The sequence below is a fragment of the Pseudophryne corroboree genome, chromosome 1 (genome assembly GCF_028390025.1).
Source record: "Pseudophryne corroboree isolate aPseCor3 chromosome 1, aPseCor3.hap2, whole genome shotgun sequence".
Lineage (NCBI taxonomy): Eukaryota > Metazoa > Chordata > Amphibia > Anura > Myobatrachidae > Pseudophryne > Pseudophryne corroboree.
Genome location: NC_086444.1, coordinates 7,630,261 through 7,918,618, shown reverse-complemented (window position 1 = coordinate 7,918,618; position 288,358 = coordinate 7,630,261). Strand labels below are relative to the sequence as shown.

Here is a 288,358-nt window from a genome sequence, read left to right as displayed (position 1 = left end):
TCGGCTGACTCCCAAGGAGCGGCTGAAGCGCCGCCGTGAGAATTTGTGAATGTACTGTGGAGATTCTGGCCATCTAGTTGCTTCCTGCCATGGAGACTGGGAAACTTCCCCTCCTAACCGGTCCAGGGGAAGCCAGGTTAGGAATAATTAACCATTCTCCAAGAAATTAAGAGTCCAAGATCCTAGACACTCTGGAGTGTTCACAAGGAGTCAAATCTGTCTCTTCTCTGTTAGATTCTGGAGCCGCAGGAAATTTTAGCTCAGCTGAACTCGTCCAGAAACACCAAATTCCGACTCGATCCCTGGGTCAGGGTACTATTCTCACAGCGGTGGCTGGCAACCGAATCTCCAATGGAACTATTTATCTTCGAACCCTTCCCCTACGTCTTCAGACAGGAGTACTCCATGTTGAACAGACAGAACTCTTGGCAACTGCCAAGGCCTCTCATGCAGGGATGCAACTAGGTGGGGACCCGCCCCCTAAGGGGGCATGTGCCCCGGGTGCAAGATTTGAGATGGAGCGGAGGGGATACAGAGGAGCAGTGAGGCAGCAGACAGCCCCCCTGACCCACCTGTCAGCCCACAGATGCTGTGTGGGTGAGCTCCAGTGCCTGGGACCTCTCCTATGTTGGCTACTGTCTTAGACTCTATTCTTTGCCATGCAGTGCTACGACCAGCGTGTGGTCCACCATGCAAGCTATACAAGCGGGCTGTTGGTGCTGTCTACGATCCCAGCTGCCTGACCAGTATCGACCAATAACAAGCTGCCGGCTACACACCATTGAGAGGACACGCTGCTCCAGGCAGCCGCTTGTTAACAGGTGCAGTCACTGACGTTACTGAAATCAATAGGCTCACTTAGCCAACCATACAACTGGCAGTGGAAACTTAAATCCCGGACAACCTCCAACTCTCACCGATTATCACTATAGCAGTTTTGTGGTGAGTTTAAAGACAGACTTTATTATCGGCACTGTGCTCCCAGGTAGGGTTATCAAACTCCGCCTACAGGAGGATATAGTGTAGCATACAGAGTATGTAGTGTAGTGGTGTAATGTAGTATATAGCAGGGAAGTGCAGTGTGGTAAATGGCTCAGGAGGCACTGGCTAGTACCAAAGCCAGATTTACACACAATATATGACCCAAGGGTGTATGTGGGCATTATACACAGGCGCAGCAGTATATACATGAGGGCATTATATACAGGTGCAGCGGTATATACATGTGGGCATTATACACAGGTGCAGCGGTATATACATGTGGGCATTATACACAAGTGCAGCAGTATATACATTAGAGATGAGCGGATTCGGTTCCTCGGAAACCGAACCCGCCCGAACTTCATGTTTTTTTACACGGGTCCGAGCGACTCGGATCTTCCCGCCTTGCTCGGTTAACCCGAGCGCGCCCGAACGTCATCATCCCGCTGTCGGATTCTTGCGAGGCTCGGATTCTATCGCGAGACTCGGATTCTATATAAGGAGCCGCGCGTCGCCGCCATTTTCACACGTGCATTGAGATTCATAGGGAGAGGACGTGGCTGGCGTCCTCTCCGTTTATAGAGAAGAGAGTGAGACTAGAGTAGAGAGAGACACAGTAGTAATTTTGGGGAGCATTAGGAGGAGTACTACTACTTGCTGAAGTGATAGATAGATAGTGTGACTGTATAATGTATATCTGACTTGTGGGGGAGACACTGACAGTGGGGAGCAGTTAGAGTCTGAGAGCAGGACTCAGGAGTACATATAACGTACAGTGCACACTTTTGCTGCCAGAGTGCCACACTGCCATTGTGACCACACTGACCACCAGTATAATATATATTGTGATTGTCTGCTTAGGAGTACTACTTGCAAGTTGCTGATAGTGTGACCAGTGACCTGACCACCAGTTTAATAATCACCACCAGTTTAATATATATAATATATATATATAATTGTATATAATATATATATAATATTGTATACCACCTACCCGTTTTTTTTTTTCTTTCTTCTTCTTTATACATACTACTATAGTAGCTTACTGTAGCAGTCTGCGGTGCTGCTGAGCTGACAGTGTCCAGCAGGTCCGTCATCAGTCATTACATAATAAATATATATTATATACCTGTCCGGCTGCAGTACTAGTGATATTATATATATATATATATATATATATATATATATTGATTTCATCTCATTATCATCCAGTCTATATTAGCAGCAGACACAGTACGGTAGTCCACGGCTGTAGCTACCTCTGTGTCGGCAGTCGCTGGTCCATCCATAATTGTATACCACCTACCCGTGGTTTTTTTTTTCTTTCTTCTTTATACATGCTACTATAGTAGCTTACTGTAGCAGTCTGCGGTGCTGCTGAGCTGACAGTGTCCAGCAGGTCCGTCATCAGTCATTAGTACATAATAAATATATATTATATACCTGTCCGGCTGCAGTACTAGTGTGATATTATATATATATATATATTGATTTCATCTCATTATCATCCAGTCTATATTAGCAGCAGACACAGTACGGTAGTCCACGGTTGTAGCTACCTCTGTGTCGGCAGTCGCTGGTCCATCCATAATTGTATACCACCTACCCGTGGGTTTTTTTTTTCTTTCTTCTTGATACATACTACTATAGTAGCTTACTGTAGCAGTCTGCGGTGCTGCTGAGCTGACAGTGTCCAGCAGGTCCGTCATCAGTCATTACATAATAAATATATATTATATACCTGTCCGGCTGCAGTACTAGTGATATTATATATATATATATATATATATTGATTTCATCTCATTATCATCCAGTCTATATTAGCAGCAGACACAGTACGGTAGTCCACGGCTGTAGCTACCTCTGTGTCGGCAGTCGCTGGTCCATCCATAATTGTATACCACCTACCCGTGGTTTTTTTTCTTTTCTTTCTTCTTGATACATACTACTATAGTAGCTTACTGTAGCAGTCTGCGGTGCTGCTGAGCTGACAGTGTCCAGCAGGTCCGTCATCAGTCATTACATAATAAATATAGCTACCTGTCCGGCTGCAGTACTAGTGTGATATAATATATATTGATTTCATCTCATTATCATCCAGTCTATATTAGCAGCAGACACAGTACGGTAGTCCACGGCTGTAGCTACCTCTGTGTCGGCAGTCGCTGGTCCATCCATAATTGTATACCACCTACCCGTGGTTTTTTTTTTTTCTTTCTTCTTTATACATACTACTATAGTAGCTTACTGTAGCAGTCTGCGGTGCTGCTGAGCTGACAGTGTCCAGCAGGTCTGTCATCAGTCATTAGTACATAATAAATATATATTATATACCTGTCCGGCTGCAGTACTAGTGTGATATTATATATATATATATATTGATTCCATCTCATTATCATCCAGTCTATATTAGCAGCAGACACAGTACGGTAGTCCACGGCTGTAGCTACCTCTGTGTCGGCAGTCGCTGGTCCATCCATAATTGTATACCACCTACCCGTGGTTTTTTTTCTTTTCTTTCTTCTTGATACATACTACTATAGTAGCTTACTGTAGCAGTCTGCGGTGCTGCTGAGCTGACAGTGTCCAGCAGGTCCGTCATCAGTCATTACATAATAAATATAGCTACCTGTCCGGCTGCAGTACTAGTGTGATATAATATATATTGATTTCATCTCATTATCATCCAGTCTATATTAGCAGCAGACACAGTATGGTAGTCCACGGCTGTAGCTACCTCTGTGTCTTTTAGTTGTGCCTATTAAAATATGGAGAACAAAAATGTTGAGGTTCCAAAATTAGGGAAAGATCAAGATCCACTTCCACCTCGTGCTGAAGCTGCTGCCACTAGTCATGGCCGAGACGATGAAATGCCAGCAACGTCGTCTGCCAAGGCCGATGCCCAATGTCATAGTACAGAGCATGTAAAATCCAAAACACCAAATATCAGTAAAAAAAGGACTCCAAAATCTAAAATAAAATTGTCGGAGGAGAAGCGTAAACTTGCCAATATGCCATTTACCACACGGAGTGGCAAGGAACGGCTGAGGCCCTTGCCTATGTTCATGGCTAGTGGTTCAGCTTCACATGAGGATGGAAGCACTCAGCCTCTCGCTAGAAAACTGAAAAGACTCAAGCTGGCAAAAGCACCGCAAAGAACTGTGCGTTCTTCGAAATCCCAAATCCACAAGGAGAGTCCAATTGTGTCGGTTGCGATGCCTGACCTTCCCAACACTGGACGTGAAGAGCATGCGCCTTCCACCATTTGCACGCCCCCTGCAAGTGCTGGAAGGAGCACCCGCAGTCCAGTTCCTGATAGTCAGATTGAAGATGTCAGTGTTGAAGTACACCAGGATGAGGAGGATATGGGTGTTGCTGGCGCTGGGGAGGAAATTGACAAGGAGGATTCTGATGGTGAGGTGGTTTGTTTAAGTCAGGCACCCGGGGAGACACCTGTTGTCCGTGGGAGGAATAGGGCCGTTGACATGCCTGGTGAAAATACCAAAAAAATCAGCTCTTCAGTGTGGAAGTATTTCAACAGAAATGCGGACAACATTTGTCAAGCCGTGTGTTGCCTTTGTCAAGCTGTAATAAGTAGGGGTAAGGACGTTAACCACCTCGGAACATCCTCCCTTATACGTCACCTGCAGCGCATTCATAATAAGTCAGTGACAAGTTCAAAAACTTTGGGCGACAGCGGAAGCAGTCCACTGACCAGTAAATCCCTTCCTCTTGTAACCAAGCTCACGCAAACCACCCCACCAACTCCCTCAGTGTCAATTTCCTCCTTCCCCAGGAATGCCAATAGTCCTGCAGGCCATGTCACTGGCAATTCTGATGAGTCCTCTCCTGCCTGGGATTCCTCCGATGCATCCTTGCGTGTAACGCCTACTGCTGCTGGCGCTGCTGTTGTTGCTGCTGGGAGTCGATGGTCATCCCAGAGGGGAAGTCGTAAGACCACTTTTACTACTTCCACCAAGCAATTGACTGTCCAACAGTCCTTTGCGAGGAAGATGAAATATCACAGCAGTCATCCTGCTGCAAAGCGGATAACTGAGGCCTTGGCATCCTGGGTGGTGAGAAACGTGGTTCCGGTATCCATCATTACTGCAGAGCCAACTAGAGACTTGTTGGAGGTACTGTGTCCCCGGTACCAAATACCATCTAGGTTCCATTTCTCTAGGCAGGCGATACCGAAAATGTACACAGACCTCAGAAAAAGAGTCACCAGTGTCCTAAAAAATGCAGCTGTACCCAATGTCCACTTAACCACGGACATGTGGACAAGTGGAGCAGGGCAGGGTCAGGACTATATGACTGTGACAGCCCACTGGGTTGATGTATGGACTCCCGCCGCAAGAACAGCAGCGGCGGCACCAGTAGCAGCATCTCACAAACGCCAACTCTTTCCTAGGCAGGCTATGCTTTGTATCACCGGTTTCCAGAATACGCACACAGCTGAAAACCTCTTACGGCAACTGAGGAAGATCATCGCGGAATGGCTTACCCCAATTGGACTCTCCTGTGGATTTGTGGCATCGGACAACGCCAGCAATATTGTGTGTGCATTAAATATGGGCAAATTCCAGCACGTCCCATGTTTTGCACATACCTTGAATTTGGTGGTGCAGAATTTTTAAAAAAACGAGAGGGGCGTGCAAGAGATGCTGTCGGTGGCCAGAAGAATTGCGGGACACTTTCGGCGTACAGGCACCACGTACAGAAGACTGGAGCACCACCAAAAACGCCTGAACCTGCCCTGCCATCATCTGAAGCAAGAAGTGGTAACGAGGTGGAATTCAACCCTCTATATGCTTCAGAGGTTGGAGGAGCAGCAAAAGGCCATTCAAGCCTATACAATTGAGCACGATATAGGAGGTGGAATGTACCTGTCTCAAGCGCAGTGGAGAATGATTTCAACGTTGTGCAAGGTTCTGCAACCTTTTGAACTTGCCACACGTGAAGTCAGTTCAGACACTGCCAGCCTGAGTCAGGTCATTCCCCTCATCAGGCTTTTGCAGAAGAAGCTGGAGGCATTGAAGGAGGAGCTAAAAGGGAGCGATTCCGCTAGGCATGTGGGACTTGTGGATGGAGCCCTTAATTCGCTTAACAAGGATTCACGGGTGGTCAATCTGTTGAAATCAGAGCACTACATTTTGGCCACCGTGCTCGATCCTAGATTTAAAACCTACCTTGGATCTCTCTTTCCGGCAGACACAAGTCTGCTGGGGTTCAAAGACCTGCTGGTGACAAAATTGTCAAGTCAAGCGGAACGCGACCTGTCAACATCTCCTCCTTCACATTCTCCCGCAACTGGGGGTGCGAGGAAAAGGCTCAGAATTCCGAGCCCACCCGCTGGCGGTGATGCAGGGCAGTCTGGAGCGACTGCTGATGCTGACATCTGGTCCGGACTGAAGGACCTGACAACGATTACGGACATGTCGTCTACTGTCACTGCATATGATTCTGTCACCATTGAAAGAATGGTGGAGGATTATATGAGTGACCGCATCCAAGTAGGCACGTCAGACAGTCCGTACTTATACTGGCAGGAAAAAGAGGCAATTTGGAGCCCCTTGCACAAACTGGCTTTATTCTACCTAAGTTGCCCTCCCACAAGTGTGTACTCCGAAAGAGTGTTTAGTGCCGCCGCTCACCTTGTCAGCAATCGGCGTACGAGGTTACTTCCAGAAAATGTGGAGAAGATGATGTTCATTAAAATGAATTATAATCAATTCCTCCGTGGAGACATTGACCAGCAGCAATTGCCTCCACAAAGTACACAGGGAGCTGAGATGGTGAATTCCAGTGGGGACGAATTGATAATCTGTGAGGAGCGGGATGTACACGGTGATATATCGGAGGATGATGATGAGGTGGACATCTTGCCTCTGTAGAGCCAGTTTGTGCAAGGAGAGATTAATTGCTTCTTTTTCGGTGGGGGTCCAAACCAACCCGTCATTTCAGTCACAGTCGTGTGGCAGACCCTGTCACTGAAATGATGGGTTGGTTAAAGTGTGCATGTCCTGTTTATACAACATAAGGGTGGGTGGGAGGGCCCAAGGACAATTCCATCTTGCACCTCTTTTTTCTTTCATTTTTATTTGCGTCATGTGCTGTTTGGGGAGTGTTTTTTGGAAGGGCCATCCTGCGTGACACTGCAGTGCCACTCCTAGATGGGCCAGGTGTTTGTGTCGGCCACTAGGGTCGCTTATCTTACTCACACAGCTACCTCATTGCGCCTCTTTTTTTCTTCTTTGCGTCATGTGCTGTTTGGGGAGTGTTTTTTGGAAGGGCCATCCTGCGTGACACTGCAGTGCCACTCCTAGATGGGCCCGGTGTTTGTGTCGGCCACTAGGGTCGCTTATCTTACTCACACAGCTACCTCATTGCGCCTCTTTTTTTCTTCTTTGCGTCATGAGCTGTTTGGGGAGTGTTTTTTGGAAGAGCCATCCTGCGTGACACTGCAGTGCCACTCCTAGATGGGCCCGGTGTTTGTGTCGGCCACTTGGGTCGCTTATCTTACTCACACAGCTACCTCATTGCGCCTCTTTTTTTCTTCTTTGCGTCATGTGCTGTTTGGGGAGTGTTTTTTGGAAGGGCCATCCTGCGTGACACTGCAGTGCCACTCCTAGATGGGCCAGGTGTTTGTGTCGGCCACTAGGGTCGCTTGTCATACTCACACAGCTACCTCATTGCGCCTCTTTTTTTCTTCTTTGCGTCATGTGCTGTTTGGGGAGTGTTTTTTGGAAGGGCCATCCTGCGTGACACTGCAGTGCCACTCCTAGATGGGCCCGGTGTTTGTGTCGGCCACTAGGGTCGCTTATCTTACTCACACAGCTACCTCATTGCGCCTCTTTTTTTCTTCTTTGCGTCATGTGCTGTTTGGGGAGTGTTTTTTGGAAGGGCCATCCTGCGTGACACTGCAGTGCCACTCCTAGATGGGCCAGGTGTTTGTGTCGGCCACTAGGGTCGCCTATCTTACTCACACAGCTACCTCATTGCGCCTCTTTTTTTCTTCTTTGCGTCATGTGCTGTTTGGGGAGTGTTTTTTGGAAGGGCCATCCTGCGTGACACTGCAGTGCCACTCCAAGATGGGCCCGGTGTTTGTGTCGGCCACTAGGGTCGCTTATCTTACTCACACAGCTACCTCATTGCGCCTCTTTTTTTCTTTGCGTCATGTGCTGTTTGGGGAGTGTTTTTTGGAAGGGCCATCCTGCGTGACACTGCAGTGCCACTCCTAGATGGGCCCGGTGTTTGTGTCGGCCACTAGGGTCGCTTAGCTTAGTCATCCAGCGACCTCGGTGCAAATTTTAGGACTAAAAATAATATTGTGAGGTGTGAGGTATTCAGAATAGACTGAAAATGAGTGGAAATTATGGTTTTTGAGGTTAATAATACTTTGGGATCAAAATGACCCCCAAATTCTATGATTTAAGCTGTTTTTTAGTGTTTTTTGAAAAAAACACCCGAATCCAAAACACACCCGAATCCGACAAAAAAAATTCGGTGAGGTTTTGCCAAAACGCGGTCGAACCCAAAACACGGCCGCGGAACCGAACCCAAAACCAAAACACAAAACCCGAAAAATTTCAAGTGCACATCTCTAATATACATGAGGGCATTATACACAGGTGCAGCAGTATATACATGTGGGCATTATACATAGGTGCAGCGGAATATACATGTGGGCATTATACAAGGTGCAGCAGTATATACATGTGGGCATTATACACAGGTGCAGCGGTATATACATGTGGGCATTATACACAGGTGCAGCGGTATATACATGTAGGCATTATACACAGGTGCAGCGGTATATACATGTGGGTATTATACACAGGTGCAGCGGTATATACATGTGGGCATTATGCTCAGGTGCAGCGGAATATACATGTGGGTATTATACACAGGTGCAGTGGTATATACATGTGGACATTATACACAGGTGCATTGGTATATACATTAGGCATTATACACAGGTGCAGTGATATGTACATGTGGGCATTATACACAGGCGCCGCAATATATACATGTGGGCATTATACACAGGCGCGGCAGTATATACATGTGGGCACTATACACAGGTGCAGCAGTATATACATGTGGGTATTATACACAGGTGCAGCAATATATACATGTGGGTACTATACACAGGTGCAGCAGCATATACATGTGGGCATTATACACAGGTGCAGTGGTATATACATATAGGAATTATACACAGGTGCAGTGGTATATACATGTGGGCATTATACACAGGCACAGCAGTATATACATGTGAGCATTATACACAGGTGCAGCAGTATATACATGTGGGGATTATACACAGGTGCAGCGGTATATACATGTGGGCATTATACACAGGTGCAGCAGCATATACATGTTGGCATTATACACAGGTGCAGCAGCATATACATGTTGGCATTATACACAGGTGCAGCAGTATATACATGTGGGCATTACACATAGGTGCAGCGGCATATACATGTGGGCATTATACACAAGTGCTGCAGTATATACATGTGGGCATTATACACAGGTGCAGTGGTATATACATGTGGGTCTTATACACAGGTGCAGCGGTATATACATGTGGGCATTATACACAGGTGCAGCCAGGGGCGGATTTGGTACAAAAAGTGGCCCTGGAAAAATTTGTACTAGTGGCCCCACATGGGCAGCACCAGAGGTGTAAGGTCTAGCCATAGGCCATGGCAGCAGCACCCTCCCCCCAAGACTTTCCAGATAGTGGGCATGTCCAGCATCATGGGGGAAGTTAAAAAGAAATAAAATTACATATTATGAGCACACTGTGCTGCATATTGTTATAATAGCTCCAAATAAGAGGGTTATTATTATCCAAATTAATTTTACAGGCTTTGCCGTGTGTGTGTGTGTGTGTGTGTGTGTGTGTGTGTGGTTTAGGGGTATGCTCTCCTGTGCCACCAATATTGTGCGTGTAGTACATCTGGGCAAATTCCAGCGCATCACATGGGTACTGCCGTATAAGTCCAGGGGTACTGCCGTATAAGTCCAGTTGTCACAACTGAGGGCCTGAGCTGACGGGAGGCAGCCTCAGTTGTAGGGGCTGAGATGTAACGGAACCTGGGAGGTTGTATCAGACCCCTAGACATGTAAGTAACATGTAGAATAACTGCCCGAAGGCGTGACCACGACAACCAGGATAAAAGTCAATGATGTTTATTATGACAAACTCCGTAACACAGCAGCAGTAAAGGAAACATAAAAGTCAACAGAGGATAAATACAATTCCTGGGTACTACAGGGTGGCAAGGGCCACAGGCACTGGTAGGGTGAGACAGTTCTTATAATCTTCTAGTTGGAAAGTCCTTACCAGACCTGACTGTAGCAATGGAGAGAACCCAGGATCGTACCAGCTGGTGTTCCAGGAAAGGCTGGGTTGCTGAAGATAAAACGGCTGCTGTGGATACTGGCTGGAACCAGACTGTTGTTGGTACGGAGTGGATACTGGCTGGAACCAGTTAAATAATAAACGAACTTGAGAGCGATGAAATAATAATGAAGTTTGGAGTTTGAGAGCGGTGAAATAATAATACCGGTGGAGAGTGGTAAACTGCAGAAAGGACACCGGCCCTTTAAGAGAAGCTGTACACTGCTGGAAGCTGGGCTGGAAGCAGGTGATTGTTGTAACTGGAAACAGGTGAGTCCAGAATGGATCGGAGAGTCAGGCTACACCGCAGATGGAATGCTGGTGCGGGTCTCTATAGCAGAAGTCTGGAGACAGGAGCTGGAACCTGGAAGACAACCACAGGAGAGAGACAAACTGGAACTAGGTTAGACAACCAAAGCACTGACGCCTTCCTTGCTCAGGCACAGCTTACTTATACCTGCAGCAAGGAAGGGGTTGGCTAGGCAATTATGCAAATCAACAATACAGACAGCAGATTGGTGGAAATGCTCAGATGACAAAATCCAAGATGGCTGCGCCCATGCAGACACTTGGAGGGAAGTTTGGTTTGTAATCCATGTGAGAATTGAAACAGTAATGGCGACGCCGGCCACAGGAGACAGGAGACGCCAGACTGACAAGCGCACATTTAACCACGCGGGCACAGCGGAGGCCGCGGCTGATGAAATCACCACTCTGACATTCTGCATGTGGAAACTCAGGAACAGCGGGATCCGGTCCTGGAACGCTGAGCCAGCCTTAGGAGGCATCTGAAGGGTAAGTAATGGCGTCCAGATACCCGGATCGTGACAGCACCCCCCCCCTTTAGGAGTGGCCCCAGGACACTTCTTAGGCTTTAAAGGAAACTTTGCGTGGAAATTTCGGACCAAGGCAAGAGCATTGACGTCTGAGCAATTGGTCCAAGAGCGTTCTTCAGGACCATAGCCCTTCCAGTCAATGAGGTATTGTAACTGACCGTAACGGAAACGTGAGTCCAAAATCTTGGCCACCTCGTACTCGACTCCCCGTTGAGTCTGAACTTTGGGAGCTGGAGGAAGTGCGGAATGAAACCGATTCAGGATCAGCGGTTTCAACAAAGAAACATGAAATGTCCTGGGTATTTTCAAGAAGGATGGTAACTGTAACCTGTAGGCAACAGGATTGATGACTTGTTCAATCTTGAAGGGTCCGATGTAGCGAGGTGCAAATTTCATGCTGGGAACTCTCAACCTCAAATTCTTCGTGGACAGCCACACACGATCACCCACCTTGAGGGCAGGAACCGCTCTACGCTTTCTATCGGCAAACTTCTTATACCTGAATGAGGCTTTAAGCAGGGCTGCGCGGACGTTCCTCCAGTTATTTGAAAACTGACGCAAGGTGACATCCACTGCTGGAACAGAAGTTGCGGGAAGCGGTTGGAATTCTGGGACTTTAGGGTGGAATCCATAATTAATGAAGAATGGTGTAGAAGAAGATGAGGAATGGTATTGATTGTTGTGGCTGAACTCGGCCCAAGGAAGGAGTTGAACCCAGTCATCTTGAGAGGAAGACACATATATACGGAGGAAGGCCTCCAAGTCCTGATTCACCCTCTCGGTTTGACCATTGGTCTGAGGATGGTAAGCCGTGGAAAACTTTAACTTGACTTGGAGGGCTTGACACAAACTTCGCCAAAATTTGGCTACAAATTGTACTCCACGATCCGAGATGATCTCTTCAGGAAGACCGTGAAGTCGGAAGATCTCTTGTATAAACACTTGAGCCAACTTGGAAGCTGACGGAAGACCGGTGAGAGGGATGAAATGTGCCATCTTGGTGAACCGGTCAACTACCACCCAGATGGTATTAAACTTGTTGCTGATAGGTAGATCGGAAACAAAGTCCATCGACAAATGGGTCCAAGGTCGACGGGGAACAGATAATGGAACCAGTTGCCCCGCAGGCGACTGGCGGGAGACTTTGTGTTGGGCACACTTTGGGCAGGAGGCAATAAATTCCATAACGTCCTTCTTCAGAGTTGGCCACCAGTAGGACCTAGAAATAAATTCAAGGGTTTTCTGAATGCCTGTATGTCCAGCAAAACGGGAAGCATGGGCCCAATGCATGAGCTTCTTCCTTAGAACTGGCTTAACAAAACTTTTCCCTGGTGGAGGCGTAGAGTCCATCCCTACCGTGGAGAATGCCAACAGATTAATAATAGGATGCTTGTCTGCAGACTCGGACTCATTTTCTTGCTCCCATGAGCGGGAAAGGGCATCGGCCTTACGATTCTGAGAACCCGGACAGAACTGGAGTTTAAAGTCAAACCTAGAGAAGAAAAGTGCCCATCTGGCCTGACGAGGATTCAGACATTGTGCGCCTTTGAGATATAAAAGATTTTTGTGGTCGGTAAGAATGGTGATTGAGTGGGAAGCTCCCTCCAACAGGTATCTCCACTCCTCCAGAGCGAGCTTGATGGCTAGCAACTCCTGATCGCCAATGGCATAGTTGCGCTCAGCTGGGGAGAACTTCCGGGAGAAGAAACTGCAAGGATGTAGATGTCCATCTTTGGCCCTCTGGGATAACACTGCTCCTACTCCAACGGAGGAGGCATCTACCTCTAAGATAAAAGGAGAGTCGGTGTCGGGCTGTTTCAGAACTGGTGCAGAGATGAACCGTTGCTTCAGAAGGTGAAAGGCCTGTGTAGCTTCCTCGGACCACTTGGACGGATTAGCACCTTTCTTGGTTAATGCAGTGATAGGCGCCACAATGGTGGAAAAGTCTCGTATAAATTTTCTATAATAATTGGCGAACCCTAAGAACCTATGGACCCCTTTGAGGCTTAAGGGTATAGGCCAATTCTGGATTGCTTGGAGTTTCTCAGGATCCATCTCTAGTCCGGAACCGGACACAATGTAACCTAGAAACGGAATGGTTTTAACTTCAAACACACACTTCTCCAATTTACAATAGAGGTGATTGACACGGAGACGGGAAAGAACCTCTTTTACCCAGAAACGATGATCTTCGAGATTATTAGCAAAGATGAGGATGTCGTCTAGATAAACCACGACATGGCGGTACAAGATGTCCCTGAAAATCTCATTCACGAAGTGCTGGAAGACTGCTGGAGCATTGCTCAATCCGAAGGGCATGACGAGGTACTCATAATGTCCGTCACGGGTGTTAAAGGCGGTCTTCCACTCGTCACCCTCACGGATTCGGATGAGATTGTAGGCACCCCTCAAGTCCAGCTTTGTGAAAATAGTTGCACCACTAACTCTATCAAAGAGCTCGGTAATCAGGGGTAAAGGGTATCGGTTCTTGACGGTAATGTCGTTCAGACCTCTGTAGTCGATGCACGGACGCAGACCACCGTCTTTCTTCTTAACGAAGAAGAAGCCTGCGCCGGCTGGAGAAGAAGATGGTCGGATGAAACCCTTCGCCAGGTTCTCTTTGATGTACTCTTCCATGGAGTGTGTCTCAGGCAGAGACAACGGATAAGTTCGGCCTCGCGGTGGAACCTTCCCTGGAATGAGGTCGATTGGGCAGTCCCATTCTCTATGAGGAGGAAGGATATCAGCAGAGGCTTTACTGAACACGTCCGTGAAGTCTTGATATGGAGGAGGCGGAACATCAGATGACCTGGGGAAGGAAGAACAAACAGGAAGAACTTTGGCTAAACAAGTCTCAGCACAGGAGGGACCCCATGCCAGTATTTGCGTAGTCGTCCAGTCAATTGATGGGTTGTGGAGACGGAGCCATGGAAGGCCTAAAACCACTGGATGTGTGGCTCTTGGAATCACTAAAAAAGAAATATACTCAGAATGAAGAACTCCCACTCTCAGACGAACTGGAAGAGTCCTTAAGGAAATGACTGCGTCAAAAATCTTGCTGCCATCCACGGCAGTCAAAGAGATGGACGAGGACAGTCTCTCGGTGGGTAGGGACCACCGTTTAACATAAGCTTCGGTTATGAAATTCCCAGCTGCTCCGGAATCAAGGAGGGCAAGTCTCTGGTAGCTAACTCATCCTTGATGCGTTCTGATAAGCCATGCCAGAATGCAGCATACAGGGCCTCGTCGTTCCATGCCAGTTCGGAAGCCAGGATTTTAAACTGTATAAGATACTGTCCCACAGTACGTGTTCCCTGGCGTAAACGGAGAATCTCAGATGAAGCAGATGTTATCCGGCCTGGCTCGTCGAAGATGCGCCTGAATGTAGCTACAAAGTCAGTATAGGAGGATAGCAGGGGATCAGACTTCTCCCATAAAGGTGATGCCCAGTCAAGGGCTGAGCCACTGAGAAGGGAGATGATATAGGCAATTTTGGTACGGTCACTGAAGAAATTGCCAGGTAGCAGCTCAAAGTGGATTTCACATTGATTGAGAAATCCCCTGCAGAACCTTGGAGATCCATCAAATTTTGCTGGCGTTGGAAGATGAAGATGTGGACTGGAAATGGGTAAGGTGGGTGGGGTTACAGCTGGTGTCACTGTAGTGGACGCACCGGACGTGCCAGGTCCACGGAGGGTCGTTTGAATCCCATCCAGCCGTGTAGAGAGATCCTGGAGACAGCGGATGATGTGGCCCTGTGCAGCCTCCTGATGTTCAAGTCGGGCTGCCAGTTCTTGCATTGGCCTGGCCGCTTGATCCTGGTCTCCGGCTGGATTCATTAGGTCAGTGCTTACTGTCACAACTGAGGGCCTGAGCTGACGGGAGGCAGCCTCAGTTGTAGGGGCTGAGATGTAACGGAACCTGGGAGGTTGTATCAGACCCCTAGACATGTAAGTAACATGTAGAATAACTGCCCGAAGGCGTGACCACGACAACCAGGATAAAAGTCAATGATGTTTATTATGACAAACTCCGTAACACAGCAGCAGTAAAGGAAACATAAAAGTCAACAGAGGATAAATACAATTCCTGGGTACTACAGGGTGGCAAGGGCCACAGGCACTGGTAGGGTGAGACAGTTCTTATAATCTTCTAGTTGGAAAGTCCTTACCAGACCTGACTGTAGCAATGGAGAGAACCCAGGATCGTACCAGCTGGTGTTCCAGGAAAGGCTGGGTTGCTGAAGATAAAACGGCTGCTGTGGATACTGGCTGGAACCAGACTGTTGTTGGTACGGAGTGGATACTGGCTGGAACCAGTTAAATAATAAACGAACTTGAGAGCGATGAAATAATAATGAAGTTTGGAGTTTGAGAGCGGTGAAATAATAATACCGGTGGAGAGTGGTAAACTGCAGAAAGGACACCGGCCCTTTAAGAGAAGCTGTACACTGCTGGAAGCTGGGCTGGAAGCAGGTGATTGATGAAGTTTGGAGTTTGAGAGCGGTGAAATAATAATACCGGTGGAGAGTGGTAAACTGCAGAAAGGACACCGGCCCTTTAAGAGAAGCTGTACACTGCTGGAAGCTGGGCTGGAAGCAGGTGATTGTTGTAACTGGAAACAGGTGAGTCCAGAATGGATCGGAGAGTCAGGCTACACCGCAGATGGAATGCTGGTGCGGGTCTCTATAGCAGAAGTCTGGAGACAGGAGCTGGAACCTGGAAGACAACCACAGGAGAGAGACAAACTGGAACTAGGTTAGACAACCAAAGCACTGACGCCTTCCTTGCTCAGGCACAGCTTACTTATACCTGCAGCAAGGAAGGGGTTGGCTAGGCAATTATGCAAATCAACAATACAGACAGCAGATTGGTGGAAATGCTCAGATGACAAAATCCAAGATGGCTGCGCCCATGCAGACACTTGGAGGGAAGTTTGGTTTGTAATCCATGTGAGAATTGAAACAGTAATGGCGATGCCGGCCACAGGAGACAGGAGACGCCAGACTGACAAGCGCACATTTAACCACGCGGGCACAGCGGAGGCCGCGGCTGATGAAATCACCACTCTGACATTCTGCATGTGGAAACTCAGGAACAGCGGGATCCGGTCCTGGAACGCTGAGCCAGCCTTAGGAGGCATCTGAAGGGTAAGTAATGGCGTCCAGATACCCGGATCGTGACACCAGTCCAGTGGTGGTGTCTTGTGCTGTATATTATTTACTCCAAATAAAAGGCTTATATACATTACTTATATTATTGCCCAAATTATTTTTACAGGGTTTAATATTTCAGCGACAGGGTCTGCCACACGACTGTGGCTGAAATGATTGGTTTGTTTGTGCCCCCACAAAACAAGCTGGCAATTCATCTGTCCCTGCACAACTGGGCTCTACAGAGGCAAGATGTCATCCTCATCCTCATCGACCAATTCCTCACCCCCTTCAGTGTTGTGTACATCCTCAACCTCACAGAGTATTAATTCATCCCCACTGGAATCCACCATCACAGGTCCCTGTGTACTTTCTGGAGGCAATTGCTGGTCAAGGTCTTCCCGGAGGAATTTATAATTCATTTTGATGAACATCATCTTCTCCACATTTTCTGGAAGTAACCTCGTACATCGATCGCTGACAAGGTGAGCGGCGGCACTAAACACTCTTTGGGAGTACACACTGGACGGGGGCAACTTAGGTAGAATAAAGCCAGTTTGTGCAAGGGCCTCCAAATTGCCTCTTTTTCCTGCCAGTATACGTACGGACTGTCTGACGTGCCTACTTGCGGTCACTCATATAATCCTCCACCATTCTTTCCATGGTGACAGAATCATATGCAGTGACAGCAGACATGTCAGTAATCGTTAGCAGCTCCTTCAGTCCAGACCAGGTGTTAGCACTCACTGCTGACTGCCCTGCATCATCGCCAGCGGGTAGGCTAGGAAATCTTATCCTTTTCCTCGCAGTCCCAGTTGCGGTAGAAAATGAAGGAGGAGATGTTGACGGGTCACGTTCCGCTTGAGTTGACAATTTTCTCACCGGCAGGACTTTGCACCTCTGTAGACTTGTGTCTGCTGGAAAGAGAGATACAACCAAGGCTTTAAACTAGGATTGAGCACGGTGGCCAAAATGTAGTGCTCTGATTTCACCAGATTGACCACCCGTGAATCCTGGCTAAGCGAATGAAGGGCTCCATCCACAAGTCCCACATACTTTGTGGAATTGCTCTGACTTAGCTCCTCCTTCAATTTCTCCAGCTGCTTCTGCAAAATCCTGATGTGGGGAATGACCTGACTCAGGCTGGCAGTGTCTGAACTGACTTCACGTGTGGCAAGTTCAAAGGGTTGGAGAACCTTGCACAAGACGGAAATCATTCTCCACTGCGCTTGAGTCAGGTGCATTCCCCCTCCTTTGCCTATATCGTAGGTGGATGTATAGGCTTGAATGGCCTTTTGCTGCTCCTCCATCCTCTGAAGCATATAAGGGGTCATTCTGAGTTGATCGCAATCTGGAAAAGTTCACTGCGCTGCGATTAGGAAAAAAATGGCACTTCTGCGCATACGTATGCGGCGCAGTGCGCATGCGCAATGTACTTTTACAGCGGCTGATGTATTTTTACACAAGGTCTAGCGAAGCTTTTCAGTCGCACTGCTGGCCACAGAGTGAGTGACAGGAAAGGGGCGTTTCTGTGTGTCAACTGACCGTTTTATGGGAGTGCTCGAAAAAATGCAGGCGTGCCAGGAAAAGCTAAAATACACTTCCAGAGGGCGGCGGCTTAGCATTTGCACGACTGCTAAAAACTGCTGGCGAGTGATCAACTCGGAATGATCCCCATAGAGTGTTGAATTCCACCTCGTTACCACCTCTTGCTTCAGGGCAGGGAGGTTCAGGAGTGTTTGATGGCGCTCCAGTCTTTGGCACGCTGAATGCCAAAAGTGGCCCGCAATTTTTCGGGCCACCGACAGCATCTCCTGCACGCCCCTGTCATTTTTCAAAAGATTCTGCACCACCAAATTAATTATACGTGCAAAACATGGGACATGCTGGAATTTGCCCAGATGTAATGCACGCACAATACTGGTGGCGTTGTTCGATATCACAAATCCCCAGGAGAGTCCAATTGGGGTAAGCCATTCTGCGATGATGTCCCTCAGTTTCCGTAAGAGGTTGTCAGGGGTGTGTCTTTTACGGAAAGCTGTGTGTGATACATAGCGTAGCCTGCCTAGGAATGAGTTGGCGTTTGCAAGAAGCTGCTACTGGTGCCGCCGCTGTTGTTGCTGCGGGCCGCATGTCCGTGGTTAAGTGGACATTGGGTACAACTGCATTTTTTAGGACAGTGAGGACATTTTTTCTGACGTCTCTGTAAATTCTCGGTATCACCTGCCTAGTGAAGTGGAACCTAGATGGTATTTGGTACCAGGGACACACTACCTCAAACAATTATCTAAGTCCCATTGAACTAATGGTGGATACCGGACGCACGTCTAACACCAACATAGCTGTCAAGGCCTCAATTATCTGCTTTGCAAAAGGATGACTGCTGTGATATTTCATCTTCCTCGCAAAGGACTGTTGGACAGTCAATTGCTTACTGGAATTAGTACAAGTGGTCTTCCGACCATGGCATATTGGCAAGTTTACGTTTCTCCTCAGACCATTTCAATTAATTTTTTTGGATCTTTTTACTGAACTTTGGATTTTTGGATTTTACATGCCCTCTACTATCACATTGGGCATCGGCCTTGGCAGACAATGTTGATGGGATTTCATTGTCTATGTCATGACTAGTGGCAGCAGTTTCAGCACTAGGAGGGAGTGGATCTTGATCTTTCCCTATTTTTTCCTCCACATTTTTGTTCTCCATTATTTTCCTGGAGTTATATAACAATATGCGGGAAAGGAGAGCGTACCTCTACATCACACAGGTGTGAAAATTATTTGGATTAAATATTAATCACCCCTTTATTTGGAGTAAATACTATACAGCACAGGACAGCGCCACTGAACTTATATGGCAGCACCACTGGACTGGACTTATACAGCAGTACCACTGGACATATACGCCAGTATCACTGGACTAGACTTATACACCAGTACCACTGGAATTATTCAGTAGGATCACTGGAATTATATGGCAGTACCACAGGAATTTATACAGCAGGATCACTGGAATAATACGGCATGATCACTTGATTTATACGCCAGTACCACTGGAATTATACGGCAGGATCACTGGAATTATACGGCAGTACCACTGGACTTATACAACAGTACCAATGGACATATTCGGCAGTATCACTGGACTGGATTTATACGCCAGTACCACTGGAATTATACGTCAGGATCACTGGAATTATATGGCAGTACCACTGGATTTATATGGCAGTACCACTGGACATATAAGGCAGTATTACTGGACTGGATTTATATGCCAGTACAACCGCAATTATACGGCAGTACCACTGGAATTATACGGCAGTACCACTGGATTTATACGGCAGTACCACTGGACATTTATGGCAGTATCACTGGAATTATACGTCAGTACCACTGGATTTATACGGCAGTACCACTGGACATTTATGGCAGTATCACTCGACTGGACTTATACACCAGTACCACTGGAATTATACGGCAGGATCAATGGAATTATACGGCAGGATCACTGGGTTTATACGTCATTACCACTGGAATTATATGGCAGGATCACTGGAAGTATACGGCAGTACCGCTGGATTTATACGGCAGTACCAATGGACATATTTGGCAGTATCACTGGACTGGACTTATACGCCAGTACCACTGGAATTATACGGCAGTATCACTGGACTTATACGCCAGTACCACTGGAATTATACGGCAGTATCACTGGATTTATACGCCAGTTCCACTGGAATTATACGGCAGGATCACTGGTAATATATGACAGTACCACTGGCCTTATACGCCAGTACCACTGGAATTATACGGCAGTATCACTGGACTTTTACGCCTGTACTGCTGGAATTATACAGCAGTATCACTGGATTTATAAGCCAGTACCACTGGAATTATACGGCAGTATCACTGGGATTATACGGCAGTACCACTGGAGTTATACGGCAGTACCACTGGAAATACAAGGCAAGATCACTGGATTTACACGCCGGTACCACTGGACATATACGGCAGTATCACTGGACTGGACTTATACCCCAGTACCACTGGAATTATACGACAGGATCACTGGAATTATATGGCAGGATCACTGGACTGGATTTATACACCAGTAACACTGGAATTATATGGCAGGATCACTGGAATTATACGGCAGGATCACTGGATTTATATGGCAGTACCACTGGAATTATACGGCAGGATCACTAGACTTATACAGCAGTACCACTCGACATACAGTATACGGTAGTATCACTGTAGCGGATTTATACCACAGTACAACTAGAATTATATAGCAGGATCACTGGAATTATATGACAGGATCACTGGAGTTATACAGCAGTACCACTGAAATTATATGGCAGGATCACTGGATTTATACGCCAGTACCACTTGAATTATACGGCAGGATCACTGGACTTATACGGCTGTACCACTGGACATATATGGCAGTATCATTGGACTGGACTTTTATGCCAGTACCACTGGAATTATACGGCAGTACCACTGGATTTATACGGCAGTACCACTGGACATTTATGGCAATATCACTGGAATTATACGTCAGTACCACTGGATTTATACGGCAGTACCACTGGACATTTATGGTAGTATCACTCGACTGGACTTATACACCAGTACCACTGGAATTATACGGCAGGATCAATGGAATTATACGGCAGGATCACTGGATTTATACGTCATTACCACTGGAATTATATGGCAGGATCACTGGAAGTATACTGCAGTACCGCTGGATTTATACGGCAGTACCAATGGACATATTTGGCAGTATCACTGGACTGGACTTATACGCCAGTACCACTGGAATTATACGGCAGTATCACTGGACTTATACGCCAGTACCACTGGAATTATACGGCAGTATCACTGGATTTATACGCCAGTTCCACTGGAATTATACGGCAGGATCACTGGAAATATACGACAGTACCACTGGCCTTATACGCCAGTACCACTGGAATTATACGGCAGTATCACTGGACTTTTACGCCTGTACCACTGGAATTATACAGCAGTATCACTGGATTTATACGCCAGTACCACTGGAATTATACGGCAGTATCACTGGGATTATACGGCAGTACCACTGGAGTTATACGGCAGTACCACTGGAAATACAAGGCAAGATCACTGGATTTACACGCCGGTACCACTGGACATATACGGCAGTATCACTGGACTGGACTTATACCCCAGTACCACTGGAATTATACGACAGGATCACTGGAATTATATGGCAGGATCACTGGACTGGATTTATAAGACAGTAACACTGGAATTATATGGCAGGATCACTGGAATTATACGGCAGGATCACTGGATTTATATGGCAGTACCACTGGAATTATACGGCAGGATCACTAGATTTATACAGCAGTACCACTCGACATACAGTATACGGTAGTATCACTGTAGCGGATTTATACCACAGTACCACTGGATTTATATAGCAGGATCACTGGAATTATACGACAGGATCACTGGAGTTATACGGCAGTACCACTGAAATTATATGGCAGGATCACTGGATTTATACGCCAGTACCACTTGAATTATACGGCAGGATCACTGGATTTATACGGCTGTACCACTGGACATATATGGCAGTATCATTGGACTGGACTTTTATGCCAGTACCACTGGAATAATACGGCAGGATCACTGGAATTATACAGCAGGATCACTGGATTTATACGCCAGTACCACTAGAATTATACAGCAGGATCACTGGATTTATATGCCAGTATCACTTGAATTATATTGCAGGATTACTGGAATTATACAGCAGTACCACTGGACATATACGGCAGTTCCCTGGACTGGATTTATATGCCAGTACCACTGGAATTATAAAGCAGGATCACTGGACTTATACGGCAGTATCAATGGACATATACGGCAGGATCCCTGGACATATACAGTAGCAAAGGGACACCACCACTGGACTGATGCAGCACAATGCAGCACCACTGCAATGGACTGGACTTATACAGCAGCACTGGACATATGGCAGCAGATGACACCACCACTGTGACTGGACTGATGCAGCACAAGACACTAACAATGAGCTGATGCAGGACACTGAGGACGGAGACACGTCATCTCTCTCCACTCTCCAATGCCGAAGTGAAAATGGCGGCGACGCGCAACTCCTTATATGGAATCCAAACCCTGCGAGAATCCGACAGCGGGATGATGACGTTTTGCCTCGTTCTGGTATCCGAGGCAGGTGGGAAAACCAGAGCCTGACTCGGATCTGGGCTTGGGTGATGACATTCGGGCGGGTTCGGTTCTCAGGGAACCAAACCCGCTCTTCTCTAGTATATACATGTAGGCATTATACACAGGTGCAGTAGTATATACAGTACATGTGGGCATAATACACAGGTGCAGCAGTATATACATGTGGGCTTTATAAACAGGTGCAGCAGTATATACATGTGGGTATTATACACAGATGCAGTGATATATACATGTGGGCATTATACATAGGTGCAGCGGTATATACATGTGGGCATTATACACAGGTGCAGCGGTATATACATGTGGGCATAATACACAGGTGCAGCAGTATATACATGTGGGCTTTATACACAGGTGCAGCAGTATATACATGTGGGCATTATACACAGGTGCAGCGTTATATACATGTGGGCATTATACACAGGTGCAGCGGTATATTCATGTGGGCATTATACACAGGTGCAGCAGTATATACATGTGGGCATTATACACAGTGGCAGTAGTATATACATGTGGGCATTATACACAGGTGCAGCGGTATATACATGTGGGTATTATACACAGGTGCAGCAGTATATACATCTGGGCATTATACACAGGTGCAGCGGTATATACATGTGGACATTATACACAGGTGCAGCAGTATATACATGTGGGTATTATACACAGGTGCAGCAGTATATACATCTGGGCATTATACACAGATGCAGTGATATATACATGTGGATATTATACACAGGTGCAGCGGTATATATATGTGTGCATTATACACAGGTTCAGCGGTATATACAAGTGGGAATTATACACAGGTGCAGTGGTATATACATGTAGGCATTATACATAGGCCCAGCAGTATATACATGTGGACATTATACACAGGTGCAGCAGTATATACATCTGGGCCTTATACACAGGTGCAGCGGTATATACATCTGGGCATTAAACACAGGTGCAGTATATACATGTGGACATTATACACAGGTGCAGCAGTATAAACATCTGGCATTAAACACAGGTGCAGTATATGCATGTGGACATTATACACAGGTGCAGCAGTATATACATCTGGGCATTAAACACAGGTGCAGTATATGCATGTGGACATTATACACAGGTGCAGCGGTATATACATCTGGGCATTAAACACAGGTGCAGTATATACATGTGGACATTATACACAAGTGCAGCAGTATTTACATGTGGGCATTAAACACAGGTACAGTATATACATGTGGACATTATACACAGGTGCAGCAGTATATACATCTGGGCATTAAACACAGGTGCAGTGGTATATACATGTGGGCATTATACACAGGTGCAGTATATACATGTGGGCATTATACACAGGTGCAGCAGTATATACATGTGGGCATTATACACAGGTGCAGCAGTATATACCTGTGGGCATTATACACAGGTGCAGCAGTATATACATGTGGGCATTATACACCGGTGCAGTGGTATATTTTCAAAACATTTGATAATCTGATTATTTTAGTGTGATGTGGGGGATTTTTGCATTTTTTTTTTTTGAGGGCGGGTTGTTTGTCAAATTACTGCCTTGCCCCAGGTGACAAAAATCCTACTTTTGGCCTTGTCTCATGGAATAGATCTCGGCATTCCTTATCCTCAGAGACACAATCTCGGGATTGATTGGGTCACGATGCAAATTCTCTCATGGGGGAAGACTCGCTTCTCGCCTTGTTTGTCCAAGAATTGACCCATTCGGAATACCAGTTGTGACCTTCCAGATTCCATTCCCACTCAGTATTCAGAGTTTAGGGATGTTTTCATTAAACAAAGTTCCGACATTCTACCACCCAATAGACCCTGGGACTGCCTGATAGAGCTAATGCCGGGGAAGGTACCACCCTGCGGACAAATTTACCCTTTATCAGTTCTGGAGACTAAGTTGATGTCCGAATATATCCATGAAAACTTAAGTAAAGGGTTCATTCGTCCATCCAAATCTCCTGCTGGTGCTGGGATATTTTTGTGAGTAAGAAGGATGGGGGTCTTTGTCCCTGCATCGACTATAGGAGCTTGAATGAGATCACCATAAAGAACCGGTATCCATTACCGCTGATCATGGAACTTTTTGATAGAGTCAAGCAATCATCACTCTTTACTAGGGATGTGTGGCGGGCACTTTTCGTGTTTCGTGTTTTGGTTTCGGATCTGGATCCCAGCTCGTGTTTTGGATCTGGATTGGTTTTGCCAAAACCACACTTTCGGGTTTTGGTTTTGGATCTGGATGATTTAAAAACAACAACATAAAAACAGCTAAAATCACAGAATTTGGGGGTAATTTTGATCCTACAGTATTATTAACCTCAATAACAATAATTTCCACTCATTTCCAGTCTATTCTGAACACCTCACACCTCACAATATTATTTTTAGGCCAAAGGTTGCACCGAGGTTGCTGGATGACTAAGCTAAGCGACCCAAGTGGCCGACACAAACACCTGGCCCATCTAGGAGTGGTACTGCAGTGGCAGACAGGATGGCAGTTTGAAAAACTAGGCCCCAAAGAGGACATAATCACCTAATGCACAAAGAAAAAGAGGTGAAAGATTGAATTGTCCTTTGGCCCTCCCACCCACCCTTATGTTGTATAAACAGGATTTGCACACTTTAATAAACCAATCATTTTAGCGCCAGGGTATGCCACACGACTGTGGCTGAAATGATTGGTTTGTTTGGGCCCCCACAAAACAAGCTGGCAATTCATCTGTCCCTGCACAACTTGGCTCTACAGAGGCAAGATGTCATCCTCATCCTCATCGACCAATTCCTCACCCCCTTCAGTGTTGTGTACATCCTCATCCTCACAGAGTATTAATTCATCCCCACTGGAATCCACCATCTCAGGTCCCTGTGTACTTTCTGGAGGTAATTGCTGGTCAAGGTCTTCCCGGAGGAATTTATAATCATTTTGATGAACATCATCTTTTCCACACTTTGTGGAAGTAACCTCCTACGCCGATCGCTGACAAGGTTACCGGCTGCACTAAACACTCTTTTGGAGTACAAACTGGAGGGGGGGCAACTTAGGTAAAATAAATCCAGTTTGTGCAAGGGCCTCCAAATTGCCTCTTTTTCCTGCCAGTATACGTACGGACTGTCCGACATATCTACTTGGATGCTGTCACCGATGTAATCCCCCACCATTCTTTCAACTGTGATAGTATCATATGCAGTGACAATAGACATGTCAGAAATTGTTTGCAGGTCCTTCAGTCCAGACCAGATGTCCAAAGTTGGTCCTGCCTGCCCTGCATCACCGCCAGTGGATTGTTTAGGAATTAGATATCTAAGTTGTTTCCTGGCAGCCCCAGTTGCGGGAGAAAATGAAGAAGAAGCTGTTGCTGTGTGACGTTCCGCTTCAGCTGACAGTGTTTTTACCAGCATGTCTTTGCACCTCTGCAGGCTTGTGTCCGCTGGAAAGAGAGACACCACATAGGCTTTAAACTTAGGATCGAGCACGGTGGCCAAAATGTAGTGCTCTGATTTCAACAGTTTGACGACCCTCGGATCCTGGCAAAGTGAATGAAGGGCTTCATCCAGAAGTCCCACATACCAGGCGCATCGCTCTGTATTAGCTCCTTCTTCACTTTCTCCAGCTGTTTCTGCAAAAGCCTGATGGGGAATGACCTGACTCAAACTGGCAGAGTCTGAACTGTCTTCACGTGTGGCAAGTTCACAAGGTTGGATAACCTTGCACAACACAGAAATCAATCTCCATTGTGCTTGAGTCAGGTGCATACCCCCTACTTTGCCTATGTCATAGGTGGATGTATAGGCTTGAATGGCCTTTTACTGCTCCTCCATCCTCTGAAGCCTATAGAGGGTTGAGTTCCACTGCATTACAACCGCTTGCTTCAGGTGATGGCAGGGCAGGGTCAAGAGTGTTTGCTGGTGCTCCAGTCTTTGGCACGCATTTGCTGAATGGTGAAAGTGTCCAGAAATTTTTTGGCCACCGAAAGCGTCTCCTGCATGGCCCTGTTGTTTCTCAAAAAATGCTGTACCACCAAGTTTATTGTGTGAGCAAATAAATGCTGGAATTTGCCCTGATTTAATGCCCGCACAATATTGGTGGCATTGTCTGATATCACAAATCCCCAGGAGAGTCTTAGTGGGGTAAGCCACTGTGCAATGATTTCCCTCAGTTTCTCTAAGAGGCTGTCGGTGGTGTGCCTCTTACTGAAACCGGTGACACACAGCATAGCCTGCCTTGGAGCGAGCTGGCGTTTCTGAGATGCTGCTACTGGTGCCGCTGCTGTTGTTGCTGTGCAAGGTGATATATCTACCCAGTGGGCTTTCACGGTCATATAGTCCTTAGTCTGCCCTAGTCCACATGTCTGTGGTTAAGTGGACAGTGGGTACAACTGCATTTTTTAGGACACTGAGGACACTTTTTCTGACGTCTCTGTACATTCTCAGTATCGCCTGCCTAGTAAAGTGGAATCTAGATGGGATTTGGTACCGGGGACACACTACCTCCATCAATTGTCTAAATCCCACTGCACCAATGGCTGATACCGGATGCACGTCTAACACCAACATAGTTGTCAAGGCCTCAATTATCCGCTTTTCAACAGGATGACTGCTGTGATATTTCATCTTCCTCGCAAAGGACTGTTGGACAGTCAATTGCTTACTGGAAGTAGTACAAGTGGTCTTACGACTTCCCCTCTGGGATGACCATCGACTCCCAGCAGCAACAACAGCAGCAACAGCAGGCATACCACACAAGGATCCTCCGGAGGAATCCCGGTTAGGAGAGAATCCTCAGTCTTGACAGTGACGTGGCCTGCAGGACTATTGATGTTCCTGACTGAGGAGGAAGTTGATATTGAGGGAGTTGGTGGTGTGGCTTGCAGGAGCTTGGGTACAGGATGAATAAGGGATTTAGTGGTCAGTGGACTGCTTACGCTCTTACCCAAAGTTTCTGAACTTGACACTGACTTCTGAGGAATGTGCTGCAGGTGACGTATAAGGGAGGATGTTCCTAGGTGGTTAACGTCCTTACCCCTACTTATTATGGATTGACAAAGGCAACACATGGCTTGACACCTGTTGTCCGGATTTGTGGAGAAATAATTTCACACTGAAGAGGTGGCTTTTTTGGTATATTGCCCAGGCATGACAATAGGTTTATTCATCCCATGGCCAACAACTGTCTCCCCGGTGCCTGATTTTTTTTTAGAGTAAACTTTTTATTCATGAAAAAGTGTCAGGTACAGATGATAGATGATATAAACAATTAAACACATTACAAGTCATGTGGTACACATATAGTACAGTGCATCATCAGTTTCATAGAAAGTAAGTCAGAAACATATGTATAGTACTTGCAATAACAATAAATAATTGGTACATCAAATCTGTACACAAATATATCATCAAGTGCAATGTAATTTTAAAACACAACCTAACCAAATAAAGCAAAAAAAATATATATATATAAAAACATTAAACAAACAAACAAACAAACAAACAAACAAACAAACAAACAAACGCATGGTAGGTACAGAGGGAAAAGTGTACTGCAAGTAGAACAAGAGTAATCAGAAAGAACAAGCTCCAAAGAACCAAACCCAAAGGACATTGCTACAGGTCCAAAGAAGGCTAAAAAGGTTATAAAGAGGGGTCATGTGAGGAATATATAGATTCTAGCCAGGGAGAACATATCTTCCCAAATTTAGAACAGGCATTATGTTACATGTAAACAAAATGTTCCTTAGAGATAGAGTCATTCACCACTGCCCTGAAGGAGGACAAAGTGGGTCTTTTAGGATTCATCCAAAGTCGTGCAATACACACCGTGGCCAAGGCACAGACATTATGAATGTATAATTCCTCCCACCTGGACAGGGAATCAGAGCCCACTATCCCCAGAACACATAATTTACGGGTTAATACTCTCAGGGGTATCCCAGTATTCTCCAGAACTGACCTGACCCGAGACCAAAAGGACTGTATAATAGGGCATGTCCATACAAGATGCCAGAAGGTACCCTGGGCAATTGCACATTTAGGGCAGACGTCAGAGTGCCCACTTACAAACCCAGCAAGTCGAACCGGTGTCATATAATAAGTCCTATGAAATATGAAAAGCTGAATCTGCTGAAACCTAAGAGATTTGGTAATGGCACGTGGGTTTTCCATAGCAAGTCCCCACTGCTCCTCATCCACCGGGTCCAGGTCGACCCCCCACTTCGCACATAAGCGAGAGAGTGGGTAAGTGTGAAGCAAGGCAAGGAGATGTAGGTAGGAGAGGGAAATTGTCTTATTGTGGCTAATATTAAATACAAAAGTCTTACTTGGAAACGGGAGAATTGCAGAAGGAGAGTCCCTGAACTGGGTTGGCAGTGTGTGACAAAGCTGGAGGAAACGATAAAAATACGAGTTGAGCAAACCAAACTCATCCCGCAATTGCTGGAAGGATTTCAATGTACCACCACTATAGAGTTGGGACAAAGAAATCATAGATATGGGGGCCCATATACCATGCCCAGCAAGAGACTTCAGCTCAGGAAGCCAGCGAGAGTACCAGATGGGTGTATCCAGATAAAAAACATCAAACTTAGTGAGCACCCGCAACGCCTGCCAAATGTTTGCAGCCTGAAAAACAATGGGAGGAGAGAACGGGGATAAATTCCCGCTTAGCAAGACCTGCACAGGTGAAAAGTCAGGGAAGTAGCTGTGAAGAAATGCTACATGCAAGGACTGCACATCAGTATCCTGTAGCCAGAATCTGAGGTGTATAAATTGAGCAGCATAATAATATAGTCGGAAGTTGGGGAGCACTAGTCCACCTTCCGCCCTAGGTCTGGTGAGAACATCTAACTGCAGTCGGGGGTCGCCCGTTAGCCCAAATCAGAGAAGAGAGAATGCTATTCAATTTCCTAAAGAAAGAGGGAAATGTATAGACAGGAGATTGTATGAGTATATACAGAATCTTGGGCAGCAATATCATTTTAACAAGGTTGACCCTGCCGGTAACCGCCACTGGAAGTTTACACCATGATTTAGATTTACGTATAATTTGTTGCACCAATGGGTTGAGATTTAAGGGGATAAAATCGGAGGGATCATTAGTGATCTATATGCCGAGGTATTTAAATTGGCCAGTCCAGCACAAGGGCAAGGACATTTTAGGAGCAGCACGAGAGGAGCCAATGACTGGCATTATAAATGACTTGGACCAATTTATGAGAAGGCCAGAAAATCTACCAAACTCTTCTATCACCTGTAGAAGTTGTGACATGGACACAGTATAGTCTTGCAAAAACAGCAGCAGGTCGTCCGCATAGAGCGCAATCTTGTTCACACTAGCGCCAACACATATAACCAGTATGCTGGGCTGAGACTGAATAATGCACGCAAGGGGTTCGATGGCAATAGCAAAAAGTGTGGTAGAAAGAGAAGGAGTCGGAAATAAACCCATTAACCGAGATCCTGGCAACTGGTTGCTGATAACGGAGTCTGGTCCAACGTACATAGTTTGGACCAAAGCCCATACCACTCATAACCTCCCATAAATAAAGACACTCCACACTGTCAAAGGCTTTGGCCGCATCCAGGGAAACTATGACCGAGCCGGAGTGAAAATCATGAGGGGCTTGGAGAACAGTATACAGGCGGCGTAAATTGGTGGATGTGGACATACCTCTTCAAGTGTGACCCCACTTAACCTCGCGGTCTACCGCAGACAGCAAAGTTCCCATCATTGGATATAATGTAGCTTCGCTACACTACATTGTATCCACAGTACTCCACCTGACTGACGGTTCAGGAGCACACAGCCAATCAGGAGAGTGCCAGAACGTGGCGCTCCCTGATTGGCTGAAGGGACCCTCTTTGACAGGAGACACGGGGGGGTCCCGACATTCTGGAAAAGGGGATCCATGTGTAAACATGGATCTCCTTTCAGTTCGTGGGTCGGGTGAGCGGTTTGTTTTTTTGCCGTGGATTATAACTTTTAAGAAGAGGACCGATCTACCCAGGGTTTTTTGTAAGTAAAATTTTATTTACAGGTACCCCTGGATTCTACTGGACAAGAGGACCGACTGCTTCATGTCAACATAGGTAAGTATGTGTGTATGTAAGTGTGCATGTATGTACATTAAAGTTTTACTGTCACGGTGTCTGTGTTTTGTTTTTATTTGGGTATTTTTTTGTAGTAGAACTACAGGTACCAGCGGGCCCGTTTTCCCACCACATGCTGGTACTTGTTGTTTTCCAAGTACCAGCTTGTGGGGGAGGCTTGCTGGGACTTGTAGTTCTGCTACAAAAAACAATATTCTTTTTTTACACAAAAGGCTATCAGCCTCCCATCCGCCACCCTTGGATGGGGGGGGGGCAGCCTCGGGCTTCACCCCTGGTCCTTGGGTGGCTGGAGGGGGTGACCCCTTGATTTAAGGGGTCCCCACTCCTCCAGGGTATGCCGGTCCGGGATGACTAGTTGGGGATTTAATGCCAGGGCCGCAGGGACCAATCTAAAAGTGTCCCCTGGCTGTGGCATTATCTCTCTGACTAGTGGAGCCCGGTGCTGGTGGTAAAAATACGGGGGACCCCTACGTCTTTTGTCCCCCATATTTTTGGCACCAGGACCAGGCGCAGAGCCCGGTGCTGGTTGTTTAAATATGAGGGAACCCCAGTAATTTTTCTCCCCTGTATTTTTACAACAAGGACCGGCTCAAAGAGCCCGAGGCTGGTTACGCATAGGAGGGGGGACCCAACGTAATTTTTTTTTACATTTTTACACTAAACAGACCCTTTCCCATAGATAACCATGCACAGATCTCACTGATCCGTGCATGATTATCCAAACTCGCCAGGAAAAAACAGGTCTATTTTTTTGCTTTTTTTTTTTATAAAAAAATCGCAAAAAAATACACCCGCAATTGAGCATTCAGAGACTAACACCCAAGTACGAATGAATAGTAAATTCCCGTGCTGTATGAACAAACATCCGCGTTTGACCGATGGTCTATTCATTCGCAGGCCTGCCATCAAGGGGGGTCTGCGGGTACTTGAGTCCCGGGCCCTGCCAGAAAGGGGGCCCGGGTGTCAACAGCGTGGTATATGTAGTGCCGGACCGACCAGTGTTCCAGGTAGCACGGCAGGCGGCAGGCAGTAGCCGGCATATAGAGAGAGACATGAAGAGCTGTATTGTAACTATGGCATCAGCCGCGAGCCAATCGGAGCTCGAGGACCGGCAGCCAATCAGGAGCCACTGGCTCCTGATTGGCTGCCAGTCCGCGAGCTCTGATTGGCTCGCGGGCCGCAACCTATTCCACATTTAAAATGCCGCTGTTCCTGTCTCTATATGCCGGCTACTGCCTGCCGCTGCCGTGCTCCCTGGAACACTGGTGGGTCCGGCACTACATATACCACACTGCAGTACTGACAGGTCCTGAAGCAGCTGCTGTTGTGAACGTAGGCCAGAGGAGGAGGAGGAGCCGCTGAGCTGCATCTCTCCTCTATGGTTCCTCGCTTTCCCTGCTATGTGACTGCTGAGCTTGGGTGCTGTGGATGTGAGGTCACGTTCTAGTGACCATCCCCCCCGCCAAATGTACAGGTATAAAGGAAAGCTGCCAGCTGGTATCCAGGCCAGGGAGGAGAGGATGAGGTCTGCCTGGAGAAGAGGAGGAAGGCCACCCCCTCACCCTTCAAAACCCCCTACCCCACCCGCCCACTACATTTCCTCCCTCCTGTCATCTCTCCCCGAGTCCACCTTGTTAGGGTCTCCTGCTCTGTGCTGCCACGTCGTCATGGCAACCGGGAGACAAGTGCTAGCGGAGTAACCTGAGCGTAGCTGATACTCCGGTTCGGGTCTTTTGCTGTGCAGTGGTTACAGGCTCTGTGCACGGCAGGGGATCCGGTGCTGGTTTTTGTGCTCACAGTCTGTGAGGTCTGAGTGGGGCGTGGACAGCACCTGCTATATAAACCCTCTTCTCAGGTTAGGCAGATGCTGCTGAATCTTTGTTGGTTAGTCAGTTCCTGAAAGCTAGCTAGTACTGTGTAAACTTTGTATTTGTTTGTTGCTTACTGCAAATAGGCCTTGGGATTTGGTATTACACTCTGCCAATCCAGACCTAGCAGTAAGACTGGAGTCAGTCGTTTAACCTGCTGGGGTTCTTTTGCTACTCTGTGAACCTAGCAAGTTTGCGGCTGTATTCTCAGACTTGCCTGCCAAAATCCTTTCTCACTGTGCAAGGTGTTCAGGTGTCAGTTTAGTGACAGTAAGCTGAACCAGTGCACTGCAAGTGAGGACTAGGATTGTGGAGACTGTCCTTGTGTCTATTATTCCATCTCTGACCAAGGAGTTTACTGCCACACCCGTTGGTAACCCTTTAGGGTTTTGCTGTTGCCCTTAGCAACAGCATTTCGGGTTCTCTACGTATTAAATCACTACATCTCGCTTCTTTCCATCTGAGCATTCCTAATACTAGATAGACACCCAGTTTCTGAGCCTTTGGGCTTCTCTGTTCACTTTGTGTTTATTTTGTTACCCTATCACCTTCTGTGTATGTAATGTCATATTCCCCAGTCTGTCTGTGAGTTCATTTGTTTTGCATCCCTCACCGTTCAGACACCAGTACATTCCTGCTGGCACTGGTGTGCATAACATATTCAGCAGCCTAATACTCCTGTTGAAATTTTGTGGGAATATGTAGCATACCCCTCAAAATACTTTGCAACAGGTGGTCGATCAGGTGCAGGTCCTGACTCGACAATTTAATGATTTGTCCATTAAAATGCACACCTCGCAGGCCGCTGGCGGAGCTCCCGCAGCAGCAGTAGCTTCAGGGGTTAAGGAGCCGAAAGTAAATCTCCCGGATCGTTTTTCTGGAGATCGCTCGCAGTTCTTTTGTTTCAAGGAGAGCTGCAAGCTATATTTCCAGCTTAGGCCTCAGTCTTCTGGGTCGGAGATTCAGCGGGTGGGCATAGTGATTTCCTTGCTACAAGGAGACCCACAGGTTTGGGCATATGGGTTGCAGCCTGACTGTCCGTCGCTTAAAAGTGTTGATGCTTTTTTTACGGCACTGGGCATGTTGTATGATGACCCTGACAAGACGGCCTCAGCCGAGGCTCAGATTTCGATCCTTAAGCAAGGGCGAAGGCCAGTTGAGGTTTATTGTACGGAGTTTCGGAGGTTGGCCCATGAAACCCAGTGGAATGACCCAGCCCTGAGACACCAGTACCGAAGAGGTCTTTCTAACCAGTTAAAAGACCAACTGGTACAATATCCCTTGCCTGATAGCTTGGATCAGCTCATGCAGTTATCCATTCGGGTGGATAGACGGCTGAGAGAGCGCAGGCTTGAAAGGGAGACCGAGGTTTCCTTCTTTCCCAAGGGAACCTCAGACTCTGAGGAATTTTCCGAGGAGCCTATGCAGATTGGGGCTACCCGCCTCTCCTCGCGTGAGAAGACGCGGAGGAGACAGCAGGGGTTATGTTTGTACTGTGGGAATAAAGGTCATGTGATAGTATCATGCCCAGAAAAGCCGGAAAACTTCAGGGCCTGAGGGTGATGGGAAATATCCTGTCAGGTCAGAAGTCGGAATTTCCCAAGAAGACTTTTATCATTCCGGTGACCTTGAAGATCCTCGGTCAAACTGTCAAGACTGAGGCCTTTGTGGACAGTGGGGCCGACGGGGTTTTTATGGACCGCCAATTCGCCCTGAAACACTCTGTTCCCTTAGTACCCTTGGCATCGGAAATTGAGATTTGTGGGTTAAACGGGGAACCATTATCCCAGGGTAAAATTACCTCTTGCACTAGCCAGATTTCTTTGTTTATTGGAGCCACACACTCTGAAAAATTGTCCTTTTATGTGACTGTCTGTACTTTTGCCCCATTGGTGTTGGGGTTACCCTGGTTAAGGGCCCACAATCCTCAATTTGACTGGGTCTCTGGGGAGATTCTTAGTTGGGGTACTGATTGTTTCAGGAGTTGCTTGAGCCTTCCAGTCAGGCTTTCGCAGCTAATTTTGCCAGGATTGCCAGGATGTTATGCAGATTTTGCGGACGTGTTCTCCAATAGAGATGCAGAGGTACTACCTCCCCATCGCCCCTATGACTGTGCCATTGATTTGTTGCCGAATGCTAAGCTTCCCAAGAGCAGGTTGTACTCCCTGTCACATCCTGAGACTCAGGCTATGGCAGAGTACATTCAGGAGAACTTGGCTAAGGGATTTATCAGACCTTCACAGTCTCCAGTTGGGTCGGGGTTCTTCTTCGTGGGTAAAAAGGATGGTTCGTTTCGACCCTGCATCGACTTCTGGGAATTGAACCGTATCACGATTAAAAACTCATACCCACTGCCTCTCATTTCGGTCTTGTTTGACCAGCTTCGTACTGCCACCATTTTTTCTAAGATTGACCTACGCTGTGCGTACAATCTAATCCGAATAAGAGAGGGGGATGAATGGAAGACTGCCTTTAATACCCACTCAGGGCATTATGAATATTTGGTGATGCCTTTTGGGCTCTGTAATGCCCCGGCAGTCTTCCAGGACTTCATGAACGATGTGCTCAGGGAATATTTGGATAGATTCTTAGTTGTGTACTTAGATGACATCCTAATCTTCTCCCATTCCCTGGAGGAACATCGGAAGCATGTACGCTTAGTCCTCCAGAAACTGAGAGACCACCGGCTTGGGGCGAAGCTGGAGAAGTGCGAATTTGAAGTTCAGCAAATCGCATTTCTAGGATATTAACTCCCCAGAAGGTTTCCAAATGGAGGGTTCCAAGGTACAGGCAGTCCTGGATTGGGTGCAGCCCACTAGTTTGAAGGCGCTTCAGCGTTTTCTGGGCTTTGCGAATTTTTATAGACGATTTATCGCTGGATTTTCGTCTATAGTGGCGCCCTTGGTGGCACTCACTAAGAAAGGGGCGGATGTTGCTCACTGGTCTTGTGAGGCCAAAGCGGCTTTTGCCCGTCTCAAAAGGGCATTTGTCTCGGCCAAGGTGCTGCGACACCCAGATCCAGAGCGTCCTTTTGTGGTGGAGGTGGATGCCTCTGAGATGGGTATTGGGGCAGTGCTCTCTCAGATGGGGGTGTCTGATAATCGCCTTCATCCCTGTTCTTACTTTTCCCGTAAATTTTCGCCTGCTGAGATGAATTATGACGTGGGTAACCGGGAATTGTTGGCTATTAAGGATGCACTCGAGGAGTGGAGACACTGGCTTGAGGGGGCTAAGTTTGTGGTCTCAATTCTCACCGACCATAAGAATTTGGCATATTTAGAGTCAGCGAAGCGCCTCAATGCCAGGCAGGCACGATGGGCTTTGTTTTTTGCTCGCTTTAATTTTTTGATAACATATCGCCCTGGGTCAAAAAACATCAAGGCTGATGCCAGACCTTCTGGTAGGTCTTTTGTTTGTGCCTCCTAGGTTAAGACAGCGAGTGTTCCTGGAATTCCATGCCAAGAAGTCGGCAGGTCACCCGGGTATTGCCAGAACTCGGGAGTTGCTATCTAGGGCGGTGTGGTGGCCCTCGGTGGCTAGGGATGTGGATCAGTGGGTTCGGGCATGTGACATCTGTGCCCGAAATAAGACTCCTAGAGGGGTTCCTGTTGGCCCATTACATCCACTCTCTATTCCATCTAAGCCATGGACCCACATTTCAATGGATTTTGTGGTGGACTTGCCCAAATCCTCGGGGATGACAGCCATCTGGGTTGTCGTTGACAGGTTTTCGAAGATGGCGCACTTCGTTCCATTGGTTGGGCTACCATCGGCCAGACGCCTGTCTGAATTATTTATGCTGCATGTTGTGCGCCTCCACGGGTTGCCACTTGATGTGGTCTCTGACCGCGGATCCCAGTTTGTGGCCAAATTCTGGAGGGCATTTTGTTCCGATCTCCAGATTTCTGTCAGCTTGTCGTCAGGCTACCATCTGCAGTCTAATGGGCAGACTGAAAGGGTGAACCAGTCCTTGGAGCAGTTCCTCAGGTGTTATGTCTCCAAGTGTCAGACTGACTGGGTGGCTCATCTGTCCATGAGTTTGCCTATAACAACGCGGCTCACTCTGCTACAGGGATCTCTCCCTTCCTTTGTGTGTATGGGCATCATCCTAAGGCCAATTCTTTTGACCCGCTGGACTCCACGCCTGGTGGTTCCTCTGTGGTTTCGGTCCTTAGAGGTATTTGGAGGAAAGTGAAGAAAGCCCTTGTGTCTGTGTCATTAGTGACCAAAAGGGTTTTTGATAAGCGGAAAAGACCCTGCAGCTTCAAATTAGGAGACTTCGTCTGGTTGTCTACCAAGAATTTGAAGTTGAGACAGCCATCTCATAAGTTAGGCCCCCGGTTCATCGGTCCTTATAAGATCACTAGGGTTATCAATCCAGTGGCATTTCAGTTAGATCTACCCCGTTCTTTGGGTATCAATAAAACATTTCATTGTTCCCTTTTAAAACGGGCGATTAGTAATCCTTCTTCCAGTGGAAGACCTTCCCCTCTTCTGATACGTGGCCAGAGGGAGTTTGTTGTTGAAAGGATTCTTGACTCCAAGATGGTTCGGGGTCGGCTGTCATTTTTGGTGCACTGGAAGGGGTATGGCCCGGAGGAGCGGTCGTGGGTGCGCAGTTGTGATCTTCATGCCCCCAGACTGTTACGCTCTTTCTTCTCGCAGTTCCCCGATAAACCCGGTGGTAGGGGTTCTTTGACCCCTCGTCAGAGGGGGGTACTGTAAGGGTCTCCTGCTCTGTGCTGCCACGTCGTCATGGCAACCGGGAGACAAGTGCTAGCGGAGTAACCTGAGCGTAGCTGATACTCCGGTTCGGGTCTTTTGCTGTGCAGTGGTTACAGGCTCTGTGCACGGCAGGGGATCCGGTGCTGGTTTTTGTGCTCACAGTCTGTGAGGTCTGAGTGGGGCGTTGACAGCACCTGCTATATAAACCCTCCTCTCTGGTTAGGCAGATGCTGCTGAATCTTTGTTGGTTAGTCAGTTCCTGAAAGCTAGCTAGTACTGTGTAAACTTTGTATTTGTTTGTTGCTTACTGCAAATAGGCCTTGGGATTTGGTATTACACTCTGCCAATCCAGACCTAGCAGTAAGACTGGAGTCAGTCGTTTAACCTGCTGGGGTTCTTTTGCTACTCTGTGAACCTAGCAAGTTTGCGGCTGTATTCTCAGACTTGCCTGCCAAAATCCTTTCTCACTGTGCAAGGTGTTCAGGTGTCAGTTTAGTGGCAGTAAACTGAACCAGTGCACTGCAAGTGAGGACTAGGATTGTGGAGACTCTCCTTGTGTCTATTATTCCATCTCTGACCAAGGAGTTTGCTGCCACACCTGTTGGTAACCCTTTAGGGTTTTGCTGTTGCCCTTAGCAACAGCATTTCGGGTTCTCTACGTATTAAATCACTACATCTCGCTTCTTTCCATCTGAGCATTCCTAATACTAGGGAGACACCCAGTTTCTTAGCCTCTGGGCTTCTCTGTTCACTTTGTGTTTATTTTGTTACCCTATCACCTTCTGTGTATGTAATGTCATATTCTCCAGTCTGTCTGTGAGTTCATTTGTTTTGCATCCCTCACCGTTCAGACACCAGTACATTCCTGCTGGCACTGGTGTGCATAACACACCTGCCGTTGCGACCATTGATGTGGATCTAAGGTGATGCTGCAGCTCTGCCGTGCGCCCAGGTAAGTAAATTGTAATTAGCACTATATTTTTCACCCTTTTACTGTCGCGTTTAGACTTTCCCTCTCTATTTCTTCCAGTCACCCACTACCTCTCCCTATCACCATCTGTCACCCCATCATCCTCTCCGTCACCATATGCCTCTCACCGTCATCCTGTCCATGTCACCCTTTTCCTTTCCCTGTCACCCTTGCCCAGTCGTCCTCTCCTTGTCACCATCATCCTTTTCCTGTGACCCTCTTCCTCACCCCGTCATTCCCTCCCTTTCACCATCTTCCTCTCTCCCCGTCACCCTCTCCACCAGGCTGATACCCTCTTCCTCTGCGTTTCACCCTCTTCCTCTCAGATTTAGGTGTGTTTATGTAGAATTGATTTGGCTTTCACTATAAATTTTGTATAGATTCTGGTTTTCTCTGTGTGTGTGAATTTATAGCAGTTTTCTCTCCTATATCTCTGTGTTTTTATAGTATATATTATATGATAACATGTTACACCCACAGCTCAAACTTTGGCAATTTATTTTTAAACTGGTTTACGCACCAACTGATGTCCCACTCACACTGTAGCTCCACCCGCATCCACAGCTCCGCCCACCTCTGCTTTCCACCTTTCCCCGGAGAAGGGATGGGGGGCCCTGCCCATTTTGTCAGTCCCGGGCCCCACTATTTCTGATGGCAGCCCTGTTCATTCGTCTTTCTGAACTTTGCCGTCAAAACCATTATGAATAGCCCAAACACTGACGAGATTTGTAAATTCCCGCGTTGACACTTAGGGAAAAAAATAATAAAAAAACGACAAAATCGGAACTTTAGTAAATAAACCCCCAGGATGGGTGCAGTCTCCAATAGGACTGTCCCCTCTGGCACATAACATTAAGAGACAACAATAAGGGTGATTGATCGGAAATACCTCTGGACTCATAAGGGACATCAGTAAGTTTGGGTAATAGAGAAGGGGAGACCAGGGCAAGGTCGATTCTGGAAAAGGAGCCATGGGTTTTGGAGAAACAGGAGAATTGATGAAGTGGGGGGGGGGGGGGGGGGTGATGGCTCTGCAAGGCGTCCACCCACCCCAGACTATCAATATATTCAGCAAACCTGAAGGGGCCACCACCAGCCATAGTAGGGAGTGGTGTTTCCATTTGTTCAGGAAGGGGTTTAAAAGGTTATTCAAGTCCCCTAAACAAATGACAGGAGTATGGGGAGAGGAGGCTATAGAGGCGGCAGCCTTCTGTAATACCTCGTAAGCAAAAGGAGGGGGAATAGAAACAGCCAGTATAAAGAAGGGTTGGGAGCACAGTTTACATTCAATAAATATAAACCGGCCACAGGAGTCAGTCTTGATCGAGAGTAATTCAAGTTGTACAGTTTTCTTAATCAAGACTGAGACCCCACTAGAAAAAGAGGAGTGGGAGGCGTGGTACGCCTATCCCACCCAAGGTCGACGGAGCGACAACAGTCTAGTCCCCTCCAAATGAGTCTCGCTAAGGCAAGCAATATCTGGGTCATATTTCCTGATCATTTTCAATACTAGAGAGCGTTTTACCTTGTTATTAATGCCTCGAACATTCCAGGCCAAGAATTTTAAATCAGGCATAGTCGAAGTGACATAATATGAGTTTGAAGGAGAACAAAGGTAATCGGCCCCTGAAAAAAGCACCTCACTGGAAACACAATATGGTATGGTAATAAACGAGCTCAAATCCATTAGCAAAGGTACAGTAGCAACAAAATAAGTGAGTAGCATAGAGACTGTCCCCCCAGAATAATAAATGCGTCTTTGCAGAAAGAGCATATCTGGGCACAGGGTGCATAAAATATCATAGTGCTCTAAAACGGAACCAGCAGAAATCACCAAAGAACAGCAGGCTGTAGTCCTAACAGAGCAAATCCAGTATCGCATATATAGCAAATACACAAAAATAATTTACCAGTACACAGTTTTATTAAAAAAAGCAGTATACACATATGAAAAACAAAAAACTAAAACAAAGAAAAAAGTAAAAGAAGGACAAAACATTTCCCAACTACCCCCCCTCCCCGTATACCTCCCCAAACACATACCTGGATCCCGAAACTAGAACTCCCCAAAACACAGTAGACCTAACATAAATCTATGGATGAGGTGATAACCAAAAAACCAAAACCACCAAAGCACGGTGGCTCCCTGGACATATACTTGCATATCCAGCAGACATTATAAACAGAAAAACAGATACAGGATACTAGTCCGGAGCTAGCTGTCGGACACCCTGTGCATAGCGATCCAGCCATGCCGCCGCCTCTTGAGGAGAATTGAAGAACTTTGATTCACCTTCCACCACCACACAAATATTAGAGGGAAACAGCATAGAATATGAGAGGTTAAGGACGCGGAGGTGACGTTTAACAGGGAGGAACAGAGCACGGTCCTTTTGAACATCCGCGGCAAAGTCTGGGAATGCAGAAACCATGACACCATTTCTAGTGAGATGACCCTTAGTACACCCCAAATGAAGGACAGAATCACGATCTCTGTAATGCAAAAACCATGCCATAAAAATGCGTGGAGGAGCGCCAGGGGGTAGGGGCCTGGAAGGCATCCTGTGGGCGCGCTCCACCGCAAACTGTGGGGTGAAGGAGGCAGCTCCAAACAATTCCTTGAGCCAGGACTCCAGGAACTCCTCAGGATTGGAGCCCTCTTCCTTTTCAGGGAGGCCAACGAACCTGACGTTGTTTCTGCGCAGACATACCTCCATGTCAAGAAGCTTAGCCTGGATTGAGGAGACTTGATGTGTAAGCGTGGAGACATTTTGCTGTAGGGGGCCACAGGAGTCTTCAAGGGTAGAAACACGGGTCTCAACTTCCCCAACCCGTTCTCGGAGACGCTGCACGTCAGGTCGCAGCAGTGAGAGATCACACTGTACTTTCTCAATTTTGTCAGACAGACGTTTTTCACTACCCGCAATAGCCTCCAGCACCTGCTGAATAGAGGGGGTCGAGGAGGATGCCAAAGCTCCAGAGGGGGGGGGGGGATTGGGCTGAGCAGGTCGTTGAGGTGTAGGAGGGGATTTAGAGCCCTGGTCAGCAGGCTGCCTGGCAAACGTTTCCTGCTTGGCAGCTGCTGCATGGTCACGATCCTTTACCATTATGTATAATTGCAGTTAATCAAACTGAGACAGGGATATCAGGCACAAATGTGGGTACTCCCAATATGAAATAAAGCTGCAGGCGTATTGCAGGAGCAGAGGCAGTCTATAATAGCTCCACACACTTGAAAGTATAATGTATAGTAGGAGAGGATAGAACAAAGGCAGGACACTGTGTATTCACCAGAAACACAGCAATTCCGCCATTTTCACTCTAGTCTTGGAGAGTGTAGCAAGAGGACATGTCTCCTCTGTGTCTGTGCGGGAAAGTGGTGTGGCGACCTGCTCTTATGTGTCATTCCAGTGCTGTGTTGTGCTGCATCAGTCCAGTGGTGGTGTCTTGTGCTGCATCAGTCCAGTGGTGGTGTCCTGTGCTGCCGCATAAATCCACTGGTGCTGCTGTATAAGTCCAAGGGGTACTGCCATATAAGTCCAGTCCAGTGGTGCTTCCGTATAAGTCCAGGGCTACTGCCGTATAAGTCCAGTCCAGTGGAGTCCAGTCCAGTGGTGCTGCCATATAAGTCCAGGGGTACTGCCATTTAAGTCCAGTCCAGTAGTGCTGCCTTATAAGTCCAGGGGTACTACCGTATAAGTCCAGTTCAGTGGTGCTGCTGTATAAGTCCAGTGCTGCTGGAGTATACGTCCAGGGGTTCTGCCGTATAAGTCCAGGGGTACTGCTGTATAAGTCATGGGGTACTGCCGTATAAGTCAAGTCCAGTGGTGCTGCCACATAAGTCCAGGGGTACTGCCGTATAAGTCCAGTCCAGTGGTGCTGCCGTATAAGTCCAGGGGTACTGCCGTATAAGTCCAGGGGTACTGCCGTATAAGTTCACCAATATTGTGCATGCATCTCATCTGGGCAAATTCCAGTACATCCCATGTTTTGCACATACAATTAATTTGCCATGCCATGTGGTGTCCCACAAGGTTCCATACTATCCCCCATGCTTCTTGCAGTATACATGCTCCCGCTGGGTGAAATAACCATGCGCCATGGTCTAGTCTACCACTGCTATGCAGATGATACACAACTGTACTTGTCCTTTGTTCCGGGCACTGATAACCCAATAGCAACCCTAAATGGCTGTCTAGCTGAGCTCCAGGAGTCGATGAGTGCCAGTTGACTGTGACTGAACCCGGATAAAACAGAGGTCCTTATGATAGGACCGCAACATCAAAGGACAAGACTGCAGCATAGCCAACCAACTGGACTTACACTCGGGGATTCAGAATTACAAACCACTGATCATGTGCGGAATCTTGGCGTTGTCCTGGATGGTGGCATGACACTTAAACATTAGATATCAGCCACAATCAAATCCTCATTCTTTCACCTGAGGAACATAGCCAGAATCAAGCACTTAATTCCCTCAGATGATCTGCCAAAAGTCATCCATGCATTTGTATCATCTCGATTAGACTACTGTAATGCCCTCTACCTTGGTCTCCCAGCTAAAGAATTGCAGCGCTTACAGCTGGTGCAAAACACAGCTGCCAGGCTATTAACCAACCAGCCCCGTTCTAGCCACATAACACCCATCCTCTACTCCCTTCACTGGCTGCCTGTACGATGGCGAATCATCTTCAAGATTAGCTTACTGAGCTTCAAAGCACTACATGACCAGGGCCCAAGGTACCTGAAGCAGCTTCTGACCCCATACTGCCCCACTCCATTACTGCGATCTGTAGATGAAGGACTTTTAGCAGTACCTAGAATCTGCCGTAATTCATCTGGGGGTCGAGCTTTTAGTCATGCGGCTCCGACTCTATGGAACTCACTTCCCCGCACAGTGCGAGTGGCCCCAACTATAGAATCCTTCAAAAGTAGACTCAAGACTTTCCTGTTTACTCAGCATTTCCATTATTGTCCCTTTACTATCTCCATGCTTCTGTATTTTATGATAATCTGTTCTGTACTTCATTATTTTCTGTACTATATTATGCTGTGTATCTGTTCAGCGTCTTGAGTCCTATTGGAGAAAGAGCGCTATATAAATAAAAGTATTATTATTATTATTATTATTATCAATTTTGGTGGTGCAGAATTTTTTGAAAAAGGACAGGGGCGTGCATGAGATCCTGTCGGTGGCCCGAAAAATTGCGGGCCACTTTCGACAATCAGCCAGTTCATCACGTACTGTTTGGGGCCTAGTTTTGAATAGTGCCATCCTGTCTGACACTGCAGTGCCACTCCTAGATGGGCCAGGTGTTTGTGACGCACACTTGTGTTGCTTATCTTAGTAATACAGCCATCTCGGTGCAAACTTTAGGCCTAAAAACAATATTGGGGGTCATTCCGAGTTGTTCGCTCGTTATTTTTTTTCGCTACAGAGCGATTAGTCGCAAACTGTGCATGCGCAATGTCCGCAGCGCGCCTGCGCCAAGTAAATTAGCACAAAAGTTTGGTATTTTACTCACGGCGTAACTAAGTTTTTTCATCGTTCTGCTGATCGTAGTGTGATTGACAGGAAGTGGGTGTTTCTGGGCGGAAACTGACCGTTTTCTGGGAGTGTGCGGAAAAACGCAGGCGTTTCAGGGAAAAACGTGGGAGTGTCTGGAGAAACGGGGGAGTGTCTGGGCGAACGCTGGGCGTGTGTGTGACGTCAAACCAGGAACGAAACTGACTGAACTGATCGCTATTTGTGAGTAGGTCTGGAGCTACTCAGAAACTGCTAAGAATTTTCTATTCGCAATTCTGCTAAGCTAAGATACACTCCCAGAGGGCGGCGGCTTAGCGTGTGCAATGCTGCTAAAAGCAGCTAGCGAGTGAACAACTCGGAATCACCCCCATTGTGAGGTGTTCAGAATAAACTTTAAATGAGTGGAAATTAATGTTATTAAGGGTTAATTATACCGTAGGATCAAAATTTCCCCCAAATTCTGTGATTTTAGCTGTTGTTTTCCTTTAAAAAAATTATCCAGATCCAAAACCAAAACACGAAAAGTGCCACCGCACATATCTACTTCTCACCTGAGCAAGGAATTAAAGTAAAACTTTTTGGCTTTCAGTCAGTTCCTGGTGAAACATCTGAATTACTGACTGAGCAGTCCAAAAAAGTTGTTGGATTTTGTGGCGATAACGGCAACACAAGGTTTGGAGGAGTACAAAGAATAGGCAAAAACAATGGCCCTCATTCCGAGTTGTTCGCTCGCTAGCCGCTTTTCGCAGAAGTACACACGCTAAGCCGCCGCCCTCTGGGAGTGAATCTTAGTTTAGCAGAATTGCGAACGAAGTATTCGCAATATAGCGAAAAGATTTTTCTTTGCAGTTTCTGAGTAGCTCGAGACTTACTCTTCCACTGCGATCAGCTCAGTGCTTGTCGTTCCTGGTTTGACGTCACAAACACACCCAGCGTTCGCCCAGACACTCCTCCGTTTCTCCAGCCACTCCCGCGTTTTTCCCAGAAACGCCAGCGTTTTTTCACACACTCCCATAAAACGGCCAGTTTCCGCCCAGAAACACCCACTTCCTGTCAATCACACTCCGATCACCAGAACGAAGAAGAAACCTCGTAATGCTGTGAGTAAAATACCAAACTTCTTAGCAAATTTACTTGGCGCAGCCGCAGTGCGAACATTGCGCATGCACAGTTAGCGGAAAATCGCACCAATGCGAAGGAAAATAACGAACAAACAACTCAGAATGAGGGCCCATGTTTACTCTTGTTTAAAGAAAAACATGAGATATTGTGACTACTGATGTAGAAGTGGTTGTGGTCAAAGTGCAGAAGTATTTCCACATATACACTGAGGGGATTCTGGGAGTCTGAGGGCGTGTGGTACAGAACGGTTCTGCTACATGGAAATACCCGTGTCTTTCTCTGCTACCAGCTAATGAGAGAATCCTCCATATTTATAAAGAGTTTTAGGGGCCTATTTATCACCATCCAGGATGCGGATGACAGGTGATAAAATTGCCTCAACTCGCACTGCGATAATTGATTACATCACAGGGATGTATCAATTATCGCGTGCAGGGACAGAGATTGCGGTCAAGCTCTGTCTCCTTGCGATGACACTCCGCAGTATCATCGTGGTATTTTTCGGAAAAAATACCCCGATGTCCTGCTGCGCATGCGCCGCCCCTGCCGATATCGCCGCTACCGCAGCCACCCGGTCGACCCCCCCGTCGTGATTACCCCCACGCGTCATGGTCCCCCCTCAGGAAGATCAATAAACTCACCAGTCCAGGAAGCCGGTCCGCGCTGTTTCTGCTGGGTTGCCCGGTGACGGATCCTGTGCGCTGCGGTGACCCCCGGTGCTGTAAAGTGTGCTGCCGCTTTGCAGCGTCACTTTACTGCAGCGGGGTCACATAGCAGCACATGGGGGACCCGGCGCCTGCAGCCAGGGGCAGAGAAAGCTGCGCAAAAGGGTGCAGATCGCAGTGCTGCCCTGTGATCTCGCCAGCCTGAGCTGTTATTATCATAGGGTACACTGACGTATTTTTTCACATTTTTTTTTTTCGTAAATTTGGCCACATCACATTTCCCGTTATAAATATGGGGAATGTGATGTGGATTACTAAAAAAAAGTGAATTAAAGGGTTTGGAGCAATTTTTCATGAAATCTGCTCCAATTGCCCTTTATTACATTCAGGTGATACTAAAATAATGTGAAAAGGGGGTGAAAACAGAAAACACCCTTAGTCACATTGCTTTAGAAAAAATAATGTTAATAAATAGACCCCTTAGTCTGACTATTGCTCTCAGGAACGCTGCCCACTGATTATACAAAAGGTTATTTGACGATAAATGTGGCAACATGTATTTATGGTTCATTCATGGACAGAGTCATATGTACAATAAAGTCATCTTGGTTATGGAAAAAACAATCTGCAACTGATATTGTTGTTAAACATAAAAAAATGTGATACAAATCTTGAAGAAAGAATAGATTTAAAAATATATATGTATGCAAAAGCCCTCACTCACTCACTCCCTCCCTCCCTCCCTCATGCACTGACTCACTCACTCCCTCCCTCCCTCATGCACTGACTCACTCACTCACTCACTCACTCACTCACTCACTCACTCACTCACTCACTCACTGATTCTCTCACCTCCCATGAAGCAAATTTAAAATAAAAATGACAGATCCAGTAGGAGCAGTAGATTATTGTATTATCAAAATGTCAAGAAAAGGCCCCAAAAAACCTTGTATGCCTGCGAAAGTTCAACTACATAATCTTGAAATATTATATAAAGTTTGTGCCCCTCCCACTGAAGTGCATGTATTCTGCAGTATGCCGACCATGGGATGGCAAAGTGCCGACTATAGACTCTCTCTATGACCAAATCCCAACAAGCCTCCTCTAGACCCAGAAGTGAGAGGAAAGTGTTACACACAAAATGAGCTTCCGCTGTCTCTTTAATTTTCTCCGGTAGGCCCACTAACCTGATGTTTCTACGAGACCTATGTCATACCTCCCAACATGACCCTCTCCAGGAGGGACAGAATGCTCTGCTCCTGCACTTCCCTCTTAATTTGTGATTGCCATCACCTGTGCTGAAACACCTTTCTTATCCATTAACCTGTTCAACACAGGTGTCAGCAATCATACATTAAGAGAAAAGTCCAGAAGCAGAGCATTGTGTCCCTCCTGGAGAGGGTCGAGCTGGGAGGTATGCTATGTCTTAGAGCAGGGGTTCTCAAACTCGGTCCTCAGGACCCCACACAGTGCATGTTTTGCAGGTAACCCAGCGGGTGCACAGGTGTATTAATTACTCGCTGACACATTTTAAAAGGTCCACAGGTGGAGCAAATTATTTCACTTGCGATTCTGTGAGGAGACCTGCAAAACATGCACTGTGTGGGGTCCTGAGGACCGAGTTTGAGAACCTGTGTACTAGGTTGTTAAGTGCAGCCACCACAGCCAGGTAGCATTCTAAATTATGCCTACCTTTATTCCCAACTTCTATATACCATAAAGGTGATACCAAATGAGAAGTACAGTATCATTCACACTCCTAGTTTAATTCACTGTAGTGTGAGTCAGTCCTGTACTGCAGGCCCCAGCAACATGTACTTTACAAATTCAGAACCTGACACTGCCAAGATACCTTGCAAATTCTGCTGTATTATTTTGTATTACTTAAAGCAGAGGTTCTCAAACTCGGTCCTCGGGGGCCCACACAGTGCATGTTTTGCACCTGTGCACCTGCTGGGTTACCTGCAAAACATGCACTGTGCGGGGTCCTGAGGACCGAGTTTGAGAACCTCTGTCTTAGAGCACAGGTTCTCAAACTCGGTCCTCAGGACCCTACACGGTTCGTGTTTTGCAGGTCACCTGTACATTTTTAAAATGTGACAGTTGGTGACACACAGTGCTGCTGCTGGTGACATGGAAAACGTGAACCGTCTGGGGTCCTGAGAACCGAGTTTTAGAACCACTGCCCTAGATCATCACTTGGTAATTTTCCTTGTGGAGCATGATTCGTAACCTTGATCTGCAATTCCGTGTTAGAGATGCGCCGTGATTTGCGACATAATATCTGCCACTGCTAGCGACAGAAGGGGGGCCATCGTGGATTTAATAGCATTCCCTCTGAGATAACTACTGCAAAATATTCTAAAAACATATACTTTTATTGTGAGAACATAACAAGACTGTGAACTACACAAGACAATAAACAAAGATATTAAAAACTGGTGAGCGTCTCTTTCGTATCTGTTCTCCAAATATAATGTCTATGTACACTCCATGTAGATCTCTATCTATTTCTTATCATTATTTCTAGGTATTAGTACAGCTCATTTATTATGGTGTATCCCTACAGAGATGTGAAATAAACTGCGTGGCAGATAGACTAGATACAGCTGTAAATGATACAATCATGAATTTGTGACAATATGTATCTTGTTATTATTTATTTGATTTTTGGCTCACTGCCCAAACACATCCCTTGATGGAAATAGGTTACAGAGCTAAAAATGATACAATCATCAATTTGTAGCAGATTGAAATATAATTACAGAGCTATGAATGATACAGTCATGAATTTGTAACTGTGTGCCCCTTATTATAGATTTATTTGGTCCTTGGCTCACTGCCCAGATATATTCCTTAGATGGAATTTAGTCTTGCAACTGGTAATACACCTATACATGTCCTGTAGTTCTTCTGTAAAAGGTAGTTACACTGCTCAAAAAAAATAAAGGGAACACAAAAAAAAAACACATCCTATATCTGAATGAATGAAATATTCTTATTAAATACTTTGTTCTTTACATAGTTGAATGTGCTGACAACAAAATCACACAAAAATTATCAATGGAAATCAAATTTATTAACCCATGGAGGTCTGGATTTGGAGTCACCCTCAAAATTAAAGTGGAAAAACACACTACAGGCTGATCCAACTTTGATGTAATGTCCTTAAAACAAGTCAAAATGAGGCTCAGTAGTGTGTGTGGCCTCCACGTGCCTGTATGACCTCCCTACAACCCACACAAGTGGCTCAGGTAGTGCAGCTCATCCAGGATGGCACATCAATGCGGGCTGTGGCAAGAAGGTTTGCTGTGTCTGTCAGCGTAGTGTCCAGAGCATGGAGGTGCTACCAGGAGACAGGCCAGTACATCAGGAGACGTGGAGGAGGCCGTAGGAGGGCAACAACCCAGCAGCAGGACCGCTACCTCCGCCTTTGTGCAAGGAGGAACAGGAGGAGCACTGCCAGAGCCCTGCAAAATGACCTCCAGCAAGCCACAAATGTGCATGTGTCTGCTCAAACGATCAGAAACAGACTCCATGAGGGTGGTATGAGGGCCCGACGTCCACAGGTGGGGGCTGTGCTTACAGCCCAACACCGTGCAGGACGTTTGGCATTTTCCAGAGACCACCAAGATTGGCATATTCGCCACTGGCGCCCTGTGCTCTTCACAGATGAAAGCAGGTTCTCACTGAGCACATGTGACAGACGTGACAGAGTCTGGAGATGCCAAGGAGAACGTTCTGCTGCCTGCAACATCCTCCAGCATGACCGGTTTGGCAGTGGGTCAGTAATGGTGTGGGGTGGCATTTCTTTGGGGGGGCCGCACGGCACTCCATGTGCTCGCCAGAGGTAGCCTGACTGCCCTTAGGTACCGAGATGAGATCCTCAGACCCCTTGTGAGACCATATGCTTGTGCGGTTGGCCCTGGGTTCCTCCTAATGCAAGACAATGCTAGACCTCATGTGGCTGGAGTGTATCAGCAGTTCCTGCAAGACAAAGGCATTGATGCTATGGACTGGCTTGTCCGTTCCCCAGACCTGAATCCAATTGAGCACATCTGGGACATCATGTCTCGCTCCATCCACCAACGTCACGTTGCACCACAGACTGTCCAGGAGTTGGCGGATGCTTTAGTCCAGGTCTGGGAGGAGATCCCTCAGGAGACCACCCGCCACCTCATCAGGAGCATGCCCAGGCATTGTAGGGAGGTCATACAGGCACGTGGAGGCCTAAAATAAAATAAAAATAAATAAAATAAAGTTAAATAATAAATAAATTAAGAAATAAAGAAAAATGTGCAGAACTTTTCCTTGTCTGTCTTTGATTATTTCTCATTTATTCTATATCAAATTACTCATAAATACAGCAATACCTGACACTATAGGTGAGAGATGATTCACTGATTGCACAGTGGAATGACATAGGGACGACACCTGACACTATATGTGAGAGGTGACTTTTTGATTTAACCATCATTTGGTACATCTGACACTATAAGTGAGAGGTGATCCACGCATTTTCACTGTGGGGATATATGTGAAAGACACCTGACACTATAAGTGACAGATACTCTGTGGATTGAATTCATACTATAATATCGAAGTATTAATACTTTATAATTGGATTCTATAAGGGAACAAGGTTTTGGATTATATAGAACTATATTCATCATCACTTAGAGGTTATTATAAAAAAAAAAATTCCCTTACTATTATTCAAGCCAATCAATTATAAGACCTGCTGGTCTCTTATTCGTTAGATTGAACGGAATAGGATAATAAGGATCTATATATTTAGACTACCTCCTGCAGAAGAACTACAGGGCATGTATAGGTGTATCACCAGTTGCAAGACTAAATTCCATCTAAGGAATATATCTGGGCAGTGAGCCAAGGACCAAATAAATCTATAATAAGGGGCACACAGTTACAAATTCATGACTGTATCATTCATAGCTCTGTAATTATTTTCCAACCTGCCACAAATTGATGATTGTATCATTTTTAGCTCTGTAACCTAATTCCATCAAGGGATGTGTTTGGGCAGTGAGACAAAAATCAAATAAATAATAAGATACATATTGTCACAAATTGATGATTGTATCATTTACAGCTGTATCTAGTCTATCTGCCACGCAGTTTATTTCACATTTCTATAGGGATACACCATAATAAATGAGCTGTACTAATGGGTGTGGTTCATCAAATCGACAGTATCTAGGTCGACAATGTTTAGGTCGACCATTACAGGTCGACAGTCACTAGGTCGACATGGATGGAAGGTCGACAGGGTTTCTAGGTCGACATGTGCTAGGTTGACAGGTCTAAAGGTCGACATGAGGATTTTTTTTTCTGGTGTTGTTTTCTTCGTAGAGTGACCGGGATCCCAAATTAGTGCACCGTGTCCCCTCGCATGGCTCGCTTCGCTTGCCATGCTTCGGGCATGGTGCCTTCGCTCCGCTACCGCTTCGCTCGGCACAGATTACCGTTCCAATCGTAGTCCACGTGGATCGTTAAGTATGAAAAAATTCAATAAAAGAATTTTTTTTGAAAAACTCATGTCGACCTTTAGACCTGTCGACCTAGCACATGTCGACCTAGAAACCCTGTCGACCTTCCATCCATGTCGACCTAGTGACTGTCGACCTATAGTGGTCGACCTAAACATTGTCGACCTAGATACTGTCGATCTTCAGACCGGATCCCGTACTAATACCTAGAAATAATGATAAGAAATAGATAGAGATCTACATGGAGTGTACTTAGACATTATAATTGGAGAACAGATACGAAAGAGATGCTCACCAGTTTTTAATATCTTTTTTATTGTCTTGTGTAGTTCACAGTCTTGTTATGTTGTCACAATAAAAGTATATGTTTTTAGAATATTTCGCAGTAGTTATCTCAGAGGACATGAAACATACCATGTCGACACATATTTTTAAGAAATTAATTAAAAGTTAATTTTTATCATAATATACTATCTAGTGCACCAGAAACAGATCTTTTCCCTTTTTTCCCCCTTATACCTCTATGTGCTCTTACACGATTTGTGGTAGCACCCCCTTGAACTGTACTACTATTTGATACAGTATTAAGATTTGGGGTTTTCCTGTTAATATCTATCCAAAGATACTTATACAAGATAAACACAACAATTCCAGTGCGATAGTTCCCCTCCTTTCCCCTTTCCTTTTATCGCAATGGATTTAATAGCATCAACTATGTCTCGATATGTTGCAGGAGAGTCTGGGGCTTGGGTTTTGTGTGTACCTGTGGGGTCAGATTTTGCCGCTGGCTTCTTAGCGGCAGGAGTGTTAAAGTTTGCATCTTTGTCATGGTTGCCTCAGCAAAGTGTTTGTCTTGGAGTGGTAGTCTGTGTTTTGCAAAAAATTGTCCATTCAACTGGTAATATGATGAATAAGCGGTGATGCACCAAATGGGGAACTTAATGCAGTGTTGAAATGCTTAGTGACTGGTATTAGCATGGAGTTCTGGAAGAGGGGGACACTCGTGCCATATGACCAGAGTAAGAGGTCACAAAAAAGGCCAGAAAAAGACCGGTTGCAGCGGAAGTAGGCGAAAAGCTGAATGAATGTCAACCGTAGGCGACAATGCTCTGAGACCAAAACCCCTCACCAAACCCAGTGTGTCATCGAAGGATTGATAACCCATGCTACACATCACCTGGTCGATGGCATCATTAACTGAAGATCCCACAGGGTAAGATAAGTGCTGGATCAACCTAAATTTATCTGGCACTTTTTTTGGCCCATCCCCCAATATTGAGATGCAGAAATAAGGCATGGGGAGAGGGGAAGGGTGGGGTAATGAAAGAACCAGACATTCTGCCCAAAGAAAGCTCTGCAGCAAGCTTCTGTGAGACCACCGCTGTGTGTAACTCACTGACTTGAGCGTCTGAGAAGTTGCCACCATAATGTGCCCTGATGTCAGAATCCTAAAACCCTCAATAAAACTCACCAGCAAAAACTCATTGTCAGTATGTTTGAGATAATGCTCCAACCAATGGATCATTGCTGATTTATAAATGGGGAAAGGATCCTTACCCCAGCCCCCACTCACAAGTGCCGATATTAATAGGAATACATCTCCTCTTCTAAAAAACACAGCCGGAACTTCTGAAGGGGCAGAAACCCAACGTGTAGGAAAGATGGCCTGTGAAGCCTGGAGGCTGGAGATGCTGAGTTACATCAAGCCAGACTTCTACACCCTTCAACCCAAACAACATAACCAGCTGGCCGTGCTGCTTTCTATGAAAGGATTCCTTGTAGGCATGCCATGACAAACCCTGTGATCTAATGAACATGTTAGGTATAAAGGACATATACTACAACACGTTCATGTGTTCCCCCAGACGTGACACAAATAACAACATGCCTACAATACGATCTATATGCCTCCTCCCACTGGCAGCCCAAGAAGCCACCAGACATTTCTCACCTTCATTTGTCACCATAAATACGTCCACGTAATGACGTTTAACTACCCTGTCCCTAATCCTCCAGTGTCCTCTCGTGATGGCCATATCAGCACAATGAAAGTGGGGCCCATTTATCAAACAATATTTGCATCTACAGTGGGGCTTGAAAGTTTGCGAAACCTTCAGAATTTTCTATTTTGCTGCTGAAATTTTGCCTAAAACTACCTCAGATCTTCACACAAGTCCTAAAAGTAGATAAAGAGACCAAATCAAACAAATATGACAAAAAATAAGATGCACTCATGTTTTTATTGGGGAAAATTAACCAATATCACATATATGTGAGTGGCAGAAGTATGTGAACCTTTAGGCTTAATAGATAGTCTGATCACACATTGATAAGAGCTCTATTTAAAGGTAAGACCTGGATACATTTATATAATGTGATAGTATTAGAAATGTTAGGGACCCATGTGAAATTAAGTCAGGCACGCATATTTGCGCAAATGTGTGCTAAGAACTTCACTTATACGCCATGTTAATTGTAAGGTTTTTTTTATTATTGTTTATACTATCAGTGTTCTTAGCGCTGGCAGTGTGCAGATATTTTGAAGGTGAAATTAGAGTCAGGCATTATCAGTCTATGGGATGACAATCAGGTGTGAGTGGATAACCTGTCTTTTTAAAAGAATAGGTATTTATCAAAGTCTGATGTTCACAAAGGGCCGTAACTATGTGTGTGCCAAGTGGGCCTGGGCCAAGTGGCCCTGAGGGCGCACAGCCAGCGGCATGTAATGAGTCAAATTGACTCATTACATGCCGCCTCTGAAGTCTGCGCTGAGCGACGCCGCCGCACTGGGGAGGAGAGCTGCAGCGCCGGGCAGCGGAGAAGGAGGAGGAGGGAGGGGGACTGGAGCCGCAGCAGCGCTATTTCATTTGTAGTAAGCGCCGCTGCAGCAGCCCCCTCTCCTTCCGTATTGGCTGCCCGGCGCTGCTGTGGATGCTAGGATGCGGTTCCTCCATCCCAGCATCCACAGCAGCGCCGTGCAGCCAATACGGAAGGAGAGGGGACAGCTGCAGCGGCGCTTACTACCAATTAAATAGCGCTGCTGCGGCTCCAGTCCCCCTCCCTCCTCCTCCTTCTCACCTGCCTGCACCGAGGGAGATGCACGAGGAGCCTGACTGCCAGCGGGGAGATGGTAAGTATATCTCTCTCTCTCTCTCTCTCTCTCTCAGGGACACCGTCTGCCATAAGTGTGAAAAGGGGGACTGGCTGCCGCAATGTGTAAAAAGGGGGCCTGGCTGCCGCAATGTGTAAAAAGGGGGACTGGCTGCCGTAATGTGTAAAAAGGGGGCCTGGCTGCCGCAATGTGTAAAAAGGGGGCCTGGCTGCCGCAATGTGTAAAAAGGGGGACTGGCTGCCGTAATGTGTAAAAAGTAGTGATGTGCACCGGATTTTGTGTTTTGGTTTTGGATTCAGTTCCGCGGCCGTGTTTTGGATTCGGACGCATTTTGGCAAAACCTCCCTGAAAATTTTTTGTCGGATTCGGGTGTGTTTTGGATTCGGGTGTTTTTTAACAAAAAACCCTCAAAAACAGCTTAAATCATAGAATTTGGGGGTCATTTTGATCCCATAGTATTATTAACCTCAATAACCATAATTTACACTCATTTCCAGTCTATTCTGAACACCTCACACCTCACAATATTATTTTTAGTCCTAAAATTTGCACTGAGGTAGCTGTGTGACTAAGCTAAGCGACCCAAGTGGCCGACACAAACACCTGGTCCATCTAGGAGTGGCACTGCAGTGTCAGACAATATGGCACTTCAAACAAATAGTACCCAAACAGCACATGATGCAAAGAAAAAAAGAGGCGCAATGAGGTAGCTGTGTGACTAAGCTAAGCGACCCAAGTGGCCGACACAAACACCTGGCCCATCTAGGAGTGGCACTGCAGTGTCAGACAATATGGCACTTCAAACAAATAGTACCCAAACAGCACATGATGCAAAGAAAAAAAGAGGCGCACCAAGGTCGCTGTGTGACTAAGATAAGCGACACAAGTGGCCAACACAAACACCTGGCCCATTTAGGAGTGGCACTGCAGTGTCAGACAGGATGGCACTTCAAAAAAATAGTCCCCAAACAGCACATGATGCAAAGAAAAAAAGAGGCGCAATGAGGTAGCTGTGTGACTAAGCTAAGCGACCCAAGTGGTCGACACAAACACCTGGCCCATCTAGGAGTGGCACTGCAGTGTCAGACAGGATGGCACTTCAAAAAAATAGTCCCCAAACAGCACATGACGCAAATAAAAAAAGAGGCGCAATGAGGTAGCTGTGTGACTAAGTTAAGCGAGCCAAGTGGCCGACACAAACACCTGGCCCAACTAGGAGTGGCACTGCAGTGTCAGGCAGGATGGCACTTCAAAAAATAGTCCCCAAACAGCACATGATGCAAATAAAAATGAAAGAAAAAAGAGGTGCAAGATGGATTTGTCCTTGGGCCCTCCCACCCACCCTTATGTTGTATAAACAGGACATGCACACTTTTACAAACCCATCATTTCAGCGACAGGGTCTGCCACACGACTGTGACTGAAATGACTGGTTGGTTTGGGCCCCCACCAAAAAAAGAGGCAATCAATCTCTCCTTGCACAAACTGGCTCTACAGAGGCAAGATGTCCACCTCATCATCATCCTCCGATTCCTCACCCCTTTCACTGTGTACATCCCCCTCCTTACAGATTATTAATTTGTCCCCACTGGAATCCACCATCTCAGGTCCCTGTGTACTTTCTGGAGGCAATTGCTGCTGGTGATTGTCTCCATGGAGGAATTGATTATAATTCATTTTGATGAACATCATCTTCTCCACATTTTCTTGAAGTAACCTCGTACGCCGATTGCTGACAACGTGAGCGGCTGCACTAAACACTCTTTCGGAGTACACACTGGAGGGGGGGGGGGCAACTTAGGTAAAATAAAGCCAGTTTGTGCAAGGGCCTCCAAATTGCCTCTTTTTCCTGCCAGTATACGTACGGACTGTCTGACGTGCCTACTTGGATGCGGTCACTCATATAATCCTCCACCATTCTTTCAATGGTGACAGAATCATATGCAGTGACAGTAGACGACATGTCAGTAATCGTTGGCAGGTCCTTCAGTCCGGACCAGATGTCAGCACTCGCTCCAGTCTGCCCTACATCACCGCCAGCGGGTGGGCTCAGAATTCTTAGCCTTTTGCTTGCAGCCTCATTTGCGGGAGAATGTGAAGGAGGAGCTGTTGACGGGTCACGTTCTGCTTGACTTGACAATTTTCTCACCAGCAGGTCTTTGAACCTCTGCAGACTTGTGTCTGCCGGAAAGAGAGATCCAACGTAGGTTTTAAATCTAGGATCGAGCACGGTGGCCAAAATGTAGTGCTCTGATTTCAACAGATTGACCACCCGTGAATCCTGGTTAAGCGAATTAAGGGCTCCATCCACAAGTCCCACATGCCTAGCGGAATCGCTCTGTTTTAGCTCCTCCTTCAATCTCTCCAGCTTCTTCTGCAAAAGCCTGATGAGGGGAATGACCTGTCTCAGGCTGGCAGTGTCTGAACTGACTTCACGTGTGGCAAGTTCAAAGGGTTACAGAACCTTGCACAACGTTGAAATCATTCTCCACTGCGCTTGAGTCAGGTGCATTCCCCCTCCTTTGCCTATATTGTAGGTAGCTGTATAGGCTTGAATGGCCTTTTGCTGCTCCTCCATCCTCTGAAGCATATAGAGGGTTGAATTCCACCTCGTTACCACCTCTTGCTTCAGATGATGGCAGGGCAGGTTCAGGAGTGTTTGCTGGTGCTCCAGTCTTCGGCACGCGGTGGCTGAATGCCGAAAGTGGCCCGCAATTCTTCGGGCCACCGACAGCATCTCTTGCACGCCCCTGTTGTTTTTTAAATAATTCTTCACCACCAAATTCAATGTATGTGCAAAACATGGGAAGTGCTGGAATTTGCTCACATGTAATGCACGCACAATATTGGTGGCATTGTCCGATGTCACAAATCCCCAGGAGAATCCAATTGGGGTAAGCCATTCTGCGATGATGTTCCTCAGTTTCCGTAAGAGGTTGTCAGCTGTGTGCCTCTTCTGGAAAGCGGTGATACAAAGCGTAGCCTGAGATTTGCGAGATGCTGCTACTGGTGCCGCCGCTGCTGTTCTTGCTGCGGGAGTCCATACATCTACCCAGTGGGCTGTCACAGTCATATAGTCCTGAGTCTCCCCTGGTCCACTTGTCCACATGTCCGTGGTTAAGTGGACATTGGGTACAACTGCATTTTTTAGGACACTGGTGACTTTTTTTCTGACATCTGTGTACATTTTCGGTATCGCCTGCCTAGAGAAATGGAACCTAGATGGTATTTGGTACCGGGGACACAGTACCTCAATCAATTCTCTAGTTCCCTTTGAATTAACGGTGGTTACCGGAAACACGTTTCTCTCCACCCAGGCTGCCAAGGCCTGAGTTATCCGCTTTGCAGCAGGATGACTGCTGTGATATTTCATCTTCCTCGCAAAGGACTGTTGGACAGTCAATTGCTTACTGGAAGTAGTACAAGTGGTCTTCCGACTTCCCCTCTGGGATGACAATCGACTCCCAGCAGCAACAACAGCAGCGCCAGCAGCAGTAGGCGTTACACTCAAGGATGCATCGGAGGAATCCCAGGCAGAAGAGGACTCGTCAGACTTGACAGTGACATGGCCTGCAGGACTATTGGCTTTCCTGTCTAAGGAGGAAATTGACACTGAGGGAGTTGGTGGTGTGGTTTGCAGGAGCTTGGTTACAAGAGGAAGGGATTTAGTTGGCAGTGGACTGCTTCCGCTGTCACCCAAAGTTTTTGACCTTGTCAATGACTTCTGATGAATGCGCTCCAGGTAACGTATTAGGGAGGATATTCCTAGGTGGCTAACGTCCTTACCCCTACTTATTACAGCTTCACAAAGGCAACACACGGCTTGACACCAGTTGTCCGCATTTCTGTCGAAATAATTCCACACCGAAGAGGTGATTTTTTTTTGTATTTTGACCAGGCATGTCAATGGCCATATTCATCCCACGGACAACAGGTGTCTCCCTGGGTGGCTGACTTAAATAAACCACCTCACCATCAGAATCCTCCTGGTCAATTTCCTCCCCAGCACCAGCAACACCCATATCCTCATCCTGGTGTACTTCAACAGTGACATCTTCAATTTGACTATCAGGAACTGGACTGCGGGTGCTCCTTCCAGCACTTGCAGGGGGCGTGCAAATGGTGGAAGGCGCCACCTCTTCCCGTCCAGTGTTGGGAAGGTCAGGCATCGCAACCGACACAATTGGATTCTCCTTGGGGATTTGTGATTTAGAAGAATGCACAGTTCTTTGCTGTGCTTTTGCCATTTTAACTCTATTAAGTTTTCTAGCGAGAGGATGAGTGCTTCTATCCTCATGTGAATCTGAACCACTAGCCATGAACATGGGCCAGGCCCTCAGCCGTTACTTGCCACTCCGTGTCGTAAATGGCACATTGGCAAGTTTACGCTTCTCCTCAGACGATTTTGATTTAGATTTTTGGGTCATTTTACTGAGCTTTATTTTTTTGGATTTTACATGCTATGACATTGGGCATCGGCCTTGGCAGACGATGTTGATGGCATTTCATCGTCTCGGCCATGACTTATGGCAGCAGCTTCAGCACGAGGTGGAAGTGGATCTTGATCTTTCCCTATTTTACCCTCCACATTTTTGTACTCCATTTTTTAATGTGTGGAATTATATGCCAGTAATATATCAATAGCAATGGCCTACTACTATATATACTGCGCACAACTGAAATGCACCACAGGTATGGATGGATAGTATACTTGACGACACAGAGGTAGGTAGAGTAGTGGCCTACTGTACCGTACTGCTATATATTATATACTGGTGGTCAGCAAAATTATGCACTGTCCTCCTACTATATATATACTGTGCAAAACTTAAATGCACCACAGGTATGGATGGATAGTATACTTGACGACACAGAGGTAGGTAGAGCAGTGGCCTACTGTACCGTACTGCTATATATTATATACTGGTGGTCAGCAAAATTATGCACTGTCCTCCTACTATATATATACTGTGCAAAACTTAAATGCACCACAGGTATGGATGGGATAGTAAACTTGACGACACAGAGGTAGGTAGAGCAGTGGCCTTCTGTACCGTACTGCTATATATTATATACTGGTGGTCAGCAAAATTAGGCACTGTCCTCCTACTATATATATACTGTGCAAAACTTAAATGCACCACAGGTATGGATGGATAGTATACTTGACGACACAGAGGTAGGTAGAGCAGTGGCCTACTGTACCGTACTGCTATATATTATATACTGGTGGTCAGCAAAATTATGCACAGCCCTCCTACTATATATATACTGTGCAAAACTTAAATGCACCACAGGTATGGATGGGATAGTATACTTGACGACACAGAGGTAGGTAGAGCAGTGGCCTACTGTTCCGTACTGCTATATATTATATACTGGTGGTCAGCAAAATTATGCACTGTCCTCCTACTATATATATACTGTGCAAAACTTAAATGCACCACAGGTATGGATGGAGAGTATACTTGAAGACACAGAGGTAGGTAGAGCAGTGGACTACTGTACCGTACTGCTATATATTATATACTGGTGGTCAGCAAAATTATGCACTGTCCTCCTACTATATATATACTGTGCAAAACTTAAATGCACCACAGGTATGGATGGGATAGTATTCTTGACGACACAGAGGTAGGTAGAGCAGTGGCTTACTGTACCGTACTGCTATATGTTATATACTGGTGGTCAGCAAATTTATGCACTGTCCTTCTACTATATATATACTGTGCAAAACTTAAATGCACCACAGGTATGGATGGATAGTATACTTGACAACACAGAGGTAGGTAGAGCAGTGGCCTACTGTACCGTACTGCTATATATTATATGCTGGTGGTCAGCAAAATTATGCACTGTACTCCTACTATATATATACTGTGCAAAACTTAAATGCACCACAGGTATGGATGGGATAGTATACTTGACGACACAGAGGTAGAGCAGTGGACTACTGTACCGTACTGCTATATATATACTGGTGATCAGCAAAATTATGCACTGTCCTCCTACTATATACTACAATGCAGCACAGATATGGAGCATATTTCAGGCAGAGAACGTATAATACTGGTGGTCACTTGTCAGCAAAACTCTGCACTGTCCTCCTACTATATAATACTGCTGATCCCCAGTCCCCACAACAAAGCACACTGAGCACAGATATTTGCAGCACACTGAGCACAGATATGGAGCGTTTTTCAGGCAGAGAACGTAGATATTTGCACTTGCAGCACACTGAGCACAGATCATAGGTGTGCGCAGGGGGGGTGCCTGGTGCGCACAGGCACCCCCTAATGTCCGGCACCCCGATCTCAGTGCAATGCAGTGATTGTCGAGCAGACTGATTACTGTCCCCTCTGCGCTGCACCCTGTCAGGACTGCATTACTGACCAGATGCCTGGGTTAATCAAGGGTGCCACTTCCACCGGCTTTCAAACTCCCAGCTCCACCTCCATGTACAAAAACAGCGTGATGTGATTACGTCATGCTGCTCGCACGCCCACCCGCCACATGCCCACCTCTCTCATTCTATGCTATGCCAACGCCAGCCACAGATGAGGATCAGCATGCAGCCAGCATTCCTCTTAGGAAGACAAATTCAATACTGGCAGTCGGACGGCAGCAACATTGACACGTCACTCGTTTTTCCAGCAGCAGCAGTACTAGTCTGCGACTGTCAGTGTCAGTGAGTGACTGACTTGTAAGTAAGCTGCTGCAGCTTGCAGGGGAAAGAGAGGGGGAGCCAGACCAGGCTGAGGAGGAGCACTGTAATTGCAGTGAGTGCCATCAGGGGTGTTTGTTTGGTTCACACCACAACATCTGACAATGTATCTGCTTTATTAGGATTGGTACAAGGGTGGATATTTTATATTGCGTCGACCGTCAATAGATGGTGCTAGACACGCCCAAAAGGCGGCGCTAGACACACCCCTCCGACGGTGCACCCCCTAATAAAATGTGCTGCGCACGCCTATGGCACAGATATTTGCAGCACACTGAGCACAGATATTTGCAGCACTCTGAGCACAGATATTTGCAGCAAACTGAACATAGAAACTGAGAGGACGCCAGCCACGTCCTCTCACGATCATCTCCAATGCACGAGTGAAAAATGGCGGTGACGCGCGGCTCCTTATATAGAATACGAATCTCGCGAGAATCCGACCGCGGGATGATGACGTTCGGGCGCACTCGGGTTAACTGAGCAAGGCGGGAGGATCCGAGTCTGCTCGGACCCGTGCAAAAAAGTGTGAAGTTCGGGGGGGTTTGGATTCCGAGGAACCGAACCCGCTCATCACTAGTAAAAAGGGGGCCTGGCTGCCGCAATGTCTGCTGTAATGTATAAAAGGGGCTCTACTTGGTGTAGTGGCGCTACTGTGCAGCGTAATTGTAATAATGGAGACTACTGTGCACCGTAGTATGAATTGCTATTATTTTTTGGCCACACCCCTTCCCATGAAGCCACGCCCCTATATGTTTTTCTCGCGCCTGCGGCGCGCACTGCCCCTATCTTACATGGGGGGGGGGGGGCGCCAATTTTGTTTCTTGCACACAGCGCTAAAATGCCTAGTTACAGCACTGTGTTCACAACTCATGTTTGTGGAAGTGTATCATGCCACAAACAAAGGAGATCTCTGAAGACCTCAGAAGAAGAGTTGTTGATGCTCATCAAGCTGGAAAAGCTTACAGAACCATCTCTAAATAGTTTGGACTCCACCAATCAACAGTCAAACAGATTGTGTACAAATGGAGGAAATCACAGACCATTGTTACCCTCTCCAGGAGTGGTCGACAAACAAAGATGATGCCAAGAGCAATATGTCTAATAGTTTGCAATATCACAAAGGAACCCAAAGTAACCTCTAAGCAACTGAAGGCCTTTACATTACCTAATGTTAATGTTCACGAGTCCACCATCAGGAGGACAGTGATCAACAATGGTGTGCATGGCAGGATTACAAGGAGAAGGCCGCTGCTCTCTAAAAAGAACACTGCTGTCTGTCTGCAGTTTGCTAATGATCACCTGGACAAGCCAGAAGGCTATTGGAACAATGTTTTGTGGACAGATGAGTCCAACATAGAGCTTTTTGGATTAAATGAGAAGTGTTTTGTTTGGAGAAAGGAGAACACTGCAATCCAGCATAAAACCTCATACCATCTGTGAGACATGGTGGTGGTGGTGGTGGTGGTGGTGATGGTATCATGATTTGGGCCTGTTTTTCTGCATCTGGCCCAGGATGACTTGCCATCACTGATGGGACAATAAATTGTGAATTATACCAGAATATTCTAAAGGAAAATGTCAGGACATTTCAACTGCATCTCAAGAGAACGTGGGTCATGCAGCAAGACAACGATCCAAAGCTCACAAGTCATTCCACCAAAGAATGGTTAAAGAAATATACATGTAAAGTTTTGGAATGGCCAAGTCAAACTCCTGACCTTAATCCAGTGGAAATGTTGTGGAAGGACCTGAAGAGAGCAGTTTATGGGAGGAACCATCAACATAACAGAGATGAAGCTAGTTTATACGGAGGGATATGGTAAAATTCCACCAAGCCGATGTTCAGGACTAATCAGCAATTACCAGGAACGTTTACATGCAGTTATTGCTGCACAAGGTGGTCACACCAGATACTGATAGCAAAGGGTCACATACTTCTCCCACGCACAGATATGTGATATTGGAGCATTATCCTCAATAAATAAATGAGCACATCTAATATTTTTGTCTCGTTTGTTAGATTTGGTTCTTTATTTACTTTTAGGACTTGTGTGAAAATCTGAGGTCGTTTTAGACCAAATTACAGCGGAAATATAGAAAATTCTGAAGGGTTTACAAACTTTTAAGCCCCACTTTACATCCCCGAAAACACCTGAGCCAATATTTACTAAAAATCGAGTTTGTCCGATTTGTGTTTTTTTTTCTAAGTCCCAACACGGGAATTCACTAAGCACAAATCTCGGCAGTGTTTGGACTATTCGTAATGGTTTGAATGACAAAGTTCAGAAATACGAATGAATAGACCATCGGTCAAACTTGGCTGTTATTTCCTACAACACGGGTATTCACTATTCATTCGTATTTGGGTGTTAGTCGCTGAGTCCTCCATTGCGGTCGTATTTTTTGCGATTCGTTAAAAAAAGCAGCAAAAAAATAGACCTGCTTTTTCCAGGCGTGTTTACATGTGTTGCAACTAACAAATCACTCACACCTGAATACGGATGCCTATAAAAGGATCTTAGACCCATTTCAATCCATCTACACTCAGAAATGGCAGCAGGACTGTGGGCCAGTGATATTTTGTGTGCTGTGGGATTCCTCAGACTCAGACGTCAGCCTGTAAGTAACCAGGGCCAACAAACTGAACATGGTCAGCGGGTTGTACAGGTACCGCGGAGGCCTCGTTTTTTTAGGGGGCGTTTAAACTTGAACGCATTGTCCGATGATAGGGTCATACAGATGTTCCGTCTAAATCGTAACAACATTTTCCGTCTGTATGACCTTGTCAAACTGGGCCTAGACCCTGAGACAGCACGCTCTCGCTCTGTCTCAGGCCTGCACAAACTCCTGGCTGTGTTGCACTTTATGGCTACTGGCAGCTTTCAGGCTGTGTCTGGGGATGTCATAGGAATCTCACAGCCCTCATTTTCTAGAATATTAACACAGGTGATGTATACCTAACTACCTCCTCTGTTCTTTGTTGTTTTTAATTACTGTCGGTGGCCAGTTCTGTCCAAAAATCTCATGTTTTATTTTCTTTCAAATATACACACAGGTGTTGGCTATTTTGCAACCCCACATCGATGCCTCAATCTGCTTCCCTACCCAGGAGACTCAGTGGCATGCCGTCAGGGTAGATTTCTATGAGCTGGCTGGCATGCCCAATGTGCTGGGAGCCATAGATTGCACACACATTCAGCTGAGACCACCTAGGGGCAGGCAGCACATCTATACCAATCGACATCTAGAGCACTCCACAAATGTGCAGATGGTTTGTGATGCAAATCTCAAAATAATGAGTGTTGTTGCTGGTTACCCTGGGGGCTGCCATGACTCCTTCATCCTCAGTCAGTCATCCCTCTTTGATAAGTTTGAGGACGGACAAATGCCAGATGGGTGGCTGCTGGGTATGTAATTTGATATGTGTAGGCATGTGTCTACTTTGTCCAAATACAGGGCCAGATGTATTAACCTGGAGAAGGCATAAGGAAGTTATAAACCAGTGATATGTGCAAGGTGATAAAGGCACCAGCCAATCAGCTCCAATATGTCAATTATCAGTTAGGATCTGTTTGCCTGCTGCCTTTATTACCTTGCACATATCACTGGTTTATCACTTCCTTATGCCTTCTCCAGGTTAATACATCTGCCCCACAGTGTGTTACTTATGTGTTGCTGTATCTTAACATCAATCACGTTACTATATCTTTTTTTTAGGTGATGGAGGATATGGCTGTTTCTCTTGGCTTCTAACTCCATTGTCCCGACCTGATACCCCTGCTGAACACAATTACAATCATGCACATAAGTCCACGCGGAATGTGATAGAAAGATGTTTTGGTGTGCTGAAATCTAGGTTTCGGTGTCTGGATAAGTCTGGTGGCCTTTTGTTGTATAGTCCCTTGAAGGTGACTCAAATTGTGTTCTGCTGCTGCTTTCTTCATAACATGTGTTTGCAACAACATCTGCCACATGTTGAGGAGGAGGAGGAAGAAAGCAGCCAGAAAGCAGAGGAATTAGAGACATCTGGTGATACTTGGAGTACAGATGTAGGAGGCAGGTTAGGCAAGAACTCATAAATAGTTATTTTTAAGGTAAGTTTTGTTTGCTTCTTTCATTTGTTATGTAAGCATTAATATATGTTGTCCCATTTTTCTTTTAAAAACCATCACTCAGAATGTATCTGTCTCCTTGAGACATACAAACATACCCTCGCTTTATGAAAAACAAATGTAGCATGTGTATTGTGTTTATTTTACAACTCAAAACAGATTATGAGTGGCATGCATGAAGTCTGGATAAGTGTTATTAAACATGCACTGATAATTTATTACAAGCACACATAATCCACAAAGTATTTGTTTTAGTATTTTACTTTAAGATTGTGTGTAACGTCCTAATGCACAGGATCTCAAACTCGTCCCTCAGGACCACAAACAGTGCATGTTTTGCAGGTAACCTAGTAGGAGCACAGGTGTATGAATTACTCACAGACACATTTTAAAAGTTTAACAGGTGGAGATAATTATGTCACTTGTGATTCTGTGTGGAGACCTGCAAAACATGCACTGTGTGGGGTCCTGAGGACCGAGTTAGAGAACCTGTGTCCTAATGAAACACTCCTCCACATATAATATGTTAGCCTTGAGGAATACATGTGTCCCTATGTGTGATGCTCCATTGTATTTAAGGGACACAAACTTAGTATCATCAAAAATAATTTATTTCGTGATGTTTGCTGCAGTAAACTTGCTGATTTGTAAGTCAATACACAGTTTCCCAAATATATTCATTATTATGCACATTATTTGTGCTCATTAAATACAAATACCATTTATTTGTTTCTGCATCATGTGTACTAAACTGATTACTCATTTTTAACACACACAAACATGGCACAACAATAATGACATTCAGTTTGGCACTGAGTTATCTAAATGCTATTACAACATATTACAACCTTTTTAGCCAACTTAATTGTGTTATTATTGTAATGTCGTATACAGAAGAAAGGTAAAAGAGTTAATAAACACATTGTAATTTGTATTGGTCATGGATGAATCTGCATGGCTGCCAATTAGTCTGCCTGCAGGATATGAGAATGATTGGAATCTAGAAAGAGTAATGATTAGAAAAAAATCAAGTGGTCTTGTTACTGCATGCTAACATCAATTTGCAGATCCAATAACTTTCTCCTCCTCACAAAAATTTTCAAGATGTGAAAGAATAAATGCGTTGGCCAAAATCCTGTTGTTGTTTGTAACACTTATAATTAATGATGTTCAACAAATTGTCAAGGTGGTAAGTGTTATATATATTGTGAAAAACCTACACTTACTAACTGTGTTTATTTTCTTCTCTATACAGAGATCGGTGTATCTATTTTTTATTTATTTGGTGTTGGCTGCTTGGACTGGCCTTTGCCTTTACCACTGTCGTGTTGGCGTGCTCTGGTGGATCGCCTTGGTGGTGAGGACACTGGCGTGATATTTGGAGTAGTCATACCTGAACTGCTGCTTGTTTGATGTTGGTGCATGGATCTGAGTGTTTCATTGAGGTTAGTGAGGGTGGCATTGAGTTCACGTGTAGCAGCATTTTGATTGTCTACAATTCGGAATAAAGATTCATTTATCTTTTGATTGTTTTGAAAAATGTTCATATAGCTTTGCTGTTGTCCGTGCTGTTCTTCCATTAGTCTGTGCTGTTCTTCCATTATGCGCTGTAAGTTGCCCATGACCTGTGTAATGTCTGCACGCATGAGTTCCATGGTATTGCCAATTCTCGTGGTTTGTTCATTTTGTCTACTCATATTTCTGGTTATTCTTCTGAGGTGACATGGTAGGCTTGCAAACATTTGTGTCTGCCTATGCAGGCAATCTTCATTAGTGGCCTGCTGTCTAGCCCAAATGCTCCAAAACACGTGATTAGGGCCTTGTGTTACTGGTGTTGTTGGGCTGTGTTGTGATGGTGGTGGTGTGTTTTGCTGTGGTGGTGTACTCACAGGTGCTGGGGGCCTGATTCCTTGGCTTAATGGCTGCATTTCGAACATGATTGTCTCATCCATGTCACTGTGTCGCTGTTGTTGCGGAGGGATGCTGTTACCAGGACTAGAAGCTGAAAATATGAAAAATTATCCATTAGTTATCCATATGTTTGAAAATTTTTAACAAATCACTACACATGGAACACATGTCATTGACTGGTGCTTTCAGATATCCTGCATAGCAACATCATCACTCATAACTTCAATACATACATATGCCTGTTTGTGGCAAATGTGTCTGGTTACTTCATTGTGAAAGCAAACACATTAGTTTTATTGTATATCAGACATACTCCACCATAAAAACACATTGTAATCCATAATGTGTTACCTTATAGCTTTTCAAAAACAAACATAGTAATGATTTTATATGTATTTGGCAATGTGAGGTCAAACACACATGTAAAAATTTGTAAAACAACCTAACTATTTTCAAAAATTAAACATGAGTTTCTGTTGCAGCATCTTCCACACAATGTGCTACTGTATGGCTCAAGTGGACATACATATCTTTACAGGATGTGGACAAGGCCATTTTGCTAGGATTCCATTTCATGTTTTACTGACTTTGGCAAGTATATCAGATTTTGTTGTGTTTTGACTTAATGCGTTTAAGTAAAAGTTTTATTACGATCTCAAATTTATTAAATTTATTTCAGTTTGTTACTCACAATCAAGATGAGGGGAGTGTGGTTCACGTCTTGGAGGTGTGTCCAAAATTTGGAGTGGGGGGATCAAACATACTGTCGATAATCTTCGTGGCGGGGTAGCCTGCTGTGGTTGGCCCTGGACATCAGACCTTGCTTTCTTTGCTGCCACATGTTTTTTTTTGGTGGTGTGTTACAGAAGTCCGACTTCTGCTGCTCCAGACTTCTTTTGATGGACCTAGTATTGAAAGTTAAATTTTGTTATGGCCATTCCTTTACAAACATACCCTATACTACAATGGACACTTTACCTGCTTCCGCAGCGTCATCATCATCAGATGTCATGGGAGTTACTGTAGGATGACCAGTACTGGGTTTTTTCCAACACTGTAAAACCAAAATAAAATCTCATGTATTCATGCTATTGTTGATATATCCACCCATTATGCTAATAAACATTATTTCTTAAAAAAAATGCTTGTTTTATTCTAAAAAAACCCATAAGGACCGTAAACCAAAAAACCAATACATAAAACAATAATCATTGTCCAATAGCCATATGCACTATGGAAACTGCAACACAGGAAAACATGTACAGGACACAGACATAGGACACAAGTAAAAAAACATACACTAACAACCACAAACACACACGTCTTCATTTTGTAATGAAAGGAAAAAATTTACAGATGAAATATAGAAATTGCTCTGTGATGTGGCACTCCAAACACACATTACCACTATGTGAACCAAAAAAAAAAACACACACACACAAAAAAAAAATACTGCAGTGTTGTGTCAGGGTACAAATACAGACTCAAACTCAACAAACAAATAGTGGTTTTTTTAAAACAATATATTACATTCAGTAATAATGACATTACACATGTAAGTGGGTTCCAAACCACTTCCCACTACTCCAGCCTCTAACATGACAACCACTGTTTTTGCAACATTGCACATGGATAACCTAAATATAAAACATAGTCCAAATTAAAAACTTAAAAATGTGCAAAAGGAAAACATTATTGCTGGACAATTCAATGACACACCAAGTCCAAACTACACATGGAAAATATAGCGTTAAAAAACACATGACATACAATAAAGTAAGATGTTACATTGCCTTTTGTAGAAAACATTACCAAAAACAATGTATTTGCTGACACACACTTGAAGATGGGAGTAATATGCAACGTCACATGACACACATTTATAAAAAAACAAAACAAAACATAGATTGTTAATGCAAATACACATGCTCACCATTCTTCCTGGGTCTAACTGAATCCCGGACATGAGTTGCAGAGACTACTTCAGGAGGTATTACACTCCGCATGGGCTCCTCATACTCCAGATATCTTGCAATGTAGGGCTGCCCACCACCGTTTTTTCGAGCCGACTTCGCCTCCTTGGCCATTTTGGACTTGACACGTTGCTTTATGTCATAGTACCGTTTGCGGCACGTGTCCTCCGTCCGCTTCACCACCCCCTCACTATTGACAGCAGCAACAACTTTCGCCCACAACACCGTCTTCTTCCGTGTTGGCACCTTGGCGGACTCAGGACCAAATAGCTGCCGCTGATACTTCACCAGCTCCCGCACCAATGCCACATTTTCAGCAAAACTAAACTTTACATTCCACCCAGTCTTAGTAGTGGTGCGTGGCTGCGGAGCACTCTGACTGTCACTATCACTTGAGGCTGCTGCAGCAACCTCACCCACCTCCTCCACCTCACTAACCTCACTCACCTCCACCTGACCAACCTCCTCCCCCTTACTCACACCCTCCACCTCACCCACCTCTGAGTCACACATAATTGTGTGTCTAAACACAACACAGAAAAATAAAAAGACAAACAACACACTCCTCCACTACCACTGCACAAATCACACACACACACACACACACACACACACACACACACACACACACACACACACACACACACACACACACACTGACAAGGGACTATAAATAAAAAATACTTGGACCAAAAATTAGACAAAACCACAAAAAACTACAAGAATGATAAAAGACTACAAGAATGACAAGACTACTTTCAAATACAATACTACACTCAGAAATCGCTAAAAAAACTCCTCACCAAACCAACTACTCACCAACCTCCACAGCACAACCTCCCTCCTCACCACTAACTAAACCCACGAGGTGCGGACGGTTTGCGGCGTATTTATATGGTTGCGCACAGACACTCCTACCATCTGAAACACAACCAATCACGAACGGGGATGAAAAACGAAACAAAAAGTGAAAATGCGGCCGCGGGGAAAAAAAAACCCTGCAGCGTTTAACTTAGAAAACCCCCCAGCAAAAACAACAAAAACACGTACGCAAACGACAATGACGGCCGCAAATGTGCCAAAAAAAAAAATGACTGGCATCGACATCGGAAAACACGAAAACAATAAACTCGAATGCTTAGTAACTTGGCGTATATAGGGGGTCATTCCGAGTTGTTCGCTCGTTATTTTTTTGTCGCAACGGAGCGATTAGTCGCTAATGCGCATGCGCAATGTCCGCAGTGCGACTGCGCCAAGTAAATTTGCTATGCAGTTAGGTATTTTACTCACGGCATTACGAGGTTTTTTCTTCGTTCTGGTGATCGTAGTGTGATTGACAGGAAGTGGGTGTTTCTGGGCAGAAACTGGCCGTTTTATGGGTGTGTGTGAAAAAACGCTACCGTTTCTGGGAAAAACGCGGGAGTGGCTGGAGAAATGGAGGAGTGTCTGGGCGAACGCTGGGTGTGTTTGTGACGTCAAACCAGGAACGACACTGACTGAACTGATCGCATATGCCGAGTAAGTCTGGAGCTACTCAGAAACTGCTAAGAAGTGTCTATTCGCAATTCTGCTAATCTTTCGTTCGCAATTTTGATAAGCTAAGATTCACTCCCAGTAGGTGGCGGCTTAGCGTGTGCAAAGCTGCTAAAAGCAGCTTGCGAGCGAACAACTCGGAATGACCTCCATAGTTTCAAAAAGTTGCATGAAAATGCACCCGATACAAAACGAGTTTAAACACTACACAAACCGACTCAAACACGAATATTAGTAAATTTTGGTCCTGTTAACTGTTATTTGTGTAGGGATATTATGTATCCCTGCAATGTAAGAAGGAGGAATCAGAGCAGGTACAGTATCGGATCAATTCCTGCCAGCAGCCGCATCCACCGCAGGTTTCTGCCAGATGTACCAATATCGGGAATGCGTAGCCCCCACAGCTACTGCAATATTTTCATTGTGATAGCACGTTGTAGCTTATGGGCTACACATCGCGGGATGTAGTTCCGGCAGGGTTCTTCAGGAAACGGCCGCTGTGCATGGCGATCACCCTGACCGCACATGCGCATAGGCCCCTGGGACAGACTCCGTTATTATAAATCCGGCAAGTTATTGGGATCCCCATTTGCGGCGTCAGTATGGCCTCGCACCCTCTGAGGTGCCATTGTTTTACATTCCCCAGCTAGAAATGAGAGAATGCCGCACTTGGCTCCGTTTGCTATTGATACATTGCTGACCATACAAATAACATTTCACACGTTTGTTATAACGTCTTTACTTTCTATCATCCTACGAAGGCTACAGTGCATCTGTCTGATGTGTCGCCCGCAGTGTTTATCTAAAACTTGTATTTGGAAACTTCCTGTCCTTCTTCCCTAAATGGTGACATGAAAGGGATTTGCTATGTACAGTCGTTGTGAAACTTACGTTTGTGTCATTGCACAAATTCTGCTCTTGGGTCTGCTATTAAATGTGAGCGTTGGAGAAGAAGAATGAGCCCCGTTTACGTCTGGGTTACTCTGCTGTCTGTGGGTGAGTCTATGACATTCTGTACACAGGTAACAGGGTTGTGATCTGGTTCTGGGGACTTGTATTTAATAAATAGGTTTAGTAGAATCTTCTGCCATAGATTTCCGACTGTTCCATTAGGATCATTGGGGCAGATTTACTATCGCTGGGTTTACATAGCCGATGAGCGGAGGCTTTGACTGATGGATTTCAAAGTACGATAGTAATGAATAGTCAGTCATGGCGGTTTAGCATTAATTACTATTTGTGTTTGAAAAACAATAGTCAAAGTCATTGATGGTAAGTAAATCATAGACCCAATCCCTGTAATTTCCTGTCACGCCAAAAAATCTCATTCTCTTACTCTATAAAGGAATGAAACGTTTCCGGTAAGCTTTGCTGGACGATGGCGTTGTACTGCGGCACTTATAGAAGCGTTAAAAACTTGTGTGACTTCCCATGTGTAATGCGTTTTGTTATATGTACTTGTAAGTTGTGACGTAGAACTGCATACAGGTGTCTGACAACACAATGTAGGCAAAAAGCAGAATAACAGATTATATAACTCTGTACAACCCAGAAAGCCAATGCACTCCAATGTGGCATTATATATATACACCTTTCATCAGCCCATCTGGCTATGGCATACCTCCCAACTGTCCCGATGTTGGAGGGACAGTCCCGTTTTTTACAGTCTGTCCCACCCGCGGGTCGCAGTGACGCGGTGGGGAGGGGCGGTTGGGAGATCTCCCCCTGTCACTCGCTGTAATGAGCAGAGCAGCGGTGAATAGATAATGTATGCGTGCGCACAGCGTCTATTCCCGGCAGAGAGGGACAGGGGGCGTGCCCAGCAACTCTCTGAGCGCTGTTCATGCCCCCATAATGATGAAAACGGGGGCGTGGCTTGCAATCGCGGCATTTGCTGCGAGGCCACACCCACTTTCTGATAGGCCACGTCCCCTACATTTGGGTGCGCGGTTGTGTCCCTCCTCGACTCACACCAAAGTTGGGAGGTATGATAGTGCATACACACTCGCTGATACCTGGTCCGATGTGGGAGGGGGAGGGGGGAGCGTCACATACTGCATTCCGCAGCGTGTCATAGCTAGCGCCATTCCCCGTCAGCTCTGCTGCAGAGTACATATGGCAGTAAGACGGTATTGGCTGTCCTCTCCAGTATGTCAGAAAACATCTCCGGAACCTGATTTCTGGGCCCCACTCATTCCTACTCTAGGGGTTACAGCTCTCTTTGAGTGAATAGGAATAATCGGTTTGGGGCAGCAATATGTTTTGGTAATACCTGATTATGTCATGCGCTATCCCAAACCCATTCTATTGTACTATAGATGAGAATACCTCCCAACATGACCCTCTCCAGGGGGGACAAAGGGCCGAATTCAGCGAGAAACTAATTTATCATGTCAACCTACTAAAGCCTTGGCATCAGTGGCATCACAAGGCGGGTGCGGCCCGCACCCGGGTGTGACGCCTGGAAGGGGTGACACCACACTGTGGGCTCCTCCGCAGTGACAAGAGCCAGGTGCTGCAGTGTGAAAGTCTCCTACAGCACCCGGGGCAGCCCAGTACAGCCCAGCATCTCCGGAGACACTGGGCACGCCCCCGGAGTGATGACCTGTGAGGCCACGCCCCTTTATTTGCAACCACGCCCCCTTTTGCCACGCGCATGCCCAGGCGCGCTGTGATGTCAAGGGTGTGCACCGGGTGTCACTTGGCATGAGGAAGTCCTTGAGCTTTCAATGCTGCTGTGGCTAATGCCATTAAAACAGAGGACTGTGAGGAATCCAGCAGCGAGCGGAAGAGCCCTATTCAGAGCCGTAACCAGACTCTCTGGTGCCCTTTGCCAGAAAGAGAATTGCCCCCTGTGGCCGGAGAGCCCCCAGCCACGAGGCAAATGGCCGCCCTGGCACTGAAGGGGTTAATCCCTAGTGCCCGGCGCCATTTGCAAGGACAAAGGGGCGCTTGGCGCCAAATTTAAAATGTGTTGGGCGCTAGTCGCCATGTTTATAAAATGTTTAAATTGTATTTTGTTTAAAACTGTGCCGTGGTCCCGGACCCCTCCGGAGACCACGGCAGGGAGGACAGCTCCCCGGCGCGCTCAGCAGAGTGTGCGCGCCGAGGGAGAGGAGGCAGCCGCTGACCGCCGGAGTCCGGGAGCTCCACTCCCGGCAGCGGTCAGTGTAGCCCCGGGCGCACTGGAGTGTGCGCGCCGGGGAGAAGGGTGAGCGCTGCGGCTGGGAGCTCGGCTCCCGCTGCAGTGCTCTATGTGAGAGCCGCCGCTGGGGGCCGGGAGCTCTGCTCCCAGCGCCTCAGCACAGCACGGGTGGCCAGCCGCAGCAGCCGGGACGGACGTCCCGGGCTGCTAGCCGGCGAGGGGGGTGCGCTGCAGCCCGGCTCCCCGCCGGACGCTGCAGCGAGGCCACAAGACAGGCGCCGCTCAGGGGTGACCGGGCTAGCCGGCTCCCTAGCGGCGTGGGCACATTAGGCGGGCCAGCAGGATGGTGAGCGCTGGGGTCCGGGAGCTACGCTCCCGGCGCCTCAGCGCTGAAACAAGCCAGGGTCACGGCGGCCGGGACAAGTGTCCCGGTCCGCCGGACTTCGGTACAGGGGGGTGCGCCGCTGCGTGCGGCAAGGCCACTGATTAGTGCCTCCCTGGGGGGACAGGGAGAGCCAGCTCCCTGGAACCCCAGAGGCAGAAAAGCAGGCTGGAGGATGGGGGAAGCCAGCCCCATACCTCCAGCACACAGAGAGCCCTCGCAGCCAGGCTGCAGGGCTAGGGAAGGCACTGCAGTGCCTGAGTATGTAGAGCCTGTGCAGGGCACAGGCTCAGTGTATATTTAACAAAGGGAAATGTACAGTGTGATTTAAAAATGTAATGTATTTAAAGATAAAATGCACTTACTTGATTGTGTGTCCCAGGAGGGGGGAATCCATAGCTGTGCAGGCTGATGGATTCTCCCAGACCTTTTCCCTAAAAACGGAATGCATTCCCATCCAGCCTCACAGTTCCAATGGGGACAGGGAGAAAGAGAAGCAGCTTAGCTATAAAACAAGCTGAGTGGTTTCTTGGAGCTCCATGGAGATCAGCCGTAGTGGACCAGAGACCTGGACCGGGGAGCCAGGCTGCCCAGCTCTGGAGCCCAAATCCAGGCTGCAGGCAGTGAGAAGGGGTCCCGGGCAGGTTTCTGGAAGTCAGTTTAGGAGGGAAAACTTCCCCCCAGCCAGACTGAACGGCACCGTGGGAGTAGCCTGCTCTCCCAGATGGGAGAGACAAAGGAGACCGGCCACTCCCCACTGTCCATTGGGGACAATGTTAGGTGTGCATGAGTCCAGAGCATGCACAGCTCATGGGTAAACATTGATTGGTTGTACACCACAGGGCGGGCTTACCCCCTGTGGTAGAGGGTCTTGGAGAGGGATAAAAGGAGGGCAGTTGGCCCATAGGATTGTGTATTGTAACATCTTCTTCTGCTGAAACATCTTAATTGTATGCTGTTGCCCCTAGCAATAGGGAGGAGCCTTTTTAAAGGTTTTTGAGCAATAAAACACCTTTGCCTCAAGAAGACTGCTTCATCTTGTGACCAACAGGGTTAGGCCAAACCTAGCCCCGTTCTCCGGCTGTCCAGGGAAGCACCTGACGTCTCCAAGCTCCGCCTTCCGCCAGCTACCGGTAGAGGCCTAGCAAGTGGCTAGTGGGGATTCGTCGACACCACACAGGTGTGGTAAAGCAGTGCGTCGGCACATACAGAGCAGAACCGTGGTTCCAAACGCCACGGCAGGTTAGGAGTTTGGTGGTGGCAGCAAGAACCCGCCCACAACGCAGTGGGTGGAGTCAGTAACAGGCGGTTACTGACGGTAAGCAGGGAATCCCCTATGTGGTCAGGCCTCGTGCGGCTTGACCTTCCATTCTGTGCGCAGTCAACGGGACGCGGAAGCTGCGAGTGCTTCCGTACGGTATCGTCCTGTCACAGAAATTGGTGGCATAGAGGTGGGATAATCCCAGGCGGCTTTTCATCACCCGATTGGAGAAGCCGAGTTACTCAGGAGAGGAGTAACTGCAGCGCAGGAGAACGCATAAGATGGCGGAATTCAGCGGAATGTCCAAGGAGGATCTGGAGATCGTATGCCAGGGGAAGGGTGTGGATATCCCTTCCAACGCGTCCAGAAGCGTCATGAAGGCGGCGCTCAGGAGCTGGGAGGAGTCTCATCGGGCGGAGGTGGAAAGCACTGACGGCGTCAGCATCGCAGAGGACGGCCCAACAGTGGACCTTCGTAAGGAACCGGTGAGAACCACAAGCCCCGCCCTCTCTCACAGCAGCAATGTTTCCCAGCAATCCCTAGCAGGGCCAGGATCCCAACGTCCCAGGGGGGGCGGCCCGGATACCCTAGCAGATCGGCTAGCGGAATTGGGGGAAAGGGCAACAGAGCAAGAGCGCTTGATCATCATCCAGATGTGGCGTGATGAGCGGGCACCACAGGCCGTGGTACCCCGGGAGCCGTTGTCAGCTGTTGTACACAGATCAGGACGTATTCAGTTTGCCAAGTTTGCAGACAGTGACGGGGACATTGATGGACATTTGCAAGTCTTTGAGAGGACTTGTAAACTACATGATCTACCCAAGTCAGAGTGGGTGAGACACCTTGTGCCCACTCTGCATGGAGAGGCCTTGGAGGCCTATCGAGGAGTGGCGACGGAGGACTGTGGGAACTACGACGAAGTCGAGAAGGCCCTCCTCCAGCGATTCTTCATCACTCCTGAGTCTTACAGGAAGAAATTCAGAGACTTGCCTAAGAATCCTAGCAGCACCCATGAGCAGTTCGCCACCCAGCTGCGGCAGTACGTGGTGAAGTGGGTGAAGGATTCAGAAGCCACTACATGGGACGCACTGATCGACCTGATCTGCAGGGAGCAGTTCTACCGCAGGTGCGCCCAAGAAGTGAAGGAGTGGGTGCTAGATCGGGAGCCACCCAGCTTAAAGATGGCTGCCCAATTAGCCGACAAGTATGTGGCAATTCGGCCACGGGGGCAAAAGCGCCCCGCCAGCAGCCAGCTCCAACAGACTGTACCACCAAGGGGACCCCCCTCTTCAGCTCATCACCCCCAAAGACAAGCATCTTCCAACCCGGGTGCTCTTGGCCAGCAACCGCACCGCAGAGTCCCTGCAACTGATCAGAGATCATCGGTGCCACGACTGGAGAAGAAGTGCTACGGCTGTGGGAAAATCGGACATCTGAGGATGAACTGTCCTGCATCCCAAGCACCCCAGACTCGTGCCCCAAATCCGAGTGCTGGAGCCCGGATCGCTTGTTTGACGAGAGGAGATGAGCCTACAGAGACTGTTCCCCCTCCAGTCAGTCTGATGGAGTGTGGCGAGAGACAGGTGCACTCTGCGGAGAGAGTCACCTGCATGGCCAAACAGCCCCTACACAACATGTGGAGGCACCTGCAGCCAGTCCACGTGGGACCCCTGCAGGGAGAAGGCCTAAGAGACTCTGGGGCCTCAATCACTGTGGTGAGCCCCCACCTCATAGATCCTGCTGCAGTATTGCAGGGTCGCACTGCCACGATCACCCTGGCAGAAGGAACAGAAAAAGCGGTTCCCATGGCAAGAGTCTACCTGGACTGGGGAGCTGGACCAGAGTTGCGAGAAGTTGCCGTCATGGATGGTCTCCCAACTGATGTGGTCCTAGGAAATGATCTGGGTGGTGGGATCGTCACTACGTTTGTTGGCGCCATTTCCCGGAGTCAAGTTCCAAAACCACCGTTGACATCAGCTACTCCAGCACAGCCCAGCCCAGAGGAAAAGACTACAGCTGCTAGACAACTGCCAGCACAGCCAACCACAGCATCAACCAGCCCAGAGGAAAAGATCACAGCGGCTAGATCAGTACATCGACCCCGCATGCCTTTTGCCTCTGGTATGCCTACGTCCCCTAGCAACGCAGAGGATGTCGGTTCCAGCCCGTGTGATCCTGTGGGGGTGCCCAATGATGTTCCTGACCCAAGTGGTTTGCCAACTCCGGCGGTGAGTATGAGAAACCACATTGACTTTTCCATGACTGACCCCTACCAGACTGACCCTAGTAGTCCCCACCTAGATCCCCCTGTCGAGCGTCCCAATTTAGGAGAGATTGAGGGCCACAGGCAGGAGTTTAGGGAGGCTCAACTCTCTGACCCATCCCCGAAAGGCATGAGGCGCCACTCTGGCAGCGGCCTTGACAGGGTTGGGGCGGGAAGTTTGACCTGGCGGGAAGGGTTAAGGTACAGGGTAGCCAGGAAAGTGGGAGGGGATAGACCAGATAGGGAATGTGTCCAACTGGTCCCCTCAGGGAACGTTCCTGCGCAACCGGTGTCGGTTGCCAGCGAAACCCCTTTGGACAGCAACCCGGAGACAGACCGTACCCTGAAGTGCCTGACACAGAGCTTACCCTGGTCTGGAATGTCGGATGACGCCCAGACCAAATGTAAGGCTGGTGCCATGCGTTGGCAGCCGGGGCACTCCAGCGTTTGTGTTGTCTCTGGGCCTCTGCCCATAGGAGAAACCTTGCAGCAAGTTGCTGTGGACATAGCAGGTCTCCTGCCTGTGCACAGTAGATCGGGGAAGACACGCAGCCTCCCTGTGGTGGATGCCACACAGGATCCAGAGGCTGGTGGTCTGGCCGCCATCACTGAGGCACAGGTAGCGGACGAGGAGGAAGGAGTAGGCCTAGGTGACAGGGTCGGTTTCCCGAGTCATAGGTCGACGGAAGAGGATTGGAGGGCAGGTCTGACAGTTAGGGCAGACAGTTGCCAGATAGGTATGACAGAGGTGCAGTGCCTGGGGCACCATGTGGGAGGAGACAGGGGTAGGCCCAACCCAGAGGGGGTGGAGGCAACCAGAGGCTGTCCCCGACCCACATCACCCAGACCGGTACTGACCTTAGAACCTGTAAGGCCCTACGGACATGTTGTCATTGACTTTAGTCCTGTAGTGAACCCCTTGACAGAGATGGCTAGGAAGGGCATTCCCAAGTCAGTGGACTTTGCACCCGCTTGCGAGTTGGCATTCCAGTCATTGAAGGAGGCTCGGGTACCCGCTCCAGTGCTGATGGCGCACATTCTTGACCAGGACTGTGTGTTACGAACTATTGCGCCACTGCACGGACTGGGAGCTGTACCGAGCCAGAAAGAGCCATATGGGCAGGAGCACCCTGTGGCCTGTTTGAGCAGTATACTGCTATTGTGGGAGGTGGGGTATGCCACGATTGGGACACCGTGGGTGGCACTTGTTTGTAACCGGCCCCCCACCGTGGTGACTTACCACCTACCTGTTAGGTGGCTGCAACCTACCTTGGGGGAATTGGACAGACTTTTGTGGTGGAGCCTTGAACTTGGACTTCAGGTGGACTATTTGAACATTGTGCACCCACGAAGAGAGGCCCACTGCACTATGGATGAACTGTCTAGGCCGGAGCCTACACCCCCCAGGTAGCGTCCCCTTCACCCCAACGGACTGCGGGACCAGGACCCAAATCGTTGGGACATGGGTCCCTGGTTGACCCGCTTGAATGGGGGGGGAGGAGTGTGGCCGGAGAGCCCCCAGCCACGAGGCAAATGGCCGCCCTGGCACTGAAGGGGTTAATCCCTAGTGCCCGGCACCATTTGCAAGGACAAAGGGGCGCTTGGCGCCAAATTTAAAATGTGTTGGGCGCTAGTCGCCATGTTTATAAAATGTTTAAATTGTATTTTGTTTAAAACTGTGCCGTGGTCCCGGACCCCTCCGGAGACCACGGCAGGGAGGACAGCTCCCCGGCGCGCTCAGCAGAGTGTGCGCGCCGAGGGAGAGGAGGCAGCCGCTGACCGCCGGAGTCCGGGAGCTCCGCTCCCGGCAGCGGTCAGTGTAGCCCCGGGCGCACTGGAGTGTGCGCGCCGGGGAGAAGGGTGAGCGCTGCGGCTGGGAGCTCGGCTCCCGCTGCAGTGCTCTATGTGAGAGCCGCCGCTGGGGGCCGGGAGCTCTGCTCCCAGCGCCTCAGCACAGCACGGGTGGCCAGCCGCAGCAGCCGGGACGGACGTCCCGGGCTGCTAGCCGGCGAGGGGGGTGCGCTGCAGCCCGGCTCCCCGCCGGACGCTGCAGCGAGGCCACAAGACAGGCGCCGCTCAGGGGGGACCGGGCTAGCCGGCTCCCTAGCGGCGTGGGCACATTAGGCGGGCCAGCAGGATGGTGAGCGCTGGGGTCCGGGAGCTACGCTCCCGGCGCCTCAGCGCTGAAACAAGCCAGGGTCACGGCGGCCGGGACAAGTGTCCCGGTCCGCCGGACTTCGGTACAGGGGGGTGCGCCGCTGCGTGCGGCAAGGCCACTGATTAGTGCCTCCCTGGGGGGACAGGGAGAGCCAGCTCCCTGGAACCCCAGAGGCAGAAAAGCAGGCTGGAGGATGGGGGAAGCCAGCCCCATACCTCCAGCACACAGAGAGCCCTCGCAGCCAGGCTGCAGGGCTAGGGAAGGCACTGCAGTGCCTGAGTATGTAGAGCCTGTGCAGGGCACAGGCTCAGTGTATATTTAACAAAGGGAAATGTACAGTGTGATTTAAAAATGTAATGTATTTAAAGATAAAATGCACTTACTTGATTGTGTGTCCCAGGAGGGGGGAATCCATAGCTGTGCAGGCTGATGGATTCTCCCAGACCTTTTCCCTAAAAACGGAATGCATTCCCATCCAGCCTCACAGTTCCAATGGGGACAGGGAGAAAGAGAAGCAGCTTAGCTATAAAACAAGCTGAGTGGTTTCTTGGAGCTCCATGGAGATCAGCCGTAGTGGACCAGAGACCTGGACCGGGGAGCCAGGCTGCCCAGCTCTGGAGCCCAAATCCAGGCTGCAGGCAGTGAGAAGGGGTCCCGGGCAGGTTTCTGGAAGTCAGTTTAGGAGGGAAAACTTCCCCCCAGCCAGACTGAACGGCACCGTGGGAGTAGCCTGCTCTCCCAGATGGGAGAGACAAAGGAGACCGGCCACTCCCCACTGTCCATTGGGGACAATGTTAGGTGTGCATGAGTCCAGAGCATGCACAGCTCATGGGTAAACATTGATTGGTTGTACACCACAGGGCGGGCTTACCCCCTGTGGTAGAGGGTCTTGGAGAGGGATAAAAGGAGGGCAGTTGGCCCATAGGATTGTGTATTGTAACATCTTCTTCTGCTGAAACATCTTAATTGTATGCTGTTGCCCCTAGCAATAGGGAGGAGCCTTTTTAAAGGTTTTTGAGCAATAAAACACCTTTGCCTCAAGAAGACTGCTTCATCTTGTGACCAACAGGGTTAGGCCAAACCTAGCCCCGTTCTCCGGCTGTCCAGGGAAGCACCTGACGTCTCCAAGCTCCGCCTTCCGCCAGCTACCGGTAGAGGCCTAGCAAGTGGCTAGTGGGGATTCGTCGACACCACACAGGTGTGGTAAAGCAGTGCGTCGGCACATACAGAGCAGAACCGTGGTTCCAAACGCCACGGCAGGTTAGGAGTTTGGTGGTGGCAGCAAGAACCCGCCCACAACGCAGTGGGTGGAGTCAGTAACAGGCGGTTACTGACGGTAAGCAGGGAATCCCCTATGTGGTCAGGCCTCGTGCGGCTTGACCTTCCATTCTGTGCGCAGTCAACGGGACGCGGAAGCTGCGAGTGCTTCCGTACGGTATCGTCCTGTCACACCCCCCCCCCCCCTTCCCATTATAATAGGGGCATTAGGCTCTCAGGGAAGAGGCATGACAAACTTGATCCCAGAGAAAGCCCGTGCTATGATGCCTATTTCCACATATACTGTATATATATATATATGTATTACACACATTTATAGAAACTGCAAGAAAATGCCCCTTACTAAATAACACTTTACAAATACTTAAAACTCTCCAGCTTGGAGTTCTCTAGCTCTCTATGCAAGGCAGATAGCTCAATGAGTTGAGTGTCCGACTGCAGTGCCATAAGTAACGGGTCTGAATCCCGGGCACATCAGCATCCTGAAATATAATATAGGACAGTGCAACTGAACAACAAAGAGCTATCAACTCAAGTCCATGAATGCTGTATAGGTATTACTGAAAGAAGGGGTGAGAGTAGGAGACATGGGCGGTCCGGATATGTCGGACTTCAAAATGGGTGGAAGCTGCAAGTGGAAGTTAGATAATTCATAATTGACAAGTGCCACCAACAGCGCCCCCTACCCTGCAGCGCTATGTGCGGAGCACACTCTGCACACACCTAGTTACCGCTCTGACCCTATTGTACTAGTCCTGCAACCTAATAGGACGATAAGCTTTTGCAATGAATTAAGGGCCTAATTCAGAGTTGATCGCAGCAGCAAATTTGTTAGCCAAAACCATGTGCACTGCAGGGGGGGCAGATATAACATGTGCAGAGAGAGTTTGATTTGGGTGGGGTGTGTTCAGTCTGAACTCTAAATTGCAGTGTAAAAATAAAGCAGCCAGTATTTACCCTGGACAGAAACAAAATAACCCACCCAAATCTAACTCTCTCTGCACATGTTACATCTGCCCCCCCCTATAGTGCACATGGTTTTGCCCAACTGCCAACAAATTTGCAGCAGCGACCAGGTCTGAATTAGACCCATAGATGCTTCAATAAAGTCTCCCAGTTTGATACATATCCTATGCAACCAATCAGGGTCGTAACTACGTGTGTGCCAAGTGGGCTTGGCACACAGCGCAGTTGCCCTGAGGGCGCACGGCCAGCGGCATGTAATGATTCAAATTGACTCATTACATGCCACCTCTGCTGTGTGCGCCGTGCTGTGGAGGGAGAAGAGGACCAGCGCCGGGCAGCGGAGAAGGAGGAGGAGGGAGGGGGAGCCGCAGCAGCGCTATGTCATTGGTAGTAAGCGCCGCTGCAGCATCCCCCTCTCCTTCTGTATTGGCTGCCCGGCGCTGCTGTGGATGCTGGGATGCGGTTCCTCCATCCCAGCATCCACAGCAGCGCCGGGCAACCAATACGGAAGGAGGGGGGGATGCTGCAGCGGCGCTTACTACCAATGACATAGCGCTGCTGCGGCTCCCTGCTCCCTCTCCCTCTCACCTCACTGCCTGCACCGAGGAAGCTGCACGAGGAGCCTAACTGCCAGCGGGGAGAAGGTAAGTATCTCTCTTTCTCTCTCTTTCTCTCTCTCTCTCAGGGGGTCACCGTCTGCCGCAATGTGTAAAAAGGGGGATGGCTGCCGCAATGTGTAAAAAGGGGGACTGGCTGCCGCAATGTGTAAAAAGGGGGACTGGCTGCCGCAATGTGTAAAAAGGGGGACTGGCTGCCGCAATGTGTAAAAAGGGGGCCTGGCTGCCGCAATGTGTAAAAAGGGGGACTGGCTGCCGCAATGTGTAAAAAGGGGGACTGGCTGCCGCAATGTGTAAAAAGGGGGACTGTCTGCTGTAATGTGTAAAAAGGGGGACGCTGTCTGCTGTAATGTATAAAAGGGGCTCTACCTGGTGTAGTGGCGCTACTGTGCAGCGTAATTTGAATAATGTAGACTACTGTGCACCATAGTGTGAATTGCTATTATTTTGTGGCCACGCCCCTTCCCCGTGAAGCCACGCCCCTATAAATTTTTCGCACGCCAACGGCGCGCACTGCCCCTATCTTACATGGGGGGAGTGCCACTGTCGTTTCTTGCACACAGCGCTAAAATGCCTAGTTACGACACTGCAACCAATAGACGAACTGGTGGAGAACTTAGCCGCACGTAAATATCTAATGACATTAGAACTCACAGATCGCGCTGACAGCCTCTGCCAAGCCCAAAACTGCATTCTCTACACCTAAGTGCTTATTCCTGTATAAGGTGCTTGGGGGCTATGGGTAAGCATTGGGCATCTGCTATGGCACGTCTAGATGACATACTGGTCTGTACACAAGACTGACAGTCCAATGCATTAGCCATGTCAGAGGCAAAGTAGCCAGGATACAGATGAGTCATTTCTGTTCTTTGCCGCAAGCCATGACAAACGTGAATTATGTGCTGCAACTAGCGTGCAAGCGGGTGTGTGCGGGCACTGTGTATGCACCCGCGATCCGTAGTATTGCATGGTCTGCGCTCTCCGGCGTCTGAGCCGCACGTGGACAGGATTAATTGCACCCATGATGAGCACGATCAGGAAGGACACATCTGTATGTAACATGTGCAGAGAGAGTTAGATTTGGGTGGAGTGTGGCAGACATAACGTGCACTGCAGGTGGGATAGATATAACATGTGCACTGCAGGTGGGATAGATATAACATGTGCACTGCAGGGGGGGCATGATATAACATGTGTAGTGCAGATGGAGCATATGTAACATGTGCACTGCAGGGGGGGGCAGATATAACATGTGCAGTGCAGGGGGGGCAGATGTAACATGTGCACTGCAGGTGGGGCAGATGTAACATGTGCAGTGCAGGTGGGGCAGATGTAACATGTGCAGTGCAAGGGGGGGGCAGATATAACATGTGCAGTTCAGGGGGGGGGGGCAGATATAACATGTGCAGTGCAGGTGGGGCAGATGTAACATGTGCAGTGCAGGTGGGGCAGATGTAACATGTGCAGTGCAGGTGGGGCAGATGTAACATGTGCAGAGAGAGTTAGATTTGGGTGGGGTGTGTTCAAACTGAAATCTAAACTGCAGTGTAAAAATAAAGCAGCCAGTATTTACCCTGCACAGAAACAATATAACCCACCCAAATCTAACTCTCTCTGCACATGTTACATCTGCCCCACCTGCATGGCAACATGGTTTTGCCCAGTTGTTTGATAATTTGCTTTACTTACAAATATGAATGAGGCTGTTACTGGGGGATGTGAGGGCTGTGTTCATGTTCTGCTTGTGTGAGTTAGACACTAGGACCTTCTCAGGGGCGCTTTAAGAGAGGAGGAGGAGGAACGTGTGCTGCCTCTTCCATTCGGGCCCCCTCCTCTCTGCCGGCAGCACTGGAGAGTCTGTGCACTAGAGGTCTAAGAACATACTTACCTACTCTCCCGGAAGCTGCGGGAGGCTCCCGTTTTTTGAGGTAGCCCCCCGCACCCCCGGAAGAGTGGGCAGGTCTCCCGCATCCTGCTCGCACCCTAGTGATGCGAGCAGGATGGAGAGACAACCTTCCGCAATCGCGGGTCCGTCTGGTGGAGAAGGGGTTAAAATGATGCAAATTGCGTCATTTTAGCCCCGCCCCCTTCCCGCGGACCCGCGAATTGCGGCATTTCACGATGAGGGGGCGGGGCTTAGTGATGTCACAGTCCGGCCCCGCCCCCCGAAGACACTGCAACGTTTCCTCTCCGGGCTTCTCCCGGACAGGAGAAATAAAATGTAGGTAAGTATGTCTAAGAATCTACTGTGCATTCACAGATCACCGGGAAAAATGCTGCCACAGCCATTTTCCCAGTGATTTTCCTACTGCGCATGTGCTGAACACCGTGAAAATGGCCAAATCGCCATTTTCACGGTGATTCCAGAGAGCTGCTGATGTCGGCGCGGGACTCTGGAGGGGTAAGTATTTAAAAAATGAGTGCAGCGTGTGCTGGGGGCCCCCCTCTGGACTGCACCCCTTATAGATACGCCAGCGGAGACCTGTGTTTAGAATACTTGCCTACTTTTGAATAAGCGTGTCAGGGAGATGTGACAGTAACACCTATCAATGCGGGCGTGTACCGCTACATCGGAGAGGCGTGTCATAAACATGACTGACATCCACATGTAAATGAGCCCCAAACCAAGTAAGATCTATTTGTAGAAAAAAAGACTCTGATATTTTGCAGGATGTGTTTGTGTATTGTTTTATATAGTGGTTCCATATACTGTAAGTGGCCACGATAACCTTATATAAAATGCATGTAGCCATAGGGATCATTGTGCCCTATGGGGGTCATTCCGAGTTGATCGTAGCTGTGCTATATTTAGCACAGCTACGATCAGTCACACTGACATGCGGGGGGACGCACAGCACAGAGCTAGTCCACCCCACATGTCAGTGCCGCCCCCACCTCCCCCACATAAGTGCAAAGGCATCACACAGCGGCGATGCCTTTGCACTTCAAGAGTAGCTCCCAACCAGCGCAACTTTAGCGTGCTGGCCAGGAGCTACTCATCGCTCCCCGGCCCGCAGCGGCTGCGTGTGACGTCACACAGCCGCTGCGGCCAGCCACCCATTCCCACGAAATGGCGGCCAAATGCCTCCATTCCGCCCCCTCCCATCCAGTGATCGCTTCTGCCTGTCAATCAGGCAGAGGCGATCGCAGCCCTGCTGCTGCCTTTGGCCGTCTGGCATGCGCCAGCGCACTATGGCGCGGGTGCATGCGCAGTAGAGACCCGTTCGCTCGGCTGTGACAAACAGCAGCAAATGAGTCAGAATGACCCCCTATAACCAATGCAGGGAAATGGCGCTGATTATCCCATTTGAATGTATGTATCGCTGATTTCTCTTTTTTTCAGGGAGATTGAGGGACTATTCAGGGAGTGAGGGAGATTGCTTCTATTTCAGGGAGTCTCCTGCAGAATGAGGGAGGGTAGGCAACTCTGGTGTTTAGTTAATGCTGGACAGGACAGGATTTACTGGTATGTCTTGTTTTGCTGCGGCAACCGGTATTGGCCGTGGAATGGTGTACTGTTATTGGCTGCTGCATGAGACGGTGCTGCCATTCATCGAGATACTGTACGTTAGCCGGGAGGGGGATGGTCGCAGGAGGAGAGCTAGATCTGTGTGTCATTAGCGTAGAGATGATGGGCGGGAAGTTATGGCGCCTGATTCAGCGGCCATGTGGGATGCCAGCCGAACTCGGACGTTTTTTTTAAAGGGGCAATCACTTACAAGGCAAAACCATGTATTATAAGTGATTGCCTCTTTAAAAATTACATCCGGCCCGATATTGGAGGCCAAAAGAGCTGATGAGCTCACACAGGCAGTCATTCCGAGTTGATCGCTCGCTAGCTACTTTTTGCAGCGCTGCGATCAGATAGTCGCCGCCCACAGGGGAGTGTATTTTCGCTTTGCAAGTGTGCGATCGCATGTGCAGCCGAGCCGTGCAAAAACAGTTTGTGCAGTTTCTGAGTTGCCCAGAACTTACTCAGCCGCTGCGATCATTTCAGCCTGTCCGGGTCCGGAACTGACGTCAGACACCCGCCCTGCAAACACTTGGACACGCCTGCGTTTTTCCAACCACTCCCAGAAAACGGTCAGTTACCACCCACAAACACCCTCTTCCTGTCAATCTCCTTGCGATCACCCGTGCAAATGAATTTTTCGTTAAATCCATCGCTCAGCAACAAACCTCTTTGTACCCGTACAATGCGCCTGCGCATTACGGTGCACAGTTTTGCCATTTTTTTTGCCTGATCACTGCGCTGCAAAAATCGTCAGCGAGCGATCAACTCGGAATGACCCCCATAGAGCGGATGTATAGAGGGAGAATAGGAGAGATCCAAGAATAGAACCATGGAGACACCTAGTGGAAGTGGGGTCATGAGAGGAAACGGAGAAGGAACGGTCAGAGGGGTACGGGAAGGGGGGGGGGGGGGGGGGACGGCCAGGAGAAAGCTGTATTATGCAGACTAGGGGAGTCTGGGACTTACAGGAGGAGAGGGTGGTCGGCAGTGTCATATGGAGCAGAGATTAGAGAGTGTCGGGATGAAGGGAGGAGAGGGTGGTCGGCAGTGTCATATGGAGCAGAGATTAGGGAGTGTCGGGATGAAGGGAGGTTTTATTAAGGATAAGGGAGATAACATCGTGGAAGCAGAGGAGACCGCGCCTGATGAGGGGAGATGTCAGGAATCTGCGTACAGCACGCCTATTTGCCGTTCTACACTGTACTGAGGAGGGATCCGGTCTTTAGGTCCACAGTAAGTAGGTCGACAATGTTTGGGTCGACCACTATTGGTTGACAGTAAGTAGCCGGGGGTGGTCTTCAGTATGCCGGCTGTCGGGATCCCGGCGCACAGTATACCGGCGCCGGAATCCCGACAGCCGGCATTCCAACACTTATTCTCCATCGTGGGGGTCCACGACCCCCCTGGAGGGAGAATAAAATAGCAAGGGGCTCATTTGCGCTCGCCACATTGTCTGTAAGCCGGCGGTCGGGCTCCCGGCGCCGGTATGCTGGTCACCGGGAGCCCGACCGCCGGCATACCATACCACACCCAGTAGCTGGTGCTGCTCTGCATTAGTCTCAGTACACCAAGTATTCCAAGCATAATCTACTCTCTGCAGGGGCGTCTCTAGAGAGGGGGGACCCGTGTGCAGACTCCGTGTGTGGGCCCCTCCTCTCCTGTAGCCGCCGCGCCATTTTTTCGGAGTCCTGCGCATGCGCTGTAGACTCTGGCACTGTGCGAGAGACTCTAGTGGTCAGTGCGCTAGCAGCAGCTACGGGAGAGGAGGGGCCACACACGGTCAGCGATGGACTCCGGAAAGGTAAGTAGAGGAGAAATGGGTGCAGTGTGTGTGGTGTGCCCCCCCCCCCCCCCCCGGTACTCAGGGGCCCATGTGCACTGCACACACTGCACCCATTATAGAAACGCCAGTGACTCTCTAGGTTTAGCCCAGTACGCCAAGCATTCCAGTATAATCTGCTCTCTGGGTTTAGCCCACTACGCCAAGCATTCCAGTATAATCTGCTCTCTGGGTTTAGCCCAGTACACCAAGTATTCCAGTATATTCCATTCACTGGGTATCAGCCCAGTTCCCTGACATCCAAAGAATACCTCATCTTACCATAGACTCTATTGCATATGAGGAGAATCTACACTCATTCCTCTCTCCTTTCCCGTGTCAATATTGCCCATCGCCCAATAGCGGCTCCACCGAGAACACCACCCACCAGGAGCGTGACAGAGATATTGAAGAAATTAACAATATGGGAACAGGCAAAAAGAGAGATGGAGCGGATTCTGGCGTCGGTGTCCTGGCTCCTTTCAGGATTCCAGCATCGGCATTCCATCATGTATCAGAAATCCGGCACCGGTATCTCGTGCGTTAGAATCCCGACCATCTGGATGGTAACCGCATCCTGTTACATCAATATCTAAAAGGAACACATAAAAGAGGTGGAAAACAATGACATGGCAATAAGAGAATAGCCACTCTCATAACCAGGTGTAATACGTAATGAAAAGGATGTATAATAATATAAGGCTGGAACACCTATTAGTAGGAGAACAGTAAGTGTGCATGTGGAGAGGAAATGATGTGAGTAACCAGGTAAGTCTGCCTCCTCTGAGGGTACCTTTGTGTGCACCCCTTAGCTGTTAATGTATTGTGCAGAGACACACCAGGACTCGGTCGCAGAGCTAACATGCTGTATGGAAGAAATCCCCATTGCCAACATGACCCTACAAATAAGTGGTCTTTGTGACATAGACATCAGAGAGTTGGTGACATTCGGTTAGGATACCGATCAGCAAGTCACTGCTCGTGTGCTGGACCCTGTGTATGCTCAGAGGTGACGTGGCCTGGCGGACTGGATCACTGGGCCACCCTTACTTCTGGGCCCCGTAGCTCCTGCACCGCCTGTAGCGGGCAACACAGAGATAAAGACGGCCCATCCTTACACAATGGGCCTAATCCATGTTTGTACGGGAAAGCCTAGGCAGCTGCGATGTTTTAGGCTACGGACTTGGTGACCATTGCAAGGGAAGCGGCTGCCCAGAAAAGATTAAAGACGCCCAACAGAGACATCGCAAGGTCCCCAGCAACTGCATACACAGCATCACCGCCATAATGAGGAACATCGGTTTCCCAGGTGAGATACGGTCACGCAGACAAGCCGCGGGTAAACAGTCTGTAGAGACAAGTCTTCATACTCCTGCATTTGCCACCTGTCTGGAACTTGTTGCAGCCTTAATATTAGGGTAAAGAATTTGCCAGTATACTACACTACACTAGAGAAGACAAGAACTGTCAGAGACTTTGTTGTCCGAGCGGATACAAGTGGCGCCGAGGATCACGCTACAGAACTGTCAGGAGGCGTTGTCTTGATAAATTGTTTAGGCCTTGAGGGTAGACGTTACCACTGCTGTTCCACCCATTGTGCAGTCAGTCCGTGCGGAATCCGTCTGGCTCTCACTTCCTATACCTGCACATTGGGGGTCATTCCGAGTTGTTCGCTCGTTAGTTTTTTTCGCTACGGAGCGATTAGTCGCAAACTGCGCATGCGCAATGTTCGCAGTGCGCCTGCGCCAAGTAAATTAGCACAAAAGTTTGGAATTTTACTCACGGCCTAACGAAGATTTTTCATCGTTCTGGTGATCGTAGTGTGATTGACAGGAAGTGGGTGTTTCTGGGCGGAAACTGGCCGTTTTATGGGTGTGTGCGGATAAACGTTGGCGTTTCTGGGAAAAACGCGGGAGTGTCTGAAGAAACGGGGGAGTGTCTGGGCGAACGCTGGGTGTGTTTGTGACGTCAAACCAGGAACGAAACTGACTGAACTGATCGCAGTGTAGGAGTAAGTCTCGAGCTACTCAGAAACTGCTAAGAAATTTCTATTCGCAATTCTGCTAAGCCAAGATTCACTCCCAGAGGGTGGCGGCTTAGCGTGTGCAATGCTGCTAAAAGAAGCTAGCGAGTGAACAACTCGGAATGAGGGCCCTTGCACCTTCTTCCCCGAACAACACACGTTTCTGTCACGTACAATGGGGGTCATTCCCAGTTGATCGCTCGCTAGCTACTTTTAGCAGCTGTGCAAACTCATAGTCGCCACCCACGGGGGAGTGTATTTTCGCTTTGCAGGAGTGCGGACACCTGTGCAGCCGAGCGGCTACAAACACATTTTGTGCAGAACAAGACCAGCCCTGTAGTTACTTATCCTGTGCGATGATTGCTGCGACGAAGGTTCCGGAATTAACGTCAGATACCCGCCCAGCAAACGCCCGGCCACGCCTGCATTTTTCCAAACACTCCCAGAAAACGGTCAGTTGACACCCATAAACTCCCACTCCCTGTCAATCTCCTTGCGTTCAGCTGTGCGAATAGAATTGTCGCTAGAACCTGTGCAAAACCACAAAGGACTTTGTATCCATACGACGTGCGTGCGCATTGTGGTGCATACGCATGCGCAGATTAGCCGTTTATTTAACTGATCGCTACACAGCGAACAAAGGCAGCTAACGATCAACTCGGAATGACCCCCCATGTACGGAGTTAGACGTTGGCACCGGTGTAACCGATATGGAGGAGTCACAGCACAGCCCGCGGTGAATACGACACAGGAACCTGCCGCCCAATGTTTGAAGAGTAAAAAGAAGTTTTACAAAAGCAGAAAGATAAGAAACATGACTTTATCTGTGTGTGCGGCGCCCAGGCCGGACCGCGTACTGTCTGCGTCCTTCTCCATTACATCCGTCTCCATTACCCTTCCTTGCGTCCGTATAGGCCTAAGATCCCGCCCACTGTTTTTCTCTCCGCAGCTGTCATCAATAGCACCTGTACTTACATCCGCCCCATGCTGGTGTAACTTCCCATCTCTATCTGGAAGCTACGGAGCATGGAAGCCATCTTAAACGCTTGTGACACTACCATGAGACAAAGCAGTTCCGTTCATTCGCATGGTCGCGGCCCAGTTACTGCGCAGAAACGCCGATTTCACGGAAAGTGTGGTTCCACAATGGACAGATTAATCCACATGCACTAGAGCTTTCTGTAAGTGTGCCGGTGCCTGATCCGGTACATGGGCGGCCACCGATTTCTTGCATTGCTGTATGTGCAGAACGTTGAACTCTGCAAAGTCCAGGAGAGATCAGAGCGATCCCCCGGTAACCACTGGCGTATTTAGAATGGGTGCACCCATTTTCTCAATACTTACCCTCGGAGTCGCGCTTCGGTGGCAGCAGCCCTACAGATACCACCGGGAAATGTCCGTTCTCCCCGCATTTCATGCATGCGCAGTAGGAAAATCACTGCACTAGTCTCTTGATACACCCCTGCCTGTAACACTGGGTGTGGATCATAGGGTCGACAGGAACAAGGTCAACAGTCATTAGGTCGACCACTATTGGTTGACAGTGACTAGGTTGACACCTGAAATAGGTTGACATGGTCATTATGTCGACATGGGTAAGGTCGACATGGAAAAAGGTCAATATGAGTTTTTAATATGTTTTTGGTGTCGTTTTCTTCATACAGTGACCGGGAACCCCAATTAGTGCACCGTGTCCCCTCGCATGGCTCGATTCGCTCGCCATGCTACGAGCAATGTGCCTCACTCCACTACCGCTGCGCTCGGTACAGGTTACTATTCTCAACCATAGTCCACGTGGATCAAAGTTCTAAATTTTTTAAAAAATGTGACAAACTCATGTTGACCTTTTCATGTGTTGACCTTTGCCATGTCGGCCTAGTGACCATGTCGACCTAGTGCATTTCAACCAATAGTGATCAAACTAATGAGTGTCGACCTAAGTCCTGTCAACCTGACCATTACACTTGCTGCCTGTAACACTTATCCCCTGCCCATTACACTTGCTGTCTGTAACACTTCCCTCCTGCCCATTACACTTGCTGCCTGTAACACTTACCCCGTCCATTACACTTGCTGCCTGTAACACTTCCCTCCTGCCCATTACACTTGCTGCCTGTAACACTTCCCCCCTGCCCATTACACTTTCTGCCTGTAACACTTCCCTCCTGCCCATTACACTTGCTGCCTGTAACACTCCCCCCTGCCCATTACACTTGCTGCCTGTAACACTTCCCTCATGCCCATTACACTTGCTGCCTGTAACACTCCCCCCTGCCCATTACACTTGCTGCCTGTAACACTCCCCCCGGCCCATTACACTTGCTGCCTGTAACACTTCCCTCCTGCCCATTACACTTGCTGCCTGTAACACTTCCCTCCTGCCCATTACACTTGCTGCCTGTAACACTCCCCCCTGCCCATTACACTTGCTGCCTGTAACACTCCCCCTGCCCATTACACTTGCTGCCTGTAACACTTCCCTCCTGCCCATTACAATTGCTGCCTGTAACACTGCCCCCTGCCCACTACACATGCTGCCTGTAACACTTCCCCCCTGCCCATTACACTTGCTGCCTGTAACACTTCCCCCTGCCCATTACACTTGCTGCCTGTAACACTTCCCTCCTGCCCATTACACTTGCTGCCTGTAACACTTCCCCCCTGCCCATTACACATGCTGCCTGTAACACTTCCCCCTGCCCATTACATTTGCTGCCTGTAACACTTCCCCCCTGCCTATTACACTTGCTGCCTGTAACACTTCCCCCCTGCCCATTACACTTGCTGCCTGTAACACTTCCCCCCTGCCCATTACACTTGCTGCCTGTAACACTTCCCCCTGCACATTACACTTGCTGCCTGTAACACTTCCCTCCTGCCCATTACACTTGCTGCCTGTAACACTTCCCTCCTGCCCATTACACTTGCTGCCTGTAACACTTCCCCCCTGCCCATTACACTTGCTGCCTGTAACAATTCCCCCCTGCCCATTACACTTGCTGCCTGTAACACTTCCCCCCTGCCCATTACATTTGCTGCCTGTAACACTCCCCCCTGCCCATTACACATGCTGCCTGTAACACTTCCCCCCTGCCCATTACACTTGCTGCCTGTAACACTTCCCCCCTGCCCATTACACTTGCTGCCTGTAACACTTCCCTCCTGCCCATTACACTTGCTGCCTGTAACACTTACCCCGTCCATTACACTTGCTGCCTGTAACACTTCCCTCCTGCCCATTACACTTGCTGCCTGTAACACTTCCCTCCTGCCCATTACACTTGCTGCCTGTAACACTTCCGCCCTGCCCATTACACTTTCTGCCTGTAACACTTCCCACCTGCCCATTACACTTGCTGCCTGTAACACTCCCCCCTGCCCATTACACTTGCTGCCTGTAACACTTCCCTCCTGCCCATTACACTTGCTGCCTGTAACACTTCCCTCCTGCCCATTACACTTGCTGCCTGTAACACTTCCCTCCTGCCCATTACACTTGCTGCCTGTAACACTTCCCTCCTGCCCATTACACTTGCTGCCTGTAACACCTCCCTCCTGCCCATTACACTTGCTGTCTGTAACACTTCCCCCCTGCCCATTACACTTGCTGCCTGTAACACTCCCCCCTGCCCATTACACTTGCTGCCTGTAACACTCCCCCCGGCCCATTACACTTGCTGCCTGTAACACTTCCCTCCTGCCCATTACACTTGCTGCCTGTAACACTTCCCTCCTGCCCATTGCACTTGCTGCCTGTAACACTCCCCCCTGCCCATTACACTTGCTGCCTGTAACACTGCCCCTGTCCATTACACTTGCTGCCTGTAACACTTCCCCCTGCCCATTACACTTGCTGCCTGTAACACTCCCCCCTGCCCATTACACATGCTGCCTGTAACACTTCCCTCCTGCCCATTACACTTGCTGCCTGTAACACTTCCCTCCTGCCCATTACACTTGCTGCCTGTAACACTTCCCCCCTGCCCATTACACTTGCTACCTGTAACACTCCCCCCTGCCCATTACACTTGCTGCCTGTAACACTTCCCCCTACCCATTACACTTGCTGCCTGTAACACTTCCCTCCTGCTCATTACACTTGCTGCCTGTAACACTTCCCTCCTGCTCATTACACTTGCTGCCTGTAACACTTCCCTCCTGCTCATTACACTTGCTGCCTGTAACACTTCCCTCCTGCCCATTAAAACAAACTATATAACCCCTCGCGCTAATATACTTAATTTGAGGCAACAGGACATGAATTTACTCAATACATTGGTTTTTATGATATTTTTAATATCTGTAAAATCAATCGTATAAGAACACAAACAAACATCCCAAAATTAATATAATTAATATGCGCATATATAAAAACCCAATCTAAATAACATGGTAATAATAATTGAGCATAAGAGGTGGTTCATATATTTAAATTGACCACAGTAGACTATTCAATAATCATAAAACTGATGATGTCCTTATTTTTGTTCCCAAATAGGACAGTCCCATTAAATGTGCATATAAATATTTCATGAATTAGATATCGTATAGTGTGGTATGGATGGAGCTTTTTTTTACCAGTTGATGAAATTATCCATATGCTCACAAGAACGGATGATTCTTTACTTATGGGAGAAATGTCCAGAAATCATGGAGGGAATGATATACCACCCGGGGATCAGTGCACCACAAGCACCTGTAGAATAAAGCTCCCGTTTTCCAATTGCTGCAAGTGGCGTCCTCCGTCTCCCACTATAACTGGCCCCTGCTCATTACACTTGCTGTTTGCAACACTTCCCTCCTGCCCATTACACTTGCTGCCTGTAACACTTCCCCCCTGCCCATTACACTTGCTGCCTGTAACACTTCCCTCCTGCCCATTACACTTTCTTTCTGTAACACTCCCCCCTGCCCATTACACATGCTGCCTGTAACACTTCCCCCCTGCCCATTACACTTGCTGCCTGTAACACTTCCCTCCTGCCCATTACACTAGCTGCCTGTAACACTTCCCTCTTGCCCATTACACTTGCTGCCTGTAACACTTCCCTCCTGCTCATTACACTTGCTGCCTGTAACACTTCCCCCCTGCACATTACACTTGCTGCCTGTAACACTTCCCCCCTGCCCATTACACTTGCTGCCTGTAACTCTTCCCCCCTGCCCATTATACTTGCTACCTGTAACATTTCCCTCCTGCCCGTTACAGTTGCTGCCTGTAACACTTTTCCCCTGCACATTACACTTGCTGCCTGTAACACTTATTCCTGTCCATTATATTTGCTGCCTGTAACACTTCCCTCCTGCCCATTACACTTGCTGCCTGTAACACTTCCCTCCTGCCCATTACAATTGCTGCCTGTAACACTTCCCCCCTGCCCATTACACTTGCTGTCTGTAACACTTCCCCTCTGCCCATTACACTTGCTGCCTGTAACACTTACCCCCTGTCCATTATATTTGCTGCCTGTAACACTTCCCTCCTGCCCATTACACTTGCTGCCTGTAACACTTCCCTCCTGCCCATTACACTTGCTGCCTGTAACACTTTCCTCCTGCCCATAACACTTGCTGCCTGTAACACTCCCCCTTGCCCATTACACTTGCTGCCTGTAACACTTCCCTCCTGCCCATTACACTTGCTGCCTGTAACACTCCCCCCTGCCCATTACACTTGCTGCCTGTAACACTTCCCTCCTGCTCATTACACTTGCTGCCTGTAACACTTCCCCCCTGCTCATTACACTTGCTGCCTGTAACACTTCCCCTCTGCTCATTACACTTGCTGCCTGTAACACTTCCCTCCTGCCCATAACACTTGCTGCCTGTAACACTCCCCCCTGCCCATTACACTTGCTGCCTGTAACACTTCCCTCCTGCCCATTACACTTGCTGCCTGTAACACTTCCCCCTGCCCATTACACTTGCTGCCTGTAACACTCCCCCCTGCCCATTACACTTGCTGCCTGTAACACTTCCCTCCTGCTCATTACACTTGCTGCCTGTAACACTTCCCCCCTGCTCATTACACTTGCTGCCTGTAACACTTCCACTCTGCTCATTACACTTGCTGCCTGTAACACTTCCCTCCTGCCCATTAAAACAAACTATATAACCCCTCGCGCTAATATACTTAATTTGAGGCAACAGGACATGAATTTACTCAATACATTGGTTTTTATGATATTTTTAATATCTGTAAAATCAATCGTATAAGAACACAAACAAACATCCCAAAATTAATATAATTAATATGCGCATATATAAAAACCCAATCTAAATAACATGGTAATAATAATTGAGCATAAGAGGTGGATCATATATTTAAATTGACCACAGTAGATTATTCAATAATCATAAAACTGATTATGTCCTTATTTTTGTTCCCAAATAGAACAGTCCCATTAAATGTGCATATAAATATTTCATGAATTAGATATCGTATAGTGTGGTATGGATGGAGCTTTTTTTACCAGTTGATGAAATTATCCATATGCTCACAAGAACGGATGATTCTTTACTTATCGGAGAAATGTCCAGAAATCATGGAGGGAATGATATACCACCCGGGGCTCAGTGCACCACAAGCAACTGTAGAATAAAGCTCCCGTTTTCCAATTGCCGCAAGTGGCGTCCTCCGTCTCCCACTATAACTGGCCCCTGCTCATTACACTTGCTGCCTGTAACACTTCCCTCCTGCCCATTACACTTGCTGCCTGTAACACTTCCCCCCTGCCCATTACACTTGCTGCCTGTAACACTTCCCTCCTGCCCATTACACTTGCTGCCTGTAACACTTCCCCCCTGCTCATTACACATGCTGCCTGTAACACTTCCCCCCTGCCCATTACACATGCTGCCTGTAACACTTCCCCCCTGCCCATTATACTTGCTGCCTGTAACACTTCCCTCCTGCCCATTACACTTGCTGCCTGTAACACTTTTCTCCTGCCCATTACACATGCTACATGTAACACTCCCCCCTGCCCATTACACATGCTGCCTGTAACACTTCCCCCCTGCCCATTACACTTGCTGCCTGTAACGCTTCCCCCCTGCCCATTACACTTGCTGCCTGTAACGCTTCCCCCCTGCCCATTACACTTGCTGCCTGTAACACTTCCCCCCTGCCCATTACACTTGCTGCCTGTAACACTTCCCCCCTGCCCATTACACTTGCTGCCTGTAACACTTCCCCCCTGCCCATTACACTTGCTGCCTGTAACACTTCCCCCCTGCCCATTACACTTGCTGCCTGTAACACTTCCCCCCTGCCCATTACACATGCTGCCTGTAACACTTCCCCTCTGCTCATTACACTTGCTGCCTGTAACACTTCCCCCCTGCCCATTACACTTGCTGCCTGTAACACTTCCCCCCTGCCCATTACACTTGCTGCCTGTAACACTTCCCCCCTGCCCATTACACTTGCTGCCTGTAACACTTCCCCCCTGCCCATTACACATGCTGCCTGTAACACTTCCCCCCTGCCCATTACACTTGCTGCCTGTAACACTTCCCCCCTGCCCATTACACTTGCTTTGCAGTTTTGGTTTCCTGTATTGTGCTTTCAACAAAACTGGTGGGTACATTCTTATATAATATCATGAAAGTAGAGTCTGGTCATTAAGAGATTGAAACTCCGTAGTCACTAAACATTGGCAGCAGGTCGCATATAAACGTAGGATATAAGCCACCAGGAGGTGCAATGTTATATCATAGGAAGAACGATAATTATATCTCCATATTTATGTAGAAAGCGCCCTGTTACATTGGTAATAAGCAGTAACACAGTGGGGTATATTTACTAAGCTCCCGATTTTGACCGAGATTGCGTTTTTTCTTCAAAGTGTCATCTCGGTCAATCTCGGTCATTTACTAAACACTAATCACGGCAGTGATGAGGGCATTCGTAATTTTTTGCTAGTTCAGGTAAAAAATCACGAATGAATACACCATCGGTCAAATTACGCCTGTTTAAGTATGAATCTCGGTCATTTACTAAGAAGTGCAAAGCAAAAAAACACAAAACACTGCCGTGAAAAATTACAATTCGTAAAAAAGTCCTAAAAAAAAACAGACCTGCTTTTTTTATTCGTGATTTGAGATGCATGCAGGGATCCATGAGATCCGTGCATGTATATCAGTGGGAAGGGGTGGGAAAGTGCTTTTTTTTGCTGAAAAAAATTGCGTTGGGTCCCCCCTCCTAAGCATAACCAGCCTCGGGCTCTTTGAGCCGATCCTGGTTGCAGAAATATGGGGGAAAAAATGACAGGGGTTCCCCCATATTTAAGCAACCAGCATCGGGCTCTGCGCCTGGTCCTGGTCCCAAAAATACGGGGGACAAAAAGAGTAGGGGTCCCCCGTATTTTAAAAACCAGCACCGGGCTCCACTAGCTGGACAGATAATGCCACAGCCGGGGGTCACTTTTATATAGCGCCCTGCGGCCGTGGCATCAAAAATCCAACTAGTCACCCCTGGCCGGGGTACCCTGGGGGAGTGGGGACCCCTTCAATCAAGGGGTCCCCCCCCCCCCAGCCACCCAAGGGCCAGGGGTGAAGCCCGAGGCTGTCCCCCCCCCATCCAATGGGCTGCGGATGGGAGGGCTGATAGCCTTTGTTGTAAAATAAAAGATATTGTTTTTAGTAGCAGTACTACAAGTCCCAGCAAGCCTCCCCCGCATGCTGGTACTTGGAGAACCACAAGTACCAGCATGCGGCGGTAAAACGGGCCCGCTGGTACCTGTAGTACTACCACTAAAAAAATACCCAAAAAAACACAAGACACACACACCGTGAAAGTATAATTTTATTACATACATACACACATACATACATACTTACCTTATGTTCCCACGCAGGTCGGTCCTCTTCTCCAGTAGAATCCAAGGGGTACCTGTTGAAGAAATTCTACTCACCAGATCCAGTGGTCCAGGCTCCTCGGCAAATCCAGGGATAATCCACGTACTTGAATAAAACAAAAAAACGGTTGCCCGACCACGAACTGAAAGGTGACCCATGTTTGCACATGGGTCACCTTTCCACGAATGCCAGAAACCCACTTTGCCTTCTGGCTAAGTGGGTTTCTTCAGCCAATCAGGGAGTGCCACGTTGTAGCACCCTCCTGATCGGCTGTGTGCTCTTGTCCTCACTGACAGGCAGCACACGGCAGTGTTACAATGTAGCGCCTATGCGCTACATTGTAACCAATGATGGGAACTTTCTGCTTAGCGGTGACGTCACTTTAGGTCAACCGCAGGGCAGAAAGTTCCCATCATTGGTTACAATGTAGCGCATAGGCGCTACATTGTAACACTGCCGTGTGCTGCCTGTCAGTGAGGACAGCAGCACACAGCTGATCAGGAGAGTGCTACAACGTGGCACTCCCTGATTGGCTGAAGAAACCCACTTAGCCAGAAGGCAAAGTGGGTTTCTGGCATTCGTGGAAAGGTGACCCATGTGCAAACATGGGTCACCTTTCAGTTCGTGGTCGGGCAACCGTTTTTTTGTTTTATTCAAGTACGTGGATTATCCCTGGATTTGCCGAGGAGCCTGGACCACTGGATCTGGTGAGTAGAATTTCTTCAACAGGTACCCCTTGGATTCTACTGGAGAAGAGGACCGACCTGCGTGGGAACATAAGGTAAGTATGTATGTATGTGTGTTTGTATGTAATAAAATTATACTTTCACGGTGTGTGTGTCTTGTGTTTTTTTGGGTATTTTTTTAGTGGTAGTACTACAGGTACCAGCGGGCCCGTTTTACCGCAGCATGCTGGTACTTGTGGTTCTCCAAGTACCAGCATGCGGGGGAGGCTTGCTGGGACTTGTAGTACTGCTACTAAAAACAATATCTTTTATTTTACAACAAAGGCTATCAGCCCTCCCATCCGCAGCCCATTGGATGGGGGGGGGGGGGCAGCCTCGGGCTTCACCCCTGGCCCTTGGGTGGCTGGGGGGGGGGGACCCCTTGATTGAAGGGGTCCCCACTCCCCCAGGGTACCCCGGCCAGGGGTGACTAGTTGGATTTTTGATGCCACGGCCGCAGGGCGCTATATAAAAGTGACCCCCGGCTGTGGCATTATCTGTCCAGCTAGTGGAGCCCGGTGCTGGTTTTTAAAATACGGGGGACCCCTACTCTTTTTGTCCCCCGTATTTTTGGGACCAGGACCAGGCGCAGAGCCCGATGCTGGTTGCTTAAATATGGGGGAACCCCTGTCATTTTTTTCCCCATATTTCTGCAACCAGGATCGGCTCAAAGAGCCCGAGGCTGGTTATGCTTAGGAGGGGGGACCCCACGCAATTTTTTTTAGGATTTTACTTTGTTTAATTTAAAAAAAAAAAAAAATACGAACCCCAGCACGGATCACACAGATCCGGCCGAGATTGATTGTAAAAAAAAACGTCAGTGTTTTGCTAATCACTGCCGTCAAATTAGGTAAAAAAACACGAATGACATCGACATCGGAAGCAAAGAAAAATACGAATACGACAGCTTAGTAAATTAGTCGTAATCAATTCAAAAAGTTGCAGTTTTACACTGTCGATGTCATTCGTGATTGAACTTTGACCTATTTTCGGAAATTACGAATCTTAGTAAATAAACCCCAGTATGTGTAATCAGAGTGTGCTGGAGGCTATCTTACCGGAAATGTCCTTTATATCCAGGGGTCTCTGGTGCGGAGCTCGGGGACACAGCGGCACCGCCCCCGGAATGCCTGAACATTATCATCACATTCCTAGACCCAAGAGACTGTAAGAACGGAACACAAGAGAAATATATCTGCACACCAGCGGAACATAATAACAATATAATCTACCATTGCCAGAGAGATATCCAGGCCTCCGCTGCTCCCTCTACTGACCCAGGTACGTGTCATAGACCTGATCGCAGCAGCAATTTGTTAGCAGTTGGGCAAAACCATGTGCAGTGCAGGTGGGGCAGATATAACATGTGCAGAGAGAGTTAGATTTGGGTGGGTTATATTGTTTCCGTGCAGGGTAAATACTGGCTGCTTTATTTTTACACTTACAATTTAGATTTCAGTTTGAACCCACCCAAATCTAACTCTCTCTGCACATGTTACATATGCCCCACCTGCACTGCACATGGTTTTGCCCATTAGCTAACAAATTTGCTGCTGCAATCAGCTCTGAATTAGGTCCTTCGTGTGACGTAAAGTCACATACAATAAACATAGAAAACGAACAGGGGCACTAAATATTGTGACGTCACACAGGCGCCCCAACTGCTTTGTCCAGATCGCGCCCATTAAATGCAGCATCGACGCCCCCCCTGACGGCTGAATCTGTCATGGTGAAGGGTTGCGGCCGGTGGATGCAGTGCTGCGTACAGACACGTGACTGCGTCCAGGCCTGCATAAGACCCTTTGGGTGACATGTGCTAAGCAGTGATGAGTGGAGTGGTGAGTAAGTGGAGAAGTTGCCCATGACAACCAATCAACATTGACGTAACATTTATAATTGGCATACTATAAAATTATACAGAGCCGCTGATTGGTTGCCACGGGCAACTTCTCCACTGGCTCACTTCTCCGCTTTTATCACTGCTTAGTAAATGTCCCCCTCTGTGTCTTATTCTCATTGTAGCCCACACACAGAGGCTGGCAGTTCTGCCACAAGGGATTGGTACAAAGCTGCAGAGCACAGTTATACGTGGTGCAAGGAATGGCGCAGTCACCGGTATCGGAACCCTGCTTTCTGCCTTTTTACCCACATTACCCGCTGAAACTCCATGCAATGCCTACGTCAGTGTAGTCAGAGTAACATTGCTTTGTACGTTGTCACAGCAGCGATGCCAGTATGACGAGACCCTTGTACCTTGTGTTCTGCGACAGGGAATTGCTGCCAATGTACTAAGGGCCTAATTCAGACCAGATCGCTGTTGGGCGAAATCTCACAGTGGCCGGTTATTGAATGACTGCTTATGCGTGCGGCTCGTAATGCGCAGGCGAGAGGCCATACTGCGTATAAATCCTGCGTCTTTTTTGATTGCGGCTGATTCTGGGTAGTAACTGGCCGTTTTCTGGGAGTGTCAGGAATAACACAGGCGTTCCCAAGCATTTTCTGGGCGGCTGTGTGACGTCAGCGCCGGCCCCGACCAGCCTGTGTAAATCGCACTGTAGGAGTAAGTCCTGGGCTGCGCACACACTGCACACACTGCACACACTGGTAAAAACATTAGATGGTGAGTGAGTTGTGAATGGATTTGCAGCTGACCGGCGTTTGCACAGCTTTTCACACGGCGACCGCAGACTTGCACGGGGCGGATTTTCACTCTGTCTGGGCGGCGACTATCCGATCGCAGACCTCTGCAAATTCACAGAGGAGCAATCAGATGTGAATCAGGTCCCGGAATTGACGTCAGACATCCGCCCTCCTAACGCCTCGACACGCCTGCGTTTGGATCTCCACGCCCAGAAAACGGTGAGTTGACGCCCGGTTCGCCTTTCTCCTGTCAATCTTCTTGCGGTCGCTGCTGCCCGACAACAGCCGTCGCCGGGCAATGACGCGCATGCGCAGTTCAGACCCGATCGCACGCCTGCAAAGAAGCGCAGCGTGTAATCGGGTCGGAATGACCCCCAGAATATAGAAGCAGCTGACCAGTGTCGAGTCTAGAATCACATCACCCTATTTGTACAGAGTAATAACACATCATGTACACAAGAAGAAATAAACTATTATTAAAAAAAGCAAGAGACGTTTCCAGTATAACTATAAATGCAATAAAAAATAAAATAAAACATGTTCTAAACTAGTTGAAATAAAAATGATTGTAACTTATACACAATGACCACGTGTCCCCGGTAAATGTAAGACCGCCTGGAACCTGGCAAGAGGTGATGTCTGCTGCCATGCCGGCTGGGAGGTCTAGTTATGTTTATGCTGCTGAGTAAGCACGCGGTGTCTAACGCCTGTCGCTACAGCAGACCCGCCTACCCTCCCGGAATGGCCGTCAGGCTCCCAAAAATCCAGTGGCCCTCCCGGCCCCCCTGGAAGTATAGGCAAGTCTCCCGATAATCGCAGCGCCCTATGACCTGGCGGCCCACTTTGCGAGTGAAGTGGGCAGTCCAGGCAGCCGATGACACGATTCTCTCTGTCTGGGCTCGTGAAAGGGGTGTGCAGATACTGCTCACAGGGGCGTGCCGCCTATCAGGGGGGCGTGGAGGGAGGGATCTCAGCAGGTATCGGAGACATCTGCTGTGGTCCCTCTGTCATGTACATTTAGAACATTGCATTGTGGGCTGTATTCCCAGGAATAGCGTATTGTAGCAGGTGCACGCTCCCACTACCTGGAAACATATCTCTGAGGAACCGCTGCAGGTAGCGGGGGAGTGACAGGACGGTGGTCAGTGTCAGTCACTAAGACGGTGACAGAGGTTAGTCAGTGGGGGTAGTGGGAAGTATTTTACTGGTACATGACTGCTCCCGCAACTCAAAGCAGAACAACGGGGATCTGCAGGCTGCCGGAGGCAGGGGTATGCCGTGACGCAAACACATCGTGGTAGCACCAGGCTATGCTGCCTCCTGCAACAAGAATATATAACACATCTGTACATTTAGAGGATACTTAATATTTGCGTTTAACTCCTAAACACGGGTGTTTTGGGATTAAGCAGCAAATATGCAATGGGACTGATTGTTTTATAGGGGAGGCATTCAATATGCCGCCTGTCGGTATCCCGGCGCTCAGCATATCAACGCCGGGATCCCGACAGCCAGCATATGACAACTATTCTACCTCTTGGGGTGTCCTTGACACCCCTGGAGGGAGAATAAATAGCGTGGCGCGCGTGGTAATTCAGACCTGATCACTAGGCTGCGATTTCATACAGCGGGCGATCAGGTCAGAACTGAGCATGCATATGCACCGTCCGCAATGCACAGGCGCGTCGCACGGGTACAAAGCAGATCGCCGCTCAACAATGGGTTTGTGCAAAGAATCTATTCGCACGGGCGTTCGCAAGGAGAGTGACAGGAAGAAGGCGTTTGTGGGTGTCAACTGACCGTTTTCCGGGAGTGTTTGGGAAAACGTAGGCGTGTCCAAGGGTTTGCTGGGTGGGTTCCTGACGTCAATTCCGGTCCTGGACAGGCTGAAGTGATCGCAGAGGCTGAGTAAGTCCTGGGCTGCGCAGAGACTGCACAAGATCTGTTTGTACATCTCTGCTACACATGTGATCGCACACTTGCACAGCTAAAATACACTCACCCTGTGAGAGGCGACGATCTCATCGCAGGACAACAAAAATCGCCTGCTAGCGATCAGGTCTGAATTACCCCCATAGAGCTCACACTGTAGATTCATTTTGTTGGTACTTTTCCTGTAACATTTATGGTGTATGCTATTTAGCAATGTGTCAGTAAAATGTAATCCAACACTGCCCTGTAGTGTTCACAATGTATTTTTCACTTTCCTATCAGCAAATCCGTCGTCCAGTGGTTCTCGAGATTAGCCCGGACAGACAGACGCTTACTGTTTTATTTTACACTATGTAGAGATTACAGCGCCATTTATAAAGACTGCGAATGCGAGAATCAAAACTTCATTATTTCATGCATGCGATATCTCTGACTTCTCTCGCATAAAATGTTGATAAATTCCGTATACTGTATGAAACATGACAAGAGTGAAAAGCAGCGTATATAGCCATTGATAAATTTGCCCCTCACTGAAAGTGACCCAGTGCACTATATATATATTTCTATACCAACAGAGCTTGTGGTTCTCGCGCTTTCAGACACTGGTAGAAAGAGATCACGGAGCGGAGGCAGAAAGGGAAAAGACAGAAGTGCAGAAGATGAGAAAGATGATAACAGTGGAGAGAATACACATGGTGGATCACACTGCAAACCGAAAAACGGTCACAGCTGTAACGGTAGAAGCCCAGGTGACGGAGGAAAAACAAAAGGCAACAATGACAGGATTGGGGGAACCAGTGATCAGTGAGTCCATGTGTTTGATAATAAGTATCATAGAGCTTGCATACATCAGAATGGAGTCATAGTCCAATAGCCCTACCCTATGACCTAGGTAGGCTTGAGAAATGGTCAAGAACGTGGCAACTACAGATTAATGACAAAAAATGCAAAATCATGCACTTAGGTCTCAAAAACCAAAAGGCTAAAGATAGTATTAATTAGAGACGTGCAGCGGGCGCTTTTTGTGTTTTGTGTTTTGGTTTTGGTTCTTTAATGTTTAAATGTTTATTTTAATACTTCACAGCAGGCATTTTATGAGAATTTAATAAAAGCTATATTTTGTAATACTTACCTCTACCTTACTTACCCACTTACCTGTATCCTGTGCGCCACTAAAAGACCAATCCTTTTCTTTCCTCTTTTTTAAGTAATTTGTACCTATATTGGCAAAAACCTTTCTGTGGCAGCACCCCCAACCTGGATTGGATTGATCATGATAAAACTGGGGCATATACAATAAATTATTCAAATAAGTCTAGTGCAGTCGCTATTTCCCATTCCCTTTTTCCGTTATTTTTTTTTTTTTCAATACAATTTTTATTGTTTAAAGACAGAGGTATACACAATACAACCAGAGTACCGTTATATAATCACGGTAAAAGAGTTCAAGTGTACAGAAATAATCAGGAAGTTGTTACAATCAGTGAACAGTGTAAGAAGCCAGTAAAAAACAGCCACAAATATATATCACATTGAGATTAGCTCGTGAATCAAGACATATTAACTTCCTTAAAACAATAACAATATTAGTAACGAAGATAATAGGGGGGGGGGGGGAGGAGACAGGGGAAGGAAGGGGAAGGGGAAGGAAGTATCTGATCTCAAATAAGAAAAGGAAATCTTGTATAAGGCCTTAATATACATATGAAGTTGTAAAGTAGATCAATGTTGATGTGGTATTAAGAAATAGTAAGAATGCGAAGTAGGTGCCATTCCGTATTTTCATATACTTTCATTATACGTTCCTGAGTAGGTAGATCTAAGGATTGTATGAAAGGAGACCATTTAGCATAACATTTTTCCACATGTTTGCCTATATCAGGGAATGTACTGTTTCTATCAAAATAAAGAAGTTGCAATAATTTTAGTTTAAGTTCTTGTAATGTAGGGGAGGATGAGGAAATCCAGTGTATAAGAATAATTTTCTTTGCAAGTGTCACAATGGTCACCAACAACGGTATATGGGGGGAAAGATCCCGATTTGGGAGCCAATTTTTGAAATTTACACATAAGCACGCTAATGGGTCAGGTAGAACTTGTGTGGCAAATAAAGAATTTAGATAGACAATCACCTTATTCCAGAAACGCCTAATCTTGCCGCACTCCCAAAAACAATGGAAAAAAGTAGCGTGTGAGCAATGACATTTCAAACAAGTGGCAGATGTATTTGGTGTCATATGTTGTCTTTGTGCTTGGGAAATGTAGGCTCTGTGTAATGTTTTCCAATGCACTTCTTGGAGATAGGTGGATTTCAAAAATTTAAGGGTGTTGTGGCAATGTTTAGTGAGAACTAAGGGGGAATCAATGTCTGGGATGTCAACTTGCCAAGTAACCGCCAGTAATTGCCATGGTTTCGTGATAGAGGTAGGCAAAAGGGCCGAGTAGAGAAGTTTAGTACGGTAGGGGACAGTGTTAAGAAGTGGTAAAAGGGAGTAAATAGAGTCAGTAGAATTTAGAGACCTAGTATTAGGGTCCAAGGAGAGAACATAATGTCGTGTTTGTAGAAACATGAAAAAATTAGAAGTGTGTAAAATAAATTGTTCCTGAAGAGTAGAGAAAGTCAGTATATGTCCTCCAGGATCAAAGACTTGTGAGGTAAGATATAAATCTTTGTCTTTCCAGGAGAGGAAGATTGGATCATAGAGTGATGGAGAAAATGAGGGGTTGCCCCAAAGTGTGTTGTATGGAGAAGAAGACAGATTTCTCACTAGTTTTTTATTGATAGTTAGCCATGCTGAGTAAGTGTCATGGAACAATATGTGGTGCAGAATATGAGTGGGAATATCAGATTTCTTGGAATGAAGAAGAGCGCTAGGAGAGTATGGATTGAAGAGAGCTGTGTCTAAGGAGTAAGAAGTGTAGGAGGATTTAGAAAGCAACCAATCTGAAATATACCTAAAATGAGTATCTAGAGTATATAGTTTTAGATTTGGAAGGGACATACCTCCATGAGAACGGTGAGTCTGTAGTTTGTGAAAAGCAATTCGGGGTCGTTTGTTTTGCCATAAAAATTTGGAGGTGAGCTGATCAAAACGTTTCAAAACAGAGGTGGAAAGACCAATCGGTAACATCTGCAATAAGTAAAAGATTTTTGGAAAAATAATGCATTTAACAACTGCTACCCTTCCCTGAATAGAAAGTGGGAGATTCATCCAGGAATCATAGAGTGAAAATATTTTCGATAAGGTCGTTGTATAATTAAGTTTATATAAGGAAGAAAGATCAGAAGGAATGTGTATACCTAAATATTTAATATCTGCTTTGATTAAAGAGGAAGAGAAGGAATCAGAGGGAGACTGTGTGACTGTGACGGGTTCATTAATTGTTAAAATTTCCGATTTAGAAGTATTTATCTTGAATCCTGCTTGAGTGCCAAAATTAGATATTAGAGAATGTAGTGAAGGTAGTGAGGTAGAGGGATTAGACAAAAATAGTAAGAGATCGTCTGCATAAAGGGCAAGTTTTAGTGGGATATTTCCGATTAGGACACCCTGGATGTTAGGAGAGTTTCTGATAGAGATTGCTAAAGGTTCAATGGCTATAGCGAAAAGTAACGGTGAGAGAGGGCAGCCCTGACGAGTCCCCCGAGATATAGCAAAGGGAGCAGATAATTGTCCATTACAGTAAAGTTGAGAGATAGGTGAGGTATATAGAGTTTGTATAATAGAGCTAAAGGAAGAGGAAAAGCCAAACAGTTGCAGAGATTTAAAAAGATGAGACCAAGTCAGAAGATCAAACGCTTTTTCTGCGTCTAAAGCTAAGACTACATTGGGGGCAGGTGAGGGATATGTTTTTAAATGTTGTATTATAGAGAGAACTTTACGTACATTAGTTACAGAATGACGACCCCAAATAAAACCCGATTGGTCAGGATGAATTATGTGAGGGAGAGAAAATTTAAGACGATCGGCTATGATTTTTGTAAAAATTTTATAATCTAAATTTAAGAGAGAGATTGGGCGATAAGATCTTGGAAGAGAGGGGTCACGGCCTGGTTTTAGAAGAACTTTTATTATAGCATTATTGAAGTATAAGGGTAAAGTCTCCAAATGAATTATGGAGTTATACATTGCCAGAAGGTGCTTATCAATTTTGTCCAATAATAATTTGTAGAATTCACTAGAAAAACCATCAGGACCAGGGGCTTTATTGGGTTTTAAATGGGTAATAGTATAGCGAACTTCTTCTAAAGTAATAGGATTAGCGAGAGAATCAAGAAAGTCGGAAGGTATTTGAGGTAGTTGAGGGAAAGACCAGGATTGAAGGAGTTCACCAGAGGGGGAAGTATTGTCAGAATATAAAGATTCATAAAATGATTTCATGATATTAGCAATACAATGAAGGTCATTAGTTAAGGAGCCATCAGGGAGTTTTAAAGGGTGTACTATCATAGGAGGAGAAGTACCTTTCAGAATATTGGTAAGGAGCTTACCTATTTTATTTCCAAATTTATGAAAACGAAAATCAACTTTGAATTTATATTTATCTCCCATCGCAGAGAGAAATTCATTGAATTGAAGTTTTATCGTTAAGTACGTAGATTTCGTGGATGGTGAAGGGTGTGTTTTGAAAACTTGATAAGCTTCAGAAAGGGAAAGTTGCATTTCTAGGTAGGATTGAGCATATTTTTTCTTTAAAGCAGTAGAATATGAGATAACGTCACCTCTAATTACTGATTTAGCCATTTGCCAAAACAAAGGGGGGTTTGTTTCGGAGTGTTGTTTGTTTGAAAAGTAAAAGGAATCCCAAGCCCCTTGCAAAAAATCACAAAACTTTGTGGAATTAGGTAAATGAGATGGAAATCTCCATTGAGGAGTCGAGGTGTGTTTTGGTAGTAATATGAAAGAGAACCAAATCAATGCGTGGTCAGATATAAAAATAGGTTCAATGGCCGTATCTGTTACCGTTGGGAATAGATGTTGTGATATAAATACATAGTCAATTCTAGAGAACGTGTCGTGAGTGGCGGAATGACAAGAGAATTCCCTGTCGATAGGATGAAGTGCACGCCATATATCAACTAATTGTAAACTGTCGCAGAAATGGGGTATTCCAAGTTTGCGGAGATGTTGGGGTGTCTTAGAAGTGTTGGAACGATCTAGATATGTAGAAGAGACTAAGTTTAAATCGCCACACACAATAAGGTTATCAGCGGTGAAGGGAGTTAGTTTAGCCAGGAGCCTCTGGAAAAAGGATTTGTTATAAATGTTTGGGGCATATATGTTGCAAAGGGTAAAGACTCGTGAGTTAATAGAAAGTTGGACAATAAGAAAACGACCATCAGGGTCTATATCAGACGTGAGAACTTGAATGTTGAGGTTGCGTTTTGCTAATAGAACAACGCCCCTAGACTTGGAGTTGAATGGGGTAGCCGCTATAAGGGACCAGTGTGACACCTGCAGTTTCATGGATTCCTGTTGTGTTAGGTGAGTTTCCTGTAAAAAAGCAATGTTAATGTTCGTCTTGGTAAAGTACATAAGAATTTTACGGCGTTTAGTTGGAGAGTTAACACCACCAACATTGAGCGTGCCAATTTTTAGGTCAGCCATTCATAAACTATAAACGGGTATAAAAGAAGTAGTAATGTGTTAATAACAACAATATCGTAGATCAGAAATGAAAAATGGGAAAATGGGGACAGGAGGGGGAGGGACATAGGAATAATGCGGGAGCACATGACAAAATGAGATGGATGTTTGACAAGCAAACAGACTTCCGAGTATTAAATGAAAGACAGAAACAAAGATTAAGCTTTGCATAAATGCTAATCCGGTGCAATACTCCAGATAACTCCCCGACAATGGTATCTGGGTATTACTGAACATAAAGATATAGTGGAATCAAATTAACAGTAACAAAGAAACCAATGTAAAATAGTATGCAAAACACAGCACATGGAATTAAACACCACTAGGTTGAAATGTAAGTCATAAGGACAAACGAAAATCAGTATAACAAAGAAGCCCATGTATGCTACAATTTACTCCAAATATGGTATTCAAGTAAGTGAAGCGTGAGAAATGCTACTGATGAACCTTAATTAAACAGGAAATACCAGGCTGGAACCATATTTATACTCGTATTATCTTGAAAAGCAAAACAACGAGAGAAGGATACAGGTTCTAGATCAAAACTACAAATCAGGTATTGACGTTAGTGATGGCATCAGTAATGTCCGTGTGGTCATCCGCGGACTCCTCCTGAAGATACGCAGCTGCATCTTCTGGGCTGGTAAAGTCTAAATGTTTATCTCCATCGTAGATCCTAAGTTTAGCCGGATAGAGCATAGAAAATCTACGTTTGACTGAGACCAGTTTAGTACAAATAGGATTGAAGGCCTTTCGAGCTCTCGTCAGTTCAGCAGAAAAGTCTTGAAATATAAGCAAACGGTTATTCTCCCAATGAAGGGATCGAAGCTTTCTAGACGCAGTCCAGAAGGCAACTTTGTGGAGATTGTTGAGGCACCTAAATAAAGTGACACGTGGACGGCCATTGGGAGAACGAGGAGGAGGACCTACTCGATGTACACGTTCAATTACTAGATCTTTACAAGATTCAGTGATACCGAGTAAGTCGGGTAGGGTAGATCGTACAAATTGTATGAGGTCAACTCCCTTGACAGCTTCTGGCAAGCCAATCAGCCTAATGTTATTTCTTCTGGACCTATTTTCTGCGTCGTCTAGTTTCATCCATAGCTGATAATTTTCTTTTTCAAGGCGTTTCATATTTCCTTGCACAGTAACCATGTCATGACAAAGACCACCAATTCTATTCTCATTAACGGAGACTTTATGGGATAGATGTTGCAATTGAAGAGTGATATCTAAAAACCGCTTTAGATAGTAACGGTGACATGGCTTGCGTCATGGCCTCTGTCAAATCTGCAAAATTTATTGGTGAGTCAGGAGAGCGATTTGATATTGGTGTGCATACTAGAGACGTTGTTGCAATTAATTTTTTGGGAGCTGGAGAAGAAGGGGGAGTAGTAATACCTGGAGCCATAGTTGTATTAGCTCTCCGTTTTTCCTGTCTAACAGGTAGGGAGGAAGCAGAGACTTTAACCGGAGTGCTGGGGGACAAGAAACGGTCCATTAGCAGCAGAGGAGTGTGAATAGAAGGAGGTTTGGGTAAATTTCTTGTATTAAGTGCAAGGGGTAATGGAGATAAGCTGGATAATACTTAAAGATAAGAATCCTGATAAATGTTCAGTATGCAGTGCAGCCCTGCGCTTTTACTGTGTGTAATAAGCGATTGGACACTGTACCTTATGTAGGTATCATCACGGAGCCGTTAACCCGACTGGCAGAGGCCATTTACACTGACCGTGTCTCACTGAGTCTCCGTTAGCAGGCCCGGGTATACTGATGCATTGGTCCTGATCGGCTGCGCTGAAATCACCCTCGGCTAAACAGCTGGTAAGCTCCGGCGGTGTAGGAGACGCTGCAGTGAGCCGACTTGCGGGGTCACTCGGTGGTAAATGTGCAGCCCGGGGTGTGCGTCTTCTCCTGCTGGCGGGCCCGGATGTGCAGCTGCCGCGACGTGTTGTATAGCGGGAACACTCGGTAGTATGAAGACGGCTCCGTGTGGTGGTTTCTTGTTAGCGGTACAACGAGGACAGTTACCGCTGAGGGCTAATGTGGGTGACTGTCCCAGGGAGACTGTAAAACAGTCGTTATAGCGATTCCTTTGTCGGGGGTTAGCGGAGCTCTGCTGTGGTGCGCTCTCACAGCATGAGACCGGAACCGGAAGTCCTTTTTCCGTTATTATTATTGCTTTTTGGATTTGACATGCCCTCTACTATTACATTGGGCATCGGCCTTGGCAGATGACGCTGATGGCATTTCACCATCTATGCCATGGCTAGTGGCAGCAGCTTCAGCACTAGGAGGAAGTGGTTCTTGATCTTTCCCTATTTTATCCTCCAAATTTTTGTTCTCCATTATTTTTCTGGAATTATATAACACAATATGCGGCACAGGAGAGCGTACCCCTACACCACTGGGCAAACCCTGTGAAAATTATTTGGATTAAATAATAATAACCCCTTTATTTGTAGTAAATAATATACAGCACAGGACAGCACCACTGGACTGGACTTATATGGAATTATACGGCAGGATCACTGGACTGGACTTATACACTAGTACCACTGGATTTATACGCCAGTACCACTGGAATTATTCGGCAGGATCACTGTAATTATACGGCAAGATCACTGGACTAATACGGCAGGATCACTGGAATTATACGGCAGGATCACTGGATTTATACGCCAGTACCACTGGAATTATACGGCAGAATCACTGTAATTATACGGCAGCATCACTGGATTTATACGGCAGGATCACTGGAATTATACGGCAGGATCACTGGAATTATACGGCAGGATCACTGGACTTATACACCAGTACCACTGTAATTATACGGCAGGCTCACTGTAATTATACGGCAGGATCACTGGAATTATATGGCAGTACCACTGGATTTATATGGCAGTACCACTGGACATATACGGCAGTATCACTGGACATATACGGCAGATTCACTGGACATATACGGCAGTATCACTGGACTGGACTTATATGGCAGGATCACTGGATTTATACAGCAGGATCACTGTAATTATACGGCAGGATCACTGTAATTATACGTCAGGATCACTGGATTTATACGGCAGTACCGCTGGACATATATGGCAGTATTTATTTATTTATTATTTTTATTTATTAACAGTTTCTTATATAGCGCAGCATATTCCGTTGCGCTTTACAATTAGAACAACAGTAATAGAACAAAACTGGGTAAAAACAGATAGACATAGAGGTAGGAAGGCCCTGCTCGCAAGCTTACAATCTATAGGGAAATAGGTAGCATCTATCCTTGTGTATCTATGCCTATTGCATAATGGTCCACCAGATTGCTAGGTTCTTAATGGGTTGTATGATGATACCCCACAAAGTTATCCAAGTGTCAGGAGGGTGTGAGACTAAAGAAAGACAAGATATGTGATGTTATGAATATTCTACAGAGGATGTAATTAGATAGGGAAGCATTGAAGGTTATGTGGGTGGGTCTGGAATTTGGTAGGCTTGTCTGAAGAGGTGAGTTTTCAGGGAACATTTAAAGGTTTGGAGACTAGAGGCGAGTCTTACTGTGCGTGGGATCACTGGACATATACGGCAGTACCACTGGACATATATGGAAGTATCACTGGACTGGACTTATACACCAGTACCACTGTTATAATACGGTAGGATCACTGGAATTATACGGTAGGATCGCTGGAAATATACAGCAGGATCACTGGACTTATACGCCAGTACCACTGTAATTATACGGCAGGATCACTGGATTTATACGGCAGGATCACTGGAATTATACTGCAGGATCACTGGAGTTATATGGCAGGATTACTGGAATTATACGTCAGGATCACTGGATTTATATGGCAGGATCACTGGAATTATACTGCAGAATCACTGGATTTATACGGCAGAATCACTGGAATTATACGGCAGGATCACTGTATTTATACGGCAGTACCGCTTGACATATACGGCAGTATCAATGGACATATACAGCAGTATCACTGGACATATACGGCAGTATCACTGGACTGGATTTATACACCAGTACCACTGTAATAATACGGCAGTATCACTGGACATATACAGCAGTACCGCTGGACATAAATGGAAGTATCACTGGACTGGACTTTTACGCCAGTATCACTGTAATAATACGGCAGGATCACTGGACATATACGGCAGTATCACTGAACTGGACTTATACGCCAGTACCACTGTAATTATATGGCAGGATCACTGGATTTATACGGCAGGATCACTGTAATTAAACGGCAGGATCACTGGATTTATATGGCAGTACCACTGGACATATACAGCAGTACTGCTGGACATAAATGGAAGTATCACTGGACTGGACTTATACGCCAGTATCACTGTAATAATACGGCAGGATTACTGGACTTATACGACAGGATCACTGGACTTTTACGCCAGTACCACTGTAATTATACGGCAGGATCACTGGATTTATACGGCAGGATCACTGTAATTATGCGGCAGGATCACTGGACTTATATGGCAGGATCACTTGAATTATACGGCAGGATCACTGGACTTATGCGGCAAGATCACTGGAATTATACGGCAGGATCACTGGATTTATACGGCAGGATCACTGGATTTATATGGCAGGATCATTGGAATTATACGGCAGGATCATTGGATTTATACGCCAGTACCACTGGAATTATACGGCAAGATCACTGGATTTATATGACAGTATCAATGGACATATATGGCAGTACCGCCAGTGACGTGCGGTGAGGTCATTGGCTGGGGAGGCACTGCTATTTTTATATATATATATATATATATATATATATATAGTGTTTGAAGTGGAAATTTTGAAGTGGGGGTATGCAACAGTTAAGGATGCAAGTATGTGCGCGCCTTCGGCGCGCACGCTCCAGAAAAGGGGGCGTGGTCACCCAATAGGTGGCGTGTCCAGTGTAGTAGAACCCCTTATACTATCTAGTACTGGTGCCCCTTTTACCTTGTAGCACACGGTACGAGCCGAAATTCACATTATAGCACACTGAATGAGCCGAAATTCACATTGTAGCACACTGAATGAGCCGACATTCACATTGTAGCACACTGAATGAGCCGACATTCACATTATAGCACACTGAATGAGCCGACATTCACATTGTAGCACACTGAATGAGCTGAAATTCACATTATAGCACACTGAATGAGCCGAAATTCACATTATAGCACACTGAATGAGCCGACATTCACATTGTAGCACACTGAATGAGCTGAAATTCACATTATAGCACACTGAATGAGCCAAAATTCACATTGTAGCACACTGAATGAGCCGAAATTCACATTGTAGCACACTGAATGAGCCGAAATTCACATTGTAGCACACTGAATGAGCCGACATTCACATTGTAGCACACTGAATGAGCCGAAATTCACATTGTAACACACTGAATGAGCCGAAATTCACATTGTAACACACTGAATGAGCCGACATTCACACTGTAGCACACTGAATGAGCCCAAATTCACACTGTAGCACACTGAATGAGCCGACATTCACATTATAGCACACTGAATGAGCCGAAATTCACATTGTAACACACTGAATGAGCCGACATTCACACTGTAGCACACTGAATGAGCCGACATTCACACTGTAGCACACTGAATGAGCCCAAAGTCACATTGTAGCACACTGAATGAGCCGAAAGTCACATTGTAGCACACTGAATGAGCCGACATTCACATTGTAACACACTGAATGAGCCGACATTCACATTGTAACACACTGAATGAGCCGACATTCACATTGTAACACACTGAATGAGCCGTCATTCACACTGTAGCACACTGAATGAGCCCAAAGTCACATTGTAGCACACTGAATGAGCCGAAAGTCACATTGTAGCACACTGAATGAGCCGACATTCACACTGTAGCACACTGAATGAGCCGAAATTCACATTGTAGCACACTGAATGAGCCGAAATTCACATTATAGCACACTGAATGATCCGAAAGTCACATTGTAGCACACTGAATGAGCCAAAAGTCACATTGTAGCACACTGAATGAGCCGAAATTCACATTGTAGCACACTGAATGAGCCGAAAGTCACATTGTAGCACACTGAATGAGCCAAAATTCACATTGTAGCACACTGAATGAGCCGAAATTCACATTGTAGCACACTGAATGAGCCGAAAGTCACATTATAGCACACTGAATGAGCCGAAATTCACATTGTAGCACACTGAATGAGCCGAAAGTCACATTGTAGCACACTGAATGAGCCGAAAGTCACATTGTAGCACACTGAATGAGCCGAAATTCACATTGTAGCACACTGAATGAGCCGACATTCACATTGTAGCACACTGAATGAGCCGACATTCACATTGTAGCACACTGAATGAGCCGAAATTCACATTGTAGCACACTGAATGAGCCGAAATTCACATTATAGCACACTGAATGATCCGAAAGTCACATTGTAGCACACTGAATGAGCCAAAAGTCACATTGTAGCACACTGAATGAGCCGAAATTCACATTGTAGCACACTGAATGAGCCGAAAGTCACATTGTAGCACACTGAATGAGCCAAAATTCACATTGTAGCACACTGAATGAGCCAAAATTCACATTGTAGCACACTGAATGAGCCGAAATTCACATTGTAGCACACTAAATGAGCCAAAATTCACATTGTAGCACACTGAATGAGCCAAAATTCACATTGTAGCACACTGAATGAGCCGAAATTCACATTGTAGCACACTGAATGAGCCGAAATTCACATTGTAGCACACTGAATGAGCCGACATTCACATTGTAGCACACTGAATGAGCCGAAATTCACATTGTAACACACTGAATGAGCCGAAATTCACATTGTAACACACTGAATGAGCCGACATTCACACTGTAGCACACTGAATGAGCCCAAATTCACACTGTAGCACACTGAATGAGCCGACATTCACATTATAGCACACTGAATGAGCCGAAATTCACATTGTAACACACTGAATGAGCCGACATTCACACTGTAGCACACTGAATGAGCCGACATTCACACTGTAGCACACTGAATGAGCCCAAAGTCACATTGTAGCACACTGAATGAGCCGAAAGTCACATTGTAGCACACTGAATGAGCCGACATTCACATTGTAACACACTGAATGAGCCGACATTCACATTGTAACACACTGAATGAGCCGACATTCACATTGTAACACACTGAATGAGCCGTCATTCACACTGTAGCACACTGAATGAGCCCAAAGTCACATTGTAGCACACTGAATGAGCCGAAAGTCACATTGTAGCACACTGAATGAGCCGACATTCACACTGTAGCACACTGAATGAGCCGAAATTCACATTGTAGCACACTGAATGAGCCGAAAGTCACATTGTAGCACACTGAATGAGCCGAAAGTCACATTGTAGCACACTGAATGAGCCGAAATTCACATTGTAGCACACTGAATGAGCCGACATTCACATTGTAGCACACTGAATGAGCCGACATTCACATTGTAGCACACTGAATGAGCCGAAATTCACATTGTAGCACACTGAATGAGCCGAAAGTCACATTGTAGCACACTGAATGAGCCGAAAGTCACATTGTAACACACTGAATGAGCCGACATTCACACTGTAGCACACTGAATGAGCCGACATTCACACTGTAGCACACTGAATGAGCCCAAAGTCACATTGTAGCACACTGAATGAGCCGAAAGTCACATTGTAGCACACTGAATGAGCCGACATTCACATTGTAACACACTGAATGAGCCGACATTCACATTGTAACACACTGAATGAGCCGTCATTCACATTGTAGCACACTGAATGAGCCGAAATTCACATTGTAGCACACTGAATGAGCCGAAAGTCACATTGTAGCACACTGAATGAGCCAAAATTCACATTGTAGCACACTGAATGAGCCAAAATTCACATTGTAGCACACTGAATGAGCCGAAATTCACATTGTAGCACACTGAATGAGCCGAAATTCACATTGTAGCACACTGAATGAGCCGACATTCACATTGTAGCACACTGAATGAGCCGAAATTCACATTGTAACACACTGAATGAGCCGAAATTCACATTGTAACACACTGAATGAGCCGACATTCACACTGTAGCACACTGAATGAGCCCAAATTCACACTGTAGCACACTGAATGAGCCGACATTCACATTATAGCACACTGAATGAGCCGAAATTCACATTGTAACACACTGAATGAGCCGACATTCACACTGTAGCACACTGAATGAGCCGACATTCACACTGTAGCACACTGAATGAGCCCAAAGTCACATTGTAGCACACTGAATGAGCCGAAAGTCACATTGTAGCACACTGAATGAGCCGACATTCACATTGTAACACACTGAATGAGCCGACATTCACATTGTAACACACTGAATGAGCCGACATTCACATTGTAACACACTGAATGAGCCGTCATTCACACTGTAGCACACTGAATGAGCCCAAAGTCACATTGTAGCACACTGAATGAGCCGAAAGTCACATTGTAGCACACTGAATGAGCCGACATTCACACTGTAGCACACTGAATGAGCCGAAATTCACATTGTAGCACACTGAATGAGCCGAAAGTCACATTGTAGCACACTGAATGAGCCGAAAGTCACATTGTAGCACACTGAATGAGCCGAAATTCACATTGTAGCACACTGAATGAGCCGACATTCACATTGTAGCACACTGAATGAGCCGACATTCACATTGTAGCACACTGAATGAGCCGACATTCACATTGTAGCACACTGAATGAGCTGAAATTCACATTATAGCACACTGAATGAGCCGAAATTCACATTGTAGCACACTGAATGAGCCGACATTCACATTGTAGCACACTGAATGAGCTGAAATTCACATTATAGCACACTGAATGAGCCAAAATTCACATTGTAGCACACTGAATGAGCCGAAATTCACATTGTAGCACACTGAATGAGCCGAAATTCACATTGTAGCACACTGAATGAGCCGACATTCACATTGTAGCACACTGAATGAGCCGAAATTCACATTGTAACACACTGAATGAGCCGAAATTCACATTGTAACACACTGAATGAGCCGACATTCACACTGTAGCACACTGAATGAGCCCAAATTCACACTGTAGCACACTGAATGAGCCGACATTCACATTATAGCACACTGAATGAGCCGAAATTCACATTGTAACACACTGAATGAGCCGACATTCACACTGTAGCACACTGAATGAGCCGACATTCACACTGTAGCACACTGAATGAGCCCAAAGTCACATTGTAGCACACTGAATGAGCCGAAAGTCACATTGTAGCACACTGAATGAGCCGACATTCACATTGTAACACACTGAATGAGCCGACATTCACATTGTAACACACTGAATGAGCCGACATTCACATTGTAACACACTGAATGAGCCGTCATTCACACTGTAGCACACTGAATGAGCCCAAAGTCACATTGTAGCACACTGAATGAGCCGAAAGTCACATTGTAGCACACTGAATGAGCCGACATTCACACTGTAGCACACTGAATGAGCCGAAATTCACATTGTAGCACACTGAATGAGCCGAAAGTCACATTGTAGCACACTGAATGAGCCGAAAGTCACATTGTAGCACACTGAATGAGCCGAAATTCACATTGTAGCACACTGAATGAGCCGACATTCACATTGTAGCACACTGAATGAGCCGACATTCACATTGTAGCACACTGAATGAGCCGAAATTCACATTGTAGCACACTGAATGAGCCGAAATTCACATTATAGCACACTGAATGATCCGAAAGTCACATTGTAGCACACTGAATGAGCCAAAAGTCACATTGTAGCACACTGAATGAGCCGAAATTCACATTGTAGCACACTGAATGAGCCGAAAGTCACATTGTAGCACACTGAATGAGCCAAAATTCACATTGTAGCACACTGAATGAGCCAAAATTCACATTGTAGCACACTGAATGAGCCGAAATTCACATTGTAGCACACTAAATGAGCCAAAATTCACATTGTAGCACACTGAATGAGCCAAAATTCACATTGTAGCACACTGAATGAGCCGAAATTCACATTGTAGCACACTGAATGAGCCGAAATTCACATTGTAGCACACTGAATGAGCCGACATTCACATTGTAGCACACTGAATGAGCCGAAATTCACATTGTAACACACTGAATGAGCCGAAATTCACATTGTAACACACTGAATGAGCCGACATTCACACTGTAGCACACTGAATGAGCCCAAATTCACACTGTAGCACACTGAATGAGCCGACATTCACATTATAGCACACTGAATGAGCCGAAATTCACATTGTAACACACTGAATGAGCCGACATTCACACTGTAGCACACTGAATGAGCCGACATTCACACTGTAGCACACTGAATGAGCCCAAAGTCACATTGTAGCACACTGAATGAGCCGAAAGTCACATTGTAGCACACTGAATGAGCCGACATTCACATTGTAACACACTGAATGAGCCGACATTCACATTGTAACACACTGAATGAGCCGACATTCACATTGTAACACACTGAATGAGCCGTCATTCACACTGTAGCACACTGAATGAGCCCAAAGTCACATTGTAGCACACTGAATGAGCCGAAAGTCACATTGTAGCACACTGAATGAGCCGACATTCACACTGTAGCACACTGAATGAGCCGAAATTCACATTGTAGCACACTGAATGAGCCGAAAGTCACATTGTAGCACACTGAATGAGCCGAAAGTCACATTGTAGCACACTGAATGAGCCGAAATTCACATTGTAGCACACTGAATGAGCCGACATTCACATTGTAGCACACTGAATGAGCCGACATTCACATTGTAGCACACTGAATGAGCCGAAATTCACATTGTAGCACACTGAATGAGCCGAAAGTCACATTGTAGCACACTGAATGAGCCGAAAGTCACATTGTAACACACTGAATGAGCCGACATTCACACTGTAGCACACTGAATGAGCCGACATTCACACTGTAGCACACTGAATGAGCCCAAAGTCACATTGTAGCACACTGAATGAGCCGAAAGTCACATTGTAGCACACTGAATGAGCCGACATTCACATTGTAACACACTGAATGAGCCGACATTCACATTGTAACACACTGAATGAGCCGTCATTCACATTGTAGCACACTGAATGAGCCGAAATTCACATTGTAGCACACTGAATGAGCCGAAAGTCACATTGTAGCACACTGAATGAGCCAAAATTCACATTGTAGCACACTGAATGAGCCAAAATTCACATTGTAGCACACTGAATGAGCCGAAATTCACATTGTAGCACACTGAATGAGCCGAAATTCACATTGTAGCACACTGAATGAGCCGACATTCACATTGTAGCACACTGAATGAGCCGAAATTCACATTGTAACACACTGAATGAGCCGAAATTCACATTGTAACACACTGAATGAGCCGACATTCACACTGTAGCACACTGAATGAGCCCAAATTCACACTGTAGCACACTGAATGAGCCGACATTCACATTATAGCACACTGAATGAGCCGAAATTCACATTGTAACACACTGAATGAGCCGACATTCACACTGTAGCACACTGAATGAGCCGACATTCACACTGTAGCACACTGAATGAGCCCAAAGTCACATTGTAGCACACTGAATGAGCCGAAAGTCACATTGTAGCACACTGAATGAGCCGACATTCACATTGTAACACACTGAATGAGCCGACATTCACATTGTAACACACTGAATGAGCCGACATTCACATTGTAACACACTGAATGAGCCGTCATTCACACTGTAGCACACTGAATGAGCCCAAAGTCACATTGTAGCACACTGAATGAGCCGAAAGTCACATTGTAGCACACTGAATGAGCCGACATTCACACTGTAGCACACTGAATGAGCCGAAATTCACATTGTAGCACACTGAATGAGCCGAAAGTCACATTGTAGCACACTGAATGAGCCGAAAGTCACATTGTAGCACACTGAATGAGCCGAAATTCACATTGTAGCACACTGAATGAGCCGACATTCACATTGTAGCACACTGAATGAGCCGACATTCACATTGTAGCACACTGAATGAGCCGAAATTCACATTGTAGCACACTGAATGAGCCGAAAGTCACATTGTAGCACACTGAATGAGCCGAAAGTCACATTGTAGCACACTGAATGAGCCGAAATTCACATTGTAGCACACTGAATGAGCCAAAATTCACATTGTAGCACACTGAATGAGCCCAAATTCACACTGTAGCACACTGAGTGAGCCGACATTCACATTATAGCACACTGAATGAGCCGAAATTCACATTGTAGCACACTGAATGAGCCGAAAGTCACATTGTAGCACACTGAATGAGCCGAAAGTCACATTGTAGCACACTGAATGAGCCGAAATTCACATTGTAGCACACTGAATGAGCCGAAAGTCACATTGTAGCACACTGAATGAGCCGAAAGTCACATTGTAGCACACTTAATGAGCCAAAATTCACATTGTAGCACATTGAATGAGCTGAAATTGTGATAGCAGGGAGAGCCAGAGTGACGACAGGGAGAGAGAGTGACGACAGTGACAGCAGGTAGAGAGAGTGACAGCAGGGAGAGAGAGTGACGATAGTGACAGCAGGGAGAGAGAGTGACGACAGTGACAGCAGGGAGAGAGAGTGACAGCAGGGAGAGAGAGAGTGACGATAGTGACAGCAGGGAGAGAGACGACAGTGACAGCAGGGAGAGAGAGAGAGTGACAATAGTGACAGCAGGGAGAGAGATTGATGACAGGGAGAGAAAGTGTGACAGTAGGGACAGGGACAGAAACGACAGGGAAAGAGGGTGACAGCAGGTGAACATTACCTGACTCATTTGTTGCGGCTGGTGGCGGTGAGTGGCTGGCGGCGGTGGGCGGCTAGCGGCGGTGAACGGCTGTGCGCTCTACACAGCCGCCGGCCGTCAAGCAGGGGCTTCTGTCTGAGAGAGGGCGGAGGAGGAGAGCACCGGGCGCCGCTCAATTCACGCTGGGTCTGTGGCTTCCCGCCGCTGTCGCCGTGCACATTAGCCAGCGTTTGGGCCAGCGGTGGACATGGAACACTCTTTAGCTAGTAGGGGGAGGGGGGTACATGGCACACACACATTAGCTAGTAGGGGGGGACATGGAACACACACATTAGCTAGTAGGGGGAGGGGGGACATGGCACACACACATTAGCTAGTAGGGGGAGGGGGGACATGGCACACACACATTAGCTAGTAGGGGGAGGGGGGGGGGGACATGCCACACACACATTAGCTAGTAGGGGGAGGGGGGGGACATGCCACACACACATTAGCTAGTAGGGGGAGGGGGGGGACATGGAACACACATATTAGCTAGTAGGGGGAGGGGAGACATGGCACACACACATTAGCTAGTAGGGGGAGGGGGGGACATGGAACACACACATTAGCTAGTAGGGGGAGGGGGGACATGGCACACACACATTAGCTAGTAGGGGGAGGGGGGACATGGCACACACACATTAGCTAGTAGGGGGAGGGAGGGGGGACATGTCACACACACATTAGCTAGTAGGGGGAGGGGGGGACATGGAACACACACATTAGCTAGTAGGGGGAGAGGGGACATGGCACACACACATTAGCTAGTAGGGGGAGGGGGGGACATGGAACACACACATTAGCTAGTAGGGGGAGGGGGGGACATGGAACACACACATTAGCTAGTAGGGGGAGAGGGGACATGGCACACACACATTAGCTAGTAGGGGGAGAGGGGGACATGGAACACACACATTAGCTAGTAGGGGGAGAGGCGACATGGCACACACACATTAGCTAGTAGGGGGAGGGGGGGACATGGAACACACACATTAGCTAGTAGGGGGAGAGGGGACATGGCACACACACATTAGCTAGTAGGGGGAGAGGGGGACATGGCACACACACATTAGCTAGTAGGGGGAGGGGGGGACATGGAACACACACATTAGCTTGTAGGGGGAGAGGGGACATGGCACACACACATTAGCTAGTAGGGGGAGGGGGGACATGGCACACACACATTAGCTAGTAGGGGGAGGGGGGGACATGGAACACACACATTAGCTAGTAGGGGGAGAGGGGACATGGCACACACACATTAGCTAGTAGGGGGAGGGGGGGACATGGAACACACACATTAGCTTGTAGGGGGAGAGGGGACATGGCACACACACATTAGCTAGTAGGGGGAGGGGGGACATGGCACACACACATTAGCTAGTAGGGGGAGGGGGGGACATGGAACACACACATTAGCTAGTAGGGGGAGAGGGGACATGGCACACACACATTAGCTAGTAGGGGGAGGGGGGACATGGCACACACACATTAGCTAGTAGGGGGAGGGGGGACATGGCACACACACATTAGCTAGTAGGGGGAGAGGGGACATGGCACACACACATTAGCTAGTAGGGGGAGAGGGGACATGGCACACACACATTAGCTAGTAGGGGGAGGGGGGACATGGCACACACACATTAGCTAGTAGGGGGAGGGGGGACATGGCACACACACATTAGCTAGTAGGGGGAGGGAGGGGGGACATGTCACACACACATTAGCTAGTAGGGGGAGGGGGGGACATGGAACACACACATTAGCTAGTAGGGGGAGAGGGGACATGGCACACACACATTAGCTAGTAGGGGGAGAGGGGGACATGGAACACACACATTAGCTAGTAGGGGGAGAGGCGACATGGCACACACACATTAGCTAGTAGGGGGAGGGGGGGACATGGAACACACACATTAGCTAGTAGGGGGAGAGGGGACATGGCACACACACATTAGCTAGTAGGGGGAGGGGGGGACATGGAACACACACATTAGCTAGTAGGGGGAGAGGGGACATGGCACACACACATTAGCTAGTAGGGGGAGGGGGGGACATGGAACACACACATTAGCTTGTAGGGGGAGGGGGGGACACGGAAAACACTTTACCTAGATTACAGTAGGAAGATATTCCGTTCCGCTCTCCCCCTCCTCCCTGTACCGCTGCTGCTGCACTCACTGCCTTCAGGCTCTGCCTGTGTGTGACAGGCGCCGGACCAGCAGCGGCAGCAACAGCAAGGACACTGTGAGTAAGGAGGCAGGGAGGGGGAGCTGCTCTTAATGAAGTCAGCCCCGCATGGACTCCTGGGCATCCCGGCGCCGCCGCAGCTGGAGCAGTATGAATGGTCCCGGCGCCGCTTCTCCCGGCCGCGTCTATGTGATTGGACCAGCGGATCCAGCACTGGATCCGCTGTCCAATCACAGGTGCCTCGCTAGCAGGGGCGTGTTTTCCCTGCCAGCGAGGCACTTGTATAAGTGCCGCATTCTAGACTTTTTGTAATGGGCTTTTCCAGCCCAGCGCATGGCCCCGCCCCCCCGCCTTGTCCCGTTATCACTAGCTACGGGAGGCACTAGCTGTCAGTGCCTCCCAAACGTATTAGATGGGCTAAAATGATTAAATTAATATAAAGAGGGTACAATACATATGACACAGAATATGTGTCTTATGTATCTTCTTTCTATTATTTTAATCATAATGACAGGGGAGGCACTGCCTCCCCTGCCTCCCCTGACTGCACGTCCCTGAGTACCGCTGTACATAAACGGCAGTATCAATGGACATATACAGCAGTATCACTGGACTGGATTTATATGCCAGTACCACTGTAATTATACAGCAGGATCACTGGAATCATACGGCAGAATCACTGGAATTATACGGCAGGATCATTGGAATTATACGGCAGCAGGGTCGGACTGGCCCACAGGGGTACCAGGGAAACCACCGGTAGGCCCCACTGCCTGAGGGCCCACTCCTTCCTCTGGGGATCAGGTTCCAGACTGTGCACTTGTATTATACATGGTAGAGATAATTCGCATTACACTGCACTAAACTATTGTGTATTTCAAGCCTCTGTGGATGCTGGCCACACACCGTTTGTAGGCTGGCCACACCCCTAAGTACGGGCCCCTATAACTGCATTCCCCCAGTGGGCCCTTCATGTCGCAGTCCGACACTGTACGGCCGTACCGCTGGACATATACGGCAGTATCAATGGACATATACGACAGGATCTCTGGACATATACAGCAGCACAGGGACACCACCACTGGACTGATGCAGCACAACACAGCACCACTGCAATGGACTGGACTTATACAGCAGCACTGGACATATGGCAGCAGAGGACACCACCACTGTGACTGGACTGATGCAGCACAACACAGCACCACTGGACTGGACTTATACAGCAGCACTGGACATATGGCAGCAGAGGACACCACCACTGGACTGGACTGATGCAGCACAACACAGCACCACTGGACTGGACTTATACAGCAGCACTGGAAATATGGCAGCACAGGACACCACCACTGTGACAGGACAGATGCAGCACAAGACACGGATACTGAGGACACTGAGGACGGAGACACGTCCTCTCTCTACACTCTCCAATGCCGGAGTGAAAATGGCGGCGACGCGCGGCTGTTTATATGGAATCCAAGCCCTGCGAGAATCCGACAGTGGGATGATGACCAATATACTAAAAATAGTGTGCTGCGCTCTAATCTATAGCTGCTCCATGGAGGATTAGGTATACTTATGTGTAAACTGAAGCGCTGGAAGTAATAATTAATGTGGTGTAATTGTTATTGGTCAAATGCTGAAAAGAAAAAAAGGCAGGTTAAGGAGAGTACTTCAAAAATGTTTAAAGCTCCTTTGGTAATTGTTTTAAAGTCCCGATAAGGTCAGAGTGCATACACGTGTATCAACCCAATATTGAGGGCACAGGTGGGTGTTCTAACTCTCCCTACCCTACCTCCGGTCCTCTGGTTGCGGTATCAGGTGTTTCTCCTCTGCCGGGGTCTCCCCTTCCCGGCCGGAAATTTGGGGAGCGTTGCGGAATGTCACTTCCGGGTGACGTGACGCGGGGTATCAGATGCCCAACACATTTCATGCACGGCGGCACTTCATCTAGGATCTAGGAAGGGGAGACGACATTTATTTATTAACAGTTTCTTATATAGCGCAGCATATTCCGTTGCGCTTTACAATTAGAACAACAGTAATAGAACAAAGCTGGGTAAAAACAGACAGACATAGAGGTAGGAAGGCCCTGCTCGCAAGCTTACACTCTATGGGGAAATAGGCATGGATACACAAGGATAGATGCTATCTATTGCATAATGGTCACCAGATTGCTAGGTTCTTAATGGGTTGAATGATGTGATCACCCAGCAATGTTGGAAGACAAAATGTGAAGTTATGTGTACTATACAGAGAGGATGTGATTAGAAAGAGAAACATTGAAGGTTATGTGGGTGGGTCTGGAATTTGATAGGCTTGTCTGAAGAGGTGAGTTTTCAGAGAACGTTTAAAGGTTTGGAGACTAGAGGTGAGTCTTATTGTGCGTGGGAGGGCTTTTCACATAGTGGGTGAAGCACGGATAAAGTCTTGTAATTTTGAGTGGGAACAAGTAATACATGTGGATGAGGGACGCAGATCTTGTGCAGAGCGGAGAGGTCGGGTAGGGAGATATTATGAGATGAGTGAGGAGATGTATGTTGGTGCAGTTTGGTTAATAGTCTTGTATGTAAGTAAAAGTATTTTATATTCAATACGGTAGAATACCGGTAACCAGTGGAGGTGGAGGGACTGACAGAGCGGATCAGCAGACGATGAATGTCTAGCGAGGAAGATTAGCCTCGCAGTTGCATTCAAAATGGATTGTAGTTGTGAGAGCCTATGTTTGGGAAGACCAGTAAAGAGAGATGAGTGCATGGATTAGAGTTTTTGCAGTGTCTTATGTAAGATAAGGACATATTTTGGATGTTTTTTAGATGCATGTAACATGATTTGGAGACAGATTGAATGTGTGGAACAAAGGACAGTTCAGAGTCAAGTATGACACCTAGGCCGCGAGCCTGTGGGGTAAGGTGGATAGTCGCATTTATCGCAACAGTTATGGAGATATCAGGTTGGTAACTACTCTTGGCTGGCGGGAAAATTATTAATTCTGTTTAGGAAATGTTGAGTTTGATGTGGCGAGATGACATCCAAGATGAAATAGCAGACAGGCATTCAGCGACACGGACCAATACAGATGGTGATAAATCTGTGGAGGATAGGTAGATTTGAGTATCATCAGCGTACAAATTATATTGAAATCTGTAGGAGCTTATTAGTTTACCAAGAGATGTGATATAGAAAGAGAAAAGCAGAGGACCTGAGACTGAGCCTTGCAGTACTCCAACTGATAGAGGTAGCGAAGGAGAGGTGGAATCAGAGAAGTGAACACTGAAAGAGTGATTAGAGAGGTAGGATGAGAACCAAGAAAGGGCTGTGTCCTGAAGACCTAGGGATTGTAGTGTTTGTATGAGAAGAGAGTGGTCAACAGTGTCAAAAGCAGCAGAGAGATCTACAAGAATAAGAAGTGTGTAATGGCCTTTAGATCTAACAGTGACCAGATCGTTTACTACTTTGGCCAGTGCCATCTCTGTGGAGTGTTGGGCACGAAAGCCTGACTGAAGTGTGTCTAGTAAGTTGTGGGCATTAAGAAAGTGTGTAAGGCGAGTGTAGGCAAGTCTCTCAAGTAGCTTGGAGAGACATGGGAGCTGAGAGATGAGACGATAGTTAGAGAGTGTGTTTGGGTCAGAGTTGTGTTTTTTCAGAATGGGAGTAATCACTGCATGCTTAAACAGAGAAGAAAATATACCAGTAGAGAGAGAGAGATTACAGATTTTAGTTAAGGTTGGGATAAGCACAGGAGACAAACTTTTACTGACTTGTGAGGGTATAGGATCAAGAGGAGAGGTAGTGGAGTAGCAGGATGAAAAGAGTGTTGATACTTCATCTTCACTTGTGGGACCAAATGAAGTGAGTGAGAGGCTTCAGGTAGGGAATTGAGCAGGTCACTGGCTGAGTTAGAGCATACCATTTCACCTTGAATTTTATCAATCTTATCCTTGAAGTAGGAAGCAAGTTCTTGTGCATGGATAGTAGCTAATGGGGGAGGTAAATGAGGGTAAAGATGTGATTTAAATGTATTAAAAAGTCACTTGGGGTTGGTGGCATGAGAAGAGATGAGAGATTGGAAATCACTTGGATTTCGAGATTTACGCCACTGACGTTCAACTTTACGTGACAGTTTTTGTAGGTGTCTTGTTGATTTAGAGTGCCACGGTTGGCATCTAAGCCTACGTGGAGTGTGATGGGCAGCTGGAGCCACTTCATCAAGGGTACTCTCTAGGGTCTGGTGCAGGCGGGATACAGCAGTGTCAGGTGAGGTAAATGTAGAAATTGGTGAGAGCAGTTGTTGCAGAAAGTTGTTGAAAATTTATATTGTAAGTATTTCTGCGGGTTAGAGGAGGCTTGCTAGGTTTTAGTGTCATAGAGTTTAGAGTAATAGAAGAGATTGAGAAGGTGATCAGGTTGTGATCAGAGAGAGGGAAAGGAGTGTTAATGAATTCAGAGACTGAGCAGAGCCTGGTGAATACAAGATCAAGGCAGTGGCCCTCCTGGTGAGCAGAGGAGTCAGACCATTGGGTGAGGCCAATAGAAGAGGTTAGAGAGAGGAGTTTGGAGGCATGAACAGATTGTGGACTGTCAAGAGCGATATTGAAATCACCCATAATGATGGTGAAAATGTCAGAGGATAAGAAGTGTGGGAGCCAGGCAGAAAAATCTTCTAGAAATTGATGTTTGGGTTGCCCAGGAGGGCGATAGATAGCTGCAACACGCAGAGAGAAGGGGGTGAACATTTTGATAGAGTGAACTTCAAATGATGTGAATGTGAGTGCTGGAACCTGAGGTAGAACTGTGTATGTGAAAAATTGGGACAGTAAGATTCCAACCCCACCACCAGACCTGAAGGTGTGTGTAACATGGAGACCACCATGTGCCAGTGCTGCAGGGGAGGCTGTGTCTGATTTTGTGAGCCATGTTTCTGTTATAGCCAGCAGGTTGAAGTTGTGAGAAATAAAGAGGTCATGGATGGATGTTAGTTTCTTACAAACAGAGCGTGCATTCAATAAGGCACGTTTTAGTGACTTGGAGGGGGATGGGAGACATGTGATGTTTATAAGATTAGATGGATTTCTATGTTGTTTTGAAACAGCTGAGTGTGAGAGGGACAGGTGGTTGGGGCCTGGATTTGGAGATATGTCACCAGCTAATAAAAGCAGAAGAGTGATATAAATATTGGTGGATATTTGTGAGTGTTTATTATGGTGGCTGATTGTGGTTGTGGAGGTAAGTATAAAGCTCATGAGTGTTTAGAAGAGGGGAGTGGAGAATAGAAGCTGTAATGTGCACAGAGGGGTGAGTTGTAGGGCGAGTGTAGAATGTGTTAAATTTGGTGAGAATTCCATGAATTGAAATAACACACAGTAGTTTGGTAAACATGCTGTGGTCATTTGTGAGTTAATATTGGGTTATGTGGTTTTAGAATAATGTGTTTACATTTTAAGTTACCTTTCCTTGATGTTGCTCAGTGTTTGTTCAAATGTTTATTTACCTGTTCAGATAGAGCACTTCGTTAATTCACACTTTGGTAAAACATTGCAAGCTGCCCCCCAGACTGAATCTAAAGAATTACTAGTCTGATTAAGATACAGGCCTACCTCTGAACATTTGATCACCTGATTGAAATGTTAATTGATCAGAGAAAATAGATTGCGCTGGATGGGTACACAAGCAATATACTACTCTAATCTAATCCACAATAAATTCCTTCATATACATAGGTAATGACAAGAAACACATTATATCACATACATTCAGACAGATGAGAAGCATAAGACTTGATGTGATTTGCAAGCAGCATGTGGGTTAATCTGAGACTTGTAGTGCAATAGAAATGATTTCACATACAGACATAAGGATCTCCTTACAAGAAATAAGGATCAAATAAGGATTGAAATAAAAATATGGGGGGTCATTCCGAGTTGTTCGCTCGCAAGCTGCTTTTAGCAGCTTTGCACACGCTAAGCCGCCGCCTACTGGGAGTGAATCTTAGCTTATCAAAATTGCGAACGAAAGATTAGCAGAATTGCGAATAGACACCTCTTAGCAGTTTCTGAGTAGCTCCACACTTACTCGGCATCTGCGATCAGTTCAGTGCTTGTCGTTCCTGATTTGACGTCACAAACACACCCAGCGTTCGCCCAGACACTCCTCCGTTTCTCCAGCCACTCCCGCGTTTTTCCCAGAAACGGTAGCGTTTTTTCACACACACCCATAAAACGACCTGTTTCCGCCCAGAAACACCCACTTCCTGTCAATCACATTACGATCACCAGAACGAAGAAAAAACCTTGTAATGCCGTGAGTAAAATACCTAACTGCATAGCAAATTTACTTGGCGCAGTCGCACTGCGGACATTGCGCATGCGCATTAGCGACTAATCGCTCCGTTGCGAGAAAAAAATACCGAGCGAACAACTCAGAATGACCCCCATGGTTACAAAAAAAGGGGCAGACTAGATGGGCCAAGTGGTTCTTATCAGCTGTCACATTCTGTGTTTCTATGTTTCTAGCTACAATGAAATAGCAGGAAGAAGAAATAAGATTCTATGTCAGACTGAAGCAGATAATGAGAACATTTCATTTACACCAGCATGTCTGGGGAGAAATGAAGGGAGAAAGAGCCACAATACCCCTTTATATAGTAAGCAAGTGGTGGGTGTGTGTGTGGGGGGCGGACAACCATAAAAACTGGCTTGCAAAGGCAGGCAGGATGGCTCCTCTTCTCCCTCTTTAATTCCCATTTCATGGCAGCTGGCAATGTACTATGAGTCCTCTGACTCATTATTAGTACCTGGCTGGACTGCTGATAATAAGGGATGAGTGGGTTCAATTCCCTGAGAACGAAACACCCCCCGAACATCACGCCCCAAGCCCGGATCCGAGCCCGGCTCGGGACTTCCTGCCAGACTCAGAAACCAGAATGAGGCAAAACGTCATCATCCCGCTGTCGGATACTCACGGGCTTTGGATTCCATATAAGGAGCAGCGCGTCCCCGCCATTTTCACTCCAGTCCTGGAGAGTGTAGCGAGAAGACGTGTCTCCTCAGTGTCTGTGCGGAAGAGTGGTGTGGCACGTGGGGTAGTGACCTGCTCTTTTGTGTTATTCCAGTGCTGTCTTGTGCTGCATCAGTCCAGTGGTGGTGTCTTGTGCTGCATCAGTCCAGTCACATTGGTGGTGTCCTGTGCTGCCATAAGTCCAGTGGTGCTGCCGTATAAGTCCAGTCCAGTGGTACTGCCGTATAAGTCCAGTGGTGCTGCCGTATAAGTCCAGTCCAGTGGTAATGCCGTATAAGTCCAGTTCAGTGGTACTGCCATAAAAGTCCAGTGGTACTGCCGTATAAGTCCAGGGGTACTGCCATATAAGTACAGGGGTACTGTTGGATAAGTCCAGTCCAGTGGTGCTGCCGCATAAGTCCAGGGGTACTGCTGTATAAGTCCAGTCCAGGGGTACTGCCGTATAACTCCAGTCCAGTGGTACTGCCGTATAAGTCCAGGGGTGCTGCCGTATAAGTCCAGGAGTACTGCTGTATAAGTCCAGTCCAGTGGTACTGCCATATAAGTCCAGGGGTACTGCCATATAAGTCCAGGGGTACTGCCGTATAACTCCAGTCCAGTGGTACTGCAGTATAAGTCCAGTGGTGCTGCCGTATAAGTCATGGGGTACTGCCGTATAAGTCCAGTCCAGTGGTGCTGCCGTATAAGTCCAGTGGTGCTGCCGTATAAGTCCAGGGGTACTGCCATATAAGTCCAGGGGTACTGCCATATAAGTCCAGTACAGTGGTTCTGCCGTATAAATCCAGTGGTACTGCCATACAAGTCAAGGGGTACTGCTGTATAAGTCCAGGGGTACTGCTATATAAGTCCAGGGGTACTGCCGTATAACTCCAGACCAGGGGTGCTGCCGTATAAGTGCAGGGGTGCTGCTGTATAAGTCCAGGGTTACTGCCGGATAAGTCCAGGGGTACTGACGTATAAGTTCAGTCCAGTGGTACTGCCGTATAAATCCAGTGTTTCTGCCATATAAGTCCAGAGGTGCTGCCGTATAAGCCAAGTCCAGTGGTAATGCCGTATAAGTCCAGTCCAGTGGTACTGCCGTGTAAGTCCAGCGGTACTGCCATATAAGTCTAGTCCAGTGGTACTGCCAAATAAGTCCAATGGTGCTGCCGTATAAATCCAGAGGTACTGCCGTATAAGTCCAGTCCAGTGATACAGACGTATAAGTCCAGTGGTGCTGCCGTATAAGTCCAGTGGTACAGCGATATAAGTCCAGTGTTGCTGCTGTATAAGTCATGGGGTACTGCCATATAAGTCCAGTCCAGTGGTGCTGCCGGATAAGTCATGGGGTACTGCCATATAAGTCCAGTCCAGTGGTAATGCCATATAAGTCCAGTCCAGTGGTACTGCCATATAAGTCAAGGGGTACTGTCAAATAAGTCCAGGGGTACTGCCGTATAGGTCCAGTTCAGTGGTATTGCCGTATAAGTCCAGGGGTGATGGCGTATAAGTCCAGGGGTGCTGGCGTATAAGTCCAGGGGTGCTGGCGTATAAGTCCAGGGGTACTGACATATAAGTTCAGTCCAGTGGTACTGCCGTATAAATCCAGTGTTTCTGCCATATAAGTCCAGAGGTACTGCCATATAAGTCCAGTCCAGTGGTAATGCCGCATTAGTCCAGTCCAGTGGTACTTCTGTATAAGTCCAGTCCAGTGGTGCTGCCGTATAAGTGCAGGGGTACTGTCGTATATGTCCAGTCCAGTGGTGCTGCCGAATAAGTCCAGGGGTGCTGCCATATAAGTCCAGGGGTACTGCCGTATAAATCCAGGGGTACTGCCGTATAAGTCCAGTCTAGTGGTACTGCTGTATAAGTCCAGGGGTACTGCCGTATAAGTCCTAGGATAATGCTGTATAATTCCAGTCCAGTGGTGCTGCCATATAAGTCCAGGGGTGTTGCCGTATAAGTCCAGGGGTACTGCTGTATAAGTCCAGTCCAGCCGTACTGCCGTATAAGTCCAGTAGTGCTGCCGTGTAAATCCAGGGGTACTGCCGTGTAAGTCCAGTCCAGTGATTCAGACGTATAAGTCCAGTGGTGCTGCCATATAAGTCCAGGTGGTACTGCCATATAAGTCCAGTCCAGTGGTACTGCCGTACAAGTCCAGTGCTGCTGCCGTTTAAATCCAGTGGTACTGCCGTTTAAGTCCAGTACAGTGATACAGACTTATAAGTCCAGTGGTGCTGCTGTAAAAGTCCAGGGGTACTGCCATATAAGTCTAGTCCAGTGGTACTGCCATATAGGTCCAGTGGTACTGCCATATAAGTCCAAGGGTACTGCCGTATAAGTCATGGGGTACTGCCGTATAAGTCCAGTCCAGTGGTACTGCCATAAAAGTCCAGTGGTACTGCCGTACAAGTCCGGGGGTACTGCTGTATAAGTCCAGTCCAGTGGTACTGCCGTATAAGTCCAGAGGTACTGCCGTATAGGTCCAGTCCAGTGGTAATGCCGTATAAGTCCAATCCAGTGGTACTGCCATATAAGTCCAGTGGTACTGCCGTATAAGTCCAGGGGTACTGCTGTATAACTACAGTCCAGTGGTACTGCCGTGTAAGTCCAGTGGTGCTGCCATAAGAGTCCAGGGGTACTGCCGTATAAGTCCAGTCCAGGGGTGCTGCCATATGAGTCCACGGGTACTGCCATATAAGTCCAGGGGTACTGCCGTATAAGTCCAGTCCAGTGGTACTGTCATATAAGTCCAGTGGTGCTACCGTATAAGTCCAGGGGTACTGTCATATAAGTCCAGTCCAGTGGGGCTGCCGTATAAGTCCAGTGGTGCTGCTGTATAAGTCCAGGGGTACTGCCGGATAAGTCCAGTCCAGTGGTGCTGCCGTATAAGTCCAGGGATGCTGCCATATAAGTCCAGTGGTACTGCCGTATAAATCCAGTCTAGTGGTGCTGCTGTATAAGTCCAGGTGTACTGCCGTATTAGTCCGAGGGTACTGCCGTATAAGTCCAGTCCAGTGGTGCTGCCGTATAAGTCCAGTGGTGCTGTCCTGTGCTGTATATTATTTACTCCAAATAAAGGGGTTATTAATATTTAATCCAAATAATTTTTACAGTGTTTGCCGTGTGTGGAGTAGGGGTATGCTCTCCTGTGCCGCATATTGTTATATAACTCCAGAAAAATAACGGAGAACAAAAAGTTGGAGGATAAAATAGGGAAGATCAAGAAACACTTCCTCCCATTGCTGAAGCTGCTACTGCCGTTGCTGTTGTTGCTTCTGGGAGTCGATCATCATCCCAGAGGGGAAGTCGGAAGACTACTTGTACTACTTCCAGTAAGCAATTGACTATCCAACAGTCCTTTGCGAAAAGATGAAATATGACAGCAGTCACCCTGTTGCAAAGCGGATAACTCAGGTCTTGGCAGCTATGTTGGTGTTAGACGTGCATCCGGTATCCGCCATTAGTGCAGTGGGATTTAGACAATCGATAGAGGTAGGAGCAGGGCAGACTCAGGACTATATGACTGTGACAGCCCACTGGGTAGATGTATTGCCTCCCGCAGCAAGAACAGCAGCGGCGGCACCAGTAGCAGCATCTCGCAAACGCCAACTCGTTCCTAGGCAGGCTATCACCAGTTTCCAGAAGAGGCACACAGCTGACACCCTCTTACGGAATCTGAGGAACATCATTGCACAATGGCTTACCCCAATTGGACTCTCCTGGGGATTTGTGATATTGGACAATGCCACAAATATTGTGCGTGCATTACATCTGGGCAAATTCCAGCACGTCCCATGTTTTGCACATACAATTGATTTGGTGGTGCAGAATTTTTTTTAAAAATGACGGGCGTGCAGGAGATGCTGTCGAATTGCGGGCCACTTTTGGCATTCAGCCACTGCGTGCCACTCCTAGATGGGCCAGGTGTTTGTGCTGCACAAATGTGTCGCTTAGCTTAGTCATCCAGCTACCTCATTGCACCTCTTTTTTTCTTTTGCCATCCTGTCTGAAACTGCAGTGCCACTCCTAGATGGGCCAGGTGTTTGTGCCGCACACTTGTGTCGCTTAGCAAAGTCATACAGCGACCTCTGTGCAACCTTTTGACCTAAAAACAATATTGTGAGGTGTGAGGTGTTCAGAATAGACTGGAAATGAGTGGAAATGAATGCGATTGAGGTTAATAATACCGTACGTGCAAAATTATCCCCAAATTCTGTGATTTTAGCTATTTTTGTCTTTTTTTCAAAAATTATCCAGATCCAAAACCAAAACCTGAAAGGGTGGTTTTGGCAAAACAAATCCAGATCCAAAACCAAAACACAAAACACGAAAAGTGCCCGCCGCACATCTCTACGTGATAATGCTATCTACAGCTGTTCCCTTCGTTGCGATGAGTTCTAGTGCGGCTACATTGCAGCTGGTTCCATCCCTGGGCACAACCCAGCAACCTGAGATATGTCATACACTTTATAGTGAGTCACCTGTTTGGGGAATGTTGTATTGAACAATGTGGCCACTGTGTGGCAGTGATACATTTGTATAGTGTTCTAATTAGCACTTTCACTTTTTCTTTGCTAGGGATAAAATGACAACACCAGGAACAACCCGTTTGTAAGTTGTGGCAGAAATCCTGCATGGGTTAATATTATCCTTTGTTTTTACATCATTTCGGTCCCTGGGTCCAAGGGGTTCCACAACATACACCCTGCACAGATTCAGTATACTTACCCTACTATTGCCTCAGAGGAAACCATTTCCCCAGAGATATGTACATGTGCTGTGACTACTGCTGCCTCAGAGGAGACCATTTCCCCAGAGATATGTACATGTGCTGTGGCTACTGCTGCCTCAGAGGAAACCATTTCCCCAGAGATATGTACATGTGCTGTGGCTACTGCTACCTCAGAGGAAACCATTTCCCCAGAGATATGTACATGTGCTGTGGCTACTGCTGCCTCAGAGGAACCCATTTCCCCAGAGATATGTACATGTGCTGTGGCTACTGCTACCTCAGAGGAAACCATTTCCCCAGAGATATGTACATGTGCTGTGTCTACTGCTGCCTCAGAGGAAACCATTTCCCCAGAGATATGTACATGTGCTGTGACTACTGCTGCCTCAGAGGAAACCATTTCCCCAGAGATATGTACATGTGCTGTGACTACTGCTGCCTCAGAGGAAACCATTTCCCCAGAGATATGTACATGTGCTGTGACTACTGCTGCCTCAGAGGAAACCATTTCCCCAGAGATATGTACATGTGCTGTGACTACTGCTACCCCAGAGGAAACAATTTCCCCAGAGATATGTACATGTGCTGTGGCTACTGCTGCCTCAGAGGAAACCATTTCCCCAGAGATATGTACATGTGCTGTGACTACTGCTGCCTCAGAGGAAACCATTTCCCCAGAGATATGTACATGTGCTGTGGCTACTGCTGCCTCAGAGGAAACCATTTCCCCAGAGATATGTACATGTGCTGTGGCTACTGCTGCCTCAGAGGAGACCATTTCCCCAGAGATATGTACATGTGCTGTGGCTACTGCTGCCTCAGAGGAGACCATTTCCCCAGAGATATGTACATGTGCTGTGGCTACTGCTGCCTCAGAGGAGACCATTTCCCCAGAGAAATGTACATGTGCTGTGGCTACTGCTGCCTCAGAGGAAACCATTTCCCCAGAGATATGTACATGTGCTGTGGCTACTGCTGCCTCAGAGGAACCCATTTCCCCAGAGATATGTACATGTGCTGTGGCTACTGCTGCCTCAGAGGAAACCATTTCCCCAGAGATATGTACATGTGCTGTGGCTACTGCTGCCTCAGAGGAAACCATTTCCCCAGAGATATGTACATGTGCTGTGACTACTGCTGCCTCAGAGGAAACCATTTCCCCAGAGATATGTACATGTGCTGTCGCTACTGCTGCCTCAGAGGAAACCATTTCCCCAGAGATATGTACATGTGCTGTGACTACTGCTGCCTCAGAGGAAACCATTTCCCCAGAGATATGTACATGTGCTGTGGCTACTGCTGCCTCAGAGGAAACCATTTCCCCAGAGATATGTACATGTGCTGTGGCTACTGCTGCCTCAGAGGAAACCATTTCCCCAGAGATATGTACATGTGCTGTGGCTACTGCTGCCTCAGAGGAAACCATTTCCCCAGAGATATGTACATGTGCTGTCGCTACTGCTGCCTCAGAGGAAACCATTTCCCCAGAGATATGTACATGTGCTGTGACTACTGCTGCCTCAGAGGAAACCATTTCCCCAGAGATATGTACATGTGCTGTGACTACTGCTGCCTCAGAGGACACCATTTCCCCAGAGATATGTACATGTGCTGTGACTACTGCTGCCTCAGAGGAAACCATTTCCCCAGAGATATGTACATGTGCTGTGGCTACTGCTGCCTCAGAGGAACCCATTTCCCCAGAGATATGTACATGTGCTGTGGCTACTGCTGCCTCAGAGGAGACCATTTCCCCAGAGATATGTACATGTGCTGTGGCTACTGCTGCCTCAGAGGAGACCATTTCCCCAGAGATATGTACATGTGCTGTGGCTACTGCTGCCTCAGAGGAGACCATTTCCCCAGAGATATGTACATGTGCTGTGGCTACTGCTGCCTCAGAGGAGACCATTTCCCCAGAGATATGTACATGTGCTGTGGCTACTGCTGCCTCAGAGGAAACCATTTCCCCAGAGATATGTACATGTGCTGTGGCTACTGCTGCCTCAGAGGAAACCATTTACTCAGAGATATGTACATGTGCTGTGGCTACTGCTGCCTCAGAGGAAACCATTTCCCCAGAGATATGTACATGTGCTGTGGCTACTGCTGCCTCAGAGGAAACCATTTCCCCAGAGATATGTGCATGTGCTGTGGCTACTGCTGCCTCAGAGGAGACCATTTCCCCAGAGATATGTACATGTGCTGTGGCTACTGCTGCCTCAGAGGAGACCATTTCCCCAGAGATATGTACATGTGCTGTGGCTACTGCTGCCTCAGAGGAGACCATTTCCCCAGAGATATGTACATGTGCTGTGACTACTGCTACCTCAGAGGACACCATTTCCCCAGAGATATGTACATGTGCTGTGACTACTGCTGCCTCAGAGGAGACCATTTCCCCAGAGATATGTACATGTGCTGTGACTACTGCTGCCTCAGAGGAAACCATTTCCCCAGAGATATGTACATGTGCTGTGACTACTGCTGCCTCAGAGGAAACCATTTCCCCAGAGATATGTACATGTGCTGTGACTACTGCTGCCTCAGAGGACACCATTTCCCCAGAGATATGTACATGTGCTGTGACTACTGCTGCCTCATAGGAACCCATTTCCCCAGAGATATGTACATGTGCTTTGGCTACTGCTGCCTCAGAGGAACCCATTTCCCCAGAGATATGTACATGTGCTGTGACTACTGCTGCCTCAGAGGAAACCATTTCCCCAGAGATATGTACATGTGCTGTGGCTACTGCTGCCTCAGAGGAACCCATTTCCCCAGAGATATGTACATGTGCTGTGGCTACTGCTGCCTCAGAGGAAACCATTTCCCCAGAGATATGTACATGTGCTGTGGCTGCTGCTGCCTCAGAGGAAACCATTTCCCCAGAGATATGTACATGTGCTGTGGCTACTGCTGCCTCAGAGGAAACCATTTCCCCAGAGATATGTACATGTGCTGTGGCTACTGCTGCCTCAGAGGAAACCATTTCCCCAGAGATATGTACATGTGCTGTGGCTATTGCTGCCTCAGAGGAACCCATTTCCCCAGAGATATGTACATGTGCTGTGACTACTGCTGCCTCAGAGGAGACCATTTCCCCAGAGATATGTACATGTGCTGTGACTACTGCTGCCTCAGAGGAAACCATTTCCCCAGAGATATGTACATGTGCTGTGACTACTGCTGCCTCAGAGGAGACCATTTCCCCAGAGATATGTACATGTGCTGTGGCTACTGCTGCCTCAGAGGAAACCATCTCCCCAGAGATATGTACATGTGCTGTGACTACTGCTGCCTCAGAGGACACCATTTCCCCAGAGATATGTACATGTGCTGTGACTACTGCTGCCTCAGAGGAAACCATCTCCCCAGAGATATGTACATGTGCTGTGACTACTGCTGCCTCAGAGGAACCCATTTCCCCAGAGATATGTACATGTGCTGTGGCTACTGCTGCCTCAGAGGAAACCATTTCCCCAGAGATATGTACATGTGCTGTGACTACTGCTGCCTCAGAGGAGACCATTTCCCCAGAGATATGTACATGTGCTGTGGCTACTGCTGCCTCAGAGGAAACCATTTCCCCAGAGATATGTACATGTGCTGTGGCTACTGCTGCCTCAGAGGAAACCATTTCCCCAGAGATATGTGCATGTGCTGTGACTACTGCTGCCTCAGAGGAGACCATTTCCCCAGAGATATGTACATGTGCTGTGGCTACTGCTGCCTCAGAGGACACCATTTCCCCAGAGATATGTACATGTGCTGAGACTACTGCTGCCTCAGAGGAAACCATTTCCCCAGAGATATGTACATGTGCTGTGGCTACTGCTGCCTCAGAGGAAACCATTTCCCCAGAGATATGTACATGTGCTGTGACTACTGCTGCCTCAGAGGAGACCATTTCCCCAGAGATATGTGCATGTGCTGTGACTACTGCTGCCTCAGAGGAAACCATTTCCCCAGAGATATGTACATGTGCGGTGGCTACTGCTGCCTCAGAGGAAACCATTTCCCCAGAGATATGTACATGTGCTGTGGCTACTGCTGCCTCAGAGGAACCCATTTCCCCAGAGATATGTACATGTGCTGTGGCTACTGCTGCCTCAGAGGAACCCATTTACTCAGAGATATGTACATGTGCTGTGGCTACTGCTGCCTCAGAGGAAACCATTTCCCCAGAGATATGTACATGTACTGTGACTACTGCTGCAACAGAGGAGACCATTTCCCCAGAGATATGTACATGTGCTGTGGCTACTGCTGCCTCAGAGGAAACCATTTCCCCAGAGATATGTACATGTGCTGTGGCTACTGCTGCCTCAGAGGAGACCATTTCCCCAGAGATATGTACATGTGCTGTGGCTACTGCTGCCTCAGAGGAGCCCATTTCCCCAGAGATATGTACATGTGCTGTGGCTACTGCTGCCTCAGAGGAGACCATTTCCCCAGAGATATGTGCATGTGCTGTGGCTACTGCTGCCTCAGAGGAAACCATTTCCCCAGAGATATGTACATGTGCTGTGGCTACTGCTGCCTCAGAGGAACCCATTTCCCCAGAGATATGTACATGTGCTGTGGCTACTGCTGCCTCAGAGGAGACCATTTCCCCAGAGATATGTACATGTGCTGTGGCTACTGCTGCCTCAGAGGAGACCATTTCCCCAGAGATATGTGCATGTGCTGTGGCTACTGCTGCCTCAGAGGAAACCATTTCCCCAGAGATATGTACATGTGCTGTGGCTACTGCTGCCTCAGAGGAAACCATTTCCCCAGAGATATGTACATGTGCTGTGGCTACTGCTGCCTCAGAGGAAACCATTTCCCCAGAGATATGTGCATGTGCTGTGACTACTGCTGCCTCAGAGGAAACCATTTCCCCAGAGATATGTACATGTGCTGTGGCTACTGCTGCCTCAGAGGAAACCATTTCCCCAGAGATATGTACATGTGCTGTGGCTACTGCTGCCTCAGAGGAGACCATTTCCCCAGAGATATGTACATGTGTGGTGACTACTGCTGCCTCAGAGGAACCCATTTCCCCAGAGATATGTACATGTGCTGTGACTACTGCTGCCTCAGAGGAAACCATTTCCCCAGAGATATGTACATGTGCTGTGGCTACTGCTGCCTCAGAGGAAACCATTTCCCCAGAGATATGTACATGTGCTGTGACTACTGCTGCCTCAGAGGAAACCATTTCCCCAGAGATATGTGCATGTGCTGTGGCTACTGCTGCCTCAGAGGAAACCATTTCCCCAGAGATATGTACATGTGCTGTGGCTAATGCTGCCTCAGAGAAAACCATTTCCCCAGAGATATGTGCATGTGCGGTGACTACTGTTGCCTCAGAGGAAACCATTTCCCCAGAGATATGTACATGTGCTGTGACTACTGCTGCCTCAGAGGAAACCATTTCCCCAGAGATATGTACATGTGCTGTGACTACTGCTGCCTCAGAGGAAACCATTTCCCCAGAGATATGTACATGTGCTGTGACTACTGCTGCCTCAGAGGAAACCATTTCCCCAGAGATATGTACATGTGCTGTGGCTACTGCTGCCTCAGAGGAAACCATTTCCCCAGAGATATGTACATGTGCTGTGACTACTGCTGCCTCAGAGGAAACCATTTCCCCAGAGATATGTACATGTGCTGTGACTACTGCTGCCTCAGAGGAAACCATTTCCCCAGAGATATGTACATGTGCTGTGGCTACTGCTGCCTCAGAGGAAACCATTTCCCCAGAGATATGTACATGTGTGGTGACTACTGCTGCCTCAGAGGAACCCATTTCCCCAGAGATATGTACATGTGCTGTGGCTACTGCTGCCTCAGAGGAAACCATTTCCCCAGAGATATGTACATGTGCTGTGGCTACTGCTGCCTCAGAGGAAACCATTTCCCCAGAGATATGTACATGTGCTGTGACTACTGCTGCCTCAGAGGAAACCATTTCCCCAGAGATATGTACATGTGCTGTGGCTACTGCTGCCTCAGAGGAAACCATTTCCCCAGAGATATGTACATGTGCTGTGACTACTGCTGCCTCAGAGGAAACCATTTCCCCAGAGATATGTACATGTGCTGTGACTACTGCTGCCTCAGAGGAAACCATTTCCCCAGAGATATGTACATGTGCTGTGGCTACTGCTGCCTCAGAGGAAACCATTTCCCCAGAGATATGTACATGTGTGGTGACTACTGCTGCCTCAGAGGAACCCATTTCCCCAGAGATATGTACATGTGCTGTGGCTACTGCTGCCTCAGAGGAAACCATTTCCCCAGAGATATGTACATGTGCTGTGGCTACTGCTGCCTCAGAGGAAACCATTTCCCCAGAGATATGTACATGTGCTGTGACTACTGCTGCCTCAGAGGAGACCATTTCCCCAGAGATATGTACATGTGCTGTGGCTACTGCTACCTCAGAGGAAACCATTTCCCCAGAGATATGTGCATGTGCTGTGACTACTGCTGCCTCAGAGGAACCCATTTCCCCAGAGATATGTACATGTGCTGTGGCTACTGCTGCCTCAGAGGAAACCATTTCCCCAGAGATATGTACATGTGCTGTGGCTACTGCTGCCTCAGAGGAAACCATTTCCCCAGAGATATGTACATGTGCTGTGGCTACTGCTGCCTCAGAGGAAACCATTTCCCCAGAGATATGTACATGTGCTGTGACTACTGCTGCCTCAGAGGAAACCATTTCCCCAGAGATATGTACATGTGCTGTGGCAACTGCTGCCTCAGAGGAAACCATTTCCCCAGAGATATGTACATGTGCTGTGGCTACTGCTGCCTCAGAGGAACCCATTTCCCCAGAGATATGTACATGTGCTGTGGCTACTGCTGCCTCAGAGGAGACCATTTCCCCAGAGATATGTACATGTGCTGTGGCTACTGCTGCCTCAGAGGAGACCATTTCCCCAGAGATATGTACATGTGCTGTGGCTACTGCTGCCTCAGAGGAGACCATTTCCCCAGAGATATGTACATGTGCTGTGGCTACTGCTGCCTCAGAGGAAACCATTTCCCCAGAGATATGTACATGTGCTGTGACTACTGCTGCCTCAGAGGAACCCATTTCCCCAGAGATATGTACATGTGCTGTGACTACTGCTGCCTCAGAGGAACCCATTTCCCCAGAGATATGTACATGTGCTGTGACTACTGCTGCCTCAGAGGAACCCATTTCCCCAGAGATATGTACATGTGCTGTGGCTACTGCTGCCTCAGAGGAAACCATTTTCCCAGAGATATGTACATGTGCTGTGGCTACTGCTGCCTCAGAGGAACCCATTTCCCCAGAGATATGTACATGTGCTGTGACTACTGCTGTCTCAGAGGAGACCATTCCCCCAGAGATATGTACATGTGCGGTGACTACTGCTGCCTCAGAGGAACCCATTTCCTCAGAGATATGTACATGTGCTGTGACTACTGCTGCCTCAGAGGAACCCATTTCCCCAGAGATATGTACATGTGCTGTGGCTATTGCTGCCTCAGAGGAATCCATTTCCCCAGAGATATGTACATGTGCTGTGACTACTGCTGCCTCAGAGGAGACCATTTCCCCAGAGATATGTACATGTGCTGTGGCTACTGCTGCCTCAGAGGAGACCATTTCCCCAGAGATATGTGCATGTGCTGTGGCTACTGCTGCCTCAGAGGAACCCATTTCCCCAGAGATATGTACATGTGCTGTGGCTACTGCTGCCTCAGAGGAGACCATTTCCCCAGAGATATGTACATGTGCTGTGGCTACTGCTGCCTCAGAGGAAACCATTTCCCCAGAGATATGTACATGTGCTGTGGCTACTGCTGCCTCAGAGGAGACCATTTCCCCAGAGATATGTACATGTGCTGTGACTACTGCTGCCTCAGAGGAAACCATTTCCCCAGAGATATGTGCATGTGCTGTGGCTACTGCTGCCTCAGAGGAGACCATTTCCCCAGAGATATGTACATGTGCTGTGACTACTGCTGCCTCAGAGGAGACCATTTCCCCAGAGATATGTACATGTGCTGTGGCTACTGCTGCCTCAGAGGAACCCATTTCCCCAGAGATATGTACATGTGCTGTGGCTACTGCTGCCTCAGAGGAACCCATTTCCTCAGAGATATGTACATGTGCTGTGGCTACTGCTGCCTCAGAGGAGACCATTTCCCAAGAGATATGTACATGTGCGGTGGCTACTGCTACCTCAGAGGAAACCATTTCCCCAGAGATATGTACATGTGCTGTGGCTACTGCTGCCTCAGAGGAGACCATTTCCCCAGAGATATGTGCATGTGCTGTGGCTATTGCTGCCTCAGAGGAAACCATTTCCCCAGAGATATGTACATGTGCTGTGGCTACTTCTGCCTCAGAGGAAACCATTTCCCCAGAGATATGTACATGTGCTGTGGCTACTGCTGCCTCAGAGGACACCATTTCCTCAGAGATATGTGCATGTGCTGTGACTACTGCTGCCTCAGATGAAACCATTTCCTCAGAGATATGTACATGTGCTGTGACTACTGCTGCCTCAGAGGAAACCATTTCCCCAGAGATATGTACATGTGCTGTGGCTACTGCTGCCTCAGAGGAAACCATTTCCCCAGAGATATGTACATGTGCTGTGACTACTGTTGCCTCAGAGGAAACCATTTCCCCAGAGATATGTACATGTGCTGTGACTACTGCTGCCTCAGAGGAGACCATTTCCCCAGAGATATGTGCATGTGCTGTGACTACTGCTGCCTCAGAGGAACCCATTTCCCCAGAGATATGTACATGTGCTGTGACTACTGCTGCCTCAGAGGAGACCATTTCCCCAGAGATATGTACATGTGCTGTGGCTACTGCTGCCTCAGAGGAAACCATTTCACCAGAGATATGTACATGTGCTGTGGCTACTGCTGCCTCAGAGGAGACCATTTCCCCAGAGATATGTACATGTGCTGTGCCTACTGCTGCCTCAGAGGAAACCATTTCCCCAGAGATATGTACATGTGCTGTGACTACTGCTGCCTCAGAGGAACCCATTTCCCCAGAGATATGTACATGTGCTGTGACTACTGCTGCCCCAGAGGAAACCATTTCCCCAGATATATGTACATGTGCTGTGGCTACTGCTGCCTCAGAGGAAACCATTTCCCCAGAGATATGTGCATGTGCTGTGGCTACTGCTGCCTCAGAGGAAACCATTTCCCCAGAGATATGTACATGTGCAGTGGCTACTGCTGCCTCAGAGGAAACCATTTCCCCAGAGATATGTACATGTGCTGTGGCTACTGCTGCCTCAGAGGAAACCATTTCCCCAGAGATATGTACATGTGCTGTGCCTACTGCTGCCTCAGAGGAAACCATTTCCCCAGAGATATGTACATGTGCTGTGGCTATTGCTGCCTCAGAGGAAACCATTTCCCCAGAGATATGTACATGTGCTGTGGCTACTGCTGCCTCAGAGGAAACCATTTCCCCAGAGATATGTGCATGTGCTGTGGCTACTGCTGCCTCAGAGGAAACCATTTCCCCAGAGATATGTACATGTGCTGTGGCTACTGCTGCCTCAGAGGAAACCATTTCCCCAGAGATATGTACATGTGCTGTGGCTACTGCTGCCTCAGAGGAAACCATTTCCCCAGAGATATGTACATGTGCTGTGCCTACTGCTGCCTCAGAGGAAACCATTTCCCCAGAGATATGTACATGTGCTGTGGCTATTGCTGCCTCAGAGGAAACCATTTCCCCAGAGATATGTACATGTGCTGTGACTACTGCTGCCTCAGAGGAGACCATTTCCCCAGAGATATGTACATGTGCTGTGACTACTGCTGCCTCAGAGGAGACCATTTCCCCAGAGATATGTACATGTGCTGTGGCTACTGCTGCCTCAGAGGAAACCATTTCCCCAGAGATATGTACATGTGCGGTGACTACTGCTGCCTCAGAGGAAACCATTTCCCCAGAGATATGTACATGTGCTGTGACTACTGCTGCCTCAGAGGAAACCATTTCCCCAGAGATATGTGCATGTGCTGTGGCTACTGCTGCCTCAGAGGAGACCATTTCCCAAGAGATATGTACATGTGCGGTGGCTACTGCTACCTCAGAGGAAACCATTTCCCCAGAGATATGTACATGTGCTGTGGCTACTGCTGCCTCAGAGGAAACCATTTCCCCAGAGATATGTACATGTGTGGTGGCTACTGCTGCCTCAGAGGAGACCATTTCCCCAGAGATATGTACATGTGCGGTGACTACTGCTGTCTCAGAGGAAACCATTTCCCCAGAGATATGTACATGTGCTGTGGCTACTGCTGCCTCAGAGGAAACCATTTCCCCAGAGATATGTACATGTGCTGTGACTACTGCTGCCTCAGAGGAAACCATTTCCCCAGAGATATGTACATGTGCTGTGGCTACTGCTGCCTCAGAGGAACCCATTTCCCCAGAGATATGTACATGTGCTGTGGCTACTGCGGCCTCAGAGGAAACCATTTCCCCAGAGATATGTACATGTGCTGTGGCTACTGCTGCCTCAGAGGAAACCATTTCCCCAGAGATATGTGCATGTGCTGTGGCTACTGTTGCCTCAGAGGAGACCATTTCCCCAGAGATATGTACATGTGCTGTGGCTACTGTTGCCTCAGAGGAGACCATTTCCCCAGAGATATGTACATGTGCTGTGGCTACTGCTGCCTCAGAGGAAACCATTTCCCAAGAGATATGTACATGTGCGGTGGCTACTGCTGCCTCAGAGGAAACCATTTCCCCAGAGATATGTACATGTGCGGTGGCTACTGCTGCCTCAGAGGAAACCATTTCCCCAGAGATATGTACATGTGCTGTGGCTACTGCTGCCTCAGAGGAAACCATTTTCCCAGAGATATGTACATGTGCTGTGGCTACTGCTGCCTCAGAGGAACCCATTTCCCCAGAGATATGTACATGTGCTGTGACTACTGCTGCCTCAGAGGAACCCATTTCCCCAGAGATATGTACATGTGCTGTGACTACTGCTGCCTCAGAGGAACCCATTTCCCCAGAGATATGTACATGTGCTGTGACTACTGCTGCCTCAGAGGAGACCATTTCCCCAGAGATATGTACATGTGCTGTGGCTACTGCTGCCTCAGAGGAAACCATTTCCCCAGAGATATGTACATGTGCTGTGACTACTGCTGCCTCAGAGGAACCCATTTCCCCAGAGATATGTACATGTGCTGTGACTACTGCTGCCTCAGAGGAGACCATTTCCCCAGAGATATGTACATGTGCTGTGACTACTGCTGCCTCAGAGGAATCCATTTCCCCAGAGATATGTACATGTGCTGTGGCTACTGCTGCCTCAGAGGAATCCATTTCCCCAGAGATATGTACATGTGCTGTGGCTACTGCTGCCTCAGAGGAAACCATTTCCCCAGAGATATGTACATGTGCTGTGGCTACTGCTGCCTCAGAGGAACCCATTTCCCCAGAGATATGTACATGTGCTGTGGCTACTGCTGCCTCAGAGGAAACCATTTCCCCAGAGATATGTACATGTGCTGTGACTACTGCTGCCTCAGAGGAAACCATTTCCCCAGAGATATGTACATGTGCTGTGGCTACTGCTGCCTCAGAGGAAACCATTTCCCCAGAGATATGTACATGTGCTGTGGCTACTGCTGCCTCAGAGGACACCATTTCCCCAGAGATATGTACATGTGCTGTGACTACTGCTGCCTCAGAGGAACCCATTTCCCCAGAGATATGTACATGTGCTGTGGCTACTGCTGCCTCAGAGGAACCCATTTCCCCAGAGATATGTACATGTGCTGTGACTACTGCTGCCTCAGAGGAACCCATTTCCCCAGAGATATGTACATGTGCTGTGACTACTGCTGCCTCAGAGGAAACCATTTCCCCAGAGATATGTACATGTGCTGTGACTACTGCTGCCTCAGAGGAAACCATTTCCCCAGAGATATGTACATGTGCTGTGGCTACTGTTGCCTCAGAGAAAACCATTTCCCCAGAGATATGTGCATGTGCTGTGACTACTGCTGCCTCAGAGGAAACCATTTCCCCAGAGATATGTACATGTGCTGTGACTACTGCTGCCCCAGAGGAAACCATTTCCCCAGAGATATGTACATGTGCTGTGGCTACTGCTGCCTCAGAGGAAACCATTTCCCCAGAGATATGTACATGTGCTGTGGCTACTGCTGCCTCAGAGGAACCCATTTCCCCAGAGATATGTACATGTGCTGTGGCTACTGCTGCCTCAGAGGAAACCATTTCCCCAGAGATATGTGCATGTGCTGTGGCTACTGCTGCCTCAGAGGAAACCATTTCCCAAGAGATATGTACATGTGCAGTGGCTACTGCTGCCTCAGAGGAAACCATTTCCCCAGAGATATGTACATGTGCGGTGGCTACTGCTGCCTCAGAGGAAACCATTTCCCCAGAGATATGTACATGTGCTGTGGCTACTGCTGCCTCAGAGGAAACCATTTCCCCAGAGATATGTACATGTGCTGTGGCTACTGCTGCCTCAGAGGAAACCATTTCCCCAGAGATATGTACATGTGCGGTGACTACTGCTGCCTCAGAGGAAACCATTTCCCCAGAGATATGTACATGTGCTGTGGCTACTGCTGCCTCAGAGGAACCCATTTCCCCAGAGATATGTACATGTGCTGTGGCTTCTGCTGCCTCAGAGGAACCCATTTCCCCAGAGATATGTACATGTGCTGTGACTACTGCTGCCTCAGAGGAAACCATTTCCCCAGAGATATGTACATGTGCTGTGGCTACTGCTGCCTCAGAGGAGACCATTTCCCCAGAGATATGTACATGTGCTGTGGCTACTGCTACCTCAGAGGAAACCATTTCCCCAGAGATATGTACATGTGCTGTGGCTACTGCTGCCTCAGAGGAAACCATTTCTCCAGAGATATGTACATGTGCTGTGACTACTGCTGCCTCAGAGGAGACCATTTCCCCAGAGATATGTACATGTGCTGTGGCTACTGCTGCCTCAGAGGAGACCATTTCCCCAGAGATATGTACATGTGCTGTGGCTACTGCTGCCTCAGAGGAAACCATTTCCCCAGAGATATGTACATGTGCTGTGACTACTGCTGCCTCAGAGGAAACCATTTCCAGAGAGATATGTACATGTGCTGTGGCTACTGCTGCCTCAGAGGAAACCATTTCCCCAGAGATATGTACATGTGCTGTGGCTACTGCTGCCTCAGAGGAAACCATTTCCCCAGAGATATGTACATGTGCTGTGGCTACTGCTGCCTCAGAGGAGACCATTTCCCCAGAGATATGTACATGTGCTGTGGCTACTGCTGCCTCAGAGGAAACCATTTCCCCAGAGATATGTACATGTGCGGAGGCTACTGCTGCCTCAGAGGAAACCATTTCCCCAGAGATATGTACATGTGCTGTGACTACTGCTGCCTCAGAGGAAACCATTTCCCCAGAGATATGTACATGTGCTGTGGCTACTGCTGCCTCAGAGGAAACCATTTCCCCAGAGATATGTACATGTGCTGTGACTACTGCTGCCTCAGAGGAGACCATTTCCCCAGAGATATGTACATGTGCTGTGACTACTGTTGCCTCAGAGGAAACCATTTCCCCAGAGATATGTACATGTGCTGTGGCTACTGCTGCCTCAGAGGAAACCATTTCCCCAGAGATATGTACATGTGCTGTGGCTACTGCTGCCTCAGAGGAAACCATTTCCCCAGAGATATGTACATGTGCTGTGGCTACTGCTGCCTCAGAGGAAACCATTTCCCCAGAGATATGTGCATGTGCTGTGACTACTGCTTCCTCAGAGGAACCCATTTCCCCAGAGATATGTACATGTGCTGTGGCTACTGCTGCCTCAGAGGAAACCATTTCCCCAGAGATATGTACATGTGCTGTGGCTACTGCTGCCTCAGAGGAACCCATTTCCCCAGAGATATGTACATGTGCTGTGACTACTGCTGCCTCAGAGGAAACCATTTCCCCAGAGATATGTACATGTGCTGTGACTACTGCTGCCTCAGAGGAGACCATTTCCCCAGAGATATGTACATGTGCTGTGGCTACTGCTGCCTCAGAGGAAACCATTTCCCCAGAGATATGTACATGTGCTGTGGCTACTGCTGCCTCAGAGGAAACCATTTCCCCAGAGATATGTACATGTGCTGTGGCTACTGCTGCCTCAGAGGAAACCATTTCCCCAGAGATATGTGCATGTGCTGTGGCTACTGCTGCCTCAGAGGAAACCATTTCCCCAGAGATATGTACATGTGCGGTGACTACTGCTGCCTCAGAGGAAACCATTTCCCCAGAGATATGTACATGTGCTGTGACTACTGCTGCCTCAGAGGACACCATTTCCCCAGAGATATGTACATGTGCTGTGACTACTGCTGCCTCAGAGGAAACCATTTCCCCAGAGATATGTACATGTGCTGTGGCTACTGCTGCCTCAGAGGAAACCATTTCCCCAGAGATATGTACATGTGCTGTGACTACTGCTGCCTCAGAGGAGACCATTTCCCCAGAGATATGTACATGTGCTGTGACTACTGCTGCCTCAGAGGAACCCATTTCCCCAGAGATATGTACATGTGCTGTGGCTACTGCTGCCTCAGAGGAAACCATTTCCCCAGAGATATGTACATGTGCTGTGACTACTGCTGCCTCAGAGGAGACCATTTCCCCAGAGATATGTACATGTGCTGTGGCTACTGCTGCCTCAGAGGAAACCATTTCCCCAGAGATATGTACATGTGCTGTGGCTACTGCTGCCTCAGAGGACACCATTTCCCCAGAGATATGTACATGTGCTGTGACTACTGCTACCTCAGAGGAAACCATTTCCCCAGAGATATGTACATGTGCTGTGGCTACTGCTGCCTCAGAGGAAACCATTTCCCCAGAGATATGTACATATGCTGTGGCTACTGCTGCCTCAGAGGAAACCATTTCCCCAGAGATATGTACATGTGCTGTGGCTACTGCTGCCTCAGAGGAAACCATTTCCCCAGAGATATGTACATGTGCTGTGGCTACTGCTGCCTCAGAGGAAACCATTTCCCCAGAGATATGTACATGTGCTGTGGCTACTGCTGCCTCAGAGGAAACCATTTCCCCAGAGATATGTACATGTGCTGTGACTACTGCTGCCTCACAGGAAACCATTTCCCCAGAGATATGTACATGTGCGGTGACTACTGCTGCCTCAGAGGAAACCATTTCCCCAGAGATATGTACATGTGCGGTGACTACTGCTGCCTCAGAGGAAACCATTTCCCCAGAGATATGTACATGTGCTGTGACTACTGCTGCCTCAGAGGAACCCATTTCCCCAGAGATATGTACATGTGCGGTGACTACTGCTGCCTCAGAGGAGACCATTTCCCCAGAGATATGTACATGTGCTGTGACTACTGCTGCCTCAGAGGAACCCATTTCCCCAGAGATATGTACATGTGCTGTGGCTACTGCTTCCTCAGAGGAGACCATTTCCCCAGAGATATGTACATGTGCTGTGGCTACTGCTGCCTCAGAGGAAACCATTTCCCCAGAGATATGTACATGTGCTGTGGCTACTGCTTCCTCAGAGGAAACCATTTCCTCAGAGATATGTACATGTGCTGTGGCTACTGCTGCCTCAGAGGAAACCATTTCCCCAGAGATATGTACATGTGCTGTGGCTACTGCTTCCTCAGAGGAAACCATTTCCCCAGAGATATGTACATGTGCTGTGGCTACTGCTGCCTCAGAGGAACCCATTTCCCCAGAGATATGTACATGTGCTGTGGCTGCTGCTGCCTCAGAGGAAACCATTTCCCCAGAGATATGTACATGTGCTGTGGCTACTGCTTCCTCAGAGGAAACCATTTCCTCAGAGATATGTACATGTGCTGTGGCTACTGCTGCCTCAGAGGAAACCATTTCCCCAGAGATATGTACATGTGCTGTGGCTACTGCTTCCTCAGAGGAAACCATTTCCCCAGAGATATGTACATGTGCTGTGGCTACTGCTGCCACAGAGGAACCCATTTCCCCAGAGATATGTACATGTGCTGTGGCTATTGCTGCCTCAGAGGACACCATTTCCCCAGAGATATGTACATGTGCTGTGGCTACTGCTGCCTCAGAGGAAACCATTTCCCCAGAGATATGTACATGTGCTGTGACTACTGCTGCCTCAGAGGAAACCATTTCCCCAGAGATATGTACATGTGCTGTGACTACTGCTGCCTCAGAGGAAACCGTTTCCCCAGAGATATGTACATGTGCTGTGACTACTGCTGCTTCAGAGGAAACCGTTTCCCCAGAGATATGTACATGTGCTGTGACTACTGCTGCCTCAGAGGAGACCATTTCCCCAGAGATATGTACATGTGCTGTGACTACTGCTACCTCAGAGGAACCCATTTCCCCAGAGATATGTACATGTGCTGTGGCTACTGCTGCCTCAGAGGAGACCATTTCCCCAGAGATATGTACATGTGCTGTGACTACTGCTGCCTCAGAGGAAACCATTTCCCCAGAGATATGTACATGTGCTGTGGCTACTGCTGCCTCAGAGGAAACCATTTCCCCAGAGATATGTACATGTGCTGTGACTACTGCTGCCTCAGAGGAAACCATTTCCCCAGAGATATGTACATGTGCTGTGGCTACTGCTGCCTCAGAGGAAACCATTTCCCCAGAGATATGTACATGTGCTGTGGCTACTGCTGCCTCAGAGGAAACCATTTCCCCAGAGATATGTACATGTGCTGTGGCTACTGCTGCCTCAGAGGAACCCATTTCCCCAGAGATATGTACATGTGCTGTGGCTACTGCTGCCTCAGAGGAAACCATTTCCCCAGAGATATGTACATGTGCTGTGACTACTGCTGCCCCAGAGGAAACCATTTCCCCAGAGATATGTACATGTGCTGTGGCTACTGCTGCCTCAGAGGAAACCATTTCCTCAGAGATATGTACATGTGCTGTGGCTACTGCTGCCTCAGAGGAAACCATTTCCCCAGAGATATGTACATGTGCTGTGGCTACTGCTGCCTCAGAGGAAACCATTTCCCCAGAGATATGTACATGTGCTGTGGCTACTGCTGCCTCAGAGGAAACCATTTCCCCAGAGATATGTACATGTGCTGTGGCTACTGCTGCCTCAGAGGAGACCATTTCCCCAGAGATATGTACATGTGCTGTGACTACTGCTGCCTCAGAGGAAACCATTTCCCCAGAGATATGTACATGTGCTGTGGCTACTGCTGCCTCAGAGGAAATCATTTCCCCAGAGATATGTACATGTGCTGTGACTACTGCTACCTCAGAGAAAACCATTTCCCCAGAGATATGTACATGTGCTGTGGCTACTGCTACCTCAGAGAAACCCATTTCCCCAGAGATATGTACATGTGCGGTGACTACTGCTGCCTCAGAGGAAACCATTTCCCCAGAGATATGTACATGTGCTGTGGCTACTGCTGCCTCAGAGGAAACCATTTCCCCAGAGATATGTACATGTGCGGTGACTACTGCTGCCTCAGAGGAAACCATTTCCCCAGAGATATGTGCATGTGCTGTGACTACTGCTGCCTCAGAGGAAACCATTTCCCCAGAGATATGTACATGTGCTGTGGCTACTGCTGCCTCAGAGGAAACCATTTCCCCAGAGATATGTACATGTGCTGTGGCTACTGCTGCCTCAGAGGAGACCATTTCCCCAGAGATATGTACATGTGCGGTGACTACTGCTGCCTCAGAGGAAACCATTTCCCCAGAGATATGTACATGTGCTGTGGCTACTGCTGCCTCAGAGGAAACCATTTCCCCAGAGATATGTACATGTGCTGTGGCTACTGCTGCCTCAGAGGAGACCATTTCCCCAGAGATATGTACATGTGCTGTGGCTACTGCTGCCTCAGAGGAACCCATTTCCCCAGAGATATGTACATGTGTGGTGGCTACTGCTGCCTCAGAGGAAACCATTTCCCCAGAGATATGTACATGTGCTGTGACTACTGCTGCCTCAGAGGAAACCATTTCCCCAGAGATATGTACATGTGCTGTGACTACTGTTGCCTCAGAGGAAACCATTTCCCCAGAGATATGTACATGTGCGGTGGCTACTGCTGCCTCAGAGGAAACCATTTCCCCAGAGATATGTACATGTGCTGTGGCTACTGCTGCCTCAGAGGAAACCATTTCCCCAGAGATATGTACATGTGCTGTGACTACTGCTGCCTCAGAGGAGACCATTTCCCCAGAGATATGTACATGTGCTGTGGCTACTGCTACCTCAGAGGAAACCATTTCCCCAGAGATATGTACATGTGCTGTGACTACTGCTGCCTCAGAGGAAACCATTTCCCCAGAGATATGTACATGTGCTGTGGCTACTGCTACCTCAGAGGAAACCATTTCCTCAGAGATATGTACATGTGCGGTGACTACTGCTGCCTCAGAGGAAACCATTTCCCCAGAGATATGTACATGTGCTGTGGCTACTGCTGCCTCAGAGGAAACCATTTCCCCAGAGATATGTACATGTGCTGTGGCTACTGCTGCCTCAGAGGAAACCATTTCCTCAGAGATATGTACATGTGCTGTGGCTACTGCTACCTCAGAGGAAACCATTTCCTCAGAGATATGTACATGTGCTGTGGCTACTGCTACCTCAGAGGAAACCATTTCCTCAGAGATATGTACATGTGCGGTGACTACTGCTGCCTCAGAGGAAACCATTTCCCCAGAGATATGTACATGTGCTGTGGCTACTGCTGCCTCAGAGGAAACCATTTCCCCAGAGATATGTACATGTGCTGTGGCTACTGCTGCCTCAGAGGAAACCATTTCCCCAGAGATATGTACATGTGCTGTGGCTACTGCTGTCTCAGAGGAACCCATTTCCCCAGAGATATGTACATGTGCTGTGGCTACTGCTGCCTCAGAGGAAACCATTTCCCCAGAGATATGTACATGTGCTGTGACTACTGCTGCCTCAGAGGAAACCATTTCCCCAGAGATATGTACATGTGCTGTGGCTACTGCTGCCTCAGAGGAAACCATTTCCCCAGAGATATGTACATGTGCTGTGACTACTGCTGCCTCAGAGGAGACCATTTCCCCAGAGATATGTACATGTGCTGTGGCTACTGCTGCCTCAGAGGAAACCATTTCCCCAGAGATATGTACATGTGCTGTGGCTACTGCTGCCTCAGAGGAAACCATTTCCCCAGAGATATGTACATGTGCTGTGGCTACTGCTGCCTCAGAGGAACCCATTTCCCCAGAGATATGTACATGTGCTGTGACTACTGCTGCCTCAGAGGAAACCATTTCCCCAGAGATATGTACATGTGCTGTGACTACTGCTGCCTCAGAGGAAACCATTTCCCCAGAGATATGTACATGTGCTGTGACTACTGCTGCCTCAGAGGAAACCATTTCCCCAGAGATATGTACATGTGCTGTGGCTACTGCTGCCTCAGAGGAAACCATTTCCCCAGAGATATGTACATGTGCTGTGGCTACTGCTGCCTCAGAGGAACCCATTTCCCCAGAGATATGTACATGTGCTGTGACTACTGCTGCCTCAGAGGAAACCATTTCCCCAGAGATATGGACATGTGGTGTGACTACTGCTGCCTCAGAGGACACCATTTCCCCAGAGATATGTACATGTGCTGTGACTACTGCTACCTCAGAGGAAACCATTTCCCCAGAGATATGTACATGTGCTGTGGCTACTGCTGCCTCAGAGGAAACCATTTCCCCAGAGATATGTACATGTGCTGTGGCTACTGCTACCTCAGAGGAAACCATTTCCCCAGAGATATGTACATGTGCGGTGACTACTGCTGCCTCAGAGGAAACCATTTCCCCAGAGATATGTACATGTGCTGTGGCTACTGCTGCCTCAGAGGAAACCATTTCCCCAGAGACATGTACATGTGCTGTGACTACTGCTGCCTCAGAGGAAACCATTTCCCCAGAGATATGTACATGTGCTGTGACTACTGCTGCCTCAGAGGAACCCATTTCCCCAGAGATATGTACATGTGGTGTGACTACTGCTGCCTCAGAGGACACCATTTCCCCAGAGATATGTACATGTGCTGTGACTACTGCTACCTCAGAGGAAACCATTTCCCCAGAGATATGTACATGTGCTGTGGCTACTGCTGCCTCAGAGGAAACCATTTCCCCAGAGATATGTACATGTGTGGTGGCTACTGCTGCCTCAGAGGAGACCATTTCCCCAGAGATATGTACATGTGTGGTGGCTACTGCTGCCTCAGAGGAAACCATTTCCCCAGAGATATGTACATGTGCTGTGACTACTGCTGCCTCAGAGGAGACCATTTCCCCAGAGATATGTACATGTGCTGTGGCTACTGCTGCCTCAGAGGAGACCATTTCCTCAGAGATATGTACATGTGCTGTGGCTACTGCTGCCTCAGAGGAAACCATTTCCCCAGAGATATGTACATGGGCTGTGGCTACTGCTGCCTCAGAGGAAACCATTTCCCCAGAGATATGTACATGTGCTGTGACTACTGCTGCCTCAGAGGAAACCATTTCCCCAGAGATATGTACATGTGCTGTGACTACTGCTGCCTCAGAGGAAACCATTTCCCCAGAGATATGTACATGTGCTGTGACTACTGCTGCCTCAGAGGAAACCATTTCCCCAGAGATATGTACATGTGCGGTGACTACTGCTGCCTCAGAGGAAACCATTTCCCCAGAGATATGTACATGTGCGGTGACTACTGCTGCCTCAGAGGAAACCATTTCCCCAGAGATATGTACATGTGCTGTGACTACTGCTGCCTCAGAGGAGACCATTTCCCCAGAGATATGTACATGTGCTGTGACTACTGCTGCCTCAGAGGAAACCATTTCCCCAGAGATATGTACATGTGCGGTGACTACTGCTGCCTCAGAGGAGACCATTTCCCCAGAGATATGTACATGTGCTGTGACTACTGCTGCCTCAGAGGAAACCATTTCCCCAGAGATATGTACATGTGCTGTGACTACTGCTGCCTCAGAGGAAACCATTTCCCCAGAGATATGTACATGTGCTGTGGCTACTGCTTCCTCAGAGGAAACCATTTCCTCAGAGATATGTACATGTGCTGTGGCTACTGCTGCCTCAGAGGAAACCATTTCCCCAGAGATATGTACATGTGCAGTGACTACTGCTGCCTCAGAGGAAACCATTTCCCCAGAGATATGTACATGTGCTGTGGCTACTGCTGCCTCAGAGGAACCCATTTCCCCAGAGATATGTACATGTGCTGTGGCTACTGCTGCCTCAGAGGAACCCATTTCCCCAGAGATATGTACATGTGCTGTGGCTACTGCTGCCTCAGAGGAACCCATTTCCCCAGAGATATGTACATGTGCTGTGGCTACTGCTGCCTCAGAGGAAACCATTTCCCCAGAGATATGTACATGTGCTGTGGCTACTGCTGCCTCAGAGGAAACCATTTCCCCAGAGATATGTACATGTGCTGTGGCTACTGCTTCCTCAGAGGAAACCATTTCCCCAGAGATATGTACATGTGCTGTGGCTACTGCTGCCTCAGAGGAACCCATTTCCCCAGAGATATGTACATGTGCTGTGGCTATTGCTGCCTCAGAGGAGACCATTTCCCCAGAGATATGTACATGTGCTGTGACTACTGCTGCCTCAGAGGAAACCATTTCCCCAGAGATATGTACATGTGCTGTGGCTACTGCTGCCTCAGAGGAAACCATTTCCCCAGAGATATGTACATGTGCTGTGGCTACTGCTGCCTCAGAGGAAACCGTTTCCCCAGAGATATGTACATGTGCTGTGACTACTGCTGCCTCAGAGGAGACCATTTCCCCAGAGATATGTACATGTGCTGTGACTACTGCTACCTCAGAGGAACCCATTTCCCCAGAGATATGTACATGTGCTGTGGCTACTGCTGCCTCAGAGGAGACCATTTCCCCAGAGATATGTACATGTGCTGTGACTACTGCTGCCTCAGAGGAAACCATTTCCCCAGAGATATGTACATGTGCTGTGGCTACTGCTGCCTCAGAGGAAACCATTTCCCCAGAGATATGTACATGTGCTGTGACTACTGCTGCCTCAGAGGAAACCATTTCCCCAGAGATATGTACATGTGCTGTGGCTACTGCTGCCTCAGAGGAGACCATTTCCCCAGAGATATGTACATGTGCTGTGACTACTGCTGCCTCAGAGGAGACCATTTCCCCAGAGATATGTACATGTGCTGTGGCTACTGCTGCCTCAGAGGAAACCATTTCCCCAGAGATATGTACATGTGCTGTGGCTACTGCTGCCTCAGAGGAAACCATTTCCCCAGAGATATGTACATGTGCTGTGGCTACTGCTGCCTCAGAGGAAACCATTTCCCCAGAGATATGTACATGTGCTGTGACTACTGCTGCCTCAGAGGAAACCATTTCCCCAGAGATATGTACATGTGCTGTGGCTACTGCTGCCTCAGAGGAAACCATTTCCCCAGAGATATGTACATGTGCTGTGGCTACTGCTGCCTCAGAGGAAACCATTTCCCCAGAGATATGTACATGTGTGGTGGCTACTGCTGCCTCAGAGGACACCATTTCCCCAGAGATATGTACATGTGCTGTGGCTACTGCTGCCTCAGAGGAAACCATTTCCCCAGAGATATGTACATGTGCTGTGGCTACTGCTGCCTCAGAGGAGACCATTTCCCCAGAGATATGTACATGTGCTGTGACTACTGCTGCCTCAGAGGAAACCATTTCCCCAGAGATATGTACATGTGCTGTGGCTACTGCTGCCTCAGAGGAAATCATTTCCTCAGAGATATGTACATGTGCTGTGGCTACTGCTGCCTCAGAGGAGACCATTTCCCCAGAGATATGTACATGTGTGTGTGGTGGCTACTGCTGCCTCAGAGGAGACCATTTCCTCAGAGATATGTACATGTGCTGTGGCTACTGCTGCCTCAGAGGAAACCATTTCCCCAGAGATATGTACATGTGTGGTGGCTACTGCTGCCTCAGAGGAAACCATTTCCCCAGAGATATGTACATGTGCGGTGACTACTGCTGCCTCAGAGGAAACCATTTCCCCAGAGATATGTACATGTGCTGTGGCTACTGCTGCCTCAGAGGAAACCATTTCCCCAGAGATATGTACATGTGCTGTGACTACTGCTGCCTCAGAGGAAACCATTTCCCCAGAGATATGTACATGTGCTGTGGCTACTGCTGCCTCAGAGGAACCCATTTCCCCAGAGATATGTACATGTGCTGTGACTACTGCTGCCTCAGAGGAAACCATTTCCCCAGAGATATGTACATGTGCTGTGGCTACTGCTGCCTCAGAGGAAACCATTTCCCCAGAGATATGTACATGTGCTGTGACTACTGCTGCCTCAGAGGAAACCATTTCCCCAGAGATATGTACATGTGTGGTGGCTACTGCTGCCTCAGAGGAAACCATTTCCCCAGAGATATGTACATGTGCTGTGGCTACTGCTGCCTCAGAGGAAACCATTTCCCCAGAGATATGTACATGTGCTGTGACTACTGCTGCCTCAGAGGAAACCATTTCCCCAGAGATATGTGCATGTGCTGTGACTACTGCTGCCTCAGAGGAAACCATTTCCCCAGAGATATGTACATGTGCTGTGACTACTGCTGCCTCAGAGGAAACCATTTCCCCAGAGATATGTACATGTGTGGGGACTACTGCTGCCTCAGAGGAAACCATTTCCCCAGAGATATGTACATGTGCTGTGACTACTGCTGCCTCAGAGGAGACCATTTCCCCAGAGATATGTACATGTGCTGTGACTACTGCTGCCTCAGAGGAAACCATTTCCCCAGAGATATGTACATGTGTGGTGACTACTGCTGCCTCAGAGGAGACCATTTCCCCAGAGATATGTACATGTGCTGTGACTACTGCTGCCTCAGAGGAGACCATTTCCCCAGAGATATGTACATGTGCTGTGACTACTGCTGCCTCAGAGGAAACCATTTCCCCAGAGATATGTACATGTGCTGTGGCTACTGCTGCCTCAGAGGAAACCATTTCCCCAGAGATATGTACATGTGCTGTGACTACTGCTGCCTCAGAGGACACCATTTCCCCAGAGATATGTACATGTGCTGTGACTACTGCTGCCTCAGAGGAAACCATTTCCCCAGAGATATGTACATGTGCTGTGGCTACTGCTGCCTCAGAGAAAACCATTTCCCCAGAGATATGTGCATGTGCTGTGACTACTGCTGCCTCAGAGGAAACCATTTCCCCAGAGATATGTACATGTGCTGTGGCTACTGCTGCCTCAGAGAAAACCATTTCCCCAGAGATATGTACATGTGCTGTGACTACTGCTGCCTCAGAGGAAACCATTTCCCCAGAGATATGTACATGTGCTGTGGCTACTGCTGCCTCAGAGGAGACCATTTCCCCAGAGATATGTGCATGTGCGGTGACTACTGCTGCCTCAGAGGAAACCATTTCCCCAGAGATATGTACATGTGCTGTGGCTACTGCTGCCTCAGAGGAGACCATTTCCCCAGAGATATGTGCATGTGCTGTGACTACTGCTGCCTCAGAGGAAACCATTTCCCCAGAGATATGTACATGTGCTGTGGCTATTGCTGCCTCAGAGGAGACCATTTCCCCAGAGATATGTACATGTGCTGTGGCTACTGCTGCCTCAGAGGAAACCATTTCCCCAGAGATACAGTATGTGCTGTAGGTACTGAGAGAGTGTATGTGTCCTCACAAGTGGTGTTAGTGGTGGTGGTGGGGGGGGTGCTTGAACTCTGCGTTTGGGCTCCCTCCCCTCATAGGGCTCCGCTTTATGTAAGTGATGAATATTGCTTGGCAGCTGCCGCACCATCATGAGCCAGTAACACACAGGAAACATATATATTGGTAGATGCTCAATTAGCTTAGTGATATCATTCAGGTGCTCGAAAGGAAGGAATATTTCTAAGCAAGAAAAAAAGCCATTTGTTTCCCCCAGCACCCTGAATGATAACCGTAACCAGATTTAAATTCCACATAATAATAGAATTCAGAGATCTTCGTTACACATATTTGCGCAAATGTGTGAATAAGCCCCAAAGCCGCATCAAGGCGTCTCTGTATATTTGGGGTCCCTAGCGCTATATCTAGGTGCAGGGTGTGGCACCCCAAAACACCAGCATAAGCCAGAAAGCCCAGCGTAGCATACCAGTGAAAAAACTATAGTGTTAATAAATTAGTATTTAGGAAGCCGAAGCTATAGAGAAAGTGATGCTCCATTATGGGGTTGCTCCAAGGTAGGTAGCTCTTAGCTTAGACATATTGTAGTAAGGAGCCATTATCATGTGGCTCCTTGCTGGTTAATCTTAGACCCAGATTGGGGTAATGGAGGTGTGAGGTGTGGTGCCTCTGGACTGGCTGAGCTGGATGGCCTTAGTGTGGCATACCCTTACATTCTATTAACTTTTTTCACTTATTAATTTTTTAACACTATTTCTCTATTTTAATTGCATTTCATTTTTGTATCACTTTCTCTATAGCTTCTGCTTCCTAAATACTAATTTATTAACACTATAGTTTTTTCACTGGTATGCTACGCTGGGCTTTCTGGCTTATGCTGGTGTTTTGGGGTGCCACACCCTGCACCTAGATATAGCGCTAGGGACCCCAATTATACAGAGACGCCTTGATGCGGCTTTGGGGCTTATTCACACATTTGCGCAAATACGTGTAACGAAGATCTCTGAATTCTATTATTATGTGGAATTTAAATCTGGTTACGGTTATCATTCAGGGTGCTGGGGGAAACAAATGGCTTTTTTTCTTGCCCAGTAACACACAGGCTCATGATGCGATGGGATGTCTATCACAATATCAACATTCATAATGTCATTCACACATATGTCAACATTGTTAAAAAGTATCAGAATGTCCACAGGTGAAATGTCAACATTGTCAGAATGTTGACATTAGGGTTAGGCTGCGGGGGACAATTAGGGTTAAGCTGTGGGGGAGGATTGGATTAGGCTGCAGGGAGTGTTAGGGCTAGACTGGGGGGGTGGTGGTTAGGGTTAGGCTGCGGGGGGGTTAGGGCTAGACTGGGGTGGTGGTGGTTAGGGTTAGGCTGCGGGGGGGGGTTAGGGCTAGACTGGCGGGGAGGTTTGGACTAGGCTGCGGGAAAGGTTAGGGTTAGACTGCAGGGGGGTGTTAGGATTAGGCTGTGGGGGAGGTTAGGGTTAGGCTGTGGGGGAGGTTAGGATTAAGCTGCGGGGAAGGTTAGGGTTAGGCTGCAGGGGGGTGTTAGGGCTAGACTGGGGGGGTTGTGGTTAGGGTTAGGCTGTGGGAGGGGAGGTTAGGGTTAGGCTGCGGAGGAGGGAGGGTTTGGCTGTGGGGGAAAGGGTTAGGGTTAAGCTGTGGGGGAGGTTAGGATTAGGCTGCGGGGGAGGATGGGGTTAGGCTGCGGAAGAAAGAGTTAAGGTGAGAATGCGTGGGCGGGGGGGTTAGGGCTAGGCTGTGGATGGGAGGGTTAGGGTTAAATTGTGGGGGAGGTTAGGATTAGGCTGTGGGGGAGGTTAGGATTAGGCTGCGGTGAGTTAGGGATAGGCTGCAGGGGGTGTTAGGGCTAGACTGGGGGGTGGTGGTGGTTACGGTTAGGCTGTGGGGGGGTTAGGGCTAGACTGGGGGTAGGTTAGGGTTAGACTGCGGGGAGGAGATTAGGGTTAGGCTGTGGGGGAGGTTTGGATTAGGCTGCAGGGCAGGTTAGGGTTAGGCTGCAGGGGGGTGTTAGGGTTAGACTGGGGGGGTGGTTACAGTTAGGCTGTGGGGGGGTTAGGGCTAGACTGGGGGGGTGAGGTTAGGGTTAGGCTGTGGGGGAGGCTAGGATTAGGCTGCGGTGAGTTAGGGATAGGCTGCAGGGGGTGTTAGGGCTAGACTGGGAGGGTGGTGGTTAGGGTTAGGCTGTGGGAGGTGAGGTTAGGATTAGGATGTGGGGGAGGTTAGGGTTAGGCTGTGGGGGAGGTTAGGATTAGGCTGCGGTGAGTTAGGGATAGGCTGCAGGGGGGTGTTAGGGCTAGACTGGGGGGGGGGGGGGGTGGTTAGGGTTAGGCTGTGGGAGTGGAGGATAGGGTTAGGCTGTGGGGGAGGGAGGGTTAGGGTTAGGCTGTGGGGGAAAGGGTTAGGGTTAAACTGTGGGGGAGGTTCGGATTAGGCTGCGGGGGAGGATGGGGTTAGGCTGCAGAAGAAAGAGTTAAGGTGAGAATGCGTGGGCGGGGGGGGGGGAAGGGTGAGGGCTAGTCTGTAGATGGGAGGGTTAGGGTTAAATTGTGGGGGAGGTTAGGATTAGGCTGTGGGGGAGGTTAGGATTAGGCTGTGGTGAGTTAGGGATAGGCTGCAGGGGGGTGTTAGGGCTAGACTGGGGTGGTGGTGGTTACGGTTAGGCTGTGGGGGGGTTAGGGCTAGACTGGGGGGGAGGTTAGGGTTAGACTGCGGGGAGGAGATTAGGGTTAGGCTTTGGGGGAGGTTTGGATTAGGCTGCAGGGCAGGTTAGGGTTAGGCTGCAGGGGGGTGTTAGGGCTAGACTGGGGGGTGGTGGTTACAGTTAGGCTGTGGGGGGGTTAGGGCTAGACTGGGGGGGGGTTAGGGTTAGGCTGTGGGGGAGGCTATGGTTAGGCTGCGGTGAGTTAGGGATAGGCTGCAGGGGGGTGTTAGGGCTAGACTGGGAGGGTGGTGGTTAGGGTTAGGCTGTGGGAGGTGAGGTTAGGATTAGGATGTGGGGGAAGTTAGGGTTAGGCTGTGGGGGAGGTTAGGATTAGGCTGCGGTGAGTTAGGGATAGGCTGCAGGGGGGTGTTAGGGCTAGACTGGGGGGGTGGTGGTTAGGGTTAGGCTGTGGGAGTGGAGGTTAGGGTTAGGCTGTGGGGGAGGGAGGGTTAGGGTTAGGCTGTGGGGGAAAGGGTTAGGGTTAAACTGTGGGGGAGGTTAGGATTAGGCTGCGGGGGAGGATGGGGTTAGGCTGCGGAAGAAAGAGTTAAGGTGAGAATGCGTGGGCGGGGGGGGGTTGGGGCTAGTCTGTGGATGGGAAGGTTAGGGTTAAATTGTGGGGGAGGTTAGGATTAGGCTGTGGGGGAGGTTAGGATTAGGCTGTGGTGAGTTAGGGATAGGCTGCAGGGGGGTGTTAGGGCTAGACTGGGGGGGTGGTGGTTATGGTTAGGCTGTGGGGGGGGTTAGGGCTAGACTGGGGGGGAGGTTAGGGTTAGACTGCGGGGAGGAGATTAGGGTTAGGCTGTGGGGGAGGTTTGGATTAGGCTGCGGGGAAGGTTAGGGTTAGGCTGCGGGGGGTTAGAGTTAGGCTGTGGGGGAGGATAGGATTAGGCTGCGGGGAAGGTTAGGGTTAGGCTGCGGGGGGTTAGGGTTAGGCTGTGGGGGAGGATAGGATTAGGCTGCGGGGGAGGATGGGGTTAGGCTGTGGGGGAGGATAGGATTAGGCTGCAGGGGGATGTTAGGGCTAGACTGGGGTGGTGGTGGTTAAGGTTAGGCTGCGGGGGGTTAGGGTTAGGCTGCGGGGAGAAGATTAGGGTTAGGCTGCGGGGAGGGGGGGGGGTTAGGGTTAGGCTGGGGTGGTGGTGGTTAAGGTTAGGCTGCGGGGAGGAGATTAGGGTTAGGCTGCGGGGAGGGGGGGGTTAGGGTTAGGCTGCGGGGGGGTTAGGGTTAGGCTGCGGGGAGGAGATTAGGGTTAGGCTGCGGGGAGAAGATTAGGGTTAGGCTGCGGGGAGAAGATTAGGGTTAGGCTGCGGGGAGAAGATTAGGGTTAGGCTGCGGGGAGAAGATTAGGGTTAGGCTGCGGGAAGGGGGGGGGTTAGGGTTAGGCTGTGGGTGGAGTTTATCATTAGGAACCAGAGGGAGAGTCAGGGGTAGGCATTAGGGTTAGGGATAGCAGAAAGATACTGACCTGAACATTGAAGGATCAGAGGTCTGACTCGGATGTCACAGTCACATGACTGCCGGTACCGGGAGTCCGCCGCGGAAGAGGTTGGGAGCAGGTATGTGATTGCTGGGCAACCACGGACCATACAGTATGTCCACATTCTAACATGTTGAAATTCCATCACTGTCTACATAATAAATATCAGCATGGTCAATGCAGACATAATGCAAATGTCAATAGTATCACGTCAATATGATGAATGTCGGCATTAGGTCTGTCGGCGTATCATACACAACCCAATATAAATCATCTAACCAACATCAGTTCAAAAGTGGCTTAGACCACACACATGGGCAGCAAATGAGTACCACCCCCCTTACCAGCATACCTGTCTGACTGGACCCATATATATCCATTCTCCTCATTGCAGTAGATCAGATATGTACCATTGCTGTCTCGTTTCACCGCCCCAAGCACAGAACACACAGGACCAGAAACAAACACCCCACGCAAACGCCGGGCCAAATAGAGCGAGATGATAGGCCGATCCCAGGCCACTCCCCTTTATGTGTGCTGGTAAATCCTCCCTCGCCTAGCTCTCATTGGCTGCCTCGCTATGACCAACACAACAATAATATGACCCCTACCACACCCGGCCCTCTCTTATGTGTAGACCCAGGTTCTGCCTTGTGGTTTATATTCCTCAGGTTTACTCCTCCATCAGATGCACTATCACTCTCATGCCCGGATTTATCAAGCCCTGGAGAGTGATTAATTGTACGGTGATAAAGGACCAGCCAATCAGCTCCTATCTGTCATTTTTGGGGTGGTAGATGTTGGGGGGTCTGCAGGTGGGGGGGGGGGGGTCAGCCCAACATGCGCGGCTCTATCAGATTAAGCCATGCATGGGAAGCAACTGCAGCCGGATGGGTTTCATGGCAATAGGGACAGAGTCTGGTCTGGTGGAGGCAGTGACTCAGGATTGGGGCTGCACAGCGGAATCAGGGGGGTTCTCAAACTGCCCCGCTCTCTTTTACCCCTTCCTGCAGCTTTCCCTACCAGCTGGAAATCTGGAAAATAAGCAGCACGTGAACCACCAGGACCCCCTTCCCTAAACCAAACCAATTTCACCTCCATAGCACCCACATTTATTAATTCCACATTCCCTGCCTGCACCCAGCCCTGAATTCAGAATTAGTATATACTGTACACCTATTCCCCCCAAATAGCCCAGACATTAATTCATTAGTATTTACATTTAATAAATAGCACATGTGTCTGTGCACAGGATGTAACGTGAATGCATGTAAATATAATCAGACAGTATGTTACATTACATTGCACAGAGGACATTTCAGCCACATGTGTCTGTGCACAGGATGTAACGTGAATGCATGTAAATATAATCAGACAGTATGTTACATTACATTGCACAGAGGACATTTCAGCCACAAAAATGTACATTCTTTCTTTTCCGTTAGATCCCGTGACGGGAAGATCCTTCTCCCCATTCTCCTGATACTGCTTGTCCTGATTATAGTTGGTGCTGTCCTGTGGACATGGAAATACAAGTGTCAACGTAAGTGGCAAATATCTCATAGCGTTCTCATTACTTACCTGCATGCTAATACAAGAAGCCTGTGACCTGCTAATGGAGTTTCTCATATGTCGTTCACATCACACATGAATATAATACCACTGTTCCCTGATTTCCTAGGTAAGCAGAGGACTTATTCAGCCAGAGGTGACAGCACTGTGGAGGTAAGTGTTGTATGTGAGCTATTACTGACCCATATCTCCAGCACTGAGTGCAGTCACCAATACTGGACAATATCTATCTGTCATACCAAATAGGGTAGAAAGAGGAAGGGTACTGGGTTGTATAGAAGGAGGAAGGGTACCAGTCAGGGTAGAAGGAGGAAGGGTACTGGGTTGTATAGAAGGAGGAAGGGTACCAGTCAGGGTAGAAGGAGGAAGGGTACTGGGTTAAATAGAAGGAGAAAGGGTACCAGGCAAGGTTGAAACAGGAAGGTTACAAGGAAGTGTAAAAGTAGGAAGGTTACCGGGAAGTGTAAATGTAGGTAGTGTACCAGGCATGGTATAAAGAGGAAGGTTACTCTGTAGTGTAGAAGGAGGAAAGGTACCAGGCTGGGTAGAAGGAGGAAAGGTACCAGGCTGGGTAGAAGGAGGAAGGGTACCAGACAAGGGGTAGACAGAGGAAGGATACCAGGCAAGGTACAGAAAAGATGGAAGCCTGGTACTGTAGAAGGAGGAAAGTTACCAGACAGGGTAGAAGGAGGACAGTTACCTGTCAGGGTAGAAGGAGGAAGGGTACCAGGCAAGGTTGAAACAGGAAGGTTACTCTGTAGTGTAGAAGGAGGAAAGATACCAGGCAGGGTAGAAGGAGGAAGGGTACCAGGCTGGGTATAAAGAGGAAGGGTACCAGGCATGGTATAAAGAGGAAGGTTACTCTGTAGTGTAGGAGGAAAGGTACCAGGCTGTGTAGAAGGAGGAAGGGTACCAGACAAGGGGTAGACAGAGGATGGATACCAGGCAAGGTACAGAAAAGATGGAAGCCTGGTACTGTAGAAGGAGGAAAGTTACCAGTCAGGGTAGAAGGAGGAAGGGTACCAGGCAAGGTTGAAACAGGAAGGTTACTGAGTAGTGTAAAAGGAAAAAGGATACAAGGCTAGGTAGAGGGAATAAGGGTACCAGGTAGGGTATAAAGAGGAATGTTACCTGGTGGTGTAGAAGGTGAAAGGGTACCTGGCAGGGTATAAAGAGGAATGTTACCTGGAGGTGTAGAAGGAGAAAGGGTACCTGGCAGGGTATAAAGAGGAAGGTTACTGGATAGTGTAGAAAGAGGAAGGGTACCAGGCATGGTAGAAAGAGGACGATTACCAGGAAGTGTACTAGGTAGGGTACAAGTGATTACTGGGAAGTAGGGTAGAAGTATGAAGTGTACCAGGCAGGGTAGAATGAGGAAGATTACCGGGTAGTGTAGAAGTATGAAGGGTAGAGGGCAGGGTAAAGGAGGAAGCGTACCAGTCTGGGTAGAAGGAGGAAAGGTACCAAGCAGGGTAGAAAGAAGATTACAATGTAATGTACAAGGAGGAAAGGTAACAGGGTAGAAAGAGGAAGATTACAGGAAAAAGTGCTAGGTAGGATACAAGGAGGTACCAGGCATGGTAGAAAGAAGAAGAAGAATATAGGGTTGTGTAGAAGTATGAAGGGTACTAGTCAGGGTAGAAGGAGTAAAGGTACCAGGCATGGTGGAAGGAGGAAGGACACCAGGCAGGGTAGAAGGAGTAAGGGCACCAGGCATGGTGGAAGGAGGAAGGACACCAGGCAGGGTAGAAGGAGGAAGGGTACCAGGCATGGTGGAAGGAGGAAGGACACCAGGCAGGGTAGAAGGAGGAAGGGTACCAGGCATGGTGGAAGGAGAAAGGGCACCAGGCATGGTGGAAGTTGGAAGGACACCAGGCAGGGTAGAAGGAGGAAGGATACCAGGCATGGTAGAAGGAGAAAGGGTACCAGGCATGGTGGAAGGAGGAAGGACACCAGGCAGGGTAGAAGGATGAAGGGTACCAGGCATGGTGGAAGGAGAAAGGGACACCAGGCTGGGTAGAAAGAGGAAGGGTACCAGGCATGGTGGAAGGAGGAAGGGCACCAGGCATGGTGGAAGGAGGAAGGGCACCAGGGAGGGTAGAAAGAGGAAGGGTACCGGGCATGGTGGAAGGAGGAAGGGCACCAGGCATGGTGGAAGGAGGAAGGATACCAGGCAGGGTAGAATGAGGAAGAGCACCAGGCAGGGTAGAAGGAGGAAGGGCACCATGCATGGTGGAAGGAGGAAGGATACCAGGCAGGGTAGAATGAGGAAGGGCACCAGGCAGGGTAGAAGGAGTAAGGGTACCAGGCAGGGTAGAAGGAGTAAGGGTACCAGGCAGGGTAGAAGGAGTAAAGGTACCAGGCATGGTAGAAGGAGTAAAGGTACCAGGCAGGGTAGAAGGAGTAAAGGTACCAGGCAGGGTAGAAGCAGTAAAGGTACCAGGCATGGTAGAAGGAGTAAGGGCACCAGGCAGGGTAGAAGGAGTAAGGGCACCAGGCATGGTGGAATGAGGAAGGGCACCAGGCAGGGTAGAAGGAGGAAGGGCACCCGGCAGGGTAGAAGGAGTAAGGGCACCAGGCATGGTGGAAGGAGGAAGGGCACCAGGCAGGGTAGAAGGAGGAAGGGCACCATGCATGGTGGAAGGAGGAAGGATACCAGGCAGGGTAGAATGAGGAAGGGCACCAGGCAGGGTAGAAGGAGTAAGGGTACCAGGCAGGGTAGAAGGAGTAAAGGTACCAGGCAGGGTAGAAGGAGTAAAGGTACCAGGCATGGTAGAAGGAGTAAGGGCACCAGGCAGGGTAGAAGGAGGAAGGGCACCATGCATGGTGGAAGGATACCAGGCAGGGTAGAATGAGGAAGGGCACCAGGCAGGGTAGAAGGAGTAAGGGTACCAGGCAGGGTAGAAGGAGTAAAGGTACCAGGCAGGGTAGAAGGAGTAAAGGTACCAGGCAGGGTAGAAGGAGTAAAGGTACCAGGCAGGGTAGAAGGAGTAAAGGTACCAGGCATGGTAGAAGGAGTAAGGGCACCAGGCAGGGTAGAAGGAGTAAGGGCACCAGGCATGGTGGAAGGAGGAAGGGCACCAGGCAGGGTAGAAGGAGTAAAGGTACCAGACAGGGTAGAAGGAGTAAGGGCACCAGGCAGGGTAGAAGGAGTAAGGGCACCAGGCATGGTGGAAGGAGGAAGGGCACCCGGCAGGGTAGAAGGAGGAAGGGCACCCGGCAGGGTAGAAGGAGTAAGGGCACCAGGCATGGTGGAAGGAGGAAGGGCACCAGGCATGGTGGAAGGAGGAAGGGCACCAAGCAGGGTAGAAGGAGGAAGGGCACCATGCATGGTGGAAGGATACCAGGCAGGGTAGAATGAGGAAGGGTACCAGGCAGGGTAGAAGGAGTAAAGGTACCAGGCATGGTAGAAGGAGTAAAGGTACCAGGCAGGGTAGAAGGAGTAAAGGTACCAGGCAGAATAGAAGGAGTAAAGGTACCAGGCATGGTAGAAGGAGTAAGGGCACCAGGCAGGGTAGAAGGAGTAAGGGCACCAGGCATGGTGGAAGGAGGAAGGGTACCAGGCAGGGTAGAAGGAGTAAAGGTACCAGGCAGGGTAGAAGGAGTAAGGGCACCAGGCAGGGTAGAAGGAGTAAGGGCACCAGGCATGGTGGAAGGAGGAAGGGCACCAGGCAGGGTAGAAGGAGGAAGGGCACCCGGCAGGGTAGAAGGAGTAAGGGCACCAGGCATGGTGGAAGGAGGAAGGGCACCAGGCAGGGTAGAAGGAGGAAGGGCACCCGGCAGGGTAGAAGGAGTAAGGGCACCAGGCATGGTGGAAGGAGGAAGGGCACCAGGCAGGGTAGAAGGAGGAAGGGCACCAGGCAGGGTAGAAGGAGTAAGGGTACCAGGCAGGGTAGAAGGAGTAAAGGTACCAGGCAGGGTAGAAGGAGTAAAGGTACCAGGCATGGTAGAAGGAGTAAGGGCACCAGGCAGGGTAGAAGGAGGAAGGGCACCATGCATGGTGGAAGGATACCAGGCAGGGTAGAATGAGGAAGGGCACCAGGCAGGGTAGAAGGAGTAAGGGTACCAGGCAGGGTAGAAGGAGTAAAGGTACCAGGCAGGGTAGAAGGAGTAAAGGTACCAGGCAGGGTAGAAGGAGTAAAGGTACCAGGCAGGGTAGAAGGAGTAAAGGTACCAGGCATGGTAGAAGGAGTAAGGGCACCAGGCAGGGTAGAAGGAGTAAGGGCACCAGGCATGGTGGAAGGAGGAAGGGCACCAGGCAGGGTAGAAGGAGTAAAGGTACCAGGCAGGGTAGAAGGAGTAAGGGCACCAGGCAGGGTAGAAGGAGTAAGGGCACCAGGCATGGTGGAAGGAGGAAGGGCACCAGGCAGGGTAGAAGGAGGAAGGGCACCCGGCAGGGTAGAAGGAGTAAGGGCACCCGGCAGGGTAGAAGGAGTAAGGGCACCAGGCATGGTGGAAGGAGGAAGGGCACCAGGCATGGTGGAAGGAGGAAGGGCACCAGGCAGGGTAGAAGGAGGAAGGGCACCATGCATGGTGGAAGGATACCAGGCAGGGTAGAATGAGGAAGGGTACCAGGCAGGGTAGAAGGAGTAAAGGTACCAGGCATGGTAGAAGGAGTAAAGGTATCAGGCAGGGTAGAAGGAGTAAAGGTACCAGGCAGAATAGAAGGAGTAAAGGTACCAGGCATGGTAGAAGGAGTAAGGGCACCAGGCAGGGTAGAAGGAGTAAGGGCACCAGGCATGGTGGAAGGAGGAAGGGTACCAGGCAGGGTAGAAGGAGTAAAGGTACCAGGCTGGGTAGAAGGAGTAAGGGCACCAGGCAGGGTAGAAGGAGTAAGGGCACCAGGCATGGTGGAAGGAGGAAGGGCACCAGGCAGGGTAGAAGGAGGAAGGGCACCCGGCAGGGTAGAAGGAGTAAGGGCACCAGGCATGGTGGAAGGAGGAAGGGCACCAGGCAGGGTAGAAGGAGGAAGGGCACCAGGCATGGTGGAAGGAGTAAGGGCACCAGGCATGGTGGAAGGAGGAAGGGCACCAGGCAGGGTAGAAGGAGGAAGGGCACCAGGCATGGTGGAAGGAGTAAGGGCACCAGGCAGGGTAGAAGGAGGAAGGGCACCCGGCAGGGTAGAAGGAGGAAGGACACCAGGCAGGGTAGAAGGAGGAAGAGCACCCGGCAGGGTAGAAGGAGGAAGGGCACCAGGCAGGGTAGAAGGAGTAAGGGCACCAGGCATGGTGGAAGGAGGAAGGGCACCAGGCAGGGTAGAAGGAGGAAGGGCACCAGGCAGGGTAGAAGGAGTAAGGGCACCAGGCAGGGTAGAAGGAGTAAGGGCACCAGGCATGGTGGTAGGAGTAAGGGCACCAGGCATGGTGGAAGGAGGAAGGGCACCAGGCAGGGTAGAAGGAGGAAGGGCACCCGGCAGGGTAGAAGGAGGAAGGACACCAGGCAGGGTAGAAGGAGGAAGAGCACCCGGCAGAGTAGAAGGAGGAAGGGCACCAGGCAGGGTAGAAGGAGGAAGGGCACCAGGCAGGGTAGAAGGAGGAAGGGCACCAGGCATGGTGGAAGGAGTAAGGGCACCAGGCATGGTGGAAGGATGAAGGGCACCAGGCAGGGTAGAAGGAGGAAGGGCACCAGGCATGGTGGAAGGAGGAAGGACACCCGGCAGGGTAGAAGGAGGAAGGGTACCACGTAGTGCAGAAGAATTATGTGTAAAGGGAGAATAGGAGATGGACTTGGGTGGATCCTTCTGGGAAGATAGTGGAAGGGATGGGAGGTGTAGTTAGAGGTTGTTACAGGAAAATGGGTAGGGAGGTAAGATGTAGTTCATGAAAGGACAGACTCACTGGACCTAGTGAAATGGAGAGTTTGCAGGAGAAGCAGATGATCTAGGAGGAGAATTGAGAACTGACCAGTAACATTGGCAGTGAGAAGGTCATTGGGGCCTTAGTATGGGAGGTTTCTGTGGCCTGGAGGAGTGTTAATGTGCAGTGTACAGTAAGGGAGCACAGACTCAACTTATACCCGACCCTTTGCATACCTCCCAACCTTCAAGGATTAGCAAGCGGGAACCCATGCGCGGCTCCGCCGCGCCCGCCACCGAAAAGGGGATGTGGCTACATAAAACGGGGATGGCTTCCCATAAAGGGGCGTGGCCTCGCAGCAATGCCACGATCGTGAGCCACGTCCCCCGTTCTTGTTACTATGGGGGCGAGGCTAGCGCTCAGTGAGCTGCTGGCATGCGCCCAGTATCTCTGTCTCCGTGAATAGATGCTGTGTGCGCATGCGCATAGCGTCTATTCACCCTGCTCTACAGCGAGTGCAGGACCCTCCCAACTGCCCCCCCCCCCCACCGCGGGACACTGCTACCCACGGGTGGGACAGCGGGACAGTCGCAAAAAAAGGGGTTCACTACGGGTGGCCGGCGGTCGGGCTCCCGGCGACCAGCATCCCGGCGCCGGGAGCCCGACCGCCGGCTTACCGACAGCTTGGCGAGCGCAAATGAGCCCCTTGCGGGCTCGCTGCGCTCGCCACGCTACGGGCACGGTGGCGCGCTACGCGCGCCACACTATTTTATTCTCCCTCTATGGGGGTCGTGGACCCCCACGAGGGAAAATAAGTGTCGGTAAGCCGGCGGTCGGGCTCCCGGCGCCGGTATACTGAGCGCCGGGAGCCCGACCGCCGGCAAACAGAAGACCACCCCAAAAAAAGGACTGTCCCGTGAAAATTGGGACAGTTGGGAGGTATGCCTTTGTGTTGTGTCTTAGTTTGAGCTACACAGACCTGGAAATACACGTACTATAGATGTAAATATTAGGTTTCTGTAAACCGGGTACAATGAATTATACATTAGATGCATACAGTATGTTCAAGAGGTGACTTTAGAGATGTCCAACTCAAAATACAGCCTGGAAACAAAAGTACAGTGTTTAGATAGGAAATGAGATACTGGTATATCCAGGGCCTGATTGTGATTTGTATATGTGAAGAAATGAGAAGTGTGTGAAAATTATATAATTGTCTCATTTCCCAAGTCAACAAAACCTTCTGAATATTTACTTTTTATCCCCATGAACCCCCTATATAACGATCTATGGGTTTTATTCACACTAATGGACAAAATCCATGCTGAGCTGCAAGAGGTAGATGTAACATATGCAGTGCAGGTGGGGCAGATGTAACATGTGCAGAGATAGATAGATTTGGGTGGGTTATAGTGTTTCTGTGCAGGGTAAATAGTACTGGCTGGTTTATTTTTACACTGCAATTTAGATTTAGATTTCAGTTTGAACACACCCCACCCAAATCTATCTCTCTCTGCACATGTTACATCTGCCCCACCTGCACTGCACATGTTACATCTACCCCACCTGCACTGCACATGTTACATCTGCCCCCCTGCAGTGCACATGATTTTTGTCCATTAGTGTGTTTTCTTTTTGTTTGATAACAAACCTGAATACGGCCCTAGTAAGCTGCTACTCACCCCCCATACTGTGTGTGAACTGACTTTAATATTGTTAATATATGCAAATGTGTTTTGTTATCTGTTACACTCTAGGTAATGTATTCATGTTAGCCCTAGTTTTCTATTGTTCACTTATACCATGGAGGACACTCAAAGGTTAAGGGGGGTATTCAATTAAGTGCCATTTTTTCGGCTGCTCGAAAAAACGGCACTAATTTGACACAGGGTATTCAATTGCGGACGTTTTCGATGATTTTTGAATCCATTTTCACCTCACTTTTTCTCTGTCGAATCGGCATGTGCCAAAATTGCGCCAAAAATGGCCAAAAAATGCTTGTGAATTTGCCAAAACACTTGTATCGGCGCCGAATTAGCCGATACATGTGGTTTTCGCCAGTGCCGGATTTTTCAACCAGTCAAAAAAGAGGCATGGGCTTTTATTAGGACAAATGTAAATTCGACCTGAAAACAGGCGAAAAGTGCAATTTTCTCGACTGGTCAAAAAAACTGCACTAATTGAATACCCCCCTGAGTGATTTAAGGTAACACTGTCCCTTCTGTTTACACCTTATTGTTCAACAGAAGTGATATGTTTATCCAGGTCTTAAATTGGTCCTGGAAAGGTGGTGGAACACAATTCCCACAGTAGTAGTGCCCCTTACACATAATGCCTACAATAGTAGTGCTCCCATATACCTAATGCCCACATTAGTGGCGCTTATACACATAATGTCCACAGTAGTGCCCCTTATACACACAATGCCCACAGCAGTAGTGCCCCTTATACACATAATGCTCACATTAGTGGCGCTTATACACATAATGCCCACAGTAGTAGTGCCCCTTATACACATAATGCCCACAGTAGTGCCCCTTATACACATAATGCCCACAGTAGTGCCCCTTATACACATAATGCCCACAGCAGTAGTGCCCCTTATACACATAATGCTCACATTAGTGGCGCTTATACACATAATGCCCACAGTAGTAGTGCCCCTTATACACATAATGCCCACAGTAGTGCCCCTTATACACATAATGCCCACAGTAGTAGTGCCCCTTATACACATAATGCCCACAGTAGTAGTGCCCCTTATACACATAATGCCCACAGTAGTGCCCCTTAAACACATAATGCCCACAGTAGTAGTGTCCCTTATACACATAATGCCCACAGTAGTAGTGCCCCTTATACACATAATGCCCACAGTAGTAGTGCCCCTTATACACATAATGCCCACAGTAGTAGTGCCCCTTATACACATAATGCCCACAGTAGTGCCCCTTATACACATAATGCCCACAGTAGTAGTGCCCTTTATACACATAATGCCCACAGTAGTGCCCCTTATACACATAATGCCCACAGCAGTAGTGCTCCTTATACACATAATGCCCACAGTAGTGCCCCTTATACACATAATGCTCACAGTAGTGTCCTTTATACATATCTCTGCCTCTGTCACTCTAGCAGCTCACTTGTCAGTGACTCTAGCACCACCTGCATCATCTATTGACGTGTTTGATGGGGCAGGCTTTTCTGTTGGAATAACTGTGCAGGGGCCATGGAGGAGGTGGAGCTAGTTCCACCTACTATTACAGGTAATGGAACTCAGTTCTGCCCCATCCCCCCCCCCCTACTTTAACCCCTGTGTTTACCCAAACCTGAGGAGATCCAGCTATGTGTAGTGTCCCCTCCTTTGTTCCAAAGCTGGTCAGACAGGGTGGCTCTTAGTATCTGATTTAATCACCTTGATTAAAAAAAGTGTAATATATTCCTATGCCTTGAAACCCAGAAGAAAGCAACCTGAGGCTTCTGTGGGTATAAGTAGAGCTACCCAGAGAGCTGCTCCTAAGAAGTGATATTCCGTCAGGAGTTCGTTGTGGGAATTTTCGGTTTGGATTGTAGTGCTGAAGAGTGCTGAGCAGTTTATCACCCACTCTGGTAAATAAACCACTGTTGGTTTTCATCTACCCCCGTGCATGAGTGATTTGGAAACCTGTACTGTCACAGAACACAATGCCAATTTTTCACAAATAGCCGATGTTTTGCTACTGTGCATGCATGAATATCCTTAAAGGGGGTCATTCCGAGTTGATCGCTCGCTGCCGATTTTTGCAGCGTAGCGATCAGGTAAAAAAAATGGCAAAACTGCGCATGCGTATGCACAGCAATGTGCAGGTGCGTCGTACGGGTACAAAGCAGTTCGTTGCTGAGCGGTGGCTTTTACGAAGAATTCATTCGCACGGGCGATCGCAAGGAGATTGACAGAAAGAGGGCATTTATGGGTGGCAACTGACCGTTTTCTGGGAGTGTTTGGAAAAACGCAGGCGTGTCCAGGCATTTGCAGGGCGGGTGTCTGACGTCAATTCCGGGACCAGACAGGCTGAAGTGATCACAAGGGAAGAATAAATCAAGACCTACTCAGAAACTGCACAAAATGTTTTTTGCAGAGCTCGGCTGCACAGGCGTTCGCACACTTGCAAAGCGAAAATACACTCCCCGTGGGCGGAGACTATGCGTTTGCACGGCTGCTAAAAACAGCTAGCAAGCGATCAACTCGGAATGAGGGACAAAATTCCTTACTGTGCTTGCGTGTGTGATGTCACAACTGAGGGCCTGAGCTGACGGGAGGCAGCCTCAGTTGTAGGGGCTGAGATGTACCGGAACCTGGGAGGTTGTATCAGACCCCTGGACATGTAAGTAACATGAATAATAACTGCCCGAAGGCGTGACCACGACAACTTGGATAAAAGTCAATGATGTTTATTATGACAACTCCGCAACACAGCAGCAGTAAAAGAAAGCGTAAAAGTCAGCAAAGAATAAATACAGTTCCTGGGTACTACAGGATGGCAGGAGCCACAGGGCACTGGTAGTGTGAGATAGTTCTTATGATCTTCTAGATGGAAAGTCCTTACCAGGCCCGACTGTAGCAATGGAGATAACCCAGGATTGTGCCAGCTGGTGTTCCAGGAAAAGCTGGGTTGCTGAAGATAAAACAGCTGCTGTGGATACTGGCTGGAACCAGACTGTTGTTAGCACGGAGTGGATACTGGCTGGAACCAGTTAAATAATAAATGAACTTGGGAGCGATGAAATATGAACTGAAATGTAGAACTTGAGAGCGGAGAAATAATAATACCGGTGGAGAGTGGTAAAGTGTAGAAAGGACACCGGCCCTTTAAGGGAAGCTGTACTCTGCTGGAAGCTGAGCTGGAAGCAGGTAATGTTGTAGCTGGAAACAGATGAATCCACAATGGATTGGAGAGTCAGGCTACACCGCAGGTGGAATGCTGGTGCGGGTCTCTATGGTGGAAGTCTTGAGACAGGAGCTGGAACCTGGAAGACAATCACAGGAGAGAGACAAACAGGAACTAGGTTTGACAACCAAAGCACTGACGCCTTCCTTGCTCAGGCACAGTGTATTTATACCTGCAGCAAGGAAGGGATTGGCTAGGCAATTATGCAGATTAACAATACTGACAACAGATTGGAGGAAATGATCAGCTGACAGAATCCAAGATGGCTGCGCCCATGCAGACACTTGGAGGGAAGTTTGGTTTGTAATCCATGTGGTAATGAAAACAGTAATGGCGGCGCCGGCCACTGGAGACAGGAGACGCCAGGCTGACAAGTGCACATCCAACCACGCGGACACAGCGGAGGCCGCGGCTGACGTAATCGCCACTCTGACACTCTGCATGCAGAAGCTCAGGGACGGCGGTGGAGGCCGCGGGAGACGCCATGCCAGATGTAATAAGGCGTTACTGTGACAGCGTCTCAGAGAGACAGGAGAGGATGCAGGAATGTGAACATTAGGATAACAGATGGGATCCGGTCCTGGAGCGCTGAGCCAGCCTTAGGAGGCATCTGATGGGTAAGAAATGGCGTCCAGATACCCGGATCGTGACAGCACCCCCCCCTTTAGGAGTGGCCCCAGGACACTTCTTTGGCTTTTGAGGAAACTTGGAATGGAATCTCCGGACCAAGGCAGGAGCATGGACATCAGAAGCATTGGTCCATGAACGTTCCTCAGGACCGTAACCCTTCCAGTCAATAAGATACTGTAGTTGACCGTAACGGTGACGTGAGTCCAGGATCTTGGCCACTTCATACTCAACGCCTCGTTGAGTTTGGACTTTCGGAGTTGGAGGAAGTGAGGAATGAAACCGATTCAAGATCAGCGGTTTCAACAGGGAAACATGGAATGTCCTGGGTATTTTTAAGAAGGGAGGCAACTGGAGTCTGTAAGCAACAGGATTGATGACTTTTTCAATCTTGAAAGGACCGATATAGCGAGGTGCAAACTTCATACTGGGAACTCTTAACCTCAAATTCTTCGTGGATAACCATACCCGATCACCCACCTTGAGAGCAGGAACTGCTCGACGCTTCTTATCCGCAAACTTCTTGTACCTGAACGATGCCTTGAGCAGAGCTGATCGTACGCTCTTCCAGATATTGGAAAACTGATGCAAGGTGATATCCACTGCGGGAACAGAAGTTGCTGGAAGCGGTTGGAACTCAGGAACTTTAGGGTGGAATCCAAAGTTAGTGAAGAATGGTGTTGAAGCAGATGAAGAATGATACTGGTTGTTATGACAGAACTCGGCCCAGGGAAGTAATTGAACCCAGTCATCTTGAGAGGAGGACACATAGATGCGGAGGAAGGCCTCCAAGTCCTGATTCACCCTCTCGGTTTGACCATTGGTCTGAGGATGGTAAGCCGTGGAAAACTTTAGCTTGACTTGGAGGACTTGACATAAACTTCGCCAGAATTTGGCTGTGAATTGAACTCCTCGATCTGAGATAATTTCTTCAGGAAGACCGTGGAGTCGGAAGATCTCTTGTATGAATACTTGAGCCAACTTGGAAGCTGACGGAAGACCGGTGAGAGGAATGAAGTGTGCCATCTTGGTGAACCGGTTAACTACCACCCAGATGGTATTGAACTTGTTGCACATGGGTAAGTCTGTAATGAAATCCATCGACAAGTGGGTCCATGGTCGACGGGGAACGGATAGTGGAACCAGTTGCCCCGCAGGCGACTGGCGGGATACTTTATGTTGGGCACACTTTGGGCAAGATGCAATAAACTCCAAGACGTCCTTTTTCAGAGTTGGCCACCAATAGGACCTAGAGATAAACTCCAGGGTTTTTTGGATACCTGTATGTCCGGCAAAACGGGAAGCATGGGCCCAATGCATGAGCTTCTTCCTTAGCATCGGCTTCACAAAACTTTTCCCTGATGGGGGCGTAGAGTCCATCCCTACCGTGGAGAATGCCAACGGATTTATAATAGGATGCTTGTCTGAAGACTCTGACTCATTTTCTTGCTCCCATGAGCGGGAAAGGGCATCGGCCTTGCGATTCTGAGAGCCCGGACAGAACTGGAGTTTAAAGTCGAACCTGGAAAAGAAAAGTGCCCATCTGGCCTGACGAGGGTTGAGACATTGTGCGCCCTTCAGGTATAAAAGGTTCTTGTGGTCTGTAAGTATGGTGATTGAATGAGAGGCTCCCTCCAACAGATACCTCCACTCTTCTAGAGCGAGCTTGATGGCTAGCAACTCCTGGTCGCCAATGGCATAGTTGCGCTCAGCTGGGGAGAACTTCCGGGAGAAGAAACTGCAAGGGTGTAAATGGCCATCTTTAGCCCTCTGAGATAACACCGCTCCTACTCCAACGGAGGAGGCATCCACCTCTAAGATGAAAGGAGAGTCGATGTCAGGCTGTTTCAGAACAGGCGCAGAGATGAACCTTTGTTTTAAAAGATGAAATGCTTGCATGGCTTCTTCAGACCACTTGGACGGGTTAGCACCCTTCTTAGTGAAAGCAGTAATAGGCGCCACAATGGTGGAAAAGTCTCGTATAAACTTTCGGTAATAGTTGGCGAACCCTAAGAACCTCTGGACCCCTTTGAGGGTTAAGGGTACCGGCCAATTTTGGATTGCTTGTAGTTTCTCAGGATCCATCTCTAGTCCGGAACCGGACACAATGTACCCTAGAAACGGAATGGACTTGACTTCAAAGACGCATTTTTCTAATTTGCAATAGAGATGATTGACATGGAGACGGGACAGAACCTCTTTAACCCAAAAACGATGTTCCTCTAAATCGTTGGCAAAAATTAGGATATCGTCTAGATAGACCACGACATGACGGTATAGAATGTCTCTGAAGATCTCATTGACAAAATGCTGGAAGACAGCTGGAGCATTGCTCAATCCGAAGGGCATGACGAGGTACTCATAATGTCCGTCACGGGTGTTATAGGCGGTCTTCCACTCGTCACCCTCACGGATCCGGATGAGATTGTATGCACCTCGCAAGTCCAGCTTTGTAAAGATGGTAGCTCCGCTAACTCTGTCAAAGAGCTCAGTAATCAGGGGTAAAGGATAACGGTTCTTGATGGTAATGTCGTTCAAACCTCTGTAGTCGATGCACGGCCGCAGACCACCATCTTTCTTTTTTACAAAAAAGAAGCCTGCGCCGGCTGGAGAGGAAGAAGGTCGAATGAACCCCTTTGCTAGGTTCTCTTTAATATATTCCTCCATAGAATGCGTCTCAGGCAGAGACAACGGATAAGTTCGGCCTCGAGGTGGAACCTTCCCTGGAATGAGATCAATCGGACAGTCCCATTCTCTATGAGGAGGAAGGATATCAGCAGAAGCTTTACTGAACACATCCGTGAAATCTTGATATGGAGGAGGTGGAACATCAGACGACCTGGGGGAGGAAGAACAGACAGGCAATACTTTAAACAAACATGTCTCAGCACAGGAGGAACCCCATGCCAGGATTTGCGTAGTCGTCCAATCAATTGTAGGATTGTGAAGACGGAGCCATGGAAGGCCCAGGACCACAGGATGTGTGGCTCTTGGAATCACTAAAAAAGAAATAAGTTCGGAATGAAGAACTCCCACTCTCAGACGAACTGGTAGAGTCCTTAAAGAAATAACTGCATCAAAAATTTTGCTGCCATCCACGGCAGTTAAAGAAATGGACGAAGGAAGTCTCTCGGTGGGTAGGGACCACCGTTTAACATAGGCTTCGGTAATAAAGTTCCCAGCTGCTCCGGAATCAAGGAGGGCAATGACGTTCCGATAACGTTGAGCAACTTGAAGCGAGACTGGGAGATTACAATCTTGAGGAGATGGAGAGGAGATCATTACTCCTAGCCGGCCCTCTCCTTGGCGAGCTAGGATTTGGAGTTTCCCGGACGTTTGGGACAGGCATTAATGGTGTGAGACGGAGCTGCACAATAGAGACAGAGAAACTCGGAGAGACGTCTTCGGCGCTCAGCAGGAGTTAAACGGGAACGGCCAAGTTGCATGGGCTCATCTTTAGATGGTGACAGTTGACGAGGAGGAGGAGCAGAAGATTTTGGAGCAGATGATCTTCCACGCTCAGTTGCTCTCTCTCTGAAACGTAAATCAACTTTCGTGCAGAGTGAGATTAGCTCATCTAACTTAGAAGGTAAGTCTCTGGTAGCTAACTCATCTTTAATACGCTCAGATAAGCCATGCCAGAATGCAGCATACAGGGCCTCGTCGTTCCATGCCAGTTCGGATGCCAGGATCTGGAACTGTATCAGATATTGTCCTACAGTACGTGACCCCTGGCGTAAACGGAGAATCTCGGATGAAGCTGAGGTTACCCGGCCTGGCTCGTCGAAGATGCGCCTGAATGTTGACACGAAGGCAGTGTAGGAAGATAGCAGGGTGTCGGACCTCTCCCATAACGGTGATGCCCAATCAAGGGCTGAGCCACTGAGAAGAGAAATAATGTAGGCAATTTTTGTACGGTCACTGGGAAAATTGCCAGGTTGTAGCTCAAACTGAATCTCACACTGGTTGAGAAATCCCCTGCAGAATCTTGGAGATCCGTCAAATTTTGCTGGCGTTGGAAGATGAAGACGTGGAGCAGAAATGGGTAAGGTGGGTGGGGTTATAGCTGGAGTCACTGTGGTTGACGCACCAGACGCGCCTGATCCACGGAGAGTTGTCTGAATCCCATCCAGCCGAGTAGAGAGATCCTGGAGACAGCGGATGATGTGGCCCTGTGCAGCCTCCTGATGTTCTAGTCGGGCTGCCAGTTCTTGCATCGGCCTGGCCGCTTGATCCTGGTCTCCGGCTGGATTCATTAGGTCAGTGCTTACTGTCACAACTGAGGGCCTGAGCTGACGGGAGGCAGCCTCAGTTGTAGGGGCTGAGATGTACCGGAACCTGGGAGGTTGTATCAGACCCCTGGACATGTAAGTAACATGAATAATAACTGCCCGAAGGCGTGACCACGACAACTTGGATAAAAGTCAATGATGTTTATTATGACAACTCCGCAACACAGCAGCAGTAAAAGAAAACGTAAAAGTCAGCAAAGAATAAATACAGTTCCTGGGTACTACAGGATGGCAGGAGCCACAGGGCACTGGTAGTGTGAGATAGTTCTTATGATCTTCTAGATGGAAAGTCCTTACCAGGCCCGACTGTAGCAATGGAGATAACCCAGGATTGTGCCAGCTGGTGTTCCAGGAAAAGCTGGGTTGCTGAAGATAAAACAGCTGCTGTGGATACTGGCTGGAACCAGACTGTTGTTAGCACGGAGTGGATACTGGCTGGAACCAGTTAAATAATAAATGAACTTGGGAGCGATGAAATATGAACTGAAATGTAGAACTTGAGAGCGGAGAAATAATAATACCGGTGGAGAGTGGTAAAGTGTAGAAAGGACACCGGCCCTTTAAGGGAAGCTGTACTCTGCTGGAAGCTGAGCTGGACGCAGGTAATGTTGTAGCTGGAAACAGATGAATCCACAATGGATTGGAGAGTCAGGCTACACCGCAGGTGGAATGCTGGTGCGGGTCTCTATGGTGGAAGTCTTGAGACAGGAGCTGGAACCTGGAAGACAATCACAGGAGAGAGACAAACAGGAACTAGGTTTGACAACCAAAGCACTGACGCCTTCCTTGCTCAGGCACAGTGTATTTATACCTGCAGCAAGGAAGGGATTGGCTAGGCAATTATGCAGATTAACAATACTGACAACAGATTGGAGGAAATGATCAGCTGACAGAATCCAAGATGGCTGCGCCCATGCAGACACTTGGAGGGAAGTTTGGTTTGTAATCCATGTGGTAATGAAAACAGTAATGGCGGCGCCGGCCACTGGAGACAGGAGACGCCAGGCTGACAAGTGCACATCCAACCACGCGGACACAGCGGAGGCCGCGGCTGACGTAATCGCCACTCTGACACTCTGCATGCAGAAGCTCAGGGACGGCGGCGGAGGCCGCGGGAGACGCCATGCCAGATGTAATAAGGCGTTACTGTGACAGCGTCTCAGAGAGACAGGAGAGGATGCAGGAATGTGAACATTAGGATAACAGATGGGATCCGGTCCTGGAGCGCTGAGCCAGCCTTAGGAGGCATCTGATGGGTAAGAAATGGCGTCCAGATACCCGGATCGTGACATGTGAATGCACATACAGTTGCGTACTTAATCGAAAGTATATGAGAAGACCATTGAGAGGCATATGCGACTATGGGTGGTAAACAAAAATAAACTCAAAAAGAGGCTGTGTTATGGGCGAGTAATGGGAGTGTCATGGGCGTGTCACCTGTATCTTGTTATTGTCAATAAACCATTCTCTTATTTGGAATCAACGTGTAGACTAACCTCCTTGCTGACCTACAAACTTGTAGGCATCTACCAACAGGTTATTGGGTCAGAACTGTAGCTGTGGAGGAAAATTTCAATAGAATTACAACTTTGTATTTCAGGTGAAAATGTATAATCCAGGCTCAAGTATGAGATTCTTAAAACTGAAAGCCTCAAAGAACTACTCTAATTGGAAATTTTATTAAAAAATGCACATGAGAAGCTACAGGAAAGGTCATGATTGATCCAGGAAACAACCCAAATCCCAATGTGGTGGATACAGCCATTGGAATCATTGGCTTGGCTGTAGAACAGCAAGTATATTCCTTCAATAATAGGAGTAACTACTGACATTGTAAGGACAAATCTGCTGCAATTCCAGGAAAACCGAGCCAGCTTTGAACGTACAGATGGAGCCAGGCTCATCTATCCTTCTCTGCTGCTCCATGGTGCACCAAGGTGTATTAGCATAAACCTTTTGTCTATTGTTCTCAGCTGCAATACAATACAGAGAGAACAATACAGCAGGGGATTAAGTCCGACTGCCCTGGCTCACGTAATCCTATTACAGGAATGGATGAGCAGGGCTCCATCTGTAGCAGTCAGCCTTAGGAGAGACTGCTGGTATATGGACTCAGGCGCAGACATTTCCATTGCAATGAAAAATGCTTTAACTCAGTGCATACAGTCCTCACATCATCTAAAGTCGGGACAATTACAGGGAACCTAAAAATCAAAGGCAAAACTGTAGTCACAGATATTGAAGAAGTTTTATTTGTACCTAACCTTGGAACTAACTTAATCGCCATCAGTATCCTACAAAATTATCTTTGCAGAAAACAAGTATACTGTGCACAATAAGAAAGGGACAGCAACTCTATGTCTAGATACTGAACAAAGGCCCTCATTCCGAGTTGTTCGCTCGCTAGCTGCTTTTAGCAGCTTTGCACACGCTAGGCCGCTGCCCTCTGGGAGTGTATCTTAGCTTAGCAGAATTGCGAACGAAAGATTAGCAGAATTGCGAATAGAAATTTCTTAGCAGTTTCTGAGTAGCTCCAGACCTACTCACAAATAGCAATCAGTTCAGTCAGTTTCGTTCCTGGTTTGACGTCACAAACACGCCCAGCGTTCGCCCAGACACTCCCCCGTTTCTTCAGACACTCCCACGTTTTTCCCAGAAACGCCAGCGTTTTTTCGCACACTCCCATAAAACGGCCAGTTTCCGCCCAGAAACACCCACTTCCTGTCAATCACATTACGATCACCAGAACGAAGAAAAAACTTTGTTACGCCGTGAGTAAAATACCAAACTTTTGTGCTAATTTACTTGGCGCAGGTGCACTGCGAACATTGCGCATGCGCAGTTTGCGACTAATCGCTCCGTTGCGAAAAAAACTAACGAGCGAACAACTCGGAATGACCCCCAATGTTGGCTGCTGCTGACTCTAGTCAAACTATGGAACTGTGGCATAGGTGATTGGAACATTTAGGGTATGGGAACATACAAAAACTTCAACAAGGAACAGTAACAGGAATGTCAATAATGATCCTGATCATCCAGTGTGTGAAAGTTGCAGGAAGGGAAATCAAACCCGATGCCCTTTCCCGAAATCAGCAACTAGAACTTCATTGGTGCCCACAGATGTATGTGGTCCTATGGGACATGAATCATTTAGTGGATTCAGCTATTTCATGGCACCAATAGATGATATTACAAGGATGACCAATGTTTACTTGCTAAGAATAAGAGTGAAGTGATATATAAAATTGTGGACTATAAGAATTTAGTAGAAACTGAAACGGGTCACAAACTAAAGACGTTGAGATCCCACAACAATGGAGGATAGTATCATAACAGAAGTTTTTGGGACTTCATGAGAAAATATGGGATCAAACATCAGCTAAATGCATGAACACCAGAACAGAATAGTGTAAGTGAGCGTGCAAATCGCACTATGGGGGCAATTCAGAGTTGATCGTAGATGTGCAAAATTTAGCACATCTACGATCAGTTACTCTGACATGCGGGGGGACGCAGAGCACAAGGCTAGTCTGCCCCGCATGTCAGGCCCGCCCCACATCCCCGCATGTGTTCTAACACCGTTGGCACGCCCCCTCCCGCTCCGCGACTGCCACTGCCTGTCAATCAGGCAGAGGCGGATCGCACCAGTGAGATGCCGTGTGCACTCGCGGCGGACGCACTGATAGCATCTCACTGGCTGCCCATTCGTGCCGAGAGGGGGCGTGCCAACTGCGTCCCGGGAGGGGGCGTGCCAACTGCACATTCGTGCTGGCAGGGGGCGTGCCAACTGCACCGCGCATAGTAATTCAGACTGCGATCGCTGCTGCTGCAGCAATCCAATCTGAATTACCCCCTATAGTGGAAAGCACCTGTGCAATGCTGAACGATGCTGGTCTTGAAGAGAAATTTTGGGATGAGGCAGATCAAACAGCGGTTTGTCTAAAGCAGAGCTTCTCAAACTCGGTCCTCGGGGGCCCACACAGTGCATGTTTTGCAGGTCTCCTCACAGAATCGCAAAGTGAAATAATTAGCTCCACCTGTGGACCTTTTAAAATGTGTCAGTGAGTAATTAATACACCTGTGCACCCGCTGGGTTACCTGCAAAACATGCACTGTGTGGGCCCCCGAGGACCGAGTTTGAGAACCTCTGGTCTAAAGAATGGTGCACACGCTGCTGCAGAGAAATGGAAAAACACAGATTAAAGTGTGTGCACTGGTAAGAAACCTGACATGGGAGGTAATTCCAAGTTGATCGCAGCAGGGATTTTTTTTAGCAGTTGGGCAAAACCATGGCCCTCATTCCGAGTTGATCGTTCGCAAGGCGATTTTAGCAGAGTTGCTCACGCTAAGCCGCCGCCTACTGGGAGTGAATCTTAGCATCTTAAAATTGCGAACGATGTATTCGCAATATTGCGATTACAAACTACTTAGCAGTTTCAGAGTAGCTCCAGACTTACTCGGCATCTGCGATCAGTTCAGTGCTTGTCGTTCCTGGTTTGACGTCACAAACACACCCAGCGTTCGCCCAGACACTCCCCCGTTTCCCCGGCCACTCCTGCGTTTTTTCCGGAAACGGTAGCATTTTTTCCCGCACGCCCATAAAACGGCCTGTTTCCGCCCAGTAACACCCATTTCCTGTCAATCACACTACGATCGCCGGAGCGATGAAAAAGCAGTGAGTAAAAATACTATCTCCATTGTAAAATTACTTGGCGCAGTCGCAGTGCGAATATTGCGCATGCGTACTAAGCGGAATTTCACTGCGATGCGATGAAAAATACAGAGCGAACGACTCGGAATGAGGGCCCATGTGCACTGCAGGTGGAATAGATGTAACATGTGCAGAGAGAGTTACTGCCTTGAGAGCAAAGGAATATAGACTTTGGGACATTGTTAACAAAAAAATTGTTATATCCTATTATGTCAAACTGTGAGGTGCCTGGGAAATGTGCAATGCTTGAACTACCTGTGAATATCAGTACTTCTAACCAAGAGATTTTAAACCTTGAAAGCCGACAGTAATTAAGGATTTCAACAAGACGTAATAAAAGGAAGCCCCCAAATAGGTATAGAGAGGAATTTGCCAGTATTACTTTCTCAGAACTGTAAAGTTTAGAAGAAGCAAAACTGAGGAATGAGTGGTCTGAAAGGAAATCTGCTGTAGATAAAGAAATTGCATCTTTAAATGGAAATGGGACGTGGACTCTTGTGAAAAGACTGGCCCACCGGAGAACGATTATGAACAAAGTCATTTTCTGTATGAAGCTAAATATAGAATGGGTGGGGATGTTGACATATACTGTAGTTAAATGATTAAACGCTACAAGCTGTCTCTTAACTGAGTGTTATTGTGAATGACTCATCAGCTACAATAACATCAAATGTCTCTGTCACCAAACTTAAAAATCAGGCTGATAAGACTCCAGGTGCATGTTGTTTACTTGGCTCCATAAAAGAGGCTGCATATGCCCAAGCCCCTCACTGTGTTATTGTAGCCTCACAGTACCCAGCCCAGGAGAGAATGATACCTTATCATGTTGACTGCTGTTTATCTTCGATCTCCTGATTTATCTTCTGTCTCCTGTTATCTTCAATAAACCTTGCCCTGGTTTGGAGTCAACATGTGGACTAACCTCCTGGCTCACTTCTGCTACACACCGACCATCTTGTAGGCATCTGCCAATAATTAGTATCAGCACTTGCACCAGCCCCATGATAGGTGCAAGAGAACCATCATTACTTCCCTTCCCTGTATACAAGACTTTTGATATCGGCCAACACCACTCCCATGACACCACTATGGCACTCCAACAAAACAGGGTGGATCCAGCACTTGCATAATTAATACTTAGTTCCCACCTGAAAATGCCCAGTTTTATGGAAAGACAGAACTTCAGAGTTCCATCACATTAAAAATAGGACAGAGATGCACCTTATGCAAAAACTCACTTTTTTGCATCCATGCATAAAGGCGAGATGTAATAGGGTCTGAGTGTGCCATAGGTGCGGTTTGTCGGCTGATCTTGGATGTTTTTTTTTAAGCCGCAATCATTTATAAGGCCTTAGATATCTGTCCTACTCAGCCCATTATTAGAACAGCTAAGAACATATATAAATGAAATATAACATGATGCATCATATATACAATAGTTGTCATACTATAGCGTGCTTATACATACCAGTATGATGAAACACATGCCTTTTGTATGTAGCACGGACTTATGAAGAGAGAATGATAGGATTCCCATATAAAGCTATCTATGAGAATACTGGGTACAGACTCATTTTAGAATAAAAGGTACAAAAAGTTCACAGAGGGGCATAGAACACGGAACAGCTGGGTTGCAGCACCATCTTCTCCATTGTTACCTATCATCAAATGGGATAGCAATTTAGCCAAAAACATCAACCAGACAGATGTCTAGGGAGAGGACAACATTTAAGTGGTGATCCTTGGTATGTAAAGGGGTAGAAATATGCCAGCTGCACCAACTACTGGGCACCAGTACTATGCCGTTGGTGTCAAATACTGGGCACTGTTCCTGTGCCGGGTGTGGTCGACCACTGTTGGTTGTCAGTAACGAGGTCGACAGGGATTCTAGGTCGACATGATTTTTGTTTTTAAATTTTGGTGTAGTTTTCACCGTTCAGTGACCGGGAACCCCAGTTAGTGCACCGTATCCCCTCGCATGGCCGCTTTCGGCAGGTTACCGTTCCCAATCGTAGTCCATGTGGATCGTAAAGTATGAAAAATTTCCAAAAAAAGAAATGGAACGTGAAAAACTCATATCGACCTTTTGACCTGTCGACATAGAGCATGTCGACCCAAAACCCCTGTCGACCTAGTTACTGTCGACCAATAGTGGTCGACCTAGACACTGTCGACCTAGAGACCGGATAGCCCTGTGCCACAGTTCATGGATTCTACCCAAACTTCTATTCGATGTTGTTTGTGACAGATGGAGCCTAAGAAACACGTGACGACCGTCTACGTCACAGCCAGTGATCCGGGAGTGACCGGGGACCTGCTACCACCCGCCAAATCTCACCATCTCTACCAGGAAATTTATGATGTGCCTATGGTGAGTTTCAGTTGTTATACTTATTACATAATATGATAATGCTTGTTATCTGACAGCCTCTGGAAACATTCACAGACATACATGGGAGCTTCTGCCGGGGAACGTCCTGCAATATAATGGGGGTCACAGCTTTCCCAGCTAGATACACGCCAGTGACCTGCTCTACAGCCAGACTCAACGCCCCCTGTCATCGCCCTCTTAGGGTAACAATGAAGTAATTATTAAATCACTATTTTAATAAACATTAGAGATTAGTTTTAGGTGGTAAATTGGTTTACACGTCACTATTTGCCCTAATTACCCCAGAGGGAGAATGTACATGATTCAACTAACTCTGGAGGTAAATTTACTAAAAAAAACCTCTTTATTTTGTAATCGCTTTTCAAGTCGCCCCCCATGGCTGTCGGCTGTATTAATCCCCAATCGTGGGGATTACATTAATGACTTGGGGAATATTTAATGAGTCACTAATCGGAGCAAAAATAGAGATGTACTTTGCAATGGGGGCACAATGTTTTACTCGCGTGTTATTTAGAAGCCAACATATTAGTGTTTATTATTTACCTAGTGCCCACCAGCCAGAGATACCAGGAGGGGTCCAGGTCTACTAAGCAGTGAGTTTGGCATCTCTAGGCTTGTCAAATATCTAAATAATTGGATATTGTTATGTAAAACTGAGACACCTGAGCACTGGGCAGGGGGGTGGGTGCTAATTACAGGGGCCAGAACTTGTTGGAGGGGGCCACAGTGTCCCACGTCCAAACCCCCCTCCATCTTAACTATCAGCAGAAGCTCACTCTCCAGCCCATCAGTAGATACTGTGTGCTGGGCTGCAGTGGAGCCAGGGAGCAGCAGCAATAGTCTCCGTTGCAGGGATGCACAGGCACGGGACACTATGGCAGACTGTGGCAGTGGCTCGCCTCACACTCATGTCTCGCAGAATTTCCCTTCACTAGCCTGTGAGACTGACTGTACATGGAGGAGCTCCTCACCGGCTGCTGGAGAGAGACTCCTCCGATTGAAAGCACAGTGTGTAGGGGCCCCTAATATGACAGCAGCCCCTGTCACCCATGCGCAGAAGCGGATTTAACCGCTTTTCTGTATATCTGTCAGACACAAATAATCCAGATCTATCGCTCAATGAAATAGAGCGTTTTAGGTCATGAACTGGGCAGTGGAAAAGTGATCACATGTAACTACCCTGACATGTGGAGGTGTCCTGAGAATGTTGTAGGCGAGCATCAAAAGCTCTGTGGGATTCTGAATCCTGCATACATGGAAGGGAAGCTTGTCTCTCTAGTCCTGCATATGGGGAAGGGAAGCTTGTCTCTCTCCTCCTGCATATGGTGAAGGGAAGCCTGTCTCTAGTCCTGGGTATGGGGAAGGGAAGCCAGTCTCACTAGTCCTGCATATGGTGAAGGGAAGCCTGTCTCACTAGTCCTGCATATGGTGAAGGGAAGCCTGTCTCACAAGTCCTGCATATGGGGAAGGGAAGCTTGTCTCACTAGTCCTCATATGGGGAAGGGAAGCCTGTCTCTAGTCCTGGGTATGGGGAAGGGAAGCCTGTCTCAGTAGTCCTGCATATGGGGAAGGGAAGCCGGTCTCTAGTCCTGCATATGGGGAAGGGAAGCCAGTCTCTAGTCCTGACTATGGGGAAGGAGAGCCAGTCTCTTTTCCTGGGTATGGGGAAGAGAAGCCGGTCTCTAGTCCTGTGTATGGGGAAGGGAAGCCTGTCTCATTAGTCCTGTCTATGGGGAAGGGAAGCCTGTCTCTCTAGTACTGCGTATGGAGAAGGGAAGCCGGTCTTTAGTCCTGTGTATGGGTAAAGAAAGCCGGTCTCTAGTCCTGCATATGGGGAAGGGAAGCTGGTCTCTAGTCCTGGGTATGGGGAAGGGAAGCCGGTCTCTAGTCCTGGGTATGGGGAAGGGAAGCCGGTCTCTAGTCCTGGGTATGGGGAAAGAGAAGCCGGTCTCTAGTCCTGCCTATGGGGAAGGAAAAATAAAATCTATTAACTGCTAAAACAGCGCCTCTGTAGATGTAGTATCATATGCAATATAAATGATATTTAATAGAATAATAATTTTCTGAATTACTGCGCTTGCCGACCAACTATGTGTAGTTGAATTACAAGAACAAAAAAAGCACGAAAAACGGCTGCGCTGTATGTCAGAAATATATCAAGGGAAAAGAGCCAACGTAGATAAAAAGATATTTATTGTAAAACTATTGTTGTCAGATTCATTGGTACCAATGACTAAGGGTAAAATAATTAAAATAGTAAACACACAACTTTTCTCACAGGGTGTCTGATAGCCGGTAATCTTCCGATATGTGGGTATTGAAAATCAAGGAGACAGTCTATATCCACAGCTGCTGATGTTAGCTGCTGTACAAACACTGGAAAGTCCGTGTCATTGATGCAGTTCCAGATATAGTGAATAATAAAGCACCCGTATAAAGTGGTTACCTCTCTGGTGGGCTGGTCAATGAACCGGGCGTCCCCGGTCAAATGTCCTGCGTTGCCCACAATCGCTATGCAGCGGAGAGAAACAGCCGCGCCGTGTGCAGTGGGCTGGCTGAGAGTGTCGGGATCCGTTGGTGCCGCTGTTAGTAGTGGAGCATCAGGGATATGACCGTCCAAGAAATCTGATGGATGTGCTGTCAAAGACACCTGTGCGAGGTGTGTGAAGAGGCAGGTCCTAACGCGTTTCGTCACGCTCCACGTGACTTTTTCAAAGGTGATTTCCTGCATCCAAAGTGTGCGGTATTTAAGCTCTGAACTGTTCAGAGTACAGCTGTCAGAAATCAGTATTTGATTACTAACTACTCAGTAACGTTGGCTCTTTTAACAATGCTGCAATATTTGTATTTGTTAATAAAACATGGCATACTCGACTTGCTTCACAGTCCCTATTGATTTATAATAAATCGACCACTCTTATTAGCTTTATGTGATTTAAATGTAATTAATGTGACATAAGATACTCAGATCAGACAATCATCTCAGGAATTGGATTAAATATCCCTCTCTTTCTGATCCAATCAATATATAATTAAATCAGTAAATATAGCACAATCTAAGTCACATTAATAAGATAATAAAAAAGTATCAGCATTATAAATATATCTGATCAAAGAAATATATTAAAAATACGCTCATAAAAAATAAAAAAGGTATATAATATTGTCTGTATCATCCTAAGTTGGATGCGAACCTGGGAACTCAAATCTTCCGAGTTCAACAGTTAAACCAAATGCGCCACTGTGTCATACATATTAGCACTGTGCGCATTCACCTCTTATGTTGTGTTCACATATTGTTATTTACATAAACTCAACCAACCACTAGGTGAGTGACCGAACAAAATATATATGAAAAATAATAAATGAAAAAATCAATAAAAAAATGAATAAAAAAATAGAAAAATAAAAATAAAAAATTAAAAAATTATAAAAATAAAAAAATATATATAAATGAAAAAATCTGAAAAAACTGACAAATAATTGAATAACCTCAAGATGTCTAAATATAGCTGCCCTCCTTTTATATATATATATAAATCAGTATATCAGACCAATGATATTCACTAACCATTGATTAAACAGGACCGACACAGACAATGGTCAGATGTATGTAAATTTGAACAATGTTATCTAATAGAAACAGATAGCTAAGAAGGTAAAAGAATTGGACAGGTGATAGCATGAAAGAATCAGGTTAGGTCGAATTCAATACACTCATTTAATCCTTCAGGCATGAGAGTTCTTAGTTTGTGAATCCAATAATTCTCTCTCAGACATAATTTCCTGTATCGATCCCCTCCCCGTATTGTCGGTTTAATGGTTTCAATACCTATTAATCTCACGTCTTCCGGATTTTTCTGATGTTTGTCAAGAAAATGTCTCGAGACACTGTGGAACAAAAGACCTTTCTGAATATTGCGTCTATGTTCCAGAAATCTGATCTTTAGTTTTCGTGTCGTTCTGCCGACATATATTAAATTACATTTACAGACCCTTGATATATTTCTGACATACAGCGCAGCCGTTTTTCGTGCTATGGGGAAGGAAAGCCAGTCTCTTTTCCTGGGTATGGGGAAGAGAAGTCGGTCTCTAGTCCTGTGTATGGGGAAGGGAAGCCTGTCTCACTAGTCCTGTCTATGGGGAAGGGAAGCCTGTCTCTCTAGTCCTGCGTATGGAGAAGGGAAGCCAGTCTCTAGTCCTGTGTATGGGGAAAGAAAGCCGGTCTCTAGTCCTGCGTATGGGGAAGGGAAGCCGGTCTCTAGTCCTGGGTATGGGGAAGGGAAGCCGGTCTCTAGTCCTGGGTATGGGGAAGGGAAGCCTGTCTCACTAGTCCTGCATATGGTGAAGGGAAGCCTGTCTCACTAGTCCTGCATATGGTGAAGGGAAGCCTGTCTCACTAGTCCTGCATATGGGGAAGGGAAGCTTGTCTCACTAGTCCTCATATGGGGAAGGGAAGCCTGTCTCAGTAGTCCTGGGTATGGGGAAGGGAAGCCTGTCTCAGTAGTCCTGCGTATGGGGAAGGGAAGCCGGTCTCTAGTCCTGCATATGGGGAAGGGAAGCCGGTCTCTAGTCCTGATTATGGGGAAGGAAAGCCAGTCTCTTTTCCTGGGTATGGGGAAGAGAAGCCGGTCTCTAGTCCTGTGTATGGGGAAGGGAAGCCTGTCTCATTAGTCCTGTCTATGGGGAAGGGAAGCCTGTTTCTCTAGTCCTGCGTATGGAGAAGGGAAGCCGGTCTCTAGTCCTGTGTATGGGTAAAGAAAGCCGGTCTCTAGTCCTGCGTATGGGGAAGGGAAGCCGGTCCCTAGTCCTGGGTATGCAGAAGGGAAGCCGGTTTCTAGTCCTGGGTATGGGGAAGGGAAGCCGGTCTCTAGTCCTGTGTATGGGGAAAGAAAGCCGGGCTCTAGTCCTGCCTATGGGGAAGGAAAGCCAGTCTCTTTTCCTGGGTATGGGGAAGAGAAGCCGGTCTCTAGTCCTGCATATGGGGAAGCGAAGCCTGTCTCACTAGTCTTGCATATGGGGAAGGGAAGCTTGTCTCACTAGTCCTCATATGGGGAAGGGAAGCCTGTCTCTAGTCCTGGGTATGGGGAAGGGAAGCCTGTCTCACTAGTCCTGCATATGGTGAAGGGAAGCCTGTCTCACTAGTCCTGCATATGGTAAAGGGAAGCCTGTCTCACTAGTCCTGCATATGGGGAAGGGAAGCTTGTCTCGCTAGTCCTCATATGGGGAAGGGAAGCCTGTCTCTAGTCCTGGGTATGGAGAAGGGAAGCCTGTCTCAGTAGTCCTGCATATGGGGAAGGGAAGCCGGTCTCTAGTCCTGCATATGGGAAAGGGAAGCCGGTCTCTAGTCCTGCCTATGGGGAAGGAAAGCCAGTCTCTTTTCCTGGGTATGGGGAAGAGAAGCCGGTCTCTAGTCCTGTGTATGGGGAAGGGAAGCTTGTCTCATTAGTCCTGTCTATGGGGAAGGGAAGCCTGTCTCTCTAGTACTGCGTATGGAGAAGGGAAGCCGGTCTTTAGTCCTGTGTATGGGTAAAGAAAGCCGGTCTCTAGTCCTGCATATGGGGAAGGGAAGCTGGTCTCTAGTCCTAGCTATGGGGAAGGGAAGCCGGTCTCTAGTCCTGGGTATGGGGAAGGGAAGCCGGTCTCTAGTCCTGGGTATGGGGAAAGAGAAGCCGGTCTCTAGTCCTGCCTATGGGGAAGGAAAGCCAGTCTCTAGTCCTGTGTATGGGGAAAGAAAGCCGGTCTCTAGTCCTGCGTATGGGGAAGGGAAGCCGGTCCCTAGTCCTGGGTATGCAGAAGGGAAGCCGGTTTCTAGTCCTGGGTATGGGGAAGGGAAGCCGGTCTCTAGTCCTGTGTATGGGGAAAGAAAGCCGGGCTCTAGTCCTGCCTATGGGGAAGGAAAGCCAGTCTCTTTTCCTGGGTATGGGGAAGAGAAGCCGGTCTCTAGTCCTGCATATGGGGAAGGGAAGCCTGTCTCACTAGTCCTGTCTATGGGGAAGGGAAGCCTGTCTCTCTAGTCCTGCGTATGGAGAAGGGAAGCCGGTCTCTAGTCCTGTGTATGGGGAAAGAAAGCCGGTCTCTAGTCCTGCGTATGGGGAAGGGAAGCCGGTCCCTAGTCCTGGGTATGCAGAAGGGAAGCCGGTTTCTAGTCCTGGGTATGGGGAAGGGAAGCCGGTCTCTAGTCCTGTGTATGGGGAAAGAAAGCCGGGCTCTAGTCCTGCCTATGGGGAAGGAAAGCCAGTCTCTTTTCCTGGGTATGGGGAAGAGAAGCCGGTCTCTAGTCCTGCATATGGTGAAGGGAAGCCTGTCTCACTAGTCCTGCATATGGTGAAGGGAAGCCTGTCTCACTAGTCCTGCATATGGGGAAGGGAAGCTTGTCTCACTAGTCCTCATATGGGGAAGGGAAGCCTGTCTCTAGTCCTGGGTATGGGGAAGGGAAGCCTGTCTCAGTAGTCCTGCATATGGGGAAGGGAAGCTTGTCTCTAGTCCTGCATATGGGGAAGGGAAGCCGGTCTCTAGTCCTGCCTATGGGGAAGGAAAGCCAGTCTCTTTTCCTGGGTATGGGGAAGAGAAGCTGGTCTCTAGTCCTGTGTATGGGGAAGGGAAGCCTGTCTCATTAGTCCTGTCTATGGGGAAGGGAAGCCTGTCTCTCTAGTACTGCGTATGGAGAAGGGAATCTGGTCTTTAGTCCTGTGTATGGGTAAAGAAAGCCGGTCTCTAGTCCTGCATATGGGGAAGGGAAGCCGGTCCCTAGTCCTGGGTATGGGGAAGGGAAGCCGGTCTCTAGTCCTGGGTATGGGGAAGGGAAGCCGGTCTCTAGTCCTGGGTATGGGGAAAGAGAAGCCGGTCTCTAGTCCTGCCTATGGGGAAGGAAAGCCAGTCTCTTTTCCTGGGTATGGGGAAGAGAAGCCGGTCTCTAGTCCTGTGTATGGGTAAGGGAAGCCTGTCTCACTAGTCCTGTCTATGGGGAAGGGAAGCCTGTCTCTCTAGTCCTGCGTATGGAGAAGGGAAGCCAGTCTCTAGTCCTGTGTATGGGGAAAGAAATACGGTCTCTAGTCCTGCGTATGGGGAAGGGAAGCCGGTCTCTAGTCCTGGGTATGGGGAAGGGAAGCCGGTCTCTAGTCCTGGGTATGGGGAAAGAGAAGCCTGTCTCTAGTCCTGCCTATGGGAAGGGAATCATGTCTCTCTAGTAATGTGTATGACAGGGCTGGCCAAACAAGTCCTCGAAATCTACCAACAGTTCACATTTTGCAGACCACCTAGCTGATGCACAGGTGTAGTCATTACTAATTGAGATGTACTGCATTCAGTCCTAACTGACAATTCTACAGGTCTCCAGGAGGCCTAGAAAACATGAACTATTGGTAGAGGACCGGTTTGGCCAGCCCTGGCATATGAGGAAGGGGAACTTGTCTCTCTAGTCCTGCGTATGGGGAAGGGAAGCCTGTCTCTTTAGTCCTGCGTATGGGGAAGGGAAGCCTGTCTCTTTAGTCCTGCATATGGGGAAGGGAAGCCTGTCTCTCTAGTCCTGCATATGGGGAAGGGAAGCCTGTCTCTCTAGTCCTGCATATGGGGAAGGGAAGCCTGTCTCTCTAGTCCTGCGTATGGGGAAGGGAAGCCTGTCTCTCTAGTCCCGCGTATGGTGAAAGGGAAGCCTGTCTCTCTGGTACTGGGTAGGTGGAAGAGAAGCCGGTCTCTAGTCATGCATATGGGGAAGGGAAACCGGTCTCTCTAGCCCTGCGTATGTGGAAGAGAGGCTGGTCTCTAGTCCTGTGTATGGGGAAGGAAAACCGGTCTCTAGTCCTGCATAGAGGGGATGGGAAGCCGGTCTTTAGTCCTGCATATGGGGAAGGGAAGTCTGACTCTAGTCCTGCGTATGATGAAGGGAAGCCTGTCTCTAGTCCTACGTACAAGGGAAGTCTGTCTCTAGTCCTTCATATGGTGAAGGGAAGCCAGTGTCTAGTCCTGCTTACAGGGCAGGGAAGCCAGTGTCTAGTCCTGCTTACAGGGCAGGGAAGCCGGTCTCAGATAGATGCCAAGCAGTATCATTAGGCAGTAAATCATGATTCTGAGTACCAGCCAATCAGCTCCTAAGTGTCATGTATTAAACAAATCCTGTAAGATGTAAGGTAAAAGCTAATTGGCTGATAATTTATCTCTCACAATATTATCTCTCTCCGGAGCTTTGACAAATACCCCCCCGAGAGTTAGGAAGGGCGGGGCTTTGTATAATGCTTGGAAAAATATACATGTTTAAATATACTTTCCTTTTAATGCTTTGCATAGTTGATCCTGCCCGGCGAGCTGCGGCTTGTTATCTACAGTATGTAGTTTCTCTTCCTCACATGCTCTAATAATAATAATAATAATAATAATAATTTTATTTAAATAGCGCTCTTTCTCCAACAAGACTCAGATCGCTTTACAGACATCAAACACAATGCACATAATACATATTAATTTAGTAATACACCCGCACAGACACGAAAAAAACGCAGAGAGCAAAATGAGCGTACAGTAATACCGGGTTGAAACAGGTACCAGGTGAGGCAGCCATCTTGGGCGCACTGCATAGGATTACCCTGGGTGGATTAGGTTACCCCTAGAAGAGATGACACAAAATGTTTTTTTGCAGCACCCTAACACTCAGAGCAATGTCAGATTAAGGGACACTGTACCCCAGGCCCACCTCTGTCAGGGGGGCCCCAGCCGGAACACGCTGACATCACTAACTCTCCCTCTTGTGCAGCAGCAGAACCAGGCACCCAGAATGTGCGCAGGACAATATGCAGCGCAGACAGAGACACAGGAGAAACAGGTTTCATGACTCACTGATAACGTTTCCGGACCAGAGGAGCGATAGGAGGGGGGTGAGGGCTGTAAGTGACACAGGGATCCCAGCTCCTTCTCCTCACCTGTGCCGGAATACCTTTTTTATCAATTAAATAGTTCAACGCAGGTGACGCCAGTCCAGGAGCAGAGCATTCTGTCCCTCCTGGAATGGGTCATGTTGGGTGGTATCATAGGCGTTTGCGTTTCTATAATGGGTCCCGCGGCGGCGGCACTGCAGTGCGGGCATAAATCACTTGGGAAGATGGCCGCCACGGCCATTTCTGAGTGATTTGTGTAAGCACACTGGAGATGTCCCAGGGAACAAGGGCCCTCATTCCGAGTTGTTCACTCGTTCTTTTTCTTCGCAACGGTGCGATAAGTAGCAAACTGCGCATGCGCAGTGTTCGCAGTGCGTCAGCGCCAAGTAAATTAGCACAAAAGTTTGGTATTGTACTCACGGCTTAATGAAGATTTTTCTTCGTTCTGGTGATCGTAATGTGATTGACAGGAAGTGGGTGTTTCTGGGTGGAAACTGGCCGTTTTATGGGTGTGTGTGAAAAAACGCTGGCGTTTCTGGAAAAAACGCGGGAGTGGCTGGAGAAACGGGGGAGTGTCTGGGCGAACGCTGGGTGTGTTTGTGACGTCAAACCAGGAACGAAACTGACTGAACTGATCGCAGTGGCAGAGTAAGTCCCGAGCTACTCGGAAACTGCAAAGAAATTTCTAATCGCTGTTCTATTCGCAATTATGCGAACCTTTCGTTCGCAATTCTGCACAGCTAATATTCACTCCTAGTAGGCGGCGGCTTAGCGTGTGCAAAGGTGCTAAAAGCAGCTAGCGAGCGAACAACTCGGAATGAGGGCCAAGGTGCGGGCGCCATGTTCCCAGAGACCTGCGCATGCGCTGTAGACTCTGGTATTATGCCAGCATCTACTCGCTGCTGGAGAGAATGGGGCCCGCAATGGAGGCTGCACGCGGGTCCCCTCCTCTCTTAAAATGCCCCTGGGAGGTATGCATAATATACACTCACCTTCCCCCGGCCCCCCTGTCTTATGTGTCCTGGGCACCTCCAATGCTTATCCCGGCCCTAACTCAGAGTAGGGTCCCAACACAACAGTCAGGTCCACGTGTTTTTCATCCCATCCACATTGTATATACAGTACTGTGTGACTGGACACAGGGCCGGATTAAGCCTTGGGGGTGCCTGGGGCACTTCAGACAGGGGGGCCCCGGTGGAGGGGAGGGGCTGTGTATAAGATTGTGAATACCTCCCAAAATGACCCATTCCAGGAGGGACAACATGCTCTTTACATTGACTTCCCTCTTAGAGGGGTATTCAATTGTTTGAAAAGTCAGTTGGTTGTCTATTTTTTAACCCTAATCCTATTTAATAGACAGGAAAAAACAGACACCCAACTGACTTTTCAAACAATTGAATCCCCCCCTTAGTATATGATTGATGTCACCTCTGTTAAACTATTAAATTGATAAGAAAGGTGTTTCAACACAGGTGATTGCAATCATAACTTAAGAAGGAAGTCCAGGTAGAGAGCATTTTGTCCCTCCTGGAATGGGTCATGGTGGGAGGTATAGATTGTGTATATTACATTTAGCTCAATGGTGTATAGTAGATTTAAACTAATAGTTTAATATTGCCTGGGTACTGTTTATAGCTCCACCTAATTGAAAGACGACTATTTTATAAAATGTACTTATAGTGGAACAAAGACAACTTAAACAACCATAAAATACACATAGAAAAATAAAATCTATAATTTATCTTGTCACATGCAAGAATAGCAGCAGCCTCTGTACTACTTACACGCTGGGACAGGACTCAGGAGGACTCTCTGTGTGTCTCTGTCATCTCTCTAGCACCTCATTAGATAACAAATTACAAAGCGCTCACACACAGTCCATCCTCCCATCGCTCCTCTGGTTGGGGACCCCGATTAGTAGTTCATGAAACATGATACTCGTGTCTCTGCCTGCACTGCATACTGTCCTGCTCATATTCTGACTGCTGGTTCTGCTGCTGCATAAGAGGAAAAGCTAGTGATGTCAGTGAGCTTTGGCCGGGGGAACCCCTGACAGAGCTGGTCCGGGGTACAGTATGCCCTGCATCCCCCCCTTAATCTGGCTATGCATGGTCAAGTTTCACAGTCACAAGCAACAAACTTCCATTGTGAGGTTCCCAATACGATATTACCTGACGGTGCTCAGTATCGTTGGAATAAGACACTTAAAGTAAACAGAATTTTCCCAAAACCAGGTTAAAATCATCAAACCTTGTAAATGAATTATAACAAATGTAAGAAGGGAAGTTTTATGTTTGGTGGAAACACATGGGGTTGTGCTACAGAGCTTCTATATTATAGATACTAATCACCCGTCTGTCTCGTGACCTCTTGGTTGTAGGAGTCGGGTAAGAAGCAGCCAGACACGACCTACTCCACCGCTGGGATCCCATATGACGTTCCGCAGCCTGTGTCCCCGGCTCAGCCTCCAGCAGACGGATCCTCAGCCCAGTGATGCGGCATCTCTGCGTCAGCAGTATATAGACAATCAACAGACAACACCAGATGGTCGACGGGCTCAAAAAGTCAACAGGGCTCAAAGGGGAACCATTAAATGGTCAACATGGACTTACTGTAGATCAGAAGGGTCAAAAGGTCAACATTAAAATTGTCGACACAGAGAAGGTAAACGCTTTTTCTCTGACGTCCTAGTGGATGCTGGGGACTCCGTAAGGACCATGGGGAATAGCGGCTCCGCAGGAGACTGGGCACATCTAAGAAAGCTTTAGGACTACCTGGTGTGCACTGGCTCCTCCCACTATGACCCTCCTCCAGACCTCAGTTAGATTTCTGTGCCCGGCTCGAGCTGGATGCACACTAGGGGCTCTCCTGAGCTCCTAGAAAGAAAGTATATTTTAGGTTTTTTATTTTACAGTGAGACCTGCTGGCAACAGGCTCACTGCAGCGAGGGACTAAGGGGAGAAGAAGCGAACCTACCTGCTTGCAGCTAGCTTGGGCTTCTTAGGCTACTGGACACCATTAGCTCCAGAGGGATCGACCGCATGGAACCGTCCATTGATGTTCGGTCCTGGAGCCGCGCCGCCGGCCCCCTTACAGAGCCAGAAGCAAGAAGAGTCCGGAAAATCGGCGGCTGAAGACATCAGTCTTCTCCAAGGTAGCGCACAGCACTGCAGCTGTGCGCCATTGCTACTCATTACACACTTCACACTGCGGTCACTGAGGGTGCAGGGCGCTAGGGGGGGGGGCGCCCTGAGCAGCAATAAATACACATTGGCTGGCAAAAATATCACAATATATAGCCCCAGAGGCTATATATGTGATAATTACCCCTGCCAGAATACACAAAATAGCGGGAGAAAAGTCCGCCGAAAAGGGGGCGGAGCTATCTCCCTCAGCACACTGGCGCCATTTTTCCCTCACAGCTCCGCTGGAAGGAAGCTCCCTGGCTCTCCCCTGCAGACTACACTACAGAAAGGGTAAAAAAGAGAGGGGGGGCACAAATTTAGGCGCAATATAAGTGTATAGCAGCTATAAGGGGATATCATTTAGTTAATCCCTGTATTATATAGCGCTCTGGTGTGTGCTGGCATACTCTCCCTCTGTCTCCCCAAAGGGCTTCGTGGGGTCCTGTCTTCTATCAGAGCATTCCCTGTGTGTGTGCGGTGTGTCGGTACGACTGTGTCGACATGTTTGATGAGGAGGCTGATGTGGAGGAGGAGCAGGTGCCTATAAATGTGTTGTCACCCCCTGCGGGGCAGATACCTGAGTGGATGGACTTGTGGAAGGAATTACGCGAAAGAGTCGACTCCTTACATAAGAAATTTGACGACATGCCAAATGTGGGACAGACGGCTTCTCAGCTCGTGCCTGCCCAGGCGTCTCAAGGGCCATCAGGGGCTTTAAAGCGCCCGTTCCCTCAGATGGCAGACACAGATGTCGACACGGATACTGATACCAGTGTCGACGACGATGACGCAAACGTAATGTCCACTAGGGCCACTCGTTATATGATTGAGGCTATGAAAAATGTTTTACACATTTCTGATGTAACCCCAGGTACCACAAAAAAGGGTATTATGTTTGGGGAGAAAAAACTTCCAGTAGTTTTTCCCCCTTCTGAAGAATTAAATGATGTGTGTGAGGTAGCATGGGCTTCCCCCGATAGAAAATTGGTGATTCCAAAAAGATTACTAATGGCGTACCCTTTCCCGCCAGAGGATAGGTCACGTTGGGAAACACCACCTAGGGTGGATAAAGCGCTCACACGTTTGTCAAAAAAGGTGGCACTACCGTCTCCGGATACGGCCGCCCAAAAGGAGCCTGCGGATAGAAAGCAGGAGGCTATCCTGAAGTCTGTATATATACACACACAGGTATTATACTGAGACCAGCTATTGCTTCAGCCTGGATGTGCAGTGCTGCAGCGGCGTGGTCGGAATCCCTGTCAGAAAACATTGACACCCTAGACAGGGACACTATATTGCTTAACATAGAGCATATTAAAGACGCGGTCTTTTACATAAGAGATGCACAGAGGGATATTTGCTGGCTGGCATCTCAAATCAGTGCGCTGTCCATTTCTGCCAGAAGAGGGTTATGGACCCGGCAGTGGACAGGAGATGCAGATTCTAAAAGGCACATGGAAGTTTTGCCTTACAAGGGTGAGGAGTTGTTTGGGGAGGGTCTTTCGGACCTAGTGTCCACAGCAACGGCTGGGAAGTCAGCCTTCTTACCACATGTCCCCTCACAACCAAAGAAAGCACCATATTATCAGGTGCAGTCCTTTCGTCCCCAAAAGAACAGGCGAGGTAGAGGCGCGTCCTTTCTGCCCAGAGGCAGAGGTAGAGGGAAAAAGCTGCAGCATTCAGCCAGTTCCCAGGAACACAAGTCCTCCCCCGCTTCATCAGCTAAGTCCACCGCATGATGCTGGGGCTCAACAGGCGGTGACAGGTACGGTGGGGGCCCGTCTCAAATATTTCAGCAATCAGTGGGCTCGCTTACGGGTGGACCCCTGGATCCTTCAAGTGGTATCTCAGGGGTACAAGCTGGAATTCGAGACATTACCTCCCCGCCGTTTCCTCAAATCTGCCTTACCAACGACTCCCGCAGACAGGGAGGTGGTGTTAGAGGCGATTCACAAGCTGTATTCCCAGCAGGTGATAGTAAAAGTGCCCCTACTTCAACAAGGACAGGGTTACTACTCCACAATGTGTCACGATCCGGGTATCTGGACGCCATTTCTTACCCATCAGATGCCTCCTAAGGCTGGCTCAGCGCTCCAGGACCGGATCCCATCTGTTATCCTGATGTGTACATTCCTGTATCCTCTCCTGTCACTCTGGGACGCTGTCACAGTAAACGCCACATTACACCTGGCATGGCGTCTCCCGCGGCCTCCGCCGCCGTCCCTGAACTTCTGCATGCAGAGTGTCTGAGTGGCGATTACGTCAGCCGCGGCCTCCGCTGTGTCCGCGTGGTTGGATGTGCATCTGTCAGCCTGGCGCCTCCTGTCTCCGGTGGCCGGCGCCGCCATTACTGTTTTCATTACCACATGGATTACAAACCAAACTTCCCTCCAAGTGTCTGCATGGGCGCAGCCATCTTGGATTCTGTCAGCTGATCATTTCCACCAATCTGTTCTCAGTATTGATAATCTGCATAATTGCCTAGCCAATCCCTTCCTTGCTGCGGGTATAAATACACTGTGCCTGAGCAAGGAAGGCGTCAGTGCTTTGGTTGTCAAACCTAGTTCCTGTTTGTCTCTCTCCTGTGATTGTCTTCCAGGTTCCAGCTCCTGTCTCAAGACTTCCACCATAGAGACCCGCACCAGCATTCCACCTGCGGTGTAGCCTGACTCTCCAATCCATTGTGGATTCATCTGTTTCCAGCTACAACATTACCTGCTTCCAGCTCAGCTTCCAGCAGAGTACAGCTTCCCTTAAAGGGCCGGTGTCCTTTCTACACTTTACCACTCTCCACCGGTATTATTATTTCTCCGCTCTCAAGTTCTACATTTCAGTTCATATTTCATCGCTCCCAAGTTCATTTATTATTTAACTGGTTCCAGCCAGTATCCACTCCGTGCTAACAACAGTCTGGTTCCAGCCAGTATCCACAGCAGCTGTTTTATCTTCAGCAACCCAGCTTTTACTGGAACACCAGCTGGCACAATCCTGGGTTATCTCCATTGCTACAGTCGGGCCTGGTAAGGACTTTCCATCTAGAAGATCATAAGAACTATCTCACACTACCAGTGCCCTGTGGCTCCTGCCATCCTGTAGTACCCAGGAACTGTATTTATTCTTTGCTGACTTTTACGTTTTCTTTTACTGCTGCTGTGTTGCGGAGTTGTCATAATAAACATCATTGACTTTTATCCAAGTTGTCGTGGTCACGCCTTCGGGCAGTTATTATTCATGTTACTTACATGTCCAGGGGTCTGATACAACCTCCCAGGTTCCGGTACATCTCAGCCCCTACAACTGAGGCTGCCTCCCGTCAGCTCAGGCCCTCAGTTGTGACAGTAAGCACTGACCTAATGAATCCAGCCGGAGACCAGGATCAAGCGGCCAGGCCGATGCAAGAACTGGCAGCCCGACTAGAACATCAGGAGGCTGCACAGGGCCACATCATCCGCTGTCTCCAGGATCTCTCTACTCGGCTGGATGGGATTCAGACAACTCTCCGTGGATCAGGCGCGTCTGGTGCGTCAACCACAGTGACTCCAGCTATAACCCCACCCACCTTACCCATTTCTGCTCCACGTCTTCATCTTCCAACGCCAGCAAAATTTGACGGATCTCCAAGATTCTGCAGGGGATTTCTCAACCAGTGTGAGATTCAGTTTGAGCTACAACCTGGCAATTTTCCCAGTGACCGTACAAAAATTGCCTACATTATTTCTCTTCTCAGTGGCTCAGCCCTTGATTGGGCATCACCGTTATGGGAGAGGTCCGACACCCTGCTATCTTCCTACACTGCCTTCGTGTCAACATTCAGGCGCATCTTCGACGAGCCAGGCCGGGTAACCTCAGCTTCATCCGAGATTCTCCGTTTACGCCAGGGGTCACGTACTGTAGGACAATATCTGATACAGTTCCAGATCCTGGCATCCGAACTGGCATGGAACGACGAGGCCCTGTATGCTGCATTCTGGCATGGCTTATCTGAGCGTATTAAAGATGAGTTAGCTACCAGAGACTTACCTTCTAAGTTAGATGAGCTAATCTCACTCTGCACGAAAGTTGATTTACGTTTCAGAGAGAGAGCAACTGAGCGTGGAAGATCATCTGCTCCAAAATCTTCTGCTCCTCCTCGTCAACTGTCACCATCTAAAGATGAGCCCATGCAACTTGGCCGTTCCCGTTTAACTCCTGCTGAGCGCCGAAGACGTCTCTCCGAGTTTCTCTGTCTCTATTGTGCAGCTCCGTCTCACACCATTAATGCCTGTCCCAAACGTCCGGGAAACTCCAAATCCTAGCTCGCCAAGGAGAGGGCCGGCTAGGAGTAATGATCTCCTCTCCATCTCCTCAAGATTGTAATCTCCCAGTCTCGCTTCAAGTTGCTCAACGTTATCGGAACGTCATTGCCCTCCTTGATTCCGGAGCAGCTGGGAACTTTATTACCGAAGCCTATGTTAAACGGTGGTCCCTACCCACCGAGAGACTTCCTTCGTCCATTTCTTTAACTGCCGTGGATGGCAGCAAAATTTTTGATGCAGTTATTTCTTTAAGGACTCTACCAGTTCGTCTGAGAGTGGGAGTTCTTCATTCCGAACTTATTTCTTTTTTAGTGATTCCAAGAGCCACACATCCTGTGGTCCTGGGCCTTCCATGGCTCCGTCTTCACAATCCTACAATTGATTGGACGACTACGCAAATCCTGGCATGGGGTTCCTCCTGTGCTGAGACATGTTTGTTTAAAGTATTGCCTGTCTGTTCTTCCTCCCCCAGGTCGTCTGATGTTCCACCTTCTCCATATCAAGATTTCACGGATGTGTTCAGTAAAGCTTCTGCTGATATCCTTCCTCCTCATAGAGAATGGGACTGTCCGATTGATCTCGTTCCAGGGAAGGTTCCACCTCGAGGCCGAACTTATCCGTTGTCTCTGCCTGAGACGCATTCTATGGAGGAATATATTAAAGAGAACCTAGCAAAGGGGTTCATTCGACCTTCTTCTTCTCCAGCCGGCGCAGGCTTCTTTTTTGTAAAAAAGAAAGATGGTGGTCTGCGGCCGTGCATCGACTACAGAGGTTTGAACGACATTACCATCAAGAACCGTTATCCTTTACCCCTGATTACTGAGCTCTTTGACAGAGTTAGCGGAGCTACCATCTTTACAAAGCTGGACTTGCGAGGTGCATACAATCTCATCCGGATCCGTGAGGGTGACGAGTGGAAGACCGCCTTTAACACCCGTGACGGACATTATGAGTACCTCGTCATGCCCTTCTGATTGAGCAATGCTCCAGCTGTCTTCCAGCATTTTGTCAATGAGATCTTCAGAGACATTCTATACCGTCATGTCGTGGTCTATCTAGACGATATCCTCATTTTTGCCAACGATTTAGAGGAACATCGTTTTTGGGTTAAAGAGGTTCTGTCCCGTCTCCGTGTCAATCATCTCTATTGCAAATTAGAAAAATGCGTCTTTGAAGTCAAGTCCATTCCGTTTCTAGGGTACATTGTGTCCGGTTCCGGACTAGAGATGGGTCCTGAGAAACTACAAGCAATCCAAAATTGGCCGGTACCCTTAACCCTCAAAGGGGTCCAGAGGTTCTTAGGGTTCGCCAACTATTACCGAAAGTTTATACGAGACTTTTCCACCATTGTGGCGCCTATTACTGCTTTCACTAAGAAGGGTGCTAACCCGTCCAAGTGGTCTGAAGAAGCCATGCAAGCATTTCATCTTTTAAAACAAAGGTTCATCTCTGCGCCTGTTCTGAAACAGCCTGACATCGACTCTCCTTTCATCTTAGAGGTGGATGCCTCCTCCGTTGGAGTAGGAGCGGTGTTATCTCAGAGGGCTAAAGATGGCCATTTACACCCTTGCAGTTTCTTCTCCCAGAAGTTCTCCCCAGCTGAGCGCAACTATGCCATTGGCGACCAGGAGTTGCTAGCCATCAAGCTCGCTCTAGAAGAGTGGAGGTATCTGTTGGAGGGAGCTTCTCATTCAATCACCATACTTACAGACCACAAGAACCTTTTATACCTGAAGGGCGCACAATGTCTCAACCCTCGTCAGGCCAGATGGGCACTTTTCTTTTCCAGGTTCGACTTTAAACTCCAGTTCTGTCCGGGCTCTCAGAATCGCAAGGCCGATGCCCTTTCCCGCTCATGGGAGCAAGAAAATGAGTCAGAGTCTTCAGACAAGCATCCTATTATAAATCCGTTGGCATTCTCCACGGTAGGGATGGACTCTACGCCCCCATCAGGGAAAAGTTTTGTGAAGCCGATGCTAAGGAAGAAGCTCATGCATTGGGCCCATGCTTCCCGTTTTGCCGGACATACAGGTATCCAAAAAACCCTGGAGTTTATCTCTAGGTCCTATTGGTGGCCAACTCTGAAAAAGGACGTCTTGGAGTTTATTGCATCTTGCCCAAAGTGTGCCCAACATAAAGTATCCCGCCAGTCGCCTGCGGGGCAACTGGTTCCACTATCCGTTCCCCGTCGACCATGGACCCACTTGTCGATGGATTTCATTACAGACTTACCCATGTGCAACAAGTTCAATACCATCTGGGTGGTAGTTGACCGGTTCACCAAGATGGCACACTTCATTCCTCTCACCGGTCTTCTGTCAGCTTCCAAGTTGGCTCAAGTATTCATACAAGAGATCTTCCGACTCCACGGTCTTCCTGAAGAAATTATCTCAGATCGAGGAGTTCAATTCACAGCCAAATTCTGGCGAAGTTTATGTCAAGTCCTCCAAGTCAAGCTAAAGTTTTCCACGGCTTACCATCCTCAGACCAATGGTCAAACCGAGAGGGTGAATCAGGACTTGGAGGCCTTCCTCCGCATCTATGTGTCCTCCTCTCAAGATGACTGGGTTCAATTACTTCCCTGGGCCGAGTTCTGTCATAACAACCAGTATCATTCTTCATCTGCTTCAACACCATTCTTCACTAACTTTGGATTCCACCCTAAAGTCCCTGAGTTCCAACCGCTTCCAGCAACTTCTGTTCCCGCAGTGGATATCACCTTGCATCAGTTTGCCAATATCTGGAAGAGCGTACGATCAGCTCTGCTCAAGGCATCGTTCAGGTACAAGAAGTTTGCGGATAAGAAGCGTCGAGCAGTTCCTGCTCTCAAGGTGGGTGATCGGGTATGGTTATCCACGAAGAATTTGAGGTTAAGAGTTCCCAGTATGAAGTTTGCACCTCGCTATATCGGTCCTTTCAAGATTGAACAAGTCATCAATCCTGTTGCTTACAGACTCCAGTTGCCTCCCTTCTTAAAAATACCCAGGACATTCCATGTTTCCCTGTTGAAACCGCTGATCTTGAATCGGTTTCATTCCTCACTTCCTCCAACTCCGAAAGTCCAAACTCAACGAGGCGTTGAGTATGAAGTGGCCAAGATCCTGGACTCACGTCACCGTTACGGTCAACTACAATATCTTATTGACTGGAAGGGTTATGGTCCTGAGGAACGTTCATGGACCAATGCTTCTGATGTCCATGCTCCTGCCTTGGTCCGGAGATTCCATTCCAAGTTTCCTCAAAAGCCAAAGAAGTGTCCTGGGGCCACTCCTAAAGGGGGGGGTGCTGTCACGATCCGGGTATCTGGACGCCATTTCTTACCCATCAGATGCCTCCTAAGGCTGGCTCAGCGCTCCAGGACCGGATCCCATCTGTTATCCTGATGTGTACATTCCTGTATCCTCTCCTGTCACTCTGGGACGCTGTCACAGTAAACGCCACATTACACCTGGCATGGCGTCTCCCGCGGCCTCCGCCGCCGTCCCTGAACTTCTGCATGCAGAGTGTCTGAGTGGCGATTACGTCAGCCGCGGCCTCCGCTGTGTCCGCGTGGTTGGATGTGCATCTGTCAGCCTGGCGCCTCCTGTCTCCGGTGGCCGGCGCCGCCATTACTGTTTTCATTACCACATGGATTACAAACCAAACTTCCCTCCAAGTGTCTGCATGGGCGCAGCCATCTTGGATTCTGTCAGCTGATCATTTCCACCAATCTGTTCTCAGTATTGATAATCTGCATAATTGCCTAGCCAATCCCTTCCTTGCTGCGGGTATAAATACACTGTGCCTGAGCAAGGAAGGCGTCAGTGCTTTGGTTGTCAAACCTAGTTCCTGTTTGTCTCTCTCCTGTGATTGTCTTCCAGGTTCCAGCTCCTGTCTCAAGACTTCCACCATAGAGACCAGCACCAGCATTCCACCTGCGGTGTAGCCTGACTCTCCAATCCATTGTGGATTCATCTGTTTCCAGCTACAACATTACCTGCTTCCAGCTCAGCTTCCAGCAGAGTACAGCTTCCCTTAAAGGGCCGGTGTCCTTTCTACACTTTACCACTCTCCACCGGTATTATTATTTCTCCGCTCTCAAGTTCTACATTTCAGTTCATATTTCATCGCTCCCAAGTTCATTTATTATTTAACTGGTTCCAGCCAGTATCCACTCCGTGCTAACAACAGTCTGGTTCCAGCCAGTATCCACAGCAGCTGTTTTATCTTCAGCAACCCAGCTTTTCCTGGAACACCAGCTGGCACAATCCTGGGTTATCTCCATTGCTACAGTCGGGCCTGGTAAGGACTTTCCATCTAGAAGATCATAAGAACTATCTCACACTACCAGTGCCCTGTGGCTCCTGCCATCCTGTAGTACCCAGGAACTGTATTTATTCTTTGCTGACTTTTACGTTTTCTTTTACTGCTGCTGTGTTGCGGAGTTGTCATAATAAACATCATTGACTTTTATCCAAGTTGTCATGGTCACGCCTTCGGGCAGTTATTATTCATGTTACTTACATGTCCAGGGGTCTGATACAACCTCCCAGGTTCCGGTACATCTCAGCCCCTACAACTGAGGCTGCCTCCCGTCAGCTCAGGCCCTCAGTTGTGACACAATGTTTGTGGTACCGAAACCGGATGGTTCGGTGAGACCCATTTTAAATTTAAAATCCTTGAACACATATCTAAAAAAATTCAGGTTCAAGATGTAATCGCTCAGGGCGGTGATTGCAAGCCTGGAAGAGGGGGATTACATGGTATCTTTGGACATCAAGGATGCTTACCTACATGTCCCCATTTACAATCTTCACCAGGAGTACCTAAGATTTGTGGTACAGGATTGCCATTACCAATTCCAGACGTTGCCGTTCGGCCTGTCCACGGCACCGAGGGTATTTACCAAGGTAATGGCCGAAATGATGATACTCCTTCGAAAAAAGGGAGTTTCAATTATCCCATACTTGGACGATCTCCTGATAAAAGCGAGATCCAGAGAGCAGTTGTTAGTGGGCGTAGCACTATCTCAGGAGGTGCTACACCAGCATGGTTGGATTCTGAATATTCCAAAGTCACAGCTGGTTCCTGCGACACGCCTACTGTTCCTGGGACTGATTCTGGAAACAGTCCAGAAAAAAGTGTTTCTCCCAGAGGAAAAAGCCAAGGAGCTGTCATCTCTGGTCAGAGGCCTCCTAAAACCAAGACAGGTGTCGGTACATCACTGCACACGAGTTCTGGGAAAGATGGTAGCTTCCTACGAAGCGATCCCATTCGGCAGGTTCCATGCCAGAATTTTTCAGTGGGACCTCTTGGACCAATGGTCCGGATCGCATCTTCAAATGCATCGGCTGATAACGCTGTCTCCAAGGACCAGGGTGTCTCTCTTGTGGTGGCTGCAGAGTGCTCATCTCGTGGAGGGCCGCAGATTCGGCATACAGGACTGGGTCCTGGTGACCACGGATGCCAGCCTTCGAGGCTGGGGGGCAGTCACATTGGGGAGAAACTTCCAAGGACTTTGGACAAGTCACGAGACTTCCCTACATATAAATGTTCTGGAATTGAGGGCCATTTACAATGCCCTGAGTCAGGCAAAGGCCCTGCTTCAAAACCAACCGGTTCTGATCCAGTCAGACAACATCACGGCGGTCGCCCATGTAAACCGACAGGGCGGCACAAGAAGCAGGGCGGCGATGGCAGAAGCCACAAGGATTCTCCGATGGGCGGAAAATCACGTGTTAGCACTGACAGCAGTGTTCATTCCGGGAGTGGACAACTGGGAAGCAGACTTCCTCAGCAGGCACGACCTCCACACGGGAGAGTGGGGACTTCATCCAGAAGTCTTCCAAATGCTGGTAAACCGTTGGGAAAGACCACAGGTGGACATGATGGCGTCCCGCCTCAACAAAAAACTAGAAAAATATTGCGCCAGGTCAAGGGACCCTCAGGCGATAGCGGTAGACGCTCTAGTGACACCGTGGGTGTACCGGTCAGTTTATGTGTTCCCTCCTCTTCCTCTCATACCCAAGGTGCTGAGGATAATAAGGAAAAGAGGAGTAAGAACGATACTCGTTGTTCCGGATTGGCCAAGAAGGTCTTGGTACCCGGAACTTCAAGAGTTAATCTCAGAGGACCCATGGCCTCTGCCGCTCAGACAGGACCTGCTGCAGCAGGGGCCCTGTCTGTTCCAAGACTTACTGCGGCTGCGTTTGACGGCATGGCGGTTGAACGCCGGATCCTAAAGGAAAAGGGCATTCCGGAAGAAGTCATCCCTACGCTGATTAAAGCCAGGAAGGATGTAACTGTTAAACATTATCACCGCATATGGCGAAAATATGTGGCTTGGTGTGAGGCCAGTAAGGCCCCAACAGAGGAATTTCAACTGGGTCGATTTCTACACTTCCTACAGGCAGGAGTGACTATGGGCCTAAAATTAGGCTCCATTAAGGTACAGATCTCGGCTCTGTCGATTTTCTTCCAAAAGGAACTAGCTTCACTACCTGAAGTACAGACATTTGTAAAAGGAGTGCTGCATATTCAGCCCCCCTTTGTGCCTCCAGTGGCACCCTGGGATCTCAACGTGGTGTTGAGTTTCCTAAAATCACATTGGTTTGAACCACTGAAAACCGTGGATCTAAAATATCTCACGTGGAAAGTGGTCATGTTATTGGCCTTGGCTTCGGCCAGGCGTGTATCAGAGTTGGCGGCTTTGTCATGTAAAAGCCCTTATTTGATTTTCCATATGGATAGGGCAGAATTGAGGACCCGTCCTCAGTTTCTCCCTAAGGTGGTGTCAGCTTTTCACTTGAACCAACCTATTGTAGTGCCTGCGGCTACTAGGGACTTGGAGGATTCCAAGTTACTGGATGTAGTCAGGGCCCAGAAAATTTATGTTTCCAGGACAGCTGGAGTCGGGAAAACTGACTCGCTATTTATCCTGTATGCACCCAACAAGTTGGGTGCTCCTGCTTCAAAGCAGACTATTGCTCGCTGGATTTGTAGCACAATTCAGCTGGCGCATTCTGCGGCTGGACTGCCGCATCCTAAATCAGTAAAGGCCCATTCCACAAGGAAGGTGGGCTCATCTTGGGCGGCTGCCCGAGGGGTCTCGGCTTTACAACTTTGCCGAGCTGCTACTTGGTCAGGGGCAAATACGTTTGCAAAATTCTACAAATTTGATACCCTGGCTGAGGAGGACCTGGAGTTCTCTCATTCGGTGCTGCAGAGTCATCCGCACTCTCCCGCCCGTTTGGGAGCTTTGGTATAATCCCCATGGTCCTTACGGAGTCCACAGCATCCACTAGGACGTCAGAGAAAATAAGATTTTACTCACCGGTAAATCTATTTCTCGTAGTCCGTAGTGGATGCTGGGCGCCCGTCCCAAGTGCGGACTGTCTGCATTACTTGTATATAGTTATTGTTAACTAAAAGGGTTATTGTTGAGCCATCCGTTGAGAGGCTCTGTTATGTTCATACTGTTAACTGGGTATAATATCACGAGTTATACGGTGTAATTGGTGTGGCTGGTATGAGTCTTACCCGGGATTCAAAATCCTTTCCTATTGTGTCAGCTCTTCCGGGCACAGTATCCTAACTGAGGTCTGGAGGAGGGTCATAGGGGGAGGAGCCAGTGCACACCAGGTAGTCCTAAAGCTTTCTTAGATGTGCCCAGTCTCCTGCGGAGCCGCTATTCCCCATGGTCCTTACGGAGTCCCCAGCATCCACTACGGACTACGAGAAAAAGATTTACCGGTGAGTAAAATCTTATTTTTTGTTGTTTTAACCCTAATTCTAACCCTCCCCTTCAGCAGCCTAACCCAAACCCTCCAACAAGTGCTAACCCTAATCAGAACCCTCACCTCATACCTTACCATAATCCCTAACCCTAACCCTCCAACAAGTGCTAACCCTAATCAAAGCCCTCACCCCATACCTTACCATAATCCCTAACCCTAACCCTCCAACAAGTGCTAACCCTAATCAGAACCCTCACCCCATACCTTACCATAATCCCTAACCCTAACCCTCCAACAAGTGCTAACCCTAATCAGAACCCTCACCCCATACCTTACCATAATCCCTAATCCTAACCCTCCAACAAGTGCTAACCCTAATCAGAGCCCTCACCCCATACTTTACCATAATCCCTAACCCAAACCCTCCAACAAGTGCTAACCCTAATCAGAACCCTCACCCCATACTTTACCATAATCCCTAACCCTAACCCTCCAACAAGTGCTAATCCTAATCAGAGCCCTCACCCCATACCTTACCATAATCCCTAACCCAAACCCTCCAACAAGTGCTAACCCTAATCAGAGCCCTCACCCCATACCTTACCATAATCCCTAACCATAACCCTTCAACAAGTGCTAACCCTAATCAGAGCCCTCACCCCATACCTTACCATAATCCCTAACCCAAACCCTCCAACAAGTGCTAACCCTAATCAGAACCCTCACCCCATACCTTACCATAATCCCTAACCCTAACCCTCCAACAAGTGCTAACCCTAATCAGAGCCCTCACCCCATACCTTACCATAATCCCTAACCCAAACCCTCCAACAAGTGCTAACCCTAATCAGAACCCTCACCCCATACCTTACCATAATCCCTAACCCTAACCCTCCAACAAGTGCTAACCCTAATCAGAGCCCTCACCCCATACCTTACCATAATCCCTAACCCTAACCCTCCAACAAGTGCTAACCCTAATCAGAACCCTCACCCCATACCTTACCATAATCCCTAACCCTCCAACAAGTGCTAACCCTAATCAGAACCCTCACCCCATACCTTACCATAATCCCTAATCCTAACCCTCCAACAAGTGCTAACCCTAATCAGAGCCTACACCCCATACTTTACCATAATCCCTAACCCAAACCCTCCAACAAGTGCTAACCCTAATCAGAACCCTCACCCCATACCTTACCATAATCCCTAACCCTAACCCTCCAACAAGTGCTAATCCTAATCAGAGCCCTCACCCCATACCTTACCATAATCCCTAACCCAAACCCTCCAACAAGTGCTAACCCTAATCAGAGCCCTCACCCCATACATTACCATAATCCCTAACCCTAACCCTCCAACAAGTGCTAACCCTAATCAGAGCCCTCACCCCATACCTTACTGCGAAGATATCAGGTTCCAAATCACTCAAGCTTGGTGGTAGATGAAAAACCAACTGTGGTTTATTGAACAGAATGGGTTATAAACAGCTCAGCACACTTCTGTGATCCAATTCTACACGACGATTCCCTCCTGGAACTCCTGACGGAACATTACTTCTTAGCCAGTCTCCTGCAACATTCTCCCCTTACCCCAGCTCACACTCTCCCTGTCACTCAGTCGAGGTCACTCCCCTTGTCCCGCACCCCCCCCCCCCCACCCCCACCCCCCCCCCCCCCCACCCCATCTATGCCTCACACAAGCAGGTCAGTGAGGAGGTCACAGAGGAGTGGAGACGAGGTGTCTGGGTTCCTGCACACGATGGGGTGTACATGATCAGATTATCTGCAGCTCCATACATAACCTGTTTACTGTGTAACCTGCTCATTTTACGCCCATCTGATTGTGCAGCTAGGGGACTTACATTACAATGGCCTGACTTACCCATATTACACAACTCTGACCTCCACTTATCCTGCTACCAGTTACATTGCACACAGTATAACTAAATAACCTACATCTTCCAACTATAGCAGATAAACATAACTGTACACTGTAACAATAACATCATACAATATAATACAATATTGCCTAGTATATAGCCAAATACAGATTGGCTATTAGTGTAGTTCATGGGATTGGCCAGGGCTAGGAAATAATTGCGTGTCTTTTACCACTGTGCGACACAACGCGCCGGCTGTGTCGTTACATTTACCATAATCCATAACTCTAAAAACCATGGCCCTCATTCCGAGTCGTTCGCTCGGTAATTTTCATCGCATCGCAGTGAAATTCCGCTTAGTACGCATGCGCAATATTCGCACTGCGACTGCGCCAAGTAATTTTACAATGAAGATAGTATTTTTACTCACGGCTTTTTCTTCGCTCCGGCGAACGTAGTGTGATTGACAGGAAATGGGTGTTACTGGGCGGAAACACAGCGTTTTAGGGGCGTGTGGATAAAAACGCTGCCGTTTCCGGAAAAAACGCAGGAGTGGCCGGAGAAACGGGGGAGTGTCTGGGCGAACGCTGGGTGTGTTTATGACGTCAAACCAGGAACGACAAGCACTGAACTGATCGCAGATGCCGAGTAAGTCTGAAGCTACTCTGAAACTGCTAAGTAGTTTGATATCGCAATATTACGAATACATCGGTCGCAATTTTAAGAAGCTAAGATTCACTCCCAGTAGGCGGAGGCTTAGCGTGAGCAACTCTGCTAAATTCGCATTGCGAGCGATCAACTCGGAATGAGGGCCCATGTGTTGACTTTTTCTTTGCCAACCATTTGAATATTAACCTTTCGACCCTGTCTCCCTATTGACCCTGTCTCCCTATTGACTGTGATACCTTTCTGAGCAATGAATTATTATTATAAATCTGTATTTATATCCTGTGACAATAAACTTAATACAGTGACAGTACATGCCATCGGCATCTTCTGCTTCTTGTGCTGAATGTCCCTGGTTTCCTATTACTGAGGATTCTGCAAACTCAAACTAGTGGAAAAGCATATAGATTTACTATTATCATTTGTTTTGTATATAATATTATTTCTGAAAAAATTATTATTACAGAGAATATTTGATCATTCACACCAGTCTCTGTCCTGAAGAGCTTACACTCTACAGTATTCCATGGTGACGTGCGGTGAGGTTAGGCAGAGCCTTTCCAGTTCCATGCCATAGTTTTGACTATATAAAGTATATGAAAAATACAAAGAATATATTAGAAATATCTTTTTTGTCTTTTGAGTCATTTTCCGCACATCCCCAGTATTCCCTAGAAGATAGTGTGAACAAATCAGGGTGTTCCATCACCTCTTCAACCATTTAGTCTCAGGATGTGTGGGTTATTTTTCCAAAACAAAAGGAAACAAATATATGGGGTCAGTCTGCGATCGGGTCAGAACTGCTCATGCGCAGCGTGCGCATTGCGCACGCACGTCGTTGCCTGGCAATGGCCGTCACCCAGCAACGATGCCGGGAATGAGATAAGCGCTCACAGCGGCGACCGCAAGAAGATTGACAGGAGGAAGGCGTGTCGGGCGTCAACTGACCATTTTGAGGGCGGATGTCTGACGTCAAATCCGGGACCTGCATCGCTGGATCCGTTGCAAACGGTAAGTAGGTATAGGGCTGGTCTTGTTTTACGTGAAACTTTTTTTAGCATAGAAAGGCTGCACAAGTGATCGCAGCCCTGCTATGCTAAAACACACTCCCCCATAGGCGGCGTCAAGTTGAGCGCACGAGCAGCAAAAAGTTGATACGTGCGATCAACTCGGAATGACCCAGGGACGTGCGGTGAGCTAAATGGCTCAGGAGGCACTAGCTAACACCAGAGCCAGATTTACCAAAGGGCATTATACACAGGTACAGCAGTATATACATCTGGGCATTATACACAGGTGCAGCAGTATATACATCTGGGCATTATACACAGGTGCAGCAGTATATACATCTGGTCATTATACACAGGTGCAGCATTATAAACTCCTGGAAATTTGGTGAGTTTTGATTAGAGAAAGGATACACTAGACTTTTTACTACAGAGTTTGGGCTATAAAAAATATTAGAATAATGCAAAGAAGATATTTCAAACATATTATTAGTATTATTCATATACTTTATTCAGTCAAAACTCTGGTTTAAACGTAAGTATGACAGGAAAGCCTCTGCCACACCTGCCTCACCCCACCGCACGTCACTGGAATGACCCCCATAGTGTGAACTACATACTCACTGATTCCTGGGTGTAAGAGAGCCGTGGGTGGTATTGCAGCATTACCCGCCGGTGATTGCTGGTGTCACACATTCCAGTAGATGATCCTCAGGATACTCAGAGAGGTTACAGAATATTGGGGCAGATGTATTAAGGCTGGAGAAGTGATAAAGCACCAGCCAATCATTATGGGTTTGAAAAATGACAGTTAGGAGCTGATTGGCTGGTGCGTTATCACCTTCCACTTATCACTTCTCCAGGCTTAATACCTCTGCCCCAATGTCTACTGTCGTGTGGGGTGATTTAGACCAAATAAATTCTGCAAGATCATGCTCGCCCTTTATAAATGTGCTATTAGACTTGGACATCCATTTATAATCCCAATGTCCGTGGGTTTAACAGTAATTATTTTTAGTTATCAGCAGTTGCTTTTATAGCACAGCATTTTCCGATGCACAACAGTGATAGAACAAAACTGGGTAATAACAGACATAGGTAGGAGGGCCCTGCTCGCAAGCTTACTGTTACGGTGTTTAATGGGTTAATGCTGGAGTTGCAGACTACAGATGATGGGATGATGGTTACACAGATAAATACAGGAGTTTCACAGATGACAGGTGATGATGGTTTATAATAAACTGTATTGAAGCATAATTCCAAATGAGGCACACAGGATAACTGAAGAAACATGCCATAGGCATACAGGATAACTGAAGAAACAAGCCATAGGCATACAGGATAACTGAAGAATCATGACATAGGCATACAGGATAACTGAAGAAACATGACATAGGCATACAGGATAACTGAAGAATCATGACATAGGCATACAGGATAACTGAAGAAACATGACATAGGCATACAGGATAACTGAAGAAACATGACATAGGCATACAGGATAACTGAAGAAACATGACATAGGCATACAGGATAACTGAAGAAACATGACATAGGCATACAGGATAACTGAAGAAACATGACATAGGCATACAGGATAACTGAAGAAACATGACATAGGTATACAGGATAACTGAAGAAACATGACATAGGCATACAGGATAACTGAAGAAACATGACATAGGCATACAGAATAACTGAAGAAACATGACATAGGCATACAGAATAACTGAAGAAACATGACATAGGCATACAGAATAACTGAAGAAACATGACATAGGCATACAGAATAACTGAAGAAACATGACATAGGCATACAGAATAACTGAAGAAACATGACATAGGCATACAGGATAACTGAAGAAACATGACATAGGCATACAGGATAACTGAAGAAACATGACATAGGCATACAGGATAACTGAAGAAACATGACATAGGCATACAGAATAACGAAAGAAACATGACATAGGCATACAGAATAACTGAAGAAACATGACATAGGCATACAGAATAACTGAAGAAACATGACATAGGCATACACGATAACTGAAGAAACATGACATAGGCATACAGGATAACTGAAGAAACATGACATAGGCATACAGGATAACTGAAGAAACATGACATAGGCATACAGGATAACTGAAGAAACATGACATAGGCATACAGGATAACTGAAGAAACATGACATAGGCATACAGGATAACTGAAGAAACATGACATAGGTATACAGGATAACTGAAGAAACATGACATAGGTATACAGGATAACTGAAGAAACATGACATAGGCATACAGGATAACTGAAGAAACATGACATAGGCATACAGGATAACTGAAGAAACATGACATAGGCATACAGGATAACTGAAGAAACATGACATAGGCATACAGGATAACTGAAGAAACATGACATAGGCATACAGGATAACTGAAGAAACATGACATAGGCATACAGAATAACTGAAGAAACATGACATAGGCATACAGAATAACTGAAGAAACATGACATAGGCATACAGAATAACTGAAGAAACATGACATAGGCATACAGAATAACTGAAGAAACATGACATAGGCATACAGAATAACTGAAGAAACATGACATAGGCATACAGGATAACTGAAGAAACATGACATAGGTATACAGGATAACTGAAGAAACATGACATAGGCATACAGGATAACTGAAGAAACATGACATAGGCATACAGAATAACTGAAGAAACATGACATAGGCATACAGAATAACTGAAGAAACATGACATAGGCATACAGAATAACTGAAGAAACATGACATAGGCATACAGGATAACTGAAGAAACATGACATAGGCATACAGGATAACTGAAGAAACATGACATAGGTATACAGGATAACTGAAGAAACATGACATAGGCATACAGGATAACTGAAGAAACATGACATAGGCATACAGGATAACTGAAGAAACATGACATAGGCATACAGGATAACTGAAGAAACATGACATAGGCATACACGATAACTGAAGAAACATGACATAGGCATACAGGATAACTGAAGAAACATGACATAGGCATACAGAATAACTGAAGAAACATGACATAGGCATACAGAATAACTGAAGAAACATGACATAGGCATACAGAATAACTGAAGAAACATGACATAGGCATACAGGATAACTGAAGAAACATGACATAGGCATACAGGATAACTGAAGAAACATGACATAGGTATACAGGATAACTGAAGAAACATGACATAGGCATACAGAATAACTGAAGAAACATGACATAGGCATACAGAATAACTGAAGAAACATGACATAGGCATACAGAATAACTGAAGAAACATGACATAGGCATACAGGATAACTGAAGAAACATGACATAGGCATACAGGATAACTGAAGAAACATGACATAGGTATACAGGATAACTGAAGAAACATGACATAGGCATACAGGATAACTGAAGAAACATGACATAGGCATACAGGATAACTGAAGAAACATGACATAGGCATACAGGATAACTGAAGAAACATGACATAGGCATACAGGATAACTGAAGAAACATGACATAGGTATACAGGATAACTGAAGAAACATGACATAGGCATACAGGATAACTGAAGAAACATGACATAGGTATACAGGATAACTGAAGAAACATGACATAGGCATACAGGATAACTGAAGAAACATGACATAGGCATACAGGATAACTGAAGAAACATGACATAGGCATACAGGATAACTGAAGAAACATGACATAGGCATACAGGATAACTGAAGAAACATGACATAGGCATACAGGATAACTGAAGAAACATGACATAGGTATACAGGATAACTGAAGAAACATGACATAGGCATACAGGATAACTGAAGAAACATGACATAGGCATACAGGATAACTGAAGAAACATGACATAGGTATACAGGATAACTGAAGAAACATGACATAGGTATACAGGATAACTGAAGAAACATGACATAGGCATACAGGATAACTGAAGAAACATGACATAGGCATACAGAATCAGGGTAACTTCACCTGAACACATGGATGGCAAGGAAAACAGTCACTGAAATTAGGTGCAGGCAAGTTTCAAGACTTTGGCTACAACAGGGATTCCGGCACAGGACCAAGCAAACAAGGACTCCAATACTGTGACAAATAAACTGGCTAGGAACTAGTGATGTGCACCGGAAATATTTCGGGTTTGGTGTTTTGGTTTTGGATTCGGTTCCGCGGCCGTGTTTTGGATTCGGACGCTTTTTGGCAAAACCTCCCTGAACTTTTTTTGTTGGATTCGGGTGTGTTTTGGATTCGAGTATTTTTTTACAAAAACCCCTCAAAACAGCTTAAATCATAGAATTTGGGGGTCATTTTGATCCCATAGTATTATTAACCTCTATAACCATAATTTCCACTCATTTCCAGTCTATTCTGAACACCTCACACCTCACAATATTATTTTTAGTCCTAAAATTTGCACCGAGGTCGCTGGATGACTAAGCTAAGCGACACAAGTGGCCGACACAAACACCTGGCCTATCTAGGAGTGGCACTGCAGTGTCACGCAGGATGGCCCTTCAAAAAAATACTCCCCAAACAGAACATGACGCAAAGAAGAAAAGAGGCGCAATGAGGTAGCTGTGTGAGTAAGCTAAGCGACCCTAGTGGCCGACACAAACACCTGGCCCATCTAGGAGTGGCACTGCAGTGTCAGGCAGGATGGCCCTTCAAAAAAATACTCCCCAAACAGCACATGACGCAAAGAAAAAAAGAGGCGCAATGAGGTAGCTGTGTGACTAAGCTAAGCGACCCTAGTGGCCGACACAAACACCTGGCCCATCTAGGAGTGGCACTGCAGTGTCAGGCAGGATGGCCCTTCAAAAAAATAGTCCCCAAACAGCACATGATGCAAAGAAAAAAAGAGGCGCAATGAGGTAGCTGTGTGAGTAAGCTAAGTGACCCAAGTGGCCGACACAAACACCTGGCCCATCTAGGAGTGGCACTGCAGTGTCAGGCAGGATGGCCCTTCAAAAAAATAGTCCCCAAACAGCACATGATGCAAAGAAGAAAAGAGGCGCAATGAGGTAGCTGTGTGACTAAGCTAAGTGACCCAAGTGGCCGACACAAACACCTGGCCCATATAGGAGTGGCACTGCAGTTTTCTAGCGAGAGGATGAGTGCTTCCATCCTCATGTGAATCTGAACCACTAGCCATGAACATAGGCCAGGGCCTCAGCCGTTCCTTGCCACTCCGTGTCGTAAATGGCATATTGGCAAGTTTACGCTTCTCATCAGACGCTTTCAATTTTGATTTTTGGGTCATTTTACTGAACTTTTGTAGCATACTTGACGACACAGAGGTAGAGCAGTGGACTACTGTACCGTACTGCTATATATATACTGGTGGTCACAGCAACATTCTGCCATGTCCCCTCCTACTATATACTGCGCACAACTAAAATGCAGCACAGGTATGGATGCATAGTATACTTGACGACACAGAGGTAGAGCAATGGACTACTGTACCGTACTGCTATATATATACTGGTGGTCAGCAAAATTCTGCACTGTCCTCCTACTATATACTGCGCACAACTAAAATGCAGCACAGGTATGGATGCATAGTATACTTGACGACACAGAGGTAGAGCAGTGGACTACTGTACCGTACTGCTATATATATACTGGTGGTCACAGCAACATTCTGCACTGTCCTCCTACTATATACTACAATGCAGCACAGATATGGAGCGTTTTTCAGGCAGAGAACGTAGATATTTTCAGCACACTGAGCACAGATATTTGCAGCACACTGAGCACAGATATTTGCAGCACACTGAGCAGATATTTGCAGCACACTGAACACAGAAACTGAGAGAACGCAGCTACATCCTCTCGCTATCATCTCCAAAGCACGAGTGAAAATGGCGGCGACATGCGGCTCCATATATAGAATACGAATCTCACGAGAATCCGACAGCGGGATGATGACGTTCGTGCGCGCTCGTGTTAACCGAGCAAGGCGGGAAGATTCGAGTCTGCCTCGGAACCGTGTAAAATGGGTGAAGTTCGGGGGGAGGGGGGGGGTTCGGATCCCGAGGAACCGAACCCGCTCATCACTACTAGGAACAGACTAGGAACAACATAAGTTACCACGAGCTGGAACAAAACTATAGCTGGCCCTGACTCTCAGAGCTAGCTCATACTTAACATAGGTCAGGGCCAATCACTAGAGCACACAAATACACACAATGTGCTGCAGCTGGAAAAGGTAATCAGGAGAGAGCATGTTCCACCTGATTACCCCAGCTGGGACTGCTCTTCCAATAGCAGCAGCCCTTGCTGCTCAGAGGTACTGCAGGTGAGAGACATAACAGCAGCACCCCTGGCTGCTCAGAGGTACTGCAGGTGAGAGACATAACAGCAGCACCCCTGGCTGCTTAGAGGTACTGCAGGTGAGAGACATAACAGCAGCACCCCTGGCTGCTCAGAGGTACTGCAGGTGAGAGACATAACAGCAGCACCCCTGGCTGCTCAGAGGTACTGCAGGTGAGAGACATAACAGCAGCACCCCTGGCTGCTCAGAGGTACTGCAGATGAGAGACATAACAGCAGCACCCCTGGCTGCTCAGAGGTACTGCAGGTGAGAGACATAACAGCAGCACCCCTGGCTGCTCAGAGGTACTGCAGGTGAGAGACATAACAGCAGCACCCCTGGCTGCTCAGAGGTACTGCAGGTGAGAAACATAACAGCAGCACCCCTGGCCGCGCAAAGGTACTGCGCTCCAGAACATCATAGATGGCAGCGTCGTAGCACTTACACTCTATGGAAATAGGCATTGATACACAAGGATAGGTGTTATCTATTGTATAATGGTTCTGCCAGATTGCAGAGGTTATTGGTGTATGATATGTGGTACCCCTTCAGGGCTCCCACTGACGTTTATGTGACTTCTGTGCCCTTTTTCCCCTATACAAAATGCAGCTTGGCTGAGCGCTTTGTTACTTGCAGCAGCGAACTGGTTAAATATATAGGAGGAGATGTACTAAGCTGTGATAAGAGTGGAGAAGTGAGCCATGGGAGAAGCTGCTCATGGCAACCAATCAGCTGCTACGTATAATTTTATAGTATGCAAATTATAGATGTTACTTCAGTGCTGATTGGTTGCAATGAGCAACTTCTCCACTGACTCACTTCTCCACTGTTATCGCTGCTTCATAGATTTACCCCTCTGTGCTGTATCTGGTATGTGCTGGGACTGTTGGCATTTGGGCAGCGGCCATCTTTAGAGTGAGTGATGGAGAGGGTGTGTGAGAAGACGCGGCGCAACTGACCTGTCTGAGCCACTGTTCCCAGTGACTGGAGTAAGAAAAACAATAACCAGAGAGCCGCCTGAGACTCCATGAGCCACCCACAGCGCCTGGTGGCAGCGCCTGGCAAGTAATGGACAGGAGTAGAGCAGAGGCAGAGACCCCATTGCTGGAGCCGGCCCAGAGAGTATGGTGATGCAGTCCCCCACACCCAGCAGAGGCGGATCACTAGGCGAGGCCTTACCAGGATGGATATTTGGTGGATGGCACCCTTCCCTCAGTAAAGGACAAGGAAACCAGCAGCCTCTTGGAATGGATGGGCCTTACAGACAGCCATCACGTTAGGCCACCATAACTGAGGTCTGTAATAAAAGCACATGGCATACAGTAGCTCTACACCACCTTACACTACAGCTGCAGCATTAACCAGACCGTGATTCACAGGCCGAGCTGCACAGAAACTAGTCACAGGAAGTCTTTGTGTTCTCTCTATAGCAGCTGTAAGGATAGCAAATTGCCGGAACTGAAGTCTTACCCCTTCTACCATGGCAGACTAGTACAGGGTAGAACTGGCAGCCTAAACTGGGGCATAAAGACTAGTACAGCAGTAAAGGAGCAGCCCTCTATGCACAACACCTGTTTGTATATTGACAGGATAACTTGAGCAGTAACCAGAGCCACATAGTGTCAATTGTAAAGCCTGTTCAACAGACTAGAGACAAGCGGTCACAGACTAGAGACAAGCGGTCACAGACTAGAGACAAGCGGTCACAGACTAGAGACAAGCGGTCACAGACTAGAGACAAGCGGTCACAGACTAGAGACAAGTGTTTGCGGATCTGGAGCTTTAATTATCTGTAAAGTTCTGTACTGAGCACCCTATTCAGTAAGAATTGCAGATTCTGCTTTGAGCAGAATCAGCAAACCTTGCAATCGCATGCTGGGGCCGCACATTGTGGGCAAGGCTGCCCAGCATGTGACCAGCCGCCCACCCACTGCAATCATGCTGTAATTGCAATCGCATTGCAATAACAATGTGGTCACAGAAATTGGGGATGCCTTAGCCTGGCTGCGATTGCAGGAGTCCTGCCGTCATTTTCTCGATCGGAGTGGCTGCGTAAGATGCTGACACCCCCCCGTTTCTGCCGCCCTCCGACCACCCCGCGAACTCCTCTGCCTGTCAATCAGGCAGAGGCGTTCGCAGTTAATGCAATCCAATCGCATTAACTGCTCATGCATGTGCAGGAGGGGACGTACACATGTGCAGAGAACACATTCTCAAAAACTGCGGTTGCATTGATTGTGATGCGAACTGAATAAGGTCCAATCTCTCCCTCTCATCAGGCACTGTCCCTTCTGCCTTCAAGCATGCACTTGTCCCCCCTTTTCTTAAAAAACCTACCCTTGATCCAATCTCTCCAACTACCAACTGATAATGTCGATATTATCTTAGACCGAAAGCTATACCTCTAGATACACTATTACCGTGGAGCCGCGATGGCCGCTAAACTGAATACACGTGCTACGCACCTTGTACGCTATTTGCGTACAGAGTCCCGCACGTGGTACGTACTTGGCGTACACACGCCGCGCTGAGTGTACAGAGTACGCTCAGCGTGCGCACACACAATGGGTGACCTTTAAATCTTGTTAATGATACAATGTAATGATATGCTTACACTTTAAACCCTTAACAGCAAAGTACTGCAATGATGTAATACCTTTAAACCTTAAGTAGCGCTGGCGGTACAAAGTACCCGCAGTGCGTACACCTTATCAATGCTTATACACCTTATACAGATAAATACACTCTAAAGCCCATGCAGGAAAGTGAAAACACAACACTGATTTGTAGTTGCAACCACAGGGTTCTAAGGCCACAGTGGATTAATTCCAAAAGGTAAAACAATACAAATCATACACTACAGGCTAACAAGTAAACCTAAACAGAATAATGGCTACAGAGAATGTACATACGTGGGAATGTTCGCAAGCGCAACCCGGCCGGTCCTCCGCTGGTCATACAGATAGCGTTCAGAGTCTTCTGACCGGCCAGGCAACAATGGGCTTTTTATACACAACATGCATACACAATACAATGGTCACTGTAATCACATTGTCCATTGGACACAGGGATGTGTCTTTACATTACAGAAGAGGTCATAGGTGGATTTGAATAGGTGGGCGATGTCTTTCCCCAACTGCTCTTGTGGGTGATATCCTCTGGATTCCCGCTGCATACATAAAATACAGTAAATACAGTTAATGTTCACATTCTACTTTTGCACATAACTATACGCAGGAACATGCGATCTTTCTCTAACTAACACCGGAATGTTACCCTCAAAATACCCTACAGCTGGATACAAGACATCACCTTCCAACCTTTATCTGAACCTTCCTATCATGCAAAGGCGAATCTCTCTGTCCAGGAACTGTTTAAACTATTAATACTCGCTAATGCGGTCTAGGGGACCTATATCTAAAATGTACACTATTTGGGTTAAATATGTAATGTTCTAATAACCCTCTATGCGTTCACAAACTCTACCGTAAATGCGCATACCACACGCTAAGGTGCATGGCCGTGAAAAGCTCCGTTACGCAAATTGCGGATATGTGCATGCACGGCAGACTGAGTGCACACGCAGCGGGCATATGCATGGGGTTAGTACAAGGCATATGCATTACAATAATTTTCGACTTTGACAGTCCACCCTTTGGCAGTCAACAATAACTGCCACTATCTAAACATTAAACAGAAAAATATACAATACAATACTTATAAAATAATTGGATGGTAAGATGAGAGGAGTAGGTGGGAAATGTATGACCTAGTGGGACAGTAAAAGCATGTATGTATGAAATCCATGTCTGAGGAGTATGTATCATTGTGCCGTACATGTTCTAGATAAGCTTCGAGGTATTGCGAAGTATACATTAAATCCTTCTCATCCCGTATTAAGGGTCTGTAAGTGGGCCAACAAACACTACCGAGCTCTCTTCGGCTTCTTGTTCCAACAAATGGGGTGCACATTTAGTTGATGATACATGGAGGGGGAAACACATGTGAATGCTAATATATGTATATATATCACCTGTCGACTATGTGTGTCACTACCTGAAGGTTCTAGAGATGAAGATAAGACATGTATCAAAAATACAATCACATAACATTTGTGCAATCGTTCTTGGGTGTTGGTTGAAGTCTTGTCAGGATGGGTGTATCTTTGCTGAAAGTGTTAATCAAAGTCCTTTCTGGATGGATGTACTGTTCATCAAAAGTCTTTTCCGAACGGATGTATTGTTTATCAAAGTCTTTTCCGAATGGATATTGTTCATCAAAGGTCTTTTCCGAATGGATATTGTTCATCAAAGGTCTTTTCCGAATGGATATTGTTAATCAAAGGTCTTTTCCGAATGGATGTATTTTTGCTTGAGGAAAAACAAAGGAGAAACGGGTGAAAGAAACAGACCGTGGAATCACGTCTTATCACAACATTGTCTCGATTGATGGGTCATAAATTAAATCAGTTGTTGTAACAATGCTCCTGCTCCTCAAACTCATCACTTTGGTACTGCGCTTGCGCCACGTTAAAATTCGAACACATCTAAATATCAGACCAATCATTATGACAACTCCCAGGATACAAAGGAGAAACTTTCCTACACTCACGATAACATTTTGAGCCCATTCTCCTAAACCTGAGAACCAATTGCGTGGGTTCAACCATGAGACCCAGCCGGTCAGTTCATTACTCACAGCAGTAAGGGTAAGGTTGTGTCTCCTTCGGAACTCCCACTTCAATTGCAAGATATCGTCCATCTTTTGATCTATGACCTCGGTTGTGTCATCAGTGCTGTTTGTAATGTACGTGCAGCACTTCACACCATACTCCCTCTGATGGTATCTAACCCCGGGTTTTCTGTACCTGTCCTATATTGTCCTGTACTGTAAGTGCGGTTTTCTTGTTTGCTCATTTGATTATGTACTGTGTAATGGGCGCTGCGGATCCCTTGTGGTGCCATATAAATAAAGGATAATAATAATAATAATAATAATAATAATAGTTAACAGAGAAGTGCAGTCAGACTTCCTAGAGCAGACTATGGTCATAAGTCTTATAAAGGGGAACTTACTGTAGTACTGTTACTATAAACTGTATATTCTGTTGGTAATTGCTTTTATACTTTCATACTTATGGGCTCATTTACACACCTCCCAACATGACCTCTCCGAGAGGACAGAATGATCTGCTCCTGCTCTTCCCTCTTACTGTATGATTGCTGGCACCTGTAGTGAAACACCTTTCTTATCCAGTAACCTGTTGAAAACAGGTGCCGGCAATCATAAATTAAGATAAAAATCCAGAAGAAGAGCATTGTGTCCCTCCTGGAGAGGGTCATGTTGGGAGGTATGCATTTATCAATAAGTGATAAATTTCACTGTGAGTGATAAGTTGCACCAGCCAATCAGCTCCTAACTGCCATGTTACAGGCCCTGTTTGAAAAATGACAGCTTGGAGCTGATTGGCTGGTGTAATTTATCACTCACAGTGAAATCTATCACTCATTGATAAATGAGCCTATTAATATTGTGGTATGCTCAAGCTTGATTGACACTTTTAAGCAGAGCTGGATTAAGGGAGGGGTGACAGAGGAGGTCGTTAAAGGGCCCACACACATTAGGGCCCCCCACAGACTGCTTTCTAAATCGGAGCAGTCTCCCTCAGCAGCCGCAGATGAGCTCAGTGTATAGACTGAGTAACACACGCGGCGCTGAGCAGTTCAGGTCACAGAGCAGGGGAAGGACACGGGGCTGCAAATGGCGCACAGACTTCGGGATCTCGTGATGTTACAAAGACATACACCCGGAAGTCTCGATGTATTCCCCCCCCCCTGTGCTCCCTCCCCCCTGTTCTGTAACTGTTATCCCCCCCAGTGTTCTGTCACTTTGTCACACCCACCTCTGTGTGTTCTGTCCCAGTCACTGTCACCCCCCCCGTCTGTGTTTTGTGTCTGTACAGGTACCTCACCCCTCTCCCTCCACGCCACGTGGGTCAACCTGCCTCACAGGCACCATGCAGAAGCAATGCCTGGCATGCGCTGTCTCTTTGGCACGCACTGTCCCTTTGTAATGTATGGGAGGGTAGGTGCAAATTTATAGTTTGCAGGGGGGCGCCGAACACCCTAGCGCCGGCCCTGGCCAGGAGCATGTGACGGTGAATAAAGAGAAAATATATGATGTTATTTGTGGACGGTATAGAGGGGATGTAATTGGGTAGTAAAGTTTATGAAGGTTACGTGGGTGGTTCTGGGATGTGAGTTTTCAGGTAACACTTGTAGGTGTTATGATCTGTTTCTATTGGATCAGCTTGCCATGTTTTCCTGCATTCCCAGTTCATTTCAGGTTCCTGCATGTTCCTGTGTGTTCAGCTGCAGGATAATGAGCAGTTATGCCTATGTGTGTGTGTAGCTAAACAGGTGCATTGAGTCTCCTCATCAGAGGGCCTGGTCTCCCTGGCTGCTCTGATTGGGTATTATCTCCTATATATGTGTTTCCTGTCTCTCATTCAATGCTGGTCATAGTTTCTGGTTGCTGCAGGAGCCCTCGTCACTGTGTTCCAGTCTCTGGCTGCAGAATTCTCCCCTGCCTCTCAGCATCCATCAACAGTGTCAGCTCTGGTGTCTAGCTTCTGCTCCGTACCAGCCTTCCATATATTTAACCTTGCTGTATTATCAGGGGTGTATCTACCTATTGGCCAGGATGGCACTCGCCAGGGGCGCCAGGCAAGGAGGGGGCGCCGCCTGGCTGTGCCACCCGCGGCCAAAGGATAGAAAAGCAGTACTGTCAGACTGTACCTGGTGAGAGTCTGTTACTGCTGGAGCGGCACCGCACTTGTTATCAGAAAATAAACTACAGCTCCCAGCAGCCCTTGTTTCTGGGAGCTCCCAACAGCAAGGGCTGCTGGTAACTGTAGTTTATTGTGAGTCTGATTACAAGTACGGTGCTGCCGGACTCTAGTCTTATCACTAGTGCAGTGCGGCATGCGGTGCTGACGGACACCGGCGCTGCGCCGGCAGTAACAGACTGTCACCAGGTACACAGCAATTGTTATATAGTACAGTGCTATAGATCTATTTGTTGTTGAAGATAATAAAGTGTCAGTGTTTGGGAGAAGGGACTGTATTACTGTACCTGGAAAACTACACCATTTTCACGCATGTTAGATGTAAGTAAGTAGTAAGTGAAAACTTTAACTTGTTTAGTGTAATAAAGAAAATACAAATCTTACCTATTTCAAGGCCAGGTTCAAGGAAATGTATATCAGATAATTGTATAATTTATCATTTTATCTTGGAAGTGATGGCACCCTGATGTTTCTTCTAACAGAAAGCACTTCTACCGTCTAACTAATGGTGTTTGGTTAATGGCTGGGTCCATTTGAGGCTCATCTCACAGCATCTCATTAGCATTTCATTCAGGATGCAGTCAAGATGCCGGCGTTTGGCATCCCGACGGTCGGAAAGCTGACGCCAGCATCCCGAAACTGCTCGGAATGCTGATGCTGGCATCTCAACATACTGTAGATATCGATGCAGAATGCCAAAATCCGGATCGAGTTGGTGCCAAAGTCTCCACTGGCAAGCCACATGGCAGGGTTAGGGTTAGGCTGCGAGGGTGGGAGGTTTAGGGTTAGGCTGCAGGGAGGGAGATTAGGAAGGGTGGGTTAGGGTTAGGCACCACAGAGGAGGCTTTTTTTTTTTTTGGGGGGGGGGGGGGTTAAGGTCAGGCTGTGGGAAAGGTGGGTTAGGGGGAGGGATGGTGTAACGTGAATACGAGACACTACTGTGCTGTGTAATGTGAATAAGGGACACTACTGTGTGGCATAATTTGAATTGGAAGTACTATTTTGTCCACGCCCTTCCCCCACAAGACCATGCCCCATTTCCAATACTCACACTTTATTCCAAATGTGTGTAGGGTGGGGCACCAGCCCCTTACTTTGCCAGGGGCGCTCGGACCCCTAGATACACCCCTGTGTATTATATATCTTTAGTAGTGTTTTTTGTGTTAGTTAAGTACTAGCTGCTACTTATAGGACAATTCCTCTCAGCCCGGAGGATATCCCCAGTTAGGGGTATTATTTGTGTTAGCTCTCCTCAGTATTAACCTCGCCCTGGTCCGGCAGTCCCTTATCCCCTCAGTACTTTAGATTTAGTTATTCTGCCATTGTTTGCCTTCCCTTCTCCCCGTTCATCCTCTCTGCCCATGTAGTTATCTTAGGGTTCAGTTCCTGCCGGCTTTGATTCAGGTTGAGCTCATAGTACTGCCAGTGGTGTATGTCCTGGTGGGCCTCCCAGTACCGGTAGACACATAGAGTGTTATAGGAAAAGCGGCTCTCATAGGCAAGATGAACTGCTGAGTGTGTTCTATGACTCTCAAACCCAGGTGTACAGGGTCACTGCCTGAAGACCTACTAGCAACAATGAATTCTGAAGGAAGATCTCCATTCCAGAAGGTTTGGAGACTAGAAAAGAGTCTTATTGTGCGTGGGAGTAGGTGCAGCCCAGAAAAAGTCCTGTCATTTTGAGTGGGAGCGAGTAATGAGTGTGGATGAGATGTAGATCTTGTGCAGAGCGGAAAGGTTGGGTAGGGAGATATTTTGAGAGGAGTGAAGTGATGTATGTTGGTGCAGTTTAGTTAATGGCCTTATGTGTGAGTAATAGTATTTTATATTGAATACGGTAGAATACAGGTAACCAATGGAGGGACTGACAGAGCGGATCTGCAGACGATGAAGTCTAGCGAGGGTGTACTTAGACAAAATAATGTCTATCTTGGGATGGTCCTCCCAATTTAACAGGGAGACAATCAATGTAATGAATGCATGAGGTTAATCATATATCAGATGTGCGCCACAATCCCCTGGTTCACTCAGCCAAACAGTGCTTTCCCATTGACTTCAATAGGCAGGGCCAGACCGCCCATCTGGCATTTCTGGTAAATGCCAGAAGGGCCAATGGCCTGATAGGTAAGTTGTGCCTCACAGTGAGATGGGCTGGCCAATTAGCAAAGAATCCTGGTGCTCTGGTTGGCTGCCCAACCTACAGAAACACAGGAGCATGCTGTAAGGCCATGCCCCCATGAGCCATGACCACACCCCCTTTCTTGACCACTACAGTATGCCAATAGGAATGACTGCGGCGGACCCTTTTATTTTGTCATAGGCCCTGTACCATGTACTGTGCGTGTCTGGATAGTATCGGGTTTGCATTTTTTATTTTCTGAAGCCCTATGGATGCTTACATGGACCAAAGATGGCCCAATCCATGGGTGGGTGAGTATGTTTTTTTTTTTTTTTAATTAAAGGACTACATCCTCCGGTCTCCACATCCTGCCATTATTTTAATATTTTCAATAGTTTGAGGCTGGTTTTATGTTATAAGTAAAGGTATATGATAGAGATGAGCGCCTGAAATTTTTCGGGTTTTGTGTTTTGGTTTTGGGTTCGGTTCCGCGTTTTGGCAAAACCTCACCGAATTTTTTTTGTCGGATTCGGGTGTGTTTTGGATTCGGGTGTTTTTTTCAAAAAACCCTAAAAAACAGCTTAAATCATAGAATTTGGGGGTCATTTTGATCCCATATTATTATTAACCTCAAAAACCATAATTTCCACTCATTTTCAGTCTATTCTGAATACCTCACACCTCACAATATTATTTTTAGTCCTAAAATTTGCACCGAGGTCGCTGGATGACTAAGCTAAGCGACCCTAGTGGCCGACACAAACACCTGGCCCATCTAGGAGTGGCACTGCAGTGTCACGCAGGATGTCCCTTCCAAAAAACCCTCCCCAAACAGCACATGACGCAAAGAAAAAAAGAGGCGCAATGAGGTAGCTGACTGTGTGAGTAAGATAAGCGACCCTAGTGGCCGACACAAACACCGGGCCCATTTAGGAGTGGCACTGCAGTGTCACGCAGGATGTCCCTTCCAAAAAACCATCCCCAAACAGCACATGACGCAAAGAAAAAAAGAGGCGCAATGAGGTAGCTGACTGTGTGAGTAAGATAAGCGACCCTAGTGGCCGACACAAACACCGGGCCCATTTAGGAGTGGCACTGCAGTGTCATGCAGGATGTCCCTTCCAAAAAACCCTCCCCAAACAGCACATGACGCAAAGAAAAAAAGAGGCGCAATGAGGTAGCTGACTGTGTGAGTAAGATAAGCGACCCTAGTGGCCGACACAAACACCGGGCCCATTTAGGAGTGGCACTGCAGTGTCACGCAGGATGTCCCTTCCAAAAAACCCTCCCCAATCAGCACATGACGCAAAGAAAAAAAGAGGCGCAATGAGGTAGCTGTGTGAGTAAGATTAGCGACCCTAGTGGCCGACACAAACACCGGGCCCATTTAGGAGTGGCACTGCAGTGTCACGCAGGATGTCCCTTCCAAAAAACCCTCCCCAAACAGCACATGACGCAAAGAAAAAAAGAGGCGCAATGAGGTAGCTGACTGTGTGAGTAAGATAAGCGACCCTAGTGGCCGACACAAACACCGGGCCCATTTAGGAGTGGCACTGCAGTGTCACGCAGGATGTCCCTTCCAAAAAACCCTCCCCAATCAGCACATGACGCAAAGAAAAAAAGAGGCGCAATCAGGTAGCTGTGTGAGTAAGATTAGCGACCCTAGTGGCCGACACAAACACCGGGCCCATTTAGGAGTGGCACTGCAGTGTCACGCAGGATGTCCCTTCCAAAAAACCCTCCCCAATCAGCACATGACGCAAAGAAAAAAAGAGGCGCAATGAGGTAGCTGTGTGAGTAAGATTAGCGACCCTAGTGGCCGACACAAACACCGGGCCCATTTAGGAGTGGCACTGCAGTGTCACGCAGGATGTCCCTTCCAAAAAACCCTCCCCAATCAGCACATGACGCAAAGAAAAAAAGAGGTGCAATGAGGTAGCTGTGTGAGTAAGATTAGCGACCCTAGTGGCCGACACAAACACCGGGCCCATTTAGGAGTGGCACTGCAGTGTCACGCAGGATGTCCCTTCCAAAAAACCCTCCCCAATCAGCACATGACGCAAAGAAAAATAAAAGAAAAAAGAGGTGCAAGATGGAATTGTCCTTGGGCCCTCCCACCCACCCTTATGTTGTATAAACAGGACATGCACACTTTAACCAACCCATCATTTCAGTGACAGGGTCTGCCACACGACTGTGACTGAAATGACGGGATGGTTTGGACCCCCACCAAAAAAGAAGCAATTAATCTCTCCTTGCACAAACTGGCTCTACAGAGGCAAGATGTCCACCTCATCATCATCCTCCGATATATCACCGTGTACATCCCCCTCCTCACAGATTATCAATTCGTCCCCACTGGAATCCACCATCTCAGCTCCCTGTGTACTTTGTGGAGGCAATTGCTGCTGGTCAATGTCTCCGCGGAGGAATTGATTATAATTCATTTTAATGAACATCATCTTCTCCACATTTTCTGGATGTAACCTCGTACGCCGATTGCTGACAAGGTGAGCGGCGACACTAAACACTCTTTCGGAGTACACACTTGTGGGAGGGCAACTTAGGTAGAATAAAGCCAGTTTGTGCAAGGGCCTCCAAATTGCCTCTTTTTCCTGCCAGTATAAGTACGGACTGTGTGACGTGCCTACTTGGATGCGGTCACTCATATAATCCTCCACCATTCTTTCAATGGGGAGAGAATCATATGCAGTGCCAGTAGACGACATGTCCGTATCCGTAATCGTTGTCAGGTCCTTCAGTCCGGACCAGATGTCAGCATCAGCAGTCGCTCCAGACTGCCCTGCATCACCGCCAGCGGGTGGGCTCGGAATTCTGAGCCTTTTCCTCGCACCCCCAGTTGCGGGAGAATGTGAAGGAGGAGATGTTGACAGGTCGCGTTCCGCTTGACTTGACAATTTTCTCACCAGCAGGTCTTTCAACCCCAGCAGACTTGTGTCTGCCGGAAAGAGAGATCCAAGGTAGGCTTTAAATCTAGGATCGAGCACGGTGGCCAAAATGTAGTGCTCTGATTTCAACAGATTGACCACCCGTGAATCCTTGTTAAGCGAATTAAGGGCTCCATCCACAAGTCCCACATGCCTAGCGGAATCGCTCCGTGTTAGCTCCTCCTTCAATGTCTCCAGCTTCTTCTGCAAAAGCCTGATGAGGGGAATGACCTGACTCAGGCTGGCAGTGTCTGAACTGACTTCACGTGTGGCAAGTTCAAAGGGCATCAGAACCTTGCACAACGTTGAAATCATTCTCCACTGCGCTTGAGACAGGTGCATTCCACCTCCTATATCGTGCTCAATTGTATAGGCTTGAATGGCCTTTTGCTGCTCCTCCAACCTCTGAAGCATATAGAGGGTTGAATTCCACCTCGTTACCACTTCTTGCTTCAGATGATGGCAGGGCAGGTTCAGTAGTTTTTGGTGGTGCTCCAGTCTTCTGTACGTGGTGCCTGTACGCCGAAAGTGTCCCGCAAGTCTTCTGGCCACCGACAGCATCTCTTGCACGCCCCTGTCGTTTTTTAAAAAATTCTGCACCACCAAATTCAAGGTATGTGCAAAACATGGGACGTGCTGGAATTTGCCCATATTTAATGCACACACAATATTGCTGGCGTTGTCCGATGCCACAAATCCACAGGAGAGTCCAATTGGGGTAAGCCATTCCGCGATGATCTTCCTCAGTTGCCGTAAGAGGTTTTCAGCTGTGTGCGTATTCTGGAAAGCGGTGATACAAAGCGTAGCCTGCCTAGGAAAGAGTTGGCGTTTGCGAGATGCTGCTACTGGTGCCGCCGCTGCTGTTCTTGCGGCGGGAGTCCATACATCTACCCAGTGGGCTGTCACAGTCATATAGTCCTGACCCTGCCCTGCTCCACTTGTCCACATGTCCGTGGTTAAGTGGACATTGGGTCCAGCTGCATTTTTTAGGACACTGGTGAGTCTTTTTCTGAGGTCCGTGTACATTTTCGGTATCGCCTGCCTAGAGAAGTGGAACCTAGATGGTATTTGGTAACGGGGGCACACTGCCTCAATAAATTGTCTAGTTCCCTGTGAACTAACGGCGGATACCGGATGCACGTCTAACACCAACATAGTTGTCAAGGCCTCAGTTATCCGCTTTGCAGCAGGATGACTGCTGTGATATTTCATCTTCCTCGCAAAGGACTGTTGAACAGTCAATTGCTTACTGGAAGTAGTACAAGTGGGCTTACGACTTCCCCTCTGGGATGACCATCGACTCCCAGCAGCAACAACAGCAGCGCCAGCAGCAGTAGGCGTTACACGCAAGGATGCATCGGAGGAATCCCAGGCAGGAGAGGACTCGTCAGAATTGCCAGTGACATGGCCTGCAGGACTATTGGCATTCCTGGGGAAGGAGGAAATTGACACTGAGGGAGTTGGTGGGGTGGTTTGCGTGAGCTTGGTTACAAGAGGAAGGGATTTACTGGTCAGTGGACTGCTTCCGCTGTCACCCAAAGTTTTTGAACTTGTCACTGACTTATTATGAATGCGCTGCAGGTGACGTATAAGGGAGGATGTTCCGAGGTGGTTAACGTCCTTACCCCTACTTATTACAGCTTGACAAAGGGAACACACGGCTTGACACCTGTTGTCCGCATTTCTGTTGAAATACCTCCACACCGAAGAGCTGATTTTTTTGGTATTTTCACCTGGCATGTCAACGGCCATATTCCTCCCACGGACAACAGGTGTCTCCCCGGGTGCCTGACTTAAACAAACCACCTCACCATCAGAATCCTCCTGGTCAATTTCCTCCCCAGCGCCAGCAACACCCATATCCTCCTCATCCTGGTGTACTTCAACACTGACATCTTCAATCTGACTATCAGGAACTGGACTGCGGGTGCTCCTTCCAGCACTTGCAGGGGGCGTGCAAATGGTGGAAGGCGCATGCTCTTCACGTCCAGTGTTGGGAAGGTCAGGCATCGCAACGACACAATTGGACTCTCCTTGTGGATTTGGGATTTCGAAGAATGCACAGTTCTTTGCTGTGCTTTTGCCAGCTTGAGTCTTTTCATTTTTCTAGCGAGAGGCTGATTGCTTCCATCCTCATGTGAAGCTGAACCACTAGCCATGAACATAGGCCAGGGCCTCAGCCGTTCCTTGCCACTCCGTGTGGTAAATGGCATATTGGCAAGTTTACGCTTCTCCTCCGACAATTTTATTTTAGGTTTTGGAGTCCTTTTTTTACTGATATTTGGTGTTTTGGATTTGACATGCTCTGTACTATGACATTGGGCATCGGCCTTGGCAGACGACGTTGCTGGCATTTCATCGTCTCGGCCATGACTAGTGGCAGCAGCTTCAGCACGAGGTGGAAGTGGATCTTGATCTTTCCCTAATTTTGGAACCTCAACATTTTTGTTCTCCATATTTTAATAGGCACAACTAAAAGGCACCTCAGGTAAACAATGGAGATGGATGGATACTAGTATACAATTATGGACGGACTGCCGAGAGCCGACACAGAGGTAGCCACAGCCGTGAACTACCGTACTGTACTGTGTCTGCTGCTAATATAGACTGGTTGATAAAGAGATGTCGTAGTATGTATGTATAAAGAAGAAAGAAAAAAAAACCACGGTTAGGTGGTATACAATTTTGGACGGACTGCCGAGTGCCGACACAGAGGTAGCCACAGCCGTGAACTACCGTACTGTACTGTGTCTGCTGCTAATATAGACTGGTTGATAAAGAGATGTCGTAGTATGTATGTATAAAGAAGAAAGAAAAAAAAACCACGGTTAGGTGGTATACAATTGTGGACGGACTGCCGAGTGCCGACACAGAGGTAGCCACAGCCGTGAACTACCGTACTGTACTGTGTCTGCTGCTAATATAGACTGGTTGATAAAGAGATGTCGTAGTATGTACGTATAAAGAAGAAAGAAAAAAAAACCACGGTTAGGTGGTATACAATTATGGACGGACTGCCGAGTGCCGACACAGAGGTAGCCACAGCCGTGAACTACCGTACTGTACTGTGTCTGCTGCTAATATAGACTGGTTGATAAAGAGATGTCGTAGTATGTATGTATAAAGAAGAAAGAAAAAAAAAACACGGTTAGGTGGTATACAATTATGGACGGACTGCCGAGTGCCGACACAGAGGTAGCCACAGCCGTGAACTACCGTACTGTACTGTGTCTGCTGCTAATATAGACTGGTTGATAAAGAGATGTCGTAGTATGTATGTATAAAGAAGAAAGAAAAAAAAACCACGGTTAGGTGGTATACAATTATGGACGGACTGCCGAGTGCCGACACAGAGGTAGCTACAGCCGTGAACTACCGTACTGTGTCTGCTGCGACTGGATGATAAATAATGATATAAAAAATATATATATATCACTACTGCAGCCGGACAGGTATATATATTATATAATGACGGACCTGCTGGACACTGTCTGTCAGCAGAATGAGTTTTTTATAGAATAAAAAAAAAAACACCACACAAGTGAAGTCACACGACGAGTGTTTAACTTTTTCAGGCAATCACAATATAGTATACTACTAACTATACTGGTGGTCAGTGTGGTCAGGTCACTGGTCAGTCACACTGGCAGTGGCACTCCTGCAGCAAAAGTGTGCACTGTTTAATTTTAATATAATATGTACTCCTGGCTCCTGCTATAACCTATAACTGGCACTGCAGTGCTCCCCAGTCTCCCCCACAATTATAAGCTGTGTGAGCTGAGCACAGTCAGATATATAATATATACATAGATGATGCAGCACACTGGGCTGAGCAGTGCACACAGATATGGTATGTGACTGTCTTGTACTCCTGGCTCCTGCTATAACCTATAACTGGCACTGCAGTGCTCCCCAGTCTCCCCCACAATTATAAGCTGTGTGAGCTGAGCACAGTCAGATATATAATATATACATAGATGATGCAGCACACTGGGCTGAGCAGTGCACACAGATATGGTATGTGACTGAGTCACTGTGTGTATCGTTTTTTTCAGGCAGAGAACGGATATATTAAATAAAACTGCACTGTCTGGTGGTCACTGTGGTCAGTCACTAGTAAACTCTGCACTCTCTTCTACAGTACTCCTAAGCTCCAGTAAATCAGGTCAATCTCTCTCTCTCTCTCTCTCCTAATCTAAATCACTGTACTCCCTAACAGCTGCTCCCCGTCCCCAATCCTCCCCACAATTATAACTAAGTCACTCAGTCTTTACTCTTTTCTACAATAACGGAGAGGACGCCAGCCACGTCCTCTCCCTATCAATCTCAATGCACGTGTGAAAATGGCGGCGACGCGCGGCTCCTTATATAGAATCCGAGTCTCGCGAGAATCCGACAGCATCATGATGACGTTCGGGCGCGCTCGGGTTAACCGAGCAAGGCGGGAAGATCCGAGTCGCTCGGACCCGTGAAAAAAAACATGAAGTTCGTGCGGGTTCGGATTCAGAGAAACCGAACCCGCTCATCTCTAGTATATGATCTCTTGACAAAGTGTATTATCGCATTGCATAAAGCATTGGATACCGGCATTATGTCACCTGCAAGTGAACCACTTCCGGAACTTCTGGTCAGATGGCATATGCAGGCGGGCAGCGTGACAGTACTGTTCTGGATGAAGGAGACTGAGGACAGCACCCATCACTGCCAAAGTACTTGAGGTAGGATTAGGAATATTTAGTCAGACTCCGGGTCCTTACTATCGAGCGAGGGTAATCCTCCTTCCGGAAATACTCCAACACCCCATACATTATTCAACATAAACATTTGTTTCTTATGCCTTAAGTGTATAAATAATTTCTAATTTTGGTTTTAAGTGTTCCAGCATTTTGTACACCACTCACATAACTGGTGCTCTCTCTCTCTCTCTCTCTCTCTCTCTCTCTCTATCTATACACTGCTCAAAAAACCAAAGGGAACACTTAAACAACACAATGTAACTCCAAGTCAATCACACTTCTGTGAAATCAAACTGTCCACTTAGGAAGCAACACTGATTGACAATCAATTTCACATGCTGTTGTGCAAATGGAATAGACAACAGGTGGAAATTATAGGCAATTAGCAAGACACCCCCAATAAAGGAGTTGTTCTGCAGGTGGTGACCAAAGACCATTTCTCAGCTCCTATGCTTTCTGGCTGATGTTTTGGTCACTTTTGAAAGCTGGCGGTGCTTTCACTCTAGTGGTAGCATGAGACGGAGTCTACAACCCACACAAGTGGCTCAGGTAGTGCAGCTCATCCAGGATGGCACATCAATGCCAGCTGTGGCAAGGTTTGCTGTGTCTGTCAGCATAGTGTCCAGAGCATGGAGGCGCTACCAAGAGACAGGCCAGTACATCAGGAGACGTGGAGGAGGCCATAGGAGGGCAACAACCCAGCAGCAGGACCGCTACCTCCGCCTTTGTGCAAGGAGGAACAGGAGGAGCACTGCCAGAGCCCTGCAAAATGACCTCCAGCAAGCCACAAATGTGCATGTGTCTACTCAAACGATCAGACTCCATGAGGGTGGTATGAGGGCCCGACGTCCACACGTGGGGGTTGTGCTTACAGCCCAACACCGTGCAAAACGTTTGGCATTTGCCAGAGAACACCAAGATTGGCAAATTCGCCACAGGCGCCCTGTGCTCTTCACAGATGAAAGCAGGTTCTCGCTGAGCACGTGTGACAGACGTGACAGAGTCTGGAGACGCCAAGGAGAACATTCTGCTGCCTGCAACATCCTCCAGCATGACCAGTTTAGCAGTGGGTCAGTAATTGTGAGGGGTGGCATTTCTTTGGGGGACCGCACAGCCCTCCATGTGCTCGCCAGAGGTAGCCTGACTGCCATTAGGTACCGAGATGAGATCCTCAGACCCCTTGTGAGACCATATGCTGGTGCAGTTGGCACTGGGTTCCTCCTAATGCAAGACAATGCTAGACCTCATGTGGCTGGAGTGTGTCAGCAGTTCCTGCAAGACGAAGGCATTGATGCTATGGACTGGCCCACCCGTTCCCCAGACCTGAATCCAATTGAGCACATCTGGGACATGCATCGCTCCATCCACCAACGCCACGTTGCACCACAGACTGTCCAGGAGTTGGTGGATGCTTTAGTCCAGGTCTGGGAGGAGATCCCTCAGGAGACCACCACCTCATCAGGAGCATGTCCAGGCATTGTAGGGAGGTCATACAGGCACGTGGAGGCCACACACACTACTGAGCCTCATTTTGACTTGTTTTAAGGACATTACATCAAAGTTGGATCAGCCTGTAGTGTGTTTTTCCACTTTAATTTTGAGTGTGACTCCAAATCCAGACCTCCATGCGTTAATAAATTTGATTTCCATTGATAATTTTTGTGTGATTTTGTTGTCAGCACATTCAACTATGTAAAGAACAAAGTATTTAATAAGAATATTTCATCCATTCAGATCTAGGATGTGTTATTTCAGTGTTTCCTTTTTTTTTGAGCAGTGTGTATATATATATTATTATTATTATTACATTTTATTTATAGGGCGCCACATGTGTTTCGCAGCGCCGTACAAAGGACAGTACAGGGAGACAAAACTTAGCATAACAGTAAATAAATAACAAAAATGGAGTGCAGGTAACAAAGAGCAACACAATTCTCAAAACATAATACAGCTTAGATGCAAGTAGCGAAGGAGTAATCATTGTACTACTTGGGGCTGGCGGCCATAAATAGAGATGAGCCTTAACCAGCAGGACAGAAAGCAGGTAAAGATGGTCGCTGAGTGAAATGTGTCAAGAAGAGGGTTTAGACAAGAGGAAAGAGGGCCCTGCTCTGAAGAGCTAACAATCTAGTGGGGAGGGGCAACAGACAGATGACATGAGGTGCAAGCAGGTAGAAGCCTGATGGTGGTATGCGAGCAAAGCAGAGATGTCCAAGGCATGGGGCAGGGGGATGGAGGAGCAGCCTAAGGACTAGGTTATGCATTGGAGGGGTACGCTTTGATGAATAGGTGGGTTTTCAATGCCCGTTTAAAGCTTTGCAAGGTCGGGGAGAGTCTAATGGAGCGGGGGAGCGCATTCCACTGAAGGGGTGCAGCACGGGCAAAATCCTGAACTCGTGCATGGGAAGCAGTGACCAAGGCAGAGGAGAGGCGACGGTCATCAGCCGACCGTAGTGGGCGGGAGGGAGTATGAAGGGAGAGGAGGTTGGAGATGTAGGGAGCAGTGGAATTAGAGATGGCGTTGTATGTGAGGGTGAGGAGTTTGAAGAGGATTCTGTAGGGGAATGGGAGCCAGTGTAGATTTTGTTGAAGGGGAGTGGCAGAAGTGGAGCGGCGGGAGAGGAAGATGAGCCTAGCTGCAGAGTTGAGGACAGATTGGAGGGGAGCGATGTGGGAGCAAGTGAGGCCAGTGAGGAGCACATTGCAGTAGTCAAGTCGTGAGATGACCAGTGAGTGGATGATAAGTTTAGTTGCACTCTGGGAGAGAAATGGCCTGATGCGAGCAATGTTGCGTAGCTGGAACCGACAAGATTGCGCCAGAGCTTGGATGTGGGGTGCAAAGGAGAGGGAGGAGTCAAGAGTGACGCCCAGGCAGTGGAGTTGGGGAACGGGGGAGATGATAGTGTTGTCAACAGTGATAGAGATGTTTGTAGGGGGTGTTGCTCTGGCTGGGGGAAAGATAATAAGTTCAGTTTTATCCATGTTGAGCTTCAGAGAGCGCTCAGACATCCAGGAGGAGATGGCAGAGAGGCAGCTGGAGACCTGAGAGAGGACAGAGGGGGACAGATCAGGAGAGGAGAGGTAGAGTTGTGTGTCATCAGCATAGAGGTGGTATTGAAGGCCAAAGGAGTTAATGAGCGCACCCAGGGAAGAGGTGTAGAGGGAGAACAGAATGGGGCCTAGGACAGAACCCTGAGGGACACCAACAGGAAGGATGGAAGGGTGTGAGGTGGTTCCGGAGGCAGACACAGAGAAGGAGCGCTTAGTGAGGTATGAGGTAAACCAGTCAAGGACGGTGCTAGAGAGGCCAACATTTTGGAGTGTGCGGAGGAGGAGAGGGTGATCCACGGTGTCAAAGGCAGCAGAGAGGTCCAGAAGGATGAGCAAAGAGAAGTGGCCCTTGGATTTGGCCGAAAGCAGGTCACTGGTGACTTTCACCAGGGCAGTCTCGGTGGAGTGGAGTGGGCGAAAGCCAGATTGTAGTGGATCAAGGATAGAGTGGTCAGAGAGGTAGCTTGTGAGACGGCTGTAGACCAGTCGTTCAAGTAGTTTGGAGGCGAAAGGGAGAAGAGAGATGGGGCGGTAGCTAGTGAGTGATGAAGGGTCGAGGTTGGCTTTTTTGAGAATAGGGGACACCAGAGCATGTTTGAATGGTGAGGGAAAGATGCCAGTAGAGAGCGATAGGTTAAAGAGGTGAGCAAGGTGGGAGCATGCAGAGGGGGTGAGGGAGCGGAGAAGACGGGAGGGGAGGGGGTCCAAGTGGCAGGTTGTGGGGGGAGAGGATAAGATGAGGGAGTGGACTTCCTTGTCTGAGGTGGGACGGAAGCAGGACAGAGTGGGATAGATGGACGGGAGGGATGGTGGGAGCAGGGGGGCAGCAGAGGGGTGACGGGAGGAGATGTCATTTTGAATATCCTCAATTTTGGAGATGAAGAAGGAGGCAAAGTCAGTGGGAGTGAGGGAAGAGGGGAGGGGAGGAGGAGGGGGGCGAAGGAGAGTGTTGAAAGTTTCAAAGAGTCGGCGTGGACTGGAGGACTGAGAAGAGATGAGTGTTTGGAAAAAGGATTGCTTGGTGAGAGAAAGAGCAGAGCTATAGGAAGAGAGGATAAACTTGAAATGGAGAAAGTCCGCCAGAGAGTGGGATCTCCTCCAGGAGCGTTCTGCAGACCGTGAACATTTTTGTAGGAATCGTGTGAGTTTGGTGTGCCAGGGTTGGGGTTTGGAGCGGCGGAGGGGGACAGATGAGAGGGGGGCCACAGAGTCAAGAGCAGCAATAAGGGAAGAGTTATAGAAGGAGGCTGCCTGGTTGGGACAAGTCATAGTGGAAAGAGGAGAGAGGAAGGTCTCGAGGGAGGATATGATAGTGGGGTTGAGGGACCCGAGATTGCGTCTGGTGATGGTGGGTCTGGGTGTGGAGCAGAGAGGGGAAGATGAGAGGGTGAAAGAAAGCAGATGGTGGTCAGAGAGAGGGAAGGAAGAGTTAAAGAAATTAGAGAGATCACATCGGTGGGTGAAGACAAGGTCGAGGGAGTGGCCGAGATTGTGAGTAGGGGTGGAGGACCATTGAGAAAGTCCAAAGGAGGTGGAAAGAGCAAGAAGGTTAGAGGAAGCTGCATTAGTGATATCGATAGGGATGTTAAAGTCACCGAGGATGATAGAGGGGAGGTCGGAGGAGAGAAAGTGGGGAAGCCAGGCAGCAAAGTTGTCAAGGAAAGGTGTACAGCGGCCAGGGGGGCGGTAGATCACTGCCACATGGAGGTGAATGGGGTAGAAGAGGCGGATAGTGTGGACCTCAAAGGTGGAGAAGGTGAGGGAGGGCTCAGGTGGGATGACACGAAAGGTGCAGTTAGGAGAGAGAAGGATGCCCACGCCTCCACCCTGGCGGCCATCAGGTCTGACCGTGTGGGTAAAGGAGAGGCCTCCGTAGGAGAGGGCAGCAGGGGAGGTGGTGTCAGAGGAGGAGAGCCAGGTTTCAGTGATGGCGAGAAGGTTAAAAGAGTGGGAGATGAAGAGGTCATGGATAGTTGGCAACTTGTTGCAGATTGATCTAGCATTCCAGAGTGCACAGGAGAAGGGAAGGGAGGGGACGGGGGAAATGGGGATCAGGTTGGCTGGGTTCTGAATGCGTGTGGGTAGTCTGGAAATTTGGGTGGCGGGTGATCTAGCAGTGAGGATTGGTATGGGACAGGATCGAGGAGCCATAATTCCTGCTCAGTAGTGTTGTTCAGAGGAATAGTATTGAATGGAGTGGCTGTAATAAAGAAATAACAATGAGAAGGGGGATGTAGTCAAAGCAGAGACAGTGGAGACCAGTTTTTCTGTAAATAATGGTGGGAATGGAAACACTGAGAATGTTACACAGTGGTTGAAGAGAGTATAAATGAGGAGCAGAAAGCAATGTGTGAGAGCAGTATGGCTGTTACTTAAGCAGACAGGGAGGTCAGTGTCCAGGCTGTGTGGATTGCAGGCGTTGGTGGTACTGGATTAGGTTACTCTCTGTAGGCTGTTGATTGCAGGTGTGGAAGATAGTCTGCTGCCCTTCTGTTCTTCTCCTGTTCATCTCCGATTATCTCCAAGGTCATATATATATATATATATATATATATATATACATATATACACTGGTTTTATGCTATGGCAGTAGGCAGTGCTGTAACTATGTGTGTGCCTGGCACACAGAGCAGTCGCCCTGAGGGCGCAACTGCCCGCTTTCCTTAACATCATCAGCAGCTTGTAATGAGTCAAACTGACTCATTACAAGGCGCCTGTGTGAGTGTGCTGCCACTGGAGAGGAGCAGCTCCGGGTGCAGGAGAGGAGGAGGAGGGAGGGGGAGGAGGGAGCCGCAGCAGCGCTATGTAATTGGTGGCAGCACCGCTGTAGCTATCCCTCTCCTTCCGCATTGGCTGGCCGCCGTCACTGTGAATGCTGGTATGCGCTTCCCTCATCCCAGCATTCACAGCGGCGGCGTCCAGCCAATGCAGAAGGAGAGGGACAGCTGCAGCGGTGCCGCTACCAATTACATAGCGCTACTGCGGCTCCCTCCTCCCCCTCCCTCCTCCTCCACTCCTGCCCCTGGAGCTGCCAGCACCAAGGAGCCTGACTGCCTGAGCCAGCGGAGAGATGGTAAGTTTCTATCTATTTGTCTGTCTGTCTGTCTATCTATCTATCTATCTATCTATCTATCTATCTATCTATCTATCTATCTATCTCTCCTGTCTACCTAATGTGTAAAAGAGGCTCTACCTGCTGTAGTGGCGCTACTGTGCGGCGTAATTTGAATAATGGAGACTACTGTGCACCGTAATATGAATCGGTATTATTTGTTGGCCATAGCCTTCCAAATGAAGCCACGCCCTTATATATTTTTTCTCGCGCCTTCGGCGCGAACTGCCCCTATTTTACATGAAGGGGCGGGGCGCTGATGCTGTTTCTTGCACACAGCACTAAAATGTCTAGTTACGGCACTGGTAGTAGGTGCAACTTCCCATTTAGCAATGAAGAAATATTGCAGCACTTGTATTAAAGACAGCAGTAGCGGCTCTTGCCACGGGCAAGCAGGCTTTTTGCCTGGAGCGCCGCTACCCTGAGGGCGCCGCCGTGGCAAGAGCTGCTACCATTAACCTCCCTCCCCGCTACCTGGCTCCCGGCCCCAGGCTGCAGCGAGCGCCGTGTGCGCCCGCTGCAGCCGGCGTCGCTGACTCTGGCTAGAGGTCAATATTGTCAGTGTCAGTGCGGCGCTGCTATGGGAGAGACGTCATGACGTCTCTCCCATACAGAGGAGCCGGCGCCCGGAGACAGCAGAAGCAGCAGAAGCATCGGTCCGGAAGCAGGAGCGAGGCTGGTAAGTATTGTGATTTTTCTTTTAGGTTTCAAAGCGGCTACAGGGGGCACATACTGGGGGCACTGCTACAAGGGGCACATACTGGGGGCACATCTACAGGGGGCACAACTACTGGGGGCACATACTGGGGGCACTGCTACAAGGGGCACATACTGGGGGCAAATCAATTGGGGCAAATCAACTGGGGGCACAGCTACTGGGGGCACTACTATAGGGGGCACTACTACAGGGGCACTGCTACAGGGGAAACAGCTACTGGGGGCAAATCAACTGGGGGCACAGCTACTGGGGGCACTACTACAGGGGGCACTACTACAGGGGCACTGCTACAGGGGCACTGCTACAGGGGAAACAGCTACTGGGGGCAAATCAACTGGGGGCACAGCTACTGGGGGCACTACTACAGGGGCACTGCTACAGGGGAAACAGCTACTGGAGGCAAATCAACTGGGGGCACAGCTACTGGTGGCACTACTACAGGGGCACAACTACTGGGGGCACAGCTGCTGGGGTCAAATCTACAGGGGGGCACAACTACTGGGTGGCACAGCTACAGTGGGCAAATAAACTGGGGGCACAGCTACTGGGGGCACTACTACATGGGGCACTACTACAGGGACACTGCTACAAGGGGCACAACTATGAGGGGAACAACTACAGGGGGCACTGCTACAGGGGAACAGCTACTGGGGGCAAATTAACTGGGGGCATAGCTGCTGGGGGCAAATCTACAGGGGGGCACAACTACTGGGGGCATAGCCAGCTACAAGGGGCAAATCTACTGGAGGAACAACTACTTGGGGTAAATCTGGGGGCACAGCTACTGGGGGCATATCTGTGACCACGACCCTCCCCTATGAAGCCACGCCTCTGTTTTGCCGTGGGGGGGGGGGGAGGCGGCGCCAGTGGAAACTTTCACACTGGGCGCCACAAGCTGTAGAACCGGCCCTGAAAGATAGACTTATCAAACTGGAGCTTCACGTGTAATCAGCTGTACAGATACTGCTACTGCAGACGATTGCCTTATTGCAGTGTAATAGCCCCTGCCTCTCGCCTTATTGCAGTGTAATAGCCCCTGCCTCTCGCCTTATTGCAGTGTAATAACCCCTGCCTCTCGCCTTATTGCAGTGTAATAACCCCTGCCTCTCGCCTTATTGCAGTGTAATAACCCCTGCCTCTCGCCTTATTGCAGTGTAATAACCCCTGCCTATCTCCTTAATGCAGCATAATAGCCCCTGTCTCTCTCCAACCTGCAGTGTAAAGGCCCTGCCTCTCTCCTTACTGCAGTGTAAAGGCCCTGCCCTTCACCTTATTGCAGTGTAATAGCCCCTGCCCCTCACCTCATTGCAGTATAATAGCCCCTACCCCTCACCTCATTGCAGTGTAATAGCCCCTGCCCCTCGCCTTATTGCAGTGTAATAGCCCCTTCCCTTTGCCTTATTGCAGTGTAATAGCCCCTGCCTCTCGCTTTATTGCAGTGTAATAGCACCTGCCCCTCTCCTTACTGCAGTGTAATAGCCATTGCCTCTCTCCTTATTGCAGTGTAATAGCCCCTGCCCCTCTCCTTATTGCAGTGTAATAGTCCCTGCCTGTCTCCTTATTGCAGTGTAATAGCCCCTGCCTCTCTCTTTATTGCAGTATAATAGCCCCTGCCTCTCTCCTTACTGCAGTGTAATAGGCCCTGCCTCTCTCCTTATTGCAGTGTAATATCCCCTGCCCCTCACCTCATTGCAGTGTAATAGCCCATTCCCCTCAACTTATTGCAGTGTAATGGCCCATGCCTCTCACTTTTTTGCAGTGTAATAGCCCCTGCCTGTCTCCTTATTGCAGTGTAATAGCCCCTGCCTATCTCCTTACTGCACTGTAATAGCCCCTGCCTCTCTCCTTATTGCACTTTAATAGCCTCTGCCTCTCTCCTTACTGCACTGTTATAGGCCCTGTCTCTCTCCTTATTGCAGTGTAATAGCCCCTGCCTCTCTCCATACTGAAGTGTAATAGCCCCTGCCTCTCTCCTTATTGCAGTGTAATAGGCACTGCATCTCTCCTTATTGCAGTGTTATAGCCCTGCCTCTCACCTTATTGCAGTGTAATAGCCCCTACCTCTCTCCTTATTGCAGTGTAATAGCCCCTGCTTCTCTCCTTACTGCAGTGTAATAGCTTCTGCCTCTTTCCTTACTGTAGTGTAATAGGCCCTGCCTCTCTCCTAATTGCAGTGTACTATCCCCTGCCCCTCTCCTTATTGCAGTGTAATAGCCCCTGCCTATCTCCTTATTGCAGTGTAATAGCCCCTGCCCCTCTCCTTATTGCAGTGTAATAGCCCCGGCCTCTTGCCTTATTGCAGTGTAATAGCCCCTGCCTCTCGCCTTATTGCAGTGTACTATCCCCTGCCTATCTCCTTAATGCAGCATGATAGCCCCTGCCTCTCTCCTTACTGCAGTGTAAAGGCCCTGCCTCTCTCCTTACTGCAGTGTAAAGGCCCTGCCCTTCACCTTATTGCAGTGTAATAGCCCCTGCCCCTCACCTCATTGCAGTATAATAGCCCCTGCCCCTCACCTCATTGCAGTGTAATAGCCCCTGCCCCTCACCTTATTGCAGTGTAATAGCCCCTTCCCTTTGCCTTATTGCAGTGTAATAGCCCCTGCCTCTCGCTTTATTGCAGTGTAATAGCACCTGCCCCTCTCCTTACTGCAGTGTAATAGCCATTGCCTCTCTCCTTATTGCTGTGTAATAGCCCCTGCCCCTCTCCTTATTGCAGTGTAATAGTCCCTGCCTGTCTCCTTATTGCAGTGTAATAGCCCCTGCCTCTCTCTTTATTGCAGTATAATAGCCCCTGCCTCTCTCCTTACTGCAGTGTAATAAGCCCTGCCTCTCTCCTTATTGCAGTGTAATATCCCCTGCCCCTCACCTCATTGCAGTGTAATAGCCCATTCCCCTCAACTTATTGCAGTGTAATGGCCCATGCCTCTTACCTTTTTGCAGGGTAATAGCCCCTGCCTGTCTCCTTATTGCAGTGTAATAGCCCCTGCCTATCTCCTTACTGCACTGTAATAGCCCCTGCCTCTCTCCTTATTGCACTTTAATAGCCCCTGCCTCTCTCCTTACTGCACTGTTATAGGCCCTGTCTCTCTCCTTATTGCAGTGTAATAGCCCCTGCCTCTCTCCATACTGCAGTGTAATAGCTTCTGCCTCTTTCCTTACTGCAGTGTAATAGGACCTGCCTCTCTCCTAATTGCAGTGTACTATCCCCTGCCCCTGTCCTTATTGCAGTGTAATAGCCCCTGCCTCTCACCTTATTGCAGTGTAATAGCCCTGCCTCTCTCCTTATTGCAGTGTAATAGCCCCTGCCTCTCTCCATACTGAAGTGTAATAGCCCCTGCCTCTCTCCTTATTGCAGTGTAATAGGCACTGCATCTCTCCTTATTGCAGTGTTATAGCCCCTGCCTCTCACCTTATTGCAGTGTAATAGCCCCTACCTCTCTCCTTATTGCAGTGTAATAGCCCCTGCTTCTCTCCTTACTGCAGTGTAATAGCTTCTGCCTCTTTACTTACTGCAGTGTAAAGGTCCTGCCCTTCACCTTATTGCAGTGTAATAGCCCCTTCCCTTTGCCTTATTGCAGTGTAAAAGCCCCTGCCTCTCGCTTTATTGCAGTGTAATAGCACCTGTCCCTCTCCTTACTGCAGTGTAATAGCCATTGCCTCTCTCCTTATTGCAGTGTAATAGCCCCTGCCCCTCTCCTTATTGCAGTGTAATAGTCCCTGTCTGTCTCCTTATTGCAGTGTAATAGCCCCTGCCTCTCTCTTTATTGCAGTATAATAGCCCCTGCCTCTCTCCTTACTGCAGTGTAATAGGCCCTGCCTCTCTCCTTATTGCAGTGTAATATCCCCTGCCCCTCACCTCATTGCAGTGTAATAGCCCATTCCCCTCAACTTATTGCAGTGTAATGGCCCATGCCTCTTACCTTTTTGCAGGGTAATAGCCCCTGCCTGTCTCCTTATTGCAGTGTAATAGCCCCTGCCTATCTCCTTACTGCACTGTAATAGCCCCTGCCTCTCTCCTTATTGCACTTTAATAGCCCCTGCCTCTCTCCTTACTGCACTGTTATAGGCCCTGTCTCTCTCCTTATTGCAGTGTAATAGCCCCTGCCTCTCTCCATACTGCAGTGTAATAGCTTCTGCATCTTTCCTTACTGCAGTGTAATAGGACCTGCCTCTCTCCTAATTGCAGTGTACTATCCCCTGCCCCTGTCCTTATTGCAGTGTAATAACCCCTGCCTCTCACCTTATTGCAGTGTAATAGCCCCTGCCTCTCTCCTTATTGCAGTGTTATAGCCCCTGCCCCTCTCCTTAGTGCAGTGTTTAGCCCCTGCCTGTCTCCTTATTGCAGCGTAATAGCCCCTTCCTCTTTCCTTACTGCAGTGTAATAGCCCCTGCCTCTCTCCTTACTGCAGTGTAATAGGCCCTGCCTCTCGCCTAATTGCAGTGTAATAGGCACTGCCTGTCTCCTTATTGCAGTGTAATAGCCCCTGCCCCATGCCTTATTGCAGTGTAATAGCCCCTACCTGTCTCCTTACTGCAGTGTAATAGCCCCTGCCTCTCTCCTTACTGCAGTGTAATAGCCCCTGCCTCTTTCCTTACTACAGTGTAATAGGCCCTGCCTATCTCCATAGTACAGTGTACTATCCCCTGCCCCTCTCCTTATTGCAGTGTAATAGCCCGTGCCTGTCTCCTTATTGCAGTGTAATAGCCCCTGCCTCTCTCCTTATTGCAGTGTTATAGCCTCTGCCTCACTCCTTCCTGCAGTGTAATAGGCCCTGCCTCTCTTCTTATTGCAGTGTAATAGCCTCTGCCTGTCTCATTATTGCAGTGTAATAGCCCCTGCCTCTCACCTTATTGCAGTGTAATAGTCCCTGCCTCTCTCTTTATTGCAGTGTAATATACCCTGCTCCTCTCCTTACTGCAGTGTAATAGCCCCTGCCTGTCTCCTTATTTTAGTGTAATAGCACCTGCTTTTCTCCTTATTGCAGAGTAATAGCCCCTTCCTCTCTCCTTACTGCAGTGTAATAAGCCCTGCCTTTCTCCTTATTGCAGTGTAATAACCCCTGCCTCTCTCCTTACTGCAGTGTAATAGCCCCTGCCTCTCTCCTTATTTCAGTGTAGTATCCTCTGCCCCTCTCCTTATTGCAGTGTAATAGGTCCTGCCTGTCTCCTTATTTCAGTGTAATAGCCCCTTCCTCTCTCCTTATTGCAATGTAATAGCCTCTGCCTCTCTCTTTACTGCAGTGTAATAGCCCCTGCCTCTCTCCTTACTGCAGTGTAATAGGCCCTGCCTCTCTCCTTATTGCAGTGTAATAGCCCCTGCCTCTCTCCTTACTGCAGTGTAATAGCCCCTGCCTGTCTCCTTATTGCAGAGTAATAGCCCCTTCCTCTCTCCTTACTGCAGTGTAATAAGCCCTGCCTTTCTCCTTATTGCAGTGTAATAACCCCTGCCTCTCTCCTTACTGCAGTGTAATAGCCCCTGCCTCTCTCCTTATTTCAGTGCAGTATCCTCTGCCCCTCTCCTTATTGCAGTGTAATAGGTCCTGCCTGTCTCCTTATTTCAGTGTAATAGCCCCTTCCTCTCTCCTTATTGCAATGTAATAGCCTCTGCCTCTCTCTTTACTGCAGTGTAATAGCCCCTGCCTCTCTCCTTACTGCAGTGTAATAGGCCCTGCCTCTCTCCTTATTGCAGTGTAATAGCCCCTGCCTCTCACCTTATTGCAGTGTAATAGTCCCTCCCTTTCTCCTTATTGCAGTGTAATATCCCCTGTCTCTCTCCATATTGTAATAGCCCCTGGCCAGAGCCGGATTAAGGGGGGGGGCCCGGGGGGTACGTACCCCGGGCCCCCCTTTCTAAAAGGGCCCCCGCTATCCGCCACAGATCGGGTCTTTCTTACCTACCCGATCTGCAGCGCTCCCGGCTCCCCGCAGCACTGGCAGCAAACTAGCAGCCGCCAGCCGCCGGCGCCGCATAGCAGGCACTAGTACAGGGCAGCTGATCGACGGCTCAGCTGTCCAATAGTGTCTGAAGCAGCAGCCTGCGGCTCAGTCATTGGCTGAGCGCGCAGGCTGCACAGTGAGTGAAGGAAAGAAGGAAGATGTCCCTGGCAGCGTGGAGGCAGAGGATCTCGCTCTCCTGTGCCTCTGTCACAGCAGCCTAACAAGTAACAAGTAAGGCTGCCTGTATTGTCTTACCAATTTCTGCTGACATAAATTTACACTGACTGTAAGCTCTGGGTCACACACACACACACACACACACACACACACACACACACACACACATATATGTGTGTGTGTATATATATATATATATATATATATGTGTGTGTATATGTGTGTATATATCAGCATGCTCCGTGCCAGTTCCAAAAATCATCATGCAAGTCCAAGAGATGAACGGCATTGGAGGCAAAGAATTGCAGTAAAAGATGTATTTAAACAGGCAATATATATATATATATACACACACACACACACACACACACACACACACACACACACACACACATAGCGTACTTGGACCAACACTCTCCCCAATGACTAATTAGTCTGATTTCTAGGATTAAATATAGATAGATAGATGTGTGTGTAGATATATATTAAATATATATATACACACACACACACACACACACACACACACACACACACAAGCTGGTATGGGCGGCACTCAGGATGCAAATAAAGACGATATCACCACTGGTACAGTCAACGTTTCGGGCACTTCTCCCCTTTATCAAGGTGTCTTGATAAAGGGGAGAAGTCCCCGAAACGTTGACTGAGTGCCGCCCATACCAACTTGTCCATATGCTCTTTTGGGGAGGCTGTGCATCGGACCTTTATACCCCATCAAGCGTGAGTGCCAGACATACTTGAGATATATATATATATATATATATATGAACCCAATAAGTAAGGAGGCACTCAGAGACTTCCAGTTGCTAAAAAAACGTTTTAGTGAAAACACTGCAAGTTACAACATGATCAACGTTTCGGGGCCCGTAGCCCCTTCTTCAGGATACCAAACAGTGACAATAAACCAACATTTATAAGTGCACTCACCCCTCCATGACGTCCCCCCCAGGTTGCCGACGCCCCCGTGTCCAGGGCCCGGCGTCCGTCTCCACGAGCGGGTTACTTCCGCCGGAAGTGACGTCACGGGTCCCGCCCACGTTGCCGCGGCAACCCTGTAAACAAAACAACAGAACAACCTGGTTGAGAGGAAGCCGGTCTGTGCGGCGTCACGCTGAGCATGCTCCAAGGTGCGCTGTGCTAAGTATAAGTGAAGTGGTGACATATAGAAAGTGCTAATGCCTGCCTATCCCCTGCCGAGGTAAGCGTATTGGAAAAAGGTTTGACGTTTGTCCCGACCAATAAACCCAACAGGTTTCAATGGAAACTTGATTCATTTAGACTGCACCGCACGTTGAAATTAAAAGAACATTTCTCTAAGGACTCTGTTTCGCCTGGTCCTAGTGATGTACCTGCCAGAGTGCTTAAATTGGGTCCTCCTTCTAAGTTTGATCCGGTATCTAATAACCCCTCGGTGAAGACCTTTAGCAGACTGCTGGAGGCAGCAGGTACGGGCCCCGGTCCCCCTGTTTACAGCAATTTGTCTAAAGATGAAAGCATAGCCTTAAAGGCGCTGAGTAAGAGGCAGGATATCATCATAAGAGGGGCTGATAAAGGGGGATCCATAGTTATCCTTGACACTAAGGACTATGTGGCTGAATGCCATCGTTTGCTTGGTGACTTGAACACATATTGTCCTCTGGAAAGGGACCCTACTGGGGTTTATGTGAAGGAATTATCCGGCATTTTGAATAGAGCTTGTGAGCAGGGAATGATATCCAAAGTTTTGGTACAGAAATTATTGAATCCATGTCCGGTGGTACCGTTTTTTTATACACTCCCCAAGATACACAAGCACGCACAGAGACCCCCTGGGAGACCGATTGTGTCGGCCAGGGGTTCTCTGTGTGAACCATTGGCCATTTTTCTTGATGCTTATTTACAACCATGTATCCAGCAAACCTTCACACATCTTAAGGATTCCAACACGCTATTGGAGAAATTCTTACACATTGAGCAGGTACCCCCTAACTTGGTAATGGCCACCATAGACGTCACTAGCCTTTACACATGTATCCCGCACACAGGGGGCCTACAGGCCGTGAGAGGGCTCATTACAGGCAATTTGGCATACAAGGGCCCTGATGTGGATTTATTTATTGAACTGCTGGAGTTTACCCTTACGCATAACTATTTTTTGTTTGAAGACAAGTTCTTCAGACAGACTACTGGTTGTGCGATGGGGTCGGCAGTGGCTCCGGCCTTTGCTAATACCTTCATGTGGGAGACTGAGAAGGGTCTTTTTTACGAAAACACAGAGGTTTCCAAGCAAATTTTTTTGTACTATCGTTACATAGATGACTTGCTCATCTTCTGGACAGGGGATGAGCAGTCTCTATGTGACATCATAGCGAAGCACAACAGCTCAGTTAGTACCATCAAACTTACCATGAAGTGTAGCCACTCCCATGTGGATTTCCTGGATATTTCTATCCGGATCAGTGGGGGGAGGATCATCACTGATTTATTTTCCAAACCTACTGATAGGAACATGTTATTGAAATATAACAGTTTCCATCCCACCCCGACTATACAGGGTTTGCCTTACTCCCAATTTCTGCGGGTCTGCAGGATTACAAATACTGCAGCAGACCTTGAGATACAACTAGATAAAATGGAAAAAAAGTTTGTGGAAAGGGGGTACCCTATTTCCCTATTAAGACAAGCTAGGAGTAAAGCATGTGCACAGAACAGAGTGGATTTGTTGACCCAAACTAAGGTTAACAAGAAACAAAATAAACTACCGTGGGTCAATACCTATGACACCAACAGCCGGTATACTAACAAACGGGCGAAGGCATTGTGGCCCATTATCACCACAGACCCTGAACTCAAGATACTAAAAAACACACAAATCATGCCGAGTTATAAAAGGGGAAGGAATATTAAGGACATGCTGGTCAAAACTGATCTTAGCAAATTTAAAAAACCAGTGCCTCAACATTTCTTGAGTAGACCTAATGGATGCTACAGGTGCATTGGCTGCACGACTTGCAGCTATATGTCCGTAGGGTCCAGTATTTTACATCCACACTCGGCCAAGAAGTATACCATCAATTGGCCTTTGTCGTGCAATTCAAAGTTTGTAATATATGTCATCATGTGCCCGTGCGGCTTGTATTACGTGGGGAAGACGGAATGTCTCTTTAAAATCAGGATGGCCCAACATAGGCCATTAGGGCGGCGTTGATCTCAGGCCAGAGTGAGCAGCCGGTAGCACGGCATTTCGCCAACCTCAGGCATGGGATGGCAACTTTGAAATACCGGATTATTGATCAGGTGACTGAGTCCATCAGGGGTGGCAACAGGGCATTGAAACTGCTTCAGTTGGAATCCCGATGGATTTTTAGACTCGACACCATCAGGCCCAGGGGTCTTAATGAATCACTGGGTCTTAGTAATTGCTTATAAAAATGGTCGTCCCTGTGCAATAGGTTTGCGGATACATACTGTGGGTAGGTTTAGCAAGGAGCCTGGGGGCCCATAAGAGGGGGTATCCTTCCACTATGTGGTAGTGGCAGCTTGCTGCCATGGTAGTACTGAAGGTAGAGAGCCCTTGGAGGCCTGATGAGATGACTTTTCCTCTTGCCCCCCCCCTTTTTTCCTAATGCTGCTAACAACTGTGTGGAGTTTACATGTACTCTTTTTGTTTTTAATCTATATATGTTATATGTCGATTTGTATTTATAGATTGTGTTTTTAACTGTATGTTACAATGTTGCTGGGCATATATGGGGGGAGGGAGCTATCTGTGAGAGGTGGCATGCTTGCTATCAAAGGTATGGCGCTAGGATTTTTGATAGTTGCAGGACTGACACGGGGTTTGTTCCAATATTTTTAGGTGGGGATTTTTTAAATAGTGTGGGGGCACAGTTTTTAGCTTACAGTCTATTATAGTCACAATGGAAATGCATTTTACACCATTATTATCACTTTTTAACGAGATTTATAAACACACAGAAGATCACGCAAGGTCTCCATAGGGTGACGCTATGTGACTGTCACTGACGTCTTCCGGAATGAGGAGTATTTTAAGGAGTTTGTTAAGGAGTCTCAGAATTTACGAGGCAGGCATTAGCACTTTCTATATGTCACCACTTCACTTATACTTAGCACAGCGCACCTTGGAGCATGCTCAGCGTGACGCCGCACAGACCGGCTTCCTCTCAACCAGGTTGTTCTGTTGTTTTGTTTACAGGGTTTCCGCGGCAACGTGGGCGGGACCCGTGACGTCACTTCCGGCGGAAGTAACCCTGGACACGGGGGCGTCGGCAACCTGGGGGGGACGTCATGGAGGGGTGAGTGCACTTATAAATGTTGGTTTATTGTCACTGTTTGGTATCCTGAAGAAGGGGCTACGGGCCCCGAAACGTTGATCATGTTGTAACTTGCAGTGTTTTCACTAAAACGTTTTTTTTGCAACTGGAAGTCTCTGAGTGCCTCCTTACTTATTGGGTTCATGCATGGAGGTGGAAACCTCAAAGGATGGCACCTGAGCCAGAAAGCCCACGGAGGCTCTCCGAGTGCCGGCCACCTATGACGTATATATATATATATATATATATATACTCAGAATGGTGGCACTCACGGGACTTGTGCTGTGGTAATAATCAGGCGACTGGCACCTTCCAGCTAGAAGATGCCAGTCAAGAAAAAAGTAAATCTCTTTACCATGAATGGTAAAGAAACAACAGGCGCTGTAACTGGGCTGGTTTCCTAAGCCGCTGTTGGAAACGGGATGATAGTTGTTCACCCCAAATACATATATATGGATGAACAAGAAATACCAACTGCGCTCAAATGTATTTTTATATATTAATTAAAATCAATAACACAAATACACATATACATAAACAACTAAATGATAAAATCTGGCACTACTAGTGCTAAACACACAATATAAAAATTGAGCCTTAATAAGCCACTCTCTGTCAGTGATTTTTCACTTGGGGCAGTCTTTATGCAAAAAATAGCCGATAAACAGCTGATTGTTGGAGGATGATGTCAGGTCCTGCAACGCATGCGTTGACGTGCAAAAACAGGTATCCAGATGAAGGAGAATATTTACCAAGTCCTTGGTGGTAGTTCAGCCGGGTATCCCACCTGGCGGGGTTCTGGAGCAGACTCTCTATCCCTCGCAACGAAAATGGTGGTTCTCCCTTTATTAATGTCCACATCAGAAAAGGACTGGAAACTCCAGATGGTGAACAGCGTCCTGTATGTCACTTGCAGGAGTCCTCAGAGGTGCCCAGGTCAGAGATGTGGCCCCCCTAACGCGTTTCACTGTCACCTGGGCACCTCTGAGGACTCCTGCAAGTGACATACAGGACGCTGTTCACCATCTGGAGTTTCCAGTCCTTTTCTGATGTGGACATTAATAAAGGGAGAACCACCATTTTCGTTGCGAGTGACAATGCTAAATTCCTATGTCGTATAAACAACCCTTTATGAAGTCTAAGAACACTGTACGCTGTTTACTTAAGAAGTACCGTACGGGTACGCTGGTTGCGTAACGATCGCTCAGCCGTAGGCGAGACGCTCAAGCGTCACGTTCGCTCACGGCCCAGTGATCACAGCACGTTAATGGCTATGACTAGAGTAACGATTCGCTATGGCGTAGCGGACGCTCGAGACCACGAGAAGATCACCAGCGGCGCAGACGCTCACAACGCTATACCTTTATGTCTAAACGTTATACCAATGAAATACACTGAATACCTTAATGTGAATACAGGGTGTAAGTGCAACCTTGTGTAACCTGACTAACTACAAAGCTGCTTGAGCGTCACCGACGCTCAAGTGAACACTTAACACTATAGGAAATACACAGATACTGGTTTAGGGTCCAAAGCCTATTAACTGTATTATATCTAATATACTTTGTAAAAGGGGATAACAGTACAAATGATACACTACAATATAACAGATACTTCCTAACCAAAATACAATACTATCTAATACAATTCAATACTAGTCTAGGGGAGATATGAGGGAAAAGAGAAAGGAGAGAGAGAGAGAGAAATGGAGAGAGATGAGAGAAATTGGCTCACAGTAAGACAATGATTACGGAGAGAAAACTTACGCACAAAGGGTAACGATCGCATGCGCCTCGATATCCAGCTCCCGATTATCAGCAGAAAACCGTTGATGAGAGTGAAGTTGGACATGGTCGGCCTGCCTATTTATTCCCCACACACAATGCAATCTCATAGTCCCTACAATCCCATTGTCCATTGGATGAAGGAATTCGGCCCCGTATCACAACAAAAGGTCATAGGTTGATTCATACAGGTGGGCTGTGACGATTTCCAACAGCTCAGGTGGGTGGGAAACTGGGTTTCCCGCCGCATACCTGAGTATGGGTAAATAATAGAAATGGACATAAACTTCTTATGTCCATAACTATTCGCACGAGCGATTACTACGCTCCAAACCAACACCGGAATATTGCTACTTAAATACTCTTCCGATGGGTACCAAACACTGCTGTATGACTCTTGTTAGACCCTTCGTATAACACAAAGAGGGACTCCTTTAAACAGGGACCTTCTATATTAACCAAACTTTCAGAAACTATCAAAGGGATCATGATCTATAAACTACATTAATTATGAAAATGTGTAACGAATGAGTCGCACGCTACGACTACATAAACTCTACCGTAAATACGCATACCGTGCGCCCGCGGGTGCACGCTATTGCGGGTATGCGCCTTCACGGGAGAGCGTACGCATGCGCAGCGCGGACCAGTGTGCGGTGCAAATATGGCAACGTGCATAGAGATATTTTTCTGACTTTGACAGTCCACCCTTTGGCAGTCAATAATAACTGCCACCTTCTAAAACATTTCAAAAGGAGAAAAATATATGTCAGGGGTTAATTCATTTCCATGGTTGGGTAGGGGAGAAGAGTGGAGTAGGTGTGAAGAGGGTATGACCTAGTGAGAAAGCAGAAGCATGTGTGTATGAGTCCATGTTTGGAGGGTCATGTATCATCGTGCCGTACGTGTGGTAAATCAAGCTTCGAAGTATTGCGAAGTATACATTTGAATTCCTTCTTATCCCGTACTAAGGGTCTGTGGATGGGCTGTCAAACTCTACCGAGCTCATTTCGGCTGTGGTTGTAACAAAATGGGGATGCACATTTTAGTTGATGATACATGAATGGGGGAGGTATGTGGTTGCTGATATCTGTGCCTGTATTCCCTATCGTCTATGTGTGTCGTTACCTGAGGGTTGTAGAGATGAAGATAAAGAACACTTACGAAAAATGCAATGATATTCTATGTCAGGGAAATGTACATCTGTTGTTGAAGTTGTGTTCGGTATCTGTTGAGAGTCGTCTTCTTTGCGCTGTATTGCTCCTTGGGCATGAGCAAATAGCTTTGTCAGTGCCATCAGATTTACAAAAAATGTTGGGCTAGCGTGAGTTTAAAAATACTAGGGAAACTGGGGATCCATGGCAAAGTTCATCAAGTGTCCATATCATAGGTTGTCAAAACTTCATCTTTGGTGCTTGTCTGTTGTCTGTATGGCGTCTCGTCAACTTCCTCGTCCAAGGGGGTCGTTGTATCTTGGAGAAAAGCAGAAAAACAGGTGAAAGAAACGGACCGTATAATCGCATTTTCATCACATCCTGGTTTCTATCATTGGGTCATAAATCAGATCCAGGTTAATTACGGTTTCCTCACTCCTCAAGCTCATCACTTTTGTACTTTGTTTGCACCTCATTAAAGCCTGCCCGCATCTAAATATCAATCCAATCGATATAACGACACCCAAGATACATAGTAGAAACTTTCCAACATCCATTATGACTCCTTGAGCCCAGTCTCCTAAACCGGAGAACCAATTTCGCGGGTTCAACCATGACACCCAACCAGTCAGCTCATTACCTACAGCAGCAAGGGTGAGATTGTGTTTTTGACGAAATTCCCACTTTAATTGCAGAATATCGTCCATCTTTTGGTCTATGACCTCTACCGGATCCTCGGTGCTATTTGTGATATACGTGCAACACTTTATGCCGTACTGTGTTGCCAATGTAACACAATATCCGCCTGTTACTGCTGTAAGATAATTAAGAACCATCCTATGCTGAACTAGTTCTGTTTTGTAGGCTTGAAGTTCTCTTCCAGTGTATCTAGACGTGTCATCATACATTTCAGTGATATTATCTAACAAATTGGCGAGTGCGGAAATGTATCTATAATTCATCACTCCTCGAGCGGTGCGAGTGAAATCTAACGCTACCAGAACCTGAATCCCGGTGGATTCATGGATAAGATCAGAGGCCGGATGCTCTAACCTTTCTGACAGTTGTCTTTTAACTCGGTGCTCGTAATGAGTGTGAGTATAAGGAGCTTGGGCACCACGGTGTATGTCCTTCATTTTGTCATGTGTTACAGTCATCACTTCAGGCAATACTTTTCCAATATAACACAATCCTTCAGAGTTTGGGGCAAGCCACTTGTACGCCTTTCTCCCGCATATGAAATATGCATCATCGGGGAGAACATATGGGACGGAGAAGGACATTACCATGTTACACACCTTCCAGGTGAACTCTCCTGACCCTAATTCTTCCATCTGTTTAATGCACGTATCAGTTTGTACGATATGTGCACAGTATCCTGGTGATACCTCTCCAACTCTAGTAATCCTATTTCCTAAGGTATATCGATACCGGAAAGATTTTCCTCTACTGGCTATGTGGCGTACAAGCTCTGTATCTGTAGGCATTCTATCTGCTCTGTGTGAAAAGGTCATGGTAAGGTTGCTCCATGACACTTCCCAATTTCCCGGCTTACGGGGATTGGAGATATTAAAACATAAGAGGGACCTATCCACATGGTATTGGTGGAGCTTCAAACTAGGAGGGCTGGAGATGTTAAACCTCCGGTCCACCGGTCTCCCACCACTTAGCTCAAGTACCTCCCCTAACGTTAAAGGAAATGGTACTAGCCCTGATTTGCTATGACCCTGAGGTACTTGAGAGCATACCCAACAATCTGTTTGGTTTAATACGTTACCCACTAAGGAGTGATAGTCACTCAATGGATGCCGGTCCATATGGATATTAAAACTGGATTGGCATTTCTTTATGCATCCATCTTCAACCAGATTATCACAGAGCCTACAGATACAGTTTTCCTCAGCTAACAATCCATCACAATTTCTTCTATCGGATCGTTTTCTGATACTCGCCTTTGCTTGTTGGTTAGGTTGATCTTGGAAAACTACGCCTCCATCATCATAATCGGAACCCATTCCAGAACCTCTCTCGACCTCTATGGTACTCTCGCCGGAACAGACTGCTCTGGTCAACATCATGGTTAACATCAAAATCCGGATCACAGTCTCTTGGGGCAAGTCCATCTTTGAGGAGGGAATAGAGAAGAATGAGCAGGGGGAAAAAGAAATTTCAAGGGAGAGGGGATGGGAAGTGGAGAAAAACAATAAAAGGGAGAAAGGAGTCGACAGCTGCTTTCGGTCTTCAAGGCTCAGGTGCCGCCTCAGTCCTCCTGGAACAGACACTCCAGTGATACAACCTCTACCGTCTGTTCCTTATCACGGGACTTCTCTGGGTCAGCAACCTTCTTGCAGTGGGATGAATGGACCCAAGTCTCTCTCTCAGCAACCTTCAATGCTGTGGTGCTAGTCAATAAGACCTGGTATGGTCCTTCCCATCTATCAATAAGACAACCTGAGCGTAGAAAATTTCGTATCATTACATAATCCCCAGGTTCAATGTCATGGCAATTACTATCTGGTAAATCAGGAATCACCAACTTCAGATTATCATTTTGATTCCTCAACTGCTTACTCATGTTAATCAAGTATTTTACAGTTACTTCATTGTTACATTTCAAATAATCCTGAGGGTTAATCATGACATGCGGTTGTCGACCAAACAGAATTTCAAAAGGGAACAGGTTAAGAGGGGACCTGGGAGTGGTTCTGATGCTATACAAAACAATGGGTAAAGCTTCTGGCCACGTCAATCCTGTCTCTGCCATTACTTTACTCAATTTATTTTTAATAGTGCTGTTCACTCTTTCGACCTTCGCGCTCGCCTGTGGACGGTACGGAGTGTGCAGCTTGCCATCAATTCCCATCAACTTACACATTCCTTGAAAGACATCACCTGTAAAATGGGTACCCCTATCACTTTCGATTATCCTAGGGATACCATATCTACATACAAATTCCTGCACAATTTTCTTAGCTGTAAACATAGCGGTATTTGTAGCTGCTGGAAATGCTTCGACCCAATTCGAGAAAACATCTATACAGACAAGTACATATTTCAAATTTCGACATGGGGGTAATTGAATGAAGTCAATTTGTATTACCTGGAAAGGGCCGCCGGCAGGTGGGATATGGGATGGTTCTGTAGGTATTGCTTTTCCAATATTCTTTCTCAGACAGGTAAGGCATGACATTGCTCTTTTACTCGCATGAGAGGAGAATCCTGGGGCGCACCAGTATGCTCTTACCAATTTGCACATCCCCTCCTTGCCTAGATGAGTCAGCCCATGAGCTGCCTCAGCCAGACATGGAAGGTATGCCCTGGGGGCCACTGGTTTACCATGTCCATCCGTCCAGAGCCCTGAGGACTCCTGGCCATATCCCTTTGCCTTCCAGACTGCTCTTTCCTGTGTGGAACACAAATTCTGCATCTCACACAACTTCTGTGTGTTGATGGTTTGTTTGAGGAGACCATTTCCTGCAGAGGTAGCGCCAATATGGAAAACCCTGGGATCCAATTACGGCAATACCCACACATTCCTAAAAACGTCCTGATCTGTTGCTGGGTTTGTGGCAGTGTCATGTCTCTAATGGCTTGGATTCTATCAGCGGTCAGGTGTCTCAGTCCTTGTGTTAGACAGTGTCCCAAATATTTTACCTTAGTTTGGCATAATTGCAACTTGTCTTTGGAAACCTTGTGACCTGTGTCTGAAAGATGAAACAGGAGCTGTTTCGTATCCTTCAGGGAAGCTTCCAGTGAATCTGAACACAGCAGTAAATCATCCACATACTGTATCAATACTGATCCACTCTCTGGTTGGAAAGACTGTAAACAATCATGCAAAGCCTGAGAAAATATACTTGGACTATCTATGAAACCTTGGGGTAGTCGAGTCCACGTGTATTGGACTCCTCTGTATGTGAATGCAAACAAATATTGGCTGTAAGGGTGCAGAGGTACCGAAAAGAAAGCGGAGCAGAGGTCAATAACAGTGAAAAATTTGGCAGTGGGAGGAATTTGCATTAGGATGACAGCTGGATTAGGCACTACGGGGAACTGACTCTCAACTATTTTGTTAATCCCCCTTAGATCCTGCACTAGCCTGTAACCCCTCCCCCCACTCTTTTTAACAGGGAAGATGGGACTATTTGCTGTGCTGGACGTTCTTACTAGAATGCCCCGTTGTAGCAAGCGCTCTATTACTGGGAAAACTCCTAACTCCACCTCTGGCTTTAGAGGAAACTGTGGGATTTTTGGAGCTATCCTACCATCTTTTACTTGTACAATTACTGGAGCTACGTTTGCCATCAATCCAGTGTCCTGTCCATCTTTTGTCCAGAGTGACTCTGGTATCTGAGATGTCATCTCTTCTACTTGGGATGGATTCCTATTTGTCATAGTGGTATGTGACATTAATTTTGATGGGGAGTCTAACATGTCCCGCACTTCCTGAGCGTGATTCTCAGGGATGTCCAAGAATACACCTTCAGGAGTACAATAAATGACGCACCCCATTTTACATAGTAAGTCTCTTCCCAGGAGATTGGTTGGTGCCGATGCAGCCAGCAAAAAGGAATGCTTGGTATGCAAAGGCCCTATTGTAATCTCGGCTGGTTTGCTAACAGGGTAGTGCTGGACTACTCCTGTTACTCCCATGGCTGGAACTGTCCTACCAGTGGTTCTCATGCCCACTGTCGAATTTTTCACTGACTTGGCCGCCCCTGTGTCTACAAGAAAGTTTAAAGTTTTACCGGCTACATTGATTGCAATCTCTGGTTCACTTCCAAGACTGGCAATCAATTTAACTGGCTGCAGATTACAGGTATGGCCACACCCCTATTGGGTATGCTGACCTCCCTGAATCCCGCTGGCAGCAACTACTTGTGAGGGAGTTAGTTGGGAACTATCAGAGGCATGCCAGTCTCTGTTCGGGGGATATCTTTTTGTTTCCCCTGTATGTGGCTCAAAACTCCGCCTCTGTGGACCCTGCTCCCAATGTCGTGTGTCGTGTCGTTGTCTAGGGGGTTGAAAAGATCTTTGTACACTTTTTGTTCTACAGTCTCGTGCATAGTGTCCCTGTCTTTTACAAGAAAAACATGTTATTACACTTGCCTTACCCACAGGATTCGGTGGTACATACGCAGGCTGCCTTGTGGTCAGCGCCTGTATACTTACTGACATCAACTTATCACTTTGTGACTCCCTGTGCCTAGTGATGTTTCTGTCGTGATCAATAGCAGCCTCTCTCAATGTGGACACCGACAGACCTCGCCAACATGGTTGCGTGGTCTGGACCCTAGTCTTTAATGTTTCCTTTAAACCATCCATCAGTACGGATACTGCTACTTCTCGGTGGTTTGGGTTGGTCTTAATGTCTTCTATTCCAGTGTACTTTGCCATTTCTAATAGTGCCCGGTGAAAATATTCTACTGCCGTTTCGGACTCTTTTTGTCTAATGGAGAATATCTTGTTCCATTTAACAACGGCTGGGAAATACTCCTTTAGCTGTAAATTTATCCTTTTTACATTATCCTTGTTGTACACGTCTGTAAGCGGTACATCTTTATCCAATGCACAGTCAGCTAAGAATTGAGTGGCGTCGACATTGGAAGGTAAACAAGCTCTTAGCAGTATCTGCCAATCCTTGTTGTTGGGTTCTACAGTGTTACCTAGATCCCTGATGTATTTTTGGCTAGCAACTAAGTCTTTCCTGGGGTCAGGAAATTCGGACACTATTGTTCTTAATTCCATTCGGGAAAATGGAGTGTACATGGCAATGTTCCTTATGGGAGTGGCTCCAGACACATCTGTTTTTCCATTGGGAACTGCTATTACCCTTACAGGAGCAATTCTAACAGCCTCTTCCTGTGTAGATTCTACAGCTTGTTGTGGTACAATTGTTTCAGTGTAGTGCATGGTGCCGTACTTACCCGTTGACACGACCTCACCTATCCCTCCGCTAGGGGCCTTCGCTAATCTCGTGGGTGTTGCTGTGCCTACTGTGGTCTCTGCTATGGTGGCTGCAAGAGAGAGAGCTGAAATTGTTGTTGAATCGTCTTCTTGATCACACTCCTGAGGAAAGTTCAAAACAGGGTACAACTTGCACGGGTTAATAATTGCATGAGTTACTTGGTTAACATCATTAACATTTACAGGGTTACTAAGTGTTTGTGTTTTACAACCCAGTGCGTTTCTCTCCGCAATCAACTTCTCTCCTGCTATGTATGGTGGTGGCGGGGCTGTGGCTATCAGTTTCCTTACTGCCCCAGATCCCGCCGCCAGAGCCAAACCTCTCTGTATCTCACCTTCCTGGTGCCATAACTGTAAATAATCATGATGCTGAATTCGTCTCTTTGTTGATTTTATGAGACATATCCTCCTCCTTAAATTTTGTAACACTTCTGGACTGAAGCTACCTATTCTTGGGAATTTGTCCCTGTCTTGTACAGTCATTCTCTCCCATTCATCACATAAAACCTCTGTGTGACTTCCGTATTTTTCACACATGATGTATCTTGCCGACCCGACTGGTCGGTTCTCTGAATCAACCCGAACCGAGGTTGATCGCCCCCTACCTGAACAACTGGCCCCCATAATCTGCAGGTGTTGCTTACTACTCCTTTGATCTTTATATCACGGTCTTCAGCGAACCCTTACAGCAAACCAAATTGTTCAAAATAGGCCGGCGGTGGCGGTTTACCGAGTACCCCACTCACTCGCCCACCTCGACCAATACGACCTGATCACACCGATATGGTGCTGGCGTACTCGATACAGGGCCCTACCAAAAGAACCTTCGGTTTACTGGAACATATGAGGGTTACCCGCAGGACACTTACTCTTTCCAGTAAAGGTGGGGTTGTTAGATAGTTCCTGAGTGACCAGCGAACTTCCCTTAAAAATAAAAAATTACACAAATCACGTCAGAATGTACAAATAGCGTTTGTGACCACTTTACTCTAATGGTATTAGGTCAGATTACTAACTACTGCACACAATTACGTGCGGTACAATCGTTCAGTACATAAGCACTACCTGTTATGTACTGAGAGATTAATGGAATCGATGTTTCCGGCCGCGATTCCTTCAGCATGAGCTTATGGCCTATATGGGTTCTGCACCAACACCCCAGGCGTTGTGCCTCTTGTACCTTTATAGCGGACCTTTTTGTACCTTATGACCTCCTGGTCTTGTTACCTTATGACCTCCTGGTCTTGTTACCTTATGGTCCGCTATACTCTAATGCTCAAATATTATTTAACCAGGGATGCCTCCCTAGCCACCGTATATGTCACTTACACGTGTGTCCTTTGACGAGTACCCGACTTTCCTTTTTGGTTCAACCTCTAAGTTATATAAACTTATGTGATAAAAACACACTCACTCAACACATGTACACTTTGTTTCTATATCTATTTCTGCGCAGAAATTTTTTTTCCTTCAGCCCAGCTGTGTTACCAATTAGGAGCAGGATCTGTTAAACTAAATTTCAGATTTTCCAAAAATAGATTTGCGTTATTTACCGCGTTGCGTTATCTACCGCTGTGCGTTAATTCAACTTTTCGTGACTTTGAGCTACGTGGGCGTAACCGGACGCTACGTTGCGTAATGTACGCTGCGTGCGTCTGCCTTTGGATTGCGTACGCTAGTCTTTGTTAGAGACACGTGTACGCAAAATAAAGATCCACCGTAACACAATTTCTACTTTTATCAATGTAGATGATCCCTGATCATCTACCGCACACCACACTGACTGCCTTGTCTCCCAGACAAGCCGTGTGTTGGTCTATACTTTAACTATTACTTCTACTATGAAATAACAGCAAATCTCTTTTAGCACTTTCTATCAACTATAAAAATTGGCAAACAGGAATAGTGATATACGAAATCGAAAAAGAAATGCAGATATAGGTATGCATGCGTGTGTACGCAAGACAGAAGAGAAATAAACAGTTTTAAAAGACACAAGCGTTTTGTTCTTACTTCCGGTTCCCGGATTCCTTCAGCACTCTTTATCTAAGCGAAGCAGACGCTTATCTCGTCAGCACTGCGAGACAACCTCCCACCCTTTGCTGGGGGGATAATGTCTGCTGATCTACCTAGTGCAGATATGAGAAGGATCGGATGAGCCCCCAATTGACAATGCTAAATTCCTATGTCGTATAAACAACCCTTTATGAAGTCTAAGAACACTGTACGCTGTTTACTTAAGAAGTACCGTACGGGTACGCTGGTTGCGTAACGATCGCTCAGCCGTAGGCGAGACGCTCAAGCGTCACGTTCGCTCACGGCCCAGTGATCACAGCACGTTAATGGCTATGACTAGAGTAACGATTCGCTATGGCGTAGCGGACGCTCGAGACCACGAGAAGATCACCAGCGGCGCAGACGCTCACAACGCTATACCTTTATGTCTAAACGTTATACCAATGAAATACACTGAATACCTTAATGTGAATACAGGGTGTAAGTGCAACCTTGTGTAACCTGACTAACTACAAAGCTGCTTGAGCGTCACCGACGCTCAAGTGAACACTTAACACTATAGGAAATACACAGATACTGGTTTAGGGTCCAAAGCCTATTAACTGTATTATATCTAATATACTTTGTAAAAGGGGATAACAGTACAAATGATACACTACAATATAACAGATACTTCCTAACCAAAATACAATACTATCTAATACAATTCAATACTAGTCTAGGGGAGATATGAGGGAAAAGAGAAAGGAGAGAGAGAGAGAGAAATGGAGAGAGATGAGAGAAATTGGCTCACAGTAAGACAATGATTACGGAGAGAAAACTTACGCACAAAGGGTAACGATCGCATGCGCCTCGATATCCAGCTCCCGATTATCAGCAGAAAACCGTTGATGAGAGTGAAGTTGGACATGGTCGGCCTGCCTATTTATGCCCCACACACAATGCAATCTCATAGTCCCTACAATCCCATTGTCCATTGGATGAAGGAATTCGGCCCCGTATCACAACAAAAGGTCATAGGTTGATTCATACAGGTGGGCTGTGACGATTTCCAACAGCTCAGGTGGGTGGGAAACTGGGTTTCCCGCCGCATACCTGAGTATGGGTAAATAATAGAAATGGACATAAACTTCTTATGTCCATAACTATTCGCACGAGCGATTACTACGCTCCAAACCAACACCGGAATATTGCTACTTAAATACTCTTCCGATGGGTACCAAACACTGCTGTATGACTCTTGTTAGACCCTTCGTATAACACAAAGAGGGACTCCTTTAAACAGGGACCTTCTATATTAACCAAACTTTCAGAAACTATCAAAGGGATCATGATCTATAAACTACATTAATTATGAAAATGTGTAACGAATGAGTCGCACGCTACGACTACATAAACTCTACCGTAAATACGCATACCGTGCGCCCGCGGGTGCACGCTATTGCGGGTATGCGCCTTCACGGGAGAGCGTACGCATGCGCAGCGCGGACCAGTGTGCGGTGCAAATATGGCAACGTGCATAGAGATATTTTTCTGACTTTGACACGAGGGATAGAGAGTCTGCTCCAGAACCCCGCCAGGTGGGATACCCGGCTGAACTACCACCAAGGACTTGGTAAATATTCTCCTTCATCTGGATACCTGTTTTTGCACGTCAACGCATGCGTTGCAGGACCTGACATCATCCTCCAACAATCAGCTGTTTATCGGCTATTTTTTGCATAAAGACTACCCCAAGTGAAAAATCACTGACAGAGAGTGGCTTATTAAGGCTCAATTTTTATATTGTGTGTTTAGCACTAGTAGTGCCAGATTTTAGCATTTAGTTGTTTATGTATATGTGTATTTGTGTTATTGATTTTAATTAATCTATAAAAATACATTTGAGCGCAGTTGGTATTTCTTGTTCAGAAGATGCCAGTCGCCTGATTATTACCACAGTGCAAGTCCCGTGATTATTACCACATTACAAGTACCGTGAGAGCTGCCATTCCAAGTTTGCATGTATTTTGTCCATCGCTGAGTGGATGTAGGAAGGCACCTGGGCAGTGGTGTCTTGTTTTAATGGAGTACCAGCCAATTGTGCATATATATATATATATATATATATATATATCTAATTCATGTGCCTGCCTCTTTATTAGGGGCCCCATTTCTGAAGTGCCCCGGGCCCCCATAGCCTTAATACGGCTCTGCCCCTGGCTCTTGCCTTATTGCAGTGTAATAGCCCCTGCCTGTCTCCTTATTGCAGTGTAATAGCCCCTGCCTCTCTCCTTACTGCAGTGTAATAGCCCCTGCATTTCTCTTTATTGCAGTGTAATAGCCCCTGCCTCTCTCCTTATTGCAGTGTAATAGCCCCTGCCTCTCTCCTTATAGCAATGTAATAGCCCCTGCCTTTCTCCTTATTGCAGTGTAATATCCCCTGCCTCTCTCCTTATTGCAGTGTAATAGCCCCTGCCCCTCTCCTTATTGCAGTGTAATAGCCCCTGCCTCTCGCCTTATTGCAGTGCAATAACCCCTGCCCATCTCCTTATTGCATTGTAATATACCCTGCCCCTCGCCTTATTGCAGTGTACTATCCCATGCCTCTCTCCTCATTGCAGTGTAATAGCCCCTGCCTCTCTCCTTACTGCAGTGTAATAGCCCCTGCCTCTCTCCATATTGCAGTGTAATATCCTCTGCCCCTCTCCTTACTGCAGTGTAATAGCCCCAGCCTCTCTCCTTATTGCAGTGTAATAGCCCCTGCCTCTTTTCTTACTGCAGTGTAATAGGCACTGCCTCTCTCCTTATTGCAGTGTAATAGCCCCTGCCTCTCGCCTTATTGCAGTGCAATAACCCCTGCCCATCTCCTTATTGCATTGTAATATACCCTGCCCCTCGCCTTATTGCAGTGTACTATCCCCTGCCTCTCTCCTTATTGCAGTGTAATAGCCCCTGCCTCTCTCCTTACTGCAGTGTAATAGCCCCTGCCTCTCTCCATATTGCAGTGTAATAGCCTCTGCCCCTCTCCTTATTGCAGTGTAATAGCCCCTGCCTCTCTCCTTATTGCAGTGTAATAGCCCCTGCCTCTTTCCTTACTTCAGTGTAATAGGCACTGCCTCTCTCCTTATTGCAGTGTAATAGCCCCTGCCTCTCTCCTTATTGCAGTATAATAGCCCCTGCCTCTCTCCTTTTTGCAGTGTAATAGCCCCTGCCTCTCTACTTATTGCTGTATAATAGCCCCTGCCTCTCTCCTTATTGCTGTATAATAGCCCCTGCCCCTTGCCTTTTTGCTGTATAATAGCCCCTGCCCCTCACCTTATTGCTGTATAATAGCCCCTGCCCCTCACCTTATTGCTGTATAATAGCCCCTGCCCCTCACTTTACTGCTGTATAATAGCTTCTGCCCCTCACATTATGGCTGTATAATAGTCCCTGCCTCTCTCCTTATTGCTGTATAATAGCCCCTGCCTCTCTCCTTATTGCTGTATAATAGCCCCTGCTCCTCACCTTATTGCTGTATAATAGCCCCTGCCCCTCTCCTTATTGCTGTATAATAACCCCTGCCCCTCTCCTTATTGCTGTATAATAACCCCTGCTCCTCACCTTATTGCTGTATAATAGCCCCTGCCCCTCTCCTTATTGCTGTATAATAGCCCCTGCCCCTCACTTTACTGCTGTATAATAGCCCCTGCCCCTAACCTTATTGCTGTATAATAGTCCCTGCCTCTCTCATTATTGCTGTATAATAGCCCCTGCCTCTCTCCTTATTGCTGTATAATAGGCCCTGCCTCTCTCCTTATTGCTGTATAATAGCCCCTGCCCCTCATCTTATTGCTGTATAATAGCCCCTGTCCCTCACCTTATTGCTGTATAATAACCCCTGCCCCGTGCATTATTGTAGAATGCAGCAGAACGTGAGTCAGAGGAGACTGATCATTAGACCCCCCCTTCCCTTTTCTGTACACAGAGATCAGCGTGGTTGTGCTGGTGGGTAATGATCTATTGACAAAAAAATGAAGACGTATGGTGCGCTAGAAGCTGCCCAATGAATACCAAGTGAAAAAGGTGTCACCTCACACCACAAATAATATTTTCTTATTTACATATGGTGCCGGATTTTATCCTTGGGGGAAAAATGAGTGACTATTGCCCTATCAAATAAGTACCCTAACAACAGAGGACGTTTTTTATTATGTGTTGAGCGGCTGAATGGAAAGAAAATCCCGGAACTAACGGTGGAACGCAAAATCCGCCGGGACCGGAAGTGACGTAGACGCAGAATCTGCCGTGACCGGAAGTGACGGAAACGGAAGTACGTCACTACCAGAAAGAGCAGTAGGATGCATGTGCGGGTCACCCGGCGGATGTAACGTCACTCAAAAAACCAGGAACTTGAAAAATAGATCTCGGGAGACCAGAACATTTGCCGCCAAGGAGGGAAACACTAATGTCTGGAAAGGATAAGGGGATGGGATGTTTAATAGTGTCAAGTATAGGATGCTTAGAGGATAGGTGAATCCATGTCTGGAAATAGGTGTTTGCTCATGGGAGATGATGTCATTAGTATGGGGGTATAAATAGGATATCCTCTGGAATAGGAACAATACATGCCTTGAAAAAGATACTTCAAAGTATTGAAACGCGTTGGATGGTGACCAAGTGGGAGTCTGGATAGGACCCATAGGAGGACTTGCGAGGTGCTGGGGACGCCTGGTTTATTTTTCTATCTGCCTTGTGATTTCTATCTTATGGTGAGAGTCCAGCCATCCCATTTGGCTTTTTTATATTTATTAAAGCAGTATTACACTATATTTGTTCCTATTCTGTTTTTATGAGAATCTTGTCTATGGAGTGATGTGTGGATGAAATACTGGGGACCATTTGAGGAAAATCCATATCCTCCCTCTTGTACCACGTACATTGCCTTGTGATGCCTATATTATGAATCCTTCATATGGAGTGATGGGCGGATGAAATACTAAGGACCACTCAAGGAAAACCCATATCCTCTCTCTCATATCACGCATATTGTCTATTATTTAGACACTGCCATCTGGTACGGATTATACCTCATTCATAGATCATTTTGGTTTAAAGGTTGACAGTACTACACTATTGTGCACTTTATTTCTTTCTGAGGGCAAGAACTGGTGTTGAATAAGAATACTCAGAAATATCTTCAGAGACTTTAATCAAGCGCCTGAAGAGAACCTGGTGATATTTTGTGTTTTGGTGGGTAATGATGTTTCTCTGGAGCAGGAGAAGGAAATCCATTCTACCTTGAGTGATTTCTCAGCCCTCTGTCCCATGAATAGATGGCGTGCGCATGCAGGCGGCATCAATTCACCAACTGAGCAATGGGTGAGAGGGGTGCAGGGGTGGCTTCCAAATGTACATCCCACACCCCCCCTCCTCCCACAGTGCGACAGGAATGGGATGGCATTAGTGTCTGAAAAGCGGGACTATCCCTCCACATTTGGCATTGTTGGGAGGTATGTACAAACCTATGAAATCAGTAGCAAAATTGGGGCAATAAAATAATTCCATGAAATCACAGATGTGTTCTGCAGGAATCAGTATGATTTACTGGCGGACGTCAAATATCCCGACAGTGGCATCCCGTCCGGAAGAAAGCCTCGCTGCGCTCGCCACGCTGCGGGCTTGGTGACTCAATGCGCTCACCACAGGATCTATTCCTACTGTATGGGTGTTGTGGAAACCCTCGAGTGGGAATAGCCCTGTTGCGTCGGAATTCTGGCTGACGGCATTGTCGGCTGTCGGGATTCCGGCGTCGGTATCCTGACTGATGGGAACCCCACAGCTGGCAATGTTAATGCATTAGTACAGTACCTGACATTTATTCTATGATATAGGAAATAAAACACCGTTTTCTGGTAAAAACATTTATTGAATAAATCCCAGAAACACACATTATTTGCACCTGATGAGAGCAGTCATCCCAGGAACATTCGCCCAGCATGTACCCCCCTCTCTGGCATTAGCTGAACACACAAGGCCTGGTTCTGAGCTGGATGTATGTTCGTTTGCGTGTTTTCACACTGCGCATGGGGGGTCATTCCGAGTTGTTCGCTCGGTAAAAATCTTCGCATCGCAGCGATTTTCCGCTCAATGCGCATGCGCAATGTCCGCACTGCGACAAGTAAATTTGCTATGCAGTTAGGAATTTTTTCTCACGGCTTTTTCATCGTTCTGGCGATCGTAATGTGATTGACAGGAAATGGGTGTTACTGGGCGGAAACAGGCCGTTTTATGGGCGTGTGGGAAAAAACGCTACCATTTCCGGAAAAAACGCGGGAGTTGCTGGAGAAACGGGGGAGTGTCTGGGCGAACGCTGGGTGTGTTTGTGACGTCAAACCAGGAAGGACAAGCACTGAACTGATCGCAGATGCCGAGTAAGTCTGAAGATACTCTGAAACTGCTACGAGGTGTGTAATCGCAATATTGCGAATACATCGTTCGCATTTTTAAGATGCTAAGATTCACTCCCAGTAGGCGGCGGCTTAGCGTGAGCAACTCTGCTAAAATCCGCTTGCGAGCGAACAACTCGGAATGACCCCCATGATCTGTAATGAAGTAGAGGCGAGCATGGGCGATACATTTGATTCGCATCTTTCCTGGCAACAGAAGGTCGTGTCTGGGCTGTAACAAGGCGTTCTCGTGTAGGGAACATTCAGAAAGGGTGTGTTGGTGGCGGAATTGGGAGCTACATCTTGTTAGGCGTGACTGTGCGCACATATGGGGGGCCTGCACATCTTAGACGCACAATCTCCTCATTCGCAGGAATGGGAGCGGCAATCACCTAGACGCGATGAGTGTGCTCGTTCGGTGCTGATGTAGCTATGATGAGCGTGGCTACATCTGTATACAGCACGTGGAATATGTGGAGCCCATTGCCCCATACACACGCTGGTGAAAGTCAGTACTGACAGGGATGGCGGTTATTAGAGCATGTGGATGAGGGGTGGTCGGGTCACAGAGATGCATACTAAGTACATGGGAGAATATGTGCAGTTACTTCCACGGACGCAGTGTGGGATCACCTCAGCATCAGACTCACTATCCTGTCCCAAATTCCGTGCAGTATGTGGATGACGGGCAGCGCACACTAAGGGGTACATTTACTAAGATGGGAGTTCTGTTTAAGATGGGATGTTGCCCATAGCAACCAATCAGATTCCAGGTATTATCTTCTAGATAAACCAGAAGTAGAATCCATACCTCCCAACTTTTTTGCAGCAGAATAAGGGACCCCGCCGGGAAAAGGGACATGGCCTCAAGAAAGGGGGCGTGGCTTCACGAGAGTGCCACAATCATGAGCCACACCCCCGGTTTTCGTCACTGAGGGGGCATGCCCAGCTCTCTGTGGGCTGCTGGCATGCCCTCTCTCCATCTGTCCCTATTATTCATTACTACTCTGCTAAGCAGGGCAGCGAGTGACAGAGCCTCCCAACTGCCCCCCTCCACCGTGGGACACTGCAGCCCACGGGTGGGACAGAGGGACAGTCCCCAAAAAACGGGACTGTCCCGCCAGAATCAGGATAGTTGGGAGGTATGGTAGAATCTGATTGGTTGCTATGGGCAACATCCCATCTTAAATAGAACTCCCATCTTAGTAAATTTACCCCTAAATAACTCCCGTCCAAGTTGTTCAAGGCCTCGGGGGAGGAAATCGCACATGAGAACATTGTCCATCTTCTATGTCGTTGAATATTAATCACACAGTATAAAGTGATCTACCGTTAATAACATGAATACTCTTTGTCATACACAGTAAATGTGTATTTATTATATTGACCCTTTGAAGCTAAAACAAGGGGCCTTTCACAAATCCATTTCTTTTTATTGTAGCAGTAATCCGTCTCCAATCTTCTGCTGATTGTCCAGCACTTGCCATTCCGTAACCTGTAGATAAAATGTCGCTATATATGAAATGTCAGAGGCTAAACAGCATAACTATGAAAAAAGGAACAGACAAATAATGCCGCAAGACTGGAAGAAAGCGAGTGCAGGGAAAAGGGGAGCAGAATAGGGAGGTAATAGAGAAATAATGCCGCAAGACTGGAAGAAAGTGAGCGCAGGGAAAAGGGAGCAGGATAGGGAAAATAACAGAGAAATAATGCCGCAAGACTGGAAGAAAGCGAGTGCAGGGAAAAGGTGAGCAGGACAGGGAAATAACAGAGAAATAATGCCGCAAAACTGGAAGAAAGTGAGCGCAGGGAAAAGGGGAGCAGGATAGGGAGGTAACAGAGAAATAATGCCGCAAAGACTGGAAGAAAGCGAGTGCAGGGAAAAGGGGAGCAGGATAGGGAAATAACAGAGAAATAATGCCGCAAGACTGGAAGAAAGCGAGCGCAGGGAAAAGGGGAGCAGGATAGGGAAATAACAGAGAAATAATGCCGCAAGACTGAAAGAAAGCGAGCGCAGGGAAAAGGGGAGCAGGATAGGGAAATAACAGAGAAATAATGCCGCAAAACTGGAAGAAAGTGAGCGCAGGGAAAAGGGGAGCAGGATAGGGAGGTAACAGAGAAATAATGCCGCAAGACTGAAAGAAAGCGAGCGCATGGAAAAGGGGAGCAGGATAGGGAAATAACAGAGAAATAATGCCGCAAACACTGGAAGAAAGCGAGCACAGGGAAAAGGGGAGCAGGATAATGAAATAACAGATAAATAATGCCACAAGACTGGAAGAAAGTGAGCGCAGGGAAAAGGGGAGCAGGATAGGGAAATAACAGAGGCATAATGCCGCAAAGACTGGAAGAAAGCGAGCGCAGGGAAAAGGGGAGCAGGATAGGGAAATAACAGAGGCATAATGCCGCAAAGACTGGAAGAAAGCGAGCGCAGGGAAAAGGGGAGCAGGATAGGGAAATAACAGAGAAATAATGACGCAAAGACTGGAAGAAAGTGAGCGCAGGGAAAAGGGGAGCAGGATAGGGAAATAACAGAGGCATAATGCCGCAAAGACTGGAAGAAAGCGAGCGCAGGGAAAAGGGGAGCAGGATAGGGAAATAACAGAGAAATAATGACGCAAAGACTGGAAGACAGTGAGCGCAGGGAAAAGGGGAGCAGGATGGGGAAACAACAGAGAAATAATGACGCAAAGACTGGAAGAAAGCGAGCGCAGGGAAAAGGGGAGCAGGATAGGGAGGTAACAGATAAATAATGCCGCAAAGAGCAGGGCACAGGGAAAAGGGGAGCAGGATAGGGAAACAACAGAGAAATAATGCAGCAAAGACTGGAAGATAGCGAGCGCAGGGAAAAGGGGAGCAGGATAGGGAGGTGTGGCCGGAGAGACCCCCAGCCCACGTGGACAATGGCCGCTGCGGCACTGAAGGGGTTAACCCTCGTGCCCGGTGCCATATTAAGGGACAATGGGTTCTTGGCGTCACTGTTAAACGTACTTACGGCGCTGGGCGCGGACTGTTTAAAAGTTTGTTTAATTATGTGTTTTAACATGTCATATGTAGTGCTCTGTGCACAATTGTAGGATTGCATGTTTAACTGTATTTATTTTATATCCAAGATATGGTCACCTGTATTTTAAAGGGGAAAATGCACTTACTCTTATTAATGTCTGAATAATCATCTCCTGTCAGTAGGAAGTGGCATGCTAATGGCCCTGTCCTAACAGAGAGGTGTGAATGACGAAACATTTTGATGTGTTTGTACCTTAGAGAGAGATGTTACTCACAGGGATCGCCTTATCCCATATGTAAAGTAGTTCTGGGCTTGGAACCTGTTTCATGTAATGATTTAATTGATAAACTAACCCTGAATGGCAGATGCAGGAAGGAAGACTGTTTGTTTGTGTTGTATAGCCTTTCCTGTTGTAACCCCAAACACTGGGTTTGCCTGAAGATGTGAATGACCAGAAACATTTGTATTTTGAAGCTATGTGATAAATTTATCAATAGTGAATGTTAATCTGATACCAAACGTTATCTGGGTGACAGGAAGGAGGATATTGTTTTATTGCACTTATCTCCTTTTGAAATGTAATTTATTTATTGGTATTTTGTAAAATATCCTGATTGGATAGAACGGGCTCAGGGAGGACATGACCCCCTGTTGTACTGTGTGGAAAAATGACATAAAAAGGAGACCTGCGTGCCTCCAGAGATTGTATTGTATTGTATCATCTTCATTCTGCTGGAATATCTTGCTGTATGCTGTTGCCCCTAGCAATAGGGATGAGTCTTTTTTAAGGCTATTATTGAGCAAATAAACATCTGCCTCAAGAAGATTGCTTCATCTTGTGACCTACAGGGTTATGCCAAACATAGCCCCGTCCTCCGGCTGTCCAGGAAAGCACCTGGCGTCTCCAAGTTCCGCCTTCCGCCAGCTACCGATAGAGGCCTAGCAAGGATTCGTCAACACCACACAGGTGTGGTAACGTAGTGTGTCGGCACATACAGAGCAGAACCGTGGTTCCAAACGCCACGGCAGGTTAGGAGTTTGGTGGTGGCAGCATAAACCCGCCCACAGCGCAGTGGGTGGAGTCAGTAACAGGCGGTTACTGACGGTAAGCGGGAATCCCCTATGTGTTCAGGTCCCGTGTGACCTAACTCTCCATTCTGTGCACAGGAGACGGGACGCGAAAGCGGCGAGTGCTTTCGTACGGAACCGTCCTGTCACAGAAATTGGTGGCATAGCAGTGGGATAATCCCAGGCGGCTTTTCATCACCCGATTGGAGAAGCCGAGTTACTCAGGAGAGGAGTAACTGCAGTGCAGGAGAACGCACAAGATGGCGGAATTCAGCGGACTGTCCAAGGATGATCTGGAGATCGTGTGCCAGGAGAAGGGTGTGGATATCCCTTTCAACGCTTCCAGAAGCGTCATGAAGGCGGCGCTCATGAGCGTGGAGGAGTCCCATCGGGTGGAGGTGGAAAGCACTGACGGTGTCAGCATCGCAGATGACGGCCCAACAGTGGACCTTCGTAAGGAACCGGTGAGACCCACAAGCCCTGCCCTCTCTCACAGCAGCAATGTTTCCCAGCAATCCCTAGCAGGGCCAGGATCCCAACGTCCCAGGGGGGGGCGGCACGGATACCCTAGCAGATCGGCTAGCGGAATTGGGGGAAAGGGCAACGGAGCAAGAACGCATGCTTGTCATTCAGATGTGGCATGCGGAGCGGGCACCACAGGCCGTGGTACCCCGGGAGCCGTTGTCAGCTGTTGTACACAGATCGGGACGCATTCAGTTTGCCAAGTTTGCAGACAGTGATGGGGACATTGATGGACATTTATAAGTTTTTGAAAGGACTTGTAAACTACACGATTTACCCAAGTCGGAGTGGGTGAGACACCTTGTGCCCACTCTGCATGGAGAGGCCTTGGAGGCCTATCGAGGAGTGGCCACGGAGGACTGTGGGGACTACGACGAAGTCTCACAGGCCCTCCTCCAGCGATTCTTCATCACTCCAGAGTCTTACAGGAAGAAGTTCAGAGACTTGCCCAAGAATCCTAGCAGCACCCATGAGCAGTTCGCCACCCAGCTGCGGCAGTACGTGGTGAAGTGGGTGAAGGATTCTGAAGCCACTACATGGGACGCACTGATCGACCTGATCTGCAGGGAGCAGTTCTATTGCAGGTGCGCCCCAGAAGTGAAGGAGTGAGTGCTGGACCGGGAGCCACCCAGCTTAAAGATGGCTGCCCAGTTAGCAGACAAGTATGTGGCAATTCGGCCACAGTGCCAGAAGCGCCCAGCCAGCAGCCAGCTCCAAAAGACTGTACCACCAAGGGGACCCCCCTTTTCAGCTCAACACCCCCAAAGACAAGCATCTTCCAACCCGGGTGCTCTTGGCCAGCAACCGCACCGCAGCATCCCTGCAACTGATCAGAGATCATCGGTGCCACGACTGGAGAAGAAGTGCTACGGCTGTGGGAAAATCGGACATCTGAGGATGAACTGTCCTGCATCTCAAGCACCCCAGACTCGTGCCCCAAATCCGAGTGCTGGAGCCCGGCTCGCTTGTTTGACGAGAGGAGATGAGCCTACAGAGACTGTTCCCCCTCCAGTCAGTCCGATGGAGTGTGGCGAGAGACAGGTGCACTCTGCGGAGAGAGTCACCTGCATGGCCAAACAGCCCCTACACAACATGTGGAGGCACCTGCAGCCGGTCCACGTGGGACCCCTGCAGGGGGAAGGCCTAAGAGACTCTGGGGCCTCAATCACTGTGGTGAGCCCCCACCTTATAGATCCTGCTGCAGTATTGCAGGGTCGCACTACCAAGGTCACCCTGGCAGATGGAACAGAGAAAGAAGTTCCCATGGCAAGAGTCTACCTGGACTGGGGAGCAGGACCAGAGTTGCGAGAAGTTGCCGTCATGGATGGTCTCCCAACTGATGTGGTCCTAGGAAATGATCTGGGTGGTTGGATCGTCACCACGTTTGCTGGCGCCATTTCCCGGAGTCAAGTTCCACAACCACCATTGACATCAGCTACTCCAGCACAGCCCAGCCCAGAGGAAAAGACTACAGCTGCTAGACAACTGCCAGCACAGCCAACCACAGCATCAACCAGCCCAGAGGAAAAGATTACAGCGGCTAGATCGGCACATTGACCCCGCATGCCTTTTGCCTCTGGTATGCCTACGTCCCCTAGCAACGCAGAGGATGTTGGTTCCAGCTTGATTGATCCTGTGGGGGTGCCCAATGATGCTCCTGACCCAAGTGGTTTGCCAACTCCGGCGATGAGTATGAGAAACCACACTGACTTTTTCATGACTGACCCCTACCAGACTGACCCTAGCAGTTCCAACCTAGATACTCCTGTAGAGTGTCCCAATTTAGGAGAGATTGAGGGCCGCAGGCAGGAGTTTAGGGAGGCTCAACTCTGACCCATCCCCGAAAGGCATGAGGCGCCACTCTGGCAGCGGCCTTGACAGGGTTGGGGCAGGAAGTTTGACCTGGCGTGAAGGGTTAAGGTACAGGGTAGCCAGGAAAGTGGGAGGGGATAGACCAGATAGGGAACATGTCCAGCTGGTCCCCCCAGGGAACTTTCCTGCGCAACGGGTGTTGGTTGCCAGCGAAACCCCTTTGGACAGCCACTCAGAGATAGACCATCCCCTGAAGTGCCTGACACAGAGCTTACCCTGGTCTGGAATGTCGGATGACGCCCAGACCAACTGTAAGGCTGGTGCCATGCGTTGGCAGCTGGGGCACTCCAGCGGTTGTGTTGTATCTGGGCCTCTGCCCATAGGAGAACCTTTACAGCCAGTTGCTGTGGACATAGCAGGTCCCCTGCCTATGCTCAGTAGATCGGGGAAGACACGCAGCCTCCCTGTAGTGGATGCCACACAGGATACAGAGGCTGGTGGTCTGGCTGCCATCACTGTGGCACAGGTAGCGGACAAGGAGGAAAGAGTAGGCCTAGGTGACAGGGTAGGTTTCCCGAGTCATAGGTCGACAGAGGAGGATTGGAGGGCAGGTCTGACAGTTAGGGCAGACAGTTGCCAGATAGGAATGACGGAGGTGCAGTGCCTGGGGCACCATGTGGGAGGAGACTGGGGTAGGCCCAAACCAGAGGGGGTGGAGGCAACCAGAGGCTGTCCCCGACCCACATCACCAAGACTGGTACTGACCTTAGAACCTGAAAGGCCCTACGGATATGTTGTCATTGACTTTAGTCCTGTAGTGAACCCCCTTACAGAGATGGCTAGGAAGGGCATTCCCAAGTCAGTGGACTGTGCACCCGCTTGCGAGTTGGCATTCCAGTCATTGAAGGAGGCTCTGGTACCCGCTCCAGTGCTGATGGCGCACATTCTTGACCAGGACTGTGTTTTACGAACTACTGCGCCACTGCACGGACTGGGAGCAGTACTGAGCCAGGAGGAGCCATATGGGCAGGAGCACCCTGTGGCCTATTTGAGCAGAATACTGCTATGGTGGGAGGTGGGGTATGCCACAATTGGGACACCTTGGGTGGCACTGGTGTGTTACTGGCCCCCCACCGTGGTGACCTACCACCCACCTATTCGGTGGCTGCAACCTACCTTGGGGAAATTGGACAGACTTTTGTGGTGGAGCCTTGAACTTGGACTTCAGGTGGACTATTTGAACATTGTGCACCCACGAAGAGAGGCCCCCTACACTATGGATGAACTGTCTAGGCCGGAGCCTACAACCCCTAGGTAGCGTCCCCTTCAACACAAGGGACTGCGGGACCAGGAGCCATATCGTTGGGACATGACTCGCTGGATTCCCGCTTGAATGGGGGGGAGTAGTGTGGCCGGAGAGACCCCCAGTCCACGTGGACAATGGCCGATTCGGCACTGAAGGGGTTAACCCTCGTGCCCGGCGCCATATTAAGGGACAATGGGCGCTTGGCGTCACTGTTAAACGTACTTACGGCGCTGGGCGCGGACTGTTTAAAAGTTTGTTTAATGATGTGTTTTAACATGTCATATGTAGTGCTCTGTGCACAATTGTAGGATTGCATGTTTAACTGTATGTATGTTATATTCAAGATATGGTCATCTGTATTTTAAAAGGGAAAATGCACTTACTCTTATTAATGTCTGAATAATCATCTCCTGTCAGTAGGAAGTGGTATGCTAATGGCCCTGTCCTAGCAGAGAGGTGTGAATGACAAAACCTTTTGATGTGTAAGTACCTTAGAGAGAGATGTTACTCACAGGGATCTCCTTATCCCATATGTAAAGTAGTTCTGGGCTTGGAACCTGTTTCATGTAATGATTTAATTGATATATGAATCCTGAATGGCAGATGCAGGAAGGAAGACTGATTGTTGTGTTGCAGACTTTCCTGTTGTAATCTCAAACACTGGGTTTGCCTGAAGATGTGAATGACCAGAAACATTTGTATTTTGAAGCTATGTGATAAATTTATCAATAGTGAATGTTAATCTGATACCAAACGTTGTCTGGGTGACAGGAAGGAGGATATTGTTTTATTGCACTTATCTCCTTTTGAAATGTAATTTATTTATTGGTATTTTGTAAAATATCCTGATTGGATAGAACGGGCTCAGGGAGGACATGACCCCCCTGTTGTACTGTGTGGAAAATTGACATAAAAAGGAGACCTGCGTGCCTCCAGAGATTGTATTGTATCATCTTCATTCTGCTGGAACATCTTGCTGTATGCTGTTGCCCCTAGCAATAGGGATGAGTCTTTTTTAAGGCTATTATTGAGCAAATAAACATCATCTGCCTCAAGAAGATTGCTTCATCTTGTGACCTACAGGGTTATGCCAAACATAGCCCCGTCCTCCGGCTGTCCAGGAAAGCACCTAGCATCTCCAAGTTCCGCCTTCCGCCAGCTACCGGTAGAGGCCTAGCAAGGATTCGTCAACACCACACAGGTGTGGTATCGCAGTGTCGGCACATACAGAGCAGAACCGTGGTTCCAAACACCACGGCAGGTTAGGAGTTTGGTGGTGGCAGCATAAACCCGCCCACAGCGCAGTGGGTGGAGTCAGTAACAGGCGGTTACGGACGGTAAGCGGGAATCCCCTATGTGTTCAGGTCCCGTGTGACCTAAGCATCCATTCTGTGCACAGGAGACGGGACGCAAAAGCGGCGAGTGCTTTCGTACGGAACCGTCCTGTCACAGGAGGTAACAGAGAAATAATGCCGCAAAGACTGGAAGAAAGCGAGCGCAGGGAAAAGGGGAGCAGAATAGGGAAATAACAGAGAAATAATGCCGCAAAGACTGGAAGAAAGCGAGTGCAGGGAAAAGGGGAGCAGGATAGGGAGGTAACAGAGAAATAATGCCGCAAAGACTGGAAGAAAGCGAGCGCAGGGAAAAGGGAGCAGGATAGGGAGGTAACAGAGAAATAATGCCACAATGACTGGAAGAAAGCGAGTGCAGGGAAAAGGAGAGCAGGATAGGGAGGTAACAGAGAAATAAGGCCGCAAGACTGGAAGAAAGCGAGCACAGGGAAAAGGGGAGCAGGACAGGGAAATAACAGAGAAATAATGGCGCAATGACTGGAAGAAAGCGAGTGCAGGGAAAAGGGGAGCAGGATAGGGAAATAACAGAGAAATAATGCCACAATGACTGGAAGAAAGCGAGTGCAGGGAAAAGGGGAGCAGGATAGGGAGGTAACAGAGAAATAATGCCACAATGACTGGAAGAAAGCGAGCGCAGGGAAAAAGGGAGCAGGATAGGGAAAATAACAGAGAAATAATGCCACAATGACTGGAAGAAAGCGAGCGCAGGGAAAAAGGGAGCAGGATAGGGAGGTAACAGAGAAATAATGCCGCAAGACTGGAAGAAAGCGAGCGCAGGGAAAAGGGGAGCAGGATAGGGAGGTAACAGAGAAATAATGCCGCAAGACTGGAAGAAAGCGAGCGCAGGGAAAAGGGGAGCAGGATAGGGAAAATAACAGAGAAATAATGCCACAATGACTGGAAGAAAGCGAGCGCAGGGAAAAAGGGAGCAGGATAGGGAGGTAACAGAGAAATAATGCCGCAAGACTGGAAGAAAGCGAGCGCAGGGAAAAGGGAAGCAGGATAGGGAAAATAACAGAGAAATAATGCCACAATGACTGGAAGAAAGCGAGCGCAGGGAAAAAGGGAGCAGGATAGGGAGGTAACAGAGAAATAATGCCGCAAGACTGGAAGAAAGCGAGCGCAGGGAAAAGGGAAGCAGGATAGGGAGGTAACAGAGAAATAATGCCGCAAGACTGGAAGAAAGCGAGCGCAGGGAAAAGGGGAGCAGGATAGGGAGGTAACAGAGAAATAATGCCACAATGACTGGAAGAAAGCGAGTGCAGGGAAAAGGGGAGCAGGATAGGGAAAATAACAGAGAAATAATGCCACAATGACTGGAAGAAAGCGAGCGCAGGGAAAAAGGGAGCAGGATAGGGAAAATAACAGAGAAATAATGCCACAATGACTGGAAGAAAGCGAGCGCAGGGAAAAAGGGAGCAGGATAGGGAGGTAACAGAGAAATAATGCCGCAAGACTGGAAGAAAGCGAGCGCAGGGAAAAGGGGAGCAGGATAGGGAAAATAACAGAGAAATAATGCCACAATGACTGGAAGAAAGCGAGCGCAGGGAAAAAGGGAGCAGGATAGGGAGGTAACAGAGAAATAATGCCGCAAGACTGGAAGAAAGCGAGCGCAGGGAAAAGGGAAGCAGGATAGGGAGGTAACAGAGAAATAATGCCGCAAGACTGGAAGAAAGCGAGCGCAGGGAAAAGGGGAGCAGGATAGGGAGGTAACAGAGAAATAATGCCACAATGACTGGAAGAAAGCGAGTGCAGGGAAAAGGGGAGCAGGATAGGGAGGTAACAGAGAAATAATGCCACAATGACTGGAAGAAAGCGAGCGCAGGGAAAAAGGGAGCAGGATAGGGAAAATAACAGAGAAATAATGCCACAATGACTGGAAGAAAGCGAGCGCAGGGAAAAAGGGAGCAGGATAGGGAGGTAACAGAGAAATAATGCCGCAAGACTGGAAGAAAGCGAGCGCAGGGAAAAGGGGAGCAGGATAGGGAGGTAACAGAGAAATAATGCCGCAAGACTGGAAGAAAGCGAGCGCAGGGAAAAGGGGAGCAGGATAGGGAAAATAACAGAGAAATAATGCCACAATGACTGGAAGAAAGCGAGTGCAGGGAAAAGGGGAGCAGGATAGGGAAAATAACAGAGAAATAATGCCGCAAAGACTGGAATAAAGCGAGCGCAGGGAAAAGGGGAGCAGGATAGGGAGGTAACAGAGAAATAATGCCACAATGACTGGAAGAAAACGAGTGCAGGGAAAAGGTGAGCAGGATAGGGAAAATAACAGAGAAATAATGCCACAATGACTGGAAGAAAGCGAGCGCAGGGAAAAAGGGAGCAGGATAGGGAAAATAACAGAGAAATAATGCCACAATGACTGGAAGAAAGCGAGCGCAGGGAAAAAGGGAGCAGGATAGGGAGGTAACAGAGAAATAATGCCGCAAGACTGGAAGAAAGCGAGCGCAGGGAAAAGGGGAGCAGGATAGGGAAAATAACAGAGAAATAATGCCACAATGACTGGAAGAAAGCGAGCGCAGGGAAAAGGGGAGCAGGATAGGGAAAATAACAGAGAAATAATGCCACAATGACTGGAAGAAAGCGAGTGCAGGGAAAAGGGGAGCAGGATAGGGAAAATAACAGAGAAATAATGCCACAATGACTGGAAGAAAGCGAGCGCAGGGAAAGGGGAGCAGGATAGGGAGGTAACAGAGAAATAATGCCACAATGACTGGAATAAAGCGAGCGCAGGGAAAAGGGGAGCAGGATAGGGAGGTAACAGATAAATAATGCCACAATGACTGGAAGAAAGCGAGCGCAGGGAAAAGGTGAGCAGGATAGGGAAAATAACAGAGAAATAATGCCACAATGACTGGAAGAAAGCGAGCGCAGGGAAAAAGGGAGCAGGATAGGGAGGTAACAGAGAATTAATGCCGCAAGACTGGAAGAAAGCGAGCGCAGGGAAAAGGGGAGCAGGATAGGGAAATAACAGAGAAATAATGCCACAATGACTGGAAGAAAGCGAGCGCAGGGAAAAGGGGAGCAGGATAGGGTGGTAACAGAGAAATAATGACGCAAAGACTGGAAGAAAGCGAGCGCAGGGAAAAGGGGAGCAGGATAGGGAGGTAACAGAGAAATAATGCCGCAAAGACTGGAAGAAAGCGAGCGCAGGGAAAAGGGGAGCAGGATAGGGAAATAACAGAGAAATAATGACGCAAAGACTGGAAGAAAGCGAGCGCAGGGAAAAGGGGAGCAGGATAGGGAGGTAACAGAGAAATAATGCCGCAAGACTGGAAGAAAGCGAGCACAGGGAAAAGTGGAGCAGGATAGGGAGGTAACTGATAAATAATGCCGCAAAGAGCAGGGCGCAGGGAAGCAGGACAGGGAAAATAGGATTTTAATACCTACCGGTTAATCCTTTTCTCTTAGTCCGTAGAGGATGCTGGGGATACCAATAGAACCATGGGGTATAGATGGGATCCGCAGGAGACATGGGCACTTTAAGACTTTGAAAGGGTGTGAACTGGCTCCTCCCTCTGTGCCCCTCCTCCAGACTCCAGTTATAGGAACTGTGCCCAGGGAGACGGACATTTCGAGGAAATGGATTTATTGTTAAACTAAGGTGAGATTCATACCAGCTCACACCTCAACCATGCCGCAGAACATGGCATTCAACAGAACACAAGCCAACGGCATGAACAATTGCAGCAACAGGCTGACAATAAACGTAACACAACATATGTGTAACCATAACTATTAACTGCAGATACAGTACTCACTGGGACAGGCTCCCTGCATCCTCTACGGACTAAGAGAAAAGGATTTACCGGTAGGTATTAAAATCCTATTTTCTCTTACGTCCTAGAGGATGCTGGGGACACCATTAGAACCATGGGGTTATACCAAAGTTCTAGAATGGGCGGGAGAGTGTGGACGACTCTGCAGCACCGATTGACCGAACTTAAGGTCTTCATCGGCCAAGGTGTCAAACTTATAGAACTTTGCAAA

The 288,358-nt window shown here is 47.7% G+C and overlaps 2 protein-coding genes across 3 annotated transcripts in view; one reads left to right on the top strand and one right to left on the bottom strand.

The window, feature by feature from the left end:
* The first annotated feature begins 71,398 nt into the window (after positions 1-71,398).
* LOC134958737 (uncharacterized) lies at positions 71,399-201,565 on the top strand. 2 transcript variants are annotated; one of them, XM_063946490.1, is made up of 8 exons: positions 71,399-71,523; positions 100,621-100,821; positions 104,712-104,916; positions 136,492-136,524; positions 167,105-167,202; positions 167,341-167,384; positions 189,836-189,958; positions 201,230-201,565. In XM_063946490.1, exons 1-8 carry the CDS (start codon positions 71,484-71,486, stop codon positions 201,341-201,343), a joined length of 858 nt encoding a protein of 285 aa, XP_063802560.1. In that variant the 5' UTR covers positions 71,399-71,483; the 3' UTR covers positions 201,344-201,565. The 2 variants fall into 2 exon arrangements, with proteins under 2 accessions (XP_063802560.1, XP_063797671.1); XM_063941601.1 differs by having other exon boundaries at positions 104,688-104,916.
* Positions 201,566-276,495: 74,930 nt separating this feature from the next.
* The window catches only part of LOC134932242 (asialoglycoprotein receptor 2-like), a 372,590-nt gene continuing 360,727 nt past the window's right edge, over positions 276,496-288,358 (bottom strand). Inside the window, exon 5 of the mRNA XM_063926492.1 lies at positions 276,496-276,790. Coding sequence (XP_063782562.1) covers positions 276,628-276,790 — 163 coding nt within the window. The 3' untranslated portion in view covers positions 276,496-276,627. The remainder of the gene's footprint in view (positions 276,791-288,358) is intronic.

Coding starts and splice junctions, on each gene's coding strand:
- LOC134958737 (XM_063941601.1), top strand. CDS start 71,484: ATGAGCCCCGTTTACGTCTGGGTTACTCTGCTGTCTGTGG. Junction 167,203..167,340: donor ATGGAAATACAAGTGTCAAC/GTAAGTGGCAAA, acceptor CTGATTTCCTAG/GTAAGCAGAGGACTTATTCA. Junction 167,385..189,835: donor GAGGTGACAGCACTGTGGAG/GTAAGTGTTGTA, acceptor TGTTTGTGACAG/ATGGAGCCTAAGAAACACGT.